This window comes from Neodiprion fabricii, chromosome 3, assembly GCF_021155785.1.
Source record: "Neodiprion fabricii isolate iyNeoFabr1 chromosome 3, iyNeoFabr1.1, whole genome shotgun sequence".
Taxonomy (NCBI): Eukaryota; Metazoa; Arthropoda; class Insecta; order Hymenoptera; family Diprionidae; genus Neodiprion; species Neodiprion fabricii.
In genome coordinates this window covers 17,368,024-17,575,015 of record NC_060241.1, presented here as the reverse complement: position 1 = coordinate 17,575,015, position 206,992 = coordinate 17,368,024, and the positions used below count along the sequence as shown (strand labels likewise).

The 206,992-nt window shown below is 37.6% G+C and overlaps 7 protein-coding genes and 1 long non-coding RNA gene across 23 annotated transcripts; 5 read left to right on the top strand and 3 right to left on the bottom strand.

Annotated features, from left to right (window-relative positions):
• Nucleotides 1-6,793: 6,793 nt before the first annotated feature.
• On the bottom strand, nucleotides 6,794-7,381 carry LOC124178278 (S-phase kinase-associated protein 1-like; the record flags this gene model as incomplete). The annotated part of the gene is made up of 2 exons (XM_046561514.1): nucleotides 6,794-6,819; nucleotides 7,000-7,381. Coding segments are annotated over 2 exons (408 nt in total), but the record flags the coding sequence as incomplete, so codon positions are not given.
• A 962-nt stretch (nucleotides 7,382-8,343) lies between these two features.
• LOC124177248 (odorant receptor 4-like) lies at nucleotides 8,344-18,241 on the top strand. Its single transcript, XM_046559407.1, has 8 exons — nucleotides 8,344-8,382; nucleotides 9,769-9,909; nucleotides 10,718-11,003; nucleotides 11,121-11,220; nucleotides 12,450-12,560; nucleotides 14,053-14,208; nucleotides 17,357-17,434; nucleotides 17,596-18,241. Exons 2-7 carry the CDS (start codon nucleotides 9,816-9,818, stop codon nucleotides 17,405-17,407), a joined length of 798 nt encoding a protein of 265 aa, XP_046415363.1. The 5' UTR covers nucleotides 8,344-8,382; nucleotides 9,769-9,815; the 3' UTR covers nucleotides 17,408-17,434; nucleotides 17,596-18,241.
• A 5,118-nt stretch (nucleotides 18,242-23,359) lies between these two features.
• Nucleotides 23,360-162,905, bottom strand: LOC124177564 (protein expanded-like). Of its 5 annotated transcripts, XM_046560064.1 has the most exons (14): nucleotides 162,663-162,905; nucleotides 162,257-162,417; nucleotides 115,455-115,508; nucleotides 88,700-88,856; nucleotides 76,581-76,680; nucleotides 50,908-50,987; nucleotides 37,697-37,776; nucleotides 33,968-34,208; nucleotides 32,300-32,575; nucleotides 30,660-30,825; nucleotides 29,622-29,921; nucleotides 29,209-29,490; nucleotides 26,975-28,800; nucleotides 23,360-25,557 (listed from the first exon to the last, which is right to left on the bottom strand). In XM_046560064.1, exons 4-14 carry the CDS (start codon nucleotides 88,811-88,813, stop codon nucleotides 25,081-25,083), a joined length of 3,942 nt encoding a protein of 1,313 aa, XP_046416020.1. In that variant the 5' UTR covers nucleotides 88,814-88,856; nucleotides 115,455-115,508; nucleotides 162,257-162,417; nucleotides 162,663-162,905; the 3' UTR covers nucleotides 23,360-25,080. The 5 variants fall into 5 exon arrangements, with proteins under 5 accessions (XP_046416020.1, XP_046416019.1, XP_046416022.1 ...); XM_046560063.1 differs by having other exon boundaries at nucleotides 162,257-162,905; XM_046560066.1 differs by having other exon boundaries at nucleotides 29,209-29,487; nucleotides 162,257-162,905.
• LOC124177566 (putative sodium-dependent multivitamin transporter) lies at nucleotides 34,146-100,419 on the top strand. 7 transcript variants are annotated; one of them, XM_046560074.1, is made up of 9 exons: nucleotides 34,146-34,335; nucleotides 34,692-34,844; nucleotides 35,092-35,155; nucleotides 97,145-97,366; nucleotides 97,462-97,802; nucleotides 97,926-98,045; nucleotides 98,133-98,447; nucleotides 98,513-98,869; nucleotides 99,051-100,419. In XM_046560074.1, exons 2-9 carry the CDS (start codon nucleotides 34,825-34,827, stop codon nucleotides 99,298-99,300), a joined length of 1,689 nt encoding a protein of 562 aa, XP_046416030.1. In that variant the 5' UTR covers nucleotides 34,146-34,335; nucleotides 34,692-34,824; the 3' UTR covers nucleotides 99,301-100,419. The 7 variants fall into 7 exon arrangements, with proteins under 7 accessions (XP_046416030.1, XP_046416031.1, XP_046416028.1 ...); XM_046560075.1 differs by lacking the exons at nucleotides 34,146-34,335; nucleotides 34,692-34,844 and adding an exon at nucleotides 61,965-62,308 and having other exon boundaries at nucleotides 99,051-100,418; XM_046560072.1 differs by lacking the exons at nucleotides 34,146-34,335; nucleotides 34,692-34,844 and adding an exon at nucleotides 96,060-96,756 and having other exon boundaries at nucleotides 35,109-35,155; nucleotides 99,051-100,418.
• LOC124177567 lies at nucleotides 51,167-52,720 on the bottom strand. The gene is made up of 3 exons (XR_006869634.1): nucleotides 52,686-52,720; nucleotides 51,685-51,689; nucleotides 51,167-51,278 (listed from the first exon to the last, which is right to left on the bottom strand). It is a non-coding gene; the product is annotated as an uncharacterized LOC124177567 (long non-coding RNA).
• Nucleotides 162,906-168,893: 5,988 nt separating the features above from the next.
• LOC124177378 (WD repeat-containing protein 26) lies at nucleotides 168,894-183,320 on the top strand. Of its 6 annotated transcripts, XM_046559701.1 has the most exons (12): nucleotides 168,894-169,010; nucleotides 169,084-169,346; nucleotides 170,235-170,471; nucleotides 172,913-173,072; nucleotides 173,175-173,345; nucleotides 173,452-173,625; nucleotides 173,887-174,072; nucleotides 176,736-177,002; nucleotides 177,179-177,324; nucleotides 177,575-177,783; nucleotides 178,071-178,265; nucleotides 179,481-183,320. In XM_046559701.1, the coding sequence occupies exons 2-12, from the start codon at nucleotides 169,333-169,335 to the stop codon at nucleotides 179,534-179,536; spliced, it is 1,815 nt and encodes a 604-aa protein (XP_046415657.1). In that variant the 5' UTR covers nucleotides 168,894-169,010; nucleotides 169,084-169,332; the 3' UTR covers nucleotides 179,537-183,320. The 6 variants fall into 6 exon arrangements, with proteins under 6 accessions (XP_046415657.1, XP_046415662.1, XP_046415661.1 ...); XM_046559706.1 differs by having other exon boundaries at nucleotides 168,917-169,346; nucleotides 178,071-178,245; nucleotides 179,484-183,320; XM_046559705.1 differs by having other exon boundaries at nucleotides 168,917-169,346; nucleotides 178,071-178,245.
• A 9,901-nt stretch (nucleotides 183,321-193,221) lies between these two features.
• On the top strand, nucleotides 193,222-197,191 carry LOC124179068 (tubulin-specific chaperone C). Its single transcript, XM_046563086.1, has 3 exons — nucleotides 193,222-193,497; nucleotides 194,632-194,883; nucleotides 195,835-197,191. Exon 3 carries the CDS (start codon nucleotides 196,010-196,012, stop codon nucleotides 197,036-197,038), a length of 1,029 nt encoding a protein of 342 aa, XP_046419042.1. The 5' UTR covers nucleotides 193,222-193,497; nucleotides 194,632-194,883; nucleotides 195,835-196,009; the 3' UTR covers nucleotides 197,039-197,191.
• A 772-nt stretch (nucleotides 197,192-197,963) lies between these two features.
• On the top strand, nucleotides 197,964-199,319 carry LOC124179071 (ATP synthase subunit g, mitochondrial-like). The gene is made up of 2 exons (XM_046563091.1): nucleotides 197,964-198,114; nucleotides 198,965-199,319. Exons 1-2 carry the CDS (start codon nucleotides 198,072-198,074, stop codon nucleotides 199,222-199,224), a joined length of 303 nt encoding a protein of 100 aa, XP_046419047.1. The 5' UTR covers nucleotides 197,964-198,071; the 3' UTR covers nucleotides 199,225-199,319.
• Nucleotides 199,320-206,992: the final 7,673 nt, after the last annotated feature.

The window sequence follows — 206,992 nt, the reverse complement described above, 5'->3', positions numbered from 1 at the left end:
CGAAATTCGTTAGCTGTCAGTCCGCTAATATAATTTCTCGACTTCCAGGATAAGCGCTCCGTGGTTCCTGGTTCATGTTTACAATGAATTATTTCAATTCGTTTTTCGCGCAACCCCAAATTCGGTAGCTGTCAGTCCGCTAATAAAATTTCTCGACTTCCAGGATAAGCGCTCCGTGGTTCCTGGTTCATGTTTACAATAAATTATTTCAATTCGTTTTTCGCGCAAGCCGAAATTCAGTAGCTGTCAGTACGCTAATAAAATTTCTATAACTTTACAATCTTCTCATAATCTTTTTGGTAAAATATGTCGATAAAAAAATTATATGAAACCTGACACATTATTTTTGATTTGTTCTCATGCTGAAAATATTTATTAGTATTCGAGGTATAACTCGAGGTGGTTGGCGGTGGTCGTTGGGGGTGGTTAGGGGTGGTTGCGGGTAATCTCAGTGATTCAGGAGGAGGGGGACGAGGATTTGTGCTCGGTGAGTAAAACACTTTTATAATATTTGATGGCAATTGTAATTATATTTCATCTGAAATATTACAAACTTGTCACGTTTACAATAAATTATTTTAATTCATTTTTCGCGCAAGCACATATTCAGTAGCTGTGAATAAGCTTATACAATTTATTATATTATTAATTGATCAATTAATCAATTACTCAATTATATTAATCCTTACACAATATTTTCGATGTGTTCTTATACTGAAAATATTTATTACTATTCAAGGTATAACCTGAGGTGGTTGAAGGTGTTCGGAGGTGGACGAGGAGGAGGACGAGGAGGACGAGGATTTGTGCTGGGTGAGTAAAACACTTTTATAATATTTGATGGCAATTGTAATTATATTTCATCTGAAATATTACAAACTTGTCACTTTTACAATAAATTATTTCAATTCATTTTTCGTGCAAGCACAAATTCAGTAGCTATGAATAATCTTATACAATTTATTACATTATCAATTGATTAATTAATATTCTTATAATGTTTGATGGCAATTGTAATTATATTTCATCTGAAATATTACAAACTTGTCACGTTTACAATAAATCATTTCAATTTATTTTTCGTGCTAGCACATATTCAGTGGCTATGAATAATCTTATACAATTAATTACATTATCAATTGATTAATTAATATTCTTATAATGTTTGATGGCAATTGTAATTATATTTCATCTGAAATATTACAAACTTGTCACGTTTACAATAAATTATTTCAATTCATATTTCGTGCAAGCAAATATTCAGTACCTATGAATAATCTTGTACAATTTATTATATTATTAATTAATTGATTAATTACATCAATCCTTACACAATATTTTTGATGTGTTCCTATACTAAAAATATTCATTACTGTTCCAGGTATTACCCGAGGTGGTCGGAGGTGGACGAGGAGGAGGACGAGCTGGACGAGGAGGAGGACCAGGTGAACGAGGAGGAGGCGGGGTGGGTCGTGGGAGAGGACCTCTCCTCTCCTCAGAAGAGGGGTGGGGGAGGGGGAGGGGCAGGGAAGGGGGAGAGGTGGGCGGGTAGGGCGAAGGAAAGGGAAGGGCTGGGGAGGGGGAGGGGCGGTGGAGGGGGAGGGGGTGGGGGGGAGGGGGAGGGGGAGGGCGGGAGGGCGGGAGGGCGGGAGGGCGGGAGGGAGGGAGGGAGGGAGGGAGGGAGGGAGGGAGGGAGGGAGGGAGGGAGGGCGGGAGGGCGAGGGGGAGAGAGTGGAGGATGGATGTCGATGCGAGCCCGTTAGAGTTAATAGAGCAGTACACCCCCCCGGCCGCCCTCCCTCCCTCCCGCCCTCCCTCCCTCCATCCCGCCCTCCCACCCTCCCGCCCCCCCCTCCCCCCTCCCCCTCCCCCTCCCTTCCCTTCCCCCTACCCGCCCACCTCTCCCCCTTCCCTGCCCCTCCCCCTCCCCCACCCCTCCTCTGAGGAGAGGAGAGGTCCTCTCCCACGACCCACCCCGCCTCCTCCTCGTTCACCTGGTCCTCCTCCTCGTCCAGCTCGTCCTCCTCCTCGTCCACCTCCGACCACCTCGGGTAATACCTGGAACAGTAATGAATATTTTTAGTATAGGAACACATCAAAAATATTGTGTAAGGATTGATGTAATTAATCAATTAATTAATAATATAATAAATTGTACAAGATTATTCATAGGTACTGAATATTTGCTTGCACGAAATATGAATTGAAATAATTTATTGTAAACGTGACAAGTTTGTAATATTTCAGATGAAATATAATTACAATTGCCATCAAACATTATAAGAATATTAATTAATCAATTGATAATGTAATTAATTGTATAAGATTATTCATAGCTACTGAATTTGTGCTTGCACGAAAGATGAATTGAAATAATTTATTGTAAAAGTGACAAGTTTGTAATATTTCAGATGAAATATAATTACAATTGCCATCAAATATTATAAAAGTGTTTTACTCACCGAGCACAAATCCTCGTCCCCCTCCTCCTGAATCACCGAGATTACCCGCAACCACCCCTAACCACCTCCAACGAAAACCGCCAACCACCTCGAGTTATACCTCGAATGCTAATAAATATTTTCAGCGTGAGAACAAATCAAAAATAATGTGTAAGGTTTGATACAATTTTTTCATCGACATATTTTACCAAAAAGATTATGAGAAGATTGTAAAGTTATAGAAATTTTATCAGCGCACCGACAGCTACTGAATTTGGGCGTGCGCGAAAAACGAATTGAAATATTTTATCGTAAACATGAACCAGGAACCACGGAGCGCTTATCCTGGAAGTCGAGAAATTTTATTAGCGGACTGACAGCTACCGAATTTGGGGTTGCGCGAAAAACGAATTGAAATATTTTATCGTAAACATGAACCAGGAACCACGGAGCGCTTATCCTGGAAGTCGAGAAATTTTATTAGCGGACTGACAGCTACTGAATTTCGGCTTGCGCGAAAAACGAATTGAAATAATTTATTGTAAACATGAACGAGGAACCACGGAGCGCTGATCCTGGAAGTCGAGAAATTTTATCAGCGTACTGACAGCTACCGTATTTGGGGTTGCGCGAAAAACGAATTGAAATAATTTATTGTAAACATGAACCAGGAACCACGGAGCGCTTATCCTGGAAGTCGAGAAATTTTATCAGCGGACTGACAGCTACCGAATTTGGGGTTGCGCGAAACACGAATTGAAATAATTTATTGTAAACATGAACGAGGAACCACGGAGCGCTGATCCTGGAAGTCGAGAAATTTTATCAGCGTACTGACAGCTACCGTATTTGGGGTTGCGCGAAAAACGAATTGAAATAATTTATTGTAAACATGAACCAGGAACCACGGAGCGCTTATCCTGGAAGTCGAGAAATTTTATTAGCGGACTGACAGCTACCGAATTTGGGGTTGCGCGAAAAACGAATTGAAATATTTTATCGTAAACATGAACCAGGAACCACGGAGCGCTTATCCTGGAAGTCGAGAAATTTTATTAGCGGACTGACAGCTACTGAATTTCGGCTTGCGCGAAAAACGAATTGAAATAATTTATTGTAAACATGAACGAGGAACCACGGAGCGCTGATCCTGGAAGTCGAGAAATTTTATCAGCGTACTGACAGCTACCGTATTTGGGGTTGCGCGAAAAACGAATTGAAATAATTTATTGTAAACATGAACCAGGAACCACGGAGCGCTTATCCTGGAAGTCGAGAAATTTTATTAGCGGACTGACAGCTACCGAATTTGGGGTTGCGCGAAAAACGAATTGAAATAATTTATTGTAAACATGAACCAGGAACCACGGAGCGCTTATCCTGGAAGTCGAGAAATTTTATCAGCGGACTGACAGCTACCGAATTTGGGGTTGCGCGAAACACGAATTGAAATAATTTATTGTAAACATGAACGAGGAACCACGGAGCGCTGATCCTGGAAGTCGAGAAATTTTATTAGCGGACTGACAGCTACTGAATTTCGGCTTGCGCGAAAAACGAATTGAAATAATTTATTGTAAACATGAACGAGGAACCACGGAGCGCTGATCCTGGAAGTCGAGAAATTTTATTAGCGGACTGACAGCTACTGAATTTCGGCTTGCGCGAAAAACGAATTGAAATAATTTATTGTAAACATGAACGAGGAACCACGGAGCGCTGATCCTGGAAGTCGAGAAATTTTATTAGCGGACTGACAGCTACTGAATTTCGGCTTGCGCGAAAAACGAATTGAAATAATTTATTGTAAACATGAACGAGGAACCACGGAGCGCTGATCCTGGAAGTCGAGAAATTTTATCAGCGTACTGACAGCTACCGTATTTGGGGTTGCGCGAAAAACGAATTGAAATAATTTATTGTAAACATGAACCAGGAACCACGGAGCGCTTATCCTGGAAGTCGAGAAATTTTATTAGCGGACTGACAGCTACCGAATTTGGGGTTGCGCGAAAAACGAATTGAAATATTTTATCGTAAACATGAACCAGGAACCACGGAGCGCTTATCCTGGAAGTCGAGAAATTTTATTAGCGGACTGACAGCTACTGAATTTCGGCTTGCGCGAAAAACGAATTGAAATAATTTATTGTAAACATGAACGAGGAACCACGGAGCGCTGATCCTGGAAGTCGAGAAATTTTATCAGCGTACTGACAGCTACCGTATTTGGGGTTGCGCGAAAAACGAATTGAAATAATTTATTGTAAACATGAACCAGGAACCACGGAGCGCTTATCCTGGAAGTCGAGAAATTTTATCAGCGGACTGACAGCTACCGAATTTGGGGTTGCGCGAAAAACGAATTGAAATATTTTATCGTAAACATGAACCAGGAACCACGGAGCGCTTATCCTGGAAGTCGAGAAATTTTATCAGCGTACTGACAGCTACCGTATTTGGGGTTGCGCGAAAAACGAATTGAAATAATTTATTGTAAACATGAACGAGGAACCACGGAGCGCTGATCCTGGAAGTCGAGAAATTTTATTAGCGGACTGACAGCTACTGAATTTCGGCTTGCGCGAAAAACGAATTGAAATAATTTATTGTAAACATGAACGAGGAGCTACGGAGCGCTTATCCTGGAAGTCGAGTTTCACCGCGTAGCGGACCCGAAGCGCGGGATCCGGGAGGTTGAGAACCCGGTACTCGAAATTTGCGGAGCGCGACTCTCATCCGTCCGCTCTACTGCGCGGTTGTTTCCAGACTGAGGAATTCGGTTAGCCGATTCTAGATCGATGACGTCAAGAGAAAAAAAAATTTCGTGAACATCCGACATCCAAACGTTGGCTTCGAACTTTAATACTGTTTATGATGTATCATGATGTATGATGTATACTGTATGATGTATGATGTATAATGATTTCAGTTTTAGTTTCTACATTTCACAATCAGACAAGCAATATGCACATTATCCTTTCTGCCGATTCCAGACTCAAGCGGCTAGGCCCTTCGATGGTCAGCCGTTGACTAGATATATTCTTCAGTTAACGAGTCAGCTAATAACGCTGCTGTTCTGCGACAGTCGGATGATAAAACTTTTTGCTCGTACCTTTCAAATGTGTGGTAAAATAGACTCGAGGTTTTCAGAAGCTTTGTTCTTTCTCTCCCTATGAAAAAAAGAAAACAATCGCCGACACACACTTTTTAGATTTCTAATCAGGACACTGCGTTAAATACCGTCTCATATACGAAGCATCCATTTCATCTCGATCAAAATCAGCGCATCCGTGATGTATTACAATTACTCCGAAGTTTTTGCCATACGAACACCTTTCGAAAAATAATTCTGCTTCTTTACCCAACGTAGATACTTCACTAGCGACTAGCTAAAACAGCGTTTCGATTCTATGCCTAGGAAAATTTAAGATCGAGAGAGTAAATGAAAAGTTGTGAGAATAATTATGAATATTAATGTTACAGAATACATAACGGAGCACGGGGACGAAAAGGACGAAGGTGGTCGGAGGTGATCGGAGATGGTAGGACGTGGCAGGACCTGATAAGTGGTGGTTTGATGTGGTACGGGGTGTTGGGAGACGGCAGGAGGTGACAGGGGGTGGTAGGAGTTGTACGGAAATGATAGGAGGTTGTAGCAGGTGGTAGGGACTGGTAGGAGGTGGCAGGAGGTGTTTGGAGGTGGTTGGAGGGGGTAGGAAGTGTTTGTCGCCGGTTGGAAGTCATCGGCGGTGGTCGAGGAGGACGAGGACAACGAGGAAGACGAGGGGTTGGAGGAGGACGAATGTGGCCAGAAGTGGGAGGAGGTGGTTGCCGGTGATTAGAGGTGCTCGGCGGTTGTTGCGACGGTTGGCGGTGGACGCGGTTACGCGTCTTCTCACGGGGATGATTGGGCTGATCGACATTTCGAAGTCACAGTCGACAAGTAGTCTTACGTAATCACTCTGTACCGACTCAATCTCAAGCTTTCATACCGACACTACTTCGGCTGCTACGAATATCGGTGCGTGCTCTTTATGTAGAGTTCATAAAGCAGAACCCTCCTACGCTCAAAGGCCCACCTGGGCCCACTTGCCCGCTGAAAACTGGTCACAAAAATTTACCCACGGGGTATCCGTGCTTATATCCTTCAGTCAACGGCTCTACGTTTCGGCGGAATGAATTCCGTACCATATGAAACCATCTTTATGCGAATGTTTCTTAATAAACCTTTTAAAAATTAATACAGAGCCTCATTTTTATACACTTTCGTGTAAAATTTTATTAAACACATAATAAATATTGAATAACGGGTATACATATTGTGAATTTTATTGAAAAATTTCCAGTGACTATGTACAGTAAACTGTAGATAGACCTATAGAAATTAAGTTGTGTACAATTATGATAAAAAATGTAAACTATAAATATGCGATTACTTACATATATAAAAACTTGTTTTTACATAAATCTCAATTATAAAAAATATTGTAAAATAGTCGACACAGTGTTATTGAATAAATGTTGATTATAAATAAATTAATTTAAAAAGAAATACTCAAAGAAAATTTCTTCCATTTCCTCATTTCTTCTGGTGTTTTTTCCTTTATCATGTTTACCACAGTCATGCACGATACATCTAGAAGTCTTTTGATGTCCAAGTAATGTGCTGCCAAAATCAATTGGAACAAGGTTCCTTGATGAACCTTCAAAAAATCAGCATTCCAAGAGCTGATGTCGTCAGTTCGCTTCTCCTTGTTTTCATCATCTTCAGGTGGTGGAGGATCATCTTTGCGATGCGTGACCCATTGAATGACCTTTCTCAGGATAGCAGAGTAAACATTTGGTAGGGGAACAATTTCATCTTCATCTTCATCCAATCCCAACTCCTCCAGCATGGTTTTTATCGTGACTGAACATTTCGCAATTTCAAGTACCAAAAAAGAACCGACAATAGCGCAAAATGGTTACGTGTTCCTCGTTTTTTGTAATTCCAACAATATTCAAACAGTTTTTTTAACGATACCTGTTCAACTGAATTTTTCTAGTTACTATAACATGTGAAATTTTTCTCAGTGTACATCATATACTATTTTGACACTCTGCGAACGACGTAACCATTTGTCCAACATATCAAAAGATAAAAAAAATCAAACAATACAACTTATTTGTCTTTTCAGAGAAATGTTGTTACATTCGATTATTTACGTTTCTGCAGAAAAATTTTGTTGACAAAGAACTAAAGATTGTAAATGTAGTGTGGAAAAGGAACCTCCGAGTTGATCGTCTCTCTCTCCGTCGCAAAAAATAATTTTTTTAACAAGCAGGAAATAATAATTTCAAAAGAAAACTGACATTACAGAATGACTCTAGAAATCAATTCCAGTATTTATTATTTCTATATTTTTACTGCAGCTTGTGCAAGATATTCATCGAATTTATAAAATACGAGAAGATGGACGTAAAGGTGAAGCTTCTTCGACCCCTTATTCAATACTATATATGACATACACGATACGTATCAGATATTCACAATTTCCAGGACATCAGGAACGTAAATACCTACCGCAGTGTTCTTGCAGTGCAATGAATTATTTGTCCACGATGTCACGTACGCCAATTTAAGCTTTCAAGTTACATTCAATAATATATAACTATGCATCCGTTTGGCAAACATTTCCTATGCTGTACGCTTCAGCCCAGATTGCAGTGATGTGATCTACATAAGTAATTCACGTCGCACATGCGATATCTGAGAATCTAGAACTCGAACGGTCGAGAAATCTTACGCGCATGTCCAATACGTTTATCAATTCGGAAATAAAATTGATGCAATTATTGATAGAGCAAAAGATACCAGTTCTTCTCTCAGGAGGCGCGAATTTTTGCAGTTCGCGTTAATCTTTCGACGGGAAGACTTGCGTTTCCTTCTACAATGCACGTAAGAATTTTTCATGCCTATTTCACAGTAACTGTCTAGTCTAGTCATTATTGTGCCGAAATCGAAAAATCCTCACCGTTCGTGGAAGATTTTAGCATAGAGAAACATTTTAGATTTAACGAAATGCGATGCACACGAAAATTGGAAAAATGGTAGAAGAATTTGGGAACAAAATAGCGTTCCATCCCAGTGGGGAATTATGCGGTTGTCAAAGATATTAAAAAAATCTTTATAGAAATAGATATGGGGCATTCCATATCAATTCGACTAGGGTTTGACCCGCTTGGATTTGGTTCGCGAGTTTTTAAATTGTTGTTCCGACTCTGTATAGTGTTCTAAATTTGTTTTCACAATTATCCTACCCTCCCCGGTGCGTCCAACTCCTTCAATGATGATGTTTAGACAATGACTGCGACATTTTAAAAAATTATGACAAAAATTACATAAATTCTGTGACCAAAATTCAAAACATTTCAACTGAAATTAGAATGGATTGCCAAAATGGTAAATTTAAATTAAATACTTGACTAATTAAAATTTTTTTTCAGTCATTTCGATTTCTTTTCTGCAGATTAAGGGTTCAACAAAAATCTGTAATGATTTCAATTAAAAATTCAAATTTGAATGTATTTTTTATAGTTATTTCGATTTTTCAATTTCGATTTATGTAACAGCTTCCAAATTGTTGTATTAGCAAAGATACGTTCAATAAAATATTAATAAAAAATTATCGTTGCCCATTTCAATTTTGGTTGGAATATTTGTGGTTTTGGTCCCAAAATTAATATAATTTCTTTCATCTATTTCAAGAATTTTGCAATCATTGTCAAAATATTATCATCCAAGCTATGTGGACACCAGCGAAGGTATGACGGGGTAAGAAAAATCTGAAAAAAATGGGAATGATTTTCAGAGTTGGAACAATAGTATAATAAATCGTAGATCAAATCCAAGAAGACGAAGGCCAGACCGTGGTCGAATTGACGTGGAATGCCACGTATATAATCCTGTAATTATAAACAGTCTAACGTACAAGCTGTCCAGAGTTTTCCGACAGTAGAATTTTCTGTCAATTGCAGTTGAATCTCGCCTCAGCAGTGGACGTGATCAGCTGGAATCGGCGAGTACTTGGTATTCTGGGTACTTGGCCGGATGAGAATTCAAAAAGCCTTCGCTTCTCGCTTTTCATAAGCTATCTCCTGATCCACATTACTCTCGAGTACACGTACCTTTTTTATAACATTCGCAAATTGGAAACCGTGGTAGTTAGTATGACAGAAATTATCCCCTTCACGGTGGTATTGCTTAAGGCAATCATGATGCGTAAGAATAACAAAGTTCTGTGTAACATCGTCAACAATGTAAAAGAAAATTTCTCTCTCCAAGATTACGGAAATCAGGAAGAGATCGAGATTTTTCTCAGGTACAACGCAATGGCAAAGAACTTCATTCGCGTTGCTGTACTTCTTGTCGCTTCCTCATCAGTCGTGTACTTCGCGAAGCCTCTGTGCGTCCACTTGACATCAAGTAAGAAAATCCGAAAATTTTTTCCGCGAAACTCGAATGACACGATAACTTAGATGTCATCGTATTATATACTCAAGAATAACCCCAACTGATGAAAAAAGAATTGAAGAAAGAAATAGAAATTAGTGATAAACATACGCGTTACAGAAATATAGAAAAAAGAATTATTACGAGTTACGTGTAGAATCAATTGTACGAGTAAAGCGAGAAGGAAATATTTCAACTTCACAACTCCTTGTGAAATTGCACGAAAAAGAGATATTGCACAAATAAATTTAAACTGTTATATAGAATGTAATGATGAATATTGAGGAAATTTTTCTGCTACTTTTGAATTCTTCAAAATCGGTTCTTCTTATTCATTTAGGACTAACTGTGATGCGGATAATTTGAATAATTTCCTTAACAGAGTTTAGTCAAAATATGCGCGTGTCAAATTGACAGCCTCTTGCTAACAATTAATAAGTAGTGATGTCGTCTGTAACTCAGTTCTGAAGACTTCGTAAAAACCTTTGTAAGATTTGAAACCACACTCAGAGCAAAGCTTACTTGAGTTCAATAAAATTTCGTAAAATTCAACAAATTTTCTGTGTTACTATACAATTGAACAGATTTTTATTTGATTTCCTAAAATCAAACCAGACATCGATTGCTTTGAACACAATTTAACTTCAGATTAGAGGGAGGAATTTGAAAAAATATTACGCTGCAACAAATTTCTTCTCCAAGCGTACCCGAGTAAATCACACAAGTTCGATTCCCACGAATCCCAAAGATGTACATAAAATTCTGACGTCTGCTTTTCAAGTTCAAGAAAATGACACGATTATTTTCAACCTGCCCTACCGAGTTCACTTGTTCCACAACATCTCGAACGTAGCCGTCTACTCACTGATCTACACCCTTCAAGCTCCGTTAGTCTTGATTGCCACCTTTGGCTACACGGGCTCCGATTGCCTGATGGTGACGCTTACGCTTCATGTTTGTGGCGAACTATCCGTTCTTGCCAATCGGGTGGAGAACTTGAACTGCGATACTCAAGGATGTAAGGAAAATATAAGAGCTGTTGTCAGCAAGCACGTTCGCTTAATTAGGTATGTAAACTTGACTGACTCGATCATTCTTACAATAATTATCAGTAGCTGTGAAAGTTCGATGAATATTCGGCTTGATCGCGCGATGAAATTTTTATGTATTGGTCACTTTAACAGGATGGCAAGGTCCCTGGAAGACGCCTTCAATACCGTTCTTCTAGGGCAACTGTTTGGTGGCACCTTTCTGATATGCTTTCTTGGATACAGCGTACTCGCGGTAACAATTTCAATCATCTCAACTTTGTCTCCACCGATATCACTTGATAAGCTATTCATGGCGAGGAACGAACTGTACTGATTTTTAATTTTTCGATTGTTTTTGAACGAAGTTGGCCGGTCGAAAATCGACACTTTTCATTCATTTTATTACGATAGTTGTGAATTGAGTATTTGCCAAATTATTATGTTCGTAGTCTGCGAAGATCTCTTTGAAATTACGAAAATATTAAATACTTGAATTATAAACAAAATCTTGGATATCGATGCTTCCTTCAAAATCGCTTGACAATGGTAAATAATATAATCGATTAGATCGATTTTATTCTACGATATTTGACTTTTTTTGCATCGAAAACACTTTCAGATCGTGTACCTCTTATAACGTGGCATAACATTTGAATATGGAAGATATATTGAGAATTTTATTCGGGATTGCTGAATGACAGGTGGTGGATTAAACTACTTATTTTCACGCGATATATTATTTAAATATCTGGATTTTCGTATGAAAAAGAACAATACCAATTTCAGTGGATTTGACAAATTAGCATCGAAAAAGTGTGATTCTTTTTATGGGATGAGCGATTTACGGATCAAACATCAGACCATGCCGGCGGGTTTTTAAAAACACCTTGAGAATATCGGAAAATGTGGATAATTTTAATATTTACGTAAATTGAAAGATTCGCTAATTTGGTCGTTATAAGAGAATGTCAGGGCGGTTAGGGGAATAGGATTCCATAAAATTCGTTGCCGGAGCGTTCTCCCTGTGAACGTGTTTCATCAGTAGAATGGTAGAACCTATAAAACTCGCTCAAGCAGAATGAAGGGGAAATTCTCTTGTAACGAGATTGTACTGTAATTCCCAACTCAGAGTTGTGCAAGAAACGTGTTCCCAAAGGTAAGCTTCGTCATTAAGTTCATCACAAATTTATTGAGCAGCTGATCACGTGCAGTCGTATGGTTACAATAAAAATGCAGAGTTTTGTTTGAAGTACTATGTACGACCAAAATCGATGTAATAGAAGGGTCATACATAACAGCCCGAGTACTGCCGACGTGCAGTACAAAACACAATCTCCGACTTACACAACACCGAGGAAATGATAATTATGTCTCAAGAGCTAATTGCAACAGTGGTAAAATGTTATACCTGTACCAGCATCACTGGTACGGAAAAATAGTCTTGAGCCCCGGTATAGAAACTCTACGTTAACCTATTTTCAGAACACAACCGAAGGCCAAGAGACGGACTTACTTAATTTTTCACTTTACGGCTTCTCGGTGGTCGTATTACTCTTCGTTTATTGTTACATCGGCGATTGTCTCACGAACGAGGTGAGTCGGGAGTGTGTAAAATACACAGGCCTGCGAAATAAAACTTTTAATTTTTGTGAAAAAAATATCTAACGAATACAAAACTGAATGCTTATGTATAAAATGAACGGCGTTAGTTTTAAACAAGACTCAAAAGAAGTAGACAAATCGAAAAGATTTACGACATCTTTTTCTAATTTTTTCAAAACTTCTGTTCAATCTTTTTTCTCTTTTACTTGCGTTGCTCTAAATATGCTTAAAATCACCCCAAACAACTACTACAATAGTGAGGGTACATGGATATGGGGCAGTCCATACGAAACCGACCAACACGTGAACCCGACCATTAAGAGCACTGTCAGGCAATGAAACTTGATTCGACAAACCGTTTCACAACAATGCTAGGCCGATTCCAGCAATACGAAAAATTCACTTCGCCATCCCTTAAAATAACGACAATGTAGAAATAAAAAGGTACTCTAGTGCAAACGATTCAAATATCCCCAACGTATTATATAAAAAAAATTCTAAGCTTCGAATCAGTAAAATATGAACCGGAAACGAACACTAATATTCACGCAAAAATGTAAATGTGTACAAACCACTTCAATAAATTGAAAAAGAATAATATGGAATCAAATCATTCTACTTGCAATGTTAATTCAAGAAGGAAACATGATTCCTTGGTTCACACGCGGTAGAAAATAGTAAAAAGTACAAGTTATGAATATCACAAGCTACGAATTTTTCAGTACTTGTAAAAATATCTCGTGAAAAGTGGTCAATTTTGACAAAAAATCAAAATGGTCCAAGTTCAAAAAAAATATATATATATTACATATATTATGGGTCTGGAAGTGAAAGAAACGTATGAAAATGAATTTCAATTTCTTTTCGTACTTACTTTATGGAACTACAGTTCAAAACAAAAAAAAAAGACAGCATTTGATATTGATATATGTTTTTGAAAAAGCTATGAGTAATTAAAAAAAAATTTATTGTGTCTAGACGGGTTGAAACAAAAATCTAAAAAAACTCCGAAAGACTGCTTTCAGTAAGGAAAAAAAATTACAAATTCTCAACAAAATCAAAAATGGTCGGGGTCACGGTTTTGCATGGTCTACGCCATATTTAAATATCAACAGTACCATTAATACATATGTGCAACACAGAAATTGGGAAGTTAACTCTAGGAGTACTAAGAATACAGAAAAATAAATTCTCAGAAAATTTACGTGACAGAATTTTTTCAATATTTATTTTATAGATTCGTACCTAATACCTACCGTAATCACTACTCAGTTTTGTAGGAGAAAACCATCGCAGGCCTGCTTAATCTATTATTAAATAATTTCCAAGATTTACCATCGACACAAACATACGATACCATTATCTATGATTATTGACATACTCCGTTTATCGCCACTTTGCCGTTCTCCAGTCGTTGAGTAAATTTGCAAAGTCATTTATCAAATTACCCGACGTTATTTTTACACCTGATTCTCATTTTCAGAACGTTAAATTACGGAATGCATTTTTCAACTGCCGGTGGTACAACCTACCGACAAAAGAGTCGATGATGTTTGTTACATGCATCATACAGTCCCAAAAGCCGCTCCACCTAACCGCTGGAAAATTCTACGTGTTTTCCTTGTCAAGATTTTCCGACGTACGTGTAAATTTTGTCAAATTATCGTAACATCGTAGCACAATTTTCTAGATTCTCTTTTTCCGAAACACTGAAGACTTCTTCGAAATGTGTAACCTACGCTTTGGAACTAAAATGTTTGAAAAACTTGACAAAAACTTGACGTCGACACAATGAAAGTACATTCAAATTTTTGAGGAAGGTACACGTGCAGAGAGAAAGGAAAATTATACGTTGTATAGGTATTTAAGCACTATCATGTGCACAATTTTATACACATGTCCGTATATTATATATCATATAGAGAGTGGTTTTTTTTATTTACCGTTGATATCAGAAATTACTGGACCAATTTTCATGAAATTTTGACAAAAGTGACCGTACAATCTTTAAAGTGGCATAAGAAGACATAAACTACAGTTGCCTTAATCAGGTGTTTTTAGTGCTAGGTCACATGTCCAATTACAGAGTATTTACGACAATCCATCCCATTTTTTCATAAAATATCGGTTTTTTAATAACTTGAAATCTTTTATGGTGTAGTCGCTTTTATGTTGGGAAATGAGCTCTGGTCAGTTAGAACCGATAAATTATCATATGGACGGATGATCGAATAATTTGCAAAATATAACCACAAAACTCGTCTCGGAGTGAAATAAATGGATCAAAAATCTATACGATATTTATTTAGCACTAAGAGCATTTTCTGACAATATTAAAAACATTTTACGGAAAACTCCAAATCGAATCCAAGTTTTGGTACAAAATTATTCCGATTCGCGTAAATAACCTTACACGGGTCACGTGACAACCATGCTCAAAGGGTTTCGGGGAGTCGAGAAAAAAGAGATGAAAGTAATTTCCAATGACGTAGGAACGATGACGGCGTTTGTTGACGCAGAAATAAATATTTCTATGCTGGTAACGTAAGTCAGCGCGAGTGTCAACAGGGTTTAAATTATAGATACCGTTTATCCATTCAATTGTTTACCGTCTTGCAAGACTATTCACTTCCTACATCTATGTATGTACATGACATTAATTTTAGAAGTCGAGACTATTTACCTCAAATATTTTGTATGACAAGACAATTTCAGAAATATTGTTTCATAAATTGCCAAGCAATAAATCGACCTTAAACTCGAGATACGAAAGGAGAGTAGTTTTGCAAAATGAACAGGATATACATATATAAAATATGTTGAGTAAATATTGAAAGCCACAACAGGTGTAAGAGAGTTGATATACCGCGATTAATAGTTTAAACAAAGATTGTTTAAAAAAAAATTATACAACGGAGATTCGGAAGCTTTAGCTAAAGTTTATTAAGGTGGATTTGATTTAAAGAATCATTCTTCTCAATGACAAAATTTGTAATATATCCTATGTAAATTTCAACGAAAGGAGTCTAATTCTTTAAAATCATTTTAGACCAGTTAGATTCTTTTATTATTGTGTAATCATTTTTAGCGCTGAAAACCAGCCTGTTGTTGTATTTTAATGAATTACAGCTTATTTTGCTTGGGAATGAATTTTGTACAAGTCACCTGACATTAAATGTATTGTAACGTTCTTAGCCGTTACGGAAATAAATATGTATCCGTGAGTTTGATTATCAAGCCAAAATCAAAGGCGTAAATAAAATGTCGTGAAAAAGCTTTAATTGCAAGATATGTGTTTCTCGTTTTAAGTCTGAAACAAGATTGTTTTTACAATAATGTTGGTTGACGCAGCAACCTTATTCTTTTTAAAGACATAAGAGGTTTATAAACGTCTTTTATCTATGATGACTACTAGATCATTAAAAGGGGGCAAAACGGGTGATTTCACCCTTTGTAACGGTATTTGTCAACGCTTGAGTTAATCCGAAAAATCTTCTCGGAGTTAAAACAAATGGCTCAAAAATCAAAATACGGTAAAATCATCCACAGTTGTACTAAATATGCAGATGCGTTATGGAAAAATATGTTGAATTTTCGGCTTCTGATTTTTTTTGCGTACTTGGAGTCAATAGTTGACTGCATGACTTGTGGTTATCAAGAAATAGTCAGGCGAAACTTAAAAATCTTCAGATTCATCAAATTTTCCAATGCTATTACATTCGCCGTAAAGTAGAAAAACTTTCCAACATGGAAGGCTTCCGTGATTCTATAGTGAAAAAATAACGATCGAAGGATGAGATTTGGGCCGAAATAAAGTAATCAAAACACTCGATTGAGCCAAGAAAATTATTGCAATTTATTGACTCGCAGGGGAAAAGCCGCTGAGGCAAAAAAACCCCTTATTATATGGTAAATAAAGTCGTGTCAGGAGTGTATGAGGTGTGATTTGTACTATCAATGGTTTTGTCTCGCACGCGGAGAGCCGCCGTGAGATTCAGAGGCCTGAAGGCGTGAACCTTTAATTGGAGAGGAGATGAACAGAGACTCAATTGAGAGGATGGGAAAATGAGAATACCCAAGACGATCCGCGGTGATGTTATCGTTACCGTAGACTCGATCGGACTGAAACTCCGAGTCTCAATTCCCGGTTATTTATGGCTATTCATCCAGCGATCAGCGCCATCTTTCGCGATTAATTAACGACCTAACTTGCCGCGGCTTGCTGGAAGCGTTAGAGATTCCGGGTATCAGACGGGGTGGAAAGCGCGCGCGAAAATGGGAAAGGAAAAGATAAGTTCGGTCTAAACATTTGCTATGGCGAGTTCTATGCGATATCTTACTTTTGTTTTAGCTTTGTCTTGATTTTCACATTTTTCAGGACATTCGTTCACACATGGTTAGCACACCTGTGATTTTCAGCTTATTGATAGTCATTGCCACATCCGAAACTAAAACTAGATGTTTTGCAGAATTTCTGACACCTCTGAGTCAAGTTTTTCATCTGCCGTCAGTTTGATGGCTTTAATTTGTCAAATGATATACGATTGGTGGACTTTAATGTAATAATATCGTAAACAAAATAAGTTACACTGGTATAGTTTGCGGCGTATAAAAAGTAAATTATTTTAAGCTTCGATAAATCTTTCGTCACATCCCCAATCTATTCTTCATTAACCATAAAATCGAGTCCCTGAAAATTGACTACAGCAGCCAGGCGATTCCGGCGACTAAATGACGCCTACGCCGTGTCATCGTGCATATTTCAAAATGAATGTACATATTTACAGGTAATAAGAAGTTCGGCGGCTTACCTGTCGGTGTTACGGAATCTCATGTGAGCTTACTCAGCCAACGATTGTAGCTACGTGAGTAAATATTGTTAAGCTGTACGGTGTTTGCGAACTTTGGTATAATGCACTCTGTAAATACACGGTACTGTTTGTCCTTGTATGTTATCCGCATAAGCTCATATTTGATCAAAATCACCACTGATGAGCTTCATCTTACGAAACATGTCAAAATATAGTTCAACACTTCACCAGCAACGAGGATATACTGATTAGCTATCTAAAATACGTGTGTCATCCCTTCATCGAAGACTAGATAAACGTATCGCACATTGAGAAGAAAAATGCAATATCTACAACAAAACGTGACAGCCAGATTACTTTTTCTGGAGAAAATAGAAGATACAAAACACCGATAACACAAGTCTGCAACAAAATCCTCCTTCAAATGAAATATTACAGATATAAAGGTTTTAATTTGCCGAATCTATATGTGTTTTCCATTTTTTTGCTGTGACGTATAAATTACGTTATATGATTTTTTTATTGTACAAAATGCGGAATTCGTTGTGCTTTGTTTTTGCATTTACACTGCTTTCACCTATTTAAACAGTGTCTGTATGTAAGTGCATGCAAAACCATGATAGAAATAGAAAGAAAGATATCGTCTTAACGCTGTTTTCACACCCCTGAAATGTAGGTAGAGTCAATGTATGCGATTGCGCAGTTCTGGTTGTGACTTCGTGAAAAGATAGAAAACTACGTAATAACTAGAATTAGACTAGTAGATATATTTTCTGACGATTTTAATGTTTAAACTTTTCAACTTCACAACTTTTTTTTTCATAAATATCGTTGCTTTCATTAGTGTTTTATTATACTTTGTGAGCAAATATAGCATTTTGTTGCAATAAACATTACGTAAAAAGTATACGTCGTACATATTTTTTATTACTATATTTCGATACAAGAGCATCAAATTTATTATAATTATATACAATAATAATAAGGAGAATCGGAAGTTTTCTTTTTTTTTTGTAGACCAGTGTAACATCTCCGAGTCGAATACAAACTTAGTTGACAGTGATTCAACTGAATTATTTCCTTCGTAATCGAATATTGCAATGATTTTACCATAACTTATATATAGCTACCTACTTCCAGTCAATCAAACGATTTTTGGCAATATAATTTGCAACATTGCACTTCATCAATGCATGTTAAGAACCGCCACGATGAAAAGTCAAGGCTCGCAATATGGTTGAATTTAGATTTTTAAAGAATGTTTTTTACTTTGTTATTTTGTATTTCTCCTACGTCCCGTTCAACCTAATTTTCCCACGAGCGATCTGCGAAAAGACAGCGTCGAGAAAGAAAATGAGAGGTTAAGACGCTAATGCTGCCTGGATAATACAATTCTACCTCTGCATCAACATTGAGCTCACTAAGACGATGCACAACAGTCATCGTCATCGTCATCACATTCCTGGCAGGTGCTTTAACACTGTTCAACAATTTAGCGGGAATACTTGTGGCACCCGGCAGGAAAGAGTTTTGACCATGAAAAAATGTTGGTAAAAGTTTTATCATTTCAAACGCTTCATTTCGATATAATTAACAAGATTCCAAGTGTTCCCCCTCAGCCTGTGATAGGGGAAAGGTATAAAATCATTCTATAATCTACATACGGATCACCAGTGTTTTGGATAAAGTGTAAAGCATTTGTTAAGATATATCTGCAAATACTTGTCGCAATGATTGTATATTGCGAATACTGCAAGCATATTGTTGAGTATTTTAATCATTCTAGGTATTAGTTTATAATTCATTTTTCGTCACAGTAGGCGTGAAGCGGGATTTTACGCACACTGTTATTCGCACGATCTGCCCGCGAGTAAAACGGAGTTCGTGGGTGGGTGAGGAGCGAGTCAGCGAGACGAAAATGTCGAGTTGGTAGGGTCTTTATTAGGGGAGAGCTCCCTTGTGCGCAGTACAAAGTGTGAACCGAAACTGAGCTGAAATTTCCGCTGCTGCTGCTGGCCTCAGGCTTCTTCCCCCTCTTCTTTCTCCCGCTCGCTCGCCCATCGTCGGCGCATGCGCTCTGCTGTCCTCGGCGCATGCGCTTAGTTGTCTGGTCCCGCTACTATCCAAACGTTTGCCAAGCGAGCCCACCTTTACAATCCACCTCATGCCACGGGGCTATGCCACCGCCTCTGCAACAGTCTAATTTGATGTCTATCTTCTTCCTGTTCTATCTCTAGTCTCTAGTCTCTAGTCTATCTTCCTCATGTTCTTACGTGGCGGACGACCCTTAAGTCCCCAATGTCAGTCGCTTGCCACCACTCTACGCGGTGGATGCTCTCCTCAAGGGACCTTTGTATAAACAAAACTAGTTTTCTGACCATTAACTAATAATCAAAACAAGGCGTCTCTATATGGACGTAAACAACGACTAAAATCGTCCTCGAGCTGGTTTTGTCCGTAACACACACGAGACGAACCGGTAAATCCCGTTTACGCCTACATGAGACGAAAGATATTGTTCGCACCACGGGCGTAATACTTTACGCCCTAGGTAAGAAAATGGCTATTGTTGGAATTATTCAACTTTATGTCAGATTTTAAGTATGATTATTTGATAATCAACAGACACATAATTTATGTAAATTTTTTTTCAACTTTCGCAAGGATAGCTGAATGGATGGCCTCCCCCCCCCCCCCCCTTGTGGCTTACATGCGTATTGCACAGGACATTGAATTAATAGAAAAAACACTCAATTGAAAGGCCAAATAATCGGGAAATGTCTCATCATCAGTTAATTGAAAATTAATCGGTACTCCTGAGTAATCGATTGATAGGAAAAATATGTGGTCGATTAATAACTGTCTACGATTAGACAAAATTACGATTTTTTATTTTAGGAGGTTGGTGAGGAAAATTAGAATGTAGTCTCGCGATTCAAGTTTTTGCATAATATCGAAGAATAAAAAATGTAGGTATCTCAATGAAAAACTACGTAAATGGTAAAAAGTATGAAGTATGATCTTTGTCTGTATCGTTTTCGAATAACAGTAAAAAATATTAAGTGTTTTGCACGATTTTTTACCCATAATCATCGAGCGAATGCTGATAAAATACTTTTCCGGAATTATATGATATAATTTTTCCGTTTTATCTCTCTCAAGGAGTAACTTTCTCAATTTGTCACTGACAATGAGAATAGGATGTAATACTTCATACCAAATAAAATTCCGAATAGTTTTCAACTCTGATTCACTGGAATTTATTACTATTTACCGATGTGTAATCCTTCCATTGCAAAAGCGTCATAAAAATTCATTAACGTCCGACAAACCAGCAAATACATGTATTCAAATAATGAAATAATTATGTACGACGAATTGAAAAATCAGGTGAAAAATATGCGAATGGACTATAGCGATAAACGTTGAAAATTGAGAATTGAGTTTTATTAAAAAAAATTTATTATTCATAGGTGAGGTGGCGTGTGGTACATAAGGTTTTCATCTGTAGCAAGTCCAATGGATTTACGTATTCTATGTACAAGAATGGATTGTATGCTATTATTTTTAATATTCATTATTAATTAATAAATGTAATTATACATATAATTACCGTTATACAGTATTGTAACATACGTACTAGAATTACAAATAAGTATTACTTCGTAATTCATGAACTAATAATATAAGATTATCTTGCAAGCCTGTAATCTTACAGGTGGAATAGCCCGATACTATATGTCGTATAGTATCGGCTAGATTAAATTTGCAGATCTACTTTGTAGTATATTTTTTAGGATCAGGTAAATTTTGCGCATATCCGAAATATTTGCAAAAATATTACGCGCAAAAGTTTATTATTTATATTTATTGTCAATAATCGAAACAGCTGGCATTTGAATTTTTCGGCAGACCCTGACACTATGACAAAAAATTGTAAATCTAGTTAGAACACAGCTGTTTATTTTATTTAACGAGATACCACAGAGCAGATGCGTATAATGAACGAAAGTAAAACAAATTTCAAAAATAAATATTACATTCAACATGTTTGTATAGTAACACTAAATTTGTCTAAATTAACAGTATATCACTATACCTAAACGTAATTCTTAGGGCCTCACGCTAAGTTGTGAGTTACAAGTAGGTATAAGTATGTATTTATCTCTACAAATGTGTATAATAAGACTTATATATATAATTTTCTGCCACACGTTATGAATTAACACAATTGAGCAAACAATAAAATACGTAAATTGTAGTAAGAATGTGGAAAGTAGTAAAAAAAAAAAAAAAATACATTCATTTTTATATTGTATCTGATTCTATTTCGGCAAACAATAGAGAGCAGCCTAATCTCGGAGTTTTGAACCTCACTATTTTCAATTTTGGATGAAAATTTCACTTGTAAGAGGAGAACCTACGTTTTATTTATTTATTTATTTTTCTTCAATTCAATCGTCTCTGAGTTGTGAATGTTGCAGCTTTTATCTGGGTCGTCTATTTTTGAACCTCTTGAAAGATTCTAAAAATTCGAATTCTTTATAGTGATCATTTGGAATCACTATGAAGGGTTCAATTTTTATTTCATCGTTTTGATTTTTTAAAACTTTTTATCGCAATTCACAAATTAAAGAAAATTAAACGCTTGAAGAATCTCAGTGTTTGCAAACGTGAGAAAGTAACCGACTCCACCATAAGGTCGATCTTAAAATAAGCATAGGACTGGTCTTGCAGATAAAATCGATATCAGAAATACAATGTTTTATAATTTTCTGAAAATTACAAAAACGGTCCAAGTATGCAATGAAAAGGTTTTAATATTCATAACTGGAATACGATCGCATGAAAAGATGCAGAGAAAATGGAACGTAGTCTGAAAAAGTTTTAACCAAATTAGTAATAGTGGGATTAAAATCTCGGCGATTTGGCATGGAATGCCCCATTTCTGTTCGAAATGTTAGATGCATTTCAATGAATAATTTCATTTGATGGGATGAAGAAGAATGAAGTAAAATAATCGAATCAACTGGTGCACGAAAATGTTACGACGTGTTGACTGACCAGAGCGCTTTCAAAAGTGAAATTTTAGTGCATAAATAATCAATGCGAAAATTATAATGTCTTCCAATTCAAACCTTAACAGAAGAGAAAATTTCAATTTATTGCATTTTAAAACATTATTATATACGGTATTTTGCAAATAAAAAGTACAGTTCATATTTTACTAGAGGATTATTATACATTGTATGTTTATCTACTATATTCATGCTGTATAACATACTTTGAGATATACTGAACCAATCAGAATAAAAGAATTTGTAAATATAATCACCAATGAACACCTGACACTCACACTGCTTGTGACAAGCCTTGTACCATAATACGCAATGAAGCCTTCAGGTATATTTACGGTTCTCACAATACATTGAAAGTCGTGATGAAATTAAAAAATTATACAATGAAAAATGGCACCCTGAGATGAAGAAGCACGGACTATGAAAATTATTTGAAATTACATATTTGATCAATAGTATAATTGACTAAATAGCTAGGTATTTCATTCAACGTCCGCTCTCTAGCAAATGTATTAAAATGATTTCTGGCAATCATTTTCATTATTATAAATCGTATCTCAATAATTTCTCATTGTCATCGTGATAGAGATATAGACAAAAAAAAAAGTCATTATTTTGGCACTGTAATCCTTCGAAACGTGCTTAAAGCGCCGCTGAACTGGCTTCTCATATTTCGAGACGGCATAAGCGCTATAACAGCTTGTATGGACATTCAACGCGGAACTAAAAGAGTCGACACCGAGTGATTTAATTGTTCAGATCTACCGGAATAGGTCAATAAAATGACTTAGTATCGTGCTGTACCAGAAAATTGACGTAAAAGGAAAGCGAAAATCATGAACGAGCTCCTGTTACCTGAAAATTTCCTCGTTCAAGTGAGCCATATTTACGGAAAGCTTATAACATCACGAAATATTGTACATATGACAAGCCAGTTCAGCGGCGTCTTAACAAGAGAAAGCCGTTAACGAAATTACAAAATTTAGCAGTTTGTTTCGCGGGTTTAACCAACTAAGCTCTATAATTGTGTAAAAATGTTGAGCATGCAGGATCATCCTCATCCTGAAATGGATGAACATGAATGCGATTCCCAAAAAAAAATAAAAAAAAAAATAAAAAAAGAAATACTTATTCTATTGAACGAATCCTCTACAATAAACAATTTTTACCTCGCAACGAATTCTTCATTGGTGTGCAATGCTTCGGAAATACATTCAATTAAATGTTAGATAACTCTGTAACGTAGCTCTCTTTTTCAATAATTTTTAACGTGTTCAATCGAAAAACTGAATTATTAATGTCACGGACTTTGCATGGCATGCTCTTTACAAGTTTCATTTATTGTTTAAAAAAAAAAACATTTATTTCATTGATTGCATAATGTGCAATATACATTAAAAATATTGTGTACAATTATATAATAATTACAAAGATTGAGAATAAAAAAGCTACTTGCTTACGTTTTTCATATGTTTATCTCACTAATGACATAAACTGATATGTATAGATGCGTAGTATGTATAGGTATACCAGTGAATGACGTTAAGACGTGACATGTAGAGAAATATGTATGTGTTCGCTCTGTTTCAATTTTAAGCAACGTTGAAGCTACAACTTATCTCTCAGTTTGAAAAACGTTTGAAACAGAATATTTGAAATCTTTCATAAATATTTCAATTCTGAAAGGACGTATCAGTTGAAATCTTTCAAGTGGAAAATATTTAATTTGAATTGTTTCTGAAGAATTCGGTGCTCAAGTGGGGAACTTATTACTCCGATCGGTGACGAAATAACAACATTCTCGCTAAAATTATAGACTAAATACGATGATTTGCATTCAATTAAAGCTTTGACATCACTGAATTGATTCGAGTGCAATTTCAATTGATAAATTCATCAAACGCATTTTCAGGATACTAATTATTTTCGAATGCAGCTCAAAGTATTCAAAGTCTGCAATACTGTTGAATAATGTTTTTTCAGCAAGTAAACAGTTCAGACATTCAAATAGAATGTACTCAGGCCTTATTTACACACTTTCATGTTGATCTATTCACATACAACTTCTTTGATTAAGAATAGGGAAATAACCCTGATGGATAAATATTCCCATTTGTTCCGAAAAAAAAAAAAATAAAAATAAATTAATTAATGCTGGAAGAACCAAATTCTGAAAAAGTCTTACAAACTCTGAATTTTTTTATAAAATATTTGTCAACCGTTTTGATCGTGTATCAAAATTGTCAGTTGATTTTTAAAAATCTCGAATGAAAAAATTTCAATTTCCATTTTACCACAAAATGTACTTAAAATCACGAACTTTGAAGACATCTAAAAACTATTTATCAAATATAATGCGGCACAAAAGTAGTTCAGAAATTTTTGTGTCGAGAGCAAAGATCGGCAACCAGCACATTTGCTGCACTTGTTGTATTGGCCAGGTCTCTAAGTCCAATGGGTCGTTCTATCCGAGTTACTATAACAGGTGATTCTAATCCAAACACTCGCCACTGAGACTTACCTCTGGCAGTTCGTAGCCTTAATCCGCGGCCAGATAAGAACAGTCAAATTTCTGCAGATCTCAAACCATGTTCTATAGATAGAAATCACTGCTTTGCTGAACTATGAATGCGACGCTCTTGTGGGATCCTTTTTGGCAGGCGATGGCCCAGAAGCGGCCAGTAATCTGTGAGCATTTCCTTTAGCTTCTCCAGGATGCCTGTGAGTACTTGTGGAGGGTTTCCTAGGGGGCTTGGAAATTTGTGTTGTGGATAAACCGCTCACTGGGTACTTGTTTCTACTCGAAGTCCCGCTACTGCTCCTCGAGCTCGATTTCGAAGATGAAACAACGTTGCCTTCGGTAGGGTGCTTGGGTAGGACAAAGGCGTTCGTTTGTTTCAGAAGGTACCGATCATTGCAGAGCGCCGATATTAGTGGCAAGTCTAAATTTCGACTTTTTTCACGTAAAGTTCGTATGTCCAACATCCCGTCATCCTTACCATCGTCCCTTTCCGGCATTCCCATGGACGAACTATTCAACTTTGACGTATTTATCGACGATGAGGAGGTCGATGGAAGAGGTTGACTCTTTTCCAAAGTCTGTAACAAATACGCCAATTCGTTCAGTTACATTTCATCAGACTAAGAGTTATATTTCTCCTTGTTGAAGTCATTTATAATTTAACTGAAAGAATTAGTACAATTTAAGTACAACATCAAGAGCAAGAACGAATGTGATAAATGACCCAGCAATCGGAAAAGAATAGAAACGGAACGATTAGCAGAATTATGAATCCCATTTCTTTAAGTTTCCGAATTAAGCATGAGTTATTCCAATGAGACACTGTTCGTTTTAATTCTTAAATGTTTATTCGTTTCTATTCGATTTTACCTGTTCTTTCCTATCCTTCATATTCGCGACAATGCTACTTCTAATAGCTTGTTCGTTTCAATTATTTATTTAGAATAAGGGATGGCAATTATCAATCCGATTCAATTCTTTCTATCCGAATTAATTCTTTTCAAAGAATACGAAACATCCGTTTGGATAAAGAAATCGGAATAGATCGTATTGAAATTCTCAATCCGTTTCTATTCTTTTCCGATCGTTGGGGAAGAACCTACGAAAGACTGACGAATCTGAAATCGTATAGAATATTTATACTTTTTTCTGCTCTAAAATTCATCCAGCAGACATCCATTTCCTTGTTCAACTAGAGATACTTTTCTTCAATTCGCGTCGCTCTAAATAATACGACTACGTTCGAACGATAATGTTATCTTTTCAAGCTCCATGAAAATCAAACATCACATATATACATACTATATGTATGTACAGAATGATTTGCTAACCATTGCATGGTCCGTCATCTGTTGAAATTTATTGCGCACGCGCTACAATCCAAGAGCGGCCATTTGCCAAGGCAACCAACGGTATCTAACCTCAAACATTTTGACAGTCAAAAATTGAGCACAATTACCAACGACAACTGTCAAAATTTTTGAGGTTGCATTGGTTACATCCATCGCGGCGAACTGTCGTCTAAATTTAAAATGGTTGGTCGCCCTGATAAACAACTCCCCTCGGATCGTAGCGCGTGCGCATTCAATTTCAGCAGACAACAGACCATGCAGTCGTTAGGAATTCACTCTGTATACAAGAAGATGGCAGAAAAAAGACGAATTTTGAGAATGCACATTTTGACTGCCAACTATGAATTTCAATTGGGGTTTAATTCATGGAAAATGATATAGATCGAGGTACATTTGCATATTTTTCATTAAAATCTATCAATAGAAATCATTATTATTGACAATAACATCTAGCATTTCGTTTGGTGACGTTTTGCAGTTTCTACGATATTTCTAACACGGCCGAACCGGTTTGGAGACAGTATTCTTGAAGACATGTTCTTCAGACGTTAAAATATGAAGCTGTATTCAAATATCGGTTAAATATCATTTTGAGAAGCAAATATTTTATGTAAAGATCCAATCTAATTAAATCTGATCTTACCTGAATCTTATAAGGAGGTGGAGGCGGCGGCGGCGGTAACCGTCGATGTTTCGGCTGCAACAAAGACGAAACCCTAGTGTTGAGCGACAAGTCAAAACTTTTAAGTATATTATCGTCGCTTTTAGTCCTTGAAAATCCATGTAGAGTATGAGGATGCGTAGGAGCAGGTGGTTCTCTTCGAAGACTATGGCTTCCTCCAGATGAGCAGGTTGCTCCGCTGTACAAAGAGCTCGTGCTCGCCGCGTAGTGGCTGCTTACATTGCTTTGCGGCAAGTAATTACCACCTGAAGAATCGCCGGCGATACTCAAGTTTTGGTTAGAAGCGTATTTGGACGGTGAAGAGAACGAAGAACCCGGCAGATAAGGCGTGCTGCGATAAACGACCGACGATTTATTGTTAAAAGTAGGGTAAGGCGGTGGAGGGTAAGCCGCCATTGCTGCAATCAGCGATCCTTGTTTAGCGTCGATGTACTCCTGCTTAGAAACGGCCGGATCCTTCAGTGGGAACATGACGAAGTCGACGTCGGAGTACAATTGTTGCTTGTACTGTTCGATCTGCGATCTCGCTACCTGACTTGTGTACACGGTAGCTAAGCTGGGTGGCGGCGGTGGCGGTTGTCTGGAATGCGTCGTAGGTGGAGGAGCCGGTGAGAGGTAAGGAAGAAGCAGCGATCCACCCCGCGAAGCGTGGACGTCCAAATAGTTATTAGGCCCAACGACGAGTGCGGCGACTGGAGCGTGAACCGGAGTGGGTTTCATTTTGTCCCCAGGATAGGTCGGCGGTTGAATTCTAGGCGGTGGTTTCGGTGCTGCGGTCTGAACTACGTTCGTTACGATCCCCGAAGAGAAATTTGACGAAGATGTCGAAACAGCGTTGCTTCTATTCAGACTGCCGTAGGACTTACCAGCCGTAACTTTGGCACCATTTTCCTCATCGCTCTTATCGTAGAGCGTCGAAACGGCCTCCTGATGATCTGGAAGTTCAGGGTACGGCGGCGGTGGTGGAGGCTCCCTTGGAGTGACTGCGTCGTTCCTCGGGGGGGTTGGCGGAGGGATCTGAATCCTTTCTCTCGGTGCCGTGTAGGGGGGAGGCGGCGGAGGATCGGACCTTCGTGGAGGCAGAGGAACGAAATCCCCTCGAACAGCGTTGTATGGAGGCGGTGGCGGTGGTTCCCGTTCGATGGAAGCTTCGCTCATGGGCGATTTAATCGTCGCGTAATCTCCGCTCACTGGATACGGTGGCGGAAGAGGGAGCTGCCTTTCACTGTCAGTTCTAGGAGGTGGTGGCGGAGGCGGAAGGGTTACGTAGTCGCAGTCCGAGTCCATGGAATTGCTGATCGTCTTGCGAGGCGGATATCTCCCAACGATTAAATCGGAGAGTTCGTCTGCGGAGAGAAGAGGTCCTACGTCCGATGGGTCACTCCCATCTCCCCTGAAACTGCCAGCGCTCAAAATGCTGTTGCTTCTCGACCTCGAGTCTTCGAGCTCCTGTTCAAGAAGCGCTTCGTCCATTCCCGAATTCCTGTTTTCAACCTGATCACCGTCTTTGCAAATACTGTATATCGGCTCCTGATCTTCTGTGTTTACGTCTTCGGTGTAGACACCACTAGTCTCTGATCTCAGGCCGCTGTGAATTGTGTAGAAGCCGGAAGTCACTGAGGCTTCGTCTGTTGTTGAGGGAACCGAACTCATAGCGCAAACGTCACTCGCAGCTGAAGATGCATTCGCGATTCCTGTTGGTGAGTACACATCTGTGTTACGTTCGTCTTGCATTTCACTACTCCTCAGAGTATAAACGCCACTTGTTTCACTAGCGATGTCAGTGCCTGAAAAAAATGCAGAAAGGATATTTCGTTAATTTATCAAATGGTTTTCGTAGCTTCATTTGATGCGATAGATGGAATTATTAATTGGTATCGCAGCTGCATACTTATACCATAAAATTTGTGTTTTGAAACACGTTTCTATTATACTTAGTTAAAAGAAACATCAATTAATTACCACATTACCTTATTCAAAAGAAGTTAAATTCTCGTCCAGCACGTAAAGAATATCGTTTTGACAAGTCAATTACAAATTTATACTACCTATCGGCATTATATAAAAGCACAGTTGAAATTTTATACCTTGGAAATAATTCCTAAAATTTTCGGAGCCTCGAGTCTTCGCAATCTTTGCATATCAAGGAAACTCGCATTTGCAGAATATAAAGACGAATGTAAACTGGAACTCACCGGCATATTTTCCAGTTTTTCTACACCTATCGTAAATCGCACCAGGAAAACTCGCAGTTTCTGAAGAAACAGCTGAATTTTGGGCCGTATGCGAGTAGCCTAATTCGAGACTTGACGTTGCAGATGCTCTTCGTATTTGTGGAGGAGGACCATCGGGAACATTAACAATAACCACTGTACTGCAATTACTGCTGCACTGCGAGCCTTCCGCTGTTACTCCTGCGGTCGAGACGAGGCGTTGCTGTGCTACAGATGACGGCGCAGCTTCGATGTTGTCAACTTCTGTACAGAAGTTGTTACAAGTGTTGAAAGAAAATCCATTTCCTTCAAATTTCAGCACACAAATAGAGCAAGTCTATTTTCTTAAAAAAGGTAAGTTGGAAGGATGTGATTCTTAATTTTTTTATTCTCACCATCCACCGTAGAAGCAGGAGACGACGGCCTGGAATGCTCGTCACCGTTAGTGCCGTTGATGATTTGCGATGGCTGCGTGTGGTTTGGATACTCTGTGAGCCGAGGTAGACACTCTGTTGAAGCTGGTGCAGTATCAGGTTCATCTTCACTGTGAACTCGATCGCTCACTATGCCCGACGTTGTGTTGGAAGAAGTACTTGAAATAACAGAGATGCGTTGGTCACTCCGAGCGCCTCGTGCAGCTAAGCTTAATTTGCACCTCGCTGGGTACATGTAGCAGTCTCGCAGCACCTTCCGCTCTGCAAAAACGAATTATACGGTGTGATGTGGTTCTTTTCATCAACCGTGTAGATTTGCTGTGTGGGTTGAACGTAACTTAGCTTATCCCAGGTTTATAATTGGACTATGAGATAAATTGTATTAGTTTTGTTCATTACTTGCAATCTCCTAATTGACATGTCATATAGCAAGGAATTGACCACCTTTCAAATCTTATGTATACATGCGGAAGTCGATTCTGAAACAGAAACTGTGTCTAGGGTACCGATTCAGGTTGGTATCGCAATACGGACCAATAGGGAATTGCAGGCAGAGGGCGCTATTGGTTCTTACAGCGATACCAACTTAAATCAGTATCCTAGTTACTGGTTCCATTTCATCATCAACCTTCGCCGATGTACACTACTGACGCACAATCCTACATAACGACGTGTGAAACAATCCCAAATATCTCAAATCTTAGAAATCAAATGGAATTTTTGAGATCCTACGGACACTTTCAAAATTTTCCGAAATTCTGTTAAACCTTGTCTAATCATCTGAAATCTTTTTTGAGATGACATATAATCACTAAAACTATGAAGTTTCTTGAAATTCTTGGAGATCGTCTGAAATCTTTCAAATCTATCAAATCAGATGTACTGCTTTAAATCCTTTGAAATTCCAAAAAAATCTGCGAAATCATATGAAATGCACACACAAACTGATAAGTGGTTAAACGCTCGGCATATATCTATTAACGTAATAATATGTCTCACCTTCTTCTTCGCGACGTCTCGCCTCGCTCAGTCGTGGTGCTATAGCCATGGAAAATTGATGGGTATCTCGACAGAGTCCCAACAATAATTTACTTTTGTCATCGCACCCACTGTACAAGGTGAGTTTGTCCGGTTGGTCAACTGCCCGAATTTCAAACTTTTTACGCTGCAAATTAAAGACAGAAAATCAGAATAACTTAGAATTTTGAAAATCTAATGTAATTTCAGATTAAGAGTCAAATATATCTGATTTTTTTTAGGGCATTGCAATTGAATGGTATTTATTAAATACTTAAGGGGGCATAGAGAGCTGTCGATTCATTTTCGAGCTATGTTTCTCGATAGAAATAACTACCTGAAACGGTAATTTAATTCAGTCATTTTTAGGGTGATTGCAAAATGTTATTTTTGAAAAAATGCCGATATCAAAAATGCAGTATGATTAATAGTTCCAAACCGTCTTCTGAACAGGTGAAAAAATCGGTGTCTCTTAATCTTTAAAATTGTGGGAAGGGATGAATTGGGAGGAAATTTTTGTATTGAAAATGTTGTTATAATTATGGGTTGCATAACTGTGTCGTTAATTTAAGACACTTGTGGCATGCAGCTTCAGAAAAGTGTGAAATAAATACAAATTGCTATAGACGAAATTTCACGTGATCTATACACACGGGGGCAGTGATTCAATCACGACTAATTTTTCGGCCATGCTGATTACGTTGGCAACGCAAAATCAACGCGTAATCAACTCACAGCGCCACCACCGGCCGACCGCGAAACAAACGCAGTTTTCCTAAACACAACCGAAACCAACAACATAAAATTCAAACGGGTTTACGGCTGGCCGCTGATGGCGCTGTCGGTTGATTCTGCGTTGCCAACATAATCGACTTGGCCGAAAAATTATCCGTTCACGAATCACTCTGCCCCTGTGTGTAAGCCGAGAACTGTGAATACTGTGATAGAATGAATGATGTTTAACTGTATCATGCGCGCTTCCAGCTTGTGCGAAATACTATATTTCAGTCTTTCAGCGTCAGCGTTAAATAACGCAATAATCGTTGATGAGAGTTGGACTGTTGATATTGTATATTTTTGAAGTCAGGTAACCTGTGTAACGTCGATATATAATAAAAAAGTAAAATAATAACAGTTGATGGAGAAAAAATTTCTTGAAAAAACTCATCTCCTCTCACAACTTTCAAGATTAAGAGTTGCCGATGTTTTCACGTGTTCAGAAAACGGTTTTGAATAATGAATCGTATTGCACTTTCGATATCTTTACTTTTTTTTTAAATAAATATTTTACAAACAGTCTAAAAATAATTAAATTAATTTCCCGTTCAAGATGATTATTTCTATCAATAAACGAAGTCAAAAAACGAATCTGCAGCTCTCTACGTTCAATATCAGGCAGGGTCAATTTTAATTAAAGTGCATCGCCCCCCCCATCCTGTAGGAAAATTATTTCTTCAGTAAAATTATGTAGCGTTAAGTGTATCCGACAATTTTAGATTCGCATTATTCGGGTTATTCACGATGAATATAATTGTACGTATGTGCAAATGTATGTATTGCAAGAATAAGCGGGTACGCGATTATCTCTTGAAGAGTTCCGCAGATTGAGCGAAAGTACTTACATCAAAGCAGAGTTTGCCGATGTTGTTCCAAGCAAATACTCGAGGCGTCTCTTCCTCGGCGTATACGCGGACTCCACGAGCGCAAATCGCGAGAAGGATCCGTCCAGGGCCGGCTTCATTTTTGCTCCTACGAAGCCGGTAGAGGTGCGCGTTGAGCGGCGCTTCCAGGAGCACCGCCTCCCGGATATATTGGAGCTCCGCTTCCTCTCGTGACAATCCGCGATTATCTCGGTGCTGGGCGCTAAGAATACTAAGTATATTCTTCTCGATACACATCTGGGAAATGTGCACAAAAAAAAAAAAAAAAGAAAAGTGTAAATTAGATTTTTATTGCCACATAAGAGGGTATTTCACGTCAATGTCTCGTAGGCTTTAATCTCATGGGGTTAAGCTGTCTGTATTTATATGCAATTTATATTAAATTCCCCCTGAAGTCCACCTGCATTTATTCAATCCAGTATACGCTTCACCGGAATCCATCTGCATTTATGTAATTCAGCGTAAAATTTTTGCCTGCACTTATGCATTTCAGGGTAGGTTAGTAAAAACCGCATGCATTTATATAATTTAAAGTACATTTTAGTCGATTCATATTTGTATTATGGTCTTCTGCTTTGGACGAACCCCCCAAAATATGTTGGCAAAATAAATTTTTTCCTTTAATACTGAGATATTGGAGGTTCGCTTAATAGGTGTTGAATTGAAGTATGCAACATTCCTTTGAGACACAGCTATTTTAAAAATGATATTTGAGATAAAGGCCATTTGCTCCGGAGTATACATTTTTTTTGTCATACATATTGATAGATAATATAATCAATGATTTATTCAATACAAATAGAATTAAAGGATACAGTTATTTAGAAGAAAAAAAAATGTGTCGAATTTTTGGAGAGGGTTCGCGGCCCGGACTTTTGTTGTTTTTTTTTGTTTTCACTCATCGAAAAATACCGATGAACCTGTTCGAGATACATCGAAAAAACTTGTAGCCGGTGCTCAAGAACCACAAAAAATAATTAGCGGCTTAAGGGGTCCGTCGTGCCTCCGTCTCTTCTACTACCATCCGGAGTTTAAAAACGTTGGAATGAAATCAAAAATACAACAATTCAATAATTTTGAATGTTTCAATTATAAAATCATTACTCGAATATTTTAAATATTTTTGTTTCTACCACAATTCATTGACGTAAATAACAGTGTTGGAATACTTTACAACTGGTTTTACTTTTTGACTAATTTTTGTTTCACGGGAAAGCCCACATTCACCCTTAATCAAAGCTGTGAAAACTGAACTTGTCCAAACCACGAAGTAATAGTAAAAGATGTTTCACACTTGTGTACTCAGAGGGCAGCACCTGCCAGTCGTTACTCATTGTCAATTATCTTCTCCACAGAGTCGGTAACTTTCGCAGCTGATTCACCGACCGAGCCAACCGTTTTAACTCGTTGTCCGGCTGTACACCTCATTCATTACAGTCGACGTAGTGCGGAAAATAGAATAAAAACGCTAGCGTTTTTTTATTCAACACGCGTGCGTGTCACAAACATGCGATAAACATAATCATCACACGATTCCCAAAAGTGAGCAATAAATTTTCAACCCCTCACCATCACCCCCATTGGGAAATATCCCATGGTTGATGGAAATCGTAAGAGTAATGGACTCACGTGGGGTGGAAGGTAGTCGGTAGACTTGCAGTAACCGACCGAACCGGCGTGAGGTCGATGACGCTCCTCGGAATAGTCGCCGAGGTCGGCCTGAAGAGCGAGCCCTGCAAGCGCGAGCAAGGGCGCAACCACCCCCGGTTTGTGCAAGGGGTGGTGGGGGTGGAGGCTTTCCACCCCGCCGCCATGTCGGACGACGTTGTCGCGCAGCTGGAGATAGTAATGGTGCCGGGTCGTCTCATCGCTGGAAAGTAAAGAAACGGTTTTATGAGGCTGAGGCGAGACAAAATTGACGGTGAAAATTTTTGAAAACGGTGGAATTTCAGGCCGAATCACGAGGTCCGAATTATCAGGGCGAGATCGACCTTCTTGTAATATTTCAAAAAAACTACGCATACAGTGAATATCGTTGTGACCCATTTAAATGGACCAGTAAAACTGATCGATTCAGATTGTTACTTGGGATGATTAATCGCAGCAAGAGAAATTATCATCGCAAAGTAACTAGCATCGATGCGTTCAAGTTTTCAATTTATGGAGATCTTTTTAGTAATTGATCGTTTTCGGCTGATGATGATGCCGCGATTGCATTTGTCTTCGTTGACTTCTTCGTCATGTTGTTGTAAATTGTGGTCGACGAGTCTATGTATCTACTCACGTTGGCAAATTTTACATCATAAACTTAATTTGTGTTTCCGAAAACTTATGCAATTTAAATTGTTTTCAGGTGGAGTCGAAAATGTTCAAGGTTGAAACCGCGACCAAAATATTAATGAAGAATATTAAAATAAGAAACGCTCGATAGTTGATACGAATTTTCATTTCCTTGTGTTCACCAGTTAAAGAGTGATTTGGTATTAATGCTTTCTACTTACGAAAGGTGAGTTAATAAAATTTCAACTGGCATAACGCGTATACTCTATTTTCATTTCGTAAAATAATGGAACGGTGCTATTTCTGTACTGATTTTAGTGAAACACAAATAGTTGTCACGTTCATATAGTACGTAAGATATAATGTTATAATTAAACTCTTGAAACAATTTGCCATCTCCAAGTATAATGAGATTTTTGAAAAATATGAATGAACGATGAAAAATCAGTTTCATTGAGAATTTTTGATTACAGTTATGTGCAAAATGGAAGTGAATTGCTAAGTGAGAGAGCCAGACAACATGCAACAACGATTGAGGTAATGTAAAATGGTCAATGGTTAACTCAGTAATAAATCGATTTAGAAAGAGAATATAAAACAGGTAAATGTAATTTGTAAAAAAGTGAAGCAATATTCAATCGAGAATTTTTCAGCACCTGATATGATAAAGTTTAGCTATTGTGGAGCTTAAGTTCCGAAAATTATATCGTTAAAAACCTCTAAAAGCTTCGTTGCAAACCTACTACCGTACTTACGTCAAAAATTGACCCAGTATCATTGTCATAAAAATAGCTCGTATTTTAATTCTAACAGACATGCATTTTTATGATTTACAAAAAAGAAAAAAAGAATTTGCAAAAACCGCAACGCAATTCGAGGTGTGTACGTATGTATTACAGAGCACATGCCGTTGCTTAATAGCGGTAATTGAATCGCGAATGAAGATAGATGAATTGTGCAATGAAAAACAATGTTTGCAGGACACATTTATAATCTAATAATTTATTCATTGATTTGATAGAAAAAAAGTTCCAACTACCGGAATACTTTCCAACATACGATTTTCGTCGTTCATGTGTTGTTTATGTATTTAAGTAACTTTTTCGGTGTAAATAAGTAAAAAAAGAGACGACCTCCGTATAACCACCGCAATATTTATCAATAAGATATGTGATTTTCTGTAAATCCAAAACCAATAACAATGATTTCATTAAATTTCCACGGAAAATAATTTACTTCAATGACCAGCAAATGTTCTGTACTCTTCAATTGACAGATCAATTTCTTAAAAAACTGCCGATTTTGCAATTGAAACGATCTTTACGTCCAGCTGCGAATTTTTTAAAACGTATCGTACCAGGAATTTTAGTAAACAGCTTACGATTTAAAATAACATGAAGAGAAAAGAAAGCGAAGGTTCTTCTTAATACCAAAGGGAATTTTATGCAACAATACAATTCCATTAAACACCAAAGAATATGTTTTGAACATAAATTACTGGCCAGTGTACATAAAAATATTTTGTCATATCTTCGATAAGATTCCGGCTCATGCGATGATCTTAAATATGAATAATAGACGAGAAGTGCAGTCGACAAAGACCGTTGTTCCCTTATTGCACACGATTCTTCATATATCAAAAGTTTACAAGAGTACGTTACGCGTTTTTTCACGAATCACGAAATTGAGGTTAGGGCCGCGTAATGTCAGATTTGTTTGCGACAGCGCATGCGCGCAGTACAGAGACGACCATTTTCAACTCTTAGGACTCAAAAGTGGTCTTTACAGTACTCTGCGCAGGCGCATTCGCAGACTCACTCGACCGTCATAGAAACAGGCCCTCTGTGTATGGAAAACACGCATGGAGAAACACGTAAAACATGCTCGCGTTGTATAAAATGTATTTCCAAAACCAGCAGACCAATTTTCTTCGTTAAATTCGAATCTATGCAAATGTCATTAAAGTTTGTGTCAACCGATATGAAGTCTAGAAAAATTTGACTTCTTTCCAACAGTATTTCAACACATTTATAATTGAGAATATCCGAACACTTTCAACGTCGTATAACCGTCAAAACGCATTACGTAGGCATTCAGAAAAATTCAGAAACTGAAATCACAGTCTATGTTTTTGTCCGTCGGTAATCCTAAAACGATTTTTAATTACCGAGCAGAATAGTTTATTATTTAGCGCAGACAGAGGACTATTTATCACAGAGCAGGTAATAATTTCTAATTATCAAAGCATCGGTCAAACACTTGTACACGTTGTTCGGCTACTGGAGTGGCATGGTGGAAAATAAACGCCGGTATCTCTGGACTACCGGCTGCTACTTCTAATCGGTACATGCCGCTCTCTTTGTGGTATAAAAAAGAACGACAGCGACGAAAAAGAGACGAAGAAAATTCAAACTGAGAAAAAGAACAGCGTGTTTATAGCTGTAAATAAAGCAGGGGTTTCGTAAGGTAACAAATCGCCCACAGTGGCACCGAGGAGTATTTCAACCGGCAATTGATTGGTTCAATTAACCAAACGGTCCAAGATGCCGTAGGGATCCAGGTACCACGATACCAAACCAAGCATTCGTTGCAACAGAGAGAAGGAGACGACTAATGAAAAAAAAAAAAAAAAAAAAAAAAAAAAAAAAAAAAAACGAGGAAGAAAGAAAGTCTATTGAAATTTCTGCCTAGCGCCACGCCAAAGAGCGATAACACGGCGGGTTCATCCTTTTTAGAGTGAAAATTTCGATCGGTTTCCAATTTGAACGCAGTTATTATTACAGTAATAATGTTACAGCGTAAACTATGATACGAAAATCTTTCAATTCGTAAGCCAAACAGTAAAGTGTTTATGAGAAACACGTTGAACAATTTTATCTCCTTTTCGAATTGAAACTTTGCCTTACAGATGTGATGAATGCAAAATTTATTTTCACGTCGATCCTCAGTAATAGAATGCTACTTACCCGTGGACTAACTAACCAAATAAATAAATTAAAACAGAATAAATATATTGGCTGCAATATCCGGTTCATGGTGACACGAAATGTATCTAAATCGAGTGGAAAAAGTACTTACCTCAAGAGTAACGGGGTGTCCACGTAGTACTGAACCCGGAAATAGAGCACAAATGCTGGTCTTCCGCTGCTATCAAGACCCTGAAATCGAAAGAATGAAAAATGTGAGAATGAGTCCGTAAAATAAGATAAGTTGAATTATGCTTCGTTTGACATGATTTTTCAGATATTGAATACACCGTATCATTTTTCCCACTCTTATTTCAGAGATCAAAATTCATGAACATAAGAAATGAAAATGTAGACAACTTCATTAAAATTGAATTTTAATCGTGTTCGGATAAAAATGGGAAAAACGTCCAGACCAATGTTTTTTTTTATTTTTTCTTATTTTTTTTTTTTCGAGTAATCTATAGTATAATTCTTGATGAGGTGATTTGTTCTGGTTTCATTTTTAAAAATTTGGGTGGAAAACAATGAATGTAACATTTCTTTGCATGATTATAAGTACTCACATAACAAAATATCAATTTTGCGAATCTAATCAACGACAGGAACAAAATAGAGTTGATGGTTTACGCAAACAAATCTCTGTTCAACGTGAATATAAAGGAATATTATTTTTCCAAGTAATCTATAGATTTGAAACGATAACAAAATTAGTTTTATATAATGTAGTTGTGCAATTGACCGTAACTAGCGTTGACAATACCTTCAATTGCTGGTTAATGTTAACATTAATATAAAGTTGACAACCTGAAAAGTTCTTACTTCATATTTTCTGTCAATTGAACCATTCCATTTATTGCATTCAATCATACATCAATTTGATCTTATTAATTTACTCATAGACAAAACACGCGTGATGATGTAACAAAATGTATGAAGGACTCGGTGGTTTTTTGTCAGCTGAGTTGAACATCGTAGTTAATTGTAACAACTATTTTCGTCGCCAAAATTGTTGACTTTTACTACTGTAGCCACGTTGCTTATTCCACTTCGTTGTTACTTCACTAAAATACCGGATGCTTAACACAAATGAAATTAAGAACAGGTTGGTCGGCCAAGGATTTATACTTTGTATTAATTTTATTAAGAGATAGTTGTACATTGAGTCATTATTAATTTCTCATATTTGCAAGCTACTGAGATTTATTTGCAGAGACAAAAACAAAAAACACTACAATCATTAAGAGAAATCTTGAACATTAATATTTGTATTCAAATCTTTTCAAAATGGTTGAAAATCTAATAGATTCGTTCGATTTAACTTTGCAATGACTCATTTTTATCAGGAGATAAAGTCACTGAAATAGATTTTTTTTTTTATTTTCTCAGTAGTCAATTCGGTATTGTCATTTGTTATTTATAACAGACATTCCCGCAATGTTGTAAAATTATATATTTAAAGATACCAAAATGATTTTGAAAATAACTGTTTCAGTGAATTTGTACAAGCTTTATTCCTCTGCATAAAATGAAATGACTCGTAAAGTAGCATCAAACAAACATACTATACATTTTCAAGGATTTTCGTAACATCTAAGCTTCTGTTTATAATTCTATTATCTTCCGGTAAGTATATTTTCAAATAAATCTTCATAGCTTGCGAATACGTATAATAATTTGACAAATACTCAATGTATCACTGCCTCGTAGTAAAATTGACAAACGGTATCGATTGTTTGTTAACTAACATCATCAACAAATCCGTTCCGTCCCCCGTGCGTCGACTCGAAGACGGATCGATCCGAAGGAAGGAATGATAATTTTGCAGAAACAGCATGACGCCCAGAGAAGCTTCAACGGCGAAAGAAGAGCCATTACCTACCTTCACCGTAAGAAGGCTACCTGAAGCCTACCTTGGCGATATGCCGCCTGCACAAAGTGTCGGACTCGTTTAATTACACGGTGGATCGTTTCACGTACACACATGGAATATCACTCCGAAACAGCTTCCAACCTCACTCCCTCCATCCCGAGCTGGTCATGCCTCTCGCCATTTTTAATTAAATTTAGAATAATCACGTGCTACAGTGTTTTGGATGAAAAATCTCTGCCAATTGTTAGATCAACGAAATTATTGTTCGTCAATTTTAATGAAATTTTTACAGCGCCATTAGGTGAATGTCCTAATGGTCGGACACCATGTCGTTGCTGACTATTAGAGCAATAGTTTAGCACAGTTATTTTATCGCAAAAATTAATGACTTGATCATTCGTTGAAATAGTAGTTTCGTCATCGCCATGAAAAGGAAAGAGTCTGTCGGTCTCCGTCCGACAAACTTTCGTGATGATCTCGCAAACGGACGAATGATAAATCTGAAATTAATCGGACTTAGCAACCGAATGAAAAAGTTTTGAAAGAAAAACTAGGAGAAAAACAATTTAAGCCGAGAAAAACATAATCGTTTATTTGAATGAATTATATGTTTGTCGGTATAACGTTGAAAATCGATTTATTTCCGGTAAAACCGGAAGCTCAAATTGAACGGGACATGGAAATTTATCGTCACCGTCTTGTGAGTGTAAAATCCTGAAAGTTTCAAATTTTTTCATCGTGCCGTTTCCGAGATTATAGCGGGAATTTGTCGGACAGACCGACAGACCGAAATCCAAACCACCATTTTTGTAAAAACCTGTTTATTCAGGTTTGAGAGGTTCGAAAACGCGAAGATTCGTAGAAATTAGAAAAAGTGATTTTCGATCGAAACCAATACTTTTCTTACATCACAAGAGGTGAGGAGAAGTAAACAATTACTCATAAAGGTGATGAATTTGGATGAAATGTAAAACTTTCCGGATAATTAGCGAGTTTCATCTTTGCAAAAGTGTACGCTAAATTCCAATAGGAGGTAAAGAAAAATGGCCGATCACCCTTCTTTGTGTAAAACCACAATTTTTATTTCAGAGTAAAGATTGCCTTGACTTGCCTTTAATTTAGGAGATACAAATAAATTAGCTTTAAAAAATGACACAAATTCGATTCATTAAGGTGAGAGGGTTATCAAAGGTCAGCAGAGGTTAAGGAGTTAAACGGTCAGCAAAAGAAGAAAAAACACCAGCGTAGAACTTGAAATTCATGTTCAAATCCCGATCGTGTATTTCTTCCTGCTAATCTTTTTGTTTCTTTTCTGATTCTTAGTGTTTAGTATTTTTAGTCACTTGTTCATACATATTCCGAACTCAATGTACCCCCCATTCTAGCTCCGGGCGCCACATTTTTTTTTCTTTTGTTTCATAAAAAATGTAGTGTGTGGTTTATATCAAAATTGAGTGTGGCTATGAGAGTGATTTCGTAAATTGACGGTATTTCAGTACACAAAAAATATTACAAAAAAATCAATGTTATGATTTCAAGATTTCGCGCGCGTTCAGTGATTTCTTGAAATTTCGGCAGTCGTAATGCTACACGGAAAAAAATTATTTCATGAAATTTCAAATATTCTGTGAGATATTGCAATATTTCGTGTTTATTAGAGGAATTTTACGACATTATTTTACGACATTTACTATTGTTGAAAAAATTTAAACCGAAAGAATTTCAAACGTACGACTTCAAGTCTACAAGCATGTAGATCTGCTGTTTAACTAATTGTAATTTCGGGTCAGCTGTAAGAATTATAAAATATAAATTCTATACGTTGAAGCGTTGAAAATCACGCTACGAAGTTAAATTAAGCTTTTGAGCTGTGTAAAATAATCGACTAATGCTGTCGAGGGACTCGGATCGTTTGGAATTTTATTCTTATTTTCACCTTCCTCGTTCTTCGTTTCGTTTATTTATTTTTTTATTTTTCTTCCTTTACCCCTCGATCCCTCGATTTCCCAACCGATTCCGGGTAACCAATTTCCATTAATCCCCCCCCCCCCCCCCCATCCATTCGGTGATCCAAGCGCGTTAGTATTTAAGCCCATTTGAATAATGGCCCTCAATATGTATACCGCAGGAGTATTACGGTGGATAGAAATTGCTGGCTAAGTCTTTCGAGACATTCTTTCAAGCTCCGCAGCTCCGTGAAGAGCTTGCGCTGCGCGTTCCGACGAAATTAATTGCCGCATAAAAAATGCATCCCCGGTAACTTTGGTACGATTAACCAATTACATTCGCTCTATTCTCAAGTTACAAGCCTCGTTGCCAATCATTCGGTGTCAATATTAAATCTCTGTGTCGAAATCGCTACGAATTAAAAAAATGATTCCAAGTTTCGTTTGCTGTTTTATCTGCTTTTAAAGATTTTATTTTCAACCATAGGATGTATTCAAACAATTATTTTCAATTATAACTTTGACTTTATTCAAATTGAGTTTTTGTTCAACACACTGTTCAGTCATCGAAATAGATCGTAAAACGAGTCATCATTAAAATAAAACTAAATCAACTAAGTGTATCAGTTACTGACTCTGTCCAAATTATTAACCTTTTTTTCGTTTGATTGTTCGTTCTAACATTTACCGAAAAATAAGTTTGTAGTGTCTAATCTTCTAGCAATTGGTTTTAGTCATCGTGAAATTTACAATTTCTGAGATCAATTTATATTTTTGGAAAATAGAATGGTCAATAATTGGTTCTAAGCGTGTAAACTTACCTCATTCCGGGCAATTCGTGATTGAATTCACGTTTTTTACTTTTCATTTTTTTTTTCATTCGTACTTCGTTTTTCACATATATACACATACACCTACATAATTTTCTTTCAAGAAATATTAAATTCGAGGGACTTGACGCGTCGAGATTCGAAAAAAAAATTCTTGACATGATCACGTTTTTAGGCAAACGATAAATTAATCGCTTGGTAATAATAATAAAATACCGCGCCAACTTGTTTTACATTTTATGACCACGGTTTACGGACGCGATGACCGTCTTTGAGGAATCTAGATAGTTTCACATTTGTAAAATGTAATTATCTTCCAATTGTCTCCTTCGACAAGGTTTCATCTTCAAACTTGATTTGAAATTGTTTTTTGTACACGCGTGTTGAAAACTTTTTTGGTTCATTTACATGGCGGTTGTTGTTTTCACCGCGTTTTTATGAACTGTGCAAAATTTGCTTCTAAATATACACACTTTAATTTATATAGTCAAAATTATTTTCAATCAAGTTTGCGACCGAACTTTTGCGGATAGTCTGAAAGTGAGTGAGTAATCCCATAGATAAGTTTAAACGCTATTGGAAATTTTACGTTGAATGCGAATACCTGATGCAAAACTAAGCAGAAACTTTCCTTCTTCTGTTTTGAAGTTTTTTTTTTTTTTTTTTTTTTACTGTTATATCTACTGGCTCACGTGTAATATAGAATTTATATAAATAGGTGGAAAAAGAAACAGAGTTCGAGATAAAAATAAAAACCAGTTTGATTTATAAACTTAAGTTTACCCTTTCAGTGCCGTAACCGCGCGAGATTCTCAATTTCAGCTGGCTATGCATAAGAATTTACGTCAACGTTTTACGTTAATACCGCATAATCCTTGGAGAATTATCACGCGCTCATCTAGTCGTTAATGATTTGAAATTACTTTTTCACAACATACAAAACATCCCGCATGAACTCAACATTTTTTTTCCATCCTTATCGATGCTTGCGATAATTGGCCAGATGGTAATACTACTTAATAGAGCTTTCGGCAATTCTCTTGGAAATTTTAGATCCACACAATTCGAAGTTGTATTTTTTTTTTTCTCAATATCTATAGAACTAAACGGACTTAGGCTGCGCAATTAAAAATTTACTCAAAACAGTTTTACGTTTGCGAAGCCTTAAGTATAACAGGGCAACCTAAATGTCGATTTCAGTGAAAAAGAAAACTAAATTGATAATTTTCGTTTAAGGTCATGCAACGGTCCTACTTTTACCGACCGAGCAAATTCACCGTATGTTAAATAAACAAATGAATGGAAAGGGTTAAAATGTCGACGGTGCATCCATCTTTTCTAGCAAAATTCAGGAAAGTTACTGAAATCCGGAAAATCGTAAAAAAAATGGGTGGTTTTATTTGACACGTGTTACCGTTTCCACATTTCCCGCACTTTGGATCCAAAAAGTGCATAATTGAGATACTTTTCGCAATTCCACAAAAAATTTGGAGTAAAGTAATCCTTTGTGAGATTATTTTCATGCAATATTGAGGTCGCTGAACGAAAACTAGGAATTACAATAATTTCGGTATAAGTAAGTTCCTGAAATCCACTACGAAAGAACGATGCACCGTCGGAATTTGAACCTTTTCCCTTCATTTGTATATTTAATAGACTAAGAAAAAGTGTGAGTTTACTCGGTCGGTAAAGGTAGGAATGCTACATAACCTTAATACGGATCGTTTTGTTTTTCTGTAAATCTTACATAATATAAAGACACGTGTATGAGGCCTATGAAAAATCTTTGATACTTTAGTAATGAAACGCTTCACACGAGGAATCGAATTCAGTCGAAATATATTCAAACGTCAATGTATAATAATATTATTATTATATTATTGATATATTGCGCAAAGATAATATGCGTTCAAAAATATTATATTATACTTGAATAAAAGTAATTAATATAAAAAATATTTCAGTCAAGTGAGATTTCATATAAAATAATCTTCATAAAAGGTAAGAAAACTTTTTTACGAATCAATTTTTTTTTTGGAGTTTACTCCTTAAGAAACGATTTGAGTTGTAGGGCCCGGTACGGAAATTATATGAGGAGTAAAATCAAGTGTAACAAGAAAACTTGAGGCGTTATAGAAAGAGACAAACATATATATTGAACGTGCAAAAGAATGAGATGGAATACGTTACACAGCGTATCCTGTACTCGGGGTCTCCTCTTTGTGCGGTGCTTCGTAGTCTCACTGTATAGTTCACTACCTCCGGTCTGAGAGTTGAATGTGTGAGTATGTTTGTACGTGTGTGTTGTGTGCATGCGTATGAATTTATAAGACGTGACGTTATCACGTCAAAATATTTGAAAATATGGAAGAAATTGATTTAGATTATAATGAAGAAGAATCCGAAAAACACATGGATGCGGTTAATTGGTAAGATTATCGTTTACATTTATGAATAATATACATTTCAAATACGAACAGCTAGATCTTTTATTTAGTGTTTTTATTATTTTTGATTAATTTATTTAATATATTTTATATTTATATAATATTTTATATTACTTATATTAACCCTTAGCGGGCACACATTTTTCCTTACTTGCTATCGACTTGAATTTTGTACTCGAGGGTTTTTTTGCGGTCGCTGATTACGAATCCGCACTCAAAAGTTGGAAATTCAAGATGGCGGATCCAATATGGCGGACCGAAAATGTAAAAAATCGTTTGACGGGAACAAAAGTTGGTACTCAGGGGTTTTTGCGGTTACTCATTACGGATATGCACTCAAAATTTGGAAATTTTTGAAGTAATATAAATAATTCGAATAATTACAGATATGTGTTTGTTTCTCTTATCATCTTGGAAGATGCGTTCATTAACCCTCTTTTTCTATTCGCTATATATCATAATTATCGTTCGTAAGGAGTAAACTCCAGTCGTGCGTCGGAGCTGACAGACACACTTTTTTTCTTTTTTTCCTAGATAACTAGATATTTTTATAGATCTGTAGATGTATCTAAAAAAAAAAGAATGCAATTCCGAAATGGTTGAGATATGAAGAAAAAACATTTCAACACAAAACGTACTCACAGGCAATACATAAATTTGACCAATTGTTAGAAGTATTGACGATCAGCTGTAGGATGGAAAGAGCAATGGCTGATTTTATGGAGGATTCCTGGTATTGGCTGATGCAAGTATATTATCACTGAAGGTATAATGATAAACAAAATTATGGTCCCTCGCGCATGCACCTCTTTCGGGAATGAAAAAATTCGTGTCGAAAATTAATTCCAGGAATCTGAATCATTGCGCGAATGTGTAATATGTTGATTCTGCTTTCTCGCTGATCGGTTTACGCTCCGAAGGATCGCATCGGGATCAGAAATACCTAGAAAATGTACGAACTGAGATGATTGATCCCGCTGAAATCGACGAGTGAAGCTTTGTGGTAGCACCGAGCGGCAGGTGTTCGGAGAAAATTGGTGATATAAAAGTGGCGAATTGGAACGATGTGGTCCGGGGTGTTTGCATCCAGACATTTCATACGTGAGAGCATAATTTCAAAAGAATGTTTTTTTTTTTTTTTTATTCATTTCTTTATTACTATTTATTTTATTACCCCGTTTCTCAGAATCGAGGCTTCGCGGATCAAGCGGCTGAATATATCGATGTAAAGCCGCAAACTAATTTCAGTTTGATTGAGCAAAAGGAGGCTGAAGTCGGACGTGCCAGCCTGCACAGCACAAACGCCTCGGGCTAGATAACCGGAGGAAGTATTTCTAGCTGAATGCCGAGGACCAGAGTTAGATAGGCATTAAAATCAACGAAACTGCTATTACCCCGGGGTAAAATAACGATTATATATATATATACATGTAGGTATACGCGTTCTATGTATGAGTAAATAAAAACGAACGAAAGGAGGAGGGGGGGGTGGACAGTTTCTATGAGAATATTCAAGGTAATAAAAGAGTCATGAAAAATACGGTAGAGGCATGTGGACAATAATTAAGAAAAAGGTATAAGATTAGGTTGCCTTTGGCACTAATGTCAGGAATTAAGGTATAAAAGCTTTGCTCTCAGTAGGCGGGAGAAAATTTCATTTGTTACAATTGCTGGCAAGTTCCAGTAAAATGTGGTGCAAGTAGCGATTTCGTGTGATTATAGTTGTCAATACTACGTTTGGCTAGTTATCTAGTGCTATATTGAATCCGTTTGGTTGACTATATTTTTTCAGACAAAAATGGCATTAAAAAAATGGATAATGGACAAGAAAATATAGTACGAGTAAAAATAATCGAGAAGAATAGTTACGCGTGTAGTAGATTTTTTGATTACAGTTGCAAAAGTCATTTTCATTTAGTAGCCAGAACTATATTTTTCAGCGCGATCAAAAATGGAAGTAAACTTGAAAACTGTATAATAGTAAACACAACTAAAAATTATGAGAAGATCGTATTCAATACGATGTCTAAAAAAAAAAAAAAAAATGCCAAAATAATTGAACCTTCTCTTTTGGCAGTATTATGAGCAAGAAAACGAAAAAACTTTCGTATTTTTTATTATTCTCTGTAATTCTGACGGACAAAAAAATTTTTTTAAAGATAATTGTTTTCTACTTCATTGTTTGGTGCGATTACTTTACGATTAGAAATATGAAGAAATTGTTTTTATTTTACCTATTTTTTGAGCACTTAAAAAATTTGAAAAAAAAAGTAAATAATAATCCGTGTTCAACGTTTTGAAAACGTTGAAAAAATCCTAAAACACTTTCCACTCTTGAAACCACGTCAAAGTTATGTAGAAGGTGGAACTAGTTTTTTATAACTTTTCCATAATATTGAAGTGGTATGAGCAAAGATAATTCTAATCGTTAACTGCCGATGTACTGTAAAAAAGTTAATAAATAGATGATGAAATCCATCAGAAGATTTATTGCAAATTAATCGAAATAGAGAATATACAAAGTTTTTATCTTAATAAAAGATTTTATAAAACTTTAATAATGTTTCTGAATAACAAGATTTTTTAAGTAAATAAGAATAGTTGCCTGGTAGGAACAATCTTAAAGTGAAATATATGAGAATTTTTCCAGAATTTGAAAAAAGTCGAACCCTCAAGAACGTTTGACTTACCTAGACTTGTAACTCAGAAGCGATGCCACGAAAAGATTAATTTCAAATAAATTGTCGCTAGGTACACGGTAGAGACTGAAACTCCTCAAAAGTGGCAGAAGTCAGAGAACACGCGAAGTTCCGAATCATAGAAAGGTAAACTAAAAAATAACCCAAAGTAATTTACGATCGAGGAGCCGAAGGATAATTGTAGTGAACTCGGGTGTATGTAGTGTTGCGTTTAGGATGTGTTACAGAGACTGTATGGGAGGATTCTTCGCATCGGATACTGTCGTAAAAAGAAATGAGAGGACCGAATGGAATGGGTATACAGTTGGAATACAAGGATGGTGGAACAGGCGGCGCGGCGGGATAAAAGTTATTGACTGTACACCGTAAACACGGTGGACCGAGCCTGGACTCCGTTTGCGCACAGTAAAATCCAGGTGTAAAATGAACCGCCGCCTGTGCCTCGTTAAATTCGATTCCCGTTTAAGCCGAATTCCGGAATCCGAAACTGTACCAGCCGTAACAGAAAATCCAAAGTTGTTGTGATGCGTGGTTTCCAGTCATCGTGATATTTTTTTTTTTTTTTTTTTATACAACAAAAAAAAGAAGAAATCCTAACCGAAGGATATTCTGGAATCCAATTTTGAAGGTTGCTTTGTGAATTGGAAGTTTTCCCATTTGAATAACGTGAAAACATATCGTTTTGACTTGATCCTGAAAGCATTTTACAGAGTCTAAGATTCTCTGATAAAGTCTTAATAATTCAGCGAAATCCGTAGCTTAAGAGGTTCAAAAATTTCAAACCAGTAATTGTCGTGTATAAATTTATCTCTAAACGTCTTCAGTGGCTGAATTATTCAGGTTGAAATCAATATTCAAACGAGAAATTTGTAGAGGATTATAATTTTTTATAATAAAAATGTCTTGAGAGCAAAGTCTGTAGCTTCAACGGTTCTCCACAAGTTATGACTGTTGAAAATCAATTTTACGTAAAAGTTCATCTCGAAACCTCTTCAGTGGCTTAGCTATCGATTGACCTTGTAAGAAAGATTCAAACGGCACTGAATTCATTAAAAAATACTTCCGCGATTGAATTTTAAAAAACCATGAAAAACGCGGCTGAATGGCGAAAGTTTGTTTGAAATATTACCGTTCACCAAATGTTATTTAAATGGTAAAAGGAAGTACGCCGTGGTCCACCATTTAAAATTTTACGTTGAGAGGTATCCTTCTGCGAGTATTTTTTTCTGCCATGTTATTAACAAGTTTTTCAAGTGGTAGTGAGAGAAAGAAAAAAAAAAAATATATATCCTTTCCAAACGAAACACCATAGCGCAGTCAGTGCAGTACCAGTCAGATTGTTGCTGCGCCAAGAGGCATTTTGCTACCCACTCAAAAGTACGTCTTGATCTTTCATTACCATAAATTAGATCCTCTACTCCGAAGGCAAGGATTAAAGTGCCCGATTCATCATCTCCGGAGGCAGCCAGCTAAGATCGCTCGGCGTAGAACGCGCCCAACTCTGTGTAACGAACAGGGAATACACTGACGGTGTGGCCCACAAACCGGAGGCTGATTCCTGCACGCTGGCCAGGACGAGGCCGCCGGAAATTCGGTAGCTGAAGATTAAAGCATCGTAACTTCCAACGACTCGGTCTAGCCTCTGCTATCGCTGGGCCAGTTATAACGAACGTCCGTTACGCCTGGGCCGTGTTTTATTTAACTCGAGAATCAAATTGCTCCTCGAAGATTATAAAAATCATGATATATGAACAGATGCAGCGTGATAATTACTTGTACTAATCCGTTACGATCGTTACACCGTTTCGATTCGAGTCAATTTGATGGCCTCTGACGGATTCGTGCGAATATTCTTCCGGTACTCGATGATTATCGCTACTGAATTTCACAAGAGTTATTCAAATTCTAAGACTACTTTCCTTCTTTCGTCATGCCTTTCATCAACGATCCCAAGCGTAGAAGTTGATTAAGGATGCATGGACGTAGAGTCGGGTTGAAAACTGTGATGAAAACAGAAACGTGATAAAACAAAAACTCGGAAAGTCTCATTTAAGCTGATCTAGTTACATTGTGTATTAAAACAGTTCCCGTGGTAGTGAAAAAAATTTTGAATCGATGAATTTTCAATATAGACCCATCGTTATGTTTACAATTTGAAAGAGATAACATCATTTTTCACGGAAAAATCCACATTGTCTGGATCAGAACCTGGTTAACAACTGAATAAAATTTTGAGTAACAATAATAAGTTTATCTTCTGTAAATTATGACGATTCTAAGAGTAAAAAAAAAAAAAAATACCGATACAAATGACGGTATGAACTAATACCATTATGTAATTACGATAAAAAGTTTCTCATCAATTTTTGCATCATTTCCGTCCAAGAGGCTGAGCTTCGTGTGATCAATGCCTGTTTTGTTGCACATTAAGCAGGTAGACAGGAAACCGTAACTAATCTACGGAGGTTGATTTGTGCCACACATACCTATAAACAAATCAAACATAACCGTCGAGCCTCCAGCAGCAATACCGACAAATACAGTACCACAAATGAATACGTGATAAAAAAAAAAAACGATAAAAATAAATAAATAATAATGAAGACCGGAGGAGCGAGCGAAGGTGAGAAGCGTAGCGATGGTACTTTATTAGAATACTGTGGGGGAAAATCTTGGGTGAAGATGTTTCAACGAGATAAGAACGTAGCGCGGTAGCCTGTGTTACCGAGCGAGTATTTATTGGTTATTGGTGGGCCATCATTAGTGCCTGGCTGGCTCGCTGGCTGATGCAGGGCAGATTCGGAGATAGCCAGTATGAATGTGTTGCTGGTTGATGCCACGATGCAGTGTATCTGCCTCCAGAGACGACGAGGATGCTGTAGGAGAGCATGGATGCTACCGAGTTAAGTGGACGTAAAACAGGGATCGCGGATGCCGAGGAGGGGCTTTTTTTTAACGGTCTGACGGGCAGCCATTGCACCCGTAAGAAGAAATGCTAATTTTAACGGGCCCGTACTTTCAATTTTTTCACTTTGGTCTTCCGAATATTCATATCTCTTTTCCCTATTTTTCTAGCATTTTTTTCCCCTAGTTCTATCGCGTTGTTTGGAAACAAAACATGTTCTTATATTGTTCGTTTTGAAACATGTCATTAACAAGGAACCGGTCATGTTTTTGACATTGAAATGCGAGTGAAACATGAAAATCAAAGATTGATAAAAACAAAATAGTCACGATAACTGTGCATAGAATCTGATTAAACATATCAAACCTGATTTGATGCCGCTATATTAATTAAGTCACAAAATCGTAGGATTCTTATTCGCAGGTTAAAACTGTCCAATGGATACTGTAAAAAAAGGTTTTCTCACTTCGTCGGCGTACCGACATCTCCTTAAGTTATGGTTAATTCGTCGAAAAGGATTAAAAAATAGTTAATTAGTCGACTCGAAATTGCATGAGGATTGCACGCTAGTTACAGGTACATTCGCTGAAAATTGTCAAGTTAAATAATGAAAATATACTCACGTATGTATGAGAACTTCGCCAATTTTTGGGTGCGTATTTGCTCAGCTTACTTTCAGGGTCCACAAAGAGATACTCGCCGTCTACAACATACCACGAAAGCAAAGTATAAGAGAAACGAAATTTCCATCAGTTTTCAAACAGCGCCTGTATGATTATTTACGAATACACGCAGTATGTATCGAAGTAAATATACAGTGAAACTTTTCTTAACAAACACCTCCCAACAACGGATTCCTCTTTACAACGGACAATCTTAATAATCTCCTGAAGCACAATTTACACGTTAATATTGTTCCGAATAGCGGGCACTCTTCAATAACGCACAATATTTTTAGTTCCGAAAATGTCCGCTATTGAGAAGTTTCACTGTACTCACAGAGTGATTATCTATCTACAGAATCGTCTGTCGTCTGCTATGGTTTAATGCGCATGCGCTACAATCAGAGAGCAGTTGTTCGCCAGGGTGACCAACCGTCATGGACGTAACCTAAAAAATTTTGACAATTTTCACTGGCAGTTGCGTTCAACATCGACAGCTGTCATCATGTTTGAGGTTACATACGTAGTGCTCTCGAATGTTAGCGCATGCGCATTAAACTAAAGCAGACGACGGACTATTCTATCGATAGATAATCACTCTGTATGTATATCGTATACATACACGCATCGTACACTTGGGGACAATGAATCTGAGACGGCTAATTTTTTACACTAGACAGTTACGTTGGCAACGCAGAGAAACCTACAGCGCCATAATTGGCCGAGCGCGAAAGAAACTCAATCTCAATAAATTTAACATAACCCATGACAGTCGGATCTAACCTTAGAAAAATCGCGGAGATTACTTGTTAGACTGACACGTGTTCTAAGGTTAGATTCGACGGTCATGGGTTACGTTATGTTTGTTGAGATTGAGTTTGTTTCGCGCTCGGCCCGCTATGGCGCTGTAGGTTTCTCAGTGTTGCCAACATAACTATCTAGTGTAAAAAATAAGCCGTCGCAGATTCATTGTCCCCAAGTGTACATGTTTACTGGAAAAATTAATCGTTGTCTGTGGTACCGGAAACAGTTGCTCGCGGCTATTAATTTCCGATGTACGTACCACCGATTGGCTGGCGAGTGAGAAGTGAAGAAAAAGTGTGCTAGCAGAGTCGGTGCAGAGCTGAGCTAAGGGTATGAGGAGGAGGCCTTTCACTCTCAAAGCCCGGTACCCAATATGAAATGCTAAACGCTTCCATTAAATAACCTTTAATTGAAAAATTGCTGCGGCACAATCAAGAAATACCGGAGGAGCCTGCATTTCCCACAAATTGTTATGACTGCGGGTTCGTTCGCTGATTCAGAATTCCCCGAGTTCGTTCTACGGCGGCGCCGTCTTTACTCAAGAATGAACGGAACGCGCCACCTCGTTACAATACTTGTACATTAAGTTTCAGGCGAACCGAGCCCCCGTAGAGGTACATACCTATGATCGCAAAAAAAAGTACAAAAATTTCACAGTCTGTCTCGGAAGCTGTTCCATTGCCCACTCGATGTCGTCTGTGGCAAAAAGGTTAGGTTAGGTTGGATTTAGCGTCGTTATTTGAGATCAAAAATACACCCCGTTCAAGGCAGTGCACACAAATGAGTATGTAATTTACGGTATGTTTCATTATAAATTTACGATAGTGATGTGCAAATCAAGAATGACAACTTTTTAGTAACGCCGCATAACTGTTGCGCAGGAGGGCCTGATAACAAAGTGATAGTTGGTCAAATATAAATGATAAGAGGATCACCGAAAAAGTTTTCCATAAAATTTTAATCAAACAAAGCCTATCTGTTCAACCGATTTAAACCAACATAGCTTTATAAAGGAGAGTAGGCTTACACTGCATAATTAAAATTGGTGAAACGTCGAACGACCTTGAACGTTTAGGAATGACTTGAAAATTAGTGGACGTCCAGCAACCTCTCAATATGGTGAATTACTTGAAAATCAATGATACCTTTCAACAATTAGGAATCGTTTGGAAACCAGTGGAAGTCAAGCTACTAATGAATATTAGGAATCATTGACGGACGATTTCCAAGTGATTTCCAGGCGGACAGCCCCTCGATGAAAGAAGACATTTCACCGTAGACAATCAAGCTTCGGAATGAGTACCTCGTCGGCAGGGCGTATGGAATGATGGAATCTATTTTTAGACACTGAGACCAGACGTTAAGGTTCGCTTAAATTCAAGACATTCACGTGCGCCGGATCACCGAGCACCGACTGTTTCTGGAGGTTCTTTCGAATTGCCTTCGTTCCCCGTACGATACGAGAGGATCGGAGTCGAGATGGGGGAGAGACTGGTCTCGGGTTTAAGCAACCGGCACGGCAGCGGGATGTACAGTGCCCTTCATTCTTCGTGTACTCGACTTTTTGCACGCCCGACTGATGGGCCCAAATACCGATACCCCTAAATGACCAAGAAACAATGAAAGAGACGTGGACGCGCGCGTGCGCCCGAGGGTTCCTGCAGCTCTTGAATGAGAGGGCCTAAAACCTGTCCTGCCCACACGAGTCCTACTTGGGCAAACCCTACGACACGTACGACAAGGCGACGTGTTCTGAACTGGAACTGGGCGTTACCATACAGGGAATCGATCGGATCGACGGTCTGACTCGCCGTAATTGTAGGCATTGCAGTCTCCTAAACAGTGCGAGACTCGGAGCAGCTCGAGTATGAATTGAACGAAATTGGACCTCCTTTACCAAGGGAGCTCATGAATAGGCAGGCTTGAGACTGTAGGAATTCAGTATATTCTTGTCGACGGTTGAAATCAAGCTGTCGAACTAACAATGAGTCATTGTGACCATCCGACCTTGAGTTGTAATATTTTCTCTCACAAACTTGTCGTTTTTTGATGAACAACTCGAGGATCCATATATATGATTAGATCCATTGCACCTAGAAAAAATGCAGAACGGATTTCCGCAGGTGGTTGCAGCCACAAGATCAATCGGCATTTGTCGTGAGCACTCTTTAGTATTCAGGCCTTTGGTCTTGAATTTCTCGGAAGGGACACATCGATCGTGTGCCAACGTGGTAAAATAAAATTTACTTTTTAAAATGCTGAAAAACAGGAATAAATGGATGAACAACAGGTATATGAGGAATGGAACTTGGGAGCACTGTAGTCTCCTGGAGAATTAAATGAAAACGGGCGGTAAAGATTAGCGTTGACAATAGAGATAATTGAGGTGTCTACTCAGCGGCCAGACGACACTATCGTCGAATTGGACACACGACGAAGATACCAGTTTACCACCAGACGACAGAACATGATGAATTAAACGGAGCTATCGACGCTAGACAAATTGAGTTTACATTCATTAGACCATATTAAATTCACCTGTCAAGATATAATTTAAGCCTGACGGATGGGAAGGGAGGGAAGGCGAACATCGTTCCTTATACAAATCACAGATTGTACACGTCACCAATATAACTGACGTGAATTGTCAGGCCCGAAGGTGCAACTTATTCTTCAACTTTCCTTAATGGATCTTATCCAGACAGTGGGTTATGCTAGTTTAATCGACGCTGGATTACGTTCAGTATACCAACTGCCTAGAGGACAGCAATATTTGGTTAATACGGTTACATCAGTCACAATTATGTGAACGTTGTAAATTGCTGATGACCATTGGTTTTGGTGGAGACAAGTGGCCCAAGGAAATTGAGAACACCTCGTATTTGGTCAGTGGGAAACTTGAACGCCTATTCTGAAGAGGTGTGAAAAGTATTATGAAATTTACGATATACTTTCCGTTAGGAAAATGAATTCAACGTGTCAAAGAACAAAGATGATGTACCACTCTTGAAATAAGTAGCATCGTCTACCTCAAAATCCAAAGGATTTAAACTTGTTAATATCCTCATCAACGTGCGGTAAAGTTACGAGAAGCATATTGTACACCGAACATTCGGATAAGGCATGGTAACAGATGGATTTTCTATGCCCGTATAACGATTCTTCCAATTCTCAAACACTGTTCGTTCTAAAACTGTATCGCATGTTCCACGTACATACAGTATAACATTAATCCACTTACCGCAACGACAAATCCATCTGATTACAGTATGACACGTGCATTTTTAGTATACTATTCTCACCGTGCGACGTTACACCGCTTCTTCTCAATTTCGAAAGACAAAATGGCGTGTTATCGAGGGAGAATGACGTATTAACTACGAGACAAGGAATAAGTGCGAAATGGATTTGGCGCATACATTTCGATCGGCAGGTAGATCTACGGCGTCGAATGTCTAAGTTGACGGCGCGGCGGACCGCATTCCTTAGAGGGAAGGGATGAGGAAGGGACGAAGGTATCTGAGCAGGTTGAGCCCGAGAAGAGAGGAGACTGAGAGAGACAGACGCGGGTCCATCGCCTCAGCCTCTTCCAAGGAGAGGGTGAATTCGGGCATCCTCCTATCTGCCAGCTGCCCGATCCTACCGTCAGCTCGCACTAGAAAAGAAGAATAGCCAATTTGGAAGCTATTTGTACACCGCAGCGGCGGCGGATAGCTACCAGGGTTCGAATTGATTCCATTCTATTAAGACCCCACGAATACCGAGATCAAGATTATCGGACTTTTATAAGGCGACAGGAAAAGGGAGCAGGTGAAAAAAATCAAAGAAAGGTATGGAGTAAAAATTTCATCATCGGCGGTGAAACTTTAACGGTCTTCTTTTATTTCTAATTGAGAAAGAAGGAAGGACGTGACTCTTTGATTCGAAATAGGATGGCGCAAATTGATTGTGAGGTTAATCGAATTGAATTTAGCTAAAGCAACGTTTGCTCAACCTACGAAAAATGGGGATGTAGCAAATTTCAATTACGATGGCCCAACCATTGTGCTAATAGCTTCAAAGAGGTCGTATGATAGGATCGTTATTTTGAGTTAAAAAAAAAGCGTATCGTTTAACTAATTTCGATTTGTAAATAGATTCTAAATGAATCATCTGAGTCGAGTCATTCACAGAACTTCTCTGTTTAGATATCGCCGGCTAGCTTTTTGATCGTTTTCTAAAATAGTAATTCTTCGTTGTTTATGTTTGAGCAGCCAAAAACCGCATCTTAGAAAAATGGCGGACCAGCCAGCCTTCTGAGGTCGACCAAAAGAAGTATGTTTTTATTTATATTAGAACGATGTCGGTCCAAATGACAAACCGTATTGCACGATGATTTTAGAAAACTTCGCAAAGAAACTGAAAAGCGTGTTATTTTTTACACATTTTTTTCAATGGGATTTAACGGAATGACGTACCTCTTAGACTCGAGTTGATAGTTCTGTACTTCTAGAGGGTTTTCAATGGAGCAAAAACTAATCCACCGTACTCGAGCAAAATAAAAAATCAAACAGAAATTGCCTTAATCTGAAACAGTACAATAAATACTATACATACGTGTAATAACCGTGAATAATTTGACTTTCGTTTTGTCGCAGGGCGACTTTATATTATAACGTAGTTATTCGACAAATATAAACGCGTGAACTACAACCACCCACAAGTCCTGCTACACAATCGGTTAATTTGAATCAACGAAATATTTCACAACAGACGACGTTCGTTTGCTTTAACCGTGTCTGTAAACAGCGTACAAGTACAGAAAATATTATGGGATGTTTGCTCGCGCGGTAGCGAGAGGTAGAAACGAAATCAAGGTACGCTATTCTCCGCACGGTTTTTTCACCCTTGACTAGGTTCTGTCAACATTCGCTTTCACACCCTTGTTAGACTTGGTTATACATAGATTGACTTATATTTCTTAGATGTATAATATGGCTCCGATGCTGATACAGAAATTACAGTGTGTTGAATTTTTATACACGGAATGCTGTGTTCTTGGAATTGAGTGAAAAAAATAATAAGGACAAAAAAGAAGTCGTGGTAATAAGTATCGAATAAATAAAAAAAGGGGATGATTCGTTTTTTCATGTTGAAAATTATCCACTTGTTTTCAATGTGATATTGAATCAGATTTTCAAATTTATTGTGCCTAGTTTAAAGTAGCCAATAATTCATTTCAAATTAAACAATTCAGACCAGTTGCAGCTAAGCTGCATTTATTTTGGTAATATTACTGTGAAGAAATGGTAATAAGAGAGCTTTTTCTGCATTTGATAATAATTTCAGGCATCTGGTTTTTGTATTTGCTCCTTCTCTTTTCTGGAATGAAAATTTTAAAGCAGAGATTTTTGGTGGTAGTATTTGATTTCACTTCAACTATGCATTATGGGTGTTACCACTTTTATAACTTTTTTTTTTATTGGATTTTATCACCTGCACTAGTAACATTTCCATTTTCCTAATAATTACAATATTAAGTAAATAAATAGCCAGATTAATAACCGAATGAATGGATCACCGGAAAGTTTTGATCATATCTTTTTGAATGCGTACAGACCTCAGATTTACAATAAATAAACGAATCCAAATGTTAGATAATGTTTGGGGATGTTCTGAATATATTTGCCTAGGAGAATTCTTTTTTTAGAAATTGAAAGTTCTACATATTTCAACCTTGTAAATTGTAAAACTGTAACAAGTGAAAAAGAAGAACGAATATTCGGTGATATTGCAAATACCTTATAAATATAATTCTCCATTATAAATCGTTGCCTAGTATTATTTTATGATGTCATAAGCATGCAAAAACTGTAGATAGATTTCGTTGCGAGTACAGAAGTGAAACTTTTTCAATAATATCCCTATTCCGTATTCACTTGCCGCGTTGTCATTTCTATCTTATTAATTTCTATTCTTAGTAATAACTGAAGCAGTGCTCATTTAAGAAAAAATCTAACACTGGATATCTGATTCGACGTATGGTGCGATTCTATCCGATTGAAAATTCATCTGAATATCAGGGATAAACGATACAATTGTAATAAAACTGTAAAACAAGTTCAAAGCAGTATTGGAAGCCACCCGTAATTACAGTTTGTAATTAATGACATTTGAATGGCAAATTACATTTATATTTTGTAATTAGTGCGAAACGCAGTACAATTCACATTTTTATCTCGTAATTCAGGCGTAATTTATACATATATTGTATTTAAAATGTAACAAACAATACAAATTACGTTTGTAATCGGTAATAGATTTTGATTTAACTACAATTTTTTCCAGAAACTAAATCTGCATTCAGGTTGATAAAAATTTTCAAATATAATCGATATCTTCATTCGATCCGGCTGCAAATTTTGAACATAATCGATCACTGCATTAAACATAAAGTTTCTTGCAAGTACGCGGATATTTACGGAAATTTACAAACACGTACGAACGTATGTGAGTATTATTGTACGAACGAAATATGTTTACATATAAATAAAAATATGACTTGTATTCTACCTTATCCTGATCACAAAATATAAATATAATTCGAATTTTATTGTTTTTTTCAAATTAAAGAATACGATTTTCAATCTACATTTGACTGCCAAGTGCCATGGACTAATTATATTTGCTATTTGTAATTTATGATTGACGAATGATGATATCGCCCATCACCATTTCAGAATGCGATGCCGCCCAAATATACAGGGACAATCTCTTAAAACATGAAACTCAACTGCGCGTGCGTACAGGCTGGCCATCCCGAGTTTTCAGCTGTCAAACTGTGTCTGGCGGCGATGCAGTTGATACGAAGTTTTTAGGTTAGAATCTCAAATAATCGAGACAGTGACTCGGAAAGTTTTGCGAAGCATTTGTTACCGGGTCGGAAAGTTGATTCTTCGAAGAACGGTCGGAATTTAATGCTTATGCTCGTTGAAAATTTCCAACGTACATATTTTGCGTAAGTTGGCTCCCCTGCATCGCGGACAAGAATATCGCTGCGGGAATATTTCGCCGACCAATGAGATTGAATTATTTTGCGCATGCGCGGTTGATTTTCAAGTCTCGTGAAACTGTCCCGGTATACGAGACTTGATCGCTCGCGCGCGCGTTTCGACTCCGTTACTATTTCAACCCAGAATTACGCGTCCGCCCGTTTCGTCCGCGGCGGGAAGCACCTGTGTTACCCGAGGTAGAACCCAACCATTACCCGGGAATGTTGCCCGCAGGCTGCGAACCCCGCGACCCCCCGTCCCTCAGGCTGCCGCTCCTTCACGTAGGTTCCTCCGGACGCACACAGGTGCGTGCCTGTAACTCGCTTACCTGCCTTATACCTCCGTAGGTCCGTAGGTGTGGGACAGGATAGGATGGGATAGGATAGGATAAAATAGGAAAGGACGGGATAAGTGCGCGTATGCCTCGTACAACACGTTATTTTTGTTCGTACTTACTGTACTATTTTCGCTATTGGTCATAACCGAAAAATATTTTAGTTTTAGGAATACGATTAAAATGGGTTTTGTAGCGGTACGAATGGAGCAATTGGGTATTTGGCGTGAAAAAATTAGGTCAGATTTTTTCTTTTTCGAACGAGAGAAAGAAAATGTGACCGGATTATTCTGAGCTTCTTTGACTTTGCATATAGTTCAATGTTAGATTTTTTTTTTTTTTTTTAAGTAACGAGTCAGTTGGATATGTTACGATCACGTAAAGTCGGCGGTTTAATATTTCGGTTACCCTATTGCAAAAGTAACGTCGATGACATGTCAAATTTTCTGATATTGTCTGAGTTTAAAAGAGAGATTGTGATTTTTTCGAGACACCCACAAGTTAACCTACAGTGTCTAACGATTTGAAATTTTTACACGTTTTCATTCGGTGCATGGCTACCGTATTATAAACATTCCTAAATTCAAATAATGGTCAGTGGTAATTGATCTACACATTTCTAGATGAAAAAATCTCGTTTCCCAGCTTCTAAGACTTCTCTGATAGACAGATGCTCTGCAAAACAACGTTAAGAAAGTTCATCAGTCGTGAAATACATTTGCTCTTATGTCTCAATGAATCCAAGCATGCTGGAAGATGTCTCCGACCAAGGAGTTGACATTTTTCAGTCAAAACAATCAATTGAACAACATGAATAATTGCCCGATGAAAGACATTACTAACAAATTGGAAGTCGTCGAGAAAATCGCGACAAGTATAACGAGTATTACCAAATTATTGCAAAATTTTCAAAGGGTTCAAGAAGCTTGTGTCGAAGTTATCAAACTTTTAAAATGATATGTGATTCTTCAATGGGGAGCTTCTTAGACTGCGGCTCAGTGAGTTTTAAATTGAATTAACTCATAAACAAACTGCCTGAAATTCGTGAAACTTTAACATCGATTTATTCTTATTAAAATTAACAAAAGTTAAGAATATTTTGAAAACCTTTACATTATCTCTAGTAAAGTTGTGGTTCCTTCTTAAATCATGATTTTCAAGAACGTTGAATGTTACGGATAATTTCAAAAATTTAAACAGAGCCCGAATCACTGGAATACCACACACTACACGGATTATGGAGTGCGAATCAAAATTTCAACCATTGCCACACCCTGTGGAGAGCACACATTTGCACCTACCGACACCATGCTGAATGATCTTACACGCAATGAATTTAAAAAAATTTCAAAACCACGACAATAGAAAATTTTCATAGTTTTTTCATTTTATTTACCGTATATTTTAGTATCTTAGGGAAGAATAACTTGATCATTAGTATTCTCCTGTTGTTAGAGAGATAGCAAATTAAACCAAATTATCAACAGACTTGACAAAGGTACCCATGTGAAGTCACAGATGCCAAAGTACACGTATTATATACCTATAGGTACATAATAAAAACAGTGAAATTCGTGTTCATAAAATTTTTAAGGGAATAAAAACAATTCATAAAGTACTTGAAACCAAAGTAAACTTCTTATTACAGTGCTACCTCGTTATGAGAGAGTGTCAGGGCGGTTAGGGGAATAGGATTCCAAAAAATTCGTTGCCGGAACGTTTCCCCACTACTACCTGGAGAGATCGAAAATCGCACGTGTGTGATCGTGTCGATGATTATCGTCATTCCTCGTCATAAGAGAATCACTGTTACGTATATGAATTCGGTGTATAAACACGTACGATTGAACGCAATCGCTTATAAGAAGTCCGCGCCAAAATTGGGGGACCTCGGGTAGACAGATATAAGTGATGAAAACTACAAAACTCGCGCAAGCGGAACGAAATAAGAATAATATTTTCAATACTTGGATTACCATACATATCTCTGGGCAAAGATCGAGGGGCGTGTCAACGTGTTGAATTCCAGAGAAAAACTCGTTGTAGTTATTTCCTAACGCCCTTAAAAGAAAGGGTTCGGCATGTAGATATAGAGGCTGAAAGAAAGGATCACGGCAAGGTCCGAGTGTCTGGTTGTATAAGAGCGTCGAGGTTGTTAGAGTAAAATTATTTTGTCCCGGTGACGAGGGAGGGACCTTGAAAGGACCTCAGAAGACCTCGGCCGGTTGAGATTTTGTCTCGCGCGTCTGGCTAAGTTTTTGCCTTTTTCCATTCTCTCTCAACCGTCGCGGTTGCAGCGGTTCCTTGCGATGCCCGTGCCGTCTCCCGTTTTACTTCTCCGTTTGTTTCATCCGATTTTTTCGAACTTCACTACTATTGTTCAGAAATCTTTCAACCTTCCCCCAAAAATCTGGTCATAATTTTCCTTCCCTTCTCTCCGGACTTCGATTCCATCAGCCCGCACCGTTTCTCGTCCAAGGAGCCAGCGGCACACGTAACGAGGCAACGTGACCACGTGGTAGTCGACGCAGCACATCCGCTCACGTGTCTACCGCAAGGGCCCGATGCCCCAAACCCTCGCCTCCAAGGCCCCGAGTCACCTTCGAAGGTCCCTCGGGAAACTCCAAGCTCCGAACGACGTACCATAAGCATACCTATACGTAACCATGCGCGGCATGCGGACCATCGGTATTCGCTCGGCATGAACGCTGCACACTGTGCAGTATGTACGGAGAGAGTTGGGTCTGCTGCCGGACCCCGAGACAGCCAACGACCGGCGGCGTTGCAGGGCTGCACCGCGCCGGTTCGTAGGCAATTCACTTTTGTTCATCTCGCTCTTTTTTACGTAGGTCGTCGGGCCCAACCGACGCGATACACGGCTGGACCGCTCAGACGGTCGGAGTGCTCGACGACGGTCGGCCGGACGGACACACCTGCCTGCCTGCCTGCCTGTCGCAGGGCCTCGCGGGGGAAACGTGGGGAAGGGTGGCACCAGCTACCGGGCTTGCCACAGTCCTGTGCCAGCCCTAACATTAGAACTTTCGAGAGGAGAGGAGAGAAAGAGAGAGAAAGAGAGGGGGAAGAGATTGGGAGCAAACCCTGCAACGAGTTCTTCGGAGTAAAGCCGTGCGGCCAGCGATGGGTACGAGTCGCGAACAATCGGGTCCAAGCTCTTCGGTACTGTGGGATATCGGTAAGTAGGTATGTTGGATCACCAGGTAAATGAGACGGCTCTGTAATCTGGCCCGATATACCCTGCTTTTTAAGCTGTGATGTTGAAAAATGCAGAGGGATTCTCGATCTTATATTGTAAAGTTTCCAAAATGTGCACGCGTGTAAACTACGACGTACGATCAAGTGGAGAAACATTTATTTTAGCAATTTTGGTACTGTACGTTTTAAAGTACAGACGCTTTATCGCCATATAGAAGCCTTCTGTCGCGAAGCAGGAACGTGTGAAATCCATCGCAGGTAGATGTATGTACATACAGAGCCTTAGATTGATTCTGACACATTCAATGCCACCGACGACGGCATTACTGACTTCACAGATAAACGTCATCCGCAATAACGATGGATCCGATCAATGAAGCTGATTGTAACAGCCAAAATTAGCAGTCATGTGCACGAAAATTGTCACGGACAACTCAACAAGGTCTTACGCCGGCAATTCTCTAAAAGTATCAAATATACAAAATTGGATAGCAATTTCATCACTGGACCTGATGCATTGTTGGAAGAAAAACTTTCAAGTTCATTGTCAATCAAGGTTGCGAACTGTCCGGCACCTATGAAGCAACGCCAAGCATAAGTTGTCAATGGTACGCTCTACCGTACCATTTCACCTTCATGTATCAAGTCACTTCCGTTTGCATACGTGTACGATGAATACGTGTACGCGCGGTATGGTAAAAAGTATGCCGGTACGATCGTAATATCCATAACTTGGTAGTATTATCGAGGTGGAGAAGAAGTAGGGTATAGGGTAGCTCTCCACAGGTATCTCTCGGAGTTATTTCGTCATGTCGTTTTGTTCTTTATAAACCGACACGATATTTCGTGACAAAAACTATGAGAAGAAGAATAAGACGGAGGTAAAGTTTCTTGTTTCTCAGAAGGAAACAATGCAGCGTAACTATAATTAGACCCATAATCTTCCCTGATTGCTGCCTCCAGTGAAACTAGCTGTCCGTGGCTTTATTTAAGAACCCGCCCTTTTACGGACACAGCTATATAATACCCAACCATTATATGCAGCCTGGTAGGTACAGACGCTTACCTTTGCACGTGTGTTCTCTGCTGTGTTCTATATATATGCAATTTGAACACGCACTCGCACCTCTGTGTACATACCATGGACGCATGTTTCCACAATCCACGTACAACGAACGCCTACCGCGTTTTACCACCTTCAAAGGTGGGCAGGTAATCGTTTCGTCAGATGTATGAGAAATCCTAGAAATTGAAATAATTATGATTTCCATTTGACCTCTGTCCTTCAACGTTCATCATCGTATACGCACATTCTTCCAGCAGGGTAGAACTAAATGGGAATGTATCTATAGGAAGGGTGAGGATGGCTTGCTCCCCTCGACGAGACCTCAACCAATGAACAGAACAAAAAGTAACAAGTTAGAACTTTTGAGCTTACCAGGAACGTGTCAAAATGATTTACTGTCAGGCTTAAAACATAAGGGAAAAAGATTAAAGTACGAAAAATATAGAATAGGATATATCTATATATATAGGATATATATATATTCTCCGATCCCAATGTCAGAATTCTTGGAAAAGTTCCACCAAGGACCAGAAGCAATTTTACAACGCAAGTCAAAGAAATTTGAGTATCTTATTATTGTGTCCCAAATTCTCAAGACATGATCACTTTTATTATACACTACGGCAGCACACGGCAGTGTGAACAATTGTGAAAAACCTAGAATCTCGCTGATAATTGTGACCATTAACATTGCCATTTTATTGAGGAGCTTAACAAGTACCACGATTACTGTCAACGATCTATTTCTTCATTCGTGGAAAGCAGTTCTAGATGATGTCCGATACCTACATCGCTTGCGTATTTCGACGTTGAGCGAAACATTGTTGCAAAGGATGCGGAATTATCTAGTCGCTAGAGGGTTAATCCCTTTTACGACGGTAGCTAACTCCGGTGAATCGCGACCATCGCCATGACGCCCCGAGGGTCTCCCGTCTCGGGAACGTACCGAATTAACGACGTCTAAGAGTCGGCAGTGCGCAAAAATTTATAACATGATTTAACCTCTGCGATGAACCAGATTTGCGATAACGCAGAGAATAGACCCTGTACCCTGTTATCAAGATATGTTGTCCGGGGACCAGTGACCTCCGAAATTTATAAACGTAATGTGAGTTGTTACGAGACCAAAGATAAATCGTCCATCCCGTTGCTGATCAAAGAAAGATAGATCGGTACCCGCACCTTGACGTCACCCCGTGTAAAAGCTTAAGATGCGTTCAACGATTCATCTCGTAGACTGTTGCAGCGCAATCACAGGCATCGTATCCGATTGCGATGGATACAAAAATACGCAACGGAAACATTGAGGTAGATAAATGGAGTGTCTCACCCGAAGCATGTCATCATTTGTAGAAATGGTAACTCATGGGTTGTCCACCGGATGTGTTATTCAATGTCAAAGATCGAAGGTCCTCAATCTGACCCGGTATAGATCACCTTGAGCTCTTTGTAAAGAGACTTCGGGATTGACTCCAAAACCTCCGATGCTCCTTCGGTGGATTCTCTGGACGTGACGCTACCACGAGGAATCCCAAATGAGAATATACAACAAGGATCGCTGTAATGTGCGTACCTGATTAAATTAAAAGCATGCAATCGTTGCTGGGTCGATGGGTTGTTATCCATAACTTGTGGCGTTCGATGTAATAAATAAAGTGTCTACAGCAATAAAACTCAGTCCAAAGCGTGAAATATACTTTTATATTCCCTTATGATAAAGATTCTGGGATTTTCTATTCAAGAGTCCGGATTCTCCTTCGCGGAATTCTCTGGTATTGGAAGGAGAGAATGAATAAATTCGACGTGATTCTGGCGCTGGTTCTAGTCCTTCTCCTGGTCCGGGTGATCAGAGAACGTAATCCTACACCACCTGCGGCGAGTGGATAGGACCCAGGCCTCACGTGGGCCTTCAAGCACGTGAGCCAACCTGCAGGGACTCATGGCGGTTGAAAAGAGCGAGTGAGCGCACCCACGTCTTCTGATGGAATGCGACTCCATCGCGGAGATGACGCGCCCGTAGACCCAAAGTGCTGGAGGCACTCGTTGACCACAACGAATGAGGAATGCTACCACAACTGACCATTAGCCACCGAGCCCAAAGCCGTCGTCGTCGACGCACGCAAGGAGCAAATCTACGCCCAGCTATACGCCTGAACCTATTTCTTAACTTGAAATAGTGGTAAACCGGAGCCCTCATTATTTTCCATACTCGAACCAGTGCGTCGTTTGAATCGTATAGCGTATCTGGAGGGGCGTTGCGCCCTGAGTATGAAGATAGGTGAAGATGTAATAGATTATAGACTGTGGCTCCCTATACATTTCTGTCAAGTCTTGACCGTGACCAGACGGCCGTTGGTAGTAGGTAATAAAATACCAAAGACCTTACAGTGGGTAGCTAACGAGATCAGTGCGGATTAACGAAACATGATCTGCGCGACGTTGCACGACGCTTTACGTACAAATTTCTCATGCTTTTTTTTCCATTTATCGATAACTGTGCTCCTGAGTTCACGAAAAATTAAAATTAATAACGAATATTTCTGTACGACAAATCGGCACATTACACATCTTCAATATATCCATCAATTGTGTATGCATAAACATTAATTTATCAATATATTATTACATTGATATCTATGCATTTTTTTAACAAACTCATTTATTTCACGGATCAAATACGTAGCATGTGACTTTCTTTCCTTGTGAGGAATTGAGCTGCTGCATTCGATTAAACTTTGACCAAAATCATTTCCAATTTCACAAGTCTGTAGTAACACAGAGATCACAGCGCGCATAATATGATTAAATAGTTAGTTTCTGTTAGCCCAGTTTACGTCAGGTAAAAAAAACTTGCACAACATGAAGGCGTGAATGATTCAATGTGACGAGGTGAAATATGTTTGGAAAGATTTTCATCTTATTACTCGCGATAAATCGATGTAACCTTCTTCGAATCCCATTAAAAAAAAAAGAATCTTAAACCGCAAGTTTTATTGCAAGATGAGTATTATTTAAGAAAATAGTCGCGTGGTTATCCCGCAATTTGAGAATAAAACCAATGTCCATATTGGATCACCTCTTCAATGCTGCGATGCAAACGTGACTTTACAGCATACGGTGATAACTACCACAATCGTAATTCCAACACCTTTCCATTACATGATCGATGAGAATTGGATTGGATAATTTTTCCAGTAACAATACAAATTGCGCTCGTACGCTCAAGGTTCGAGTTACCGAACCGAACATATCGCGTTTGCGTCGTAACCTCGGTAGTTCGAAATGAATAATAGCCAAATTATCACCTGGAGTCAAAGCACATACAATCGATCGTTCGACTCAATCATGAACGAGGAAGGGTGAAAACGTCCGTAGGTAAGGTACGAAGTTATACCGCATACCAAATCTCTCTCTCTCTTTCTCTCTCTCGTTCTCTTCGCAGCAGTATCGGGAAAAGAAGAACGAACGCTGGATCGGGAGATATACGAGGTCGTTTCAACTCCAGCGAGACTGCCGCCAGGAGCAGTGCAAGCAACAGCAACGCTCACGGAGAGGCGCGCACCTGAATATTCATTGTGTATCAAGAGGTACAACATACATGCGTTACTTATAGACTGCCTTACGTTGCATTACAAAGAAGATAGATGGAGTTCTGGGCACTACGGCTGAGTGGGGGCGGGAGGGGGTTGGGAAAGAGAAGGGAGATTTTACCACGCTCATCCCTCTTCCTACATCCTTCTGGTGCTTCGAGGGGCGGCAAGGGGTAAAACGCGATTCCCCTTTCCCTCCCGCCCCCTCGGGGGGCCTTTATCCGGAGCTCATCGCATATTTCATCCCGATCAAATTGTTCCAAGAAACAAAACACGTTATATACATCAGCGCGGCGGCGCGGCGAAGTCGTTGAGGCCGCCCTGCAGACGCGGGTTGCAGGGCTGCCAGCCGTTGGCCGCCAGCTGTTGCTGCTGCTGCTGCTGCTGCCTGGGCCCGATACATTGGTACCCTATCCTCACTTTATCACATCCCCGCATCTGTATCATGTCCATGTTAGTCCGTGTTCGTCTCGGTATGGTCCGGTCCGAACCTCGACGCATCTGCGCACCTTCATTAGCGATCGCGTATTATAAATCAACCCGGGCCAAGATCGCGTTTTAGTTTACAAAACGCCGTTTTATCCAACCCTTATTATGGTACGCCTGAATGAATCATTGACATTCGTTCAATGCCCAGTTCCTCGGTGTCTGATTAATTGCGTCTTATTGTTAGCGGTTGAGCATCTTCTACGAATTCGTGTCCAGTAACAACAGCTGGTTTCAAATTAAACCTTTGACAGATTGGAAAAACCCTGCCCATATTCGCATTCTCAGGTTACGGATGTATTATGCTATATACGCGTGTGTTTTTCTTCGTTTCCTAAGTCTTCTATGCATCCGTGTGAAAAACTGAATACCCAAATGCGTTTGCGCAAACCCCGTATGCACAAAACTTTCGAGGTTACGTTGACTTACATGCAGATCCGTCACGTTTTAGCCATCTCAAATTCTGAACGCTAGCGTCTGATGACAATCGAGTTGATCAACCTGGCAAATAGACCGAAAATTCGACGCGACTTGGTCGAATATACGAATCGAATCACATGATTTAGCGCATGCGTATTTGGATGACCGACGGGGTATAAAGTCTTATAATATTGGTGATTGATTGTGGTTTCGCTTTTTTATTTTGGTTGAATGAATGGGACTTTTGTGAAAGACCACCTTACTTGATAAATTATACGACTTGTATGGTTGGCTGGTGGTCTCAAATTTCCTCGGATTATTACAAAAAAAATCTACTTTGTTTCGAAACATACCCGAGTATTTTAAATTCTACACGTTTCAATTTAGCATTTATTTCATCGATTTCCATTCGTCCTCAATTACACGGTTATGTAACAATCAGGTGGTGTATCACAATTGTATGATATATTCAAACTCAAAACTAAAGAAAACAAAAAATCTTTTTCGTCTAAACGTGCTTTGTATAAGCTCTTCGATGTGAGTGGCCAAAGAGAAATTCACCGTGGAAAAAACTTGAAGTATAGAATTTATACAGGGGCGACTGGTACTTCAAGTTTTTAATATAGGTTAAATTTAATTTTCCACCAGGAAGAGTTGGTCGCAGAAAACTGCGTAGAATCAAGCTTTTGCACGGTAAACCATGACGAAATTAATTGTTAACAGTTATTACGGTCTTGTTGGAAACCGTGCGCCTTACTGATGAACTTTGACACCGTCTTATGCACGGTTAAGCAAAGTCAAGCACTAAACGTGCGCATAATTTAACGACTTTCGCCGCAAGACGACGTCGTTGCTTATCCTATAATAGTTTTTAATGAGTCGAATACGGTAACTGTGTTTTGAATAATTAAAGGGTATGAGGCTTCTGTACGAAACGATCTAGATTCGCGCCAACTCCTAGCGTAATTATAAAGTTAATTAATTTACCCCAACAGATAGATTTTTTGCTTAGGTATTATGCATATTTGCAACTTTCATTATCCGGCTACAACGCTGTCTTTGCACTGCGGATAGATATTAACGCGGGGAGAAAAATAAGTTGAATAAAAAAAAAAAAAAAAGAAATATTGAAAAAAAAGTCAATCGGCAGCTCAAGTTGTCAAAAAATAATGGCAAAATTAGCAGATTTTCAGTACGAATTTGAGGTTTCATTTCTTTTAAAATGTTACCACCCAGTCACATTTAATAATACAGACTTGATCATGGAAGATCCCGTAATTGAATTCTCTGCGTAGGTATGATTCTAATTTTTGTTGTCAAGTCAATAGTTTGGGCGCAAAGGAACTTTAAAGATGAATTGACACGAAATTGATTTTGAATACACGACTTGCGAACCGTTGTATTAACAGACTGATCTACAGACATTCTTATAGGTAGGTACAGAATACAATTTCTTCAATTCTTTGCCTTTTGAGATTTGGATTTAACAGATATCCTCTAAAAAAGAATTTTCTATTCGTTTCTATATTCAATTGAATTTAACTATTTTACTTTTCTCTACTATATAAAACAAGTTTCGAACAAGCAGAGTTGAAGAGTAAAAAAAAAAAAAAATGTTACAACGAACGGAAACACCCTGATATACAAGAGGTGAGCTGTAAATGAGAAGGTGATCGCAGGTGTGAGCGGAAGTCAAGCACCGATGAGCACGCTTCCAATAACGCTCACCGTAAATAAAAATTCCGTAAATTATGCAAGTTTTTCACTCCAACACATCCAAGGAGCCATGGTAATTTAGTCCAGATAGATATAAGGGGCCTTGGGGAATACGTCGAGCGCTAAGGCGCGTCTCCTCCTTCTCCTCCTCCTCCTCCTCCTCCTCTTCCTCTCTTCTCCTCATCCCATTCCTCTCTTCTCCCATCCGTTCACGATCCCCGGGCCGGTCGGCGGGGTCCGTTGGAATAGCTAAACGAAAGAGAGATCCCATCCCGGTTGCTTCCCTACCGCGCAGCGTGGCTCCGTCGGGGCATCCGCTGAACCTGCCGGGCCCGTCCCCCCCCCCAATCCAGCCGAGTAACCCTTCCCCGCATTCCTGGGCCCGAAGCTGCGGCAATGAGGGCCCGGACGGGACGGAGAGCGAGGGGCTCGAAGGGGCTTATACAAATCACCGGGCTACCGTCTTACCCGTGGGCTTTCTCTCCCCGTTTCTTTCTCTGTCGAGCCCTTATCTGCCTCTGTCATCTCACTCTCTCTGTCACATGTTCAAACGCCCGTTCAATCTCTCCCCCTCCAGCACCGCTGCGTCCTCGTCCTCGTCCTCGTCCTCATCCACGGCCCCTTCTTCTGCTTCTCTTCTTCTTCTTCTTCTTAGTCTTCTTTTTTTATTTTTCATTTCATCTCACTTTACTTTACGCGGCACGGGGCGAGTCCCCTCAACAACCGGCAGCAGGACCATAAGCGTGCGTTTCATGTTATCGCCACCGAAGATTTGACATTTAATATAAATTACATCCGACTTGCGTATATATAACGTATCCCTGATCGCACCGTTCTCCGATGTTTCTAATATCGATCAACCGTCCTTGTTAAATCCTATCGCAGAAATTTGAATTTTTATTTGTTACAATGTTGGTATCCTCGTCGGCTAAGGGATAGCGAAAATTTTTCCCATATCATAAACCGGCTCGTGATCATAATCTCTGGATTAAATCGACTTCTTCAACCACTACTACGCACGTTGCCACTGAAATCAAAAATTACTTTTCCAGTTACTACGTGATGAATGTCAGTGTTCCCAAGCCACCTCGTATATCACCGGTCAACACGAATTTTGAGTCCGGGTTCTAGATATCAAATTTTGATTTATTCCGAGTAACTAATAAAATAGAAAATAGTTTTATTAGATACGGTTTGCTTTTTATTTCAAGGTGCTTATTTATCAACGTAAAAGAGATAAAAGAAAACTTTATAAGTAATAAATGAGGATTATGGTTATCATTCGATGTAAAGAATCAAAATTTATTCATTTAAATATAAACTCAAATAAAAGAACCTTTTTCTTTTTGCTGACCTGTGTAATCAACTATATAATATATAATATTAGGTTGACGTTAAATTATAATAAATACATCATGATCGAGCGAAACTCATAAATAAAAATATTCTGTGACATAACCAGAATATTAGAGACCCTAGGGGAAGATACGATCCATACATCTGTAAATAAAATTAAATCAATAAACATATTTCAAAATGAAAATGTTAAATTACATGCACTTGCAATGTATTTCCTTGCATCCGCGGTAATATGTGTAGTATGGAAATATATTTACACACCCACAAAAGAAATGTTGCTGCCATATTTCAACGAGATTCAACCCTACACTGACAATGAAGAAATGCATTATCAACCTGACTTATGTGAAAAAAATACTACTGACTTGGAGTAAAAAAATAATATTGTGGATTATTGAAAACTAGACTAATTTCGATTATCCTAGCCGGTATTTAATTGGCGCTACGAATCGTTTTTCTCGTAAGTAGATTATTAGATAATGTACGTAGTATAACCGACTACATTTACAATAAATGGTCGTCTGCACTATATTCCTCAATCATTTCAAGTATTAAATTACTAAGCAACGTCAGCACCGATTTATTTCGGTGTATTATTATGTAAAATGCTCCCTTTTTGTGAGATGATAATTTAAAGAATTCAAAATGCATGAACGTAACGTTAGGGTGTTACTTAATTTGGTCTTCGAGACATTTTTTTTGGGACACCCTTATACCTGTCCCGTATAATTAAAGAGCTAGTATACAAAGTTTCGAGGTTTAGAAGAAGAAAAGTTACAGAAGTTTCAAAAATGTTTCTTCAAAAATGCTGATATTCTACAGTTGAAGACATTTTTCTTACCGTTGCATTCTATAAAGGAAATTGATGAAGTCTAACAAGAAGAAAAAATTAATTGAGTTTCACGTTGTTAGAATTTTTTTTTCTGAACTTATAAAATTGAAGCTTGTTGCTGCCCCAGATACATATATTTACACAACATAAGGGCTCAAACCTAACCTTAATGGGACGCCCTGATAGATCTCGATATTGACGTATGTATCTCCAAAAATTTGAGTTCAGGTTAGTCAAGTCTGTTATAGAATCGTATATTATTACCTGCCGTTTGAGCCTTATAAAATTTTAACCGGTGAATATACGAGTATATTAAGTCATGAAATTGATTTTTGCTCGTGTCATTATTATCGAGTGACTGCAGAGTGTATAAAAAAAACAAGACAGTAATAGAAGCTGAAGAAAAATCAAATAAGCGAACCAGTGTGTAAAAAAAAAAAACAAAAAACAACTATACCGACGACAATAACAATCGAGAAATAACGATTAAAGGGAAAGATATGAAAAGCTTCGAGAACGTGCAAGAGGAAAAGAGGAGGAGAGAAAGAGGTATGAAAAACGAGAAACGGAAAAAGGGAAAGAGAAAATAATGAAATGAAATTTTTTTTTTTTTTTTTCAATGAGCAAGAGATTAATAACAGCAGCACCGGCGACGTTTGCAGGGGGTGTGAGAGCTGCTTTTTGTACTTGTTCTGATTTTTTCTGCTACAGTATTTCTTTTTGTCTTCCTCCTTCGCTGCCCTCTACTTACTTCTCTCTCTCTCTCTCGACCGGTCGTTTTTTTTTCCCTCTCTTTCCTCATTTTTCTTTTCCTTTTTAAACTCTTTTCCCGGTCACGCCATGCCTCGCGCGCCTCAAAACCCGCCAGCCCAGCCGGGGCCCGTGATGGGGCCCTCTGGAATGTGGGAGGGGGTCCGGAGGCCCAACGGCTCATGGCGAAGAGGAGGAGGAAAAGGGGGAGGAGGAGGATGAGGAGAAGGAGGAGGAGGAGGAGGAGGAGGAGGAGGAGGAGGAGGAGGAGGAGGAGTAGGAGGAGGAGGAGGAGGAGGAGGAGGAGGAGGAGGAGGAGGAGGAGGAGGAGGAGGAGGAGGAGGAGGAGGAGGAGGAGGAGGAGGAGGAGGAGGAGGAGGAGGAGGAGGAGGAGGAGGAGGAGGAGGAGGAGGAGGAGGAGGAGGAGGAGGAGGAGGAAGAGGAGGAGGATGAGGAGGAGGAGGAGGAGGAGGAGGAGGAGGAGGAGGAGGAGGAGGAGGAGGAGGAGGAGGAGGAGGAGGAGGAGGAGGAGGACCAGTCGGACCGGCTCCGGCAACGTCCCAAAGGGGGGTGGAGAACGGCGGGAAGGGGGGCAGGGGGGTAGGGGCAGGGGAAACCGCAGAGGGAGGCGCGGTGCGCCCCAACGGTATGCAGAAGAGACCTCAAGATTAGTCAAGAGTTTCAAACTTGTTTAACGTTTATGCAACTCTGACCGCCCTTGCCCTCCACCTCCGTTTCCAACCCCTGCCAACCGCCGCGATTCCCGTGCAAGACGACGAAGACGGCTCCAAGAGTGCCACTTTATTGCCGGATTTTGACTGAAGGTTAACAAACCGCGGAACAATATTGCATAGCTTAATGAAGAATGAATCCCGCGAAATTTGTTTAAAATCAAGGGAAATAAAACTTTTGAAATATACCCAGCAATGTTATTTTTGACAATGGAAGTGGATACGAATACAGCAAGATCTCTTTTATGATTTAAAAATGAATCCAAGTAGCTGTAATTAACGCAAACTCTGGTGTTTTTTATTCGGTTCTGATGGTCTTTAGTTACCATAAATTAAACGACTGGGTGAAAGAAGTTGCCAAGGGAATTAGACGGTCGGTCTTTTTTACAAATTAGTTGAATAAAATTGTTGTGAATGATTTTGATGCGATAGATTCAGATTGGAAAAACGAGTGGTATTTGAAGAAAGACGATTTCATAAGTTTGTTTCCTCGTTTTAGGGTCTCGTAATACGTCTTCTGAAAATCGTTACCGGAGTTCGTTAAGTACAGCTGTAAGAGACGTTCCTTCCCTTAGCGATTATAAATTTCAACGACATAGACGCTTCTGGTAATATAGTGAACGGGGTAATAAAACTGTGTGATTTGAAAATACATTCGAGAAAAAGTCGGATCGTAAAAAAAACCTTCTTCAAAGCACAACCCCTTCGTTCGGCCGTTTGATTTAGCGACCACAGCGATAAATAGTATTGCGCTTGGGGGTTTTGGAATTTGAATTCCGTACCGTCCGACAACATATACCCCCGGTTGCCTCGAGAAACCGATATCTCTAGGTATATACGGGGCATTCCACGCCAATTCGATCTGGGTTTTACCCTTGACCTCTCAGATTTGGCGCGCGATTTTTTCTATGATTGTTCTCACTTCGCGGAAAATTGAAATTGAGTCGAAAAAAAAAACAGAGTACCTCTCAAAGTGAGAACAATCATGGAAAAAATCACGCGCCAAATCTGAGAGGTCAAGGGCAAAACCCAGGTCGAATTGGCGTGGAATGTCCCATACGTACCTCTCAAGCAGAAGATTCTCCTGCAAAAAACAACACGAACAACAAACCGCTCAAATAAAATTAGGGGACACGCGTTATAGACTTTTTCGAAGTAATATTTACACCTGTGTACATTACAATATGCTTCTTCAGTTACCAAGGTAATGACAGGGCTAAATTTTCCTACAATACCACATAAACTTTTTTCATAAATACAGCGTTAGAACGGTAGTTTCATTGAACTACTCGGTAACAGAAAGTTAAGTGAGAACATGAAGTGGTTAAAATTTATAGTAAAAATTTGCAGATTTAGTAAACGTCGGTGTTCACGCTGGAATCGCTCTAACCTATAATCCATCGTGACTTGTAAAACTGACAGAATTGATCGATACCGTGAAGCGAAGATTTCATGGCAGCAAATTCTACTTCGGTATAGAATTTTGTAAAGTTTCCGACAAATGGGTAAAGATCCACAGATATTGAAGTAAACGAAAAAACAGTGACCTCTGAATCATTGCAATCGAAGTGGAGAATGATTCTTTTAATGCACAGTGTGATAAGTTCTTGAAAAAGTGCCTCATAATAATTTATACGCTAGAACAGCAATCTTTATCGACTGTGAATAGAAAATGAGCCAAAGGCAACCAACCGGTGAATGACTATTTCGATATACCGATTGAACACTTTTTTTTTTTTTTAATTTACTGACTGGCTTGTTTCTTCTATTGCTTACAAACATGTAAAGTACAAAATGATAGTTATAATACTACTAACGTAGGAAAGTATTTTGATGGCAAAACCAGATCGACCGTCACTTTTGATACAATTGTAAAAAGTAGTAATTTCGTACGCAGTGACGATACCAATAGCAACAATTCATTTTCAACTTTGTATAAAAATCCCAATAATGGTTTTATAATTGAAAATAGTGGATGCACCAACAATTCATGAAATGTTTTGACAGGTCCTTCTGTTCGAAGGGTTGTTCATAACCCCATCAATGTAGCCAATGATACCATTACCACGTACGGATCACTACACAGATATAATTCGAAGCGAAGCATTGTTTTGAAGAAACGCTGACTAATCTGCGGATACTTTTCTAATACATAGTAAAAACGTTCACATAACTTACCATCGATCTGGTCCCTCGCGACAGTAATTCGTTTCGCGAAATAGTCATCACCGCCCGGAATTCGACGATTATCATTTCCGGCGATGAATCAACGCAGCCGACTGTTTAACGGTACGGCATATGTACGTACGATGTACCCCATTAGACGAATGAATATTCATTTATGAAGCTGTTATCGCCGAGAGGGAATTGAGTCGTGGTTGGCAATCTTTAAATCCGTCAAGTGTGAGAAAGACAGGCGGAACAACACCGCCGACTCTTGTTTCATGACGGCATCTGACTCGATGACTAAGGTACCCTCTTTGAATACAAACACTGTAGACTTTGCCCGGTTATACCGCCATAATTCATCTGACCGAGGTTCTATTTACACCTAAAAGCTGGCCTCGCAAAGCACATTTATGATTTACTGTTCACCAAGAACTGCTTGAACAAAAAACAATAAAGTTTCTTTTTTCAATAACCCTCAGTTGGGAGAGACAATTCACAGGTCAACTTTGCTCGATATGCGTAACGAGCTGTGCGAGCTTGAGTAATTCGATACATGAGAAAAGTCACACCGTAACACGATACGAATTCATTCAGGGCTGTTCCTACGTCGGTTGTCCGTTCAGTCGTCAACTTTGTGCTTCCAAGAATTGAACTTACGAAGTGTCCGCCAGCTAAAATTTAGTCCTCGTTCATCCTCGAATAGTTTCTTCAACTACGAGGGTCAAACAAACTGAGGGGAAGTGAAGTATGCGGCGAACTCGTAGAGTAGGATTCTTTCTGTGTTCAGTCGAAATCGAGACGAGACGGTGAGTGAACGTTTAAAAGCTTTGCGCGTTGAGTTCCAGATAAAGATGAGTAGCATCTCGCCTTGTTCCAGTTAGCAATCTTCAAACACCGTGAAGACTCGGAACTCGTGCCTTTCTTTATCTGGGTGTACTGCTCATTTAGCACCAAGTGTGGTTTGCACTGGTTGAACAGCACGGAAAGTGGACCGGTGATGACTATACCAGAGCGAGCTAATGCAGCCAAGGCAAAACGCCCCAGGTGACTTTGTCTTGAAGAAGAATAACTCCAGGCTTCCGAGAAACTCGGGAGCGTAAAACGAAGAAAAGTAAGAAGGAAAGCTAACTCACCAGACAGAATTGCTAGGCCAAACAATTCGCAGTCTAACATGCCCTGTTGGCCCAGCAGGACGCATGTTTGGGCGTAGACCTCCTTCACCCTCGACTTGGCCTGAAAATAGAAATTGAAAATGGAGTTTAGCGCAAGCGTGATTTATACGGGAAAATAAGCATTGAATACATAGAAAGTGAATACAATATCTTCGAGGCAGCATTAATTCTTCCAAGTGTGGTAAACCGCCTTGTATAATTAACACGTGCTACAACACTACTGAAATTTTTATATCCGGTTACCGCTCAGTCCTCAACTATTTTCATTTTTTACCACGACCGAAAAATATAGTTCTAGGTACAAAATAAAAATTAGTTTTCTAGCTGTCACCAGAAAGTCTAGTATCCGTTACTGTTCTTACTCATCACGATCACTGTTACCATATTTTCTTGTGACTTTTGCGAAAATTTAATGCTTGTGCAAAAATAAATTGACGTTGAAGCCTTGTTTAACTAAAAAAAGTAGAGTAAACCTCAAAAACTGATTTTGCGTTGCAATTACCAAAAAAGGATCTACAACAGCGCAAAATGGTTACGCGTACCTCGTTTTTCGTAATACCAACAATATTCAAACATTTTTTTTTAACGATACTTGTCGCACCGCATGCACATGACACGCATAAGTTACAGCTACAACTCACTCAATTCGTGAGGGTATATCGCTGTTGTACCGTGGACTGTGGCACGAAGTAAGCGCGAATAGTTAGCACCAGTTGTAATGAGTTCAGACATCCATCCGTCTACCACTCTGCAAGATTATTTAGACCTTTTTTTCGGCGATGCCCTAAACCAACGAACATAACCTGTCGTAACGCGGTTTTGTGTGCATCAAGCTTCGGGCAATACTGGCGATTAGATAAACGCTCGAAAATAGCTTCTCAATTAATAATTTCCACACACCTGGTACGTTTGGTGGTCTCACAAACACGAAGATTAGGTTCTTCTTCTGAACGTAACATGGCGGCTTGAATGGCACGGATTTTGGAAATACCTCACTAAGTATAATTTTGAAGCTCATTGGATTACCGTGAAGATATAACGACAAATGCGCAACACTAGAATAGTGTCGCTTCGGTGCTTCGCGAATTGTGAAGTCTGTCCCAACCATGATCTCGGAAAATGATTCTGTTGAGATTTGCATATTTCAATATTTGCCAAAATATGCACGCCTGCTCCTAGTTAATACGCAAAATTCTTGCCCTCGGAAAGAAGTATGATGCAAAATGGCAAAGGTGCTTGTTGGAAAATTTAGAGACTTGTGATAATTATTGAAATCAGACCATCATCGATCAACTCTCAACCTTGCGAAATTTTACTCGGTTACTCTAACTCAATCTAAGTCTTTTTACAGGTGAGTGATAATTTGTTCATAACTCTGTACAACTGTGCCTAATCATTTTCTAGTTATATGCCACGCGTCAGTTTTATAAACCTTGACCCTCTTCTCGAAACGTAATTTCTCTAAATTAGGACATATCATATCTCAATCTACGCGTTCGCCAATTGTCTAAATTAAAATCCGTACTTAACCTTTCAATTGTACTCCATGATCTTAAGTGAACTGTTAGAACAGCGAGTTTATCAAAAACAATAACAGCCGTCGCTGTTCGTGACTGTTCTAGCAAAACGACAACTTCTAAATTAGTGTTTTGCTCGTACGTTGAACCACAAGGATTTTGAATGCTCGACTCTCGGCATCCGTGCGGCACGCTTCTCGTGTTACTGTAAGTAATAATTGATCGAATTCACGTTACTAACTCATAGTACAAGCAACGTACGTAATGAGAAATTTGATCTATAATAAAACCGATGACTCAACTGTATGATTCGAAATAACCATTTCGGTTATATCATATCAAACTAAAATAAAACAAGTGACGACAGAAAATTGTGTCAATACCATGACACGATACTTGAAACGTGTAATTATGTTTTAAAAATAATCCACTGCAGGTTGTACAGTTCATTGGTTTCGGTTGAGTATCTATTTATCACACCGCGCCAATTAACTCCAGACATACGTTGTGTATGTCCGGTTTTTACTCTTTTCTTTTTATAACGTGATGCTTGTACGCATCGTAATCAAAGTTTTTAATTAATAGGGATTAAAGATACGGTGACGACCGAAAAGATTTGAAAGTGAAAGATTCCGTGGGTCACTTCATTAGAGAATACACGTCTGAGTTAGATAAGAGAACCATATCGGTGTACGATATCATTATTTGCCCCGTGGACAGGGACGCGAGTACCTTGAGGGCAGTGCAAAAAAATTTAAAAAACGAAAAGCAGGAACATTAATTTACAAGCGTTTCTCGAATTTTCCACATCCCATACTGTAATGGCGATGTGTCTAACTCTACATGTTCTACAAATACTCGTTCGTTCTGCATTGGTATGCAACGTCAAATTCGGCGAACCGTTCGAATGCGATTGATTTTCTTTAATATGCACCACTACAGGATGGCCTACTGATGGCGACAACTGTGAATTTCCGACGCAACTCGAAAGAGTTACCAATCAAATGGATTGGGTACCAGTTTCATGTAACAGGCCTTAACGACCCAGATGACCTTCTGAATTAGGTACAAGAATTGATCTGGCTAAGTTTAGATTCTAATACCATGAGACATAATCTTTGAAACAAATTAGTCAAATGTTCCCTAAATTATACCAGACTGACTGATTTTATATTACATTTGAAAATAGGCGTGTTGTTGTTCCAAATTTTATTATTACTCGAATAACATGGCAATAAACGAAACAGAAAAGTCACTCGAAGTAAAGGCGAAGAGTTTACAATAGAATACATATATCCTGACCCTGAGGCCATAAGAATAATCTGACCAAATAGAGTCATATAAATTTTCTGTAGTCTGGGTGTAGTGGCAGGAATCGGTAGAATTCCTCGTGAATACGTGACTCGGAATAATCACACGGTTTGTAAAATTATCGAACAATCAACCAACTGCGCACGCAGCTATGGTGAGCATATTTGCGATGCAACGCACGTTTCAACTATTAGGCATGTATAGCAATACAGGTGTATCAGTTGGTGTGCGATAGAGTAACGCGGACTCGAGCCAATCAAAACGGATCCAAGCGAGCCACCGCCAGCAGTAGCTGTTAATTAATCCGTCTGCACTGAAGACCATACGCTATTCGCTTGGTCATACTTTATCTACGATTAGCGTTGATTGAACTAGCTGCTGATATATCGTAAGAGCAACTTCATAATTTGCATATTCCTACCGACGTTTAAAGCTTATTAAAATTAGCAGACGATTTAGGACTTCATTCTTGATGTGTGAATGTTAGGTACATACAATTGTTGTTTCGATCAGTACTTTGATGAAAGTCGATGAACGTGGTCGACGGAAATGGTAATGGAATGGTATCTACGCGTACCTTAAAGTTTTCCAAAGAAAGGAAATTGTAATATTCGCATGACAGTCTCATCGTGACAATTGGTTATGGTCTTTCGAAAATTTACCTTATTTAAGTTTAAGTTGTGTACTTGAATAACTTTGAGGCTCCTGTTGGTTCAGAAACGTTACGACGATCGAACGAGTGTATAATGGCTTAGGCTGCTTATCCACCATTAAGGTACCTACTGAAACAAGCCTTATTTCAGAAATTTTAGCTGATCTTCGAGTACATTCATACGCAGTAATGCGCATATTATGTAGTGAAAATTGTATCTATAATGATTGTATGATCCAGTTTTTCAAGCAATGCTTCGTTAGCGGTCTTCCTGGTAAGATATAAAACAATTTGTAAATCAAGCGTTTGTATAAATGGTCGACAGTGAATATTATAAGAGTTAATATCAAAGCTACACTCTAAATTCCAGATATCTCCTATGATTCTTGTACTCTCTAGAAGTGTCCAAATAATGGAAAATTCTACGGCTGCCCTACTTCCCAATTTTGCAGCCAGCCTGATGAAATTTTTGACACCGTACCTAAAAGATGAAGAGATCTAGCTTTTATTTCTAGCTTTTATATCATTCAAGTCGTAACTTTTAAATGATTACATTTAAACGCATGGAACTGATGACGAGTTATCGGATAATACTAGACATGCCACATATATAGGAATACCCTGAAGTTCGAAGGGTAAATCTAACTCAAGTGACCAATGTGTTTTATAAAAAATCGATTAATAAGTACTGGTGCCTGCGTAAAAGTACAAAATTTTTAATCGAATAGAGTGTAGACGCGTTGTGTGAAGTCTGAGACTACAAAGAGTTAACCATTGGGTTTGTAACATTCTTACAGCGTTACCTTTGAAAATCTTCCAGATCATATTTATCGTCCGTCGTTAAAGGTTTTCCTAGTTTCTCGAAAGAACTACATTCCATTGGAAATTGTTCCAACTAAATTCTGAGGGACTATAAAATCTCCATCTAAAGAGCCTCTAATTTAATTTAAGATTTATACGCTGACCCGTCTCTACGAAATTCCTCTTGGTTTTTACTAATTTATCCGCTCTTCATCTTTCGTCGTGTCTAATTTATCCTCTATATCTTTACACCCACCTTACAGTACCCGTACAAGTTTCACGTGTATGGAGCAGCGAGACACCCTAAAGAACCTTGCACACTTGCCGAGTATCGCCTCCTAGTATCTTTTTCATTACACTGAACCAGAAGTACATTGTCCATAACGGTATACGAACAAAACAGCACAACGCGATTGGTGGGGATGTTTTTTTTTTTTTTTTTTTTTTTTTTTTTTTTTTTTTTTTTTTTTTTTTTTTTTTTTATCATTACACCGAGTATTTCCCGATCCTGTTTCGCGATTTTTTATTTCAGTAATTATTCAGCCCAGTAAGATATTCGACCGGTACGCAGCACACGTGCACTTTACATTCGTGTAACTTGAACATCGAGCATAATATTCGTTAACCACTGTAATTACCAGTCGTATAAATGTTGGAAGAAAAGAAATTGAAAATTAAAAAAATGAAATGACAGAACAAGCCGAACCGTAGAAAGGGACGCGTAATTACGACAGTCACGCTTAAGGGAATTAAATATGCATTTTCGCAGCAGCAGAGCGGGATCGGAGGGAAGTTGGTTCTTCCCGAGGTGATGTAAACGGAGAGGCCTGGAATTTAAAAAAAATACTTTGCCACCGTGTGGAGGAGACCTTAAAGGTAGTGGCAAACGAATTTCCTTGACGGGGTAGAATCCAGATTTGTCGGTACAAATGAGCCTCTGTATAATTAGGTAGATCGTATCGTGTGAGAAGGTAGGATACACCGTCGTCATACCTTATTCTTCTCTCGACCTACCAGCCGTGGCTGCAGCGGCAGGACGGGCTCTGATATTTCCTCCCATATAATGACGTACCTATACTGCAGCTGAAGAACCGAGAATTCCAGGCTTGTTTCTTTTTTCTTAATTTTTTTTTTTTTTAAACATGCACTCGTGAAACCTTGGCAGTGAAATATCCATACATCGTGGATGTGATTCCGTTCATATCGCAAGTTGCAAGCAATACTATTTTACCTGCGATCCCTAGATCTTGGATGAAGTACATCAGTTTTTTTTTTTAATCAACTTTGAAATTGTCTCGAGTTATTCAAACTTTTCTACTCTACGCTTTTATACTGTAGTATTCATCGGTGTTACCGTCATCTTCCAAGTCTGAGGCGTATTAGGATTAGGATTAAACGGCTTCCATCTTGAGAATCCCTCTTACTCGGTCTGCTCGATGCTTGTTAGTTAGATTGTTTTTGTATTCTTTTTCGTATGTTTGAAATTCCAAATAACACATGTTTTATGACGATGCATACCGTGAAATAGCTTGGTTAAAGATTTTCGGTTACACTCGAGGTACTTCAACTAAAGCCCTGTTACTCGTGTGTTAATTTTAATTTCTTCCTTCCAATTTTCATACCGCAAAACGTATCAGCATTGGATTAGCTTCGCGATTGCGCTCCGCGTATGGTAATTATCGATTGATTCAGTAAATTTTTAATCATCTTTTATCTTTTCCAATCCATAATAATTCAAAATTCGTCTTCCAAGTTTACCGATCAACGAACTCATAACCGATGATTGGTAACTGGATTCTTACATGGCAACGAAAAATTTATTTTTACAAAAAATTTCACACATGACAATGTACGGAAAAGTTGATCCACCGCTTAAACGATGAAACCTGTTGCTTTGTCGTAAGGAAACGTCGTTGTGACAAACTCTGTATGGAATTTTTCGCTTCTACACTTTACTCGCAGCAAAATTTACACCGCGTGTCTGGGTTGTTTCGATCTTGCGTGTCATGAACTTCACGGTCACGGCAGGATGGGTAGATTGTGCGTGGGCGTGCGCGCGTGTGTTTATGCGTGAGTATACATAGTTAACTTTTGTCTAGGATTGAACATCCGGTGCGTCATGGGAAATTCAGAGACGAAGAAAAAAACTAACGAACGGAACGAGCGTATACGCAAGAGAAAAAACATCTACAGGTTAGCCGGGAATATTTCAAATTTCAAGTGGATTACGCATTTGAATAGACAATTACAATAAGAAGCAAAGAACGATGCTTCGAAGACCATAAACTAGTGAATAAGGTATTGCAGTACCGTAAAATGAGATACGTTTAATGTAATTGAAGAAAACGGAGGAATTGAAATAGATTCTATTCGTTGTTGAAATGGCAATTGTTGCAGAAGTCGACGAAAAGTTTCAAGAAAATAAAAAAAAAAAAACTTGCTTGCTATATCAGTAAAATACTGAGAAACGGTTGTATTTAAAAAAAAATCAATTTCTCGACGTGGAAAACGATCTTACGTTTGCAAGGCACGGACAAAATTTCTTTTCTATCGGACTCTTTCAAATCTCCAATCTTTTAGTAAACCGTATAACCGTCAGCGAGACGTATTTTCTCAGAGTGTTACAGAAACGGGTACACTAACGAACGAACGATACACTCTTTAACGCGAATAGTTAAACGACCCGAGCGATTGCTCTTCGTATCATCAAAGGCTCTCACCGTTCCAGAGCGAAGCAATTTCCGCTTATTACACACCAGAGTAGCGATCCTTGTTAACGAGCTCATTACGCGTGTTATTAGAAATTCCAGGCTCTTATCCGGGGCACTTACTAAAGGAATTAAATTGACCCCCTGCGCGCGTATCCACAACCAGCTAAAGTGTGCAAATTCATACCTGCTGTTTCCTCTCATCGCTTTTTCAAACTGTTTTCCGCATATTCCAGACGCGAATCTGCTTACGATCATTCTCGGCATGCAGTCGTAGACAGAGAGAAATAATACCAACGGAGTTGGAGTTGATGGAATTAAGGTGATACAACGTTGAGAGAAAAACACTCTGGCAAGTTTCGCGTTATATTACAGTTTACTCATATTTAAAAGATCCCAGAATTGCGAATTAACGATTTTTACAAAAATCTACTCGAGGCATCGTTAAGTTAACGTTGCGAATTTCAATCTTATGGATATCAACAATAATCTCCGTAACGGACGGGATGTAAGAAATGTGATGTCATTAGAAAAAAAAATTAGAAGTTGTTGGGACAGAATGTAAAAAAAAAAAAAAAAAATTTATCAGCTTTAATTTTCGACGTTCTTAATTTGGCCAGTAATATATTCTGACGAAATGAGCAGAATGTAGAACACTTTTATTATTGCGTCAGTTGAAAGTCTTTTTGGTAATGGGAAGTTAAAGGTGAATCATAAATCCGTGATTCATAAATCTCGTATGCCAAACTTCACGCAACAATTCGTGAGTACGAGAAAATTAACTAAGACAATTTTGTATCCGTCAGGCATTGATTTACAAAGATCTTCACAGAGATATTGGATCGGATTAACGATATGCGTAAATCAGACTTATAAAAAATCATAATTAAACCTACAAATGATTTTGAACAACGGTCGGAATTCTTTCATGTTTTTCAACGATCGCGTATCTTCGAAAGATATCAGATGTCTTGAAAGTCCCGTTGCTGGCGCTTTCATTAACATTAAGCTTACAAAAACTGAATAAATAATAAATAAACAAATATCGTAGAAAAACCAATTTATAAGGACTCACAAGATTAGACACACGCATATTTTCCGCACATATTGTTGCTTACAACCGTCCGAGAGAAGTTTATTATCGTAGTTACTGTACGGTTCATAACTATTTTCATCTCTTACGATAACCAAAAAATACATTTCTGGATACAGAACAAAATTGAGTTTTCTAGCGGTAACCAGATAATCTGGTACCATTTTCTTCTTTTTTATACATTACAGCTACTCGAGGCCTTGTTTAAGTGAAAAAAGATTAGTAACCTGATCAAACGAAGAGATTTACTGTTTCGATAATAAAAAAAAAAAAAAAAACAACACTATAGCAATGACAACTATAAATAAATTAAACAGTTACTTGTACCAAATTCTCTAGTAATATCAACAATATTTCAAACGTTATTGTAACGAGATAGCAATATTTTACTAAAGAATTTCTACAGGTAACTTTGACAAAAGATTTTCTCTCACAGTGTTTGCATGTCAGCTGGACTGATGAATTATCCTTAACGTGTAAGTACCATAGACAATAACTCGACCTGTTCCGTATTCCTCTCCTAGCGTCTATTATACATTACACATGCATATATAAACGTGTGTAGCGCTGAACGGTGTGAATTTTTTTTCACGGTACGTACGCGTTATTTCCAGGCATACGTACGCAATTATCCGTGCAGTTGTCAAAGCGCGCGTGGGAGTGTAACGTGAATTGTTGATCCGAAAGAAACTTTTTTTTTCCGACGTTTACAAAGCCATCTGAACGCTTGCCGCTTTGATGGGCTTCGGCTGACGGACATGAGACACATAAACGGGGTTTTTATTTTTATTTTATTTATGTGTTTTTTTTTTATTTTTTTATTTTTTTCCCCACTCTAAATTCTGTTCTCTTTCTTTTTTTCCTCCACACTGCGGAGACACCTTTGACTCCGGAGTTCTAAACGCGTAGGAAGATACCGAAGGTACTGCTGAAGCATTATTACCGAGAAACTCGAGACGGCCGCGGCGTAAGGTTGAATATTAATGGCAATTCGTGAGAATTTCGTTGACTGAAATTCCGTGTCAAATCGCGCAAGCAGGATCGATGGATCTCCTCCGATATATCGTCGTCGTCGCGCAACGCCTCCTCGTAAAAGAAGAAAAAGAAAAAGAAGAAGACGAAGAGGAAGATGAAAAAGGAAGAGCGTGTGATTATTTCTACTACGTTCAGGATGCGTTGGACGATCTGCCGGTGGTCAGAGATTGACGGAGGAAGCCGACGTGACACGGCACGCATGATTTATAAACGTCAGATTGGCAGTGCGTGGCGGCGTTCAACGGCGCATAGATTCCTCTGCGTAGCGCGTGAAACGCCTGACACGATGACATATTTATGGGGTATTCCGTGTCGGGCGAGCCCACATTTTGGGCCGACTCTTTTTAATTTTTTCCAAAACTTAAGTATGTTGTGGCAAACCCACGGAGAGAGAGAGAGAGAGAGAGAGAGAGAGAGAGAGAGAGAGAGAGAGAGAGAGAGAGAGAGAGAGAGAGAGAGAGAGAGAGAGAGAGAGAGAAAGAGTTTAGAGGTTTACTTATGTCCTAGTTAAACTATGGAGCAAACAAGATTGTTTCACGAAATACATTAAACAACATACAGAACCTTAAAAACTAAACTACAAACTATCTTAAAAAGAAATAGAGTACAACAAATCACAATCCATGTTGAAGATGATATGTGACTTAAAAAAGAAATTCTTAGATCATAACGTTGGCAATCTACATCGTCTCGACAATAACGAACCCAGATAGGGGGAGTGGTGGTAGTAGTGGCTCCTTATCAGTTAAATATAGTGTGACGACAGATCTTTTTTAGATACAGGCGATGATGGGAAGAAGTAAGTGACGAAGGTAATGAATTCCATAAATAGATGGTCGACAGATGGAACGAGTTGCGATGTGTTACTGTGCGGTGAGATGGAATGAAGAATTGTGAGTTAGGAGCTTCAATACGCGGAGGATGGCGAATAACTGATGCTAAAAAGTTGTTAACAACATAAGAAGCGATATGAAGGTAACGTGTTTTGAACACAAAACAAGTGAGAAAATAAAGTCGTTGATTTTTTACCGATAGCCATTGGAGTTGGTGCCAATAAGGTGATAATATATGTATGCTCATCTCTCCTAAGATCGAATATAAAGCTAACTCAACGATTTAAGAGCCGTTATGACTTGTTGTTCAACTCATCAGTCACATCATGATGTACCGGACAACAGTAGTCAATGATGGGAAAAATAAGAGCAGTAACTAGCTTACACCTAAGTTGAGTAGGGAGTGAACTTTTGTGATATTTTAGTCTGTAGAGAGCAGAATCGACTCTTATCGAGATCAGTGAGACTTGATTACTCCGTGACAGGTGTGCAGTAACAAACACTCTCAACATTTAACGCCATGTACACCTAAAGGAGGATGTGAATCTCGTTTCGAACCAGCATTTCACTTTTTCGGATCTTCTTCGGTTTATTTGTTGTAAACAATTGACATAAATAATTCGGGAGGCCGGAACTCTACGCCTCGTAGTTGGAAAAAGCGAGTACTACGATGATATCGTCCGTTCTTTCTTCTTGGGTTGAAATACGAACCAGCATTTCACTTTTTCGATGAAAGATGACACGAATTTTCGAAGATAGGTTGATTCGAAATAAGTGTGTAAAAGATTACAATTTAAGTCGCCAGTAAAAATGATGTTCTCGTATAAGTGCACGTGGGAGTTTGGCTTTACAAGAAAATCATCAAAGAAGTAGAGCCCTTTTGGACGTCGATAAATAGAGGCAAACAATAAAACTTCGGAGCTTCTGGCACGTAGTTCAAGTAACATAAACTCAGGTTTACTGTCAAATTCACTCGGAGAGTTAGCGATGATTTTCGTGGTGAGCGACTTATGAATGTAGCAAGCCACTCCACCTTCCATTTTCCCCTCTCTATCATTACGTCTAAGAAAAGAATCCTGAATGCGAACAAGATCGTCAGAGATGTGCAAATGTATCCACGTGTCGGATGCTGATTTGAAGTGATATGAAACTTTGCTCTCTCGAACAGTAAGCGGACAAAGTCGATATGTCCGAATAAAGAGTTTCCGTTGAATTGAGCAATTCGTAATTCTGTTGATGATGTGGAGACATGTTCGTTCAATTTAATGACCAGCGGTGAGCTAGTCGGCGACCCTGGTCATAAGAATTTTTCGAGATCATGATCCGAAAAAACAAGAGAGAAAGAGAGAGAGATTTTGAACTATAACGTAGCCGCTAAGGTATGTTCGATCCGATATTTTTCGAATTCAGGAAGAAATTGTCCAATTATAATGAAAACAAACGAAACATTTTTACGATGTAATTGCAATAAGTCAGTAAGAAATAAGAAAATTCGAAAAGCAGAAGCTAAGTTATTAACGATTTGATAAAAGGTTTTATAGTGAATTAGAACGTTCGAAATGGTTCGCCGAATTCTCGTTAGTAAAATTTGTTCGGGAATAAAAACTGTCATCGAACGAATACATGCAATTAGTCAGGTTTTAGCTAACGTGAAAGCAATTACGAACTTGGCCAATTCTTGCATCAATTTCAGTCACCGGTTCAACTTTCATGAGCATATTGATGGGATTTTGCAACTGAGCTCGCTAATTCCTGCATTTTTCAAATGCAACAGAATATACATTTGGTTACCTGTTTTTGTACTCTTTAAACTACCTTTGCTTGACGGGAAAAAAAAATTGGTTATCCGTGGTTCGGTCCTAGGTAAATTCGATTCGGCAAGATTTCTGTTGTTATTAATTTTTTTTTTAAATGTACAGTACTTGACGTCTGTAAAAAAAACACCCAAAATTTTGAATTTTTTTTTTTTTTTTTTTTCTAAAGACCTGAAATTCGAGCAAACATTTCAAAACCCATATATCTCACAGTTTCCACAATATTGCTCACGGATGTGCTCATGCCCATTTCGCTGTTCAACCATACCTTCACCTCTTCGATACGCGATCATTTTTATTTTCCAACCTTACTCACCTCGACGACAAAGTAGAGAGGGTCACCTGGGAGGGCATGTACGGCAAGGTATCGGCTGGCGGACACCAGAGGTTGAAGGCAGGACCGCGCAGCTGTGACACCGCTACCGCGCATGCTGCATGCTTCATGTCGCCGCCGCTACGCTCTAGCGTCCTGACTGAAACATTGTTAAAGCACTTCTGTCAATTGTCATTCGATAAAACGAGAATAAGTACGACTCGGGAGAGAGAGAGAGAGAGAGAGAGATAGAGAGACAGAAAGCGTTGCACGACTGGTGCTTTTTTGGACAAACGTATATCGCACACCGTCAAAGATAATTTGCGAGAGTGTACGAGTGAAAAGTTTTTTAAAATAAAAAGAAACGGTAGAGATATTTTTGTGTTAAAGAATAAAACGCTGATTGTAACGTTGATTTTTAGTTTTTTATTTACGTTAGTTTTTTGCGCAAAATGGTTACGTGTAGATACCTCGTTTTTCGTAATTCCAACAATATTCAAAGAGTTTTTTCAACGATACCTGTTTTACCGAATTCTTCTAATTACTCTAGCAAATGAAATTTTTCGCAGTGTGCGTAAAGAATCCGACCTTCGCTGAAAGGAAATAAAATCTGTGAATGTATGGTATACGATGGAAAACGACGGTGGTCTCTCGAATTCTAGAAAACATTCATGCCGATGATGCCTGAAAATTTTTTTATATCTCTACAAATATTTCTAGCCAGACAGCTGCGCGCAAGCTTCACTTTGTTGTTGTACCTTCCTTCTCGAAACCAATTATCATTCTACGGAAGATCCTGGAATGGTTTTTTGCTCGGCGGAGGATTGTACAGAACTTGCCGGGTTGCAGTGCCGCACTAGCCTCGAGAAATCGCTGATAAATTCTGCCATTTCATTCGTATGCAATAAATATCTTGTACAAAACTTCCACCGTTGCATGATTTCATGTTTTTCACTCCGGCATCGGTAAAATATATACTGCCTACGTATTATGAAACGAGTCACCAATCGTTCCTGATCATTGTCATTCAATTTCTGTATCATCCCGCGTCTTTTCTGACTCTCTACAATCTTGGAAAAAAATACTACTATTACGAGTAAACAAGCGTCAGAACCACCAATGAAATGTTTTTTCAATGTGTACCGCGTGGAAAGAAACGAAGACGAAAAAACAGAGAAAGTTATTCAGCTTTGATGGTTTGCTTCACCTTCGTCACAGAGCTGGATAATATTTAATCCTACCATCATCTGCTTTCTATCTTATCCGAAACATTGTAAGAGCCAATTCTTTTTTTTTAGTACTCCTAGTAAATTTTTTATCAATCATTATTATGCAAATGTTTGTCATACATATTCACCTACTCAGTAAATTTTCTTTCGACATTTTGAGAGCTAAATTCAGACTACAACGACGCATTTGGAAGCTTGAAACAACCAATTTTTCTTTTTCGAAACTGCTCGTCTCAATTACCAACGATGATGAATAAAATGAATTGAATTTCAAACTAGCGTAACTCTGAAATTCAAGTTTTACGAAAGATGTGATAGAATGATTGTATCGTTACATTCGTCATTTGTCAATAGTTCAATTATGCCGGCACACCTTGAATGAATCTTCCAGCAACGTGTACAATAATTTTCATTAACCATTCCCAGTGGCTCACTATTTTCTTGGATTCAAAACTGAAACGTGTCTTTTTCCTACAGAAAGTTTATTTGTCTATGATCAACGTATCGTTTGTTTCTCCTGTCACTTGCGCCGCGAGTCATTGGCACACATAAAATTTGCTTAGAAAGAAAGCTCGTTCCAGTTTTCATTCCAAAAAAATAACGAGCCACTGTGAACCCATTAATGAACATTACCGTGCAAGCCTCAATAGCAATTTCACCCGCGGCTAAACAAATAATTTTCACGCAATGTCCTGCCTTCCGAAGAAATAAAAGATTTTGTTTCATTACTCGAGTTGAATTGGCTTATTAAAAAGAAAAGCTAACAAAGTGAGAATGATCCAACAAGCTCGTACAGACGCGTGTACTCGCATCTGTCTGGACAGTAACGTGCAAGATGCGGTTACAATGATTCCTCTTTGGCTCCTCGGGAGTATTTGCACATGTGATGGACACCGGAAGAGGACCTTCTAAAAATCACATGACGTATAACGGCAGGCAAGAGATCATTCCCTCGTTACAATAATATAACATTTGAAGTAAGAATAAACGGCTGTATGCAAATTACGAGTCAGGACACCGGGCACACAAATCATATTGCTGTTTTAGAGGATTCGCGGAAGAGTGGGTTAGGAACGCGAGTATCGCCGCGCAGCTTCTGTCCACAGTAAATCACGAACCCTGGTGATCGTAACTAGCGATTCCATTTCCATGTTTTGGACCACGATGATAAACCTTCGGCGCGCGCGCCTGCCTCGGTTTAACGGTAAACGGTTTATTGGCCCGTGAAAACGAAAACCATAAATTTACATACCTGACATGTATTATCTACCCAATAATGAAATGAAACGTTGTCAAGAACGAGAATACATTGTAGGAGTTTGTTTTCGTTCTTTTCACAGCTTGAAACTTCGAGAATGACAATTTGAACAAAGCAACTCAATCAGTGTCCGGCTTTTTAACAATTCGATCATTCGGACTAGAGTTAAGTGGCAGTGGCATTAGCTATTGGATTCGAAATTGGTAATTAAGACATGGCACTCGGTCATCAAAATGTTCATCACGTTCCATTTCACATTCGTGCATTCGGAACGAAAGATCGTGCCACTCGGATAAATGGAACCATTGAAACATATCGAGCAGCATCTATATTAGGGTGATCATTATTTGGGGGTGGAAAAATGTTCATCGCACTGCCCTCCAGATCTGTTCCAAATTATTCCAGAAAGCGAATAATTAACAGGATTTCAGTCCACCTTGGTGTAAGCACTCGACAAATTCCCAATTGCATCCCTTTCCACGAAGGTTCGCAGCATTGGAAGGTTCCCGGTGAATGATCTTTCCTCAATTCAGATCTGATAAAGCAAAATTTTCAAACTACCAGGACTCTGATGAATCCTTCACGTCCTTCTAATCCTTCCAATCTTCCCCTAGGCCATGTTCGTCAGTAAGAACGGCACCAAGGAGCTGAAAGGTACGCGTTTGTCGACGGGTAGAAGCCGCGGTCATTAGAAGTGGAACGGACGGAATGTGGGGACTGTGAGCTGCGAGTTGGCTTGTGCCTCCCGGAGTGTAGAGAAGCCAGAATAGCTATCGTAGAGGGTATCGTAATTAAAATTGAACAGCGAGTGAGATGGCTTGTCCTCGCGCACGTCCGAGGCCTCGGCTCCTAGAAACGCGTGCATTAAACCTCAACCGCGACGAATCGCTAACCTCAGGATAATCGACGCCAAGAACACACTTTCTACTGTCCACGTATTAACTCGACTTGCGTAACACGCGCTAACCAAGATGCTTCTGTGCGTACCTATAATCCCTAACCTAGCCATCTTTCATTTCCTGTACCCAGAACCGTGTCGACTCTTCGCTCCTGTGATTGATGGGCGTTGTTTACATTCCAAGCATCCCCGAGGATGCTAGTTTCAACGCGCCACATCGTCGTTCGGTATCCATCTCCCTTCCAAGATCAGTTGCACGCCGGTATCGAAGGGTGATTCAAGAACCGTGATGTAAAAGACCAAGCGGAAGGTAAATGAAGAACATCGTCGACATTTTGGATCCCTTACAATGATTTTGTAACTTTAACTGCTCGTAGACGAATAATGTTAAATGATACGAAAGTCTCCGAGTTGGAAGTCGTGATGTAACTATATAAGATTTTATGACTGCTCCGGAATCATAGTTCTCGATCGATCGAGCTTACTCAGCAGCTCAAGCTCCCAGTAACGTTGAATTCGGATAATGAATTCCTGCAGAATGAATTATGAAACCTAGTCAACTATGTGGCAGTTATATGAAATGGTAAAATGATTGCTAAATGTAGCATTCATCTATTTGCTTATTATAGAGATTTTTTATGATCGATCGATCTTGTTAGAAAATTAAAATTGTCACTAATACCTAGTTCGTATTTAATGGACAAATATGGTTTAGTGCAATTGTACAACCATTTTTTAGACATTTCAGTAAAATATTCAAACCATCTGTTTTTGTTAAGTAATTTTCTATTCGCTGCAGAAATATTCGAAGAATGTATCGGGAAAGATCTGCGATGAAAATCTGAACCCTGTACAGAACCTAATCTAAAAGAAACAACATCGGATAAAATAAGATAAGATTATCATTGGCGAACCAAAATGCGAGTAAGATTTATTAAAAAAATATCGATAGTATGAATAAGATCTTGGTCAGTCATGAATAGTCCGTTATCATATTAATCTGAAAATAGCAGTCGTTATTTGCGCCTGATCAAAGAAGGTCTGACTTTAGCACAGCCCGCATATATATTCCCATTGGGCATCGATGTGATCCGAATGGTCGAGAGTATACGCGACACCAAGTCCGCATGCATAATGCAAAAGCTCGGCTTGCAGCCAGCCACCTCTTCGTAAGTTAGGAGGCGTTAACGTGCCTCCGTTTATACGTGGTTCTGGGAGTTGGCTTAATTTTAATATTTGTGGAACGTCATTTTCGAAAGTGTGCAAGTTAGGGCAGAAACACGCTTACGTTATATGAATCGAAACTAACGACTGGCCTCACCTGTTAAAGGTAAAAGAATGAGGACCGAATTTCCATTCGCTTCTCGACTCTTCGGATTCCCGGATGTTCGTTTTGCCGAGTACCGGAAATGTGACGTGATTATTGAGTCTGTAACAGTACGAATGAGCGAACGCCGCGAGAAATAAACTCGCCTGATCGGTTATCCGTTCATTTTCACTGCATTCCCATGATACTCATATCACCGTAATTTCCATAGCAATAACTCCTCGTATTGTTATGTTTATGTTAATGCTAAGTTACGCTAACTGCCTGCTGCTCGATAATGCGATGCCAACTTAGCATTAGGAGATCTCCGTGCTCTCTATCCGTAACCGTTTCTTTACGCTGCTCGTTTGCAGAGTGCAACTCTTGTACGTGTCGAGATGTACTTATGCTGCTATAACTACGGTATGTATTGGTACACCTGGAATACGAACCGCAACGGCGATGCGGGCGTGAAGAAAGGTGCGACAAACGCGTCATGCATATTGCCTACCGTCGTACTTCGTGATTTCAATTTTTTAAATAATCCACGATTATATCCATAAAATTAGCTATTTCATAGTTGTGATTAAAATGCTAGTCATATTCATTGATATGGATAATTTTAAATACGCAAAAGGACTATCAAGGACTTGAGGTTCGAGAGCTAGAACACCAGTGAAAATCATAGAACAGATAATTTTTTAGATGGAATTCTTACGTTCCGGTTATATAAATAATACAAAAATTAGATTTAAGGGGAGGTCCAGTGTGACTGAAAGAAGCGAAAGGTCATCCTGCGTAAGAAAACTATGTACGATATTTTCTACAACTTATTTAATTATACAATATTATACAACTATGAGAATTCGAACCGTACACTTTGCAAAATTCATTATTTTATTGGTTTTGAATAATCCTGTACTCCAATTAGTTGGAAAATTTGCAGTTCCGTAAAAATTGCTTCTTGTCAGACAAGAAAGAACTGTTACATGACAAACGTGTGTTTGAATAGTACAGTTAATAGTATCACCCATCCTTACGAATGACACATTCTACGTTTCCCAATAAACGTGTGATAAAACGTTTGATTTGAGAAGCAACGGAGGCGCGACTAACAGGTCATCAAATTAGGGTTAGGTAACTTACGCTCAATGACATGGTGCGTCAAACTGAATTATTCGAAAGTACGCATGTAAAATAAAAAAACCCTAGGGTGTAAAATGGAGCATTTCAGTTGCGCGCATGCGCTAACATCGTTTTACCACACTGTTAGGGAGTTGAATATTTCACGCATGCTCCAAAGGCTTCGAAAATCGAACTTTTCATGCAGTTTTTGGAAAAAAGAATTTTCAAAACTGCATGTAGATCAGATATCTCTGTAGTGGTTTTTGAGGTCATTGAATCCGATCTTATGTTCTATTTTCAAATGATATCAAAATGGTAGATCTAATGGGGTGGACTAAAATGGGTAAAGTCATTCAATTTGAATTAAAATCGTCCTCCCATCTTCTTGGCGGCAGGAATCACTTTTTTTCCGAGGATCTAGACCGGCATTACTCGGAAAATCAACGACCAAATATACCTTAAACAAAGTTCGCACTAAAACCATGATCAACTATTTTTTGCTAATAACAACACTTGAATATTATATTTGAAAATTTTAAATTCATTCCAATCTATGTAAAACATTGTATACCTACATTCAAAACTCATCGTAAACTTTTCGTACACCATTTAAAATACATGTAGACAGTAACTGTGATCCGTACGTCTGTATGCATTTGCAAATTTCTTTCAAATCTGATGTGAAAAAAATTGCATAAAATTACTGCAACGTGTAACATACCGGACTGCATCGATATCGGCAAAAATCAAGGTGTCTTACGATAAACACTGAAATTCCGTCTGTTATCTGTCGAAACTCGACGCTGTAGCCACAACGTGGCGTCGAGTGATTTACACACCGAGCACGTTGTACGTGGCAATTATAATAAAAGCAGGTATCGCACCGGCGAATTGAGCAATTAATTCGCTCGGAGATAATGTTTAAATCTATAGATAAACACAGTGAATGATACCGATTTCAATTGACTAATAAATTGGGAGGAGGGGATACCGGCACATACAGAGATCTGCAATCAGATGAGAGATACATGTGTACACAGATCGCGAATGGATCGGTAGCACCATGTGTAGGCGGTTATCTCCCACGATCACATTCCTTAATGTTCGTAGCATGGGAACTAATCTTTGCTTCTATACTGTTCACAATTACGATTCGATGCCAATAATGTTGAATATCTTTTTGTAGCAATAGCTATGCTAAAGGGGGTAACCTTGTGAGTGAAACAGACGTGATATTCAAAGATACATAGTTTCGTGAGCTCAGAACTAAAACATTTCAAATCCAATCTAGATTTAAGCGTCGTTATAAAATGTCGATGCTAAAATGTAATGCCATTACTGCATAATCATCTAAAATCTAGTCATGGAAATTAATATTTCAGTGTTGACGTAAGTCTATGAAAATATTGTAGTTAATTTTTGTTACCAGCCTGAGGTCTGAACTTGATTGTCTTGACGATTAACTCGATTTTTATCAGCATTGCATGAAAATTACAACTTTACGACTATGAGTAAATATGAAGTACCTTCGTAACTCGATCTACCAGATACGCATCAAAACTGCAATAAATGGATTCACACTGATAAAACGTCTCCAGTCTATCACGCGCTCTTCGCTAGTGATTACGGGCTTGTCGAAGTCCCCAGAATACCAGGGGGAAGAGGTTAAACCAACCTTTTCTAATCTTAGACAACGTGGCTCGGCGTAGCGTGGCATGAAATATCGGGGTGGATAGGTAGGTGAGTCTGGAACATCTGTTATATTAAAAAACTCGGACTTGAGGTAGTATAAATGAAGTGTATTAAAAGGTGACGTATCTTGAACAAGTGAAAAACCTTCTACAAATTCTTCCGTAAAAACTTTCCTCACCACGTGGACAGTGGTTGGTTCGATACGAAGACCAACAAAGGTAAAATGTTACAGAAAACAAAATCCATAAGTGATTTATCCTAAAGCTAAAATAAGCATTCGAAGAGGATCGCTAAGTGTAATTCAAATGAAATACAAGTGTCTGCATTTCGAGGAAAAAATCACGACTGCTTACGATTTCTAAACAGAATCTTCAAACGTTATTCGATATTTCGAAATACAACGAAAATTCCGGAAAGATTTAAAAGCAGCAAAAGATGGCGACAGAGACTCTGCAAGTGTGGGACTACGTTGTGATAATACTGATGCTTATTATCAGTACGAGCATCGGTGTTTATTACAGATTTACCGGAGGCAGACAGAAGACTTCCGAGGTAAGCAAAGACAAGGTCATGACCAACAGTTTTTTCTCACCTTGCGTTAATTTTTATAAACCAAACAACGCACGAAGCGGGAATTAGCCATTTGTTTGGAACAGATTCCGATGCAAGACTTGTCAACTGTACGAATTCACTTGAAATTGTTCAATCACTTGACATTGCACAATGACATGTGAGATCGATTGAATTGAAGTCATGATTAAAACGATGTGAAATAACTTTCAAGTCTTGTGAACTTCTTTAGAATTCATGTATTCACTTTAAGCCAGTTGATCGCTACTTCACAGAATTGACTGCCCCTCGCCTTATTCTAAGGTGCATATCCGTAATTTTGAAAAAGTCGTACCTGTACACAAAAAATGAAGTAACCTCTACTTTTCAGGAATATTACACAGCAAATCGTTCGATGAGTGCAGTCCCGGTAGCGATAGGTTTGATGGTATCTTTTCTCTCAGCTGTCAGTCTTCTGGGTGCCAGTGCCGAAAATTACGTATACGGGACTATGTACGTGGTGGTTAATCTCGGTTACGTTATAGCCACGCCAGTTGTAGCATACCTTTACTTGCCCGTATTCTTCAAACTCCAAGCAACGAGTGCTTTCGAGGTAAGAAGCAACGTTAAAGTTTCTCCTTGATGAGCTTCGTAAGGAATAAGCAAATAGAAAGCTCAACCATGTTACTAACCACTCTGCATTTTCAGTACCTCGAGAAACGCTTCGGGACCGTTGCAAGAACAATCACTAGCAGTGCTATCTCGCTTCAGCTACTACTTTACACAGGGATTGTTCTTTACGCTCCCGCATTAGCTGTTGAAGCTACAACTGGTCTTTCGAAAACTGCGAGCATAATAGTGATCGGATTAGTTTGTACATGCTATTCCAGCCTTGGTGGTATCAAAGCGGTTCTCATCACTGACATATTCCAAGCACTTCTAATGTTAGTTGCTGTCCTCACGGTAGGAATAACCGCCGCCGTTGAAGTCGGAGGTATCGATGAGATATGGAAAATCGCCGTAGCTGGAGACCGTATTGAATTTGACAGGTAAATTACCATCCCGTGAGCAGTTCCATCGTGTCGACGTAATCCCAAAGGAACTGCTCGAATCGAAGTTAAAGTAACAGTCTCTATTTTTCGACTTATAATCAATTTTCTTCTCTGTTGAAGCATATCTGCCGATCCAACGGTTCGCCACACCTGGTGGAGTCTGACATTTGGCGGATTCTTCACCTACCTTTCCCTGTACGGAGTCAATCAAGTCCAAGTTCAAAGATTACTGACTATCAAGTGAGTTCCCGGTAGTTGGATTACCTGCATCTCTGCCTTTCAAGCGTTTAATGATCGCCAGTAAAATTTGTATTTGTTAAACCCTAGTGACTTGAAATCAGCCCAAGCATCACTCTGGTGGAGCTTACCAATCGCCGTGATAATGTCGGTGATAACATGCTTCTCTGGGCTGGCGATATACTCGAAATATCAAAACTGCGACCCTCTGACAACTGGAAGAATTTCATCCACCGATCAGTTAATGCCTCTGTACGTGATGGACACACTGTCGGTGTTTCCTGGACTTCCCGGACTCTTCATCGCCGGTATTTTCAGCGCCGGTCTCAGTACCGTATCCGCCGCTCTTAACTCCCTATCAGCAGTGATTCTCGAGGATTACGTGAAGCCGCTGTATATATGGAGGTAATAGAATCAGAAATAGAGTAAATACGCACTATACATGAGGGTTTATTGACGTCTCCTTTCAGGAACATAGAGTTTCCAGTGAACAAATTCGCATACATTGGAAAAGCATTGGCTTTTCTAGTGGGTCTGCTTTGCATAGCGATCGCTTTTCTGGCACAGTATCTTGGCGGTGTTCTCCAAGCTGCACTGACGATATTTGGCGTAGTTGGAGGGCCAGTTTTGGGGTTATTTACCTTAGGCATGTTTACCGAATCTGCCACTCAGCGAGGTGCCGTCACCGGACTTCTAATAAGTCTTGTTTTCGGTCTTTGGGTCGGGTTTGGCCAGCCGAAACCATCGGCACCAGCTTTGGCCGTATCCATAGCGGGCTGCAACACAACCTCTGACATAACCAGATTGTCAAGTTTTACCAGAGCTGAGTGAGTAATTGATTTGGTTGTAAAAATGAATCGAGTTTCTGGTTTTTTCTTTTGCTCCAAATGTCAAGAACTATTTGCTCATTGACAATCCGTGAGGAGTTCATATCGAATTATACCACACAAAGCCTTCGCCAAAATTCGGATCTCAGCTAGTCTAACTCCCATAATCGTTTATTTGCAGAAGCACGGGTGACAGTTCATACTTTTATCTGTACCGAATCTCCTACATGTGGTACTGTCCCATGGGCTGCGTGGTATCGATGATTTGCGGCTACATAGCAAGTCATGTTTTACGTCTCTTCTTCAAAGAAGAATCTACGGAATTGAATCCTGATCTCCTGGTTCCAGGACTGTCTTCAAGGCTGAGAAGAAAGCAAGCGAATGCACGAGACAATAAAAACACGGGGGTTCTATCGAAACAGAATTTTTAAAGGCTGAATAATTACGTTTGTAGGTTCGTCGATAGGTTGCTGAACTGGATTGCTTACTAAGGCAATCGACTTTACTTGAAACCAGCATAAGTAGCTTCTTTCTCTCACGCAAGGTCAAATTTTCAACAATCGATTAAGGACCCTGTTTACGAAGTAATATAAAAACATTATACAGACTCCATGCTAATAAATCAAAAATTTAACACACCCATCAGAAACCAGAAATCTTGACATTTCCTCTGGTTACCTTATTGATTCAGCGTCTTATTACTTGAGGGCGCACTACGCAGGTAGTATGTAGTGAATTTAACTTACTCCTGGCTACATGAAGTTAAAAGACTTCGAATAAAGTCACTGGACTTTCAGTGACTTCGCAAGACCTAGTGTGACCAATGGCTTCGAAGAAATTCAAATGACTTTGGGTGAGTTCACGTGCATGGCATTAAGTACCATTACAAGGCTTGTCGTGATTTAACTGTGAGTTCAACTAGTTAAAAAAAAACATCGAGTAATTGCATAGGACTTTGCTCGTAACACATTGGTTTCACGAAAAATACATTATATATTATATAGTCAATTTTCAGAAAGATCCTTCCACCAACCATAGAATTCACGATTTTGCCGTCAGTTTTACTCTGTACTTCGTTTATGTACAATTGCACCGTTCAGTTTGAAGATTAAGCGACCGTGAAGTGCCTGATCGTAACGCGCCACATTCTTGAAAAGCGTTGACTGTAACGTATATCCCTAATGGCAACTACTGAGAGAGTGTGGTTGGCGATATTCTTAGGGATCGTTGCTTGTCAGCAGCAAGTCGTAAGAATTTATCGGAACGATAAACTTGAATGGAGATTCTGGACCCGGTCGCGTGGACACAGCGGACACCGAAGGCACTGAATGCATGTACCTTTACGATCACTGGTTGGTGTACCTACTCGGAATAAACATTCGGACCGCCCACGCCTCCGCAAAACCGTCGACTCGAGTCCGAAGTTTACCAAAACGTACGCAAACCACCGCGGAATGTGGTTCAGCTGGTGTTTCACACCGAGTATGACGTATGAGAACGGAGAGGCACGTCAGCAGGCGTGCGAACTTACGCAACTAAAGCGACATGATATAAAGTGAAAACAACCGAGCACGTGAGAGTGTTGTAAAACTTATTTTGAAAAATACATACGTGGAGGTAAATAGCCATGAAGTTTGATTATGATTTTTTAGAAACTAGTCCTTTTAGAATCACGATCACGCTTGTTTCTGGTCGCCTTTTCACAATATTACTTAAGCAATTTGAATTGTTGCTATTGCTGAAAATGGTATTCACTTCTGCATGAATTTAATTACACCGTTACAAAATACTTTTACGAATTCAACAGCCGAAAATTTTCAGTGATGAACGAATCTTTCATGTGATACTTGGACTGCATTCAAATATTGAAGGCAACGTCTATAAGTTTGTTAATTTTTACCTGATCATACCTACTCCAAAAGACTGCAATTAGTAGACTGATGTGACAAAAAATGCTCTGATTAAGCCGGTAAGGTTCAAGACCATTTCACATGGCACTATCATTTCTCATCGTTCCCAACCAAAGCAACGTAACCCTATCTACAGTTTAGTTTGATGGCGACACATGGTCTTTGTATAGTTACATCCATGCGAAACGAATTTACTTGACGACGTAATAGTTTTCTAATTCGTGTATTACATTCTGATGCATTGTTGTAATTATTTCGCCAATGATCTTGACACGTTTTATAGATATGTGTGTGCATATATACAATATATATATATTGTTACAAAGGTTGGCCGCGGAATGATGAATGTATTCCTGTCGTAAGTTGAAGTATCTGATAATTAATTGAACGACTTGACTGACAATGACTTTTATCGGTGTTAAATCGCATGTTGAATACATGGCGAACAAAAAAATGAGTTGCTGATATAACAACCGATTAGGATTAGGTATTGCGTTGACGCACGCGATTACAGCTTGTGTTTGATTCCGATTTCCTGCTTTCCAATCTCTTTCAGTCTTCGCGCAAGTGTTTTAATGCAACAAATTGGCAAGACTTGTTAAAATAGCAAAAACGCTACCGAGTACATGTAGGAAGACACAGAGGCATACTTACGTAAGTTTATACCGTATACATGTGTAAACAAGGAAAAATACAAGCAGTTGGATACACGAAGTGTGGCCAATAACGTTAATCGACGGCCGACCGTTATCCTCGGATCGCGGGTAACGATGACCCGCTTTTTCGGAAGCTGGATCAATTTGCTGAGATATTTACAAGATAATTATACAATCTAAGTGTACTAATTCTCAGAATTCCTTCACGGTCCTGTTGCAAATAAATTCGACCTAAGAATAACCTGGTCGAAATGATGTTGACAACGATTTACGTGGCTGGCTTACATCGGTACACGAGTCGCGGGATTATTCAAATTTTCATCACCACCGGAATTCATCAACGAGACACACTAGACAACGTGCTGATAATTTACATCGCCCGCCGGCTGAGACGCGACGTGTATTCTAATGAATTTCAAGAATGTCGTGACGTTGGGAGATTATCCAGTCCGATGATTATCTACAGAGTTTGATACACCATTACACAATGTTAAGAAATAAAATACTCCGATATAGTCAAGGGTTAGCTTTTCGATACATGAATTTTGAATAAGAAGTCAATGACCAGGATATTTTTACATTTATAAATAGCGAAACTAGATAAAAACATTGCGGATATGCTTGCAAGGCCCAAAATTTTTTTTTCAGAATTCCCGTATCACTTTGAAAATTCTCGCCAACTTTTCTACTGAATTATTCATCAAACTGTCTCAATGAAGCTTTGAAAGTCGCTTTACATGACTCAAAAACCAGTTTCTTACTCGATGCTAAAATTACCCTGCATATATTATACAATTTTATAACTGCAAGAAACTTGCAGTGCAGTTTTAAGGGGATAACGATCTCCGTCAAATACGGCAAATCGTATTTTAAACCTCCAACTTTCTCTAAGTAATCAAATATCTTCAAACTTTGGCAAACGATAGGACTGATAATTGTGGATGTGGGTTGGTTAAGAAAAGTTTGGTAGATTGATGACAAAATGCATAAAAATATCTGACTCAGCTGCAGTAGCGTACCATAACCTCCTTCCATAGGCCCTCCGTGAATCACTAATTTTTCATCTTTTCTCAATAATCGCGTGACATTTTTTTCATAAAACGAATTGGACATAACGCGTTACGATCAAAAGATAATATGCTCAGTGTTTTTGCCGTCCGTGATTGCATCTCTTATTTCGAAGGAGGTCAACTTCAGAAGTGCTTCTTATCACTTAAATGGCTGGATTAGCGAGTAAAAAAATACGTATCTAATATTTTTCGATGTACCTACTACAGCATATCACAGAATGAAATTTTTGTACTTCTCAAGAGGTCTTTGAACGTGGAGAAGCTTGATCAGCCGTGCAATACGTCTGCTCTGGTAATTTGGTTGGTTTATAAGGAAAATTCAATCTAAGTACGCCAAACGATACCTCCAACCAAGAAGTCAGTACTTTTTAAACGAGAAAATCAAGTCAACTAATAAACTAGTGATAAAAACTAAATACTAACAAACAGCGTCAAATTCTCAAAAAAGGCACAGAAAGTGTACTAAATATCATACAATTGCTGCGAGAATTTCAAAAAATGTGGGATGTGTTGTCAAATTTATGAAATTCTCAAAATACTTTGTGTATTCTTGTAGGTTAGAAGCTTCTTCGACTGTGGCTCGATAAGCTCGTAAAAGAAATCCATAACATCAATGAAACATTGACATCAACTTGTTCTTATCAAAATTGATCAAGAGGGGTTTTTTCGTGAATTTTATACAGCTCATGTCAGTCAGTGTAATACATATCGCGCCGCCAGATGTCACGGCGATCCGTTTTTATCCCTAATGATCGTTATGTGTACTATGGAGTGTATAAAAGGAGGACAGTCTCTAATGGTCGGTTCGTTCAAAATGTGGTAATATCCTTTAGGCAAATAAGGGTACATAGAATAACCGACGTGACACTGATTAATACAAACTGAATGTTGAAGTTAGTTACACAGTTACACTGAAACTAACTTCAGATAAGTAACTTACTTTTAAAAGCACCACCCTTATTTGCACCCAAAATCAGCTAACTTTTTATCAACCCTAACAAATCCCTCCTTCTACTATAGACTCCATGGTGTGCACGATGATAGAAAAGTATCTTTCGTTGAAACTGCAGCGCCATCAGTGGGAAGTGATTGGTACTAAATTTTTATACCGAGTAAGAGGCGGGAAATACAAATTTTCCAGCGGAGCGACCGCATTCTTCGTAAATTGAAATTCATTCGCGCAGCCAAGCGATTCCAGACTATCGTCCGCTTTATATTACCCTTTACTTTCCTCGAAAATAACCAATGCCGTTGAGATAGCCAAGAATAAAGTACTGAATTCATGGCTGCTCGCACCGCGTACGTAAGACTTCCTCCACGTCCAGCCACGCAAAGCCATGAAAGGAATTTTTGAGCCCGTTTACGAGAATTACGAGACGATGCATACGGAACGCGATAGAATTATCCACGGCGCAGCCGTAAAACTAAAACGATCGGCATTAGGATAGGCACACGGTGCTTCCAGACCGTAAGCCTAGATATTTCCTCTTTATGCCCTCATAAATCTGAACCACCAGTCACGTTATTCTTTATTCAACGAATTCTGGACCGAAAGAAGGAATTATTTACTACCAGGTCACGCAATGTAAGTCCCATTCTTATTTTTCTCTCTCTCCGATCTTCGTTAGATATATTTACTTCCCGTTTTCTATACTCCATATACTATAGACATGCATTTTTGGGGTTTAAGTCTGTCCTCCGACTTAATTTTACGATTTTTACCACCAACGTCAGAACCAATATTTTCACATTTTCAGCACATTTTTATTATTTTTATTTTTTTTTGTATAATTCACGCAAGACTATAGTTGCTCAGGTACGAGTAGTTACAGATTCGTAAAAGGTATATAGCTAAGAAACACGCAATGTTCATTAAATATTACGCAAGAATTTTGTGCTCAGGTTATTCCCATTGCCTCGGGGGAATCGCAAAGCGTAATTATAGCCACAAATTATTCGATCAAAATATATTGAAAGAACGGAATAGTAATTTCTAGGCAATTTGTTAGCGTATACATCATCAAAAATCCATTCGGAAATTCCTATACCCCTTTTTTTGTCGCTACGCCAATTACACAATGCCGCAAGGAATCTCGGAGCAGCATGATTTCAATTAACAATTTCTGATCGACCTCCTAATTAGAGTAGAGGAACGAAAGCACTCGTGATATCATCGTACAGACGAGGAATTTTTAAAGTTTAATTACTTCAACCCAAATTCCCTACTATATTTTTCTTTTCATTTTTGCACTGATTTTGTGACACTCATACACTTACTGCGATTTGTTGAAAATTTTATTACGATTTTTTAGTAATTACTTTTGTTTCGTCAACCTGTAAGTTGAATTAACTCTCTCGAATAAAAAATGTCGACTCTTTGATTGTAGACAAATAACGGCGTGCTTGGATTGAATTTTCCTCGTAAATCGAAATGAACAAATATGACATATAACATAAATAACCCGCTTGTCATACGGTTCTAAATTAAAAGTCAGTCCCGCTTTAATTGTTAGAATTTCCGAATGTTAAGAAGTCCTAGAAAAAAGAATATTCGTTTTAAAGAAATGTCTAAAAAGATTTGTCGAGAAAAACCTTGATTATTTAGAAAAAATAATGACTGCACGGTTCATTTTACGGAAAAAAAAAAAAAAAAAAAATTGAATAAGAATTTCTTTCGATTCGAATCGAAACCTCAGGATGACCGGACAAATTTCAACACGTCGAAAATTAATTAACGAACGTTCGAATTATAAAACTTTCTTATAAATTGATGATATTTTAGCTTATGTATTTCGAACTTCCTCGAATTCATTCCTATTATCATAGTAGGAATAGTGATGTCGCTTAATTCGTTTTCACTATCGTTCGCTCGAATGACATTTTGCTTAAGATTTTTCAGACGTATTTTTTTTTTTCCTCCTTCTCTAACCTTTTATTCACAAGTTATCGACTGTTCGTCCTTAATCTAACACCAGAAACATCTCGATGTCCTAACAATCTATATTAAAACAGACTTCAAACGACCGTATCTCCAAATCCAGCATCACGAAATTCACATCGCGCTAACGTAATATCAACGCTAGAGAAATCCCCTTTTCGCCAACCGTCTGAGAGTCCAACTTTCAACCAGAAAGATGTAAAAAAAATTCGAACATTCTCCTTGAAAATAAGTCAAGGTCGCATTTTGTCAGGCGAATCCTATCAAGGGTAATCTGAAAAATCGGCACGGATGCGTCGCGCGTTAAGTTGACAAGTGCAAGGCGTCTAGCGATATAACGCAAAATAAAAGATGAAAAAGTAAAATAGAAAGAAAAATGAATAAAAAAAAAAAAAAAAAACAAGACTTCTTTCGAAACGATAATCTCCGCTTTCGCCGAGCACGCACGCTCTCTTGTTCAGTAATGACACTCGAAATATTCGGATAAAGATCTAGCCTCAAGACAGGTCATTGACTTCCTCTCGTTGCATAACCGTATGATCAACGCGTATACATCTATAAAGTCCCACTGCTTACGTGTATTCGCCTTGAATCGTGTATACAGGTGCGCAGCACGCCATGGCGTGGGTAACTAGGTTATACGGTAATCGCCAGGAATTTAATCTCCCAATACGAGCCAAGCTTCGTGTCTGTGCAATCCGGTGTAAAGGTTTGTAATTTTACGTATCGTCGACGCGACGAAAATTATTTCTCTGTACGTAAACGAAGAATCTATTATTATGGGGTGGAATTTATTTTTCATTCCTATACCTGTAATTGCGATAATAAATAAGTTGGTGTTGTACGATTTATTGAAGTGAAAAATTTCGCCGACTGGAGAGACATATTTTAGTGTCGTAACAACCGGAACTTTTGTGATTTTTTTTTTTTTTTTCGATAACTGTAATCACGCCGTCATCTCTTCGAACGAGAAAATATAATTTTTCGTTCGAACTTCGCGTAGGGTAAGTTCGTTCGATCGAACGAGTGTTTGTCTGTAAAGATCGGAAAAATGACTAATTGTTGGAGAAATAAACGAGCAATGGAAAGATCACCATCGGATGCCCGAAGCTCCTCAGCTTCGTGATTAATCATCGCGATCGTTGGATTAATGAATCCAACACTTTACCGCTCGCATGATTTTAAACGTCATTAAAATTCATCGGGATTCTACTTATCTACGGTCAAGTTCATTCAATGACAAACTAAATTCACCAGATTCTATCTGAAAATTAGATTGCTGCACTTTTTCTCTCCAGATTTCTGCACGCCTTGAAGATATCGGATAAATTTTATTTCAAATATAAGGGCTAATCGAAGATCAGTTACCTGGTAAAGTTTATTAAAAACTTATGGAACGCAATTCACGCATAGACCAGTTGGAAAAAAAGTTAATAAAAATTTCAGTGTCTATGTTGAAAATGGTCAGTTGAATAAAATGAGCCTTCGCGGAGTGAAATCGAAAGATTGTGCTGGATTTTTAACCGTTTAGAAGCAACTTGAGAATAAAGCATCGAACGTCTATCACTTCTCATTTCTAATTCTGGTATTTTGCATTTTCCTATATTTCAAAGAAATCTCGGCAGCTTGTGAACATAAAATTTTACCTAACGTCCAAGTTATTTTTATAACTCGTAGATCTCGTTATCCGACAGAAAATCCGATATAAGAGTCACGACTGCCGCCGCTCCGGGACTCAAAGTAAGAACCGGAAGCCCTCATTGAGCCGTTAGATCGCTGATTACGAGTCTTGGCTCTTATACCGCCTACTAGAATCATGATGCATTATGGGTATTACAGGGCAAGGATACGCGGTGGACTTACAATAAGATACAGATAATTATACGCTCTACTCTCACGATCGCGAATGCGAAAAACTTTCAAAGTGCATACGTAGAGATCCGCGTATTCAACATACCGGAAATAATACGGATACTCGTATAAGCGGATAGATGTATATACCATACTAGTAGTAAATAAGGTACGCAAGTTCACCGTAAAATTAAATTAACATCGCTGAAACCCGGCGCAGCAGTAATTGACGGTGTATCTCTTTAGATTTGCGTTCGTTACAATACCGCGGATTCTTTTGTACGTAAAATGATCTGAATTCGTGGCTAAATTGAATAGTCTGCAAAAATGTAGCGCGATTATCGGTTAATTCAATCGAGATGCGGAATTGGACGGTATATTGGACAAGGAATGTATTCAAAAAATTCAAGATCGCTGAAATAATCTTCCCGATTTAATTATGTGATCCTATTTTCATCCCGGTCTGAAAATCTCAGGATATTCTCCCAAATTTCTACTTTTTCGAATGAAAAAATTGACACAATTCGTTTTCATCCCTCATGCGCAGATAGGGATGAAAATGTCGATGAAAACGTACTTACGGGTGATTTTTCAGGATTTGCCGAAAATGAATTTCATGTTCGGAAAGATCAGAATTTTTTACACGTAAAATTGATGAATTTCTTTTTCGTAAACAATAAGGCATGAAAGCATAAGAAATGGAGGATTTTTATACCTTCGTTACCGAACACTAGCACGCATTGAAATTGTAGTCGGGTGGAAATTTTTAACCACAAAAATTGTGTCAAAAATTCGTAGATGAAGTAACTACGTGAAAAAAAAAAATAAAAATCCCCGTCATTTTCAGGCTTCGCAAATATTTGTTGTCGTTTTGTTTTCTTTTTGTTTCGATAATTTTCCGACGTAGTCTCCGCGGCGAAAATGAAAAACTTTCGTCTTGCAAAGACCAAAAATCACGTCGGATCAGGCATCTTTACTTCTCCACTGTAAGATCCTCGAGGAATGCCGAAGACAACAGAACAAAGACCCGCCACGTCTAAGATTAATTAAGTCGCCATTGGTCGTGATTACGCCAGGTTAGGATAGGATGCACAATTAAAGCAATTGTAAATATATGACCGTTATGCGATAATTAACAGACTGCATTGTCCGAGCACGATGTTATAGGAGCACGGTAAGTTCCCACGAAAAATTAAGCCGTTTTTTCTGTAATGAATTCATTTTAAATACATTCTTGATTTTTCGGACGACACTGAGGGAAATTTTTAGTTCCGGTTACCGCTCAGTCCTTAACTATTTTAGTTTTTCACCACAATAGAAAAATATAGTTCTAGGTAGAAAATGAAAATTAGTTTTCTAGCTGTTACCGGAAAGTCTAGTATCCGTTACTATTCTTTATCGTTACGATCACTGTTACTAGATTTTCTTGCAACTGTTGCGAAAATTTAATGCTCGTGCAACAATGAATTGACGTTAAAGCCTTGTTTAACTAAAAAAGTAGAGCAAACCTCACAAACTGATTTTGCGTTGCAATTACCAAAAAAGGATCGACAATAGCGCAAAATGGTTACGTGTACCTCGTTTTTCATAATTGCGACAATATTTAAACAGTTTATTTAACGATACCTGTTTCACTCAATTTTTCTAATTACTGTAAAAAATTAAATATTTCTCAGTGCAGCCACCAGTTTGCAAAAACGCTAAAGAGAGTGATTGGTGAACAAAATAAAGTGTTATTTAGAGTAAACCTTCGTTCCAACGTAATTATTTTCACAGCACAAGTGCTAAGAATTTCCTCTCACAAGGAGAAAAAATAGTATCTGCCACAACAAATTTTTAAAGTATTTCAAAGACATTTAAGTTACATTTTCTACGAAGTACCGTGACAGGAAACTTTTTTTGTTTTCGTCACAATTATTTTCGGTATTTTGAAATGACCGAACGCTGCGTAACGTATTCAATTAAGAACAATTTCTCCCACTTCCAGGTGCATCGACGAAACTTGTACGCAAAGAGGAAAATATCGCATCATATCATACCGAATCCAGAATACTTCATTTTTTTTGCCGCCGACAATGAGTCAGTCTACAAACATGTTATTCTCGCACAATACTGGTAATAACGAATATTATCATTTCCGCGATATTTTTATGAAGCAATAATACGTTTACTCATCAACAAACATCGAAGAGATATAAAACGCAATAAAAAATTGTGCCAGCCGACATGTGTCTCTTGTACAAGTATTAACGAAAGAATAAAACTCAAAGCTCAAATTTTCAACATTCGACCAAACTTTGAAAACAATCCATTCGGCTGCGTTATCAATTTTTCTAAATAACGAAAAATAGTGGAAACTTACAGAACTGATTCGTTCGTTAAAATTGAACTCTGGTAGGATTAAAATGACGTACGTCACGTACGAACTTTAGACGTTGTTATCACGTTGAAAGAAACGTTCAACAGTTCATTACGAAAGAGAAAGAACGTGTTTACAATAATGATTTTTAACGACAACTGCGGCTTATCCAGTTTAAAATTTAATTTATACCGTCTTGGAACATGAATCAAGGGAAGTGGATTAAGTGTTCAAAATTATTGGACACTAATGACTGGAAGGACAAGGAATGGAAACTTGAAGTTCGCGAAAAACTACGTAAAAACTTTGAATGCCATTGGGTACGTCGAGGGTAAGGTTTCAAAGATATAAGGGTGGGTAAAAGAGGAAGGAAACTCGTGAAAATATTATAAATATTGAAAGAAAAAGTTTAAGGTGAATGAGCCCTACCGTGTGATCCAAAATTATAAAAAGTAATAAAAAAAAAAAAAAAAAAACTGTTTGAAAAATGGCGAAAATTACATAGCTCAAAATACCCATTTGAGACGGGTTTTTTATTTTTTTCAACTTTTGATTTAGACGGCCCGGCGAGTTCATGCATAGATAAATAATTGCTCATTATAGGCACACCTGCTGAATACAGCCATGCGTAATCGAAAAGATTGATATACAAGGTTTAAAATCATGAAGCTGAAGCCAGCAGCCAAACGTGTTAAAGTTTTTTTAAATGAAAAAAATGCAGCTCACTTATATCCTCATAATTCTATAAAAAATATTGGCAATTCACGATGTTTCACAAAATTTTAATTTTTGGACTTTACTACATTATTCGAACGAACATTAGAACGTTCGGCTGCCAGTTTCAGCCTCGTGTAAAATCTCAGTAGGCGCGATTGTAGGTGTTTCGTTTTATTTGCTAGTGACCGCACACACGTGGCCTTGAAATTCCACGGGATCGACGGTCTCTTCTTCGCAGGTGATTGAGGACGCGTGTTTCCGTGGATGGCCTTTGCCCACCGGGTCATGGGTCGAACCCGGCTTCGATGTACTTTTGCCCCGGGCGAGAATAAAAAATTATTTAATCCGACAAATCTTTCCATTCAAATTATATCGCTGCGTAATGGTTTCATCTAACTATTTACACTCGCATATACCGTACGCACCTTGTTTTCTGAACACGGAGTGACTCCGTTTTTGTGTGTTTTTTTTTTTTCTTTCTACAACAATAACGATTAAGACCTGCGCCTATAATTGATTTGGTAAAATTCTTTACAAGTTAACCCGAATTAGAGAGGATCGAGCAAAACTGTATATCTTTTCACTGTTAAAAGCATTGCCGAATTGCTCACTTTCAATTTGATTCCCAATGTCGAAGTTGGCCATCGCATAATTCTTGTAGATAAAAAAAGTAATTAGTGTATGCCGACTGGGGGCTGAAATAAAAGATATCGAAAGCTGCGTATGGAGTGTGTTTGCCAATGACGTTATTTTATATTAAATCTTGTCATGCTGTTCATGTTAAACGTCATGATTCAATAGGTCCGCTACTGGGCTTCATCCCGCGCATCTTGTCGAGCATCGTCAAAATTGCCGATCTGATATTTCTTAGTCTTAGTTCAACGATACGGATGAAGAAATGCAATTCTGTTGCCCGTGACTTTGTGCCTCGTCAAGGTTTGATAGTAACGACGAGATTGGATTGCTACTCAACATCAGAATTACTGCGTACCAAGCAAAGTTTATCGGTCGTTTTCACAGGAAGATCGCTCAAGACGGATGGAACTGCATTAATCGCGGTTCTCGTTAAAAATCGTACTATTTTCCACTTGTTCCATGACTCGAAGTGTAAGATCAACGGAGTGAAAATTGACCGGAACAAAAATATCTTCGACATATCAGGTAGAATCACTCTACTTTCGTCATTTTCACATCTGAATGCAGTGATGCATAGACTCCTATAATGTACAGTCGTAATAAGCGACACTTTACTCGGTCGGTAAAGGCAGACTCGTCGAATCCTCTTAAACACGTATTAGATTATTATACGGAAATATGCAGTAGATACTCGAGGCTCGGTTATCCTCGATTGAATGGTACGTGTTTATGTTAATATTCCAGCTTCGTGACAGGAATGTCAGTTAGGCTTTACCTCGCGACTTCTCGCGTTGTTTCTTCTCTCCTCTTGTTAGCTTCCCTTGATTTCTTCTAGCGCCCAGTCGGCGCAAGCAAAAAGCACTTTGTGAGTCTGGTACATATCGCTGTTTTACTCCGGATCTGAGGTGCAGGATAGGCAAGTAGGGACGGTAAACTCGGATGAGTGCAAAATAGTTTATAGTTTATGACGCAATATTTCCCGTTTCTTCCTACAAACTGGGCAGACTGCTGCAGAGCTAACAAGAAGTACAGCCCGTAACATCATTATAATAAACTTCCCCACTCCTAGTTGCTATTTATCTAACCTATTTGAACTTAACATTGCACGTTTTATATATACCATCGTGCACATTCATAACCGGGCACAACGTACGTACAGCTAATTAAACCCGTGCACTTGACGCATATATCGAGACAATCTCTTGAAACTTGAAAATCAGCTGCGCATGCGCGAGTTTTATCGGCTGTTCGTGCAGGCTGGCCATCCCGAATTTCAGCTGTCGAACTGTTTCTGGCGGCGATGCAGTTGATACGAATTTTCGAGGTTAGAATCTCAAATAATTGAGGCAGTGACTCGGAAAGGTTTGGGAAGCATTTTTTATTGGGTCGGAAAGTTGATTCTTCAAAGAACGGTCGGAATTTAATGCTTATGCTCTTTCAAAATTCAAACGTACACATTTTGTTTACGTTGGCCCGCCTGCATCGCAGACAAAAATATCGCGGCGGGAAGATTTCTCCAGCCAATGAGATTGAATTATTTGGCGCATGCGCGGATGATTTTCAAGTCTTGAGAGAGTGTCTCGGTATTTCGCTCGAGCCAAAGGGTTCGAAATTTCGGATCTCAGGTTTCGTTAGTGAATTGTTTCACTTGAGTTACTTTTTTCAACGTAAAGCTACACCGCAAAAAGTCTTTTTTCACACTCGTTAATATCCAGTAATTTATTTTTGAAAATTTTGAAGAACTGCATTTGGACAAATTGCGACATTTTTGTTTGTTAACAAACCGCTTGTTTCTGGGATGAAAATGCTACGGCATTAATGTTAATTTTCTTTCAAACTATTTCAGAAAAAATATTTCCGACTTCCATTGCGTAACGATTATGACAGCTTATGCCGAGGTAATGAAAATTTTTACTTCAATGATTCGATAATGAAAACAATTTTTTTAAAGACGAAAATTTAAATCCCGGTTTGAAGTGTGATGAGATTTTGCATTTGATCGTGAATTTTTCAATTTATGATATTCCAAAAACAAACTTACTTCCGACGCAAATTTTAAATTCTGTAAATTAGTCCACAAATCGCAAAATATGAATATCAAGATCATCAGCAGTTGTACCTGAGGTCTTCGAATTTCCAAACAGTTCTCAAAAGGAAAAGTTATCCGATAAACAGGACCATAATTATTTCCAGTTCAAATTTTTGAGGCCTGACTCGAGCCGCATAATAATTTTGCAGGTGGGCCGTAATAATAAGAGAGACTGTGTTCCGCTAATTTGCGTTGTCCGGCAGCAAGCACCGCTAAGATGAACGCATATACCATAAAATGCATGACAGGAGTGTGATTTAAACTTGAGGCCCCCCGGTGATGGGTGAGTAAAAAATAACCAACGACACCCGGGAATGAGAATCCACACACGCGCACACACATACACAGCCTGAATTTTTTTGAATCAGCAAAAGGAGGTAGGTGGCTCTCTTTTTGCTAATTTTTTAACGAAATCTTGACCAATAACATTTGTTATTACATGCCCGGTACAAATTGCATCGTAAAAAGTCAGAATATGCCAATATTAAACAATTTCCGAGGTTCTGTAATAGTAAAAAGTCCACATATACCTGCGCGGAAAGAAAATTCATTTTGGTAAAGTTACTAGACGATTCTAGTAAAATGTATGTTGTTACAATAACGGTTGAAATATTGTTGGTATCACCCAAGAATGTGGTACAATCAAACTTTTGGTGTAATTACATTTGTCAATACTACAGTATCTGGTTGTTGCAACATTGAATCTGTATTTATAATTTAAATAAGGCCTTAACATCACTTTGTTGCTGAACCAACATAAAATTATTGCAATATTTAGAAGAAAACGTACTTACATTGGCCATAATCAAAAAAGAAACACTCGCATATATACAAGACTTCTGGTGACAGCTACAAGACTAATTTTCGGTTATGGAAAAAAAAATTAGTAAACGATCGCATATTGACCACAACTAGACAACCCCTGTGTATACTTGCGTTATGTCGCTATGACAACAATATGATGAGATTCCAAACACCTGACAAACAACCCGAAAAGTCCATTAAAAATAAAATAAAACTTACACAAACTCCGCGAAAAAAAGTAATTTCAAATTACAGACATCTACTCAGCTTCGCGATAATTGTAGAACCTTCTATACTCAATCCCTGTCTCCGTATAGATGATGCACGAAGGGCGTATAAATACACCGCAAGGATATACTACATACATACACGCAAGGAACACACGCTGTGCTCGATAATTGAATCCTAGAGTTATGCTGATGAGGCTCAAGCCTCAAAGCATTCATCCCGCAAGTCCGCATGGCTGTGTGTGAAATTTCGAACTGCAGTATGTGAAGGCAGTAGTCCTTCGATACCGATTTCCACTGCGTCTGGCTCCCCCTTCTTCTGCGGGAAGAGATGCAACCAGCAAAAGAAGGTGCCGTCCGTTCCAGCTATTAGTTGCTGAACAGAATGACCAGTAAAGTGGGTAATTCGAGAAATTAGATTTTCAGTCTTACCCCCTGAAATGTTAGCGTCGGATAGAAAAAAAACCTCTCAAAAGATCAGCCCTCTAGTTAAAGTCTAAAGGGTCACTAATTTGATTCCCATTTCCCATTCATTGAGCATGGAAAAATTTCAATATTCGATATAAGTTAAAATACTCGTAAACTGTTCAATATTTTTTCAATTCGTGCTTAGATTTTTGAAGCTCATTCTTCAACCTTTCCAAACCATAAAATCCATTTGTAGGGCTTAAAAAACCCTACAATTTGAAAAGAAGATTGTTTTTCTAGCATAAAAATTGAACGAGATATCGTCAAAACACTGAAAATCACAAAATTGGGCCTTTTCAGGCCCCATAAGGGTTTAGGGGTCTGATACTCTAGAAATCGGTGTGTTTTTTTATGCCGAACACGATGGTTTTAATCACTTTTCCAGGTGACACTAAGGCCGATTTGACTATTTTATCCGGCTAGACCCTTTCGGACATTGCTAAGGATCCTGAGTAACGATTTTTCCTAAACATGCATCTTCGTCTTCAGTATGAAAAGACGTTCTGCCGAGTCGGACCTTGAGCATTACATCTGCTCTATTTCCATACCTTCACTGTCGTTAAATTCCAGACTTCATTTGCTGTTATTTGTGAATATTATTGTTCAGTTTCCTGAACAATGTATTCGAGAACGTATTCGAATTTGTATTCAAAATGGATGCAGTCGGTGATTCGAAACGCTAATTATTAATTGTTATATTCGCATCAACTTGTTTCGACTCTTTCAATTCAAACCCCACACGGCGTGTCTTACAAATATATAAAGTATCTTTCTCAAATTACATGTAGAAAACAGACTTTCTCTATATAGACGATTTCAACCCTTTAATGGTTACCTAAAAACTAATCTTACGTTCTTACCTATATACCCCTGTCCGCTGGGTCCCCCTGGTCCCGATATCACGGTTGGTCAGTCTGGAAATAATCAAAAAAGAAACGGGTTGGATAATTACAACGTTGAAATAGAAAGGCAAAATATAATACATCGATAAAGTATCAATAATGTCCCCGTGAAGACCGGAAGTGGGAATGCCTTGAAGAGCTTTATTGGGACATTAATTATCTCAATTCGAACAATATTACACGCTTCAAATTTCTTTCAAATCGATACAGCGGTTCATCTGTAATCCTGTCTACAAAAAACTCGTATACCAATCCATGCAGTGGTATGTTATGAACAAATGCTTGAACTCGTGGATCGATGAGATGAAGTTCCGTTTCAGAGTTCAGTGAATCATCGCTAAAACTGTAGAATTGATAAACTTTTCAAGATTATGAACGTGCATCGTTTGAAAACCGGGCATGGTTATTGTAACATGGTCTAAATGTACCTAAACCATTTTCCCTCCAAATTTCAGCGAAATCGGTCAAGTGGTTTGTTTGGTATCGTATTCATTGATATCTGAATCGCACACACAAGCGCATCCATCGTTTTCCGAAAACATTTGCAAGAAATTTTTCCAGTGACAAAATATGTTCCCAACAACGTGGTTTCGTCATTTTCTCTCAATACAACATAGTTTTGCAAACGAGCGACGTGTGAGATATTCCGTTCACGAAAATCCTACCTGTAGAATGGTACCTTATGTGTTTGGATTAAAAGTCCGTGGTAGTCGCGAAGAAATTTAAGGGACCCGGAATAAAGCTGACCTTTTGTAACAGATGAATCGTGAAAGGGATGCATCGATGACCTTGGACATGGACGAAACTGAGGTTCATCGTCGGTACTGCTTACTGATAAAAAAAAAAAATAACGGTAGGAGCAAAGTAAATACTCCTCCCACGAAACCTCCAGTCCTCGTCCAGCGGTTCTTACAACCCTGCAGTTGTTAATGCACAGGATCCGATCTGAACGCGGCTTAAGACAAAGTAAGGTAAGGTAAGGGCATGGAAGGACAAGGAAAAATTAAGGTACGTCCCACTCGCTGCGCCCTAGCTCCGTTCCTTATATTACCAGGTTGCAGTGTGGAATGCAGTCGTCCTTCGAGTGATCCGAGGTGGTAAGATGGTGCCGCCGGTGAGATGCACCAGTCAGGATGCTGCCCGCATCCCTGGGATTCAATATTTCAACTTAACAAGGAAGCCTCGTTTGGTAGCAGTTTGCTACAAATTAGCCATAGCTCGGCTTTAGGTTTAACCTACAGTAATTACCCGGAAGATATTTATACTGCGGAGAAGTTAACCCCGTGGCAAAAGTTGCGAACATCCGTGAACCGTGAGAATATCGAATTGCGAAGTTAACGTTCACACCAGACTGTTTCAGATGAAGGTGGTGTTTTTTTTCTTGCTAAAACAAAATTTAAGCGTCAGTTTTTAACCCAACTGAATGTCCGCCTAAAGTATAAGATTATTGGTTCGAGTCTAAGATATGCCTCATTCCGTGTCGTACTGTCTTGTCCGTCCTAAGTAAGGTGTGAAAAGTCATGAATTGAATTGGCTCCATGTTAAAATAAGTAAATGATGAAATATTCGTTTACGAAAACCTTGGTCGGTCGGTTTCGGTTCGCAAATTTCGACAAAAAAATATGAAAACTCCTGGTTTTGCTAATTTCTAATTTCTTATTGCTGCTACGTGAAAAAAGACCTACTATCATTTTTCAAGATAATTCAATTGTCTACAATATTGTATTCATACAGGGCCGTGCATACGATAATTTTATAAAATTCCACGTAGAAAGTGGAGTAATTTTGTTTCTTGACACATTCTTTGAATGGAAAAAAGTCGCATGCTAGGCTCTGAGACAGTTTTTACAATTGAACTCGAGTTAAAAATCCCAAATTTTGGAAGGTGTAAACTTAGATTAGATTAAACGTTATTCCAGAAAAAAAATATCACCCTAACTTAAGACAGTCTAGTTTCATTACAATAATAATATATTCGATTTCACACCTCATATACAGTGTGGTAATCTGAAATTCAAATTCTTTCCACAAATTCGGAACCAATTGCTCCTAACGCAACAATACAGGTATTAATAAGTATAAAAAAAATTATACAAAGTATCAAAACTTCACCCCATTTTGATGTGCAAACTTAGATTCAGCATTCTGGATTCCGTTATCGACACATCGAAAAACAAAAATTCAACTTTTCATTTTCGGATTGTTTACAATAACTTCTTTTTATCTCTGAAAACAGAGAAACGGAAAATTGAAAATCTCTGGATGACAAATGTCTTCAAAAATTATTAGATTCTTTTTAATCCGTCCAAAAATCGACATCAAGTGTGTTGTGCTGTTCAAGTATAACCGATCTGGATTATATTATAAGTATTATAACCAATATTAGATTGAACAGATTTTGTTCTACACAGAGGCAGGTATAAATATATTTATCAGTGTGTTTTAAAATGTACAAATGCAGTGGACATTTTTAAACTTTGACAAGAGTTCTTTTTTTTCTTCCTCCCAAGGCTTTGTCCCGAGCCAGATACTTCAACGAATTTTCAATATTTGCCACTATTTAACCTTTATCTTCTTCTCTTTTGAACTCTACATGCCTGTGATGTTTACTTTCAAATTGGACCGCGTCGGGCAATTAAATTCCCATTAAGGTATCAACCTGTGAGTCGAACGCGTCTCGAATATGCTCAAGTCTCACAAATGAGGCAATGGTATTCTCTCGATGTATACCCACAGATGCTTGTACAATACGGCATCGGTTTGGTTGTATCCTCGCGGTCCTTTCTCCGAAGAACATTTGATACCTACTCCAGTTTAGAGTCTAAGACATTAGAGACCCGTTTAGGGGCAAGGCAGAAAACTCATGCAACCATAATCTTATACCGGCAGTTGTTGAGAAAAAGAAAATATTAGAAATTGTCATCTGTCGCCCGGTGCAGTGCACAAGAGTTTTAATATTTATGAGGGCATATTCTAAGATCAACAGTTGAGTTGCCTGAGGATTCATTAGACCTGACGACTGGGTTCTTGATACAGAATCGTGTAGAATTGAAGATCTGTGGGACGTCGCGTCTCATATTAGTTATCATGTAGTCACACGAAAAGTGGTTGTCATGAGGTATACCGTCAAGCGCTATTTAAATTTGGAATACAGACTAATCTCTGAGCGTTCAAAAGAGATGCCTCGATCAGATAAACCCTGAACGTTCTCTGATATTGGATTCCACGTGAATGCGTTGCTAGTCGGAAGAAAAAATGTTCATAAACGCATAGATACGATCGGTAAGAATTCCTCGACCTCGTTTTTGCAGTTACCCTTGATCAGCAATTCGGTAACTTACAGAAATACGATATATCGTTCATTGGCCATTATTCGTCGAAAATAGTCTAAAAGTCTGGAAACCACGATCAGTTGTCTGTAAAATTATCGTCTCAATTCAATCATTTGGGAATACAATGCCTAAGGGAATTTAAAGAAGAGAAAATTAACTAGGTATAAGTGTAATTCACGGAGTCAACAGGAAATAATAAACCTTATAAGGTGCGCTTTGCGAAATTCATATTATTCAATAACGTTCTCTGAATGATGAGCGGTTTACTTCAGTTTTGAACTATCAAATGGTCAGATTAGGATCAAATTAAACCAGTTGTAGGGAATCCGATAATTTGGAGCTCAGATTTCATATCCTACACGCTCAGTACCTGCTGAGAAAGGCTCCGGAAGTCTGTTGACCGCTGAAAATGAATCTTCTTTTGGGGCCTTTGACGTACCAAACATATCGTGAATTTCTGATACAGATCACGGATCGTAATACGCAACGAGTATAAACAAATCTGGTATAACTGTTGTACCGACTAATCAATATCACGTCATGCTCCTAAAGCCGTGCAAAGCGATAGTTTTCACAAGGATACCTGTTGAACAATCGATTTACACCCGCATTATTCCATCGCTGTGTTACGTTGATTGAAAATGTTTTGCAGAACAGGCTCATAACGATTAGCAAGCACTGAGTAATTGTGGTTGAACGCAATTCGATATGTCTACTACAAGGAATCGCTCTTGCATGAAATTATTTTAATCAATTTTTATCCCATGTATGGATAATGCTCTGAGGCTCAGACGCAAAAAGGGCTAGAATGTGCAGTGCCGCCTCATGCAAGAACGAAGCATCGAGTACGAAGGCTACTCATTGTGCACGTTTAATTACCGGTATTACCAAAGTTACGACGGTGTTGATTAACTTTCCAAAAAGTTGTTCAAAAACCAAACACACTTCAATCGAAATTCTTTCTCAACAGTGACATCGAATCGAGGAAGTGGAAAATTCAAAACGTTTCAAATCAGTTACCTATTTTAACGATTTTCTTGTTGACCAGATCTCTCTGAAACTCTTGTTTGTCCATTATCGAACACAATTTTACGTTGACGGTACTTTGTTGAAATCATATTACATGTCTACAAAATTTTAATGGTCAGAACTGTTTTATATTGAATATTGATGGAATTGGAATTGTTCCTTATTTAAAAAAAAAAAACATCATGCCATTGTAGGAAAAATTGTGTAAACCTGTTTAAGTTACGTCCCAAAATCAACCGCTGAAAAAAAATTGGAACTGGTCAACTTCGTACATCGAACTACAGCTGCACAAGAAGTGTTAACGAGTGTATTATTCCTGCTTCTATAATCGGTATTTCAAAACAGAATCAAACGTTGTTGAATATTCCCTGTGCAGTAAAGTGAAAATTCCGGATAAGCGGCAGCTGATTCGTACAAGAATTGTAAAAATTCAAGTGTCGTCATGCAGAAAAATGACACGCAGATCCTCCGATAAAACACGAGAGGGAGCGGAGCGAAGGAAAGTATTTCACATCTGGTATTTTACCCAAGGTATAAAAGGTACGTATTCAAAGGGGATCTTGCATGCAACGCGAACAGCCTCCGCAGTGCGGTATAACATCCCTCGTAAATAACGAATCTCGCGGCCTCCGGGACGTTAAGAGAGGGACATTCCATGGCGATATAATCATAACAGTCCTGGTAACAATCTGAACCATCTCCCGAGGCTGGAATGCGATGCAGCCCAGAGACGGACGGGCGAACAGACGTGTACCATGGGGTTCACCCCCCATCCCCTGCCCACCGATTCGGTCTCCTACACACGCTCCTCGACGCACCAGAGTGCACAACATTTTTTTGGTCGAGGCTCATTATACGACCCGTAATTCAATCCTTACGGAGCTTATATAAGTACGAGTGATGCGAAAGGGGCAGCTTGCTTGCTTCTTCAAAGACAACTATGAAACGTTTTCGTGCCAATCGAGTGGGCAAAAGTGACGATTATGAGTAAGTGCGGATATTATGCGAACTCAGAATCGTCATTGACCGCGGGTTGCACACGGTATATTTCACAAGAAAAATGTAAAATTAGGCGATTCTGAAACCTGATAAACACGAACGAAAGACGATATTTTCTAATGAATGACGTTCGCGCTCGGAAATAGCGAACCATTTCTCCACTAGTGGGGAAAAACTGTTTTTCTCAAATGGTATGTACGTCATTTTCTAACGCACACGTCAATCATAGGGAAATATTGTGTCCAAAAAGGCTGGCTATTGGCCAACAGTGTCTAGCTGAGTCCCAGCGCAAACTGATAATACTCGTAAGAGTCTTGAAGTTATATTAACCTCAATGCAACCCGTTCGCATTTTGGCCAACTCAAATTCTGATCGCAACATAACCTAGAAACGCCTGCGAATTACGACAGCTAGCATTTAACCGCAACTCAGTTGGTCAAACTGACAAGAAGACGAAAAATTCGGCGCGGATTACTTGAACCTACCAATGAAATCACATGGTTTTGGCGCGTGCGCGTTTCATGTTTCACTTTCCTGAAACTGACAGGATATATCCGGTTGTTTCATGGAAAAATGACAAGGGGAGTTTGACACGCGGTAAATCCATCCGCATTTATGCGTTTTAGGATATGTTTTAACGGAATCCACCTATACTTTGGCAATTGATAGTATGTTTTCCGGAATGACATTTGTCACATTTTTCACAATCGGCCGATTACTCACTTTCTCCAATATTGGGCTACAAGACAAACGTTGATCGTTAAATACACAAGTAAAATGCACAAATACCTTAACCTTGCGGCTAACTTGTTTACGATTCGAAGCAAAATGTGAGTGCAATTTTGTAACATTGATTCATTATTTGTTTGCAGCCAACGTGCATCTCATTCTCTCGCGTCAGCTGCTTCGCCAGTCATCGTCGCATAATTCCTATAAAATTGAACTCGCATTTTGTTTCGGACCGCAACAAGTTAGTCAAAGGGTTAAGGTATTTATGTATGTTACTGCACCTTGAATTGAATAAATGCAGGTGGATTTACGCCGTGTCGAATTGCCCGTGAAATATTTTCATAAAATAATCGGGTATACACTCAAGCGACAATAATAACGAAGAAAAATTAAAAATCTTGAATTAAACGGTTCCTTTGCTGTTGTTGAATATATTAATCAACAGCGACCTAAAATCTTAAAAACTGAGTTCTTTACATTATTATTATTGATATCTAGTTATTTTACGGAAATATTCTATTCTAGACAAGATCTATACCGGAGTGAAAACCTGTATTGAAAGTATCAGCCCTAACCTGAAGGACCCCCGTAAAAAAATGTAACATTACGTAAGGCGCAAAACTTCACACATATCAGGACAATCTCTTGAATCTTGAAAATCAACTGCGCATGCGCAAGTTTTATCGGCTGTTCGTGCAGGCTGGCCATCCCGAGTTTCAGCTGTCAAACTGTTTTTGGCGGCGGTACAGTTGATACGAATTTTCCAGGTTAGAATCTCAAATAATTGAGCTAGTGACTCGGAAAGGTTTGGGAAGCATTTGTTATTGGGTCGGAAAGTTGATTCTTCGAAGAACGGTCGGAATTTAATGCTTATGCTCTTTCAAAATTCAATCGTACACATTTTGGTTACGTTGGCCCGCCTGTATCGCGGAAAAAAATATCGCTGCGGGAAGATTTCGCCGACCAATGAGATTGAATTATTTGGTTGATTTTCAAGTCTCAAGAGATTGTCCCGGTATACGTAGATCTTCAACCGTTGTTTTATGCAAAGCCGATTAGCTCTGTATCAAAAATATGTGAAGTAAAAATTTTTAAACCAAAATTAATAAAATCATAATCACACGGAATATCTGAAAAATTCACATTCCAATGTTGTTCCGTTGAGTTGATATCCCATGTCAAAAAAGGTTTCAAAACTCTCGACGCTCAGAGCATGCTACTCGCTTCAACGCTATTGGAAGACTTGGCGTATGGAAATGAAAATATTTTGACTGCACGCTAGTCTAAATATCACTATATATTCACAGCCACCTTCATATCGACATAAAATTTTGAATACGAGTAGTGTTTCAACCTTCACCACCACAAATACCCAAATAGAATAATCTATCAACAGCTGCATATCATCATCTTTCTAACGCGTGTACCGTCGATCCGAGAGAATTCTATTCGAATCTTGTAATATCTATCATCGTGCCACTGGATGCTCAATGCTCCAAGAGTAACACAAGAGAAAAACTTTCAGGCTAACTTTCAAGCTCTGCGACTCACTCTACCCAGCAAGTGGGTAGCAAACCTATGAGTTAGAGGTTCTTCCTTGAATATGACAAGATAAACTGGCAAATGATTATCATAAGATGTACTTCGTGTTTACGTATGGAGAGCTGCGTCAACAGCTAGTCACGTTGATCTTTGAAGTTCTATTTATAATGGAATCATCTGTACACATCGTTATTGCAATCATCAACTCGGGTCCGTTCACCGTTAAAGTGCTAGACCATAAGATAACCGAACTTTTTACAATCTTCGTGTGCAAAGAGAAGCTGGAGTATTAAGCCGGACTGCTCAAGCGCTGTCTCACGTTGTACTATCCTCGATATGAAAGCACCTTTGGAAGAGTCGATAAGCAGGGACTTCCTCTAACGTACCGGTGAAATCGATTGCGTGTTTTTCATCCCGATCCCGGACACGATTCGTTGTATATTGGAACTCAGGTCTCGTGGCAGGAAATGAGAAGACGTTTGAAGGACTTTTGTAAGATTCGTGGACATCAATTCTGTCCTGGTATCAATTAAATGATATTGAGATAAAACGAATGTCGTTATAGTACCGCAGCTAAGAACCTACCTCAATACGAGTAGATAAATAAATGATTCAACGTTTCGCATCGCTGTAATTTCATTTTCGTAATAATTCTCAATCACTCTGGAATTTATTGGTTCGATGTACCGCACGTACTCCTACTTGATTATTTAAAAACTGTAATTTTATTTCGTTAGCTTTTCAAGTTAACATATTTAAATTTGAATCCACAATTACTTGTCGAAATCCCAAAAGTACCGAAGAAACCGAAGATTAATCAAACAAGTTATACAGCAATTAAACTTCAGAACTTGACACAGTGATTTCTGATTTTATTCCGAAACCGTTGAAACCGTTCCCAACGTAACACGTATTCATGTAAAGATCTTTCAACATATTCCGTTATCATCTTTCAAATAACCGGAGAACATTATCGATGCATAAACTCTGTTCGTATGACTCGGGTTCAATGGAGGACCTCATCCTTTGTAATTGGAATTAAGCCTGGCTGCCTTCAACATCATTCTTTGGGACTTACCGAATCGTGCTATTCGAAAAAGATGAATATTTCTTCTCATTAAAAAAGAAAAAGAAAAAGAACAGTTACCATCGCCAAAGGGGTTCTGTTTCTGAACAACTACGCATCCACACCCAAATACGTGCAATACTCACGCATCATGCTACGCTGCGAGTTAGGCAAGCGTACCTACATCGTACGCATGTAGTATAATAATCTGTGGCTGGCCGGTTAGGGTGGTCCCCTGATGAGATTATAATATGAATATAATGGCGAGCTACCGTGCTACGTTCTCCGAGCCAGGCATCGGGCCTTTTATTCATATTCTTTTTCATTTTCGAAACCTCCAGAGGTCGATCATCAAGTTAGTTTTAGACGGTTCGGTTCTCATACCGAAGACAAACACCGAAAAGATCTCTGGGCTGCAAGAAGGCGCCTACCTTGCCTATCTGTTCTTTCGTTTTCTTCTTTCAATTACCTTTTTTTCTTTCTCATTTGTCTCTTCAACGATCAAAAAGTAATCACTGGTACAATCCGAGGAGGACAAAAAGACAGTCCGAACGCCGTTTTTACATTACAGCAATGATTCAATTTCTGCTGTGTGATAGAGAAAAATAAAATAAAACAACATGTATTGTCGGTTAATCCCATAACGAGCGATAGCTGTATTTCCTCTTCAATTGAAAAGTACAATTTGTAGCCACACCGATATGCAGGCTCGATCTTTCAGATCGGCGGTATGTTCGCTTTGCGATATTGTGCTTATTACCGTTAACAGAAACGATTTCCTACCAGCTGTGTGAGGTAGTTAATGAGACGTTCGATCGTTATCTCAGAACCAGGACGTGCATCATCAAAATAATCGATCCGCGTTCAGATTGATTCAATCCTGTATCAGAATTATAAGTCAGCCGCTGCAACATCCGGCCGATAAAAAAAATCAGATAAACGAATTCGACGTATTTTTGGCTACATGGAGAAAAATTACTGTAGAACCGACGAAAGAGAATGTTCAATATTGAATACTTCGAAGAGACATTTTGTCGAATTATTAGACATGATTTTTAATCAGGTATGAAGATTTGAGCTTGTTTAATTAAAAAATAAAACTGCACTGAGAAAAATTTCATTTGTTATAGTAACTAGAAAATTCAGTAAAACAGGTATCGTTAAAAAAAATTGTTTGAATATTGTTGAAATTACGAAAAACGAGGTGCGCCTAACCATTTTGCGTTATCGTGGATCCTTTTTTGGACAAGGCTTCAAAGTCAATTTATTGTTGGACATGCATTAAATTTTCGTAACAGTTGCAAACAAAATTTAGCAACAGTGATCGTAATGATAAAGAATAGTAACGGATACTAGACTTTCTGGTAACAGCTAGAAAACTAATTTTCATTTTCTACCTAGAACTATATTTTTGGAGGTGGTAAAAAATGAAAATAGTTAATAACTGAGTGGTATCGTCGGTTTTTTTGCCGCCTTTTGGTTTTCATTCTTCGAGTTGAAGATCCTTCTTCATGCATCACCGATTACTCAAACTCGGGGTTTTCTTAGATGTACTAATCACGGGACGTGTTCATAATCTGAGATGATTTTTCAACTGTTTGAGCGGGTGATTTTGCGCATTTGTAATCAAAGTCAAGTCGACTAAGCGTCTTTCTAGCGCCGATGATGTCACGACGCCGCTGGCGCCACGACACGACCACTTGTATGTACCCTGGATCTCTAGTGACAGATTAAAGGACTACAGATATTTTCATTCCTTTTTTCCATTCCAATTCTATGCGATGAGTAAAAATCGTTTTTCGGCTACTGCAACATCTGTTTTCATTTCTTTTTGTTTTTTATAAATCAAATAGAGTAGATTGCAGATTGAGACGTTTAAATAAAACTGTTTTAGATAGGTATTACAATTAGACTTAATTTCATCGTATACAAAATAAATAAGTATGAAGTTTAAGGTTACGACGAGGGAATATTTATACGAAGGTAAAAACGTAGACACGTTTTTATATTCCATGAGATATCGTGAAAACATATAAGGTTTCGAGTAACCGCCGTATACTTCTTCCAATGAAACCATGATCGATATGATAATGACTGTTTTCTGTTATCGGTACAAAAACAATCCAATGAACTATGGAATTAATTTATAGACATGAAGTCTCTAAAATTTTCATTCAAAATTCTTGTAAGCATTGTTTTTTTACGATTAAAGTACGGGAAACACTGACAGAAGTGTCAGAACCGTTGGAACGCCGTCGATTTTAGTAGTTTCGCCATGAAAACCAGCCCTTCGAATCTTGAACCATGACATAAACACAATAATTGCGTGATTGAATACATCTTTTGCGGTATTTCTTCTTTTACACATATAGGTCCGCTAAATGTAATTTTCCTACTTTACTTTGAAATTTATACCTGAGATCCTTCACATGTATGCCAACAGCATGATTACAACATTTCCTATCAATCAAACATTCCGATTAACTCGGTAATGTAAGGCTTGCATTTGAACGGACTTTGTCGAAGAATGTGACATTTTCACAGCTAGATAATACTTGAAGAAATCGTGAGAGAAAATTTGTTTCAGGTATACTCCATTTTACCCTATTGTTTGAGCAAATTGATTTGGGACGACGAGTGGAAGTGAGAACACGTTGCAGTCCTGACTACGGTGCAGGTGCATATATACGTGCCTGTGTCTATGGTTGAAACGTCACGTTTTTTTTTTTTTTTAATTCAAAGTCGTTATAAGGTAATTAATGCTAATTGGACACAGCCTTGACGCCTTGGCAGTAAACGATTCCTGAGTAGGTGTACAGTCAGATTGGAATTCCTCGATTCACCACCGCTCATAAGTAGAAAACGTCGACTCGGGAGAGGGTCATGTACTCCCAGAGCGCTCGCGGATATTTCCGTTGAATAGCTTGCAGACGAGGTATATGTGCTCGGTTGATGAGGAACGACGACGGCCGGTAACGAGGGAGAAAATCCACATTATGACTCACATTCCGTGCACGGTGCGGATCGATTATCGCGGCACTCTCAATCACTGAAGAAAATTTCATTACTATTTTTTTTTTTTTTTTTTTTTTTTTGTTATCGATAGAAAATTCTAGTAACATATAGCCATCGTTAGAATAACGGTTCAAATATTATTGGAATAACAAAAATATATCGCGGTAACTATTCGGAGTAATTATAATTGTCTGTAGGTACTATATTTTGTGGTTATTGCGACATTGAATATGTTTGTTTAGTTTAATACATGTTCCGTGTTAAATGCGGCCTTTATACCAAATTATTTTGCATCAAAATCAAAAAGAATAGTAACATGTAATTAAATTTTTTAGTTACCGCTGCTAATTTTTACCTGTTACTAAATTTTTCGATTATGCTAAGAAAGTGAAAATAGTTACGGACTGTAACGTGAAACACACGCACAGAGAGAAATTTTTAGTTTCGTTTACCGCTCAGTCCTTGAATATTTTCATTTTTTTACCACAATCGAAAAATACAGTACTAGGTAGAAAATGAAAACTAGTTTTCTAACTGTTTCCAGAAAGTCTAGTATCCGTTACGTTTTTTTGCAACTGTTGCGAAAATTTAACGCTTGGCACAACAATACATCGATGTTAAAGCCTTTTTTAACTAAAAAAGTAACCTCGTTCTCCGTAATTCCAACAATATTAAAAAAGTTTTTTCAACGATACCTGTTCTACTCAATTTTTCTAGTTACTATAACAAATGAAATTTTTCTCAGTGTAAAAACGAAAAATGGATAAATGAGAAGCCAATGGCGCTGGGAGTGAAACGGTTGGTTGCGCCATGTGGTGACTTGGCCCGCTTCATTATGATGCTTGATTAAACTCCATCCATCCGCCTAAGGTTATACTATCACCCATTCCCATCTAATTTAACTCCAGCTATACATACTTAAACTTGGTACCGTACTTAAGCCATCCTAACCTAGGAACACGCAGGTACCTACATGCACACGATGCTGGTAAACGAAACCCAGACGTAGAGACTGGACTGTAGGTTCCATGGTCAAAGAGCGAATCGTTACAAGCCTCGAATGCAATGCAATGCGATACGATACGAAACAGTGTGAGACGGTGCCGAGTGATCGTGCCACACATGGATATGCACGTCCGTATATCAATGCGTATGTGGGTACATGCAGACGAAAAGGTGGTGCATATGGGTGAAAGATATGCGACATACGTTTATAATATTACGTAAAACGTATACACGCACGCACGGAACCCGCAGCATGAAGACGGGCACGCTAAAAATAACCCAATGGTAAGAGAAATGACGTGGCGTAAAAAGTGAATATAATCGAACGGACATGAATGGTGCACATCCATCGAGGTGAGCTTTCTCCAATTTATCGAGTTCGTTCACCTTGGATACTGTGTATGTGCAGTATGTAGCCCGTACGAAATTCGAGGATGCGAGCCTGGTCGTTGTGATAACTGGTTGTGGACCGAACGCTTCTTCTTCGCCATACAACGATCGTAGTACCTTTCTATGCTCTTCGACTCGGAACAATTTTGTTTTTTTTTTTGGATTTAACAATCGCGTACGAGATTCTTGATTCGTTATTTTTGGCTGAAAACCAAATCCAGGCACGATCGACTACGGAGTTACGTTTTACAATTATAGCAAGCTGACATTTGAATTTCAAAAAACTTGATGACCTTTACTCAAAATGTTCGACCTTTCCAAACCAATTCCGAACCAAAGCCGGTACTTTGACCAGCGATACGTTATCACGAAATTGATTGCGTGATGCACACCATCGCATCAAGTATGTCAAAATACGAATCATCAATTTCCCAAATTTCGAAATCTCCTTCGACATTGAATTTTAATCCGATAAATTTTTATAAGCTAATAGATACTGCATCAAGATTTCGATCCTATTCCACGTGGCGTGATTGTAACTTGACTCACGTATTTGAAATGCTTACCGATCAAACTAGATCGAAATATCGAGTTGACACTAATGCCGAATTCTAATAATACAATTTATTGAAATTTGTGAATTTATAGCTCAATATTGCAATCATTTATTTGTTCGTCGTGACAATTTCTTTCAACCAAGTCTGATCGATAGAAACTACAAGTGATTTCCCTTTTTCACCGACGATGGCACACTTTTCTCAAAGCAAATGACACAGGTTCATGTCAGGCGTGTGGATTTCATTTTTCCAAATAACTGCAACCCCTTGTTTCACCATTCGTGGAATCATAATTCACAACGTGCAAACACGAAAATCCTTAGTTACTTGAAAGAAGCTTCATTCTTTGCAGCACAAGAAATTGAGCTTAGCGAAAGATGTTTCAACACTGTAGATGCTAAGCCTTCAGTCGATGCGCGGCTTATCTATACCAGCAATGCGTACAAATGCGCATTTTTATCCAACCAGCCCGCTTACCGAGAGTTCGTGTAATAGGAGTAACGTGACGTATGCGTGGCGTAAGAAGATGACAGGGTGACAGGTAGCAGCACCTTCGGCATGTTACTGTCATTCCATCCGAAGAATGGATCGCTCCTGAACATTGGCTTTATAAATTACCTAGCCATATTTTTTTAATCCTCAGCTCCAGTAAAACGACTTAGAGACTTAGAGCCGATCCTATACGGCACAATCCAATCTTCTCGTGCCAACATAACACATGGTCGTAAGTGTCGAGGAAGCTGACTTACAAGTATTACATGGGACAACTGAAACGTAGGATCCTCCCACAAGTCAGTTATTTCAACTCTTATAAATGGACTGAATTGGACGTGATCAACATGGTGCGAGACAATACGTCGCTTATTTGAAATACGAGTGGTGGCGCACAACTATCGATGTAATGCGTTTGATCGTCCTTGACATTTACTGTAGTATTGTTATGGGTAATTACTTTAACACACATGCAACAGGAAGAAACAGATACAGGGCTGATGACAGTCAAGTCATCTGAAAAAAGTGCGAAACGTGACTTGCAAACCTAAGTGACTCAAAAGTGATTGATCAGAATTAATTATTGCACGGTAATTGAACGAAGAGTGCTGCTACACTATTATTCATCTCATCGCAAATAAATCTATTTTCAATTACGTCAGTGTTTTCCTTGTTTTTCCTCATTACAAAGATGGATCACTGTACACGATATTTAGTAAATGAACACTGAGAAAAATTTCATTTGTTACGTTAACTTACGAATTTATTGTCCTTTCCAGCTAAACATTTCGATACAGAAACAACGAGCAATGTGATCACGGTTGATTTTTCGGAGTCAAGCTGAAGCTGATTATTTCGTTGCAAAATACTTTAATACACGACAAACAAAACCTTGTCTAATGGATATCGCGTGGGAAAAAATGGTGAAACCCAATTTATTTATACATGAATCTCAACTACTACCGAAAAAGTGACTCAAGCGATCATTTCTTGAAGAAAGTAACAAAAAGTGACTTCGTTGAAAAAAGTGTCTAATAGTCGAAAAAGTAACTGACTACCAGCCCTGATAAGATAGAATCTCGAATCAAATTTGGAATTTAGCTCCACTATATTAGATCTGCCATGTAGAAATCTTGAAATCTGTTCTCAGGTTTCAGATTCGGGATCGACGTCCCAAAAAACGATAAAATACTACCTTGTTATAAAAGTTGACTCAGCACAATAACGTGCGACTCAAAGGGTTGAGGATAACAGGAAATCGCACGTACCAAGAGTACCAGAACGGAGTATAAGTGAGGGATTCTCCGTCAACTCGGCCACTTTTTTTTCGACCATCTCAGATCTGCCCCATAATTGGTTATATCAAAGTACTACTAAAAGGTACTCTATGTGAATTTTTAAGGTTTTTTAATTCATTACTTGAGAAAATGCCGTTTTTTTCTCAAACGAATATATCTCGGAAACTTGAAGTAACTGAAAAAAAATGACTCTACATAAAAGTTGTAGTTTTTTGTTAGCTTTCGAGAGAAATTTTTGAAAAAAATTTTACGTTCCGGTAACGCTGATTTTTTACCAAAAAAGGAAGAAATTATTTTTTTTCATTCAAAAAGAACCCTTTTTTGTGCTGAAAAAATTACAGAGTCTTCCAATATGTGTGGCAATATCGCCAAAAAATCGCCAGAGTGGCACGGATCGAAGTTCTAGGGTAAAAAAAATTCAGCTACACAAATTCGGTCTAGGTTCCGGTATAAAAAAATTAATTTGTTCAAAAAACCGTCTTCTGTACATGCGAGGCAAGGTCATAAGGTCCAGGAATCCCGTGTGCAAAGGATTGGATAGCGATTCAAAGAAAACGTTACGATGCTAAGTGGCAGGATACATCCGACATCGATCGTTGTGTCAGAAAAAAACACTCCAAGCACTTCATCAGCCGTAACTCGTATACCCAAATGCAAATGCGTACGATCGTCACAGAGTATTTCCGTACGAGCACACGCTACGTGTATCCCCATGGAAAATAAGGTACGTCGGCAAGAAGAGCCCTATAGATATACAACGAAGATCACCGGTCACGGGTAACCTCTGTTGCATCTCATGACTGCAGGCTCGTGCTGAGCAATTCTTATTTTCGGTTGGTTCTTGGACGATTCTCCCACACGAGAATCCTGCATGCGGCAGGACTCCGATGCCCCGGGGCTTAAGCTAAAAATAAGGATCCCGAGTCCGGGGTATTCGATGAAAACGATATACCGACCCGAAAAGGTGTGCGAAGCATTGCGACAACTTATACCTACCGCCTTTCGTTAATCAGCTTTACGCACCGAGCTGAAAAGATTTCTTTCCTTGTCGAGGCTAGAATAATTCACCTCGTTCATTTCATTTCGGTCTTTTAATGGTGCACGTTGAACGTTATTTTTAAAAATTAACACATAAGATCCTTGCTTCATTCGCGTTGTATTGTAAAATAAAAAATAACAACAAATTAAAAAATATAACTCGACACCGTTACCTCGTGAATAATACAGAGAAATAGTGTACCAAGTTTGAAAAGGATCGGTGCGATAGATTTTAAGGGGCTATTCTAGTGTAGAAATTTGAAAAAATCGATTTTTTTTTTTTCTATTTTCAAAGCTTAACCTTTCAAGAATGTGTCCTTAAAAGGACAAGTCAAAATTTCAATTATTTTCAGAGATATAGCCATTTTAGTGACACGTCTTCAATACTGGCTCGGCTGGAACGAATTTTACTCGAAACTTTAAACGCGTTTTTCTCAAAACTACATTTTTCAAAACGGTTGACATGATTTCTCAAGTTCTATTGAACCGATTTACTTGAAATTTGGTGAGAATCTTCTCAATACATGTCTCTATCGCACGAACTATTATTATAACGAAATAATAATTTTTACTATTTTTAAAAAATTCAGAAACGTCCAAAAAAGTCAAAAAAAAACGTATTATTTTTTCGGACAGCCGTAATTTGGCAAAAAAAAATTTTTTTTCGACTTTTTTTTAGTTAGTACGATAGCTGCATTTATGTAGATTAATAATCTTTTTTTTTTTTTTCTGATTTTGAAAATGCTTGCAATCGTGACAACATTGGCGCGCCATTTTTTTTGTACCCCCCACTTCAACAACTCATAGCACTTTCAATTTTGTATTTTTTGACTTGTTTTTTTTTTTTTTTTGTAATCGTGAAATAATAATAAACGCCTGATAAAAAAATGGATGGTAAAAATATTTTTTGTTTTTTGTTTATAGCACTTCAAAAAACACCTCAAATTCATGCCTCTACACTAGAATACCCCCTTAAACTACAGCCGTCACAGACTTTGAAAACGTGAAGCGCGGGAAATTCGCTCCAAAGTTTTGTACGTTCAAAAATTCCAATTTTTTTCTTCATTTCACTGTATACTTAGACAGAATCATCGATACCAGGCCCGTACAGTGAACGGCTATCATTCAGCATATCACTCTTGAGATGTTTTACATTCATAAAATGTAATTAAAAAAAAAATGGAATGAAAAAAATTTCAAAACGATACCCCCCCTCCCTTAACAACATTGACGCGAGTAAAATTATTGGAAATTCAAAAAAATGGGAATAATTTTTTCTCAAAACTTCGGTTCAACGAAAACAAATTTATCTACGCGGCTACGAATTGAACTACGAAAAAAAAAAATAAAGCAATCAGATATTTTGAGAAATATTTCTTAGCCAAGAACGAAAGTAATTTTTTCTTTTTTCGTTTGCTTTTTTCCCTCCTATTACGTTCAAATTTTTAGGAGAGACGGTCGGAGGGTTTGTTGTTCGTTCGATTCCGTCGCTACGCGTTCAACGTTGGCGTGCTCGATCCGAGTAACGAGTGAGTGGTCTCATATTCCTTCGAAAAGATATTACGAAAGACATCGCCGTCCGTACGCGTACATGATACAGCACAAAACAATCCTGGCCTGAAACTGATTCGAAGGTATTTCGCGTTCGATATTACCTCGGATCATGCGATCGTGTACGACATTACAAGTAATGTAACGCAACTACATTTATAAACAGCTACGCGGGAGGAATGAAAGAAAAAAAAAAAAAAAATGTTAACGTAAAAAGACGGAGAGAGGATTTGAAAAAAATTCCCATAACTTCGTTCGAACGTCGGCAAACGTGAAAACAAAAATAATACCGCAATATGGACAAAGGCGATAGAGGAATCGGAAGAGTCAGTGAACACGCGGTTTTTGAGTTATCGAACCGATTAATCGTCAAATTGACAGACTTCCTGGTATTTTCAACTATCTGCAACGCTTCTTTATCACTGTTATGCATGTATAAGTTTATCAAAATGGAATAATGTTGAAATGCCTGTGTATGAGAATTTACTAATGATATTGTTAAGCTGTGAGAGCGGTTCAAATATTTTACCGTGGAAATAATCGGTGTATTTAAATTATTGGAATTCTACCACAACGCCGTATTAATATATATACCTATAAGAATCTGAAACGAAATTTTAATAACGTAAATGTGTTTTTTCTAAACAGTATTTGAGTAATTATAAATTCCAAGAATTTTGCATTCGTCATTTTCATAATTAAAATTACTTACCTAGCAATAAGACGTTGAAGGTTACCGTCAAATATTTGTGGAAAATTCATTTGTTCATGAACGCAACATGCTGCAGTTAATAAAACTTCAATCACTACAACTTTAGTATCAAAATGAAATATAATTGTTCCAAATAAATCATTATTCAGACCTTTATACGGTAATTACTGAATTTCGAAATCTTCTCTTGCATGTTAAGAACAGATAGGATAGAAGTTATTCTGATCAAAATCACCTCAATTAACATAATTAGCATATTCGATTGTTTCGTTACAGCTACGAAACTAATCTTCGTTTTGCACCCAAAAAATGAAAATAGTCAAGAAGTAAACAGTGACCACAACTATTTAGTGTATTGTATTTTGAAATATCGCTTTCCAACAATGTCAAGGAAATGAAATTCCGAAATGTAACCAAGACCAGAGGGAATAGCCTTCCGCCTGGTATGATATTGAGAAAACTTGAGCCACAATGTAACGATCAACTTTACAATTAACGAGAAATGTTTAGTTACGGTTACCGCTCGGTTCTTAACTATTTTCATTTCTTATAACAATCGAAAAATATAGTTCTAGGTACAAAATGAAAATTAGTTTTGTATCTGTTGCCAGAAAATCTAGTATCCGTTACTATTCTTTCTCGTTACGATCACCGTTACTATATTTTCTTGTAACCGTTACGAAAATTTAATACTTGTGCAAAAATAAATTAATGTTAAAGCCTTGTTAACTAAAAAAGTAGAGTAAACCTCACAAACTGATTTTGCGTTGCAATTACCAAAAAAGGATCGACGATAGCGCAAAATGGTTACGTGTACCTCGTTTATCGTAATTCCAACAATATTCAAACAATTTTGTTCAACGATACCTGTTTTACTGAATTTTTCGAGTTACTATAACAAATGAAATTTTTCTCAATATGCTAAAATCATTTTCCTCGCATATACCATTATCATATTCTATTACATTTTATTATCGCTTATTATATTCTATTCTTCAGTCTTTCGGCTTACGAATGAAAGAAACAAAACTCTTCTACGACAAAGAGCCCGTTAGCAGCGTCAACTTGAAGTTCTGGGGTGCGCGAAAACCCCTGTGTAGGTTATTTGTTTCGTACAGAAGTGTAGGGTCCTAGGGTTAATTTCATAACCCACAAACATGACATATTTCAGACGAAAGAAATTCCCTGAATAAGTAAAGAAAGTCGAAAACCGAGATGGACAATAAATAGAGGACAGTTCAGGAGTGCCGTAGAATGTCGGTAACTGTTGGAGAGAAAGTGACTAGATACTCTTGCCTTCCACGTTGCGTTATTACGGCAGCGTGTAGTGCAGATACTACATGCAGTTAGGCATTATACGAAAGACGAAATACCAGGGACGAGAGACGAGAGAAAAATGCGGTACGGTGCAACATGCCGCTGCATTGTGTCATCCGTCACGTTGCGTAAAGATAACGCGAGGTCAGTGACGGCTAAGAACGAGAAGATTCGGTATCAAGCCGATCAAACGTTCGAGAGTTCTTCAACGTTCCGCGGCTTGGTGGTAGCAAAATCCTGGCGGTGAAAGAGTGAACTGAAGAATTTCCGACACCAAACGCTTGAAACTTGTTTTGGTTTATTCACGCCGTCAGGTACTCGTAAATAAACAAATCGCATTTTCTTAACATAGTTACTTTGTGTCATTCGAGTGCAATTTATGAGGCGGTAGATTTGGGCTCAATTTTTGTAATGCTAAATATGTAACTTTTCGAGAATAAACGCCGCGATCGCGTACAAGCCGAAAGTTAATACTTCGATAAGCTCGAGGGAGCATTCACTTGTTGAAATCGGAAACTACTTCGGAAAATAGCCACTTTAAAGTCGCTTGAAATCACTTGAAATTACTCGAAATCACGTGTAATTTCGTGAATTTGTTTGAAATCACGTGAAATCACGTGAAATTACTTGAAGTTATGTGAAATCGCTTGAAATCACACGTGTATTCACTTGTTGAAATCAAAAATCCCTTTGGAAAACAGCCGCTTTAAAATCGCTTGAAATTACTCGAAATCACGTGTAATTTCGTGAATTTGTGTAAAATCACGTGAAATCGCTTGAAATTACGTGAAATCGCTTGAAATCACACGTGTATTCACTTGTTGAAATCAAAAACCCCTTTGGAAAGCAGCCGCTTTAAAATCGCTTGAAATTACTCGAAATCACGTGTAATTTCGTGAATTTGTGTAAAATCACGTGAAATCGCTTGAAATTACGTGAAATCGCTTGAAATCACACGTGTATTCACTTGTTGAAATCAAAAACCCCTTTGGAAAGCAGCCACTTTAAAATCGCTTGAAATTACTCGAAATCACGTGTAATTTCGTGAATTTGTGTAAAATCACGTGAAATCGCTTGAAATTACGTGAAATCGCTTGAAATCACACGTGTATTCACTTGTTGAAATCAAAAACCCCTTTGGAAAGCAGCCGCTTTAAAATCGCTTGAAATTACTCGAAATCACGTGTAATTTCGTGAATTTGTGTGAAATCACGTGAAATCGCTTGAAATCACACGTGTATTCACTTGTTGAACTCGTACATCAGTTTGGAAAACAGTAGCTTTAAAATCGCTTGAAATCACTTAAAATCGCATGAAATCGTACGAAATCCCTTAAATTCGCTTAAATTCGCTTGAATTCGCGTGAAATTGTATGAAATCCCTTGAAATCGCGTGAAATCGCTTGAAATCGCACGTGTATTCACTTGTTGAACTCGTACATCAGTTTGGAAAACAGTAGCTTTAAAATCGTTTGAAATCGTACGAAATCCCTTAAATTCGCTTGAATTCGCGTGAAATTGTATGAAATCCCTTGAAATCGCGTGAAATCGCTTGAAATCGCACGTGTATTCACTTGTTGAACTCGCAAACCACTTTGGAAACCAGTCACTTCAAAATCGTTGAAATCATAGCAGTCGCTTATCACCCGATCGATAATATAAACTCTCTTCCGTTTCAGCATTTTCGTTCCATAAAGAGATTGAAATCACTTTGTCAACGATTTGTTGAAATTGAAACAGTAACCCACAATAATTACAAGTCCCCAGAACGAAACGTATTTGCTTCGATACGCGTTTATATATTTCGCTAGTATATTACAAAAAATGTAGAGGAATGCATTCACAGCGACATGGTGATTAACCATTATCTCAGCGCCAACGTATATAGTAGAAAGTTGAATGCATAGTAGGCGCACTATAAACGGCACGTCAAAGAACGGCGATGCAGGCTGGCAGGCCTAATGAATGACTACAATTCATGCAATTCTCCATTCAGAGGAAAATTGCGCGCAACTCGATACACAGGTAGGTGTACCTATATAAACGTATTTACGACCCGTCGATTCAATCCGATTGCAAATTGGGTATCTGCGCTTTTTACTCCGCGTTAATTAACCTCCACGAAATTAACAAGAATTTACCAACCTGTGTAAAGAATATGTCGTACGTTAAGTTAACTCGATGTCGAAGTCTCTGTGTACATCTTTTCGTAGAATCTTTTCCACGCACAACGTCATTTATGTAAAACGAATGACTTTTATTCAAGTTAAATAACTCAGTTTTTGATCAAGAATAATTCACGTTTTTTTTTTTTGTTTTATTCTTTTTTTTTAGTAAGTGAATTTCCAGCCCGAGCAAAATTTCATACACAATTTAAAAATACAAAATATGAAGCGAATGTACGCAATTCGTACTTTATGAAGTACAAATAACACAATCCATATCAAATAGTAACGAATAAGAGCCTTGTATAATAATGATCAATGAAAACTGCAATGTCGGTTCATAAATAGTATCACTTACTAAATTATTTAAAATATATGGAGAATCTAAGTGCAAGAGAAGAACCAACTCGGTCCGTTGTACCAAATATATGATAAAATTTTAACAACCAATTTATCTATATATTTCTGTCCTAGCTCAACTACGGTTGAGACCTTGTTTCAGCTTCAAAAAAATATTTTCCGAATCTGAGATAATCCAATATATTATCCGTATTCTGACTCCCCGTATTCTTGATTTTTTTAAAGCTGTGATAGCATCTATGAAACCTGCATTTTTTTTTTAATCAACGCTTATGAAATCATTTTTAAGTTACTTACAGATATTCCAATCTTTCAAGCTTCACGTTTTTCGAGCACAATAAAAAATTTTGACTTAAGAAAAATCAATGTTTAACGTTTTCAAAATATCAAAGACACTCTGTCAAAAGCACGTTTAATGTATAGAGGTTTAAATTATTCTTTTTGGGGAATTTTCCTGAATTTTTGAAAAGGTATAAGTTGAACTCAACTTTGAACGATAGAAATTGCCGAAGAGCTTGAAAAAATTGAAAAATAAGTCATTAATTCTATCGCAAGGATAGTTCCTTCAAACCGAAATTTTTGAGACGTAAGATTTTCATTCTTATCGATTGAATTTTTCTTTTAACTACTGAAAAAAGTGCATCAAAAATCGCACCATCCTGGCGCTAGTCTTGAAATGATCATAACAAAAAATAAGATGTTCGATACATATAGGTATTATACATGTATTTTAGGGTGGTTTTTTTTTTCAAGTTTTTGTTTCACACGTACCCTTCGAAAAGTTAGTTGTCAGCCTGAAACGAAGCCTCGTGAAACCGGAACTAAAAGATGTCACATCCGGTTTGAATTTTTCAAACACTCTGACAGAAATATCTTGAAAACTATAAAAGTTGGGAAGCTGTTTTCTTGTTTCATTTTGTAGATAATCAAATTTTTTATAAAAAAACAAAAAAAGGTCGAGACTACTATACACCTAAATATTCGTCTTGTATTCAATACGGACGTTTAAAATTGAGTGCACTGAATAAATAAAGATGCTTATTACCTTGTAACTTTTATCTCACCCGTGTTCTAACCTGATACAAATAACGCCACGTAGTAGTCACGATATTTTTTAAAGCACATTTGACTATCTACAAAACGAAACCAAGAACAGCTTCCTAACTTGTATAGTTTTCGAGATATTTCGGGTATAGAGTGTTTGAAAAATCAAACCGGATGAGCCACCTCTTAAAAATTTTCTACCGAGGCTTCGTTTGAGGATAAAAACTAATTTTTCGAAGGATACGTGAGAAATAAAAAAAAAAAAAAGAAGGTAGACACAAAACTACCCTAATGTATATTGTATGTATATATACTTACAAATATTCTGAAAGAAGATCATAAAATCAGTCAACCGCAGGGGTAGTCATGTGTAAACGCCTCGAGGCGCAAGTAAATAAGTGAGTAGTAAGCGAGTGAGTGAGTTATCTCAACGTCTATACGGTACCATAATAAGGTATTGATTGTAGGACGTGCGCCGCTTTAGGTTGAAGGTAATGCGAGGTGATTGAATTTAAAATATCGCAGTTTAACGAGAACGCGGAAGAAATTGGTTGTCTATAGCAGTGAAAACTAGTCAAAAGACAGTAGTTACTCTCTGCTTTGACGAACATCTACCATATTTTCTTATAATCATACCGTCTCCAAGCACCCGAGAGTTGCAAACCATCTCGTATAATGAGCCACAACTCGAATGATAATCGCCGTAGACAGTGTGCGGTCATCAATTTTATGGGAACTCGCTGCATACCCAGTAATTTCAAAACGCGTTATATCGCAGCAAAGTATTTGTTTGAACTCGGAAAAAAAATACGTGAGATACGAGACATTCCATGGCAAATCGAACCAAATTCTACCATCGCTGTTTGCGATTTTGCTGATACGTTCTTAGGTGATAAAAATTTTGAAAGTATAATTTTTTATTGTAATCATTTCAAGACTGGCTTCATGACGGTGCGACTTTCGGTCCACTTTTTCAACAGTCGTAAAAAATTTTAATCGACAAGAATGAAAATTTTACGTCGCGAAAATTCCGGCTTGAACAAACGAACCTTGAGATAGAGCTAATGAGTTGTTTTTCAATTTTATCGATTGGATTACTGGCAGTACTTTTAGGTACTTTTTGCGATAACCAAGACCCAGTAATCACGATTTTAAGATAAAAAGAATAGAAAATCCAAAATTAATAGTCCAATATGGTGGCCTTATTTGAAATTTGGGGAGTGTGCAAATAATGTACGACTTTTGCTATCCAATTTCAGACAAGAATTCAACTACATTCAACAAAGTATTATTTTTTACTAAAAATCGATCATCTCAAGTTTTTTTGAAATCAGCCAAATTCACAGAGTTTTCAATAATAATTGAATACAATACATCAAATATCACTTCCAACTGTTGTTTAAAAACCTCTAGTCTTTGAATCATACACAAGACAGATGCGCAAAGTCCTTAGACAGAGACCAAGGAACCTTGAAGGGTATAACATCAACGTTGCCAGATTGGCATGCGTCCAATACTATCCTTGTCGCTCTACCAGGCTTCTCGTCAAGACAGAAATGCGCTTAAACGCCTACTTCAGAGATTTCATAAATTTTTACATCGAATCCAGGCTCGTCAAACCTAGGAATAAATTGTTCACCTTCCTGACCTCGGAAAGAGTTAAGCGTGTGTATAAAAAATGATAGTATAACCTCTTTTCTATTACTCTTCCTTTTTAACTCCGATTTTGTTTTTCGTCACTTTTACTTTTCTCACACTTTCTCTTTTTCTGGTATTCGTTGTATACATAGTAAATATACCTGTTCACTGTACACATATGTTATATCAACGACGTGGATATTTAATATAAGTCTTGTTCTAATAGTCTGTCGTGAAAGGAGAAAGCGTATATTACATTTTCTTCGGATTGAGACAAAAAATTCGTTCAAACCGATTTGAATTTTAAAATATATAGTTGAGAAAATGGCGAAGTTTTTTACCAGATCATATCGTAAATCAAATATTAAATTTTTTATACACCATTGACATGTGAAATATTACACTTTAATTTTCAACGCTAATCACTGCACAGAGAAAAATTTCTTCTTGTGATTACTGTACAGGACTTTGCTATTTCCATTATTTACCACGAACAAAAATTACAGTTCTGAGTACAAAATGAAAATGAATACGGTACTAGCTAAAACCAGAAAGTTTAGTATCTGCTAAACTGTTCTTCATTCTATTTGTAATTCTTCTTGTAATTTGAGGTTGGACGTAGGATTGACAACTCCATACATCATCATCACGATAAATAGTTTCATGTTCTACATTCCCTTGTGATTCCAACAATATTCAGACCGTTATTGTAACAATACCTCATTTGACTAGAATTTGTAAGTAACTATATATAATGCAAGTAACTATATAGTAAATTAAATTTTTCTCACAATCAATGCGTGTGCCAGGTTCCTACCCAACGAAGTAAGCCAAAGTTACAGTCAAGGAGTTGGGACAACCTAAACCGGCTACCAAGTTAATTCCTACAGTACAACGATCGTCATCGCAATACTGTGACCTTAATTACACATTGAATAATACCGGTGTGTAACGCTGTTGCTAAACCGGGTGTAGTATCGGTATGCCATGTGCGTACACTTATGGCTTACGAAAAGGAAAATTCTATGCATAACGCGTGGCGTATCTGACCTGCGATATTCGTGCATTCAATGAATCTCATTTTACGTAACCTCGCGATCACTCGTATTATACGTGCAGGATTGCAATAACATGTTCTCTTTTCTTCAATGAGTACGACTTGGATGATTTGTTGTTGTTTTTATCGTGTGTAACATTGGAAATGTTTAGGCAGAGGTACTCTGCAAAATTTGTCACGTTACAGGTCACGAACAGTTATGGTACCTGTATCGATTGGGTGCAAATCGTCAAATTCAAGAAGGCGGAGACGACGCATGTAATTTGTATTCAAAATGGCGGCAGTGACGAATGCGGTTTGTATTCAAGATGGCGGAAATGAAGAATGCGATTTGTATTCAAAATGGCGGCAGTGACTGATACGATTTGTATTCAAAATGGTGGAGATGACGCATGCGATTTGTATTTAAGATGACGGGGGTGATAAATACTATTTGTATTGAAGATGGCGGCGGTGACAAATACAATTTGTATACAAGATGGCGACAGTTACGCATGCGATTTGTAATTAGTGTGTTGGCGGTGAGGAATGTGATTTTTATGTATATATATGAGGTATTCCATGCCAACTGAGAGGACACTTTCCCTGACCCCCGCCAATTTGCTTCATTATTTTTTATATGATTCTACAACCTAAAAAAAAGCACTCACCATTTTTGTCAGATTTTTCGTCCCAACCATTCTTTTTTAAAAAATGTTACAAACGTAACATATGTTTTGTATACGTACAAAATGAGAAAAATTATTCCTCTAAAAAAATATTCAAAAAATACAAAAAATCAATTCTCCACTCTGAACTATGGCATAAAATGTTTGTTTTGGGACCCAGAAGTTATGTGAATTTTTGTAAAAAAAAATAAGAAATGGCGTTTTTTCAGGACCGGAAAAGGGTTTGTAACAATTTTTAAAAAAGAATGGTTAGGACGAACAATCTGAAAAAAATGGTGAGTGCTTTTTTTAGGTTTTAGAATCATATAAAAAATAACGAAGGAAATTGGCGGGGGTCAGGGAAAATGTCCTCTCAGTTGGCATGGAATACCTCATATATATGTCAATGTATCAATAAAAAAATCCAATTAAATAACTCACGAGTTACTATGAATATGAAAATTGCATTTCCAAGGTCCCCGACGTTGCGATTTCTGTAAATGACGTAAATTTTTTCATTTGATCCGTGGCGTGTATAAGAAACGAAAATTGAGTTGCGGAAGTTTAATTTATTTTTTCTCGCGTACGAAAGTTTTAGTAAAATTATACAGAATTAAAAAATAAAATTGCGAAACCAGAAATAAGATTGGAAATTTTTTAAATATTCCAAAATTCAGCGATATTAAAAAGGGCCCCAGTTTCACACCGAGCGTTACTTTTGAAATATGTTGCAAATGAGTTTAAGCGAGCTGGTTGGTCACTTTAATTCTCAATGTTTTCGTTAGGAATATATTTTGAATTAAAATTATGATAATTACATAAAAATACACAAGTATCATGAAGATCAAACAAAAATGATATTCCGTAAAGTTTTCTTAAAAAATATATTACGCTCAATTTCGCCGCATGACAACGCAGCGTGAAATATGCAAAAGTTGGGAAAAGATGAAGCATTTGTGATAGGAAAACAGATAGCAAAAAGTGGCAAAGGCATGATTTCTTCAAGAAGGTAAAGAAGTAGGGAGACAGTCTGCTAGTCGTGACGTTGAGATTTCAATTTATAACAGCACCTCGTTCCCAGCTCGTTGCTAATTAAACGCTACCGAGTAATTAACAAAATCAGTCACGTACGGAGGTATCTAACGCTTAAGGTTACCCCAATGGTTGGTTGGTAGGTACAGAAACAAGGTGATGACTCAATATTGTCACAGTCAACTTAGTGAATCCCGCATTCAGACACTTGTAAACTTCTTCAAATATATGTATGTACAATGAATACGCGATATGCTCGATGGAATTTACAAAAATACATATATATGTAGACGTATAAATATTGCTGCACATGTGGCTTGACGGTGTATGCACAATTTTACAGAACAATTTTTCACGCCGTGTTTACTATATATTTTCGTTTTTATTGTAATTCATTCTTTTCGTTTTATGTCCGTCAATAATCCGTTGTACAACATTTATGTATGTACTTGACTTCATCCGGACCATCAGAATGACGCTGACAAGGCAATTGGAGTGTCAGAAACAATCCGGACGAATGCGAAATTTAATGCGTTAAAATCCAAACTTTTTTTCAATTTGCTTCAGATTTTCTAATTATGACAATGACCTCCAATCTGCGAAGAGAGAGATTTCAAAAAAAATTATGAAATTTCAACACAATACTATTACAATGTAATGTTTACAAATTCAAAAATATCAGTTATCCATTCGTTTACTTGTAGAACGTGAAATATCGGTTATTAAGGTACCACGGATGGCCGACAGACGGCGCAGAACTCTCGGCGATGCTTTGGCGGTAAAAGTAATACGAAAAGCATAGCAGGTCTGGTAGCAGATGACTCAAAGCGACCGGCTGTATTAAAATACATGCATAAATTCAGTGCCTAATCGGTACAAAAATATCATTTACACATTGCAAAGATTACCAACTATCAATAAATTGCAAACAACGTAATCGTTATCATTATGAAAAGATTCATTCTATTCAATGCAGAAAAAATAATAATCAAAGTTTTTTGTTAAGAAAGAAGACTGTTGAATTCGAGTGCAAAATTATCTGTAGAATAAGAAAGCCTCGTATGAAAGTTAATACGTGCAAATTGATACGAAAGAAAGAGAAGGTTGACAACGCGACATTCAATTACGCCGTAGCAATTATCATCCAATTGGTTGAATACCTGTAATAAATACGACTGGACTACATCTGTGTAAATATAACTGTGGTGTATCGGTACATCTCGAATCAATTTATAATTGACTTTAACAACGACTCAATGCTATAATTACACAATGCAGCTACGGCGGAACAACATAATGACGTACATTGTTAAAACGCGAAATAGCCAGACATGAAATTTTTGTTAATACGATGTTTGTGTTCCTTCTTTTCTCTGATGTATGCTTTTAACATATTGTTTTTTATTACTCTTATTATTTTTTACAACCGTAACCACAAAAACCTGAAAAAATAGGATGTTCACAATATTCTTTTCTGACACCTTTAATCAAGCAAGTCAAATTTCATTAGTACCAACGCTTCAACGATGAAGAAAAAAATGTTTTAGCAGCACATTAACCGAGATTATTGCAAAAGAAAAAATTTGATGTAATAAAAGTATTCGCATTCGCTACAATTTGAGAGCGGCTGTTTGGCAGGGCGACCAACCGTCATAAATTTAGGCAACGGTTCGCTTCGACGTACATAACCTGAAAAATTCCGATAGTTGGTGCCGAGCACAACTACTAGCGACAACTGTCAACATTTTTTAGATTACATTTACGACAGTTTGTCGCCCTGGCAAACAGCCACTCTCAAATCGTAGCGCAGGTACACTAAATTTGATCAGACGACGGAACGTACAGTCGCTAGGAATGCACTCTCTGTGTGAATTCCTGTAAATGATTTTGGTTCCACGGATACGGAGCTACGAATTAGAGAAATCCTGGACATATGATTATCCTCCGACCGAAAAATGGCCTCAGAAAAAAAAGAAGCAAAACGAGGAACCGCCGATGACTTCAGACTTGTGGTATTCGCTATTGGCTATACGTCGAGAGGTTAGGAGGTTTACTTGTATCGTATGTACTCGTTAGTTTATGGCACGCGCGGCAATTCGCACACGTCACATTTCGGCTCCGTTCATGTTCAATGACATTTTATTTTTCCTTTCAAATTATTCTACACTGGTTCTTACGATAAAGAAACACGATTAAATATCCGGTCGGTTCCCTGTTTGAAGATTTTACAGTAATTTTATTCCATTTCGGATTAAATGTTATTGTTGCGAATATCTTCCATATTTTGTTATGTAATAGACGTAACATCGTGACACGTTTCCGTCATGTTTCTGTTCGACGAATTGTAATTACATCTCGCATTACCAATGTTGGAATTACTGCTCAAGTTTCCGCATTTCGTTTCGTTCACGTTGTAGATTAATGGAGTCGTTACATCCTTTGATTGACCGCGTTAAACTCGTTCGTTACAAAAGTTGCAGATGGTTCTTTGACAGTTATGAGCCGATGCCGCTGAGTTTAAGATTCAAACTCGGTAATTTAATGTAATGGTAATATTGGTTGCCTCACGTGACTTGTGGGTATAGACCGTATAATCCTCGTAAGCATAGAGAATTCATCTGCAAAATTCTAGCGATTACGTAATGCCTTCGGTACCCGCCGCAGAATGTATTATAATAATCGGTGAGTATGAAGGAAAGACCCGTAATTCCCATAATTCGAATAATTACTGACCCGTAAGAATGTCCAGCGATATATTCGTTTATCTTCATTTCTTGCATTTTATAAAATAAATAGATAAAAAAATTGGACGTAAATTTTGACTAACCAAACACCTCGCAATTATACTTACGTAGGTAGAACGCGGAAGATTAAAAAAAGAATCAAACCTCATCAAATCCGCTAATAACGAACGTGGTTAGTATCAATAATCTCGCGATGTGTATATACACCGTGACGCAAAAACACCAACTTGGACAATTTTGTGTTTTGAACAAATCAGAAAAATACGTAATAGTTGAATTATGAAATATTCCAATTAGCTTGCATCTCGAAGTGAAGTCAAAGTGAATATTTTAACTACAAAATTAATAAATCTTAATCGAATCTTGAGCGTACGATTTTGAATATTTCATTGTAGAGCTTGTCATTTTAATCTAACAATAAGTTAAGCAGTTGAAAACAATACTTTCGCTGATTGCAAAGCAGATATACAATTAGATGTTCAAAACATACACTCAAACTATCGCATAATTTTTCATCGGGACTCGAACTCGGACCGCGAAATTACCACGCTGAAAATTTCTCTTGTCTTTTTACTTTGCGATCTTTTTACCCTTTTCAATGTTTCGAATCGAACTGCTTCACGTCTCTTAATTGCTTTGCAATAAAAACCATATCTTCCAAAAGAAATGCACCTACCGATTACTTATAAGGAAAGTCATTTCACGAATAACATAAAATTTTGCAATTCGTTACTTTCTTTTGTGATGTCTCACGGCATCTCAAGTGGACGACGAAATTAAAAATAACGAGGTTCATGCCCGGTATAAGTTAGCCAGGAACGCCCCATATCTACGAATGTACGTAGAAATGCTTTATACAGGCATATGCGGGTAATTTACCAGCGTTTCATATTTATGCGTATACTAAACTTGGTCGAGGAGATGGCCAGCAATATATATGGGCATGGGTATGGGTACGGTTGTACGGGCATATTATAGTCGTACTGCACAAGGGTTCGCACGACGGTGCGTTCGGGTACGTTGTAAATCGTAATTTGCATGCGAGGAGTGTTTGAATCCTTATTCCGTTGCCTTGTCCCCGATTTCTGTTCATCCAGTTGCATTACCGATCTCTTACGTCATGCCGATCTCGAATGCAAAGCACCATGGCCTGTTTCTCATGTCTTCATTCATTACCCGGGGTTCCTCCGATACCGATTGCTTATACAGGTAGGTACTCGTACCTTCGCAACCGAACCTCGTCGTGCCGTATATACACACGTAACGCTTGTCCCCGTAATCGACGGATTTCCGTGTTAAACAAGCTTCGCTGCACGCTCCGATGTGACACTGGATAACATTGCTATGGCTATACCAACACTATAGATCGCGTGATCGTCGTAAGGTGAGCCAGAAGTTAGAATGTCTGGGCTTATTTGAGGTTGACTCTTCACTTTTCACCTACTGCCCGTCAAACGACAGGTACTCTACCACGGCATGAAACTGGAAGAGGAATCAACAGGCATCTTCAAGTTCACACGTCATCGTCATGCCCAACTTAATTTTTTTAGTTTTAAAACGTTGACATTGAATGGTTCATTGAACGGGAGGTCGTAAGTAGTTGTAACCAAACGAACAATGAAAACATTTCATGTTAAAATTGGCCGGTACGTACTACTGCAGAACAATTTTTGAGGTCGATTTGGAAGCTTGTTATAAGAAGGTGCCAGATTGACGCCAAATTATAGACTATCGAAATCAGTACAAGAAATGTTCTCGCCGTGAACGAATGACTGTCACGGACGGTATGGTGGTTTTAGTTTGCCTAAAACCTGTGGTACCACAGGTTTACGGTATAAATATGATTCGATCTTCACGTTAACGGGCTAGGGTTCGCAAAATCTGCGGTCCATTGAAACATCACTGGCAAGTCTAGCGATGCTCAACCTTGTGCAAGTAAAATACGAACCAGCACGGGCTTGTGCAAACAAGTTCAGACCAAATTCACGCACACCTGTTACTATAGATACAGAGAAACATTCTGGGTGAGGAGAAAACCTAAGTTGAAAACAGTGTCCGGTTGCCAAGGTAAATGAAATTAAGTTGGAACACTCGCTACGAATTCCTGAATAAATAACGTGAAATAATTGAAAAATTTTGGAATACCGATCAACTACGAAAAACAAACTTTTCTGATAATTTTACGCGAGCCGAGCAGTTGTTATTTGACATTCCTTAGCGTTCCACGTATCTGACATTCCGATCGCTTGTCATTACAGACTTTTATCATATGACATAGTTTGAAAAAGCGTGCGCCACCGAAGTAACATTTTTACCTGTAACCGAAATTTTATCGCAACGCGGTGTGCGCTGCAAACACAGCTGTATGTCTCCAAAGTCATTACCGGTATATAACTTCATCTCATGCAGCTTATTTCCAGGATTTTTATACTTGAAATGCAAAATGATACGTAGAATTTTAAACATGCCTTTGAGAGAAAACCTGAATTTCTGAAACATGTCCAAAACATCTCAAAGTCGTTCAAAAAGTGTTTCCTTACTCAAATAGAGGCATTTGGAATTGTGACTTTTAAATTATACTAGTTAATGATGGCATCAGAAACGCCTAAACTATCGACATCATTACCCTTCGCACTAATAAACTTCAAAATCACACCAACTGTACTTAGCTATGAGCGTGAAAATCAATTTAATCCTGTTTCCAAAGACTTTTTTCGAACTTTTATTCTAAATTATACAATTTCACCTTACACGACTTCTCCATCAATTGAAGCAGTGAAAAGCAAAAGTTGTAACGTTTCTGCTAAATACTTTAAGGGCGGTAAAACCACGATTAGAATACCGCGGAGATAATGACTTGTTAGATTGACACGTATTATAAGGCTGGATTCGACGTTCATGGGTTATGTTAAGTTTATTGAGATTGAATTTGTTTCGCGCTCGGCCGATTATGGCGCTGTAGGTTTCTCTGCGTTGCCAACATAAATGTCTAGTGTAAAAAATTAGCAGTCTCAGATTCATTGTCCCCAAGTGTACCTTGACAGTCTCACGAAACTGGACGCTTATTGGAACATGCGCCAAGTTTTTCTTCTATTTTGACAGGCTGGCAAAGTCCATCTAGTTGGACACAAGCGCGAAATCTCAATACACGCAAGCGTTTTGAGGTTATGTGAACTCAATTGCGAAACCATCACATTTTAAATACTTAAAATTCTCAACGCAACATAATCTCAAGATGCCTATTAATTTTGATAGCTAGCGTCTGGAAGAAAGTGATATGATTTGGCGTTGACTGATGATTGTTAAAGATAACCAACCGAATGGCAAAGTTTTAAGGTAGGGTACAGAGAGCTTTGATACAAACATTTCCTGCCGTTACCGACTCGATTAACAATGCAATTGCGCGCCCTCGAAACCCCTTCGCTTGTTTCAAAATAATACCCATAGTTGGCTGTATTATTACATTCTTCAGTCAACGGAGTTGACTAATATGACAAGCAGCCGAAAGACTCTAGAGCACATTATTTGAAACTACAGTGTAAGAACTATAGGTGGTTCAAAACACATGCTACAGTACAACGTTAAGTTACCATTTTTACAACTCATTTGACAGCTTGCCCAGGTTGTCATGGAATTATGTTCGAAACGTTTACGCCAGGATCGTAACATTGGACGACGCCATATTCCATTTGCTTGGATTGCTGTTCGTGAGACATCTGGTGCAGACTGATGAACTGAACTAAAATGCGGTCACTCAACAAATCCAAGTTGAGCCCCCTACATCTCTTACACCGCGATTGAATCTACCAACAAAATTACACGATTTAGCGCATGCGCATTTGCGTGTTCATCTGTCACGATATAGGGCAACATAGTTGTGTAACAGGGTTACGACTCGATTCTAGATAGCGATAGAAACATACAATATCCGGCGAAACCCTCACGGAAAAAATGGAGAATGATAACGTTGAGGACGCAAACTCAAATAAATCGTTTCTTTGAAAAAGTGGAAGAAAAAAACACTTCTACAGAGACACACAGTCAACGATCAACATCTGTAGGCCGAATCTTGCAGATACGAATCTCGGGTTGCGGTGGAAGAACACCCGTATATACCCACTCCACTCTTCGTCCCAACGTAGCACATTGAAGGCGCATGGCATAGGCAGACAGAATTTGTGAACTTTTCGTGCGGCAACGGAAAGACTGCCATGCCGATGTCGCCGCCTACGTAGTGGAAGAATGAAGTGCTGCCGAGAACTCGATGGTCGGGTTGACAAGATAGCGCTACAGAAGGATCGAGGGGGGAGGCTTTGTCTTAGCCGCCCTTCTGGCTGGCATTCCACACTTGAAAGATACCTATTTCAGTCCAAGAATTATAATCACTCCGTCGCCTGAGGCAAACCGAATATTTAGCCGCCGCCTCCCTCCCTTCCTTTCTTTCTCTCTCTCTCTCTCTCTCTCTCTAGCGTAGAATTTCTTCACAATAGAGTCAAGAAAGAGGCTAAAAACGGAAACCTGAAAACTTCAGAGGGTAAGATTTAGGCTGATCACCGTCAGAAACTTGACATTACCTCCGAGTTATATGGAGTAGCTTTTGACATTTTTTTTTTATCCGTGCGCAAAGTTTAATCACTTGCATCCGAAGTGTTGCACGTATGATTAGTTTCTTTTCGTGGCAAAAACATACATATCGTTTTCTTAATACCTTCAAGGAGTTGCTGTTCAAGTTTTACGTGATAATACTAAAGATGATCATTTACAGCGCATTTCGGGCATAACCGAACGAATAGGTGGCAAATCTTTGTTTTATTCGTTAGCGGTATTTATCGCGTGAATTATATATTATAGGTACATAGGTATGTGAAACTCGTAAGGAATCGTGGAAATAGTAGCAGCGCTATTTTGAACAAAGAATTGAATAAGAGAAGTAATGGTAATCAAGTTTTAAAAAATTTTGAATAGCACGATAAATATATTCACCAATGAGATACGCATTTAAAAAAAATTTGTAGCATATATTATAGCATAACTTCGTAAAATCTGCAAATCATTGAACAAGTATCTCTATTAATTTTTTTTTTTTTTTTTTATTTCCAAATTGATGTAGGATCTAGAGTTTTGTACATACACCGATACAATTTTTTGCAATGATTACAGAATAGTTAACGGACGGAATCAAGGACAAGCTCCAACAAGAAAACAGCCATAACCTAACGATGCCGCGAGTGTCACGTGCGAAAAAGACAACCCCCCCCAAAGAAAAAAACCACGTGAAAGACTGAAGTAAATAACTATCTGGAAGAAACGTGAGGAGATGAAGAACCCTGAGGGCTCGAAGGAGATGAGACCAACTATAAATGCGTACAACGGACTCGCGAGTATCGCGCATTCTATCGCTCGGAGCCTGGAATGCACGTAGAGAGAACACGATGAGGCTACGTGACCTCGATTCAAGATCTGGCCGGTCCAGAACGCGAGAGGCGACCAACCCGGCCAGGACATGATCCTGTCAAAGGAACGTCAACGTCATTGTAGCCACCATAACCGACCAACAAACCCAACTTGGTAAACCGTGATCGGCAATAACGACGGAGGCCGAAGTACACTTAGACTCGCTTCCATGATGCCGAGGTAGATAAGTACACGTCCACATAACCATGCCGATCATAACTGGGAGGAAAAAGCATATGCGCGACCGCATAATACCAACTCTGGGTGAAAAAAAGAACGATCATGGATAGAAACGTTCATCCCAGGTGCTTTTTCTGACAACATTTTACACCGTAATCATCTGTAGGTATGCCAGTTGGTGCAGTACAAAGATCCTACATGCGTGGATGTCGGATTTTTATTGCACGGGTCAAATATCTCGGGAAATATATCGAATTTTGTAGAAACTGATATCGATCGAGTCGAGGTCTGGTTTCAATCGCTGTTTTTGATAATTTATGCATGGCGTTTAGACCAGACCTGATCGAAGATCTTCAGGCTACCTGCAAAAATGTAATTATGGATTTGCATACTTCTTACCGCATATATTTACTGCTTTCTAATTCTTAATTATTACTAGCAACTACCTTGATCAGCAGTATTATATTAACATTTACATTTCCCGAGATGTTTACCCAATTCACTCGAAAAGGGACAGCCAAGTGTAAGATATACTGTTTTTCAACTTTAATCTTACAGGTATACCTCATTCAGGGAAGACGCGCAATATTAAACAATTAAGATAACACGTTTCATTACATTTTGTAGTTGAAACGAATTTTCCAGGTTAGAATCTTAAATAATTGAGGCAGTGACTTGGAAAGGTTTGGGAAGCATTTGTTATTGGGTCGGAAAGTTGATTCTTCAAAGAACGGTCCGAATTTAATGCTTGTGCTCTTTGAAAATTCAAACGTACACATTTTGTGTACGTTGGCCCGCCTGCATCGCAGACAAAAATATCGCTGCGGGAAAATTTCACTGACCAATGAGATTGAACTGTTTGGCACATGCGCAGTTGATTTTCAAGTTTAGACTGTTGAGCAAATTTCAAACTCCAATACCTACGAATAGTAAATGTATACACAATCACGGATTTCCATTATAATTCCCCGCTTTACCCGACTCTCCCCTTATGATCTCCCAGGGATGTTTTCAGCTTCAAAGGCTCACGGATATTACGGCCTAGCTCTTCTACAAGATCACCGCCAGATGCTCATCTTGAGGTATTCCTTGCGTAGAATACAATATTTTTTCGGGGCATATAAGTAGGACCCCTTCCTAATCATTCGTAAATACATAACACACACGTGCTTGGGTTTTTATAACATATTTTTTTGTTATTAAAATTGTTACCACACATTTCCACACAAATAATGAACAATGTTTCTCAGCAATCCGCACTCCGTATACTAAAAATTTGAGTCAAGTCCGGAGGACAGGCATCAAAATGTTGTAGAACAATCAAATTTAAATCAATAAAAACTTGTGAACTTGAACTCATTCGTAAGTTAGACTGGCGCTTAATAAAAATGAGTTATCATTAATTATTACACCTAACGACAAGCTGGAATCGAAAATTTGTTATGAATTGTATTACTAAACATAACCCCTAAAAAGTCAGAGTTAAGAAAATTCTTCTGATTGTGGCATTTCTCGAACTTTTATTATTATTATTATTTTCTTAAACATTCGGTGACGCTCCGTTATTGTCGTCGTAACGGATATTTTTACAAGAGTAGGATAGTTTGTATCAGCCATCTAGAATTATTCGGTATATATAAATTATTAAACAAAAATGTGACGAGCATATCATCTCCATAAACTGATGTATAAATTTAACGATTTTAAAAGTCGTAATTTTTGAATAAATTTTCGGTAACTTGGCTTCAAATTTTTCTAGTTCAATAATATGTATTCATACTTTGTTGTATACAAAAATCAGTAAATTGTCAAATATTCGGGTTCGTGCAAGGAATACTTTACTGAGAGTGATTCTTGCTAACCTTGTTTTTTGTGGTAAAATAGTCTCGAACCCAACCGTCGTTTTTGTTTTTTTTTTTCCATCTTGGCAAACATTCCGACCGCTCTTACTTCGCTTCAGTCTGCCGGTAAAATAACATTCAGATTCAGAGTGTGTTTCCTTATGAAAGTAATCTAAATCATGGCTTCGTTCCCTCCGCAACATGCTCGCAGAGCTGGAAACACTACGCGTGTAGATAAGCTAAGAAGTTGATGCAAGGCTTAGATGCGTTAACTCGTCCTCCTCGTTTTGCAATGCTTCTTGTACCTGCATCCTTGATGCAGAACTTGTCGCATACCGCACAAAAAAAAAATCAGTGTTTGTGCAGAGGCTTCAGCGTGACGGTTTCGCCGGTACCACACAACAGGTTATGAAGATATCAGCAGAGTGAAGGAGAGACGGAAGCGGAGGTGACACAAATTTTTTCGTTTGGTTCCAAAACTGGTGACTTCGGGCAGTGTTGCCAATTCGGTGATTCCGTGGCTAAATCTCAAGTTTTTGAACATTGAATTGAAATTCTTTTCCCCGCTTTACGACACGTCTCAACCACGGTGATTTTTTAAGAAAATTGGAGAATTCTAGGGATTTTTAATAACCGATGTTTTTGTTTCACTGTACGACGAGGCCGATGTCCCATTATGCGGAATCAACTTGGGAAGGAGCATCGGATAATCAAAGCGTAACGATTTTCCGTCCGATCAGTAGACCAAGTTTTAATAATGTCCGAAAAAGTTAGATTATACTTTTTGTTACCGACCGTCGGTACTTTACATAACCACAAGTATTTTCACTGATGTGTTCTCGCAATCTAACTATTGTGTAGATTGTTCGTCAATTTTTTGGCGAATGCTGGAGATTTCTGAGGTTTTAATATCTAAAGTAGGCTGTATAAAAAAAATGGACTATTTTTTTTCCAAAATTCAAGTCGAAAATATTCTTTCAAATGAAGAGAATAGAAGATTGTCCAAGTTTAAGCTCCTAATATTTAAATATTCAGAGGTGTATCATCGCGACTTTCTATTTCCCATTTGAACAATATGGGACATTTTTTTTTAGCTTTGGATTTTTATAACTCACGAATACGTTAGAGTGCTGATAAAACCAGAACGTATTGTTGTAAGGAATTGAACGCTCTACAAAATAGGTCTGTTATCATTTTATGATAAATCTACACTTTCCAGAGTTATTAATATTCCTTTGTTGACCTTTGACTTTTGCAAGTTATTTAAGGCTCTTTGTCGACCTTTGATCTCAAATAACTTTTGAAAGAGTTAGATTTATCATAAAATGATGAGAGACCTTTTTTATAAAGCGTTCAATTCGTTGAAGGGAAATAGAAATTCGCGATGTTGTACCTCTAAATATTGCTAGGAAGAGCTCAAACTTGGACAGCATTCTTTTTTCGTCATTTGGAAAAATATTTTCGACTCGAATTTCGAAAAAAAACCAGTCGATTTTTTTGATATTGTCCAATCTAGAGATTTCTAGAGATTTTTGGATACTGATATAGCGATATGTTGTACTCGACATTTGGCAACACCGACTGCAAGTATCGCACATCGAAAGGGATGGTACTATATTGTAATCTTAAAAAATGAGATTTGAAGTATATGCAGGATAAATTCTACCTCACGTGAAAGGATCAGCTTTAAAAATCTAATGCGCACGACTCGTAAAATCTTGTGAAATTATTTGAAATTTCTGAACGGCTACTAAAAAAATACTAAATCTTTTAGAGATGATCTGTCTTATGACTTGACTGATCAACAATATTCTCATCCTTTCTCTCGACTAGGGATAAGTTTTCGCCTGTAAATATATACGAAACTGAAATGATCATTTGAAAGCAAGAGTGAGCTGAATCACAGCCTGAACCTAAAGCGGGCATCCTATTTGAACTAGGTTTCTACACGATATTTCTTCCTAATCTTCCCGAGAATTTGATTGTACTTAAAATTTTATCAGCTTTGTTCTAGCATAGGGTTTTATTGTCTTCGATATTTTCATGCCATTCTGCGCTCCCGCAGAATAAAAGCAATCAAATAATAATATAAATTTTCACATTTATTTTTCATTTATTTAATTTTTTACTTCATCCGAAGCCATGAGAACTGTCAATCCGCAATTTTTTTATTGGTTATTCGCAAAACTATTTTTTCCTCCCACGGTCTGAGTATTACTCTATTTTTAATAATTAGAAGGCTAAAGAACGGGTTTAAAATATATATATATATATATATATATATTTCCGAGTATATTTCCGAAACGAAAAAATTAAAAAATTTGAAAAAATTCACGGAGTGCCTTTAATTAAGTACTACTAATTTATGACCAATTATGAAACAGATCCAAGAAGAGAAAAAAAAAGTGGCTGAGTCGGTAGTGAACGCCTCGTATGTAGTTTTAAGTATAGAAATACGTGCAAGATTCTGTAAACAAGGAATCAACGGGGGCTGCAAATATTTGAATAAATAAATCACCAAGAAAACGAGAGAAAGCTTGTTTAGAGGTAACAGGCATGGACACATAAGTATAATACCACCAAGTACAAGTAAATATGCAACGGATAAACGAAAATGGGGATGAATATTCATCTACAATATACATGTATACGGCATTCCATGCCAAATCGAACACCTTCGATCCGCACCATTTTTTATTTGGTTAAAACTTTTAAGGAGGCGATAAGCCACATCTTCAAAATCCCCGTATTACGTAAGCATTTCTCTTTTTTATAGAATCACTTTTGAGTTATAAATATTTAAATCTTCTCCAAGTTCCACTATGTTTGAAATTCTCAAAAACCTCGAAATATTCGTGTTTTATTATAATTATTTTAAGATTGACACTATGATGTAGACATTTTTTCTACATCCTTGAGGACTTGGAAAAACTTGGACTCGATAGGATCAATGTTGAACGTGTGTTGAAAATTTCATCTAAAAGAAAACGAACCTCATGACAAAATTATGATACAATTGTTTAGTTTTTCAAGCATTTCAGCAATTTTCATCGATTCAAATTTAATTTAGCTTATACCTCTCCAAAGTTTTGATGCAATCAAAAAAAAAATTAGCATCACGTGATACATAATTTTATTAACATGCTTTTAATGCGGTGGAAAATCTTTCAGGGCATTGTCGATTTGTTCAAAACTTTCAAAATTGATTTTTGTCAATCTGAAACACTCAGAGTGCTCAAAGGATAAAAAAAATTATTCCTCGAACAAGTTTGTATGTATGTGTCTCAAAAGCGGCTCAATAAAAATCATTTTTTTTGAAGTTATACTTCTTTAGGCGCGTTATGAAAAACTGATGAGAGTGAAATTTCAAGATGCGCGCGCATCACTGTAACACAAAATTGTAACACAAAATTAACAGGATGAAGTTGCCCACTCAACCGGATTCATTAAGTCTCGAAACAAGATGCGCGCGCATCACTGTAACACAAAATTAACAGGATGAAGTTGCCCACTCAACCGAATTCATTAAGTCTCGAAAAATTTGTGAATATTAGTGAAAAAATTGTGCTAAAATACTTTTTCAAGTGCTCCAATATAATTGAGGTTAGTTATCCGTATGTATTATTTATTGATATAACTCAAAATATCATTATTTAATATAATTAATACTAAATATTATTAAATTATCAATGTTGAATATTTATTATTGGTTTTTTAATATTTACAAAATAAAGAAATAAATTTAATAGAACATTTAATAAAAAGTTCGCGACAAAAATTTAATAGATTATTTAAATATAATGTAAGACATCCGTTATTTGTTTTATTGTTTTTTAATGATGCCAAAGAAGTATAACTTCTCACGCGCGTACATAAGTACACGCACCCATTTTTTTTTTTCATAAATTGAGGATTTTGAACATACCACTACCATTTGGAAAAAAAAAATTCAACAAAATCAAAGATAGTGACGGTCATAACCGATCGATTTGACATGGAATGCCCGTGTGTAGTTATACGTAAAAAAAACATCCGTTATACCCACACACTTGTAAATTCCTCTAGAATGTTCTACACTTCTTGCGTTCGGCCGTGGATATAATAAATAAAAATAAGATATAACGTATATCCAAACGTCGTGGCATATACATAGTTTTGGCCGATCGATGACCCGCATAAGATTTCGTCAAACTGTCAATCACTTCACACGAACAGGTCCCCAATAACTAAATGCATACATAAGTCACAGATATGGAGATCGTGCAGGTCCAACTATTCCGAACCCGCACAACGTACGGATTCCGCTAAATGCATGCTCACTCCTGTGTCTCTTTCTGTACGCGAATACCGCCAAATCCCCCTAGGGGAGGGGGGCAATAGAATGAATAAACGATGACATATCGCAAGAACACCGAACAGCTATGTTCCGCAAAGCGATGAAAATGAACGAAAAAAGAGTCAGCGATCACCGTACGCACGATAAATTGTTTGGATCGCAACTTTTTGCCGTAAAAAATTAGGGACTAAGTACAACGAACGGTTGATTTTAAGGGTTTTTGCCGTTTCAAAATATCGATCTGTTTCCTGCAGACTGTTATTTGTTATCACTATAATACGCGCGTCGCAACTTTTCCAACTTCCTCGTAGAGTGTGGAAAAGTTACGAAATTACAATGCTTTGATATTTCAAGATGTTGCATATTCGAGAGGGAAATTCATCGCGTGAGAAGAACGCGCAATTTTACAACGGTTACTCATTCTACCCTTAGACTCGTAAGAAACGTGCAAATCACACCTCAAAAATAAATATTCAGTAAAAAAAAAAAGAAAAAAAAAAAAGAACATACACTCACCAAAAATTTTCCCATGTACCAGAATGTAAAATTTTCCTACTATCGCGTTTTCCTTGGACATACATACGGAACATAGAGTCCGAAGCAAGGAACTTGACTTTACAAATGAATGAGATAAAATTTTTTTGCAAATTTTTGAGGAACGAAACCATCTGATCTTTTATAGTAAATTTTTTTGATATCGGATGAAATCTCTCGATATCGGTTCGACAAGTAGAGTAAGAAACATGTGTATTTCAAAAAACATCTGAAAATAATTACTTACCATGTTGTTTCCCCACAGGATATTAGAGATTTTTTTGTCAAATTACAAAAGTGGGTACAAAATTTGTTCCTTGAAAAAAATTAGAAGTAAGCAGTGACCAAAAAAAAAAAATTCTGAAAAATAAACACGAGTACATTTTGTAGCCAACTGCACCGCGACGTAAAAGAAAGATCATCTGCCTATCCTGGATACATAGAACCAAACGTTGGACAAATTATTATGAAATGCCGGATATGTTGTACGGATACGCAATGACTTATTATACAATTTCCAACACACTTGGAGACGCTCCGCAACTGTGCGAAAAAGGTTTGTAAAGTATCGTAACCATACAAATGCTTACCGCATACCTCTTCACTCGAGGACCAAATAAAAGCCTAACTCCGTCCATTAATATTCAACTCAGACTTGACTCCGAAGCGAAGACCGCGAAACCGTTCTGCGCCTACAATCAGGCATTTCTGTACTGTTATACCTGGGATATCACCATATTACGTTTAATCACAGGGACTAAGTTACGCGGATTATACATGTATGAAGTTTGCACCCCAAATTCAGAACCAACTGTACCGAGAGAAATTTTTAGTTCCGTTTACCGCTCAGTCCTAAACTATTTTCATTTTTTACCACAATCGAAAAATATAGTAGCAAAACTTTGCAGGATCACAAAACGGCAAACAATCAACGAGCTGGACTCGGTGAATCAAAAGTTGGTAAGCGTAAAAAAAAAATATCCAACAATATTAATGAATCCGAGCAATTTCCAATATAGCAAAGCAAAATTAGCTGTTTGAGAAAAGGTTTTATAACGTTACCGTTCAAACTGAATCAACTCTGGTATTTTTTATCCGATTTTAATAGTTTCGGGCTAAATTTTTCAATCATAGCGATGTCCAAAAATCACCTAAAATCAAAAAACAAAATACTTATCTCCAAACTGGATGAAAATAAATTTGCACAAACTGTATATTCCGACAGATCTTTTTCAACTATTACATTTACCCGTACAACATGTTACAATGCAATATTTCTCCCAAAAATTTCAGACAATTCGTGATGTCTTCCAGTGAAATGAGTCCGAAAACGCTATAATCGAATCAATAACAGGAAAACTCGTTAGTTCGCACCTTCAGGAATGTCTTGAATTTAGTAAACTACGATAAACATAACACTTATTTTGAAAAGCCGACTGTTTGAGACTCGTTCTAAAATTCCGCAATGATGACTTTTTCCCGGATGTTCCGTTACATTAACGTTGCTAACTTCAGTCTCATTGTTCGAATTCGCTTATATTCATTTCTATTGCATAAGAGGGTTGTTGTTTCATTCGTCATCATTATCAGTGGCGCAAATAACATTACTGAACATTTTTTAAGCGGTTCTCTTCTCCCTGAACTTTCAGACTCTTAATTGTTAATACGTAACAAACAACAAAAAAAGAAACCAACATAATTAAGCAGCTGGTCTAATTTTCGCTTCAAACAATTACTGTCACGAAACTGCATGGTCGTATATCTTTGCGAGAGACAAAGAAGGACGAAACACGCAAGCAGGTCGGCTATGCGAGTAAATATACGTACAAAGAATTCTCAGAACACGATCTAGGACAGTGAGCATTTAGTAAAAGAATCCGTTTAGGAATTCCGTGGAATATGTAAATAAATAGAATGATTATGCAATTTTACTACTCAGTATTGGAAATGTTTCTGAACTCGATTTATATACCAGTAAAAATAACACATGAAATTGAACCACGCAAGGTTAACGCGTGCAGAAATATTTAACAGGATAAAATCGCCTTTAAGGCCTTCCCAATAAAAACATGTATTCCGAACGAAAAGTTGACAAATTTTCCGTAAGGATCCTAAATTTCCAAATACATGTAACCGTACCACAGAATCATGTTTGATCTAATGTCACGCATAACAAGGTCTAAGCAAGATGAGGCAAAAGTTATCAGGACAATCACGCGTATGATGAAATGGTTTTCGTTTAGTTCCGCAGTTGTGAAGAAGGAGGAGGAGGAGGGCAAGGAGAGAAGTTACATCGACCTTTCACGCCTCGTCACAGTTCACGTTACGCGAAGGTGAATAAATGATTTTAATTAAATGTAACGAGATCTGAAGGCGTGCATGCTTCTTGCTCGACGATTATTATCACGAACACCATTCATGATTCAGTGTCGTACGCTGCAAGTACCTATTGTACTGATTCCGAATGACAATGTCGAGGCTCGACGTGAAAAGACAGAGGATTGTGCGTATTTATTATTAAGGCGATACTACACTTGAGTATTACGCTTGAACGGAACACGGTGGAATAGAATTTATTTTTACCATCCAACAATTTGTATAAGGCATATTGTTAAAGGCAGACATTTAAAGCTCGCTGCAGCTTGTCGAACGACGGGTGGAGAGCTTCGGTACAGAAGCTTCCTACCATTACTGACTCGATCAACATTTTCATCCTGTAAACGAGTCGGTAAGTGTAGGACACTGTTATTACCTCCGCGCCATTTCGCCTACTTCAAAATAAATACTCATAACTCGCAGTCTCCGTCGATCTTTATTCTTCATCTTTATCTTTAGACATTGAAGGTGAATGAACAGTTGTAGGAAAAAGAGATATAGTCATCCGAAGAATCTTCAGGAACGTTATTTGCACGGATGACAGTGAACAAAAACGAAACGACATCCCTACTATATGAGGGAAATGAATCTGAACACATGAATAGCGCAAGCCAAGATACCATCAATTGGAGAAACGGATTTATCAATATGATTCTTATGTTTTTAAGTTTATTTTATTCATCTTCAGAGCTCGCTTGGATGAAATTTTACAAATAGTTACCTCCAAAGTGGTTAAAATTGAATTATCAGCACGGTATAACAGATATGTATTCGAAAACAATAATATTTTCTCGTTATGACCGTAATACAATGTGAAAGTTATTAAAAAAGTCTTCAGAGTCAAAAAATATTAGAAAGGGATTTGAAAAAAAAAAAAACACCATAATTGAATTATTTTGAAACCCTTTCGTGCCCACTTTCAGGTATTGGCGAAAAATAAAACTGCCGGTGATTTTTCAAACTGTTCCTTTTCTCTTCCCAACTTTTGATTCAGACAATCTAGTCGAATGATCGTTGAGCGAGCCGCCGTCAACGCGACTCCGATACGAGTCGGTGGAATCTGATAATCCAACTAAACGGCGTAACGCTGACGCGGTGCGTTGAGCTGCCGGGATTCTCTCGGAAAGGAGAAAGACTCTGGAGCGCACGCGGCCTATGCTGCAATCGCCGCGTGGAGGGAGAAGAATAACAAGTATTTTCGATTTGGAAATTAACACGTGAGCGACCGGCGAACCAATATCCGACTGACTGACTGACTGACTGACTAATTGACAAACTCACCTCTCCGCCGGGGGCCGAGACGTTCATCCAGCCAGAGGCGGCATTCCAAATGCCATCGGTTTTGAGTAATCCAACTGTACACAAAATAATCGTGCATACGCGTACCGGTCGGTACGCGCGCGACAGATGATCGCGGCGGTAAACTCAACACTCGTGCGTTTCTTACGTACACACAGCACACCGCGGGAAACGAGAAAGAAAGAGAGCGAGAGAGAAAGAGAGAAAGAGAAAAATAAAGAGAGAGAAAGAGAAAGAGAGAGAGAGAGGGGGGGATAGAGAAAGAGAGAGATAGGAAGATAGAAAAAGAGAGAGAAACTCGTAACCGACGTCTATCTCGAATATCTATCTATCTATCTATCTATCTATCTATCTTATCGACTGTGCTCGTAGAATCGCGGGCACTCACTCGACTTCCGATGCACTGTTATTACGGGCAGAACACGCTTCCGCGACTACAATTTGCCGCCGAAATAATTGTTCACATTCTGGGATACGCATTCACCATTCTCACTGCACCACCTCGAGCACCAGTTTATCACCAACCCCGTTTAGCGGCTCGCTGACGAATGCCAAATGCAAAGACGCCGCAAGCGTGCACAGAGATCGCTGCTCTGAACTGACTTGCGACAAAAACCGACCAGCGGTACCGGCAGTCGGCGGGTGACTGTTGGCATTCGGCACACGCCGATTCCTCCAGGTTCGGGCTCGCCAGTCGCCGCGAGGTGCGCGCCTAACTAACCTAACCTCGGCGGTCAAGCGCCCCCTTCGTCAGCGCCGCCGCGCGACCGATCCGCCAACTAATTTCATTCTCCCATGCATACCTGTTAGGCATTCTCTTCGCATCGAGAGGAATCACGTATCGTGCTACACGATATTGGGAGAAAAAAAAAAATAACAAGCGGCGGAAACTAGGAGTAAGCGAACAAGTCAAAATCACTGATCGAATATTTTGAATTCTACGTGCGATTCGAATTTTTCGAATTATTTAGGTCAATTTGAATCATTCGGTTTTCATTTCGTACTGGGCACCTTAACTAATGATGGAAGAATAGCGATTGACCTACTCATGCTACCTATTGTCGAGTATAGTGTGAAATGGCACTAACAATAAGCCGTACCTAAGGGCACTAAATTGTCAAACTACCGAATAATTTGAACTATTATTATAGTTGTTCGAACATTCGGATTCGATTGTCATCTCTTTGACCACTATTCGGACACTCCTGTTGTAAAAACAGTGTTTTTCATTGATTTTTTTTTTTTCTTTTCACGAGGCAATAATTCGATCAGGTACTGGGTACTAGGTACTATTCGATTAGGTAACAGTTTATCTGTTAATTTAGTCGGACTCTGCGTCCCAGAAATTGAAATCAACGAAAATAAATCCGTGTCACAAAATGTTGAATTAATTGTTATTCATTATTCGAGTCTAACAAGAGATGAGTCGAATGTTTTCAGCCTGATACTTGAAACTTGAAATTACCCACAAACTTGTACGAAGGGTGCGACAAGGCTAATTGACAAACTGTACAATCAAGTACACACGTTAAATACCATCAAGCATATGGTTTGTTTTATTTGGTTTAGTAGCTAATAAATCCCATACTTTTAAATAAAAACTTATTTCCAACACGACTTCACCTTCGGTGATGTTATAGGGTGCAACTAAACCGCATATACGTATCGAATCCTTTTGTCATTAAACTTCCGTTTCTTCGTGAAAATAACGATCTCCTCATTCCTCAGCTTAATGTTTAATCGTTTTCTTATATCACCATTATACGAGGTGATGAAAAATAAACACAGTGAACAATAACAATGATGCAAGAATTTTGTTTGGATACGCACCTGCATGATGGAGAATTCCGACAACAGTTTCGTGTTTTACGAAACTTTGTCATGACAGAAGCAACCAAGTTTTTCTTGTGGTATCAGCACAATTTTTGCTGGCCGGAATATTTTTCCGAATTACCGTAATTACATCAGTGTTTTTGATTAAAAAAATCCAGATTCTCTCTGATTTATCGTAACTGCTGTAGATGCGTCATGAAATTTGATCGAAAATAGAATACACTATTGATTGTAAAAAGATTTCTGAAAGAATAATTTGAAAATCCGGAAACAGAGGCATTTGACCCCTCTTAACCAGAGATACCATTTCGTAGCAAAATCACAGCAACTCGTTATGAATGTTCTCATACAAACAACATTGTAAACAGGCGTCTATTCCAAACTTATCTACAAACAGTACTAAAATGGCGCGGATATTGACTCGTTAAAAACGCAAGTCTTTTTTGATTGCAATTGCTTGGAAGCCACTTATAATTGGTTTGAAATTATTTTCAAACCGTCAAGTTTGTAATCATTTTGAAACCACTTGAAATCGCTTAAAATCTCTTAGAAGTCGTTAGAAACTCCTTGAAGTTAGGTTGAAACAAGTTCGAAACAAATTCGAATTATGATTAAACTGCTTGAAAAGTTAGGAATCGCTTTCACTACTTTCAAAATCGGTCTTCACTTGATCTCTAATCGAATGACCCGTCGGGTAAAATATTTTTACAGAAATTGTTCGCAATTTTCAAGCAAGACTTGAGAGGGATACGCCTTCGTCTGCTTCAATTACAATAGTAGTAAAGTAATTGTATGCGAATGTGCGAAAAACCATTTGTTATCAATTCACTACATTCAATAAAATCGTTGTACATTATTGCTATTCTCTTTGCAGTGGAGACAGCTACTACCAAGTTTACCGTTTCTTGTGGCTTTATTAACATTGAAAATGTTATTACCAATATTGAATTCTATTAGTATGTAAACACGAACTGTAATAATTGCAATTTAAAATACGAAACAAGCGTATCCAGCGAACTCATCGTAGTTGAATAAATATCATACGATTTTCACAGGCAACGTGTAGAAAATACTCATACATGACTTTGTTCAAAGTTACATCTTCATCACAAGATAATCAAAAATATTTCTATGCATATTGTGATACAATGAAAAAATTTGTACGATCGATTGCGACATTGATTGTAGCACAATTAAAAACGAGTTCTTTACGCACAGTGATCTCGAACAAGCGCAGTATAATATACTTATACTTGCATGTACAAAATACATACATATATGTGTATTACATACATACCTGTGTCATTACGCAGTATTATTTATCGTTATCACATTCATTAATCAAACCTTCAACCTGACCATCGATATTGTATGATTAATTATTTATTCCCTCTTCGTGTTCCCATACCTTCCAATCCACGTACAGTATTACACAATAGCATACAATAGGTGCAACTCGGTCAGAGACTAAAAAGTAAAAAAGCACCTCTGATACGGAACTGCGAGAACACTTTACGGTTGTAGTAATTAATCTTTCATGTAGTTTGGTTTTTTATTACTAAAATGAGGCAAAATTAGGGTAAGAAGAATTTCGTGTAAGTTTCGTGCACTATATATCAGTTGTGGAAATAAAACGCTACCGAAAAAAACATAACAATTAGAGCACTGCAGTGAACTGTTGTCGTACGCATGCAGAGCGCTTGTATATTTAAATATGAGAATTATTCAAATTAATATGTTAGTTAGCACGATAATTTTCCTGATTTACGAAAAACTATTGATTTTTAATTCATGAACATCCTTAGTGGTAAAACGCACAAATTTAACCCAACTATTTCCTTGTATTACCCGAAGAATTATTAAATGTAGTGGTAAATAGACAAGACGGTAACAATTAGCCGCCAGATGCAAACCAAACTGACATTTGCAACCCCGGTAATAATCTGAGTAAAGACATTCACATGGCTTGAAGAAATTCATCAGATTTTTAGATCCAGCGGCAGATTACTACGATCAGTGCAAAAAAATTATTCGGAAAATAGCCGTCTCGTTGGAATAAGCCTTTTGTTTTTATCAATTTTTACATACAGCTTGATTTACCAGTGCGATACAAAATCTAAATGTTTTACGCGCTCTCAGTAGCACCCTCGTTGCTTCTCAAATGAAACTTTCCTTCACAGGTGTTGAGAAAAATAGCGTGTATCACAGGTGCGAATGCGCGATATCTGACTCGCGCGATTACGGCGCTCGCCTTGGCTTATGCAGTGTTCACACTAATACTCGAGCAATTGCAGCACCAGCGTTCGTATGAATGCAGTACTTGCCTTCGCGGCTCACGCTGCAAGCTTCACAATCATCGGAAATATTCCGCTTTCCGCACTCGTGGCACAATAGTATGTTGGCAATCATGGGAGCAAATACAATTTTTGAACGCCGAACGTAAGTTTGCGATATGAGTCGTAGGCAAGCGCGGGCGCGAGTTGAAAACGAATAAATGCAAATACGTGAGGGGTAGAAGGATCGTATCTCCGTGGCGCACACGGTAGTTTTATATGAGAAAAGCATTTTACGCGCTTTCGATTTGTCAGCGAATGCGCATGCGCGCAGTGTAGCAACGGGTACTTTATGTACCGAAAACACGCATGCAAAAACGCGTAAAATATACTTGCGTTACATAACATACCTACTATTTTATAATTTCCCGTATCTTCTTTTAACGACAAAAGTAATTAGGGAAGTTCTTACGATCACCCCGAAAATGAAAAGTTGAGTTTCCATGGACGCCTGGATGTTTATGTGTAGGCGCGTGTTTTTTGTACGACGATATCTGGACGACGAATCAACGGTTGCGGATGATTTTGGTCTCAATCTTTAATTATGAACTCACTAAGTTTTGGACTTTATCGATCATGAACAGACGTATTTCAGGGGGCCGGATAAAACGGACGTATTTTGTTAGGAAACTAGAACAGACGTATTTGAAAAAATGCTACAGCATGTGTGTATAAAGCTGTATACACAACTTGTCGGATCTTTTGGGATACGTGCGTAATATCCAACGCGCCGAAATACGTCTGTTTTTATAGAACCCGTCAATTTGTTAATATCTTATGGGCCCGAAACGCATCGGGAAGTTCTTAAGCTGGTTCTAGAATGAAGGTCAGTTAAATGAATCATTTGTTTTAACTTCTTCCACACCGGATCGACAGGAAATCCGGTGCGGATCGCGGGGAACTTTCAGATTTTGTTTTTGATATGGGAAGAAAAAAAGTAAATGAAATGGGATTAATCTCAATAAACTAAGTACACATTTTTCTGGGCTCAATCAACTGTGTCCTTATGTGAATGCGAATCTGACAGAAAAAGTTGAAAAACTTCAGCAGATATTCCCGAGTTTTCCAACTAGACAGCATATAATATGAAAAACCTGCAGGTATGAGACTGCAATAAATTTTTTTCCAGGAATGACTGCAGAAGTTGTTTAGATTGGTACAAAATTATGTTTCTTTATACAATCTGCTGGCAGCGGCAACTAGAAAATGATTTCGGAGTATCTGTAGTACTCGAGTCTTGAGTTGCTATGAAAAAAGATTCTTTATAGAAAATCTCCGTTGAAGATTTACAAAAGAAATTGTTGCCAAGTAAATCATTAAGTCAAAATATCAATATATTGTTCAATCACTGGCACAAGAAAATACATTTGCTGAATTTCTAGATACCCTTGAATTTAACAGGTTATTGAGTGCAAGAAATTTCTGACAAGTTTCAGAAAAATGTAGACTTCTTACTTTGCTAGAAATGGTTTACTTTTAGTTTACGATACATTTTCGCCGCTTAAACGTTATTATTTTTAATTCCCACGGGAATTAAGGCCCATAATGAGTTTGCTAACAAACACCCAATCGATAATAAAATAACGCTATCCACTCTTGGTTTACACACGCGGTCATTTTGACCCCAAAGTTTTCTCTGTACTATAGTGCTGAGCGGTACGATCAACTTCAAGCACGTTTTCCAATAGCAAAATTTTTTATTTTTGAAAATCCGAATGCATAAACTTAAAGTTTAATCAATTTACTACAAAAAATATCTCTAAATTTTTTTAAGAAAAGTTCGAACTTACCGAGATATTCAAAGCCGAATATTGTGTGCAGTCAGATTGATCCAATGCACAGTGGACAGGTCGTGGTGGAGGTGTGCAGACGACGGGTTAAGAAAATTCCGTCCTTAGTCCTTACCGACCGAGGACAACGTCACGACATATGACTTATCTTATCAAAGCCCATAGCACTGGCCACTGACGTAAACATACCGCGTTCAGCGCAATTCTACCCGCAATGCTGAACAAAAACGTCCAAAAACTTCTGTTCCATACGAAAAGAAAACTGGGAAATGTATTCCTGCAATATTTGGTAATTCAATTACAGGAACACATTTCTTTGGCGTCATTGTTGCGTTACACAAAACTTTTTCTGGATATTTGTATTCGGCATTGCACGTAGGATTGCGCTGGCCGTGGTGTTTTCGCATCAGGGATGCGTAGACGTCGATTATAGCCGAAATAAGTGACATTTCACACAATCGGTAAGGACTGACTGTATCAGAATCCTGACCAACTGAATCCAGATTGAAAAGAATAGCACATTCTCTCAAGGGATAAGAAAGTGGGTACAAACCAGCGCTACGATCCGTTTCACCCGCCTTTGCCTGTACCTTACCAGCGTCATCTAGCGGCATGAATATTCGTCAAACAAGCAGTAAGCAGACCACGAAGCTCGCTCTGCTGCGAAATATGGAAGCTCGAACAGCTAGCGGGGCCACCTAACCGCCTCCCAGAACGACTGTCGAGTAGGAGAGTGACGTGAACGACGATCTAAACAAGTATCAGCTGGTGGCAGTCATTGTTCGTAACTTCGTGTCCGTTTTGGCAGGCGTACAAGAATCCTAATTCTTCTTTTTTTCCCATCGCTGTACAGCCCCGCTGGTGCAGCATCGCGCAGGAAAGGGGGCAAATTGCAATTTTCGTACAATCGTGGCTCCGTGCTTTGCCCCACCAACGAAACGAGCGATAATAATTGTGTGAAAAACGGGGTGGTACGTGAACAAGCCTGGCCTCGAGCGGCGAGTCGGACGACGGTGGACTCGCTCCGCCACCGCGCAAAAGGTCCCGTAGTTCTCTCTCGGCTACCGTAAGACCAGCGGACGAGCTCCACTCCAGCCTAGAGATGGAAAATTTTCGGTAATCGTCGTCGCCTCGCCGACTGCCCCGCTCGTTCATCGTCCATTAATTTTCGTTTCAAGTTTCATCCCTGTTCGCTCACTACTACTCTCCACGTAATATTATCAGTATTAAACTTTTGACAAGTAACCTACTTTTTTTTATGACATGGCACAAAATTTCTTACCCTACAGTTTTCACTCCCATCAATCCTACTCCGCAAGCTTGGCCTATAAATCGGTTTCTATTCTTGATATACAATGACCAAAGATATGCACTCTCCGACTACCGTTAACAGGGTCTAACCTGTGCAGTTGTCATTCTGTCCGATGAGAAGGCTTTGTCGTTCGATACCCACTAATTTCAAATGTAAACCTCTAAGTTATCTTCGCAAACTTGTCAATGCCTGAAATGATTCATGAAAATTGCGACACTTCACGCTGCGAAAACGAAAAATTACACCCCACATATTTCTCCTAACATTTTTTTCTATTTGAAGTTGCTGTAGCATCATTGCATTACAACATTGCATTGAATTTGTTAACTAACATTCAACAATCGACAGTTAGACGTCTGTGATAAATTACGTGTTACTTGAAGACAAAGAAAATATGTATGATCCAAGTCTCTTTGTTTCGTGGTGGAAGTTTACAATTGGATAATAAAAGCTGTATCATTCTGCGAAAACTTGTCAGCAATATGCGCAAATTCACATTCATTTAAAATCATGTTGACTAATTAATTTCGCAAAATAATTTGTGGCCATATCAAAATCGCGATGCTTACAAATTGTGCCTATTAAATTACTTAATTTGTAGATCTTAAAATCTGGTCAAAAGAAACTTGACCATTGCCGATATAACAAAAGACCTTTTGCATGGTAAATATTATTTCATGTTAATTTTGCAGCACCATGCAGCAGGCATCTAATGGTGTATCTGCGCCGCCCGGGCCTCAGCAAAACGGAGCTTCCGCAGACTCTGGAGGCCCACATAGTAACGGCAACATAACACTAGGACCTGACAGTGATCTAAATAGTATGAATAGAGAGGCAAACAGAGCTTCGGAGACGCCAAAAGTTATGGACAAAACAAATCAAGACATTGTACGACTGATTGGTCAACATCTGAAGACAGTTGGACTTGAGTATGTTCATTTTTTTATGATAGTTTTGTCTTGCTTGAAAAGCAGTTTACAAGATCATCATTTGCCCTGCTGATTTACTCCTAAATATCTGGACACAAAGAATACTTATTATAAAGTATATAATGCTTATTCAGCTTAGACGTTTCTGCACTAATTCCAATGATTCTGATATTCTTAGAGAATTTACTTTCCTAATCATAAAACTTGAGGAACCCCTTGAATTTGCGTTTATTAGTAATTCTATAATTTTATGAAACAATAGACAAGTTGAATTCACAATTATTCTGGCAATAGTGCAAAGTAGCCAAGATAGTTGAAAACAAAACTAATCATCTTTAACGTCATACAGAAACCGTGTCATATTGGCAATACAGCAATTTCGTGAATATTCGAATTAAATTTATATTTATTCATTTCAGTTCAAAGCTGTTATTTCTATCTATTGCATCATCCTGAAACCTAAAATTTAAAGTTATTTAATCTGCCTGTATAGAATATTATCTATCGATTGATTACTTAATAATTGGCTTGCATTCTAAACATTGTAAGGTACTTAAAAAACCATAAGATTGACGTCGTAACATTAACACAACAAAATATCTACATTAATTTCAGTTGCTTTAACTGTTTAAGGTTAAAAGGATGGCTAAAAAGAATGATTCACTCAAATAATAATTGTATGCTCATGATTTTTCACCATCCAGTGTACCTTCAATGGTTGCAGTGACGGAATTTCTTTCACCTATTCTACTTGTTATATTAACACTAGAAGCTTCAACTTCTTAGAACACCAGACGCACTAAAATTGGTACAGAAACAGTTGGTGTAATAAAGTATTATTTACCCTTTATTGTCCCCACTGTATATCGTTATTGCTCGTATTAATCAAATATTGCTTGCTGTCAGTTAGCAAACAAAAACAAACAAGTTTGATAATAGTCAACACTGCATGATATTATTTTTGCTAATACCACTTGAAATAATATAGTATTTTTTCATATGTAGATTCATAAAGATTCTAGTTTTGCTAATTGCAATGCATCGCAAAATATTTGCTTGGATTCTAGAGTGTAGTATTAACAAATTTCAAGACAACTTGCCAGTTGTTAAAACAAAATAATTTTTCAGATCAGTATATAGTACTTTACTTTATCCATTGCATTATGATTTGTAGATAAGTTTGAGATTTTGGTGAGAATCCAGAGTAAGAAACCATACAAATTTTTAATTATATGATACGTGTTTCCTTTAACTAAAAACTTTTTGATCTATTTTGTAAATGAATGTTAGTAAGGTTGTATAAAAATAGAACATTTTCTGTCTGACAAAAAATGATAATGTAGTGTGTTTTATTATTTGCACTGAAATATATTGGACAAAAGTAATTAACTACTGATTCAACAGACTCAGGTATGAATGTTTCTCTGCAACTAGACCATCAGCCTTTTTTGGTATTTCATCTTCACCAAACTTCTTCTTCCAAATTAAAAAAAAAATTGCACCAGATTTAAAAGTTTTGAACTTCTTCCATTTGTCATCAAAATGATTCTGCAATTTTGTTTTCGCCAATATTCAGTGGGAAATGTAGTATGTATTTATAGTCATCATTAATTGCTCACCATCTATCAGAACAATAAGGCCACTTCTTGAATAACATTGTCAATGAAGAAAAAACATGTTTGTTCCGTATCATAGAAACTTATCAATATTGAAGGACATGTTTCCTCAGATTCTTCTTCCGACTTGTCTGTATTTACACCAAGAAGTGTTCTGCTGCAGACATATCTGTGTTGCATTTTATTATTAGATGGAAGAAGGTTAATTATAGTATCAAGTCTATAGTGAATACCTTTCTGTTATACGTATATTATAACATCAAGACGATTTCAATGTGTGAATTGGACCATATATACCAATGATAAATTTTAATTCAATGTTACATGGTTCTTTGTGTTATTCTTAACCAAATTTCAACTTTCACAAGTGACAATTTAACAACGACAGACTGGTTTCCCCACTCATCATTGCTTGCCGTTATTTTGTACATTTACAAGCAGTTTTATTGAAATGGAATGTCAAGTTTGAATATTTGGACATCTACTAGTCTTGCTCTGAAGCAATGTTACATCTTACGATACATATACTTAGTGATTTTCAAATGATGCAACAAAATGAAAAATTATTATTTATGAATTAGCTATCAATCTCGTCATACATGATCAAAATCATAAATATAATCCTAATTAAAGGAGAATTATTTGTTAGATACACCTTCTTTAAACATGCACTGATTGATTCCCAATAGTCATTTTCAGTCCTTTCTTTTTCTGAAAAAAAAAAAAAAAGGCCTTGAAATGTTTCCAATGCTTGCCAGAATCAGTTGTAACGCACAATTGTATTCGTTTCTGTAAGCTTTAATATTGTCGCATAATCGTTTTTAGTCGTACAGCCGATCTGCTCATGCAAGAGTCCGGATGTCGCCTTGATCATCCTTCTGCAGCAAAATTCAGGCAACATGTAATGGATGGTGATTGGAATAAAGCAGATCATGACCTTAATGAACTGAAGTCGTTTCTACATGGATCCAGTCAGAGTCTTGTGGTGGGAACATTGTTATTTAATGACGTAGTAAAAACCTAATCTTGTCAATTTACTCAATCTACAAGTGCCTAATATACTGAATTCTACCTTACTTTTATTTAGGAAATGAAGTTTTTGCTGCTAGAACAAAAATACCTCGAATATTTGGAGGAGGGTTTGGTTTTAGAAGCTTTACAAGTTCTACGTAACGAACTCACTCCTCTTGGACATAATACTGGGCGTGTTCATCAGCTCTCAGCTTTTATGATGTGCAGTGGACGCGATGAACTACAGGTAAAAATATAAAACACGTTGAACAAAGTACAAATCTAAGAACACTAATGTTGTCTTTGCCGTATACTATTCTCAGGCTCTTTTCTGTATGTGTGTTTTGTTACAGACACGGGCTGGTTGGGACGGTAAAGGTCCAGCCTCCAGAGCTGCCTTAATGGACCGACTGCAAAGGTATCTACCACCTTCTGTTATGCTTCCGCCACGTCGCTTGCACTCGCTGCTCTGCCAAGCTGTGGAAATGCAAAATCAACAATGTACATACCACATTACTCAGACACAGGTAATTAACATAACTAAAATAGAATTTATTTCAAAAGTTACTGAATGTGTAAAATAAGACTTTGAATACAATGCGATCATCAAATTTACGTGAATCACAACAAAAATCCAGACATTTGTAAGTATATATTGAAAGAATCAATGTTAATTGACCTTTGGACAAGTGTTAAAAAATAATTTACATATTTTTCTGGCACATCTTCAAACGAAAAGACCAAAAATCGTGTGTTAACGAGCTATCATCGTGACTTATTTCGTTTAGACAAATTTAGAGAGTGTGTCTCTACTGGTGGACCACAACTGCAGTAAGGAACAATTCCCATGTCACACAACTCAGGTACTTAATGACCACTGTGACGAAGTATGGTACTGCAAGTTCTCCCCAGATGGTCTTAAGCTTGCCACTGGTTCCAAAGACACAACCGTCAATGTATGGGATGTTTGTCCCGTAAGTAAAACATAGATTTTCACGGCACTTGGGTATATCCGAATGCATATAGAGACTGAATCATATTACACAGTATATTGTACCCGTCATCTGATTAATAACAGCGTTTGGTGGGTTGAGTTTACTTGACTAGATTTTAAACAAACTTATAATACCACCAAACCAGTAATAGATATTTCTTTTAAGGAGGTACATCCGATGAGATTTTGTTTTAAAGATTTTTTACTTGAACTTCAAAGTGTTAAGAGTATTGTATTTAATTTTATGTTGCAATGTGACTAATTCTGAAAGTTATGAGTAAGTTACTAAAGCAGTCCGCTTTTCATCAGGTCGGAGTACAATTTCAGACCACTTGTTCTTGAAATTTCGTTTAAAGATTGTACCATTTGTTTCAAAAGGAACACGTAACTCAGTTTGTCATCTACTGTGCAGCAGTGAGCGTGACTCGTGATTTTGTGTGATGTGATAATTTGAAAGACTCGAATGAAATTATGGATTGTTGATAAAGAGAATTATCCTGAAGTACAAAATTCCAAGAGAATTACAACGTCAACAGAAATTTGGAATAGCCAATCAAAAACAAAAATTGACATAAAATAACTGCGAAATGCATGTGATTTTGAAACAAGCATGAACCACAATATTAAATACATTCAGCTATATTTCATAGCAGTTTTCTTATTTATTAGTCAACACATGAAATTAACAGAAGTTAAAATTCCGTATCCGACGTGTGAGGTCAAAAGTGTACCGACATATCTTAACATATGAAGCTCAAATGAAATACATACAAAATTTATTTTTGCTATATGATTGATGGGCGTTGGATTGAGAAAAAATTTTGTGGACTCTGAGATCTAACAATACCAATGTTTCAGTCAACCGACGATGTAATTGACAAACACATATTAGCTGCTTTTGAGTGAATACATGATGTGATTTCATCGACAAGTGCGCAGGAAGAAAAAAAAATATCAGCAGAGGCAATAAGTCATATAAATAAACGGATTAGCTGTACTTAAAAATGGCACATGGTGTAAACGAAGAGTTATACAGAATTGTCAAAAAAAAGTGTGTTGGACGCAGCTGAAAGCGCACTGGTATGAAGCTTCCAATTTACAAAAAGAAACCAACAAGACTTGGAGTACAAGGAAAATTAACATAGAAATGGATCGACACAAATACTATGTAATACAATTTCACAATAAGATGAAAAAGTGATTCTGTGCAAAAGATGAAAGCTTTTTTGTGGTTATCTTTTTTTACATGACTCTTCGGAGAGCGTTTCGTGGTATTTACAGCGGCAAGCAAAGACTGCAGATACATTGAAAAGCTATCGCCATAAATTTACTCTTCATCTAAATTTTGCTGAAACTTTTCCAGTGATTCTATGAATTTATTACAATGCTGCATTGGACGACATACTCAAAATACAAATAAGACCTTCAACTACAACGATTGGTGGATAGCACACAAAACAGATCATATGTGCAAATATTGTCAACTTTGACACTAACATTGCAGCACATTTGTTAGACTTGGAAACTAAATGCTATCTTCAAGTTGTGGACACCTCGGGTATCAATGTTCAGTGGAACTCTGAACGGTACTGCGAGGTGAAGGATGCAGAATGCATTTGTAAAGTTGACTTTGGAGCGCAGAACGTTTCGTGTAACCAAGTTGCTCAGCACAAACAATCAAATTACTACTGAAAATGCTGCGAGCCTAGCCGAGGAATGATTTTGTAACCTTGGAATCGCTGACTAAGGTAAGGTAAGGTAAGGTAAGGTAAAAAAAATGGCTTAATTTTCTTACACATCAATGTCTGTATAACTCCTGATTTTTTGAACATGTAGTTTTCAAAACTAGTGACTATGTTATCCTGACGGCTTAATCTTTACTACAAATTGAAGACAATGTTTTTCGACAGTCGATGTTATTACCAATGATCCTAAAGATTCTTGCAATTTAATGAAAATTTGAAAATTTTTGACCAAATATCGAACCCAAAATACAACTAGTTGTCAATTTGTTGAAATTTTAATTTAAAGAAAAGGAAGAATGCTGACTGTATAATTTTTTAATTCGGATTTTGTGTTTCAGATCAGCTAACAATGAGGAATAATGGTTACCGCAGACTATGAGAGACGATTAGCCTTGACTGGCAAAAAAAACAATTCTTTTTGTAAACAAAATTTGTAAACGTACCTTGATGCACCTACATTTTAATACAAAAAATTAAAATTTAATTCTACACATTGTATTAAATGAATAGTTGTAGAGTATATATTCCCAAAATTAACCCATTTATTACCAGATATCTGCTCGGATCTACCTCCTTAGATGAACGCATTTGTTTGTTACATATGTTACACTGCATATTATGAACTTAATACACGTACTAGAGCTCATTGTAATGAACTGAAAATGAATATCTTTATTATGGCTGACTATATAACACGAGTCATGAAGAGCCACTAAGTTACATCTAATCTATGAAAACTTTCGCCGCTATATTCACTTCATTATATTTCAAAGTATCAATGCTCGGTATGAATAAAACTGTAATCGAATTACACCACAACAATTCGAATTGCGGAATTTTTGTCAGAAAATTATGAAGGATTGAATTTTTCTATGTATAAAATATTACTATATTATAGGACACCTTAACTGTGACGCATAGAAAGACTCTGGAAGGACACTCTTACGGAGTGGCACTAATTGCGTGGAGCCCCGACAGCAGTCATTTAATTGCTTGCGGACCTGAAGATTGCCCTGAACTTTGGCTTTGGAGTGTCGAAACACCTGACTGTGAACTTCGAGTGAAGTTGACTCAAAGCCCAGAGGATTCCTTGACTGCATGCGCCTGGCATCGTGATGCCAATAAATTTGTTACTGGAGGGCTGCGAGGTCAATTTTATCAATGTGTAAGTTTCAACATTCTTTTAATTTGCTCACAAATTTAAAAAATCGGAATAAGATTTTTAACATGCATCATGAGAGTTCTTAACTACCTGATCACTTTGGTCGTGCCTGTGTTTGTTGTATCTTTCAAACTGCAACGCACTATTGTATTTATCATAACTTCTACGTTTGTTTACAGGATATGGAAGGCAATGTTATCGACTCATGGGAAGGTGTTCGAGTAAAGTGTTTATGGTGCAAAAGTGATGGAAAAACTGTTCTAGCAGCTGATTCACATTACCGCATACGTGGCTATAACTTCGACGATCTGTGCGACTTCACAGTGTAAGTATCATCATAAGTATCCGTCCAATTGGCATTTAACAACTCTTTATTGGCACAATACTTGATCAGCATACTAATTTATTGCACTTGTTATACTTACCATTTATTTCTTGCGTTAAACTTTACCTCAGTTTCTAAAAAATGAACGATCATGACCATCTTCGGTGGTTTTTCTTTCTTAGAAATATGCTTACACATTGCTTAATGACCAATATTGGTATCCAAGTAAGAAATAAAAACATCCTTATAGACTGCAAGAAGACCATCCGGTAATGTCCTTCAGTGTGAATAAGTCTGACCGACTTGCTCTACTGAATGTAGCGAACCAAGGCGTTCATCTCTGGGATCTGCAAGATCGTTGCCTTGTAAGGAGGTTCCAAGGTGTCACGCAAGGACATTTTACAATACACAGCTGCTTTGGTGGTATTAATCAAGATTTTGTTGCCTCTGGAAGCGAAGGTTTGTTGATGGTGAATTAAAAATCCCAAAATTGTGCAAATCGAGTAAAAATTACAATTCGGGAAAATCACGAATAACGATGCCAAGGGTTTTGCAAAATGTTCAGATTTCAATTTCATATTAAATTTACATTTATTAGTATGTAGAATTAATATGCAAATATGATTTATTGTCAGTGAAAGTAACACCTTTCAAGTGCAATAATTCGTACAAATATTTTCGAAATTCAGACAAAAATTATAACTAGCCTATTGAAGCATTTATTTACTGTCAACTAATGATTGTAGATAACAAAGTCTACGTTTGGCACATAAAGAGAGAATCACCTATAGCTACACTGGTAGGCCATAGTAGAACCGTTAACTGCGTATCTTGGAATCCTGTCTATCATCAAATGATGGCTTCTGTTTCCGATGACTGTACGGTACGGATATGGGGGCCCCGACCCTCTACCCCAGAAAGGTCAGATAGTGTGAAGACTGGTGAGTCCAGATGAGCTTGAGGAACTTTTCTAATTACTTTCTAATTAAGTAGTCATTAGCGTATCTGAGAAAAGTACGAAGCACAAGCTCGTTTATCCATGTATCGTATATCTGCTTTGTAAATAATCTGTGCTTCCTGACGAAAAGAAAAGAAAGAGTCGAAGTACATAATCAACCTGAGAACTAATTCTGATTGAATTCGAAGTGTCTGTAATAGCTGACCCTAAAAACGGGTCACAGTGAATTTTAAACAGGCCAGTTTCTAAGTCGGCTTCAAATGAATTTAATAAAAATAATCTGTACCTGCGTAGTCAACATTTAAAAAATTCGCAAATCATATGAATCCAAGCTGTATTATCAATACCAGCTGATGAAACTTTTGGAGGCGCCTGCAACAATGAGTCAATGCCTGAAAAAGTGGGTGATTTTGGGAATTTATAACTCGACAATCTAATATACAATTTGATCAGAGTTTATTTCAATTAAAAGGATGCCCACCGAGCTACATCAACATTTTTTTTATTAGAATAAATTAATAGGTAGTATTGGTGTCAACAATTACGTCAACCATTTTGTTTGGTGAGACTTTTTGTGGTACCCACGCTATCTCAAAAACAGCTTAATCGATGTACCCCACTCGAACTAAGTAATTGGTTTTCGATGTAAAAATTCGCAAAATGCACCCACTCTTTCAGCTATCTACTCGTCGTACCTCCTCAATTAAATGAAAATCAAAGGTATAGTCATATCAAATATTGCATCAGGAGTCATGAAATTTTTTTCAACCGGTATCTACTGACAATATACATTAGATGCATATAAATTTTAGATTCTTCTAACGCTAACTGAAGTCGGAGAAAAAGAATGACTCAAAAAAACCAACAAATCAGTGTTATTCAGATAAGAAACAACTTGTGCTTACAGGTGCCAATTTGTAATTTGAATACAGAGTTGCTCTCTGGCACAGATTTTCATTTATCAGTTTGAAGCCAATTTGGACAATTTTCTCGGATAAAATTCAGACAAGCCCATTTTAAGGACCAACAAAATATATCCATATCTTCTAAGTTAGCTTTTGATTAACGTCACAACTCGAGCAGCAAATATGTACGAGATCATTGCTCCGTTAAATTGCGTGGATATACAGTTGGTTTTCATCTAGTGATGCTTTCACGTGACTCGTCAATTAATATCGTGACCCATTTGATTTTTTAGCAGCGCCGGAAAGTAGTTCATCAAATGGCAGTGGATGGCACGAGATGGTGTCGTAGCGGTTCAATGTAGACTGTGATTCCCATAACCCTGTGGTGTTCAAAAGACTGCCCTGTTGACCCTATACCTTGAAAATGAATAATTCGATAATCTGCTCTACTATATCCTGATCTATCACAGCTCTGGAGACAACCGCGGGCCTGATATAAACAGCGCTTAACGCTCAATTGATTTGCATAAGCCAGTATCCTCAAACGGGTAATAATCATGTAACATTTCGCATAATTAGTGCATTCAAGTATACGCACTCTACAGTCCAACCATACTACATTTCGCAATTATTTCGGCAAAAAGCACTTTCAACGCCTATTGATTTGCCGAATTTTCGCGTCATGTTAACTCACACCGAAATGCCACTAAGCTCGTAATAGCAAACGCTCATTTATATAAGTACTGTTACGTTCAACACGATCTACAAATAAAGTGTTTTGTGCCTGGCCATTGGATGTACTGTATTGGTTAGTGGGTACAAATTTTAATTCATAGACATTGATATCCATTCAACTGCTGTAATAAATTTTTTCATTAAATTATCTCGAGTCGTGAGAAACATTAGTTTACCTCCATTTTGGCATTAAATTATCTACTAATTCCTTGAAAATTTGATTGCTCATCTACGTCGCTGCCGAATATTGAACATCAACTTGCGAGAAATCCAAACATCATGTCTTACAATTAGATACTGGTCTTCTAAATTTGACTTAAAAATAAGTGTATATTCAAATTTTTAGAGATGGGGAACTGTCAGTCTGGCTGCAAAAAGCATTATCTATCTGGAGCGTATTGATAAAGACAATCCGTTGATAATGCTGTGCCAAATTAATTTGATTAAACGATAATGAATTCTTAATAATTAGTGATGATGATGATGTATAAGTGAAAATAGGGGCATGTGTGATAATAATTTTTCAATACAAACAAAGCTATTACGTCATCTTAACTTTTGTAGATTATAGAAGAAGTAATGCAAAATCTCAAAATCCACCCTAACTGATTGCACTAGATGCAATTGTGGAAGAAAAATGTTCCCACTGACCTGAAATATACATACTTCATTGATTTACATTTCATGAAGTTATTTCACATGATGATCACAACATGCAAGTTCAATGTTGGGCAAACTCTTAAACCAAATATGATCTCATCAAATGTCACCAACAGCAAATTGAAAATAAAATGTGATATACGTTTTGAATTTGCCTGATTTCATAAAGACTCAGATTACTTTAACTCTTGTGTTTCCAAGTTATACAACAATCCACGTGTAAGGTACTAGATAATTTTGTTTACATTTCCTTCAAGTACCCTCGTATAAAATGTTTTCAATTATCGATATATCCACATATGTCTAATATATGTACATACATGTATATAAACATATATCTAATAGATGTACATGTGTACTGTGTAATAAATACCTTGGAATTCTCAATCCGTTTTCGATGCAAAGTACAAAATGTTGCCAAGGAGAACAATCTCCCCGTCAACATCTATGTTACAACCATTCTGATGAAAATGCAAATTTATCTTATCAGAAAATGATGTAATTCTTCGAGTTGTTTATCACGAATACCAAAAAAAAAACATTGAACAGCAAATACTTGTTTCTGTGAAGAAATTTGAGGATACAAAACTTGTGGCTATTGATGAGATTATGTGTGGTAAAATTTTCAATACATTAGTTATCATTCGGAGTGATAATAACTCGTGAATGAAATTATTTATACATACGTATATGTATAGGTGTGCTTTAATATCAATGAAAAATACAATAAAAAATTGAGCCCAACTTGACACGTTTTTACTAAATTTTATCTAAAAAAAAATGTATCGAACCAGCATGACACCTGTTTTTTTGCACTGAAAATGTACCCTACCTGCAACCCTGACTCGCGGCTATCCACGTCACATTTTGACCTACTAATTTTCATGGCCTAATCCAATGATTCTAAAAATTCGACAAATGGTTGTTGCCTGTAGTGTACGATGTCGCAGCAAGCCTGAATAATTTTGGTATCCACATAATCTAAGAGCATTGGAATTGAGAGATGCACTTAAGCCTTAGGGTAAGACTCAGAGAAAAAGAAAAAGAAATAATTATACACATGTACATATATATATACACTCATATGTAAGTATATGTATACATATGTATGTATATACATGAGGGTGTTATAAAAAAAAAAAAAATTTTATCTTCGTAATAGGTTCAGAAGTTTTGTTCAGGCATAAATATATGCCTGTTGAAATTTGAGGTCTTAATATTAACATTAAGAGGATTTCTATTTTCCATAAGAATAACACTGGATAAATGGTTTTTGCTCCTTCTGATTTTTATAACTAGCTAACGATGTGTTGTACAGGAAATTCACAGACACATTTTTGTAAAGAATTGAACACTCTACAAGAAGGGTTCGTTAGCATTTTATGATAAATCTAGTCTTTTAAAAGTTATTTGAGGTCAAAAATTATTTTAGGTGTGTAATAATTTTTGAAAGAGTAGATTCATCGTAAAATGACGACAGACCCTTTTTATAGAGGATTCAATTCTTTACAAAAATATGTCTGTGAATTTCCTGTATGTCACATCGTTAGCTAGTTATAAAAATCAGAAGGAGCAAAAACCATTTATACCGTGTTATTCTTATAGAAAATAAAAAAAGCGCGATGCGCAACCTCTTATTGTTAATATTAATTGTTCAAATTTTAACGGGCATATTTTTATACCTACACGAAACTATTGAACCTGTTTCGAAGTAAAAAAGAGTTTTTTCTTTTAAACACCCCAATATGCATATAGGTATAATAAATGTATAATATTTAACGGAATAGATCGAGCATAACACATTGTAGTAAATAATAAAAATCGTCAACTCTCGAACATCTTTGGCGAGAAACAATTGGAATGGATGTCTGTAAGTACACCTTCGATTAAACTGACGTCCTTAGTTCATTTATATCACAATGCAAGTAAGGCGATTACAATCTTAAAGCGGAGTCTTATATGCCAGTGTACGTGAATATCACCGGATAAGAGCATATGAAAAATTATTCCACATTAGAAATATAAACACTATACCTATATTCTAAAATGCGTCAACAGAAAATATCAAACGATCAGTTGAAATAAATTATTGGTTTTAACTGGTCATTTTGAACTGTCAAATCTATCGTATTTATAATGATAGTCGATATTTGATAATAATATTGATAGATCGTTGCAGGTGTCATTATTTTTGCCATCCAACAATTTGTATAAATTGAAAAAAATATTGTATGTAGATAAAACGTGGTGGCCAAACCTACGAATTTTAATGCGACATTTATTATATACTAGACCAAAACCACGTCTCGTCACATTTTTTAATAGATGTTTATTGAATAAATTATAACGTCTAGAGAATTTGACACTGGTTCAACCCTGCGAATCAAATGATTAAAGTAAGAGAAGAAACAATAACTGAACATCTGATCCACAACATTGTTTTAGGATTAGTAAAAATAACATATGTACACACACCTACACACACACACACATATATATATATATACACGTTTAAGAAGAGTGAGAATCTAATGTTGTGTTATATTTTCGACATGTTTTTGTGATGTCCATAACGGCACGTACTATTTTTATTCTTTTTAAAACCGATATTTAATCAGAAGAAACTTTTTTAATCTTTATTATATTAAGATGTGTCAAAAATAAATTTTTCTGGCCAGCTAATATTTCCTGCTGTAACAAGTAACTTAAAAGAATAAACTTCAACTATTAATCCCAAATCGAAAAGTGTGTTGATATTCTTTTAATAAATTAGCAACAGTATCTATGGTACTTTAGGCTAGAAATCGAAAGTTTGTGAACTTGATTTGTTTCTGTTGATATTATCGTCGGTGATGACAGTATTGTTATAATAGCTATTACCGAAATCATTGCAGTTACTATCGATATATATTAAAGTGGCGTTGTGAGTGGGTTTGCGATAAAAAAAATTTAGACAAATAAAAAATGTTAGATGATACTGCATGTTAAAAATCAGGTATTTACAAATTCAGACACACTTGTATGTGGGGCATTCCATGTCAACTCAACCAATGATATTCCTTCGCCATTTTTGATTTGCTTCAGAATTTTTCGTATGGTTCGCTGGTCACAAAATAGGACTTCTTATTTTTTACAAAGTTTATGTTTTTACGATTATTCAAAACTATCTAAAAATTGACATTTTTTTTAAAACCTCAATAAATTCTCAAAAATCTTATATTCTGACATCCGTTCCATGATGGGATTATTTTTTGTTCTATTTTTTTCTAGCACTTTAAACATTTTGACTAAACAAAACACCATGTTTCAACATTCCGAAAATCTTCAAGAATTACAAAAAATTCTGCCTTCTTGCAGCAAAAGAATCAAAATTGAAAACGAAAATTTTGGTAATTATTTGAGAGTTTTCGAAATGTGGAAACATGGTGTCTTGTGTGTTCAAAATGTTTAAAGCGCTAGAAAAAATTGGACGAAAAAATGACCCCATTATGGAACGGGTGTCAAAATGATCGGGACGAAAAATAAGGCTTTCGAGAATTTGTTGAGACTTTTAAAAAATGACAACTTTTAGATAAGTTTGAATAATCATAAAAAATTAAAAAGCGCTTTTTCGTGACCGGCGAACTATATGAAAAATCCTGAAGTAAATAAAAAATGGTGAGGGAAAATCGTTAGTCGAGTTGACGTGGAATCCCCCATATGTATACATATTCTGTATTCACTAAGCAATAAGGTATATTATCACATCACATAACTAAGAATAGAAATGCTTCTGTGTGAACAAAAAGCAGTAAGCTGTCCAATACTACCAATACTAACTTAAATGGTAAGATAAACATATTCATTACAGATGAACCAGTGCTATAATTTCAATTCTTGTCTACCTTGTGGTGCATCTTGGTCATCTTAGTAGTAATTTGTAAACTAATAATCTTGATAGAAATTTCCAAAAACTATTTTGTACAGAAGTGTATTATTCTCTTTAATACTCCCATCTAAATATTATCCATTGTATATTTTACTGCTAATGCTTGTAGTATCTGTACTAAATATAAGTATCGCATAAGTACACCAAATGTCGTCTTACCAAACTAAAATTATGCCTTAAGCAAGTACATGAAAACGTCCCCTGGTTGAGAGAGAGGAAGAAAAAGATGTTTCATAATTACAAGACTCCGTAATGCGGAGGATGAAAGAAATAACGCTCGGAATTTGGAATTCATTTAATATTTATTGCCATATATTTGTTGCTTGTAAATTGAGTACTCGTAAATGAATCTGTGATTACAGATTACTCCTTAAACGATGTTTATAGCAGCAACTAATGTTAATGCACATGTAATGCTGACATGAAAACATTAGAATTATAGAAATTATCGACTTGTGCAATACGTCTACTCAGGAATAACATAATGAATGTAATCATCATCAGTAATATGTTAAACATCAGAGAAATATTACGAATTCCAAGAATAAGAAGAACTTTATTAAAGTGTATGGTCTTGCTTTGTCAAAAACTGTTTGTTAGAGGCTCATGGAATCAAACGCATATGCCAGTGCGTGTATTGGAAATTATCGGTTCAGTCGAAAGAGATCAGAATTTTAAGTCTTAGGTTGCACTATAAAATTTGCATCATGAATTTTTGTTACAAACAAAAATATAATTCTAAGAATAATTCTAATACAGTTAAATTTACGAATTCGTTGTAATTCCAATCTTCATTTTCAATTTCCTTTGAACTTAGTGTAGCTAATTACAATTAAAACCATCATAAATTAATTTAATCAAAGTATTTAGAAATTTTCCGTTTAAGAAAATGACTTACACAGGCTTAGTTTACAAGAGCCTAATTAAAGAATTTACAATTCATTGAAAAAAAAATTGATCTCATTTTCGATCAGAGCTCCAAATTTTCGTTACTTTGTCTGGATTTTTGTAAAGAAAAATTATGAAAATAAAAAGTGGCGTATTTTGAGAATCTTGAATTTCTTTTAATTGAATTTAAATTGTGTTTACATTGAAAAATTTCCCACCGCCGTTCAGTGATTCAAAAAATTTGAGTGAAAACGAATGTCTCAAGTCTTAGTCGTTTTATTTCCAGAGCAACCAGTCATGAGAAAAAAAAGTATCATAACTTCTGAGATGATAATTCTTAAAAAATTTTGTTAATTACTTATTCAAAATCAAAGACTGCCAAAAACACTTTGGGGAAGTCTTACATTGAAAAATGTTACGCAAAACAAAATTTTCAGTGGAATGTGAGATTTGAAATTTTACAACCTTTTAACATAATGGAAAATTATCTTTATACTCTATTGAACAAAATGCTTTGAATATTTACATAGAATATAGCACGTCAAGGAATTAACAATTTCTTAGACGTTTGCCAGTGGATGGTTCCTGGAAAGTTAAATTATTCTACCAAATGATTCCTCAAATATTGTGGAGTTTCTCAAGATATTTAAAATCAAATTATTTGGTTGGCAAAATTGTTGTATCTGTTGTTAGCGAAGTTAAACCAGAAGTTTTTCTTTCTATGTCTCGAAAGCAAGGCAAGAAACTTTGAAATCTTTTCGTAAAAAACCTCACTCCGTGTGTACTGCTGGCGTATATACAAGATAAAACAATAACCCAAGAAAAAAACTGATGTATTTCACGTGGAATGTTCTGTAGCTAACATCTAAATATCACATAATGTTGGTTGTTTAGATAGTCTTTACAAGACATTATTATAGAATCAATAAGATACAATAAATATATTTCGGTTTTAAATCCTTCATCAGAGCTGGTAGGACAAGTTCAATGAAGTGCTTTAGGTTTAAGATTGAGAATTAAATTGAGTTTTTTGTAGAATTAAACGTCGCCTTTTTATTCCAAGCAATGTTTTCAAGCAATTTCATATCTTTCAGGTGTAACTTGAAATTATAAAACAGCTAACAAGACTGGAAGAAAGATTCTGTAATTAAATCTTTTAAAAATCAATAAATGTCTAATGCACCATTTTATCAATTTCCTATTTAAGTTGCAAGTTCTACATCAATACTGAAACCATTTCATTTATTCACACTAATTAATACAGCTAAATGAAGAATTGATCGTGTAGATTAAAATATTTCACTTTTTTATGTGAACCTGATTTGTAAATGTTGTAAAATAAGAAAGAAAAGGTATGTTCAATTGTAACGGTAATATTTCGAATATTCTCATATTTAGGGAATGAGTGCAATCAGTTATAATACAAATTCTGACCATTTTTTTTAGTTCGTATACGTTTAAGTATATGCACATATTTCTAGACACTTCTAGAATTTATTTGTCTGTTAATTTGCAAGTCGAGATATCGTGACCATGGTGTGGCAATATCTGCAACCGATCAAGTTATTATTATTTGCGTTTAAGTAGAAGTTCAGACACTTTCGTAGTTTTGGCATAGAATTTTTAGTAAATTATCGTATTTCTCTTGAAATATTGTACTTTTCGTAGATTATCGTCGCTTTTAATACATTAAGTGTACCCTGGTGAAAATTTCTACTACTACGAATTTTTACAGAAATTGATCCATTTTGTGCTGTTTAGTACAAAATTGTAAATGTGCATAGTTTTTCATGAGAAATTATTAATTTTCTTGCAAAATTGTAATGCATTGTTTACTGAAAATATAAATCGTCATGAAAATTTAAATAAAATTTTTATGACAAAGTGTGCATACGTACAATTAATAAAAATTCTATTTTTTTTTATAAAAAATTGTACGAAATGTCCCAGTTTCTTTAAATATTTGTCGGAAATCGTAAAAATCATTATCTCCAGGGTAGAATGGCTCGCATTTACGCGATGGTTTTTCTTACGTCAAATGTTTAGTGAAATAATAAATAGTAGTTTCTTCGTACGAATCACCTATTGTGACACGGTGAGTTCAAATATGAAGGACAGATTCTCTACATCTATCTAGACTCATACCCAGAAGATAAGAAGACCAATTTTCGGCTGTAGACCCAAATTCTGCTAGATACAGGGTGGGCACAAATTTATGGGAACAAAATCCCATAACATTTCCAGGTGTTCCAGGACCTAAAACTTGTCTTGAAATGTCTTCTCTGACATTTTTCCATTTCTAGTATGTTACTCAAACTTGAATCGTTCAATTTATTAACTCGATATTCAGTTGATATTCAATTCGAATTGAAGAGAAATATAGTATACAAAAAAGTCAGTTCAAGCCAATTTGTTTTCTCGACGGAAAAAGTAAACTTGTGACATCGAAAAATCATTTCTAATTACCATGACAAAATTAAAAACCCCCTAACACTTGCAGGTTTTCCAGTTGCGTTGACTGGTATACCTATATCCTCAGTCAACGCAGCACGCCGTAAGTTGTTGGAGAATTCATACTTTGGCTAACGTCGCATGTTACGGTAATCCCGTAAACATTACATAGATTGCATTGCGCGTAGCTTATGTGGTGTTTTCACACGGTCGTTGGGACCACAGAGCTATAGAAAATAGAGCGTAAACAACGGCGTAAACATCCCGTGAACCGTTGTTTGGAGTATATTCTTCAGTCACACGTCAACGAATTTGAATCGGTTCTCTAAAGGACAGAAGATAATAATTCTCTCGCCCACTCTGTCGCTCTACCCATGGAGTGGGGGCCACAAGAGGGGAAGAACAGATAGGCAGGCGCGTGCACTTACCCCCACTCCATAGGAAGAGCGACAGAGAGGGCGGGAGAATTCTTATCTTCTGTCCTTCAAAGAACCGAGTTAAATCTCTTCTCAGCGCCGTACGGCATCAGTCGTTTCCGAACAATCAAAGTGAAATCATGGTGCTTTCAGTATCGGTTCGATATTCAGACCGCGTTGTACAAGTTGTGTCACGTTTTTCGATCAGTGTATTCCCACCATACTCATCTATGAATAATACACAAGGAGCAGCGTACAGCCTGAAGAAAAACCGAATTACTGAAATTAAAACAGCCTGCGAACGTTGAAGGTAAATTTCGTGTGCCGGGTTTTCATTGTTTTGTGTAACCTCAGATTTCAGTGATGTCAATTTTTGTCTCTGTACGTCGAGTGTCAATTTTATTAATTTTTTGGCTGATTTGTGATGGCACAAAAAGTGAGTGTCGAATCGAGTGTTATTGCGGTGCCGATTTTTGGATTACGAGAAATTAGTGATGATCTGAATTATGTGAAAAGTGCGGCGTTTCACCAATAAACCTGAGATTCTACAAAAACTACTACATGTAAAAGTGTGAAGCAGCCCAGAGACTCGAGGTAATAATACCTATTTTAATTATGCATTGATAATTCAGGGTGGTACATTTGAAGCCGAACTTTTGTTCTCGCATAACATGCAACGCATAAATATGAAACTAGACAACAGTAATAATTAATTTGCCAACTGAAAAGCCAATTTGTTAATTTAATTGAACTATTCTGTTTTGTATTTTACAGATTTAAGCAGAAACTTCCGAGTAACTTTTCTATTTCTCGGCAACGTTGGTGAGTTTGCATGTGTTAGGTTATGGGTATTTCCCTGGGATTCCTCTGTCACGTGGCGTGGCGGTAACAATTGTTAAACAAATCTTCGATTTCTTAGCTGCATGGATAGGCTCATTCACGATCGCAACGTGCTTGACTTTCAGTCGAATCATTATTTTTCGCAATGCAACTTAGCGTAGCTTACTTCAAGTTAGAAATTTTACACGTTGCTAAAAGTGGAATGAGCATCGCGACAGGCAACCATGGCTTACTCGGCACTCGCGAGATCGAATTGTGTTTCGTAACTGATGTAATAATCTACGATTGAATTTACTGATGACGCCGTTTAAGTGGTGGGTTCACCTGAGGTTTGAAGATATTCAATTATTCACGTTATGGTTAAATTGATGAAATTCCAAAGTCTGGCATAACGTAACGTAATCAAATTGCATTTTACATTATATATCATTTTCAATCTTTTAACAGCCAACAAGTATTGATCAACTGCAGGCTTAGCTCGCTTAGAAAAATGCTAATTGGCATTCAGGATGTTTTTAATCACTTTTACAAAAGGTTAATGTACCGATAGTCTGCCAACATTTACTAAAATAATAAATGCAATATTAGAGTTGGCGGGATACAACCGCGATACTGTATTCCGAGAAGGCAGACTACGATACAAAAACATTTTGCTCCCAACAGGTAACCAACGAAAATGTAAGTCAGTGACCACGGCGCAAATGATGAAGAATGATGTGTGTTGGAAAATATGGAGAATCGTTTAGATCGAATATAGGTAACCGGGTAGGTAGGTGGACGTTTTGGGATCCGTCGCGGGATTTATGCATGTGTGTGTGTGTGAATCTCTCTTTTCCGTTGGGTGGTTCCGTTGGGAAACAGGCAAGGGTAGGAAGGTCGCGATGTGCCGTGATGTTACTAACTTTAGTAATCCACAGCGTCAAACGATCACAGAAATTTTTTTCCCAAAAGACTGCGTATTCGAGTCTCGCGACCGTTTGTAAGCATTTGAATATTAACGAGATCGAATTTTCCATTTCTTGTGACTGCAACCATTTTTCAATCGTTATGCAATTCAATTATTTAGTCATTACCGATCGTTCTTCCGTTCAATTGATCTCTGTGATCGTCTGAATGGGCAAAACGCATCTCTGGCCGATCTATCGCGTTCCGTGGTACGCTAGATGGGGAGACATGTTGAGCTCGAAGACTTCGCGTCGAAGAGGACCGCCGACCGTCACGCCACACAATAATGCATGCCCTCCAACCCCCCTCCTCATTTTAATTCTATTTGTAATCTGAGAACAACAATCAGCATAGCAATGTGTCTGATTCAAAAAGATGCAGATGTGGATTGTATTTCTACAGAATTCTTGGGACAAGTCCCAGATAATACAAATGTTTTGACCGTTTAATCTATCACACCTTGTTGCGCGCAGATTAATCACGAGAATTGGACGTAGCTTCATGCGCGTAAATTAATAACGGGAAACGGACACGTTTTTTTGCGTGTCGATTTTGCAAACAGTAGATAACAGAGTTACGCACTCTCGACGTGCTGATTTTTCAGCTCTTCGGTGAATTTTTTGATGAATAATAAAATTCTCAAATTCCACGATGCCTTTTGTGCGTGGACTTGATACCTTTCTGTCATGAGAAAGCGCGGCGTTTGAAAACCAGTGCTTAACGCGCAGGAACAAAAGTCTTGGTAGTGTATACTGATAGTGGAAAATCTTGGCGTAAGTATTTATGAAATATGTCTGAAATGTACAGAAATACTCGTTTAACTGATCGTATTATTTTCTGTATCAGGGTGGCAAAACCAATTTTTTAACAAATGTACTGAGAACTACAGAATATGCAGTCGAAAAAGATATTCACTTTAATAAATTCAAGCAGAAAGAGATGTCGATGCAAAAAATTTAGAAAGTTTTTCATTCATTAATTCAATAGATAATTGTAGCAACAAATATCAAAATGAATATCATGCTGCACTCGAGCCATTTTTATTCAGTGTATGAACTTATGTGATTGTGCTATCCATACCTTCGTCTTTTTCAGCTGATAAAACTTTCTATTTTCCGATAATCTCTTCTTTGTTCAATCCAGCTGATCGAACCTTTATCTGTTTCAGCTAAAAGTCGTACCGAGTAAGATAATTCATAATACGCGTATGCAATAAATATTTTTCTTACGCCCCGTAGATAGTTACGGAGGAAGTTGTAAAGGCCGGACTTAGAAGATACATTTGTAAAATGCGGAAAAAATTATGCACCAATAACTAAACGTTTTACGCATAAGTCAGCTGCCTCGCCACCAATTTCAGAGACCAGTACAGGCGTTATTGTATAGCGATCTTCGCAGGAAGAGTATCGGTTGGAATTTATCGAATGTATGTATATTTCTCCAAAGCGAACAATCAGCCCACCACCGGAACGCGATGCCGTTTCAATAACTCATGCATATTTTTTGAACGATTACCAAGCAATTACATGAATTTCTAACGAGTTCCTTCTAATTTTAACATACAGAATGTAACTCACTAACGTTCTACCAATGTCACCTCTTCACTTCGTGAAATTATCCTTCTACCTAAGTCTGCAAAATTTGTAAATTCTCTTCGCAAAAATCTGTAGAAATACTGCGATAGATCAGAAACTTGTCCCCGAAAAGACCAATGGATTTTTGGAAGCAGAACACTCTTGAAGCTTCCGAAAGGTCTCACAACCTTTCATTTGTAATTTTTTTTTTTTATTTTCGACAGAGATATCGTAGACAATTGATGAGAATTTGATTATAAAGAATCCGGAAAATCCATCTATCGGTGATATCAGTCGTTAGTTTCTGATATTTTATGTATATTGTTATTACACAATTGTATCTTCTGGGTAATATCACTATTAGGGGTTACCGGAAAAATACTGAAATTCCGGATGAAATAGTATCGACTTTGACGGAAATAGATATTCTCATACTTGAAATTCATAATAATCAGCTCGGGTGCTGCTATAAATGTATAATAAAGTGGACAGATAAAAGTAATTATAATCTGGGCCACTTAATAATTTTCTGAACAATCTTGTGTTTGGGAGTCAGCGGACAAAGTCGCAAACTAACCAGGTAATATGAGTAGAAGTTGAAAAAAGGAACCTTGAACATCTTTAAATTTTTTTTTTTCCATCACTTTTGTGATAATGGTTTCTGAGGTTCATCGGGGTTTGTTACAGAATCGACTCAAACATTAGTAACAACCGGCTCTTACTTAATTTCCAAAAAATATTTACAAGCCATATTTTAGTGTATAAAGGTCTGGATTTTCCGCTGCAAATAAACTGTATTTTTAAAAAACCACGGAAATCTAACGTCAGTCAAGAAATTATTTTTATATATCAGCTGCACCTTTTGGAATGTAGATATGAGCGATGACTGGAGATACATATTATTATCCTCAGTTAACGGTACGAGTTAAGTATTAACTAATCATATGTACAGAAATTACGTAAGGTACATACATATCGGAACAACTATACATCTTCATCCTTCAACTTCTTCGACTATGTCTCCCATACTTTGCATGAAGAAAAGGTTTCTAACTCTGTTTACAGCTATGTGCATGTTTACTGTGCATCTATTTAGATAACATCATTTTTATCGATCCGATGGAGTTAGATTGACATTGCCGAATTTAGTCCAAATAAATTTGCGTAGTTGAAAAGTATACGGCGTCCATACGGGGTTACATGAAAATTTCAGTCTATTTCCGTTCATCATTCCATAGGCATAATAATATTCGACTCTGCAGTATCTGGGCACACGCGATGAGCGATGGTAACATCAATTCTTGTCGTCTTTACGTACCGACCGCTTGCCGGATTGCGTTGCGCGTGCAAGGTAAAACGCATAGAAGCATAGAACGCCGCTTCATGATGAATTTATCTCGTCCATATACGATTACGAAAAGTCCCATTGGTTATCAGTCCTTATATATCTCCAGTCAACGGTTCAGTCTGGGTACATGAATCAACAGCGAAACATAAAATTCCCTATTTTTTGCGGAACATGAAAATTACTGAAACCCTAGTTAAAAGTACAATTGCGCCATTTCAGAGTCCCACTCCGCGGAACGTTACCTTAACCATACCGTGTCTCACACCAATTTACCTCCAACGCAACCCACTTCATCTACTAGTAGTAGTTTATCTAGCGCTGCAAATTCAGTGTTCACTTCACAGGCGCCAGATGATTTCCATTTTAGGAAATCAGCCGTCTGTACCTTCTTTAGTATGCTGTATAAACCAGCCAAATCTCGAATCGGTAAAGGCACAAGAAACGGGATAAAGGCTGTACTCGTAGCCGAGTGTATACTTTTTATCAGCAGCTTCTCAGCGTGGCAATTATTGAGACACTCCAGAGGTGAGCAGCGAATAACATTTGTACCTAAATCTCTGTCGACTTTTAGGTTATCCGTTTCACATCCCAATTCCTCTTCGATCTCGAAACATATTTCTCCTCTTGAGTACAACTCTGATTAATAATACCCGAAAAAGTAATTTTCCAAATATGTTACTTCAACTCTTTCCACCCGTAGTTACCAAACACTTTGTCCCCAAAGTATTCATCTGCATACTAATTCACACCTACACGCCCTTTGCCCGAACAAAGATATGTCTACCCACAGCAGCTCATATGAAATTCGGTACTTACTACTTATCTAATGTAGCCAAAACAATTAGTAAGCGGCTGTCAAAAAATTTCATAATCGAAAATTCGGTCATGAATTATTTTTGTCCCCTCATCGCTTGGCATAAACTTGCATGATAATGAATCCTTACCTGGATTATCAATAATTTTCGGTCAGACAGTTGTAAAGTTTCATCGATTACTGCTCTCTACTCTTTTGATCCCACTTTTGTTCTTAAATATCCATATAAATCTTTATAGGGTTCTATGCATTAATCATAAAAGTAAGATTATGTTTCAGTTGATGCTTGAAACTGCTGTAATCTCATTAACTTGATAATTTAAGACTAAGCTGTAGCTAGCCGTCAGAGTAAGCAGTCGAACGTGTTACTTTGATTAAACTAACCTGATGAATGCCGAAAATCAAAGTTTGCTAGATATCTCGTATCCCAAATATTATTACTGGAAATTATGGGCATAAGACTGAACTGCATCATCTTGTTGGAACAAAGTGAAATACGTTTAACTCTTAACACTGGCTGCTTCTTTATCCTAGATTAATTTAAGCTGTGCGATATCTGTAAATTTGTTATTCTGCTTATATGTTGGATATGCCTAAAGATTTAAGTGATCAAGCTTGACCTGGACTACAAAGTCGTGCTAATACTGAAAATGGTTCATAACATTATTTAGCCTTAAGTTCGCTATGTTGTGCTCCCGCACAGATTACCAAATTTCACCATATTTATTTATCTTTAGACTTTATCATTGAATCTCAAACACAGCGTCAATCTAGATTTTGAGCAAGCTTGATCGATCAAACCTTTGGGTGCTTATGAATTGGATGTTAAAGTATGTTTTTATCAGGTTCCAGATTGTTCTGTCGCGAACACTGTCCCTACATTTTGGACAAATATTATGCATTTGAAGAATACACCAGTCCCGAACTTAAGAGCAAAATAACAGATCAGATGATCTGGGAGTACAATCAGAAATTAGCCAAATAATCATTCATTTTCCATGGCGTTTTTCAAGGTGTTATTTATGCTGGCTGGTACATATGGTTTCTCATACGCATTGTTCGAACTTATAACTCCCAAAGATTCCGAAATAGAGAAGGTAAATATCTCGTACGAGTTTCAATTAATCCTTTCTTTGTTTGACTAATAACAAATGATTGCTGACAATTGTAAAATCCACTTTTAAAATAATTTCTTAGTTTACTTTTTACGAGTTTATCGTTGTAACTTTGGAATGATTTGCATTTTCAGAAAATTAACTTTTTACTGTGGAATCAGAGCTGTTGCAAACCTAAAAAGCAGGAAAAGTTGTAGAAATATTATAGAATGTTGTAAAAAATGTGAAAAATCATCTTTTGCAAATAATCTTACAGTTTAATGAAATACTATAATAGATTCAGAAATATTTTCTTCTAGCTGCCTGAAACCAAATTTGATTTGTCATCAGTCTCTCTGGTTAAAAATACTTGTGAAATTACAAGGGAATAGTACATATTAAAGATCTTCAGTCATCCGCAACAATCGTATGCTATATCTGACTTAACCATTAGACCACTGGTGATTTTAATGTATATTGAAATAACCCACATTTATCTTATTTGACTACAGCTTGGCCAGTATACTGTATACTGTATATAGTATACTGGCCAAGTAGCGGTCTAAATGTTAAGTCAGGATGTTGTAATACTGAAACACTATGATATTGTACTGAAATATAAAAACTTGATCGGCAAATCTAGGCATATAACTCAAAAAATTATCTCCAAACGAAAATTTTTTGATAAAGAACAGTAATGAAATTTGTGATTTAAAAACAAACCTTCGTGATAATTTGAATCATGTTTGTGCATGCCCATTGGGTGTCATAGAAATTGAAGAGACCTGATTTTATTGTTACAACTGTTATATCCACATTGAAATAACCATTTATAATAACTGAATGTTCATGGTGTACTACTTACTTGACAGTTTCTATAGTAACAAACAGAAATTCATGTTTCTAACCGATGGATATTTTACGAGTTTTGAAAATGATAATTACTGATTTCAGCTATTGCGCTTTAGAACTGACCCTAATAACGAGACTCCTTTTCTTGAGACATTGCGGAAAGCTGCTTTGAAACAGAAATCTATGAACAAAGAGCAGAAGACAGCAGAATCTAGCGGCACTTCGTAGATACGAAACATATATCAAGCGGCGTTGAATAATAGCTCCTGTCACAATAATGGATCCATCTACTCTAATAGAGGGTAGCTTACCTGAACGAATAACCAAAAGAGATCGCGAGCGCAAAAATGTGATCGAGAAACGCAGAGAAGAAAGGCAGCAACTTGCCGTGGAATCCGAACAGTCTAGTTATTTCAAAGATGCTTTCTACGCGTCTTGTAAAACGATTAAAGACTTGCTAGACGATGCTTGTACAGCTTCACCATCCGTGCTTCCTGCCATATTTGACAAAGCAAACAAAGAGATATTGACGTTGAAGAACTTTCTTTCCCAATCCAAAATGTATCTAAAGGTTTATGACATTCGCAGAGCACAGGAAAACCTGCAATTACTCGAAATCGAGGCGGATGAGCTGGAGCTGAAATTATTGCCGAAGAAAAAGTTTGGATTCAAAAATCGTAGAGTATTGAAAAAACCGTCGGAAAAATGTCACGATGTCACTGACGGACTGAAGGATCTCAAAATATCAGACAGCATTGTAAACAACGCGACGAACCAAAACAACAAACTTTCAAGCAAATATGGCGACAGTGCCTGTATGATAATGGGAAAGGTGGATGAGAAATTGGTTCTGGATGCGGAAAATGTGAACAAAAATGATATCTTGCTCTCTGACCTGTCAGGGTGTTTCATCAGGATATATGGGGCGCCCAGTACGTTACATATGGTTAATCTACAAAATTGTATAGTCTTAGTTGGGCCAGTTTCCTCGTCTGTATTTGCCGACAGATGCAACGCCTGTTCCCTTGCTTTTGCTTGTCAACAATTTAGACTGCATACTTCAACGAATTGCGACGTTTATTGTCACGTTACAAGTAGAGCTATTATAGAAGACTGTTCGAAAATACAGTTTGCACCCTACAATTGGTCCTATGACGATATTTCTATACATTTCAATTTGGCTGGGCTAGATCAAAAAATTAATAACTGGCAATTGGTGGATGACTTCAATTGGTTGTCGAACGAAAAACACTCGCCTAATTGGTCAGTTTTGGAACCGGAATTGAGAGTTAGGAAGTGGGATTAGTTGGAACACTACAAGTTGAAAGTGAATTCAATTAGTTTTTAGATGGTAGATATTCAATTCCTTTTTAATTAGCAATTGATATACTTACCTCAATAAATTATTTACACGTGTACTTGGCTTTTTCACGAAAATACAATACACTTTATTGCAGAACCCATGTTTGTTGATCTAATCATTATTATCGACATTAATGTATTCCTTTCGTTCCTAGAATTATTCGCTATAGTATTTTGTTATCTGGTAAATAAGTGTTAAGACATCGTTTATTTCAATTTGATGCTATTTACATAAATGAAAGTTGATTCATCCGAGGAGCAAATGAAATTGTGAGATGACCTCCGATTAACAGAGTAAACCGCCAATAGATTATGTAACAATTGCAAATTGAAAATATGTAACAATTCATTAAACCAAGAAGGATAAATGCAATAATGCAAACAGTCTGTAAAAATGAATGGTCAAAGTACGAATGAAGTAGATTTTTATGCTACAAGTTAGAGATAAATGTTATTACGAATGCAAGAGATTACCACCCCAATATTTCCTCGTAATAGCTCCACAATATCAAAACGTCTATAAAGTTTTGGATATGTTATTTAATTTGATGATGTAAGGTCGTCTCCTCGTGATGAAGGCAAACAATCTGTTCAATCCGACATGCAGGGCGACCACGAAGTGGGCGACCATGAAAAAAACTAACCATATTCGTAGATCCAGATAAAAATTTTTTCTTACTTTTATCGCATGGAAGAAAGGAACAATTGTTATTATAGTGTCAATTAGTATATATCTTTAGTCAGCGAACATTAAAATCTTTTATTCTTCCGTCAACTTACACGTGTGTACACGTACTAAAGTCAATACCGAAAATTGCAAATCGAATAACCTGCTGTTTCCCGCCATTGAATCAAATCCGTTCTGATCCGTTCCCTGGAATTACGTCACCGTCATTTCTGTATCGAGGAACGGTGGAATTTCAACATCCCGTGTCTTTTCGTGCAGTTTTTTGATTCCTGGACGAAGAAGCACGAAAATGGCAGCACAACTACCAGCGAAGGCCGTGGGCCTACTTAAAAGTATTTATTCAGAATCATATTGCTTTAGACATAATATATTCATTATATCAACAAATTGTTTGATGCACAATCAAGCGAACAACGTCGTGCGCGATCAATGCTCACAACCTTACATAACATTGATCTACGTACATGTAGTTTCGCACTGTGAGATTGATTTGACAATTTGTAGAATATTTTATTTGTTCGTATTAAAAAGCGAACATTTGTTGTCATGTCATGATTTATTTGTACGAGAAAGTCATTTATCTCTTGGCTTCAAAGGTGCATGATGGTTTCCATTGATTTTCCCAGAGTACGTCAAAATGGTATCGCAATTCAAAGCATTTCCTTTTAGACTAAAACTTGTTCAATGTGATTATTACAGTACGAAACTACTTTTTATATATTCAATGGCAATGATAAAATATTTTCATGCAATGCCACCGAAAATAACCATGTTTCAATGTATGGTCAAGAATCGTACAATGTTTTTGACGGTTGATCGACACATTTCCATGTTAGCTTAACTTTACAACTTCAGGGCATAGTTCTGTCGTTATTTTAAACATGGAACTAGACAGATAAGCGATACTCTGAAAAATGGCATCAAAGAATTGTTTGGTACTTGTACAATGTTTATCACTAGCTGATATAAAAAAAAAACCAAAAGATCCACGACTGATACCAGTATGAAACTACACGTTACGTTTGATGTAACTTACATTCTACAATTTTTCCAATCAAGAACAATTTCGTTTTATTGAATTTAGTTTTGTTACAGGTATGACTTCCATACATTGAAATTAAGTCTTTAGAATTTCACCTTGCATGCTCTAATATAATTCCATTGTTTCTCTTTTTGTGACAGCTGGTATGGTCTTGGCAAAGCCTAAACTGCAGGTTTTCAGGCAATACGCCATGGTCGAGTTGACACCACCAAAACTTTCCGATATTCCTGCTATTCGTTCCGGAATTGCGAAAATCTTATCGAGCGCTAAGAATGGCAGTTACCGTAATCTGACTGTTAGAGAAGCGTGGTTGAACACCCTCGTTGGAATCGAAGTCCTCTGCTGGTTCTATATCGGTGAAGTTATAGGAAAACGTCACCTTGTTGGCTACAAAGTTTAAATCAGACTCCAAATCTATCTGCTAGATAATTGTGTATATTTATAAATGTTCTCGGAAGAGCAAGACATTCGCAAATAAAACTTATAGAAATTGAATTGGTCTAGTTCATATTATGTTATGTAAAATTATGCTACATCCCATTTTCATAATAAATTCTTTTCTCTTATAATAATGAATGCCACCAGATCGGAAAATTATTATTATTATTAGATTAAATCAGTTGAAAGATTTTCCCGAAGTTCTGACCTTTCAGTTGAACGGAAATTCGAGCAAGTTATATGTACCATGCATGTTGTTTTTTTTTCTGACGAACTTCTTCAGAAATTGCATTATAAATATCTGTCAATTCGTAGTAGTTTTCACAAAAATAATGTCATTTATAGTAATAAAAATTTATAAAGAACTAGCCTGGTATAAGCCATGAATTAACTAGAAGTGAGTACAGGTAATATAACGAAAAGTTGATAAATAAATCACTAGTTTGCAGCTTTAAAACAACTTGGAGAGATTTAAGTTCGCAAAGTGTGAGTAACGAGTACGTTCAAATTTATTCCAGATATTGAATTTCAGACATTGTTAAATTTTCAAAGTAACCAATTTTTCTAGAAACGCATGACTACATCAACGTTACAAACTTCGTATTTATTATGTATTGGCTCATTCATATCTCCGTTCGAATAAAAGTTCAAAACTTCAAGAACATACCGTTTGAAAATTTACCTTGACGGGAATATATATGTGTCAGAAGATAATTTTGTTTTAAATTTCGTATGCATGCCTACGGCTAATAAAACAATTATTATTTCTATTCCTATCATTCGCAGTTTTCAACTTATTTATGCGTTTCATTAGTTCTTAGATCGTTCTCAAGAAAATATTATAAAGACAATCGGCGGTTACGTCTTTTTGTTTTTTTCTGCGAAATTTTTTTCATAGGATTTCTGAATTTTTGCAGATCTCGATTTGTCTATGCGTTACAATTGTTTCTAGAATGATTGCAGAAACAAAAAAAAATGGTGGTTACAACATTCTGTTCTGATCTCTTTTTTCGTCGACATACCTTGTGTAATTTCTACACGTATGTTTAATACTCGACTCGTACCGTTAAACGAAAATAACAATATGTATCTTCAGTCAACGCTCATATCTTCGTTCCGAAAGGAGATGCAGCTGACGTGTAAAAATAATTTTTAAACTGACCTTAAATTTCCGTGGTCTTTTAAAAATAAAGTTTATTTGCAGCGGAAAACCCAGACCTTTCTACGCAAAAATACTACTTGTAAATACTTTTTGGAAACTAGGTAAGACTCGATTGTTGTTAACGTTTGAGTCCATGCTGTAACAAACCCCGACGAACCTCAGGCAATCATTATGACAAAAGTAATTTTCAAAAAATTTAAAGATGATCAACGTTCCTTTTCTCAATTTCTACGCATATTACCTGGTTAGATATGCGACTCTGTCCGCTACACAAGTTCCTGCGCAGATCGCCATCCAACAATGCCTGTACTGGTTTTTGGAATTGGTGGCGAGGCAGCCAATTTATGCGTAGAGCGTTTAGTTATTGATGCATCATTTTTTTTTTTTTGCGTTTTACGAATTCATCATCTGAAAGTCCGGCCTTCCTTTCTGTCGAAAGTGATATGAGTTTATGTGATTAATGTGACAAAACATTTCTTGTATGATTTTTAATTGAATCTAAAATCAAATAATAATTTTTTAAAATGCAAGTTATCATATTGGTTGCCTTTTTTTATGTATGTGAATGTAATGATTTTTTTGAAAAAAGTGTTCAACAGTAGATTTGTTTGAATAATCTATGAATCGAGCGGGTATACAAATTTGTCTTGAAAGTTTTTAAATAATTTTCGAAAATATAGATTCTAGAGGTCGAGCGGGGAAGAAGGATGTTGAAATTGCCATACTCTAAATTGCCTAAGGTATACCTTTCTAGTCAGATGCACCTTGTTGACTTTAATTAAGAAACAAAATTTATCAAAAATAAAAATATATTTGCGTGGAATTCACTCTGACCAAAATAGAGAAATCCGAAGGTATACCGAAGGTACGATTCCACGTGCGGTACTCATCATCGAAGCATGAGTTTTATTGACTATGAGTTACATTTACGCCAGAATTAAATTTTTATTTGAAAAACTGTAGTATGTTAGTATTTGACCAGTGAAAATGAGTTAACTTATGCTCGTTTCCACACCACCGCAAGCGGTAGAGCACCCGGTGCGTTTTTTTTTTACGTGGTATCCCCAGTAGGCCTAATCCACGGAGAATACTTGCAAGATCGATCTTACTTTTTTCGAAAAATTGCAGATGACTTTTTGTCACATATTAATTATGGTAAATTGTTTTTCCCATTCAATTTGCACTCGCGTATATTCGCAGTTTGTTCGAAATTTTTGAGTTCATATAACACGCTGACTATTTTTCATCAATGAAAGATGACTGTTTTGATTATGGATGAAAGATGGTTGTTTTAATTTTGGATGAAGGGTGATTGTTTTTATCTTATGCCTGAACGCCGTTTGACTTTGGATGTTTGCGCACGGGTCTTTCTTCTGATGAGGTATGAGATAATCACTAAAATAGAGAACCTGGCGAATACGCGAAACAATCAACAACTGAACCAAGATCGAAAACACGAATCGCTGTAAGACGTTGTCATTTACCTATCGAAAGACGATGCAGAAATCTTTGAAGAAATGGAAACAAATTGGAGTATAATGAGCACAACCACAAAAATACGACAGAGCTATATGATGTTACAGTGGAATACAAACCGAACACGACCACTGAGCGACTCGAGAACAAAAAAACTCTGACACTAAGATGATTGCAATAAAAGACTGTGAAACCATTGAAAAGTAAACTATAGTTGAATCAATTATACTACATTTTGTGAACCAGACCCAAGCCGGACCTAAGCCTGAAAAATAAAACGTTAATTTTTTGGTATGGTCAACAAAACTCAGTTACCTGGAACAGATAATAATGTAATGAGTGACGTATGGTGATATAGACAAAAATATACTTAGCTTGGATGGGTAAAGAATATAATAAACGAAAAAAGAAACAAATTAATTAGCTGGAACATACAAAAGTTTTGATTGGCTGTAACAGACAAAAGGTTTGATTAGCTGCAACGGACAAAAAGTTTTATTGGCTGTAATAGACAAAGGAATCGATTCGAGGGTGCTGTTTCACAGTGATTTTCGAGCCTCTTTGTCACTTTCCTCATCTGTCTAATCGAATAATTTTCCGATCGGAAATATATTTTCTCGTAAACACATCACACAAGTACACCAATTTCTCAAGTCTCTGTTGCACTTTTCTTGAAAACCGTTGTCCGATCGAATGATTTTCCGATCAGAAATATATATTCTCGTAAACACATCACACAAGTACACCAATTTCTCAAGTCTCTGTTGCACTTTTCTTGAAAACCGTTGTCCGATCGAATGATTTTCCGATCAGAGATATGTATTTTCGTAAACACAATAAAACACTTACCTTAATTTCCGGCGCCGAAACGTTGAGTGTGTCGTGTCGGGCTGAGATGCTGGTGTTTCCCACTGAGTTTTGAATCACTTTTCCACTTTTCTCGATAGCCGTTGTCCGATCGAATGATTTTCCGATCAGAAATATATATTCTCGTAAACACATCACACAAGTACACCAATTTCTCAAGTCTCTGTTGCACTTTTCTTGAAAACCGTTGTCCGATCGAATGATTTTCCGATCAGAGATATGTATTTTCGTAAACACAATAAAACACTTACCTTAATTTCCGGCGCCGAAACGTTGAGTGTGTCGTGTCGGGCTGAGATGCTGGTGTTTCCCACTGAGTTTTGAATCACTTTTCCACTTTTCTCGATAGCCGTTGTCCGATCGAATGATTTTCCGATCAGAAATATATATTCTCGTAAACACATCACACAAGTACACCAATTTCTCGAGTCTCTGTTGCACTTTTCTTGAAAACCGTTGTCCGATCGAATGATTTTCCGATCAGAAATATATATTTTCGTAAACACATCACACAAGTACACCAATTTCTCAAGTCTCTGTTGCACTTTTCTTGAAAACCGTTGTCCGATCGAATGATTTTCCGATCAGAGATATGTATTTTCGTAAACACAATAAAACACTTACCTTAATTTCCGGCGCCAAGACGTTGAGTGTGTCGTGTCGGGCTGAGATGCTGGTGTTTCCCACTGAGTTTTGAATCACTTTTCCACTTTTCTCGATAGCCGTTGTCCGATCGAATGATTTTCCGATCAGAAATATATATTCTCGTAAACACATCACACAAGTACACCAATTTCTCAAGTCTCTGTTGCACTTTTCTTGAAAACCGTTGTCCGATCGAATGATTTTCCGATCAGAAATATATATTCTCGTAAACATAATAAAACACTTACCTTAATTTCCGGCGCCAAGACGTTGAGTGTGTCGTGTCGGGCTGAGATGCTGGTGTTTCCCACTGAGTTTTGAATCACTTTTCCACTTTTCTCGATAGCCGTTGTCCGATCGAATGATTTTCCGATCAGAAATATATATTCTCGTAAACACATCACACAAGTACACCAATTTCTCGAGTCTCTGTTGCACTTTTCTTGAAAACCGTTGTCCGATCGAATGATTTTCCGATCAGAAATATATATTTTCGTAAACACATCACACAAGTACACCAATTTCTCAAGTCTCTGTTGCACTTTTCTTGAAAACCGTTGTCCGATCGAATGATTTTCCGATCAGAGATATGTATTTTCGTAAACACAATAAAACACTTACCTTAATTTCCGGCGCCAAGACGTTGAGTGTGTCGTGTCGGGCTGAGATGCTGGTGTTTCCCACTGAGTTTTGAATCACTTTTCCACTTTTCTCGATAGCCGTTGTCCGATCGAATGATTTTCCGATCAGAAATATATATTCTCGTAAACACATCACACAAGTACACCAATTTCTCAAGTCTCTGTTGCACTTTTCTTGAAAACCGTTGTCCGATCGAATGATTTTCCGATCAGAGATATGTATTTTCGTAAACACAATAAAACACTTACCTTAATTTCCGGCGCCGAAACGTTGAGTGTGTCGTGTCGGGCTGAGATGCTGGTGTTTCCCACTGAGTTTTGAATCACTTTTCCACTTTTCTCGATAGCCGTTGTCCGATCGAATGATTTTCCGATCAGAAATATATATTCTCGTAAACACATCACACAAGTACACCAATTTCTCGAGTCTCTGTTGCACTTTTCTTGAAAACCGTTGTCCGATCGAATGATTTTCCGATCAGAAATATATATTTTCGTAAACACAATAAAACACTTACCTTAATTTCCGGCGCCAAGACGTTGAGTGTGTCGTGTCGGGCTGAGATGCTGGTGTTTCCCACTGAGTTTTGAATCACTTTTCCACTTTTCTCGATAGCCGTTGTCCGATCGAATGATTTTCCGATCAGAAATATATATTCTCGTAAACACATCACACAAGTACACCAATTTCTCGAGTCTCTGTTGCACTTTTCTTGAAAACCGTTGTCCGATCGAATGATTTTCCGATCAGAAATATATATTTTCGTAAACACATCACACAAGTACACCAATTTCTCAAGTCTCTGTTGCACTTTTCTTGAAAACCGTTGTCCGATCGAATGATTTTCCGATCAGAGATATGTATTTTCGTAAACACAATAAAACACTTACCTTAATTTCCGGCGCCAAGACGTTGAGTGTGTCGTGTCGGGCTGAGATGCTGGTGTTTCCCACTGAGTTTTGAATCACTTTTCCACTTTTCTCGATAGCCGTTGTCCGATCGAATGATTTTCCGATCAGAAATATATATTCTCGTAAACACATCACACAAGTACACCAATTTCTCAAGTCTCTGTTGCACTTTTCTTGAAAACCGTTGTCCGATCGAATGATTTTCCGATCAGAAATATATATTCTCGTAAACATAATAAAACACTTACCTTAATTTCCGGCGCCAAGACGTTGAGTGTGTCGTGTCGGGCTGAGATGCTGGTGTTTCCCACTGAGTTTTGAATCACTTTTCCACTTTTCTCGATAGCCGTTGTCCGATCGAATGATTTTCCGATCAGAAATATATATTCTCGTAAACACATCACACAAGTACACCAATTTCTCGAGTCTCTGTTGCACTTTTCTTGAAAACCGTTGTCCGATCGAATGATTTTCCGATCAGAAATATATATTTTCGTAAACACATCACACAAGTACACCAATTTCTCAAGTCTCTGTTGCACTTTTCTTGAAAACCGTTGTCCGATCGAATGATTTTCCGATCAGAGATATGTATTTTCGTAAACACAATAAAACACTTACCTTAATTTCCGGCGCCAAGACGTTGAGTGTGTCGTGTCGGGCTGAGATGCTGGTGTTTCCCACTGAGTTTTGAATCACTTTTCCACTTTTCTCGATAGCCGTTGTCCGATCGAATGATTTTCCGATCAGAAATATATATTCTCGTAAACACATCACACAAGTACACCAATTTCTCAAGTCTCTGTTGCACTTTTCTTGAAAACCGTTGTCCGATCGAATGATTTTCCGATCAGAGATATGTATTTTCGTAAACACAATAAAACACTTACCTTAATTTCCGGCGCCGAAACGTTGAGTGTGTCGTGTCGGGCTGAGATGCTGGTGTTTCCCACTGAGTTTTGAATCACTTTTCCACTTTTCTCGATAGCCGTTGTCCGATCGAATGATTTTCCGATCAGAAATATATATTCTCGTAAACACATCACACAAGTACACCAATTTCTCGAGTCTCTGTTGCACTTTTCTTGAAAACCGTTGTCCGATCGAATGATTTTCCGATCAGAGATATGTATTTTCGTAAACACAATAAAACACTTACCTTAATTTCCGGCGCCGAAACGTTGAGTGTGTCGTGTCGGGCTGAGATGCTGGTGTTTCCCACTGAGTTTTGAATCACTTTTCCACTTTTCTCGATAGCCGTTGTCCGATCGAATGATTTTCCGATCAGAAATATATATTCTCGTAAACACATCACACAAGTACACCAATTTCTCAAGTCTCTGTTGGACTTTTCTTGAAAACCGTTGTCCGATCGAATGATTTTCCGATCAGAGATATGTATTTTCGTAAACACAATAAAACACTTACCTTAATTTCCGGCGCCGAAACGTTGAGTGTGTCGTGTCGGGCTGAGATGCTGGTGTTTCCCACTGAGTTTTGAATCACTTTTCCACTTTTCTCGATAGCCGTTGTCCGATCGAATGATTTTCCGATCAGAAATATATATTCTCGTAAACACATCACACAAGTACACCAATTTCTCGAGTCTCTGTTGCACTTTTCTTGAAAACCTTTGTCCGATCGAATGATTTTCCGATCAGAGATATGTATTTTCGTAAACACAATAAAACACTTACCTTAATTTCCGGCGCCAAGACGTTGAGTGTGTCGTGTCGGGCTGAGATGCTGGTGTTTCCCACTGAGTTTTGAATCACTTTTCCACTTTTCTCGATAGCCGTTGTCCGATCGAATGATTTTCCGATCAGAAATATATATTCTCGTAAACACATCACACAAGTACACCAATTTCTCGAGTCTCTGTTGCACTTTTCTTGAAAACCGTTGTCCGATCGAATGATTTTCCGATCAGAGATATGTATTTTCGTAAACACAATAAAACACTTACCTTAATTTCCGGCGCCAAGACGTTGAGTGTGTCGTGTCGGGCTGAGATGCTGGTGTTTCCC

What these genes read in the sequence shown, in the direction of transcription:
- LOC124177564 (XM_046560063.1), bottom strand. Translation starts at nt 88,813, where the DNA reads ATGCGCGGTAGCGGTGTCACAGCTGCGCGGTCCTGCCTTCAACCTCTG. An exon ending in GGCGAAGTTCTCATACATAC is followed by an intron (nt 37,777 to 50,907) that starts GTGAGTATATTT and finishes TTTCGATTTCAG; the next exon opens with GGTCTTGATAGCAGCGGAAG. An exon ending in GACACCCCGTTACTCTTGAG is followed by an intron (nt 34,209 to 37,696) that starts GTAAGTACTTTT and finishes TTTACTTTCCAG; the next exon opens with CGATGAGACGACCCGGCACC.
- LOC124179068 (XM_046563086.1), top strand. Translation starts at nt 196,010, where the DNA reads ATGGATCCATCTACTCTAATAGAGGGTAGCTTACCTGAACGAATAACC.
- LOC124177566 (XM_046560072.1), top strand. Translation starts at nt 96,640, where the DNA reads ATGGCGACAGAGACTCTGCAAGTGTGGGACTACGTTGTGATAATACTG. An exon ending in GCAGACAGAAGACTTCCGAG is followed by an intron (nt 96,757 to 97,144) that starts GTAAGCAAAGAC and finishes TCTACTTTTCAG; the next exon opens with GAATATTACACAGCAAATCG. An exon ending in AAGCCGCTGTATATATGGAG is followed by an intron (nt 98,448 to 98,512) that starts GTAATAGAATCA and finishes GTCTCCTTTCAG; the next exon opens with GAACATAGAGTTTCCAGTGA.
- LOC124179071 (XM_046563091.1), top strand. Translation starts at nt 198,072, where the DNA reads ATGGCAGCACAACTACCAGCGAAGGCCGTGGGCCTACTTAAAA. An exon ending in GGCCGTGGGCCTACTTAAAA is followed by an intron (nt 198,115 to 198,964) that starts GTATTTATTCAG and finishes TTTTTGTGACAG; the next exon opens with CTGGTATGGTCTTGGCAAAG.
- LOC124177248 (XM_046559407.1), top strand. Translation starts at nt 9,816, where the DNA reads ATGGCAAAGAACTTCATTCGCGTTGCTGTACTTCTTGTCGCTTCCTCA. An exon ending in TTGGATACAGCGTACTCGCG is followed by an intron (nt 11,221 to 12,449) that starts GTAACAATTTCA and finishes ACCTATTTTCAG; the next exon opens with AACACAACCGAAGGCCAAGA. An exon ending in GCGATTGTCTCACGAACGAG is followed by an intron (nt 12,561 to 14,052) that starts GTGAGTCGGGAG and finishes TCTCATTTTCAG; the next exon opens with AACGTTAAATTACGGAATGC.
- LOC124177378 (XM_046559701.1), top strand. An exon ending in GATCCAGTCAGAGTCTTGTG is followed by an intron (nt 173,073 to 173,174) that starts GTGGGAACATTG and finishes ACTTTTATTTAG; the next exon opens with GAAATGAAGTTTTTGCTGCT. An exon ending in TGTTGCCTCTGGAAGCGAAG is followed by an intron (nt 177,784 to 178,070) that starts GTTTGTTGATGG and finishes TAATGATTGTAG; the next exon opens with ATAACAAAGTCTACGTTTGG.